This window comes from Podarcis cretensis (assembly GCF_951804945.1).
Source record: "Podarcis cretensis genome assembly, chromosome: 13".
NCBI lineage: Eukaryota > Metazoa > Chordata > Lepidosauria > Squamata > Lacertidae > Podarcis > Podarcis cretensis.
Window position 1 is genome coordinate 15,905,715 of NC_137182.1, and position 232,947 is coordinate 16,138,661.

Sequence of the window (232,947 nt, forward strand, 5' to 3'; positions counted from 1 at the left end):
CCCGGCCTGGCTGCTGACTCTGTGCTCGGCAAGGATGAATGTTCAGGCTCGGGGAAGGTCAGGCTGCTGCGAGGGCAATGTCAAAGCAGAGCTGCAGGGAAGCAATTGTGGTTGGGAGCAGCGGCTGGCAGGAGGCCAGCAGATGTATGCAGTGGGGTGGAGAGAACAAGGCACCCTCTGGGAAAGCAGTGGGGACAATGAGGCCAACATTTTGGTTTTGGCTACCCATAAAGGGGGTGCAGGATCATGCTGAACTCCCTCCCCCCAGGCTCTGGAGATAGCTCATCCTTCCGGCACTGCTGTAGCCATTTCGTTCTGGGGAGGAAGGTAAGCACTTTGTGGTTGCTAGGCAACCCTGCTTCCTCCTGCTCCAGCAAAACTCCAGCAAAACTGCAAGCTCGCGATGCAGCTTGGTGGCTCCAAACGCATCCCATAGAAGGACATTTGAGCTACACAGCACATAAGGCGGGAGGTCACTGCACACGATGCGCATTGCAGCCTGCAACAGCCTCTGGAGTCGCCAGATTATATCCAATGCTAGTCCTACTCCTAGTCCTGCTCCTGCCAACCTAGCAGTTCGAAAGCACATCAAAGTGCAAGTAGATAAATAGGTACCACTCCGGCGGGAAGGTAAACGGCGTTTCCGTGCACTGCTCCAGAAGCGGCTTAGTCATGCTGGCCACATGACCCGGAAGCTGTAGGCCGGCTCCCTCGGCCAATAAAGCAAGATGAGAGCTGCAACCCCAGAGTTGGCCACGACTGGACCTAATGGTCAGGGGTCCCTTTACCTTTAGTCCTATTCATAGTGAACATGGGTTAATTCATTTCCGCAGTGGTCTAAACCACTGAGCCTCTTGGGCTTGCCGATTGGAAGGTCGGCGGTTTGAATCCCCGTAACGGGGTGAGCTCCCATTGCTCGGTCCCTGCTCCTGCCAACCTAGCAGTTTGAAAGCTCATAAAAGTGCAAGTAGGTAAATAGGTACCGCTCCGGCGGGAAGGTAAATGGCGTTTCCGTGTGCTGCTCTGGTTTTGCCAGAAGCGGCTTAGTCATACTGGCCACATGACCTGGAAAAACTGTCTACGGACAAACGCCGGCTCACTCGGCCAGTAAAGCGAGATGAGCACTGCAACCCCAGAGTCGTCTGCAACTGGACCTAATGGTCAGGGGTCCCTTTACCTTTACAGTGGTACCTCGGGTTACAGATGCTTCAGGTTCAGACTCTGCTATTCCAGAAATAGCACCTCCGGTTAATAACTTTGCTTCAGGATGAGAACAGAAATCACACGGCGGTGGCGCAGCAGCAGCAGGAGGCCCCATTAGCTAAAGTGGTACCTCAGGTTAAGAACAGTTTCAGGTTAAGAATGGACCAGAGTTGTTCTGTCAGGGGTCCTTTACCTTTACCTTTTTACTCCGACTAGGACTTAGTTGGATACAAACCCACGGAAAGGTACTGACTAAGCTGTATGATGGTGACCTGGTAGGTATTTTAGAGGAGAGGTGGCGATAGCTGAACCAGAGCAGCTGTTCTGCATGCAGAAGAATCATAGAAATGTAGAGTTGGAAGGGGCCACGAGGGTCATCTAGTTCAACCCCCTGCAATGCAGTAATTTCTTTGCCCAGCGTGGGATTTGAACCCACGATCTGAGATTCTCATGCTCTACTGACTGTGCTATCCCAGGATCTGTTAGATCTCTGGGATCACTAGTTGAAAAGGGATTAGAAATAGCAAATGACAGGGAAGATCTTCCTCTGCCTGAGACCCTGGATATCTGCTTCTGGTCCGAAAATACAATACCGTTGGATGGACAACATAATCTAATCTAAGGCAGCTTCTGGTGTTTTTATTATAAACTGAGGTCCACAGGTGTGTGGAACCCCGGCACCTGATTCTGCTGAGTTGTTTCCAGGGTGAAGTGTGGCAATCAGCCCAGGTCCTGCTCTCCTCTGAGCTAGATTCAATCATAGGTCTAGGGTTCAATCCTGATTTCTACAGAGGTCGGGGAAGCCAGCCAGTTCCCCTCCCCCTGAGAACTGGCTTGCATGCCCAGATCAAGCAGGATTTAATTTCCTCAGCTGATATGCAGAGGGTTCAGTCCTGATTTTTGCAAATGCCTTAATAACCTGACATTGCATATAACGTCATGTGTGGACAGGTGGACTTGGCTTCGGGAAAACAGCCTCCTAGGCCAAATAGGAAGGTCTGTTGTGCTGAGTTTGGCTCATGGGCTAGACGTTCCCCATCCCTGGTCTAGATGCTGAGGTTTTGCTTCGGTTTGCAAAAGAGATCTTGCAAACGTACTCTTCTTTCATCGTGCAAGCGCCAGTCCGACATACAGTACTTTGAAACGTCAGCCGAGCCTTTACAATGCTTGCCGTCTGCTTTTAGTTAGCCATCTCAATATCTTAGGCACCATTCTTCAGCAAGTGCCTCTTGTAAAACTGACCAGAAAACCAACACATTCATAATGAAAATAATAATGAAGTGGAGACCAGCGATCAAACAGCAGTAACCGGTGCAGCTTCAACATCGGGGGAAATGTCCCATCTGTCTACTGGATGGGCCGGCCCTGTCTTCTTCCCATTCTTCAACTGTAACAGCACCCAGGGCCACCAATGGTTAAAAGCAGATCCGGTTAAGCTGATTTATACCCTGTTTGTATAAGGAAAGACCTACCACAAAGAGAAGGATTGTATTATGAAGTCCGGAGGGCGTTTTTGGATTATTGGAATAAGACATATGTTGATTCTATTGTACAAGTCCACGGGCTTGAATTCTTTGAAAAACAATGCTTTTTTCTCTCCCCTGCTTAGAAACAGGCTCTCAAAAACAAATCTCTCTCTTGGATCGTCCCTAATAGACCCTCTTCCAAAAAAGAACCCTACAGTCACAGTTTGTCATGTCCTCTGAGTCACACAGCAGCTCCTCCCCCCACAACCCAGACCCTGGATCTTGTCGCTGCCGATTTGTCCTCACATACTTGGGGAGCCCAGGAGGGGTGGGGAGGAAAAAAAAACTGGGACAAAATAGCTGAAGGGGGCAGGAAGGAAGGGGAGGGGGTGGGAAGCTGCGCCACCCTGCCCAGACAGCTATCGCTCCGCATCATGTCAGCAGCCGGTCGCTTGAAGTCGTTGGGCATTAGAATTTGGCGTGGCGCCAGCACAAGGCTATTACCCACTGGCGGATCCTTCCACGCGACACCAGGAATGTGCCAGCATTTATGGGAAGGCTGTCCGGATCCAACCTGCCCTGCCATCTCTGCATCAGACTCAGACAGCCTCAGCAGTAGTCATTAGATAGATAGATAGATAGATAGATAGATAGATAGATAGATAGATGATAGATGATAGAGAGATAGATAGACAGACAGACAGATAGACAGACAGACAGATAGACAGATGATAGATAGATAGATAGATAGATAGATAGATAGATAGATGATAGAGAGATAGAGAGATAGATAGACAGACAGATAGACAGACAGATAGACAGATGATAGATAGATAGATAGATAGATAGATAGATAGATAGATAGATAGACAGATAGACAGATAGATAGATAGATAGACAGATGATAGATAGATAGATGATAGATAGATGATAGATAGATAGATAGATAGATAGATAGATAGATAGATAGATAGATGATAGATAGATAGATAGATAGATAGATAGATGATAGATAGATGATAGATAGACAGACAGACAGACAGACAGACAGACAGACAGATAGATAGATAGATAGATAAATAGTAGGGACGCGAGTGGCACTGTGGGTTAAACCACAGAGCCTAGGACTTGCCGATCAGAAGGTCGGTGGTTTGAAACCCCGCGATGGGATGAGCTCCCGCTGCTCGGTCCCTGCTCCTGCCAACCTAGCAGTTCGAAAGCACGTCAAAGTGCAAATAGATAAATAGGTACTGCTCCGGCGGGAAGGTCAACGGTGTTTCTATGCGCTGCTCTGGTTCGCCAGAAGCGGCTTAGTCATGCTGACCACATGACCTGGAAGCTGTACACCGGCTCCCTTGGCCAATAAAGCGAGATGAGTGCCGCAACCCCAGAGTCAGCCACGACTGGACCTAATGGTCAGGGGTCCTTTACCTTTACTTTAGATAGATGATAGATAGACAAATAGATAGATAGATGAATGTGTGCATCCTTATCATATTAGAAACGAGAAAACCACAACCGCAAAACTGGTTTTTGTCCAAGATCCTTTAAGAATTCTCTACGCATTTTGAATTTTGTGTTTTTTATCTTGTATTTTTAGGCTGCGAACTCCATTGAGACCTACAGGTGAAGGGCGGTATTCGAAATAAATAAATGAGAATAACAATAGCAATAATAATCACTTTCTACAGCCTTCCCCACTTGCAAAAGGAGGGTATTCATTCACCAGGGTCTAAAATTCAACACCTTTCTTCGAAGCAAATCTAAGCCGCCCGCTCCTGTATTGAAGGGAAAGGAGCCACGTGGCAGCTGCTGCCGTTTCCCAACTAATGGGCCACATGTGACAAAACCAGAGCAAATGGCGGTCCAGAGAGGATGCCATTGGCTGAGCAAAAGGTGGGCGGGGCCAGGGCTGCAAAGGGGCGGGGCAAACCCCTTTTCTCCTGCTCTTGCTGCCACTCTACCCTCACTGTGCCCCCCTCACCATCTTTCCCTCCCTCCTTGTCCCCTGCCAGCTGCTTCTGGAGCTTGCAAGGGGTGATGACATCACGCAGGAGCGGGGTATCCCTGAAAATAATGACACCACACAATATGTCTTTCTTTAGAAGCCACACAGAAATACGGGTTAGCTACAGCCACACGTCCCCTACCACGTAATTAGGCCTACCATGTTATTAGGCCAAGACAAGTTTGGCTGGGCAAAATATTTTCTGCCAAGTAAGAGCCTGCAGAACTCTTTGCTCTGCGTCTCTTTATTTTGACGGGGCTTTTGCAGGAGAACTTCCCGAAAGAATGTGCTAAATTTTATTTTATTTTTTTAAAAAATACAATAATAAAAATTCTGCTGGTCAACCACGTCCCTTCCAGGGCTTAATAGAAGGGAAGCCTCCAACATTTATCCAATGAAAATAGGGATGTCCGATTAAATTATTATTATTATTATTAGTACAGTGGTCCCTCAGGTTAAGTACTTAATTTGTTCCAGAGGTCCATACTTAACCTGAAACTGTACTTAACCTGAAGCACCACTAATGGGGCCTCCTGCTGCTGCCACGCCGCCAGAAAACAATTTCTGTTCTCATCCTGAGGTAAAGTTCTTAACCTGAAGCACTATTTCAGGGTTAGCGGAGTCTGTAACCTGAAGCGTATGTAACCTGAAGCGTATGTAACCCGAGGTACCACTGTAGTAGTCGTAGTAGTAACTTGTTTCATCCACAAAACAGCAACAACATCTGCTGAGAATCGCAAGTGAGAAGAGCGCTGTTGCAGTGCTCAGGAACAGAACTGACTTTCTCATACCCTCCAACTTTTCTCCGGTGAAAACAGGGACATCCCACCATAACCCCCAACATTTCTCCAATGAAAATAGGGACATCCTAGGAAAAGCGGGACATTCCGGGATCAAATCAGAAGCTGGGACGGCTTCTGTATACCTGAAGGAGCCTCTCCACCCCCATAGTTCAGCCAGGACACTGAGGTCCAGTGCCGACGGCCTTCTGGCGGTTCCCTCATTGCAAGAAGTGAGGTTACAGGGAACCAGGCAGAGGGCCTTCTTGGTAGTGGCGCCGACGCTGTGGAACACCCTCCCATCAGATGTCAAGGAAATAAGCAGCTATCTTATTTTTAAAAGACATCTGAAGGCAGTCGTGTTTAGGGAAGTTTTTAATATTTAATGTTGTGTTGCTTTTAACACTCGATTGGGAGCCGCCCAGAGTGGCTGGGGAAACTCAGCCAGATGGGCGGGGTATAAATAATAAATTATGATTATGATTATTTGAATGCAGGACTGTCCCTGGAAAATGGGGACACTTGGAGGGTCTGCCAGCCTGGTTTTGATTCACTCCACCCTGAATTCAGCAAAGAACATTGGTATAAGTAAATTATTATTATTATTATTATTATTATTATTTATCGTTATTATTATTATGTGAATGCAGGACTGTCTCTGGAAAATGGGGACACCTGGAGGGTCTGCCAGCCTGGTTTTGATTCACTCCACCCTGAATTCAGCAAAGAACATTGGTATAAGTAAATTATTATTATTATTATTATTATTATTATTATTATTATTATCATCGTTATTATTATTATGTGAATGCAGGACTGTCTCTGGAAAATGGGGACACCTGGAGGGTCTGCCAGCCTGGTTTTGATTCACTCCGCCCTGAATTCAGCAAAGAACATTGGTGCCTCACCTTCTAAGAACGACTGAGCCTCTGAAGTTGCAGTCCTATGCATGTCTGCGCAGAAGAAATGGAACGACTGGCCAGGAGTATAGGCCTGCAGCCTCCGCTTTCTTAGCAGTGCCTTCTCCCCACCTCCGAGCCGTAGCAGGAAATAGCACAGGACCAACACACATACAATGCGTGCTGGGCGGAATTGAAATGTCTCCAATTGGTTAAAGCCGGCATGGATGGACTCATCTGGGATTTAAGGAAGGAGGCCGCCTGGCCTGGCCTGACCCGGGAGCCGGCAGCTGTCTGCAGCATCTGAGCCTGGGCCGTTCCCATTGTCTGCCATATCCATTGCCATCGATAAGGAATGACAAGTGCCCAGAGGGAGACGAGTCTGTAGAATGAATGAAGAAGCAGGCAGCCTCCGTCTCGGGCTCTCTGAGGAGGAGCGACATCGTTGGGACACTGGTGCATTTACGAAGTGGTATTTCACCTTGGCTCCTCCTCCCCCAATCCCCAGCCCGACCACCATCTGCAGTGGAATGTGGGCCCAGCAAACACAGAGGGAGAGTCCTAGTGTGTGTTCACACACACACACACACACACACACACAGAGAGAGAGAGAGAGAGAGAGAGAGAGAGAGAGAGAGAGAGGGACAACAAGAGAGGCTTGTGAGGTCCGCTGCTATTGTTCAGCCAAAACGGAATGTGTCAAGGTGGGAATCGGGAGCAGGTGAACGAATTGGGATCGGGACCTTCTGCATGCAAAGGAAATGCTCTGCCACTGAACTGTGACCTTTCCCTTGAGGGAAATAAGATGCAGAGGAATGGAATGGAGAAATCCGCAGCTACCCTTGGTGAGTTCTGAAACTCTCCACATCCCAGCCAAACTATTGATCAGGCTTTCCCTTAACTGACCCAACAACGCAGGGACAATGCAACTCCCATCATCCAGATGCAGGGGCAGCGATCAGGGATGATGGGAGTGGTAGTCCAACAACATCTTGCAACTCAAGGTTGAGAAAGGAATGGCCAGGGCACAGATGGGGATGTATCAGCCACTACAGATTGTCTATTAGGAGCTGTCCATGGTCCTGTAACTCCATCCTGACCTTAAAAGGTAAAGGGACCCCTGACCATTAGGTCCAGTCGTGACCGGCTCTGGGATTGCGGCGCTCATCTCGCTTTATTGGCTGAGGGAGCTGGCGTACAGCTTCCGGGTCATGTGGCCAGCATGACTAAGCTGCTTCTGGCAAACCAGAGTAGCGCATGGAAACACCGTTGACCTTCCAACTGGTGTGGTACCTATTTATCTACTTGCACTTTGACGTGTTTTCGAACTGCTAGTTTGGCAGGAGCTGGGACCGAGCAATGGGAGCTCATCCCATCACAGGAATTCGAACCGCCGACCTTCTCATCGGCAAGTCCTAGGCTCTGTGGTTTAGCCCACAGCGCTACCCGCGTCCTGACCTTACCTGCTACTTAGTTAACTATGTCTCTAATCCTGTGGAGACCCACTCATGGTCAGGTAGGACATCTTGACTGATTCCTTAGATGCTCCACCTTTGGCACACAACACCTTAAGATTCAATGTTTCTTTAAACGTGTTCTCAACATCAAGTTTTTAATAGAATTTCAAAATTTTGTCTTAATTCTAAAAAATTACACAAAAATCCATTCCAACCCTACCTACCATTATTTTGCCCATTCCTTGTTCTTTACATCCTGTGTGGTACACTAGGGTCATATCATTCTCAAGTGGATTCCCAAGATTTTTAAATACATGCATTTCAACATGGGAGGTGTCATATGTCCCCACTGGCACAATGGGTCAGTGTGTCTGGCTATAAACCAGAAGGTTGTTGGTTTGAGCCCACCCTGGGCAGGATTCCCACTGTGAACAGGATCCCTTCATTGCAGGGGTTGGACTAGATGACCCACAGGGTCCCCTCCAACTTGTGGCAAGTGCATTTTCACCATGGTAGGGCTGAATTCCCTAATAACCAAGCAAGGGAATCTGAGGCCTTCTGGGTTTCAATTAGAACATGTCTTCCTGGGACCTCGTTGTTATGTGTTTACTCGAAATGCCTCGCAGTGTGCTCAGCTGGACTCGACTCAAAAGCCCATTGCCTGGTGGGTCTGGAAAAGGTTTCACTAGGTCAGACAGCTCTGTGTCTTGGACAGCCGTAATGAAGGGCCGTCTCTGGCTGTGCTCCTCCAGACACAGATGTCCTTCATCAACAGACAAGAGTAATTTCAGCCTCTCCTGGCCACCAGCTCCAATACATCTCTGACTCTGTTCCAGACTGTGGAGGTCTGGGAGACAAAGGCTCCCATTTCCCAGCTCAGTTCCTTTAAAGCTAGTTGATCCCAGTGTCATTTCCACAAGCGCTGCCCTTTCTCCCTGCTCTCTACCCCCACCAACCCTCCACTGCCCCCTCGCTGATATGTCTTCCTCCAAATACCTCATTAGATGTGACAGATTCAGCATGACGTGGGAAATAAATGAGAAGGAATCGGTTCAACAAAAGAAAACAAAAAAAGAGGAGGAGAAACCAAGGAAGATTCAGCCACTGGTGGTTGTTGTTATTATTTAACTACCTGGTCTCAGAGGATGGGTCTTGATGGGAAGCTGTACCACCTCCCCAGAGTGGTGGGTGAATCTTGTAACACCATTCGAGTGTAGCAGACAATGGGGGTCTCCTTCCTCAGCTTTCCCCTACTTGGTCCAGCTGACCACCACCATCTCTGCAATCACACAGACTGATAAATGGTGTCAGAGTCTAGGATGACGTTACACTCACCCCAGGCAAGCATGGCCTCTCTTGAGAATGCCGGTGACTCTTCCACCAACAGTCAGAAAAAGACAGAGGTAACAAACCATGCCCACTGCTGGCTGGCTGTCTTCAGGAGGGCTCCCTTCCTAAGAATTGAAGTCTGTAAACAAGATCAGGATAAAGGCCCATCTAGCCGAGCACCCTCTTCCCCACAGTGGCCAATCAGATGCAAATGTGAAGCGTACAATTAGGATTCCCTCTCTTTTTGCCACAGGAAGCAGCATAAGAGGACTTCCTGTTCCAGCTTAGCCTTGCAAGTCTCTGGAGTGTTCCTCTATCCTTCTGGCTTCTGGCTTGCTCCTCAATCCTGCCTCCTAGTTTTGTCCTTCAGTTCTGTACCAACAGCTCCTGGTTCAGGGCTGTCTTTAGCAGATGCGGTGCCGGGGTACAAATATCCGCCCAGCGCCCCCAAGTTACTGTTGGCATGCAGAGGGCAGGGAGGCCAGCTGGCTAGCACTGGCTGGGTCATCTCCTTCCAGCCATCCCACTGCGAAGACCATCACCTCTGCTCCGACATAAATCAGCGACCCGGGCTTCTGAGCCAGGGCACACTATCAGCAGATCGGACTGCGCACACAGAATAGGTGTGAGGCTTGTGGAAGCATACTACAACTACAGATTTATAAATCATAAATAAATCAGGACAAAGAAACATGTCGTCTCTCTCTCATGTCATCTCAGAGAGAACAGCTAAAAGCAAAAGCTATACACAACGGAAGTTCCCAGCAAGCTGTGCTGGAATGTAAACAGACATGTGACACACAACAGTTCCACACGTCTGCTCCTTAAGGTGGAATGGAAATGTCAACAGTTACCACGGATGGGGGGGGGGGCGAAGCTGCATACTGCCAGCCATCGGGGGGGGGAACGCAACTCTCCCCCCCCATGCCGCTGCGGAAGAGCAATCCCTGCAGAGGCTTGGGAGGGAAGCTGCATGCCCGCCAGCCATATGGTTGGTGGGGCACAGCTGGCTTGCGTGCAGGGAAAGGGGAGGCCGCCGGCAAAGCCGCGCAGCTCCACCACTCGCTGGGGCGCCCCTGAGAGGCTGGCGCCCTGGCGCACTGCACCACTAAGCCCTATGGGAAAGATGGCTCTGTCCTGCTTCACTCTAGCCTGTTGCCCCTAGCCCAGCCGTACTCCAACACAAACATTTATCATGTGATGAGTTACTACATAGGGAGCTTCGGTCCCATGGCCCAATCTTGGCCAACCAATATGTTTTTGTTTTTTTTAATAATATTTATTAAATATTTTCAAATATAACAAAAAAAAGAAAAACATCCAAATTTAAGGCCTTATTTTCAATATCATCTTTCCAGGACTTCCCCCTCCCCACCCCCTCTTGTATTCCAATTCTTTCAAATAGATTCAACAAATTCTTACCCCAAATTTTAAAATTATTATCATTAACCCAATTTAAAAAATATTTTCCCATCCCCTAAAATCGACCTGTTCCCTTCCACGAGTTCCCCTCTTTAATATAAGATACAGATTAACATAAAAGAATTAAAAAAAGAATAAAATATAATTTAACACCCTTTGGATTCCAAATTTCCCTCCCCCCTTTCCCGGTTGCGTTCCCAATGTCCATCAAATCCACTGTCTCCTGGAGCTCCCACATCTGAACCATAATCTAAGCCATAATCCTTCACCAGTCCGCTTTGCCGTCTTTTTAGTAATCTTTACCGTCTTTTAATCATCTTTAATTTCAAATGTCCAATCTTAGAAAGGGTCTATCTTCCAACTTTGTCCAGTTCTTGTTTTTCTTGTTGTTTTTGATGTTCTCTCTTCTCCTCTTTTTTTTTTTTTTCCTTTCCCCCCCCCCTGCTCTCCTGCACAAATGTTCTAATTCCAAAAAGCTTGTAATTCCTCTACAGAGGCTTTGTTATTCAGGAACAAAACATTACGTCAAGTCCCTTCCATTCTTCAATAGATAAATCTATTGTCTCCTTTAGTGTATAGACCTCTGTAGACAAAATAGTGTTCCATTTCTGCAGTTTCCCAGGAGATAAAATGTCCGATTCAAATTCCATGCCAGCGATACTTGTAATAACCCACAGCTCCTCTAGAGGGATTATAGTAACTCAGTTTCATTCCCGATCTCACCCACCAGTCAAAGTAACTTATTATTCCTTGTTTTAAACAGTTTATATCCAATTTATAACAAATGTAACCAGCAAAGTCCTCGTAACAAAGTTCTCTTTTTGTTCTTCAGTTTTGGCAGCTCCTTTGACAGCTGTCAAAACCTCTATTTCTCCTCTCCAGGCGCTCTCACGGATCGCTCCCGGGGCTTCCGGGGGGGGGGTTGTATTTTAATTCACATTCCACTCTTCTCCTCCAGCCCAGCTTATAATTTTCCATCGCGAAATTAATATCTTTATCAAAAGAAAAGGTTGCGCTCGATCTTAGTTGTCAGGTCCTAGCTCCTCTACAACAGGGGGGAGGTTGACTTCCTTTTTATACCTCCCCCGCTCGCTCCAAATTTAAGAAAAAATTTATTCCCCTTTTTAATCCAAGTTCCAATTACTCACGGGTTGTTCTTTTAAGTCCAGATTTTCAATGGAAGAAGTCAGCGCTCTCCGCCAAATGGCATGCGGCTTCGCTCGGCAGGGGAAGCGGAGGACTCACAGCACCCCCCCCCCTGTCACCCGCTCCGCAGCCTTTAAAAAGGCTCCTTCGCGTGGTCGGGGGGGGGGCGCAAACGGTGCCAGACGAGTCACCAAGCCCATGGGTTTCAGCGCCCATGGTTTTTGAGGGTCCCCGCGTCGCTGGCGCGGTAGAACCCAGCCTCTGCCGAGCAGACTCCCTCCCTCCCTCGGCGATGGCGCCAACCCGGAAGTCCCCAATCTTGGCCAACCAATATGGCCCACGAGGCCATCTTCCCCAAGTCATGACCACCTGCCAATCAACTGACGTCATCTCAATGGGCAGGAGATGTTGGCTGACAGGCAGGAACGAGGTTCAGTTATGTGTTGGCTGTGCCCACTGCTTCCCCACAGGGAACTTCTGCATGAAGCCAAAGCAGCAGGATTTAACTCATCCTCCTGCTGTGTGCTGCTTCATCAGCATGTTCTCTGTGGGGAACACACCGGTGAGGCGGACGCCTGCAGAGAGCAGGATTAAAACTCTCTGCTCATCAGCTGCCAGATGATTGACAAGTATGTGGCCAACCCACTTGCCAAAGTTGACCCACAGGCTATGGGAGAGACCCATAAAGTTTCCCTGCCCCTGAACTATGTGAACTACAGTGGTACCTCAGGTTAAGTTCTTAATTCGTTCCGGAGGTCCGTTCTTAACCTGAAACTGTTCTTAACCTGAAGCACCACTTTAGCTAATGGGGCCTCCTGCTGCCGCCGTGCCACCGGAGCACGATTTCTGTTCTCATCCTGAAGCAAAGTTCTTAACCCGAGGTAATATTTCTGGGTTAGCGGAGTCTGTAACCTGAAGCGTCTGTAACCCGAGGTACCACTGTACTCCTCATGTTTCATCCTGAATCCTACCTGTCAGGCGTTGAGGAAACGGCTTCCTCCCCACCCCTTTGGCCGTGCATCAGCAGAACAAAGCAATTAGAGTCCCTTACCAGTTTGAGAGTGTTTAATGATCACAGCAAAAGAACAACACAGCCATTCTCAGAGTGAAGGCGCTCCCAATTAAGTTTTCCTCCTACTTCCCCCAGAGTCATTCCCATTACCTCCCCTTCTTGCAACCTGATCTCACAACCACTGAGCCTTCTGTGCAGCAACCTTATCAGCTCTCCTTGTCCTTGGGGAGAGAGGCTGGAGATTTTCCAGCGAAGGGGAGTCAGTTATCTCTCTCTCTCTTCCTGTTCTGCTTCTCCTAGCTGTTCCCCACTCAGCTCTGCCCAGCTGTTGTTTTCTGAACTATGCCCCTCTGCAAACCAAGATTCTCTCAATCTATACTGCTCCACTGTTCCTGGGCAGCTTCAGGACCCTGGTCAGGAGCCGGAAGAGGAGGAGGTTCTCACCATTCTGCATCAGAGCTGTATTCCTCAGCTGCATTATGGAAAGGAAGTATATCCATTCCTCTCTAAATCCACATAGGATTTGTTCAATGGATCTCTGTGTTTCACCAGCTGAGGTTTAACAGCTGTAAATGTAACTCACTCACATGTTTTGACCATTGTTTTTACAAGTTCTTTTTAAAATAATGTTTGTGAAATGATGGGTAGAAAGACAAACGTGTGGGTCTTCTCCTCCAGAAACTGCTTGTAACCCGCTCCTATCCATTTCACTGCTCCAGAGCTTTGTATGGGATCAAGAGTGGCGACTGTAATTCGACTAGGAATATTCAGAATTCCCAGCCTCCCCTCCTTGCATCCCCTCCTTCTCCTTTTTATTGTTAAGACTATCGAGCAGCCAATGCTGGATTGGAACTAATGATACAAAGCTCCAATAACCACCCTCCTCTGTTGGGGAAAAAAGATCTTCATTCTGCTCCAGCTGTTTTACAAAGGGGAAACAATGGTGTCAGAAGTGGAATGTCAGTTTCCCAAAAAAGACGAAGGGGGGAAGACATCACATTTATTCAAAATGCTTGCAGCTCCATATCGAATCTCCCTTTCTCCAGTATCTCCCGAAGGCCTCTGATCTGCCTCCTTCTTCCTCGTCAATGCAGCAGGTTAGAAGAACAAATCGGAGCGCAGAGACGCAACATCCCACCGGCATCTGTAGAGTCTTCTAATTAATTCATCTTTGTGAGAACCTCAGAGACTCATTTAGGTCCATTCTGGCAAGGAGAACATTTAATCATTTCTCAAAGCATCGATTTTCAAATCAATTTCTTTGTCTCTTTCGCAACGCAGTATAGCCTCCGTGACCTCCTTTTTTCCCTCCCATTGCTCGTGTAAAGTGCTTCAAATTTAATCCGCGTAAGAAATCAATTAGTCATTTATGACCTGCAGTTTTACTTACTGTAGCAATAGATAAAGACACCACCCCGGACCCAAAAAAATTATATATAAAAAAAATTGTTGCAGAACAGACAATTATTCTTATTTAATTTATCTTAACGAGAGGCCCTCCCCCTCCTTTTACAAAGAAGGGTTTCAAAAGACTCATTTGCTCCACTTCTTTAGCTGTTACAGAACATCATTTTAAGGAAGGAAATTTCATTTTTGGAAAAAGCCTTCCGGGTTGCTTTGGGACTTTGATAAGTGTTCTGCGGAGGCCTCCCAAGAGTGAAGGGGTGTGGTAGAGCTAATCAGAATTAATTGGGCTTTCGTGAGAACTGTCATGCTCTTTCTGAGCGCATAAGCACAGAGGGATTTAAGGCCACTCATTAAAAGATGAAATCCACCCAACAAAGTGGAAGTCCACTGAGGAATATCAAATTTAAATTCCAGATTTTTGCACTCTCAGGTTTCGGAAGCAATATATACATTTGAAAATCAACGTGACAGCCTCCCCCCACATGACCTCTCCCCCGAGTCGACGTCCGTCCCCTGTCTCCATCCCCGTAATTTGCTGCACGCTTTGAATAGCGTGTACATTCACGAGACAGGACTCAGATTTTCTGCCCAATGCAGATTGATCGACTGATTGATTAAGATGCTTAATGTTCTACACATTGTCTCAGCGAACCCCCGAGGCAGATTGCAAAGGATTAAAACAATAATAAAGCCGTAATAAAACAATGGTAGAAGACTGAAACAGGGTTGACAGAGACCAGCCATACCACAAAGGAAAGAAATAACATGCCAAAACATCAAACCAGGATCGATCCTGCAGACGTCCCTGTGTTGGCTCAGCTCAAAGAGACAAGTTCGCACTCTCATTAAAAGGCCAGCAGCAACTGAGGCTGGCAACACACCCCCTTGGGAGATTTGCAGTCGTGGTGCCACAGCAGAAAAGACCCTGTCTCTTTGCTTTCCAAGGAAACTGAAAAACAGAGTAGAGCCTTAGATGGTGACCAGACCGATTGGGGATTCAAACACCACTTACAGTTTATTGAAATATTAAGCAGTTTAGGCACGTTTTTAAACAATTAGACAAACATCAGAAACAAGTGGTTAGGAGATGCAGTTGGAATAATATCAGAGATACTGGTGGCACTTTGCTCTGATGTCTCCCTGCCAGGTCCTCTTGGATTTGCTGTACTCTGGCCTCTGTATTACAGTGGAACCTCGGTTTTCGAACGTAATCCATTCTGGAAGTCCGTTCGACTTCCGAAACGTTCCAAAACCGAGGATCAAAGGGTTGTCTGCAAGTTCAATGGGGGAAATTGAAACACGCACCTCGGAAGCCGTTTGACTTCTGAGGCGCGTTCCAAAACGGAAGCATTCACTTCCGGGTTTTCGGCGTTCAGCTTCCAAAACGTTCAGCAGCCGAGATGTTCGGAAACCAAGGTTCCACTGTACACGCCAAGGTCCCATGACCCAGTCACTCCCTATATGATGAAATAACCAGCTAAGACAGCAGAATATAGGTGTGGAGGTTCAAATAGGCCCAAACCTGGTGAACACAGAACTTAATAAAACTGTCTGAAATATCCTTATAGCACAAGGTTGCATTATCTTCACGCAGGGCACTTTCAGACAATCTGTTCATTGCACGTTCATACTGATTTCTCTGCGGGGAGATTAGACGACAGCGCCTACTTAATGAGCATTCATTCTGATTTGTTTGAGGGGAGGTTAGAAGATGTTGCATCTACCACCAGTCTCATACATGCTTCCCAGTGCGTTTTTCTGTCACTTTCCTCACCGCCCCCCTCCCTCAAGTCTGATCTTTTGCAGAACCAGCTTTGTTGTGCTAGACCCGCCAATCAACTCAAACTGCACAACCTGAATTTGCCGGGATGTGACTGAATCTCGTGCAAAAATAGCAGCAGTCTGGAAGCGCTCAAAATCATACATGTGGGGAAGGTTTTAGCGAGACGTTCCTTTTTAAATCAATGAAGCCAAATGATGTCCAAGTATCAAAACACAAGCTTATTTGTGGAAAGCTGAGGAGAGGCAGAGAAAAAGCGAAGATAACAATGCCACGCACACAAGCAATAAATGAGACTTTGCACTGATAAAGTGACTCTGCTATTGTCGAATCTGGAAGAGGCAGTGAGGGAAATAAAGCTGAAATTAGAAAGATATGGGGCAGTAAGGGCTTGCAAAGCAACCATAGTAAGTCAGAGGTACTTTGCTTTAGCGTAACCCCACCACTGCCCACCTCAAAAGTTCAGGAATGCATAGGTCACTCCCAATACAGTGGTACCTCTGGTTACAAACTTAATTCGTTCTGGAGGTCCGTTCTTAACCTGAAACTGTTCTTAACCTGAGGTACCACTTTAGCTAATGGGGCCTCCCGCTGCCACTGTGCCGCCACCGTGCGATTTCTGTTCTCATCCTGAAGCAAAGTTCTTAACCCGAGGTACTATTTCTGGGTTAGTGGAGTCTGTAACCTGAAGCGTCTGTAACCCGAGGTACCACTGTATAACCTTCTGCACAAAGTCGTTTAGATATTTGGACATAACAATACTGTACCTCAAAATCGGGCAATGCTGCAAAGCCTCAGATAATTCTCTTTTTTTTAAGGACTTAAGGTGGTGGACAAAAGTTATCCTTTTTTGGTTTGGTCACCTAGCAGCACTAAATACAGTGGTACCTAGGGTTACAAACACTTCGGGTTACAGACTCTGCTAGCCCGGAAGTAGTACCTCGGGTTAAGAACTTTACCTCAGGATGAGAACAGAAATCGCGCCATGGCATCAGCGGGAGGCCCCATTAGCTAAAGTGGTACCTCTGGTTAAGAACGGTTTCAGGTTAAGAATGGACCTCAGGAATGAATTAAGTTCATAACCAGAGGTACCACTATAAGCCACTATTATTAAAAGTTTTGTTTCTCTTCCAAGTACTGCCAGTCTCAGGGTAGAAATACTTATATGCTTGCTTCACCCATTAAGCGGGGAGTGGGGATATTTCTTTATCCAAGTTTGGCACTTTCTGTATACCTTGCTTTGACCACAAGCTTTCCAGTGGCTGTTCAAGATCGCATTGTGTTGCTTCCATGTGCATGCCCTCCACCACACGCGTGTGCCAGCCTCTTCCCTCGCACACACGTGTGTGCACAAAAGGCCCTGACCGTATTAGACTCAGATATGCCACTGCTACGTCTGACAGGCCCAGTGACACTGCTAAGAGCTGTCACTGGAATGAAAAATAATAGCTCGGCTTTGGCTTCCTTCCTCTCACCAGCATCTCGCTCTCTTTTTTCTTCTCCTTCTTCAGTCTCCTTTCTCTTTTAATGAGCTCCTAAAAATATTCCTCACTGAGACTGTGGGCTGAATGAGTCAGCCTCTCTCTCCCGTTTTGACCAATTGCTGGCAAATCCCGACGGGGCCAAAACCACGCGGGATTCTGACATTTGAACGAGACATTTGCCGAAAGCTGTGAGTGGTGGTGGGTGGCAGGGGGGAGGGCTGCGGCGAGGGAGCTGGTACCACAGTTTTGAGAACCATAGAAGCGCAGAGCTGGAAGGGACCCTGAGGATCATCTACTCCAGCCCCCTGCAATGCAGGAATACGCAGCTGCGCCATACGGGGATCGAACCTGCAATTTTGCCGTTATCAGCACCACCTTCTAGCCAACTGAGAAGGAACCCTCTTTTTAAAATAAAATAAAATAAAATAAAATAAAATAAAATAAAATAAAATAAAATAAAATAAAATAAAATAAAATAAAATAAAATACAGTGGTACCTTGGGTTAAGTACTTAATTCGTTCCGGAGGTCCGTTCTTAACCTGAAACTGTTCTTAACCTGAAGCACCACTTTAGCTAATGGGGCCTCCCACTGCCACCGTGCCGCCGGAGCCCAATTTCTGTTCTTATCCTGAAGCAAAGTTCTTAACCTGAAGCACAATTTCTAGGTTAGTGGAGTGTGTAACCTGAAGCGTATGTAACCTGAAGCGTATGTAACCCGAGGTACCACTGTAGTCTTGCACTCCCTTTGGACTGTGTTACTGAAGAGTTGGTGAAGCCTAGAACTTGTTCGTGAAAAGCTGTGTTCTCTTTGGGGAAAAACAACTCTGTCCACTGTGACCTGGAAAGATTTTGAAGTCTTATTTTATTACATTTGTTCCATATAATCATCTTTTCTTCTATGGAACTTAAGGCAGCTTAAATAGATCTCTGAGGCTGGTGTTCTCCCTATCCAGGCACAGACCAGGCTTGGACCTGTTTAGTTGCCCAGAGTGGCTGGGGAAACCTAATCAGAGGGGTGGGTATTATTATTATGATGATTATGATTATGATTATTATTGGACCATAATGTTTTTATATATGCTACATAAGCCTCCCAGAGTGACTGGGGAAACCCAACCAGATGGATGGGGTATAAATAATAAAGTTGTTGTTGTTGTTGTTGTTGTTGTTATACGTCTCATTGGAGAAATGTTGGAGGGCATTGTCAGGGAACTGACATCGGAGCCAGAGGTGGAGGCAAGGCTCTCAAGCGATGCTGGAGAGGGGCCCAGCAGAGAGAGAGGGAGCTCATCGGCTGGGGAAGGAAATCAGCGTAACACCAGGGATAAAGGGGGGCAGATGGGAGAATCGGCGAGGGGGCTCCAGGACTCTTCGCTGGAGACCAGCGGGGAGAGCACGGGTCCTCCGCTACCCACACCCACCCTGCACAGAAGACTTCCGCGCAGGGAAAGTAGGCGTAGACTTGGCGTCAAAGAACTTCTTTGCTGGAAGAAGTTCAAGAAACGCCCACTGACGGATTCTGCTAGCGACTGAACAGCCACGAAGTGAAGGGCTGTCCAGCCAGAACAGGTTTAACCAGGTACCTAGCCAGGAGTGGCGGCAACTTATGCACGAGCAACCCCTTATAACCATTACAGGCATGTAGTCCTACAAGCCATGCTGCAAACCCATTTCTAATTGGGCATCCTGGTATCAATGACACACATGCCAGCGACTGATTTCTACGAGTGGCCCATCCTGTTTCGGCTGCTTCACTCCCCGCCAAATGGATGGGCCGGCTCTCCTCGTCTCCCTCAGACCTCTCCAGACTGAAAAAGGGCAGTGAATCTTGAAGGTTTTCACTTTTATTTTCTTCAGCGTCAGCAGCGGGGAGACTGGCGGTGGTGGAAATAGCAAAGCCTCCAAGATGCACCGCAACAGCAGTTTCTCTCTCGAAAGGTTAAGCAAACAGCATCAGCTACAAAATCAATGAGCAGCCGTGTGGCAGTTATTTGCTTTGCATAATTACACAGGAAACTGGGCCGGGCCGGGTGGAAAGCGAGGGGTTATAGATGTGGTCAGATCGATGCCTTTTCATCCGAAGGGCAAGGGAAGATTCAACGGCACGAAAAGCCGGGCGGGAGGGAAAAGAAAGGCTCCTTATGCATCTGACTTTGCCTCCAAAGGAAGTCGTTATGACATGTTGTCATGTAGGGCGACCATGGCCTAAGCTTGGGATGAGAAACCTGTGGCCTTCTAAATGCTGTTGGACTACATCTCCCATCACCCCGGGTTCTTGACTGCTCTGGCAGGGGCTGATGGGAGTTGAAGTCTATCAGCATCTGGAAGGCCACAGTTTCCAACAGGCAAATCCACACTACAGTGGTACCTCGGGTTAAGTACTTAATTCGTTCCGGAGGTCCGTTCTTAACCTAAAACTGCTCTTAACCTGAATCAACCACTTTAGGTAATAGGGCCTCCTGCTGCTGCCGCGCCACTGGAGCACGATTTCTGTTCTCATCCTGAAGCAAAGTTCTTAACCTGAAGCACTATTTCTGGGTTAGTGGAGTCTGTAACCTGAAGTGTATGTAACCTGAAGTGTATGTAACCTGAAGCGTATGTAACCTGAGGTACCACTATATACATTTACTGAAAGCACAATGCACCTGACTTCCTCAAAAGTTTATTGGGAACTGTAGTCATCATCCCCACCCTCACGAGAGTTTCATGTGTTTTGTGGTATTTTACACATTGTGACTCGCCGTTCTTGTAACTGATCACAGTTTAGTAATTCTTTGTTGTAACTGATAAGTGTAAACTGTTCAATTATTATTTGCTGATATTTAATTTTACTGTTTATTATTATGCCCTAATGGATTGTTGAATATTGCTTTGTTTGAGATAAGTTGTTTATTTTAAAGTTATCATGACTTTTTTTTGTATTGGATCAGATTGTTATTTTGTGTGTTCTCTGTGCTGTCTGTTTTGTGGTTTCTTCAGCTTCTAAACCGCCTTGCATATGGTAATATAGAAAGGCAGTGTACAAGTTAAAAGTGAAATGAAATGAAAATTAAGGTGATACTCCAGGGGGTCTAGAAAGATTCCCTGATTCCCTCCTGCCACCATCTTCCATGTGTACTGAAGATGCATCTGAAACATCTGTACGTTGCTCTGAATGGGCCTGATATTTGTGGATTTTGCACTCACAATATCTGTGCTGGGTGACAAAACTATAGAGCCGCCTGGAAGAATCAGCACAGAAGGACCTGTTCTTCTGGCCAGGCGTTTGATGTCACCACCAGGAGAGGAGAAAAGCAACCCCAGCTGTTGTGTGTGTGTGTTTCGGATGACTTTGAAAAGAGGTGAAGTCTAAATCTCCACGGTGGTTTAATCCTAGTTAGGAAACTCTTGAGCATACTAAACAAACAAGTTGATTTGGCGAGGGGTGGGGAACAATGCAGCTATCAAGGAGAAAGGAAAATGAGGCAGAGGGCATTGAACTGCATTTCTGCGTTTAATTGTCAAATAAGAAGTGCAGGGGACTGGCATGCTGAAAAACTAGAGACCTCGACCTTCATTCTTCCCGTTTCTGCTTCCTAACCTTTGGTGCATAGCTGTCAACCGTCCCTTATTTGGTGGGAAACTCCCTTATCCCAGCGCCGTGTCCAGCTGTTGTCCCTTATTGATGATGTCCCTTAAATTTCCTGGGTTTCAAAGGAAGCAGCTCCTCTCCCTCCCTCCCTGCCTGCCAGGGAGGAGGGAGGCTCCTACTGTGTTGCTTAGCTGCCCGCCCCGCCCCCCTCCGGCCTCCTCTCACCAGCCTCGGCCCCCGGGAGCCCCTCCCTGCCAGGACTGGTGGGAGCCTCGGGCCCTTCCGCCACCATCCTCCTCGCGGCCGCCGAACTGAGCGTCTCTGCCTGGGGCCTCCCCTCTGCCCATCGCCGCTGCTCCCGCTAGGCCGTACTGCGGCTGCGCCGCCGAAGCACCGGGATGAGATGGGCAGCCTGGCACAGTCTATGAATTACTGAGGAGTCTTGAGAGGAGAGCGAAGGCAACCATAGAGAAAGCAGTTCAGGGAGAGGAGGAGGCGGCGGAGGCGCGGGCAGGTGTTCCAAGGGCTAACCATAGAGGGGGAAAGCGGAGGAAGGACCGCAAGCGCTTCTCCCATAGATTTGTAGTGGTAGACTAGCATAGATGGTCTGATCCGCGGGTTTACTTTGAGCGCTATTTCCCCCCCCCCCTTCCTCCCGCCTTGCCTGATGGAACTGAGAGCTGCAGATGGAGCACGAGAGAAAAGATACAGAAGTGCAGCAGCATCTTCATAGCTTGGACTTCATTTTGCACAAAAAGTGGTTGCTGCTTGTAGTTATTTAATTGCAGTGTTTCATCAGCTGGTGTCTTGAGCAGCAACCTCTGGAAACGAAGGGCTAAAAACCGGTGCTGCTCTCCCAAATTATCTGGTCTCTTTTAACTTTGCATTTCAGCTGGTTGACTAAAATCCCTTATTTTGGCTGCTGGTCCCTTATTTTCAAATCTGTAAGTTGACAGCTAAGCTTTGGTGGGGTGGTCTACCTATAGTTACTTAAATCATGTTCGCGCCCTAAATTGAAAGCACTCTCATATCACTCTAACCATCATGGCTTCTCCCAAAGAATCCTGGGAACTGCCATTTGTCAAAAGTGGTGAGAGTTGTTAGGAGACGTGCCCTCACTGTTATGTAGTGAAGTTTCACCCTGGGCCAGCAGGGGGATACTGTATATAGTTTTCACTCAGGTCTGTAGATAGTTTTCACTCAGGTCCACGTCAGTTATTTTAGGCGGGAAACGCTGGGCTGTTGTTGCTACAATGTTGACAGCCGGCTGCCTATAAAAGCAGGCCGGCTGAGCTGTTTGCAGTCAGTTCTATTCCAGCTTACAAAATAAAGAGCTACTTGGAGAAATCGCTGTGTCGTCTGCTATGTCAACCCACAACTTAACACTGGCTACGAGGATGGGATCGATGGACATCAGAGCACAGCCAGATGCGGCCTGCCTCTGAACTGAGCTGAATCACTGAGCTGAATTACAGAGCGAAATCACTGAGCGAAATCACTGGACAGAACCAATTCAGAGCTGACTGTTCTGGCTAAGAGCACTGTGTTCCATCCATCGCCCTTCACGCCGGCATCGGAATCATGGCTTCACTTGTGCCTCTACCGCCGTTTGCGCCAGCCTCTGAATCATGGGACTCCTACCTCGCTCGGTTCGACTGCTACCTCCAAGCCAACGAGCTGACAGCAGTATCAAAGGATCGGAAGCGGGGCCTATTCCTCAGCCTCTGTGGGCCTGAGGTGTTTGAGACGGCCCGAGCATTGGTTGCGCCTGAAGCAGTCCAGGCAACACCATGGGACACGATCCAAGAGAAGCTGCCGCTGCCCGTCTGGAACCACGATTGGCCAAACCAACTCGCCTACGCGACGCAAGCTGAACGTCACGGTGCTCATTGAAGGAGCTCCATGTGACATGGAGATCGACACCGGGTCTGCCCTGTCCATCGTGTCATGGAGCACCATCAAAAGACTGGTACCCAGAGTGTCCAAAAGGCAACTCGACTCTCACCGCGTACACCTGAGAGACTACCAGGGAAACGACATTCCCGTGGTAGGCGTTGACCGGTTCCAGATCGCCTTCAAGGATTTTTCGGGCCTGCTACGGTTGGTGGTGGTCGAAGGTCAGCGGCCAAGCCTCCTAGGGCTAGACTGGTTTGATGCCCTCGGCCTGGAAGTCACCGGCATCAACTGCATCTCTAACGCAGAGACTGAGGGTCTGGTCAAAGACTTTGCCGAGGTTTTTGACGGCACCTTGGGGCAATATATAGGTACGCCCATCTCCTTTAGCCTTGATCCACAAGTCGCCCCCATCAAGCTAAAGCCACGCCGGGTTCCCTTTGCTCTCAAGGCTAAGGTGGACGAACAACTGGACAAACTGATCGCCCAAGGAGTTTTGGAGCCGGTTGACCGCGCCAAGTGGGAAACCCCCATCGTCACGCCTGTCAAGCCAGATGGGTCAGTGAGAATCTGCGCTGACTACAAGTGCACGATCAACAAGGCACTTCAGCAGCACGCTTATCCGGTTCCTGTTGTCCAACACCTGCTGCATTCCCTGGGTGAGGGTAAGGTCTTCGCTAAGCTGGACCTTGCCCAAGCCTATCAACAACTGCCCGTCGATGATGCCACTGCTGAAGCCCAGACGATCGTCACCCACCGGGGGGCATTCCGTTGCCGCCGGTTGCAGTTCGGGGTGAGTGTGGCTCCTGGCATCTTCCAAAGCCTTATGGAGCGTCTCCTGCAAGGGCTTCCGGGCGTGGTACCATATTTTGATGACGTCTTGGTGTCTGCAGACTCACACCAGCAGCTGTTCGAGCGCCTCCGTGCCGTGCTGACCAGGTTCCAAGAGGCTGGGCTCAAGGTAAAGAGGGAAAAGTGCCAGATCGCCGTTCCACAGGTAGAGTTCCTGGGCTATCTTATCGATGCCTCCGGCCTTCACCCGACCACATCCAAGATCCGCGCTATCCAGCAGGCCCCCACCCCAAAGAACAAGACAGAGTTGCAGGCGTTCCTGGGGCTGCTGAACTTTTATAACATGTTCCTGCCCCACAAAGCCACAGTGGCTGAGCCTCTTCACCGACTCCTTAGCACAAAGACGCCTTGGGCCTGGGGTCATCGGGAGACGGCGGCCTTCAACGCGGTCAAGGCTCTCCTTTCATCAGACAGTGTGCTGGTACAGTACAGTGAATCCAGGCCGCTGGTCCTTGCCTGCGACGCCTCACCTTTTGGCATCGGTGCTGTCCTTAGTCACCGTTTTCCAGACGGAAGAGAAGCACCACTCGCCTACTTTTCCAGGACGCTATCTCCGACGGAACGGAATTACAGCCAGCTCGACAAGGAGGCGCTGGCACTTGTGGCTGGAGTGAAGAGGTTCCATGAATACCTCTATGGCAGGACTTTTGACCTCATCACTGACCACAAGCCACTCCTGGGCCTCCTCGCCGGTGATCGACCAACTCCACCGGTCCTCTCGCCACGCATGCTGCGATGGACTGTTTTCCTGGCTGCCTACCACTATCGGCTCATCCATCGCCCCGGGAAATCGAAGGGCCATGCCGACGCCCTCAGCCGCTGCCCTCTTCCAGCATTTGTGGAAGACCCGGCTCCAGCTTCATCGCTCCTTCTGATTGAGGATCTTCCGGCAGTGCCTGTATCGGCTGCCACTGTGGCCTCCGCGTCTGCCCAGGATCGCACCATCAGCCGGGTGCTCAACTGGGTGTGGAGGGGGTGGCCACAAGGGCCTTTTGCATCGGAGTTCCAGCCCTTCGCAACCAGACAACATGAACTCCCAGCTCATCGCGGCTGTCTGCTGTGGGGAGACCGCATCGTGATTCCCCAGGGACTCCGTCAGCGCGTCCTGGAGGCTCTGCACGTTGGCCACCCAGGAATTGTCAAAATGAAGGCGTTGGCTCAGTGTTACGTCTGGTGGCCTAATATGGACGATGCCATCACTGCCTGGGTGTCCGCCTGTCAAGCGTGCCAAGAGTCGAGGCCTGCACCACCGGCAGCTAAGGGACACACCTGGGAGACGCCAAAGACACCCTGGTCGAGGGTGCACATCGATCTGGCTGGCCCCTTTCACGGCCGGACCTTTATGGTAGTGGTGGACGCCTATTCCAAATGGCTGGAGGTCGCCCTGATGCCCTCCACCACTACCGAAGCCGTCATCCGGGTGCTGCGAGGCCTGTTTGCAACGCATGGGTGTCCTGATGTCCTTGTCTCTGACAACGGACCGCAGTTCACGTCAGGCACGTTTGAGCGGTATCTTTTGGGACTGGGCATCCGCCATGCCCTAACGGCACCCTTTCATCCATCCAGCAACGGGCAAGCGGAAAGAATGGTGCGCTCGGCAAAAGAGGCACTGGCGCGCCTGGACCGGGGAGACTGGCATGAGCGGGTCGCCGAATACTTGTTCGTGCAACACATCACCCCTCATGCGGCCACAGGGCGGAGTCCTGCTGAACTGCTTATGGGCCGCCGCCTCAGGTCACCGCTCGACCGGCTACACCCGGACTTTGCCGTGGCTGAACCCCCAGGCTGTGCCAACATGCCACGGTCATTTGTCCCAGGAAACCAGGTCTTTGCCCGGAACTATGTGGGGGACATTCCTTGGGTGCCAGCCACAGTAGTGGGAGTCACTGGACCTCGCTCGTACCAGGTGGCACTCGAAGACGGATGCTTGTGGCGACGGCACATAGACCAGCTTAGGCGCAGGGTTGGGTTGGGGACTTGGACACTACCGTGGTGCCCCCAACTGTGCTTGCGGCTCCAGAAGAGACACGTACCGATGGCGAGGCCCCACCTACACCTCCCTCGCAAACTGCCAGCGTGGAGCCGAACCAAGCCGCTTCAGAGGGTCTGCCAGACTTACCACAGACACAGACCACTCCTCTTGCGGAGGCTCCACCCACAGCAGCGGATCCAGGGGAGTTGGTTCCAACGCCACCTAGGGTCGCACCACAGCCTCAGCAAGAACTGTGTGGCCCTCTGGACTTGGCTACCAGTCCCCGGCGGTCTGGCAGAGTTTCCAAGCGCCCAACTTATTTAAAGGACTATGTTGTTGGACATGTATCACTGTTGGTCTAAGTATGGGAAATGTAACCGATATGCTTTTGTGCCTAATTGAACCATTACGCGTAGTGCTGTATATAAGGAAACCATTACGATTGTAACTAACGCCTTATCTCGGTGGGGAGGGGTGTTATGTAGTGAAGTTTCACCCTGGGCCAGCAGGGGGATACTGTATATAGTTTTCACTCAGGTCTGTAGATAGTTTTCACTCAGGTCCACGTCAGTTATTTTAGGCGGGAAACGCTGGGCTGTTGTTGCTACAATGTTGACAGCCGGCTGCCTATAAAAGCAGGCCGGCTGAGCTGTTTGCAGTCAGTTCTATTCCAGCTTACAAAATAAAGAGCTACTTGGAGAAATCGCTGTGTCGTCTGCTATGTCAACCCACAACTTAACACTCACAGAGCTACATTTCCCAGAACTCTTAGCAAATGGCAGTTCCCAGGATTCCTGGTGGGAAGCCATGATTGTTAAAGTGGTATAAGGCCTCTTTTGCACTATTATGCCACTTTAAACTGTCGTGGCTTTCCCCAAAGAATTCCATACCCTCCAACATTTCTCCAGTAAAAATAGGGACGTCTTCTTCCATAATCATAACAACAATAATTTTATTATTTATACCCCACCCATCTGACTGGGTCACCCCAGCCACTCTGGGTGGCTTCCAACATGTATAAAAACATAATAAAACATTTTAAAAACTTCCCTATACAGGGTTGCCTTCAAGTGTCTTCTGAAGGTTGTCTAGTTACTGATCTCCTTGGCTCAGGGGTCACATAACTCCATCCCCTCCAACATTTCTCTGATGAAAAAACGGACGTCCTACCATACCCTCCAAAATTTCTTCAAGGAAAAGTGGGACATTCTGGGATCAAACCAGAAACTGGGACAGCTTCTGTAAATCTGCAAATAGGGATACTTGGAGGGTCTGGAATTCTGGGAACTGTAGTTTATTAAGGATGCTGAGAGTTGTTAGGGCAGCCTTACTACCCGCACAAAGCCACAATTCCCTCAGTAGTTTAACAGCTGGTATTTATTCTCAGGAAAGTCTGAGAGTATAGCTCTGTGAGGGGAATGGAGTGCCCTAACATCTCACGATTTTACAAACTAAAGTTTCCAGTACAGTGATACCTCAGGTTAAGAACTTAATTCGTTGTGGAGGTCCGTTCTTAACCTGAAACTGTTCTTAACCTGAGGTACCACTTTAGCGAATGGGGCCTCCTGCTGCTGTCGCGCCCCTGCCACGTGATTTCTGTTCTTATCCTGAAGCAAAGTTCTTAACCCAAGGTAATATTTCTGGGTTAGCAGAGTCTGTGACCTGAAACATCTGCAACCTGAAGCATCTGTAACCCGAGGTACCACTCTATTCTTTGTGGGAAGCCAGTGGTATGGTGCTGCATTAAATACATAGTGCATATGGAGCCCTAAACATGAGCCCTGGCCATTCAAAGAAATGCCCCTGAGTCGTCGTCTTCTTCTTTGGTGATCACTCATGGCCAAGTAAGATTGTCTTCCATAAACACAATTTTAACAATGAGTCCATAAGTGACTGTGGAGGCCAATTCTGGATCCACACCTCCTTCCACAGTGGGGACACAGGTTTCCAGGCGGGAGTTGATCATGGGGAGGGTTTGCCAAACATGCCTTCTTTTTAGCACATTTCTTCCTTTCGTCCTGAGTTTGAGCATCTTCAAAGCCCGTGAAACCTTTGGTAAAGGCTGATCTCCAATTGGAGCGCTCGCAGGCCAGTGTTTCCCAGTTGTCGGTGTTTATACTACATTTTTTTAGATTTGCCTCAAGAGAGTCTTTAAACCTCTTTTGCTAACCACCGGCATTACACTTTCCATTTTTAAGTTCGGAATAGAGTAGTTGCTTTGGAAGACAATAATCAGGCATCTGCACGACATGACCAGTCCAACAAAGTTGATCATCGCTTCGACACTGGTGATCTTTGCTTCTCCTAGTACACTAGCATTAATTCGCCTGTGTTCCCAAGTGATGTGTAAAATATTCGAGGAGTTGGAGATGGTATTGATAAGTGGTCCACATTTCACAAGCATACAGTATGGTTGGTAGTACAATAGCTTTGCAAACAAGCATTTTGGTTTCCCTGCGAATGTCCCGGTCCTGAAACACTCTGCACTTCAATCGGGAGAAAGCTGCGCTTGCAGAGCTCAGGCGATGCTGGATTTCAGCATCAGTGTCGGCCCTTGTGGAAAGATAACTGCCCAGGTAGGAAAAGTGATTGACATTTTCCAGCGTTACACCATTGAATTGGATTTGTGGTGCTGCGGAAGGATGGTTTTGTGCTTGTCTACCCACACAGGTGGCGCTGTGGGTTAAAGCCTCAGCGCCTAGGACTTGCCGATCGAAAGGTCGGCGGTTCGAATCCCTGCGGCGGGGTGCGCTCCCGCTGCTCGGTCCCAGCGCCTGCCAACCTAGCGGTTCGAAAGCACCTCCGGGTGCAAGTAGATAAATAGGGACCGCTTACCAGCGGGAAGGTAAACGGCGTTTCCGTGTGCGGCTCTGGCTCGCCAGAGCAGCGATGTCACGCTGGCCACGTGACCCGGAAGTGTCTCCGGACAGCGCTGGCCCCTGGCCTCTTAAGTGAGATGGGCACACAACCCCAGAGTCTGTCAAGACTGGCCCGTACGGGCAGGGGTACCTTTACCTTTTTACCCACACCCATTTCCACATACAGCTCCCCACTCCTTTGTTTCCCTTTTACAGGGAGGCAGCACACATCTTTCTGCTTCCTGGTTTATTTATGTGTCTTTGTGCACAGCACGTCTAAGGTCAAGAAGAAGTGCAGAAAAGATGTGAAGTTTCAAACAACAACAAAAGTAAATAGTGGGATGGTGAACGAGTGAGGAAACAACCCAAGCTAAAGAAAACGTCAGCCATTCCGATATATCGTATTTTTGAACATTCAGTGCGTGTCTTGCATATTATTCTGTACCAGTCCTTACAACGATCCCTGAAAGGTAGGTCAGCGCAACACTCTGCATTTCTCAGATAATGGGGTGCGTGAGAGAGAACTGCTTGCTGAAGATCATCTCATGAACTTGGCAGATGGTGGAATTTGAACTCGGGTCTTCTCTCCCATCTCTCAGCCAAGGATGTGCAATTCCTTTCGGAGAGGGTTGCAAAAGGAAAGGTAAATTATTTATTCATACTTCTCAACAGCTGAGTCTTACTTTACTTAAAACTTTAGTCATAACAGTTTAGATAATAGACTGGGTAGTTATGCCCAAAAGTGTGCTGATGTTGGTTTCTTTATGACAAAATGTGTTGAGGCATCTCCTGCCAAGGAAAAGCACTGTTGTAAAAGAGAAGAGTTCTGCTGTGCAGACCTTGTTGAACCTGATGGCAAAAAGATCAACTGGGTAATTATTAAAATAAACCCCTTTATCCTAGAGGGGATATTTGCACTGTTTGTTGTCTCCCGTGGACCAGAAGTATGATTCATGTGTCAATGTGGAGCCATGCCTTCCATGTGGTGGGTCCAACTCAATGCAAATCCCTCCCATTAGAAATCCACTAGGCACCATCCCTTGTTGTTGTTGTTTAGTCGTTTAGTCGTGTCCGACTCTTCGCAGCATCGAAATCAGATTGATTATATTCTCTGCAGCCAAAGATGGAGAAGCTCTATACAGTCAGCAAAAACAAGACCTGGAGCTGACTGTGGCTCAGATCATCCGCTTCTTATAGCAAAATTCAAGCTTAAACTGAAGAAAGTAGGAAAAACCACTGGGCCGGTAAGATACAATCTAAGTCAAATCCCTTATGAATACACAGTGGAAGTGAGGAACAGGTTTAAGGATTTAGATTTGGTGGACAGAGTGCCTGAAGAACTATGGATGGAGGCTCGTAACATTATACAGGAGGCAGCAACGAAAACCATCCCAATGAAAAGGAAATGCAAGAAAGCAAAGTGGCTGTCCAATGAGGCCTTACAAATAGCGGGGGAGAGAAGGCAAGCAAAATGCAAGGGAGATCGTGAAACATACAGGAAATTGAATGCAGATTTCCAAAGAATAGCAAGGAGAGACAAGAAGACCTTCTTAAACAAGCAATGCAAAGAAATAGAGGAAGGCACCATCCCTGCTAAGTTCCAAATACCAGGCTAATTTTTTTTCTTGCAGAAGGAGTTTGCACCATGAACATCATTCTAATGTTTCATTCTCCAGTGTTTCAGTGTACGTCCAGCTCTGAGAGCCTTCTGGCGGTTCCCTCACTGCCAGAAGTGAGGTTACAGGGAACCAGGCAGATGGCCTTCTTGGTGATGGCACCTGCCCTGTGGAACGCCCTCCCACCAGATGTCAAGGTAATAAACCAATATCTGACTTTTAGAAGACATCAGAAGGCAGCCCTGTTTAGGGAAGTTTTTAATGTTTAATGCTGTATTGTGTTTTTAATATTCAGTGGGGAGCTGCCCAGAGTGTCTGGGGAAACCCAGCCAGATGGGCAGGGTATAAGTAATATATTATTATTAATATTATTATTATTATTTACATTTTGCATATAAAGCACCCCTGGGTGCAAGTAGATAAATAGGGACCGCTTACTAGCGGGAAGGTAAACGGCGTTTCCGTGTGCGGCTCTGGCTCTGGCTCTGGCTCTGGCCAGAGCAGCGATGTCACGCTGGCCACGTGACCCGGAAGTGTCTCCGGACAGCGCTGGCCCCTGGCCTCTTAAGTGAGATGGGCGCACAACCCCAGAGTCTGTCAAGACTGGCCCGTACGGGCAGGGGTACCTTTACCTTTACCTTACCTAAAGCCGATTTGATATCCAGGTGTGGTTAAAAGTGGGGTATATTTTCTTAATAATAATAATAATGAAATATGAACTTCTTGGTTTCATATTGTCTAGTCTGCACAATATATTACCCATTTGCATGCATCTTTGGGGGTAATTGAAAAAGAGCCACATTCTTGAAACACATCAGGAAATGGTCTAAAAATAAAACCAGATCCTTAGATTTCTTTATTTCCATTTTCTGCTTGGATGTGTTTGGTAGCTCTCACTTCAACATCCAGCCATGCCTCCTTCCTTTGCATTGCAGCGTGTGGTTCAACTGTTACTCACCGCAGAGCTTGACAAGGAAGGATATTTTGGTCTTTGTGGATCTTTTGAGATTGGTGTTTAGTTAAGCAGCTGTGACACTCTTTTTGTCTCCTTCTGAGTTTTCTGCAGTTGTTTTAATTAAAGCACAGCTGCTAAGGCAAAAAGCACTACATTTGCCTCTCTCTCTAATACTGCGTACAAGCTCATATACTCTCAGTTGCAGGCTATTACTCAATGCTTAGACCAGGGGCAGGAAATTCTGCTACTTTTTGGATGTTGCTGGACTATTGCTCCCATTATCTCTAATAATGGGGGTTGGGGAAATAAATTCAACTCAGTTCATATTTAAAAGTGCACTTATCTGAAACAATAAGCGAACTGACTCTCAGCCGTCTTTTGAAATTCACAGTTCTCCAGATTTACTCCCAAAGCATGAAAATGCATACTGTATACAGTGGTACTGTAGCACCCTGCTTGTGGTTAACGCTTAGCTGGAATGAAATATTCAACGCAGCAATAGAGAAATTAAAATAGTAATTTATTTGTCAGACAAATAAATATGAGGCACAGTGGTATATGGTTACCAAGCTCTGGCCTGGCCTCTTGCCATTCTGGCCAGCACTTATATTTCCTTAATCCAGCCCCCTTGCTCCTCCTGTGGCTGCCTCTGTCCAATCAGCCTGGTTGAAATTCCTATTGGCTGTTTGCTAGAACCAATCACAAAAGATACACCCATTTCCTCTTGCCCTTTTATGGAAATCAAAAAGCTATATATTCTTCTATCTATAAATGACAAATAAGTAGTAATATATCTTACATGTGTCTCAACAAGGAATCTTAATTACCAGCTCACCTCTTGCCCTCCTTGCCCTATTGCCTTCCAAAACAGATGATTAATCTTGAATTTTTATCTTAAGCATATGTCAAGGATTGAGTTCACATCAACATTGAGAGATCTCCTTCATTTGAAGGTTTCTAAACAAAAGGCCTGACAACCATATATCAGGAGTGCTCGATTGGAGTCTTCTGTCTGGCAAGGGGGGCTGGTGGCTGACTTAATTTCAGGATAGTTACAACTCTTACAACTATATGAAATAAGAATCTAGCATTTCTTAAATCCTTTGCATAATTATATTTAAACTAATATATTTAATACATAAACAACCTTTTAAAAGGAAAAGAAATCTTAAAAGGATCTTAGTTTAAGAAAGAAACAGCTTTAGAAAAGACTTCCCAGAAAATGTTCTCTTTCTGCCAGCTAGATGCTTTTTCACTGCTCTTGACCTTTTTAACCTTAGGAAGAAGATATGGCTCATTTTACTATTTATCAACCCTTCATTTGTAGGGTCAGTGTAACCTTGGCTGTCAGCCTGTAATTCCCTTTTTACGACTTTGAGAATTGTTTTCTGCTATAAATCAGGGGGGCCCCTTGTCTAGGAGAAAAACATTGCCAAGGTTCTTCTGTGATAAGATCTTAATTGGCTAATTACTTTATGGCCCCAATTAGCCTCAGTTTATTGCGGTCCGGCACACTTCCTAGCCAAGCTGCGCAGACCTTCTGCTCTCCGGTTTCGCCTTGCAGAGTAAAAACACAGCGGAACATAAACCGTTGCTGCTTGCTTAGATCCAAATACACCAAGCTCTGTGAGTCCAAATTCTTATCAGTTCTTTATTGCAGCAAAATATTTACAGCTCAGCATTTCTCAGATTCTCCTGGACTGCTAGCATTCATGGCGTCCGTCTCTTTCAGAGACAAAGAGAGAACAACAAATACAGCTCCTCCCTCCTTCCACACGTCAGAATGGGAGGCACTACTCAGAACAACTTAACCCTGTAAGTTCTGAATCCCAACATCTTCTAGGCAGCTGGCCTTCTGCCTGGCATAAAACAGAACATTTTTAAGCTCATTCTTAAAATACAAGCCCTGATTAAACATATAAGCTTTAATAAAAATGCAAGCTTATGATTAGATGCCTCATTCCCCCCTTTCAAGCTCAAGGACCTTCATCCCAAGTGTCCTTGATAGCTTGACCTTCATCATATTCCTGAGGTAAAGCTCTGTATAGGGCCATGATATGAGGTAGAGTTTCATTTGAAATCATCTTGCTAATTGTACTTCTAAAACATGAAATGATACATGGCACCATACATAAAACCATTATTACTACTGTCAAGAAAAACAAGCAAGACAATAGTATCCCTTTGAGTCCCGCAACATTAGGTAACCAATTGGTGAGCCATCCCATATCCCATCCTTCCCATGTTTGTACTGGGACATGTGCTATATTCTCCATCTTTGTGGCCAACACACGGATTGCCTCACCATTATCAGAAATGTTAAAGCAACAGGCATTCCCTGTCAAGTTCAAGACTCCACATAGGCCTCCCTGCCTGGCAAGTACATAATCCATTCCCATTTTCAGCTGCAAAATGGCGGCTCTACTTTCATCCAACTGTTGTGCAATAAGTCTCAAACTCTGGGCCGTTGCATTGGTTACAAGTTCCACTACTGCTTGCAATCGAATTATTCTGTTTAGATTATAAATAGGATCCCGTGCCCCTTGTATGAGCTCACCAGGATTCCAGGAGGCAGGATCATAATAGGCTATAATGCGCTCTGGTGGCCAATCATCAGTACCGCTCCAACTTTGGGTACTTCCTCCTGCTATATGAGAAATGTCAGCGTTTCTTCGTGTACGCTTGGCCGAACTAGTGGGCATAATCCACATTGGTGGTAATACCCATCCCAAGAAACAAGTCCCACTCCATTTGGAAGGGAGTTTCTTGTATGCCCATTCTCCACATATCCACCACAACCATCGGGTCTGAGGTTTTTGGTACGTGGAGTGCAGAAGGCGAAATATCAAAAGGGGTAGAGAGTTCACAGTGCAGTATGTTAGATTGCCTTCTTCTGTCACAGTTATGTTCCATACCATTTTCCATGCATGAATAAAAGGAGGTGCACAGGGCAAGGTATTCCGAGTTCGATACGTAGTACCGTTTGCCCAGGTTTGACTATTCTTAATATAATCCCAAGTATAGTGGCAATGGGAAGAGCCTATCATGGTAGGATCAGCTGCATCTGATGATTTATGCACACAGAATTCCCCTTGCACAGGTATAACTCGTATTGGTTTAGTTGAGTTCCATCCGGGGAAATTCTGTACTTCTGTTTGGTGTGGCATTTCGCTTACCATACCAATGGCATTTAATGGTATCAGTAATAAGGGCATACCTCCCTCTGAATCATCTGGCCCAAGAGAGCAAACAAGGCAATTAGTCCTATTTGCAACATTGGCTACCATCTCAGCTAAGCCTACCCACATATTGTGGTCATGGCGGAATCCATATTTAGCAAATTTGGTCAGATTCAAGGACCCTTCCCCTTCCCAAGGGATCAGGATTAATAATAAAATCATGTTGATGTCTAGTATATGCATTCCTTCCACAAAAGATTACCTTATTGTGATAGCAAATAAATATTAGCCCCAATATAATTCCCCCAGTGACAGAAATGGGGAACCACCAAGACCAAAACATATATCCCGAGGATCCCCAATGAGTAATATCCCTTATAATTGTTCCACAAGGGGGCAGTCAATCAATTGTATAAGAGAATCTTCCCGTTCACAGTCACTGGTTCAGACGCTCCTCAAGCTTCAGGCGTGCGCAGGTCAGCCAGCTTCCAGGTTGTGGCTGCAGCAGGCCGGTCGTCTAATGTTGCCCGTGACCTAGCCCGTTCCCGGTAGGGCTTGATACAGGGGTTTTTGGAGAGAGTCAGTTTTAAAGGATTAGAGGGGTCACCTTTGCACGTCCAACTGCCTTCGGACTTCTTCAAACGAGAGTGATGAATCCAGGGGGTCACCTCAGCTACCTTCACCGCTGTTGGAGTAGAGAGCAAGACGGTGTAAGGTCCACGCCACTTAGGTGCAAGTGGATCGCGTTTCCACTCTTTCACCCATACGCTATCGCCAGCCTGGAACTGATGAATCGGCTCGGCAATGCTGCACGGCGTGCGCTCGAGGGCCCACCTGTTAAGAGAAACAAAAACACGGGAGAGAGATTGCACTTGTCCCTGTGTCACATGGTCTCCTATTTGTTTAAGGTCAGCTGGAATATCCTGAACAAAGGAGGGTGGCCTCCCATACAGGAGCTCAAAAGGTGACAACTTAAGTCTTTTTGTGGGTGCACACCGAACACGAAACAGTGTTATGGGTAACACATCTACCCATCCCAATCCCGTTTCCTGGGTTAATTTTGCCAATTGGGTTTTCAGAGTCCGATTCATTCTTTCAGTTTTCCCTGAACTCTGAGGCCTATATGCTGCATGCAGTCTCCATTTCACTTGTAGGACTCGACATACTTCTTGTACTACTTGATCAATGAATGCTGGCCCATTATCACTTCCAATGCATCTAGGTAATCCAAACCTCGGGATCAATTCAGTGAGGAGTCTCTTAGTTACCTCTCGTGCCTTTTCAGTTCGGGTGGGAAAAGCTTCAACCCATCCGGTAAGAGTATCTACAAACACAAGGAGATACTTGAATCCCTTAGAAGGGACCAACTCTGTGAAGTCCACAATTAGGCTTTCCATGGGGACGTATCCCACATGCTGAATTCCAGGAGGTTGTACCGGTCCCTGCCTGGGATTGTTTTTAGCACAAAGAACACATTTCTGTGAAATGCAAGTTGCTAATTGTGATAGATTAATAATATACAACTTCCGACTGAGACTCTCTCTGGTTGCAGTACCGCCAAGGTGAGTAGATTCATGATAATTTCTTACAATTGTGCCTGCTAGATGATGAGGTACATAAATCCTATTGTCCGGCAGGATCATCCAACCGTCCTTCACAACCGCTCCTTCCTGTTCAGCCCACTTCCTCTCTTCTGGGGTATAGTGAGGTTTAACTTCTTCTGGAACTACCTCTGGTATGAGGGCTGCTATAAATCCTCCCACAGGCTTTTGGGCTGCCTCTCGGGCTGCTTTGTCAGCAGCATGATTTCCTCTGGTTATTGGATCCCTTCCTCGTCCATGACCTTTGCAGTGCATTACAGCAATCTGTTCTGGAGCCCATACTGCTTCCAACAGGATTTCTACTTCAGGTCCATATTTCAAGGCCTTCCCGTGGGCTCCGATTAGACCTCTTTCTTTCCATAGAGCTCCATGTGCATGCAGGGTTAAGAAGGCATATTTAGAATCAGTATAGATGTTTGCCTTACATCCAGCTGCCAATTGCAGAGCTCTAGTTAAACCTATAAGTTCAGCTTTTTGTGCTGAGGTGCCAGCAGGCAAAGCTTCAGCTTCCACAACTTCCTCATTGGTGACCACAGCATATCCTGCTCGTCTGGCACCTTCATGCAGGTAACTGCTACCATCAGTATAATATACAACATCTGGATTTTTCAATGGCTCATCTTTCAGATCGGGTCTACTGGAATAAACTTCATCCATTATTTGGAGACAATCATGTGATTCTTCATCATCTACCTCTGGTAGGGGCAGCAAAGTCGCTGGATTGAGCATATTCACTACTCGTAGATGAATTCTGGGATTTTCACACAATAGGCCTTGGTATCTAGCCATCCTTGGGTTCGTTAGCCAATAACTACCCTTATATTCCATGAGTGTCAGAACAGCATGAGGTACATTCACATACATCGTCTGGCCAAAGGTAAATTTATCAGCTTCTTTGACAAGGCTTGCAGTGGCCGCTACTGCCCTTAGGCATGGAGGCCATCCTTTTGCTACTGAGTCCAATTGTTTAGACAAATAAGCTACTGGACGGTTCCAACTTCCTAATCTCTGGGTCAGGACTGCCGCTGCAATCCCATTCTGTTCATGTACATACAGCTGAAAGGGTTTTTCCGAATTAGGCAATCCAAGGGCTGGGGCCTCCATAAGTCGTTGTTTGATAACTAAAAAGGCTTGTTTCTGCTCAGGTCCCCATACAAATGGGTCCTTTTCTGCACCTCGAGTGCTTTCATGTAAGGGCTTGGCCAGACTGCTGAAATCAGGTATCCATAGTCTACAAAACCCTGCTGTTCCCAGGAATCCTCTAAGTTGTTTTCTTGTGGTAGGTTCCTTGATAAGGCAAATAGCTTCTTTCCTCTCTGGTCTCAATGCTCGTTGTTGGTGTGAGATGTCAAAGCCCAAATATTTGACCTTTTCTAAACATAACTGTGCCTTTTTCTGGGAAACTCGGTAGCCAGCTTGCCAGAGCAAGTGGAGCAGTTCCTCTGTCCCTTCTTTACAGGTATCAAAATCCTTTGCCGCTAGTATAAGATCATCCACATATTGCAGAACCACCTTTTCTCCCGGTATTGAGGGGTAACTTGTTAGATCCTTCGCCAAGGCAGTGCCAAATAAAGTTGGGGAATTTTTGAATCCCTGGGGCAATCTTGTCCAGGTTAGCTGGCCTTTTGTTCCTGTCAAAGGGTCTTCCCACTGGAAGGCAAATATAGGTTGGCTCTGTGGTGCCAGCCGGCAACAGAAGAATGCATCTTTCAAGTCCAATACAGTAAAAAATGTTGCTTCTGGTGGGATCAAACTCAGCAAGGTATATGGGTTTGGTACATTTGGGTGCAAGGTCTCGATAGCCTGGTTTACGAGCCTCAAGTCCTGTACTGGCCTGTATTCATCTGTCCCAGGTTTTCGAACAGGCAAAAGGGGTGTGTTCCATTCTGATTGGCAGGGCTTAAGCAGACCATATTTTAATAAGCGGTCCAAATGTTTCTGGATGCCCTCTGCTGCTCGCCGGGGTAAGGGATATTGCTTTACAGATACAGGGGTAGCCATAGGTTTTAGGGTTACTACAATTGGAGCTATATTCTTAGCCATTCCTGGTGGGCTATTTTCGGCCCATACTCCTGGTGGCACCTGTAGAGTTCGGAGGAGCTTGTTTAATTCTGTATCTAATGTGGGTTGGACTTGCAAGGCTGACATTAGGCGCCATGATTGTTCCTTAGGTATTGAGAGGGTAATTATTCCTGCTGCTTTTGATGGCAGTCTCATTTCTGGACCTCGAGGAGTGAAGGTGATTTGGGCCTGCAATTTGGACAGCATATCTCTGCCTAAGAGAGGTATTGGACACTCAGGTATATACAAAAACTGATGGGTTAAACGATGTCCCCCAATCTGGCATTCCAAAGGTTGGAGGAAAGATCTCTTAGCTGACTGTCCAGTGGCACTTTTAATGACTACACTCTTGGATGCCTTTTTCTGCAATAGTTCTGGGAGTACTGAGTATTCAGCCCCAGTATCAATCATAAAGTCTATTAAATGGCTCCCTAATTGAATCGTGACCGTGGGCTCCTGGAAGCCTAACTTTATGGAGTCCGGTCGTTCCTAGTCTTGGGTAAAATCCTCTTCTGCCAGTCCAATGAAATTGTCTCTACTCCGTCCTTGTCCAGGTCTCTGATATCTTCCATCTCGGATCATTCCTCGTCCCCGTCCCTGGTTCCTTGGGCCGGAGCCTGGGCCTGGGCCTGGACCTGGGCGTACTTCTTCCAACCTCAAGGGTTCAGGACACTCCCGCTTCCAGTGACCCTCCTTCTTGCAATTTGCACATTGATTCCTTCCCAGTGGTGAATTCTTTCCCCGTCCTCTCCCTCCATTTAAGGGGCGGTAGTCTTGCTTCACTGCTGTGGCTAGCATTACCATCTTTTCCTTCTGCCACTTCTTCTTCTCTTGTTTCTCAGCCTCATCCCTATTCCGATAAACTCGGCGTGCAATGGCCATAATTTGGCTCATCAGCATCCCTTCCCATCCTTCTGATTTCTGAATTTTCTTACGAATGTCAGAAGCGCACTGGGCCACAAATGTAGCAGTAATCATTCTGCTGTTTTCAGGGGCTTCAGGGTCAAAAGGAGTCCATATACGATAGGCTTCCTGCAGCCTCTCTAAAAAGTCTCCCGGACTCTCATTTGGTTTCTGTTCTACTTCTGAGACTTTAGACATATTAGTGGGCTTCTGGCATGCCCTGCGGATACCTTGCACAAGTGTCTGGCGGTAGGTGGTAAGTCTGGCCAGGTGAATTGCATTGTTTGGATCCCAATTAGGATCTTCCAAGGGAAAGTTGTCCTGAAGATGACGATCAATATTAAAAATATTTCCCACTCTGGCCTGCTCACGCAAATATATCTGTGCCTTTTCAATTATGTCTCTCCTTTCCTCAGTGGTGAAAAGAGTATTTAGGAGCTGGCGACAATCTGTCCAAGTAGGACTATGAGTATTTACTATTGAAGTCACCAAGTCCATCATAGCCTGAGGTTTTTCTGCGAAAGATGAGGTGTGTGTTTTCCAATTCATCAGATCCGTAGTCGTGAATGGAATATATTGCAGGGTCGAAGTTCGAGGTGGCCGTGGTCCGGGTTGCCCGTTAACCAGCACAGGCTCCTCAAGTGCATCAAATACTCTTCTAAGAGGGGCTACTACGTGACCTTTCTCTTCACTTTGCTCTAGGGGCCTCAAATCATAGGGGATGGTATTTGTCCCAAGGCGTTCTTTTAACAGCTTTATACGCCTGGCTGTATTGCTTGCTGACCGATCAAGGTCTCCCTGTAACTTCTGTAATATTTCTCTAGGACTTGGATGTACAGGGGTTTGGGGTGGGCAATCAGTTGTTCCACTAAAGGAGACTGTAGATGGAGGTCTATTAGGAGTCACAGGTGGAATAACCACTTCTGCTTGGGCTTTATTATAGGACTCCAATGCCTCCTGAAGATATTTATCATAATCTATCAAGGAATCAAGCTCTGTGACTCCACCCCCATTATTCATTCCAGTTTCTTGCCTTGGGGTTACAACTGGTGGAGTGTTTGGATTAGGCTCCCCTCGGCGTGGCGCATAGGGTGGAGGTGAAAGCACCTCTTCCTCTGGTCCCTCAAAAATGGGTTTGAGTTTATTTGGCAAGATTCCTTTCCTAGCTTCGGCTTTTACAGCCAATAATTTGCATCGTTTGACTTTGCATTCCCTTATCCATGGAGGATTTTTATTTAATGTGCTCAGCCAAGAATCTATATATGAAAATTGTTCTGGGCACCCTCCAGTTTCTTTGGTGATATCAGACCAAAGTTTGCTTACTAAATTTATATCAAAGGTTCCCTGAGATGGCCATCCAGTATTGTGTTTTGGCCATTCTAATTCACATAACGTTCTCAAGCGCTCTGGCGTCATTTTGACTCCATATGCCCCTGAGAAGGCTTTCTTAAAATTATTTAACATACATTCAAGAGGTGTATTTCCCCCTTTGAACCCCCAACTCCCATTGTATGGCCCTGTGAAGTATCCACTCAGTCACACATACACGCGCTTTGTGAGATTCCTTGCCCAGATGGAGTCGCCTCACTGGGAACCGAAGTACTACTCACTCCACACTCAGGTCAGCTACAAATTGCTCTGTACTTTCTCACACATACAATGCACTGGATACTTCACCACACTCTACCTCCCAACCTTTCCCTACACCAGATCACCATCTGATGTACCCAGCCACCTAGCGTACTCAGTTCCCCCTTACTGAGACGCAGAAGTTTGATCAAGACTTCTCTTCCTCCCAATTAATTGGAGGGCCAAAACCCCTTTGTGCACTTACCCTTGGCTGGTTCCCCCCGGTCCGTCGCCGCCAGTGAGCAGGGTATCAGACAGACGAGACTTCTGCGTTCCCCTGGAAAAATTTTCCAGTGCGCGCTGGGTAAGCAGTTCGTGGTCCTCCCTCTTGTACCCTGCCCAGTAGGGCGAAGGGGCTGCGTTCCAGCAGACCACTTATCCGAGTCACAGAGGCACCATAAAATGTAGCACCCTGCTTGTGGTTAACGCTTAGCTGGAATGAAATATTCAACGCAGCAATAGAGAAATTAAAATAGTAATTTATTTGTCAGACAAATAAATATGAGGCACAGTGGTATATGGTTACCAAGCTCTGGCCCGGCCTCTTGCCATTCTGGCCAGCACTTATATTTCCTTAATCCAGCCCCCTTGCTCCTCCTGTGGCTGCCTCTGTCCAATCAGCCTGGTTGAAATTCCTATTGGCTGTTTGCTAGAACCAATCACAAAAGATACACCCATTTCCTCTTGCCCTTTTATGGAAATCAAAAAGCTATATATTCTTCTATCTATAAATGACAAATAAGTAGTAATATATCTTACATGTGTCTCAACAAGGAATCTTAATTACCAGCTCACCTCTTGCCCTCCTTGCCCTATTGCCTTCCAAAACAGATGATTAATCTTGAATTTTTATCTTAAGCATATGTCAAGGATTGAGTTCACATCAACATTGAGAGATCTCCTTCATTTGAAGGTTTCTAAACAAAAGGCCTGACAACCATATATCAGGAGTGCTCGATTGGCGTCTTCTGTCTGGCAAGGGGGGCTGGTGGCTGACTTAATTTCAGGATAGTTACAACTCTTACAACTATATGAAATAAGAATCTAGCATTTCTTAAATCCTTTGCATAATTATATTTAAACTAATATATTTAATACATAAACAACCTTTTAAAAGGAAAAGAAATCTTAAAAGGATCTTAGTTTAAGAAAGAAACAGCTTTAGAAAAGACTTCCCAGAAAATGTTCTCTTTCTGCCAGCTAGATGCTTTTTCACTGCTCTTGACCTTTTTAACCTTAGGAAGAAGATATGGCTCATTTTACTATTTATCAACCCTTCATTTGTAGGGTCAGTGTAACCTTGGCTGTCAGCCTGTAATTCCCTTTTTACGACTTTGAGAATTGTTTTCTGCTATAAATCAGGGGGGCCCCTTGTCTAGGAGAAAAACATTGCCAAGGTTCTTCTAGGCAGCTGGCCTTCTGCCTGGCATAAAACAGAACATTTTTAAGCTCATTCTTAAAATACAAGCCCTGATTAAACATATAAGCTTTAATAAAAATGCAAGCTTATGATTAGATGCCTCAGTACCTCGGGTTAAGTACTTAATAAGTTCTGGAGGTCCGTTCTTAACCTGAAACTGTTCTTAACCTGAAGCACCACTTTAACTAATGGGGCCTCCTGCTGCTGCCGTGCCGCCAGAGCACAATTTCTGTTCTCATCCTGAAGCAAAGTTCTTAACCTGAAGCACTATTTCTGGGTTAGCGGAGTCTGTAACCTGAAGCGTATGCAACCTGAAGCATATGTAACCCGAGGTACCACTGTACTGGGGAAAATGCAATAAATGCATATATATTAGTATATATATTCAGTATATCTGAAGGAGCGTCTCCGCTCCCATCGTTCAGCCTGGACAATGAGGTCCAGCTCCAAGGGCCTTCTGACGGTTCCCTCACTGCGAGAAGTGAGGTTATGGGGAACCAGGCAGAGGGCCTTCTCGGTAGTGGCGCCCGCCCTGTGGAATGCCCTCCCATCAGATGTCAAGGAAATAAACAACTATCTGACTTTTGGAAGGCATCTGAAGGCAGTCCCGTTTAGGGAAGTTTTAAATGTTTGATGTTTTATTGTGTTTTTAATATTCTGTTGGGAGCTGCCCAGAGTGGCTGGGGAAACCCAGCCGGATGGGCAGGGTATAAATAAGTAGTAGCAGTAGTAGTAGTTGTTGTTGTTGTTAAAATAACAAAGAAATATGGGTATATTAGGGGAAATTGCATACAAAATGTGTACAGTGGTACCTCAGGTTACATACGCTTCAAGTTACATACGTTTCAGGTTACAGACTCCGCTAACCCAGAAATATTACCTCAGTTTAAGAACTTTGCTTCAGGATGAGAACAGAAATTGTGTGGCGGCAGCAGGAGGCCCCATTAGCTAAAGCGGTGCTTCAGGTTAAGAACAGTTTCAGGTTAAGAATGGACCTCCGGAATGAATTAAGTACTTAACCCGAGGTACCACTATATATTCAAAGCAACTCACATAAAACCACCAATGAATTTCCATCAGGATTGCCCCACTCCTAAAAAAATAATACTAATGTTGAAATGTGAAGAACTGAATTTAGGACTGGAACAATGAGAGAAACGGAAACTGACATATTCATCCATCCCTGTCCCTAACCATTGGCAATGCTGGCTGGGGCTGCAATATCTGAAGGTTCACAGGTTCCTCATGCCTTGCTTAGAGGCTCTGGCAACATAAAGCAGATTCTGAACACAGGGCCGGCCCTCCCTTGAGGCAGATTGGAGCAGCCATCTCGGGCGGCAAAATCCCATGGGGCAGGACTTCTCTGGTTCCATGTTAACACCACAGTCGTGGCACCCCAACAAATGAAGCTTGCGCCCCCAATTCCTGATTTTGTAGGGCGATCTTTCTCTTGCCTCAGAGCACTCTTTCCTGTTTTAGGCCAGGAAGCTATTGTCACCCCTCCCGCCGTACGGGGAGAAACTGGCGCTGCTAATATTAGCCGGGGACAGCAGCACGCTGATGGATTATGAGAAATTAGCAATTCAGGCTCCGTAATTTGAATGTAAGGTCCACTGGCCACTGACAGCTAATAGTTCCCGGGAAATTAATGAGGCAAAGAAGAAGACTCGAGTTTTTAGTTGTTCGATAATTTAATCTTTCCCGCTTGCAGCAGCAGCTCTGACAAGCCTCTCTTGTTGCAACAGAACGTCAGAAGGGATGAAAAGTAACCCCCCACCTCCACTTACACACTTGTGCCGTGCTGACCACAGTGTACCTCAACCAGCAGATGGAAAGATGCTCTTAGGATTCTGCCCAGGCTTCACCTCCTCTTCTTCACCTGCAAATGCCCTCTCCCCACCCGTCTCCAGACCTATTCTGCCCACCTTGAGCAATTTTGCCTGTCTGGGTTGTGTCCTGGAACCCTGATAAATGGCTCAGGACCACAATACCTCGAGGACCGCCTCTTTCCATATGAACCTACCCGGACCCTGAGATCATCTTCTGAGGCCCTCCTTCGTTCACCTCCTCCTCGAGAGGTCTGGAATGTGGCAACACGAGAACGGGGCCTTCTCTGCAGTGGCTCCCTGTCTGTGGAATGCTCTCCCCAGGGAAGTTTGCCTGGCGCCTTCATTATACACCTTTAGGCGCCAGGCAAAAACAATCCTTTTTAACCAGGCCTATGGTTGATCCGATTTACATGCTATGCCCTTTTAAAATGTGGTTTTTTTTGGGGGGGTCTATTGGGTTGTTGTTTTGATTTTTATTACGTATTTTGTGGTTTTATATCTAGATTTTATTCTATGAACCACCATGAGACCTCCGGCTTTGGGTGGTATATAAATTCAATAAATAATAATAATAATAATAATAATAATGCAGAACTTCCAAGTGTCCCTATCTTCCAGGGACAATCCTAGATTTACAGAAGCCGTCCCGGTTTCTATTTCATTCTGCTTTTCCTTAAAGGTAAAAGGTAAAGGACCCCTGACACTTAAGCCCAGTTGCGCACAACTCTGGGGTTGCGGCGCTCATCTCGCTTTACTGGCCGAGGGAGCCGGCGTACATGTGGCCAGCATGAATAAGCCACTTCTGGCAAACCAGAGCAGTGCACAGAAATGCCGTTTACCTTCCTGCCGGAGTGGTACCTATTTATCTACTTGAATTTTGACGTGCTTTCGAACTGCTAGGTTGGCAGGAGCAGGGACCGAGCAACGGGAGCTCACCCCATCGCAGGGATTCGAACTTCCCACCTTCCGATCGGCAAGCCCTAGGCTCAGTGGTTTAGACCACAGCGCCACCCATGTGCTTTTCCTTAGGATGTCCCTGTTCTCATCAGAGAAATGTTGGAGGGTCTGTTGTTATGCATGTGAGTGTCGACAATATTGAGCTGGATGAACCCATAACCTGACATAGGACAAGGCACCTTCTTACTATGTACAGGCTGCAATTCCTGTTTCCAAGAAGGCAAACAGAAGCGGAGGGGTCAGGGCTTCAGCCTCCTCTTCCTTGTGGGATATCTTCAGGAGAAGAAAAGGCTCAGGAGGAAACCCTACAGGAATCCAGAGTGGTCTCTAAGACAGCTGGATGTTGTACGCCTCCTTCTCAGCGGCATAGCGTGGGTTGTCAGCACCCAGGGCAAGGCAAGTAATTTGCGCCCCCTAACCCGGGGCAAGGCAAGTAATTTGCGCCCCTAACCCCTAACCTGCCGCCGCTGCCAGCTTCTTCTTGCTGCTGCCTGGGCTGGTTGGGTGTGGTTCTCTCCCACGCTCAGCGCTGCGCTGGGCGGCCGCTGCACTGTCCCTCCCCCAGATAGTCCCTCCCTCGCTCTCTCTCCGCTCTGCACCGCAACGCACGCCTGGCACACTCCCCCTCCACAGTGGGCGGCGACCCGGCAGCTCGGATCGGATTCGGACAGCCAGCATTGCAGTGAGAGAGAGTGAGTGAGCCAGGTAGGGGCAGAGAGCTGCGAGTGCGAGTGCCCCCCCCAAATGTTGCGCCTGGTGCGGCTGGGCCCCCCTGCACCCCCCACGCTACGCCACTGCTCCTTCTGGCAATTCCTGCAGCCAAGCTGGTGCGAAACGTATTGCTCTGCTTTCCTTTGGACCACATTAGCCAGGCCTAGAAGGGGGTCTTGTCATCTGGGCAGGATGGATGCCGGTGAGAATGCACTCTAATACCAGGTGTGTGTTATGAAATGCACCTCCAGGTTACAAAAAGGTTGTGGTCGCTTGGTGGGGATGAAAGGAGGTTACTTGATGGTGGTAAAGTCCCAGCACCCAAAACTAGTTCCTAGGCTAAGCCTGACCATCCTAGTGCAAAACCACGTTCTTAATACCAATGGGTGCTAAAGCAGAGAGAATCAGGTCGCAAAGCCACTTCCGCCTAAGGAGAAGGTGGGGTTGCAGGCTTCATGGCCCCTCCCACATGTGCAGCGGGCGGAGCCAGCCCTGCGCGATTGGCGGGGATTCCCAGCCGCATCATCCCCTGGCCGGCCAATCGGCTGGCTCAGGGGGTGTGGCCTGCCCTATTTAAGGCAGGATGCGGCCAGGGATCTCCCTCTTTGCTGCCAACCAGCTGTTCCTGTTTTTCCCCACCCTCCTGCCCTATTAGGTTTTCGTTCCTTGACCTTGCTATGGACCTTGGTTGTTGCCATTGAGGGGTCTGGTAGGAATTTTTCCACTTGGCAAATTGGCACCAGCCACTTGGTTTTTGCCTACCTCGTAGCAACTCGTCACAACTTTCTGGGTATTGGCAGTTAGGCATTGGTATTGTTCTGTAGATGGAAGAGGGGAGGTAGCGCCATCACCTGCCCCACATATTGAAGGGTAGTCCGTTAATGGATTCCGGGGTGTGTGGCCCTGTCTGAAGCATAAGGAGGTTAGAGCCCAAGGCACGCCCCCCTAGCGGTGACCCTGGAGGAGTTCCTAGTTGATGTGCATCAGCAGGACTCCCCCTACTGGTGGTTAACCCTTCCCAGACTTCAAGCAGACGGGCTGGAGTTGGATATAGTCGTTTAGGACCAATGCCTAAGCCAATACCGCTTTTCACCTGTAACCAATAAAGTTGTGGCCTTTTTTATCCCATTAACCTTAAAAATTGTGTCATGTGTCATTATTTCCACCGGGGGGGGGGGTTAGGAACTCACCACGCAACCCTAAAGATTACACAATGGCAGAGGTGTGGTCAAAGCTGCCTCTCGTTGACATTGGCTGCCCTTTCTTCTTCTTCTTCTTCTTCTTCTTCTTCTTCTTCTTCTTCTTCTTCTTCTTCTTCCAGGTATCCACAGCCTCCTGTATTTGTGCATCACTGGAGCTTCCTTTAATCCCTGCCAGCCCAGATCACCCATCCCGAAACTCTCTGCGGCTTTTAACGTTGATCGGATGCAGCAGACGCCATGCTGCTGTGTCGCGGAGACAAGACGCTCTTGTGTCCCGAGATGATGCTGTCAGCTACGGTTGGGGGAATCTTCGCAGCCGCCGGGCGCCTAAACTGACAGCGCCCCAGGCTCCAGGTTGGCTCCCAACACCCAAATGTCCCGCACAAAGCATCCCCTGTCACCACCGATGTCTCGGGTGATACAAGGAGGTATCCAATCTCTTCCATAAGCTGGTGTGTTCGGCTTTCCTGAACTGAAAAAATATGCTTTCGTGTGCTGGAGGGGAGGGTTTAGTGCATGGGTAGGCAAACTAAGGCCCGGGAACTGGATCCCGCCCAATTGCCTTCTAAATCTGGCCCGCAATTGGTCCGGGAATCAGCATGTTTTTATATGAATAGAATGTGTCCTTTTATTTAAAATGCACCTCTGGGTTATTTGTGGGGCATAGGAATTCATTCATTATTATAATTTTCTTTCAAAATATAGTCCCAGCCGCCCACAAAGTCTGAGGGACAGTGGACCGACCCCCTGCTGAAGAAGTTTGCTGACCCCTGGTTTAGTGCCAACTCCGAGGGACCAACTTAGAGCTCTCTGCTTAATCCAGTGGTCTTCAACTGCTGGGTCAAGATCCAGTTTGACCAAACTGCGGGAGGCAGTGGAAGATAGGAGTGCCTGGCATGCTCTGGTCCATGGGGTCACGAAGAGTCGGACACGACTAAACAATAAAATCCAGGGTGCTTTAAGGCAGACTTTTCTCTCCTGGACTTTTCTCTCCCTAAAAACAATAATCACACAAACGATCTTGCAGAAGGTAAAAATAACATTTACTCACCCAGAATACTTGCTGATGAGTAACAGATACAGCAGCTTTGTTCAGACAGGCTTAAAATGGCAATTCGGTTACAAAGACGTACTTTAGTCTCTAGCTTAACATTGTGTCTGAGCATTGGAGCAGATATTTTCACATTTCTGGCTTGGTGGAAAGTGACATAAAAAGAGGATGTCCCTCTCTAGCAAACTCACAGGAAAACTCTGAGCTTCAGCTGCTATCGTGTGCCTATCTAGCAAAACATGTTTCATGAATCCCTCAGTCTGTTGCCCTCGGGATTGGGCCACCGTGAACCATTGCAGATTTGCAGACCCTCTAAGTGTCCATATTTTCCAGGGACAGCCCCAGTTTTACGGAAGCTGTCTTGGTTTCTGATTTGATCCCAGAATGTCCCATTTTTCCTTAGGACGTCCCTATTTTCATCAGAGAAATGTTGGAGGATATGGTAGGATGTCCCTATTTTCATAGGAGAGATGTTGGAGGGTATGGAGTTATCCATGGGTAGGCAAACTAAGGCCTGGGGGCCGGATCCGGCTCAATCGCTTTCTAAATCCAGCCCACGGACGGTCTGGGAATCAGGGTGTTTTACATGAGTAGAATGTGTCCTTTTATATAAAATGCATATCTGGGTTATTTGTGGGGCATAGGAATTTGTTCTTTTTTCCCTTTCAAAATATAGTCTGGCCCCTCCACAAGGTCTGAGGGACAGTTGACCGGCCCCCTGCTGAAAAAGTTTGCTGCCCCCTGGCAGTTATCTGGCACCCAAACCATCTGAAGGCAGCCCTGTATGGGGAAGGTTTTTTTAAAAAAAATAATGATGATGTTTTATATACAGTGGTACCTCGGGTTAAGTACTTAATTCGTTCTTAACCTGAAACTGTTCTTAACCTGAGGTACCACTTTAGCTAATGTGGCCTCCTGCCGCCGCCACACGGTTTCTGTTCTCATCCTGAAGCAAAGTTATTAACCCGAGGTACTATTTCTGGGTTAGCGGAGTCTGTAACCTGAAGTGTATGTAACCTGAAGCGTACTTAAGCCAAGGTACCACTGTATATTGGAAGCCACTCAGAGTGGCTGGGGCAACCCAGTCAGATGGGTGGGGTATAATTATTAAATAATGTTCTTGTTGTTTTTGTGGAATAGGGTGTCCCTGTTTTCATCAGAGAAATGTTGGAGGGGATCGATTTGTCATGGAAGGGGTGTGCAGCCCAAACTGGTTGGTTTTTGGGAGGGTGGACAGGACAGAAGCTTGAAGTGGGAAAAACAGGCACGGACTGGACATCTAATGCAAATAAACAGAACAAATTTGCTCTTTGAGATAAATTGATGCCAGTGGAGGAAGCACAGTGACTGGACAAAAGTGGCCCGTCAGGAATGACAGATCGGCTTGGGAGTTGGGCAGAGATTGATTTCGAGATGTAGATAATCAGGGTAAGATGATCTATTATCCAGCCACTGGCAAGATAAACATGATACAGAAACTTTTTCTCCGTGGGTCTCTTGGCACTCAAAAATTCGTTTGAGATCACATGCCCGGAAAAGCACAAAGCAGGAGTGGGGAAAACCTTGCACATTCCAGATGCCGCTGTACTACAACTCCCACCAGCCCTTGCAAGCACGGCCAATGGCCAGGGGCATTGGGAGCTGTGGTTCGGCAACATCTGGAGGGCCAAAGTTTCCGCCAACACCTGGTATAAAGCGACAGCCATGTCCAGGGAGGCCTGTTGCCTCCGTGAACAGAGAGCGCTTTTGTTAGAATCATAAAATCATTGAACGTAATCTAATCCAACTCCCCGCACCAGGTTCCTTCCAACTCTATAATTCTATAACTGTTCATAAAGGTAAAGGTAAAGGGACCCCTGACCATTAGGTCCAGTCGTGGCCGACTCTGGGGTTGCGGCGCTCATCTCGCTTTATTGGCCAAGGGAGCCGGCGTACAGCTTCCGGGTCATGTGGCCAGCATGACTAAGCCGCTTCTGGAAAACCAGAGCAGCGCACAGAAACGCTGTTTACCTTCCCGCCGGAGCGGTACCTATTTATCTAGTTGTACTTTGATGTGCTTTCAAACTGCTAGGTTGGCAGGAGCAGGGACCGAGCAATGGGAGCTCACCCCGTTGTGGGGATTCGAACCGCAGACCTTCTAATCGGCAAGTCCTAGGCTCTGTGGTTTAACTCACAGCGCCAACCGCATCCCCATTCACACACACATACAAATATACCCCACAGCTGTGCTATATGGGAATGTTGCAGGAGGAATGAACAGGGAGAAAACACTTTCCCCTTTCCTGCTCCCCAAAGCTACCCCATTTCCCTTGCTATACATAAAATGCTTATGTTTGGGATTGGAAGCCTGCAGGATAATGAGACAACCATCCTTTCCCTTTATTTAACCGCCCCCACCCCACTGTTCTCTTCCTTGGGCCAGAACAGCCCTACCAGACTCCAATTCCAGGCTGGTTGGCCAGATCTCTGAGCAAAAGCATTCTTGGGGGCGGGAAATACACTGCAAAACTTTGTCGCAGACCCTCCTGGTACAGGATTCCATTAAAGAGATGCTTGCTTTCTCAGAGTGCTTAGGAGGAGGCAAGGCAGGCTGACTCCCTGTGCTGTCCGCAGCGTGGGGGGTAGGGACGAGGCATACTGCATGCACGCGCACTGATACAAGCACACACACACACACACACACACACACACACAACTTGCACGCTCTTTTCCTTGATCAAACCCGTCTGCAAAGTCCAACCGATCGATACACATTTTTCCAGCCCATCAGCAGGCGTTTGTGTGTGAGCTGCATCGAGTTATGGAGACTTAGACAGCGGGAACCCCAAGCCGACCCTTTTCTTCCGCTGTCAGAGGTCTGGAACGCCGGCAGGAGGTGGGGGTAAGCCGGCCAAAGGCATGAGCCAGCCACCCTACAGGGGAAGCGGCTTTGGAACTAGAAAAAAAACCCAAAACAAAACTGGGAACTGGCCGTTACATCAGAAAGCAGCCTCATTGCTGGGTGCCAGCCTCCTAGCTTCTTGGAGCACAAGTTCCATGCAGACCCTTTGATTCGGTTTTGGCTGATGAAGGGCTTCAACCTTGGTCCTTCTTGTTTGATGCAGTAGGAGCTGGAGATCAGCCACCCACACACCCAAAAAAGAGTAAGGGGTGGGGGAGGGGGTGGCCGAGTCTGGCATCCTTATCTCTCAGATATGGTATTTGGTAGTGGGCGAACCTAGTTTTGACATTTAATAAAAACTCATTTAATAACACTGTGCCTTGAAAGAAGCGCTTCCTTGCCACCAGAGTGCAACCACATACATTATTTCAGCCACCCTCCCAATGGCGACGAGGTTAAGGCAATAATATTATCAGGGGAGATTGCCTGACTACGGTGGTACCTCAGGTTACATACGCCTCAGGTTACAGATGCTTCAGGTTACAGACTCCACTGACCTAGAAATAGTACCTCGGGTTAAGAACTTTGCTTCAGGATGAGAACAGAAATCGTGCTCCGGCGGCGCGGCAGCAACAGGAGGCCCCGTTAGCTAAAGTGGTGCTTCAGGTTAAGAACAGTTTCAGGTTAAGAACGGACCTCCAGAACGAATTAAGTACTTAACCCGAGGTACCACTGTATAGGGTTGGGAAGAAAAGAGTGGGGGAGACAGGAGAGAGGGGTGGTGGTGCTAAAGCTGATGTTCTCTTACTTAGTGTATGTGTGGGTTTTTTGTGCCAGCGTCACTTGGAGAGGCTCTCTTTCTATTTGCTTGTTATATTTCCTTGGTGGTGAGAGAGTCTGAGGTGGCCGAGGGCGTATGTTGATTGTCTTTGGTTGGCTGCGGCGGGATTTGTTTGTGTGTGAGAGAGAGATCAATTGATCTCAGGGCAACAGGTGAATGGCGAGGCGAAAGCAAACTTCCAACCTATGGGATTCATAACCACAGGATTCATGGCGGCTGGAATGAACGGTTTGTCAGAACAGTAGTGTAGCGTGGGTTGCCAGTGCCCAAGGCAGAGTACACATTCACATTCAAATGCCTAGCCCTAATGCCATCTGCGCCGTGCAGGAGATTGCAGCCGCAGAGATAAGAAAAGAGCGGTTCCGTCATCTGGAGAGGTCACTTCCTGGTCTGGAGAGGTCACTTCCTGGTTCGCATGGAGAAGCCGTTTTCAACGGAGCCAAGCAATGGAATTGCAGAGCTGTATTGAGGCAGCACCCCTAGCAATTGTGTGCCTGGGGCAACCACCCCATGCTACGCCACTGTGTCAGAAGGATCAGAGCCATGGAAGATAGACCTATTGTCAGCTTTGAACCATGCAGACCAAACCATAACGGTCCATCATCAGACTCTGCCTGCTGGATAGATATCGCCATAATGCCCTTCAGCACAGATGGCGAACCTATGGACTCCAACTCCCATTTAGAGTTGTATCCAACACGCCCAGCAATCAGCTAGGAGGGATGTGTATGCACAGCATACATTTAACACACACCTCCAACCCTGTCTTTTGAGATATTAACCCCTAGCGGGGCAGGTCTTGAACCAGTTTTCTTAAATGACAGGGCCATCTGCCAGCATTTGCCTTAAAATAAAAAAATAAAAAAAACCCACCCTAATTAACAGTTTCATCAGAGCTGAGGGAGGTGGGAAGAATTATTTCCAGGATCATCTTTAATCAAAGGATGGGAAGACCGATACTTAATTAGATGAGAGGCTTCTTGATTGATGGAAAATCACTCTTCACTTGCCAGTTAACGACCGGCTCCTACCACTGTTTGTGGGTAGGGAATCACGCTTTCCCCCCTGTGTAGCTCTGGCACTCGGTCGGCTTAAGATGGATTTGGTGGTGGGAGGGACAGAAGTCAATGCAGCCAGGACTTCTGGACCAGAATAGTGCTGAGACCTTGTTGCAGAATCACGGTGCCTCTTTCAGAAACCCTAAAGCCATCCCAGATGAGTAAGGGATGTGCTGTGCTTACTCAGGGTGTGGGCAAGTGTACCCTTGTGTAACCTTGTGTAACACAGGGATGCGTGCTGAGTCCCTACCTGTACTCATTGTATACATATGACTGTATTTCACCTGATCCATCCACTGCAATGATTAAGTTTGCAGATGATGCCACCATAATGGGTCTAATTCCAGGTGGAGATGGATCAGCGTATAGGGAGGAGGTCCAAAAAGTCTCCACATGGTGTCTAGAGAACAACTTGCACCTAAATATCAGCAAGACAAAGGAGATGGCGTTGGACTTTCGGAGGAAGAGAGGGGAACTAGCCCCGTTGTATATCGGGGAAGCTGTGTGGAGAGAGTCTCTTCCTTTAAATTCCTGGGAGTTTACCTTAGTGAAGATCTCACGTGGAAAATCAATACAACCCAGGTGATTGTAAGGCCCAACGGAGACTCCATTTCCTTAGGGTCTTGCGAAAGGACAACGTCAAACAAAAACTGATGATCTCCTTCTACCGGGCCACAATAGAAAGTGTCCTTTCATACTGTATTACAGTGTGGTACGCTGGTTTCATGTGGGACGCAGGTGGCGCTGTGGGTTAAAGCCTCAGCGCCTAGGGCTTGCCGATCGAAAGGTCGGCGGTTCGAATCCCTGCGGCGGGGTGCGCTCCCGCTGCTCGGTCCCAGCGCCTGCCAACCTAGCAGTTCGAAAGCACCTCCAGGTGCAAGTAGATAAATAGGGACCGCTTACCAGCGGGAAGGTAAACGGCGTTTCCGTGTGCGGCTCTGGCTCGCCAGAGCAGCGATGTCACGCTGGCCACGTGACCCGGAAGTGTCTCCGGACAGCGCTGGCCCCCGGCCTCTTAAGTGAGATGGGCGCACAACCCCAGAGTCTGTCAAGACTGGCCCGTACGGGCAGGGGTACCTTTACCTTTTTTACCTTTTTACGCTGGTTTGACAGCCACGGGCAGGAAGTCCCTACAGAGGGTGGTGAATACAGCACATGATATCATGGGCTGTCCCCTGAGCCCACTAGATGAGATTGCGGGAGACCGCTGCCTCAGGAGAGCGGGGAAAATTCTTAGGGATGACTCACACCCTGGCCAGCACCTCTTTAATCTCCTACTTTTGAGTAGGAGATACAGAAGTATGATCAGCTGCACCAACAGGTTACAGTGGTACCTCAGGTTACATATGTTTCAGGTTACAGACGCTTCAGGTTACAGACTCCTCTAACCCAGAAATGATACCTCGGGTTAAGAACTTTACCTCAGGATGAGAACAGAAATCGTGCGGCGGCAGCGGTGGGCCCCATTAGCTTAAGAGGTACCTCAGGTTAAAAACAGTTTCAGGTTAAGAATGGACCTCCAGAACGAATCAAGTTCTTAACCCAAGGTACCACTGTAAAGAACAGTTTTTATCCGTGGGCTGTTGGGCTGCTTAATGGAAAAAAATAGTGGAGCAATTGACTTCTGACAAGCACACAGAGAGTGAACAAGACTGAGTGTATGTGGGGGTAGGGGGATTTTTTAATTTCACTGCACATAGGTGGCAAAGTGACAATAAAGTTTCATAATTTATTATTATTATTATTATTAACCTCAGGTTCCCAAACTCTGGCACTGCAAACCATCAATGGAAACGTGTGGCGAAAGGCGCTTCTCCCATATGGAGGGGGTTCCAGGCTGTTACTATTTTCAGGTTACCCAATGAAGAGTCAGTTGGGAGATCTTGCACGGCAAACCCACTTCCCTGAAAGACTGGACTCTTTGCAACAAGGAAAAGGACGAGGAAATACGCCTGGGGGCTTTGACGTAGCATCAACGAACCTCAGCACAAAGAAATAAAGACAAATGCTCATTGAACAGCCATCATCATCTACGCCTTTGTGCAAATTCATTGAAACAAACAATGTGGTTTATTGAACAAAACTCGCATATACATGTACAAAACTCGCATATACGTACATTAGTATTGGCATGGAGTCCACTAGTTTCCAACAGTCATTGTTGATTTTCGGATCCCTGTACCACAATTGAATCAGTGCCTGAATGAGTTTTTCCATAGTCCTACAGTCTACAGCACAGAGGTGACTTTTGCATATACCCCACAAATTCTCAATGGGATTTACGTCCAGGGAATTCCCTGGTCAATCAAGTACCTGTATTTGCTGCTCTGTCATGAATTTCTTCACCACTTTCAATGTGTGACAGGGGGCTAGGTCCTGCTGCAATATCCCAGCACTGCAATATCCCACCCAGGATACCTCTTTTCCAGCTCTGGAATAACTCTCTTTCGTAGAACCTCAATATATTGTGGTGAGCGCATCATTCCTTCTATTGGCTGCAGGCTTCCGACACCATAAGGATCAACTGACTTTGTTTGTTTTGAGTACAGGATTACGAGTAAGATAGAAAACATGCTTTGTTTCAATTAATTTGCACAAGGGTGTAACTTCCCTGCAAACAAATCACGATGAATGCTCAATAAACAAATTGTCTGGAAGCACCGTTGAAATGGTGCAGTGTTTCACTTGTTGGACTAAGAGCGCGGAGGCCTGGGTTCGAATCTCCACTCAGCCATGAAGATCACTGGGTAACTTTGGGCAGCGGCGTAGCGTGGGTTGTCAGCACCCGGGGCAAGGCAAGTAATTTGCGCCCCCTAACCCGGGGCAAGGCAAGTAATTTGCGCCCCCTAACCCGGGGCAAGGCAAGTAATTTACGCCCCTAACCCCTAACCTGCCACCGCTGCCAGCTTCTTGCTGCTGCCTGGGCTGGGGTATTTACAGTAAGGTAGCCATGGCGGCGCTGGCAGGTCCGTGTCAGGTGATCTGAGGCGAGTTGCCGCTGGCGCTGCCGCCCAAACGACGCCGCTTGCCCGGAGGAGGAGGGCAGAGAGGCGAGGAAAATGCAACATGGTCCAGCAGCTGCAGCAGCAGCGGCGGCGGGGCTGTGAAGAGGGGCTGCCTGGCGCGCCCTCCGTGGCCCTGATGCGCGGGGACCGCGGCGAGCACTGAGAGCTGCTGCCTGCCGGACGCCTTCAGCCCGGACGCGCGCACAGCTCGTCGGTTCCGCGAGACATGGTACAGCCTGCGCCCGAGGCTCTTCGGCAACTCCGGAGGCGGCGAGCGCACCCCCCCCCCAGATGTTGTGCCCGGTGCGGCCGGCCCCCCTGCACCCCCCACGCTACGCCACTGACTTTGGGTCAGTCGTTTTCTCTTGGCTTAACATACCTCACAGGGTTGTTTTGAGGATAAAATGGGGGTCAGCAAAGATGCCAACCTGAGTTCCTGGTGGAGGAGGGGTGGAGATTGATTTCCAGTACCGAGTGCCATGACTTTTTGAAATTAGGCTGGAGCAGAGGCTGCCCAAACTCCTCGCGCCACCACCCCCACAAACCATTTGAAAATTGCTGAGGGTTTTGATGCACCTCTTCATGGTTTTTCTGCCTGTTGGAGCAACTTTAGTTTTCTTGAATCTTTTATTTCTTAGATCTAGTACAGTGGAACCTCGGTTGTCGAACTTAATCCATTCCGGAAGACCGCTCAACTTCCAAAATGTTCAACAACCGAAGCGCAAAGGGCGGTTGGCAAACTCAATGGGGAAAATGGGGGGGGGGGAGCACATTGGAAGCCATTTGACTTCCAAAAAGCGTTCAAAAATGGAAGGAAATACTTCCGGGTTTTGGCATTCGGGTCATAGCTGTCAACCATCCCTTATTTGGCGGGAAATTCCCTTATTCCAGCGCCATTTCCCACTGCTGTCCCTTATTGATGATGTTTCCCGGGTTTCAAAGGAAGCAGCTCCTCTCCCTCCATCCCTGCCGGCCAGGGAGGAGGGAGGCTCCAACTGTGTTGCTTGGCTGCATTGCTCACCCAATAAGAAGTCTAAGAACAACTGGGGGGTGGAGCTTGCATGCCTTGTGCCAATCAAATCGGCCGCGTTGCCTGGGGACTCGCCTTTGCTCAGCGCTTCCCAGCAGAGAGGTGACGGTGGTTTCCCTTGCTGTATCCCCTTTGCCGGGTTGCTGCGCTGTGGGAACCGCCGCTTGAGGCTTCGTTTGGCTGCTGGCTGGGCTTTCCGCCTTTGGCTTGGAGGGGCTCAGAAGTTGAACATACCTGTGCTTGGAAAATCCCTTATTTTAGCTGCTGATCCCTTATTTTCGAGGCTGCTGGTCCCTTATTTTCAAATCTGTAAGTTGACAGCTATGATTCGGGTTCCGAAATGTTCAGCTTCCAAGACGCTCAGAAACCTAGGTTCCACTATGCGTATATGGAATTCAAACTGCAATACAAGGAAGTGCAACGTAAGTAATAAAAGACGCAATTAAACGCAATTAAAAACCAATATGAATATTTGATGTGGTGGATGTACGGTCAAGCATTCAACCACAAATCCACAGACACACCACAGATTTGTGTTCAACCACAAATCCACAGACACAACACAGACCACCAGAATTAAGCTTGTGGGCCACTGGCAGTTCATGCACCACAGTCGGGGAACCCCTGGGCTAGAGGGGAGCACCAGCAAGACTTTCAAAGTAGTGGCTTCTTTCCTTTAGAACTAGAATACACTAGGCCTAGTCATCATCAAGGGCATAGCTTGGGGTTGTGCAGAAGGGCTGAGGCCCTGGGCACACAATTCTTGAGGAGGCACGAACCAGGCGCCCGTAGCACACCCCAGCCTGGTACTTCTCTGTCTGCTGGCTGGGCGAGCAGGCTGCTCAGCACAACCCCACTTTACTCTGATGGGGGTGGGGTTGCTCCAGTGGCGACAGCAGTGCATGAGTGCACCCCGGGCACCAGCAATCAATGCTACACTACTGCCAGTCATTGCTGGCTTTTAGATCCCACATATAGATGCTTTCGTTTCAAAAAAAGCCTTTGGGTAATTTTGAATATGATGTGAGGCTATTTTTCATTCACTGTACTGCTGATTTTCTCTGATAACTTTACTCTGGAAGCCTATACAGTGGTACCTTGGGTTAAGACCTTACCGTATTTTTTGCTCTATAAGACTCACTTTTTCCCTCCTAAAAAGTAAGGGGAAATTTGTGTGCATCTTATGGAGCGAATGCAGGCTGCGCAGCTATCCCAGAAGCCAGAACAGCAAGAGGGATTGCTGCTGTCAGAGCTGCCTCCAGGTCCCAGCTCACAGAGGACCAACGCTAGGCTGTAGTTATGTACAAAAGTCTTTATTGAGATTCAGTCTCCATTTCAAAGCCGCAGCGTGCAGCTCTACGTCCCGAGCTTAGACCGGCGAAGTCCTGTCTGAGTCTCCTCCCCCTCCACACCAGTTTAAGACTCTCGCTTTGCTCCACCTCTTCCTAAATTCCTTTCTCCTCTGGGCCCTCCTGCCCGCTAGGGTCTCATCCTTCCTCGACTCCTCTGACGCTGACCCTGACGATTCTTGCCCCTCCTTCCGGCGGGCTTTAGGACCTGGTTCCCTATCCGGGCTACCTTCTGTGCCGCTCGCCTGTACCTTTGAACTTGGCGCGCGCGCCCAGCCTGCAACTTTCCTCTTAACCGTTAACTCGCTCTCCGATGGAGGCGTGGTCCACCCTGACTCATCTTCTCTCGCTGGTGGTGCATATGTGGGCTCTGACACCTGGGACTCCTCCCCCCCACTACGCTCTGGTGGGGAAGCTGGTCCTGATTTGCAACTGGTGCTCTGGGAGTCCCCGCTGGCCCCTTGCTTCTGGGGTGTCCCCCTTGGGTCGCCCCTTGCCCTGCCCATCGGCGCCCCCTTCTGTGAATCTTCCGATTCGCTGGAGAGGCTCATGGAATCTATCGGGCTGCTGTCATATTCTCCTACGCTGCCCTCGGATTGCTCCCCCTCGCTTTCCATCTCCTCTCCTCCCTGCGCTCCCGCTGAGTCCCTGACATCCATCCCCCCCTCGAAGCCCCCCCTTCCCCCCTCCCCCTCTTCTGGCGTGGGTTCCGGGTGCTCCAATGCTGTAGGGGTGCATGCCGGATACCGGTCTTCCCCCCTGGCATGCTGCCAGTTCGTGACGGGTACATCGACGTCGCTCTCCTCCGCTTCCATCTCGTTGCCGGCGTGCTCGAAACCAGGATCCTCCCCCAACCCGTCCATGCCCCCTTGTTCCCCCATTTCCTCTGGGTAGTCTGCGTGCCAGGGCCCTCTGAGCAGTCTCCTGCGCCACTCCTCCTCGGGTTGAGTGTCCCACCAATAAGAGCGCTCCGCACCCAAGTCTGAGACCGACCCCTCCGGCGAGGTAGTCTCTGGAACCGTCTCCTCAACCGAGGAGAACCCCTGAAACGTACTGGCTGAGAGTGTGGGGGTGAAAAGATATTCGTCAAAATAATCCTCCGGCATGGGCCTGTGTGGGAAGAGTGCGTGGAACTCGTCTTTGAGGTAGTGCTCCTCCACCGCATAGTACGGCACCCAGCTGTTGGCGCTGGCCGGGGCACCTTCCCTTGCGATGAGATATTCGACTCCCTCTTCCCCCCATCTCGAGTCCAAAATCTCCGTCACCTCGTTGAGTGGCCCCGCCCTCGGCGACCCCCCTGTCATGGGTGCATCTCTAAGCGGACTGGGAGCTGTTCCTGGCTCCTGAAACCTGTGAGGTGCCTTGTAGGGCGTTAGCACCGATCTATGAAAGACCGGGTGCATTCTGGAACCCTCCGGTAGTGTCAAACGGAAAGCCACTGGGTTGATCTGTGCCTCGACTAGGTAAGGGCCCAACTGCTTGTGTCCTAGCTTCTTCTTAGCTAAGGACCTGGCCGGCACTGCCTGGGCCGCTAACCAGACCCAGTCCCCTACCCGTATGTCCTCCCCCACTCTTCTGTGTTTGTCTGCTTGCATCTTGTATACGTGTTTTGCTAGGTCTAACTGTCTACGGAGCTGTTCATGGACCTCCTGTAACTCCTCTGCCAATGCCTCTGCTCCCTGTGGCTCCCCCTCCTCCTCTTTCTCTAAGCCCGGGAAGGTCCTGGGATGTCGCCCGTGGTTGGCAAAAAACGGTGTCACCCCCGTGGACACGTGTTGTGTGTTGTTGTATGCAAACTCGGCCAGGGGCAGATAGTCCACCCAGGTCGAGGGCTGCTGGTTGGCGTAACATCTCAGGTACTGCTGCATGACGGCGTTGACCCTCTCCGCTTGTCCGTTGGTCTGCGGGTGTCTTGCCGACGCCAGGTTGACCTTGACGTTCAGGATCCCCATCAGCTTCCGCCAGAAACTCGAGATGAACTGGCGCCCCCTGTCAGACAGGATAGACCGTGGCAGGCCGTGTACCTTGAACACGTGGTCTATGAACAGCTTGGCTGTCTGTTCCGCTGTGGCCACCTTCGCGCAAGGAATGAAGTGCGCCATCTTGGTGAACATGTCGACTACCACAAGTACTGCTGTTTTGCCCCTCGAGCTGGGCAGGTCAGTGACAAAGTCCAAGGCTACCCTCTCCCACGGTTCGGACGGGGTCTGTAGCGGTTCTAACAGTCCCGCCGGCGGTCTGTGTACTGGCTTGGCCCTTTGGCAGGTGTCGCACCTCGTGACGTATTCCGCGACTTCTCCCCGCATCTTGGGCCACCAAAAGTCTCTGGCTACTAATTCCACCGTCTTTTCCCTGCCGAAATGTCCGGCGCTGGGTGCGTCGTGTAGCTGTTGCAGTACTGTCGCGCGGAGTTCATCTCCCGGTACGTAGATGGCCCCCTTGCGGAGGAGCAGTCCGTCGCGTATCTGGAACTCGTCGTCCTTTGCCGTGCCGCTGCGCACCTCCTCCATCTTGGAGCGCGCGAAGGAATCTGTTCGCAGCTCGCGCCGTATCGCTTCCAGGTCTATTGTGGCAGAAGCGCATGCCCACGCCTTGGGTGCGAAAATGTGTTTGGCCGCTACCGGTGCTGCTTCCTCCAGATACTGCGGCTTCCTGGATAGCGCATCAGCCATGACGTTGTTGTCTCCGGGGATATATTCTATCCTGAAGTCGAAATCCGCAAAGAACTCCGCCCAGCGGATGTGTCTCTGGTTCAGGAACCGCGCCGTGCGCCAGTACTCCAGGTTCTTATGGTCCGTGCGAACTTGCACCGTGTGTTTGGCTCCGATGAGGAAGTGCCGCCACGCCTTGAATGCTGCATGAATGGCCAGCAACTCTCTGTCCCAGATGGTGTAGTTCTGCTCCGACTTGCTGAGCTTCCTGGAGTAGAAAGCACACGGCCTCCAATCCCCTTGCGGGTCTCGCTGCAACAGGACTGCCCCCACGGCTCTGTCGGAGGCATCCGTCTCCACCCTCATGGGCTTGCTGGGGTTCACATGCAGCAGTTGTTCCTCGGAAGCGAAAAGACGCTTGAGTTTCTGAAAGGACTGCTCCGCCTGGTCCGTCCAGATGAACTTCTTCTTCTTGGAGCTGAGGGTGTCCGTGATGGCCGCCGTCTGCATAGCGAAACCCTTGATGAACTTGCGATAAAAGTTAGCAAAACCGACAAACCTCTGGACCTCCTTCCGATTGCGCGGGCTCTTCCAGTCCAGTACTGATCGTACCTTGGCGCTGTCCATGGCGATTCCCTTGTCGGACAGCTTGTAGCCCAGGAAATCCACCTCCGTCATGTCGAACTGGCATTTCTCCAGTTTGGCGTAAAGCCTGTGCTCCCGTAGTCTTTGCAGGACTTCCTTGACATCTCTCTCGTGAGCCTCCTGCGATTCCGAGAAGATCAGAATGTCGTCCAGGAAGCAGACGCACTTCTTGTATAGGAGCCCCGCTAACACGTGATGCATGAAGGCTTGGAAGCAGTGGGAGCCATTTTGTAAACCGAAAGGCATAACCCTATACTCATAGGTGCCCAAGGGCGTGAACATGGCCGTCTTCCACTCGTCGCCCTCCCGCATGCGTATAAGATTGTACGCCCCTCGTAGATCCAGCTTGGTGAAGATGCGTCCCTTTCTCACCGTCGCGAGCAAGTCGTCGATCTTGGGCATCGGGAAAGCCGTGGGCTTGGTTTTCGAATTTAAAATTCTGAAATCAACTACCAACCTCTTTTGGGGCGTGTCTTTTTTCTTCACGAAGAAAACAGGACTGCCCCCCACTGCTTTGGATTCTCGGATGAATCCCCGCTTCAAATTGTGATCTATGAACTCCCTGAGCTCTTGCAGTTCGTCTTCAGACATGGAGTACAGTTTTCCGGTCGGCAGCGTTGCCCCCGGCAGGAGGTCAATCTTGCAGTCGTAGGGTCTGTGGGGAGGCAGCTTGTCCGCTTCCTTCTCGCAGAAGACCTCCAAAAACGCCTTGTACTTGTCGGGTACAGCTTGCAGCATGCCCAGTTGTAGCTGTGGGTCATCCTCTTGCCCCTCGTCCTCCTGGTTAGTCATGATGCAATGTTCTGCGCAGTAGGAGGAGCAGAAGGTCAATTTACGCTGGTACCATGCCAATGCCGGGCTGTGCCTGTCCAACCAGCTCATGCCCAACACTATGGGCGTGTCTGACAGTTGGGTGACGTTGAAGCTGATGACTTCGCGGTGATTTCCAATGCGCATCACCATTGGCGGCGTTTGCTGTACCACCTGTCCCCCCAGCAATTCTCTTCCATCGACTGTCACTACTTTCAGGGGCATCGTGGCAGGCAGGAGCGCTATGCTATGTTGCTTGATGAAATCCACCCCCATAAAGTCTGCATTGCTACCAGAGTCAATGGTAATAGGCACTTCCATGGTGAGCCCATTGGGAAGCTGGAGTGTTGCGGTGAGCTGCACCACTGGTTTGGGCGGGAGGGGGTCTGTGGGCTGTAAGATTCCTGGGGACTGCTTCACTGATTCGTCTGGCTGGGCCCCAGCGGCTCTGCTTCCAGCCAGACTTCGTCGTTTCCCTGCTGCGGTTCCCTCTGCTGAGCTGCTTCTGTTACTTTTGCTGAGGCTGCATTGTGCTTGTGGAGCCTCTGGGGGCACTCTTTTGCCATATGCTGAGCACTTTCGCAGATGTAACACTTCCTGTTCCCTCTAGGAGGCTTCACCTTGGCTGCTCCTGGTGTGAGGGCTCTGGTCGCTGACTGAGCCTTGGCACCACCTATCTCCATCGGCTCCTCTCCCCCTCCCAGTGGAGGCGTGGATTGAGCGCGCGCTGAGTCTCTGGGGAAGAAAGGAGGTGCCCTTGCTGGCGTGCGTCCCCAACGCCCTTCATCTTTGCTCCAGGGACGTTCTTCCAGCCGCACACCAATCGTCAACGCCTTCTGCACCACTTCTTGAGTGCTCCGTGGCCTCTCCCCCCTTGCGATTTCGTCTTTCACAGCCCCGTTCAGCCCCTCCCAGAACAGGTCCCTGACGGCCGCTGAATCTTTTTCCCATCCCAGCGCGTTGACCAATGCAAAAAAGCGGGAATGATATTGCCTTACAGTGGCTCTGCCTTGTTTCAGACCGTGAATCTCTTTTCTAGCGACATCGACATCTATCTCCGATAAAAAACAATCGTCCATCGCCTTAATGAAGGCTTTTGCGTTTTGGAGGGCTGGATCATTATCTCTCCACAGATTGCGCAACCACGCTTTAGCTTCTCCATGGAGATGCGTTAGTATAAAGCCTACTTTCTCCTGCTCATCTCTAAAGTCCTTCTCCAGCAACTTTAGCGCAAAAACTACGTCTGCTCTGAAGTTAGGATATTGCTGCAGACTCCCATCGAAATGCGACACCAGGCTCCCCCCTCTCTTCCCGAGCCCGATCCCTTCTGATTTGGCTGCCGGTGGCCCCTGTTTAGTCAACATTTCCAACCTGTTTTGCAGATCCTTGCAGACAGCATCTGATTCCTCTTCTCTCCTCCTTGCCGCTCGTATTTCTGCGTTAAGTTGTACCACGGCTTCTTGCAAAGCTGCCAGTCGTTCTTCTGTAGTCATCTTGTGCTGCTTTTGTGAGCTCGCGAAGCACCAATCTTCGCCCCTCGCTGCGTCCTCTCACGTTGCGAGGTTCTTTGAAATCTGAGACAGGACTTACTGTCAGAGCTGCCTCCAGGTCCCAGCTCACAGAGGACCAACGCTAGGCTGTAGTTATGTACAAAAGTCTTTATTGAGATTCAGTCTCCATTTCAAAGCCGCAGCGTGCAGCTCTACGTCCCGAGCTTAGACCGGCGAAGTCCTGTCTGAGTCTCCTCCCCCTCCACACCAGTTTAAGACTCTCGCTTTGCTCCACCTCTTCCTAAATTCCTTTCTCCTCTGGGCCCTCCTGCCCGCTAGGGTCTCATCCTTCCTCGACTCCTCTGACGCTGACCCTGACGATTCTTGCCCCTCCTTCCGGCGGGCTTTAGGACCTGGTTCCCTATCCGGGCTACCTTCTGTGCCGCTCGCCTGTACCTTTGAACTTGGCGCGCGCGCCCAGCCTGCAACTTTCCTCTTAACCGTTAACTCGCTCTCCGATGGAGGCGTGGTCCACCCTGACTCATCTTCTCTCGCTGGTGGTGCATATGTGGGCTCTGACGCCTGGGACTCCTCCCCCCCACTACGCTCTGGTGGGGAAGCTGGTCCTGATTTGCAACTGGTGCTCTGGGAGTCCCCGCTGGCCCCTTGCTTCTGGGGTGTCCCCCTTGGGTCGCCCCTTGCCCTGCCCATCGGCGCCCCCTTCTGTGAATCTTCCGATTCGCTGGAGAGGCTCATGGAATCTATCGGGCTGCTGTCATATTCTCCTACGCTGCCCTTGGATTGCTCCCCCTCGCTTTCCATCTCCTCTCCTCCCTGCGCTCCCGCTGAGTCCCTGACAGCTGCCTTCACTGCGCAGTGATTCCTCTTGCTGTTCTGGCTTCTGAGATTCAGAATATTTTTTTTCTTGTTTTCCTCCTCCAAAAACTAGGTGCGTCTTGTGGTCTGGTGTGTCTTATAGAGCGAAAAATACGGTAATTTGTTCTGGAGGTCTGTTCTTAACCTGAAACTGTTCTTAACCTGGAGCACCACTTTAGCTAATGGGGCCTCCTGCCGCCGCCACACGATTTCTGTTCTCATCCTGAAGCGAAGTTCTTAACCCGAGGTAATATTTCTGGGTTAGCGGAGTCTGTAACCTGAAGCGTATATAACCTGAGGTACCACTGTACATGTCTGGTCGCAAGTAGAGATGGGAGAGAAATGTTATGTGCTGACTGGGGCTGATGGAAGTTGTAGTTAAAAAATGGAAGGCTGGCCTAGAATCTACTGAAAACTTTAAACAAAATGCCTCCCCTTTCTCTCTCCTTCCTTCTCTAAATCTGAACATCCAACTTTAGTTTGCACCAAAACATGTTTTTGGTCTGTTTCCTATGACAGAAATGTGAAAGGGTGTTGTATTCACAGCTTTTGACTCATTGTTAGATCAGAATCCTAAATCCCTTGAGGAGAAGCACAGAATGGTCCTTTACTGAAGTGAAGCATCCCCCATATTGTATCCAGCCTTTTTTATGCCACTCAAGAAAACGGGTGTCACTTGCGTCAGAAATGAGAGAGAGGTGAGCCGCGTGGCATAATTACTCACACCAAGCACTGGAGATCAATAGCAAGACAGAGGATGCCAAGAAGGGAGCTGCAAGTATTCGGCACTAGAATATTTAGGAACCACATCCTGACCTCCCACTGAGTTCAACATTTTATTATGGCAAGGCGCAACAGAAATGGTCTTCCGAAGGCCGAGAAGCGGTGCTCAGGAGCCTGACCCCTATTCATCACTGCTGCTTATTGAGATACTCCAAGTGTCCACCTCCCATCATTGGAAAGCAATGAAGTCAATTAATTGTGGCCCATAAATCAACCAGTTAGAACAAGAGCTGCCTGGTGCAGCCAAACGGAGAACAAAACCCTTTCTGATCTGAAGTTATTTAGCAAAGGATCATCCCTGGGACAGTTACCCCCCCCCCCACTCCACCAAAAGCAGGGTGACCCAGCCCTTTGCAATGGGATTGCCACCTTTTGGTCACTCAGCTTTTACAGCGCATCCAGACGGCCTTGTTATCAGGCCATTTGATTCCTGAGTTGTTGTTTTTCGAGTTCTGCTGTGGCTTAAAGAAATATAAAAACACAACATACTGTCGTGGCTCGAATAGAAGCCACACTTTTTTTTCAAAATTCCAACCGTGAAAAGTTTAAGTGCAGCTTATATTCGGGACCTTACGATATTGCTGCTGAAACAGCTGCCCTAGGTCCTTGCCTTCCAAGGTCGGAATGGAGAGTGCCCTACCCACCCCTGCCCAGGATGCAACTATGCGGTGGAAGGGAAATCCCTAAGCGGGAGACGATTCTCTCACCGTGTCTTCGCTGAATGAACCTGACACAAATGGTGTCGCGAAGGGGGACACCCACAGTGGGTTGTAGAGATCGTAATGAGAGGGAAGGGAGGAGGCAGCTGTGTTATGCTGGTCCTAAGCTCTGACAAAGAGCCAGCTTTGAGAGGGGGGAGTACCGTATATTGTGGTGCTAATGATGCAGAAAGCTTCTCTGTATGATTAATGGAGCTGTCAAGACTCTATGGAGAATGGTGGGTGGGTGAGTGGCAGGCGTCAGTACCCCGAGACAAAGCCCCCTTCCATCCTGCCTTTGCAAATGAGGAGGAGAAGCTGGCTGGAGATATTGATGGCTTTGTTGTCATACATTCACTTCTCTCCCATTTGCTTAAGCCAAGGACGGAGAACCTGCGGTCGTCTGTATGCCTGTTGTTGTTGTTGTTTAGTCGTCTATTCGTGACCCCATGGACCAGAACATGTCAGGCCCTCCTGTCTTCCACTGCCTCCCACAGTTTGGTCAAACTCATGCTGGTAGCTTTGAGAACACTGTCCAACCATCTCGTCTTCTGTCGTCCCCTTCTCCTTGTGCCCTCAACCTTTCCCAACATCAGGGTTTTTTTCCAGGGAGTCTTCTCTTCTCATGAGGTGGCCAAAGTATTGGAGCCTCAGCTTCAGGATCTGTCCTTCCAGTGAGCACTCAGGACTGATTTTCTTCAGAATGGAGAGGTTTGATCTTCTTGCAGTCCATGGGACTCTCAAGAGTCTCCTCCAGCACCGTAATTCAAAAGCATCCATTCTTCAGTGATCAGCCTTCTTTTTGGTCCAGCTCTCACTTCCATACATCACTACTGGGAAAACCATGGCTTTTACTATACGGACCTTTGTCGGCAAGGTGATGTCTCTGCTTTTTAAGATGCTGTCTAGGTTTGTCATTGCTTTTCTCCCAAGAAGCAGGCGTCTCTTAATTTCGTGACTGCTGTCACCATCTGCAGTGATCATGGAGACCAAGAAAGTAAAATCTATCACTGCCTCCATTTCTTCCCCTTCTATTTGCCAGGAGGTGATGGGCCCAGTGGACATGATCTTCGTTTTTTTTATGTTGAGCTTCAGACCATATTTTGCGCTCTCCTCTTTCACCCTCATTAAAAGGTTCTTTAATTCCTCCTCACTTACTGCTATCAAGGTTGTGTCATCTGCATATCTGAGGTTGTTGATATTTCTTCCAGCAATCTTAATTCTGGTTTGGGATTCATCCAGCCCAGCCTTTCACACGATGAATTCTGCATATAAGTTAAATAAGCAGGGAGACAATATACAGCCTTGTCATTCTCCTTTCCCAATTTTGAACCAATCAGTTGTTCCATATGCTATTGGACTCCAACTCCCATCAGCCCCAGCCAGCAAAGCCAAGGATGATGGGAGCTGTAGTAGTAGTGGTGGTAGTAACAACAACAACAACAACAACAACAACAATTCATTTATTTACAAGCTACCCATCTAACTGGGATGCCCTGGCCACTTTGGGAGGCTTCCAGCAAATTAAAACACAGCAAGACATCAAACATTAGAAACTTCCCTGGACAGGGCTGCTTTCAGATGTCTTCTAAAAGTCATGTAGCTGCCCATTCTGTTGGGGATAATTCAGACTGAAATTCCCAGGTGTCAAAAAAGGTTATTTATATATGCCACTACTGTGGCCCGTGTTTTGTTAGCCCCAAAATGGAGAACGAGCGAGGTCCCAACCAAAGAAGAGTGGCAACTTAAGTTGACAGAATATGTGCAGCTTGCAGACTTAACATACAGAATAAGAGAACAAGAAGAACGATGTTTGGAGAACATTGGAAAACGTTTTTTGAATATATGGGAAATAATTGTGTACAGCTGAAAACCCTGGCAGCATTAAGATAAATTCAACAGTGTAAATAAGTTTTGATGGATGCAATAACGGAATACTGAATGGTATGGTTTTTGCAAAATATGTAGGGATTTATGATATGTAAAATAAACAATGGAAAGAGAAGAAGGGAAGTCACTGATATCTTAAGGATGTAAAAATGAGTACTTAATATTGTAAAACAGAAAATGTAATAACAATTATATACAAAGAAATAAATAAAAAATCATGTAGCTGTTTATTTCCTTGACATATGGTGGGAGGGCGTTCCACAGGGCGGGTGCCACTACAGAGAAGGCCCTCTGCCTGGTTCCCTGTAACCTCACTTCTTGCAGTAAGGGAAATGCCAAAAAGCCCTCAGAGTTGTATCTCCAGACTGAATGATGGAGGTGGAGATGTTCCTTCAGGTATGTGGGGCCAAAGCCATGTAAGACAACAACATGTGGCTTAAAGTTTGACCTGTCCTTAAATCAGCTATGGGAAAAGTTATTTGAGTGAAGGGTCATTTATTCCAAAAGTCGAAATGTGCCCCTAGTAATGGGGAGATTAAATACAGCAAGTCTTTATGGTCAAATTTTGAGGAGAACATTTTGAATTTCCAAAAGTGTATGTTCTGCATTGTAGGTGTCTAGTTTAAAATTAGGGCTTTTTTCAGCCGGAACTTGCCAGAACTCTGTTCCGACACCTCTCAGGTGGGCTCTGTTGCCATTCTAAGAGAACAACATAGGCATTCATGGTGAGTTCTGGCACCTCTTTTCCCGGAAAAATAGCAGATGACAACTTCCCTCCCTCAAACTCGCTCTCATCTGTATTTGCTTATTATTTGTCTGTCTGTCTCCAGCTGATGGTCCTTCACTCAGCAGTGACTTCAGCTTCTAAGTCACACATTTAAAACTCTGCGCATCCACCTCTCTCCCATTTGAATGTGTAAAGTCACTGTGAACTTCCCAGTATCCAGATGTTCAGACAAGCAGCCACATTAACTCCGTTGCCGTAAAAATGAAAGCTGCAAGAATCTGGTAGCGCCTGACATTCTGGGAGAAGCTTTTGTAGGCTTGAGGCCGCTTCATCAAATAAGGAAGAAACCAATATAATGATGAAAATAATTGTGTAATGGGATTTATAGCTTGAGCTGCCTCCTTTACTGTGCTGGTACTGACTTTCTTAGAACACACTTAAATAGAACAGGCAGCTAGGCATCTTGGTTTTCGTTAGCTAATGGCAGGAGATCTGATCCTCATTGTGAAACAAGGGAGGAAGGATCCGTCAGTTTCAGTTTTCCACATTCAGTTCTCCACATTTATGCAGAAATTTGCAAAACAAACAAACAAAAAAACCTCATGAAAATTATTCACCATTTTAGCACGAATTTCTCCAAATAGGCGCATTTTATACGTAATTTTGACTAACATACACTTTTTTTGCAAGCAGTTTTCCCCAATCTGACTCATTTTTGCCTGTTATTCTTCAGCAATATATTCTTCTCTATACACATTATATGCTAATATGTGCATTTTTGTAAACATTGGCTGGCTGGACAACTGCAATGCAAGATTCAAATAGGCAGGAAGTCTGAAGGACGGCTGTGTTTTGGCTCTTACGTTGTTTCAGAAAGCACGAATTTAATAAATTTGGATTTAAATGCAAGATGAATTGAATCCCTCCTCCTCCTCAGTCCCTACAACGTCAGTTAGGAAAGCATTGCTTTAAATGTTAAAGTGGGATTCCAAATAGTATTCATTCTTTGCTTGCATTGCAGAGACCTCAGAGACCCAGGGCTGCTTCTGCACTGTACAGTTGTACCTTGGAAATCAAACGGAATCTGTTCCAGAAGTCCATTCGACTTCCAAAACATTCAGAAACCAAGGCACGGCTTCTGATCCAATCAGAAGCCCCATCGGACGTTTGGCTTCCAAAAATAGTTTGCAAACCGGAGCAGTCCCTTCCAGGTTTGCAGTGTTTGGGAGCCAAAACGTTCGAGAACTAAGCTGTTTGAAAACCAAGGTACGACTGTACATTTAAAGCACAAGTCTTCTCCGAAAGAACTACAGCGTATCTCTCACAAAGCTACAACTCCCAGTGCCCTTAGCAAACTACAACGGGGAGGTGCTTTAAATATAGGGTGTGTTTGCAACCCCAGACATCACGAAACACTGGCTTTTTCTACACACTGGATTCTTTCACAGTTGACGTGTGCTCTTGATCACAACCAGGGACGTCTTTACCATTGGGCGTAGTGGCGCGGCGAGCCAGGGCGCCAAGTAGTGGAGGGCGCCAGGCGGAGAGTCTGGGAAGGGGAGAGTGGGGAGGTAAGTGAGGTGGAACAGGGGCTTGGTTCCTGCGTGCTTCCAGCGCCCATCGGTTCCGGATGCTTTTCCGCCGTCCGGAGCTATATCCGCTGGCTCCATGACACACCACCTCCTCGGTTGCGTGGTGTATGCTTGCATCCCAAGCTCTGCACATAATAAACATGACTCTACCACCGCTCCCCCCATCCACTCTACCAGTGAGCCAGTGTGGTGTAGTGGTTAAGAGCAGTAGACTCGTAATCTGGTGAACCGGGTTTGCGTCTCTGCTCCTCCACATGCAGCTCCTGGGTGACTGCTATGTACTGAGTTGAATAGGATCCAAATTGCAGCAATCTGATTGGTCCTAGAACTATAAGATTCAGAATGCAGCAGTCTGATTGGTCCTAGAACAATAGGCTCCAGAATGCAGCAGTCTGATTGGTCCGCAGGAGCCACCCAATCCAACTCCAGGTGGAAGTGAATCCGCAACCTGATTGGCCTACAGGATAATCCCGGAATTAGCCAATCACGTGGGGCTCATTTGTGTAAATAATGTATATAAAGCAGACATTTCGGGGGAACTTCCATTCCTCACTACTATGAGCTGAATCAAGAGCATGAAATCCACACTCGACTCCGAGTATATTTCAGTGACCTTGGGCTAGTCACACTTCTCTGAAGTCTCTCAGCCTCACTCACCTCACAGAGTGTTTGTTGTGGGGGAGGAAGGGAAAGGAGAATGTTAGCAGCTTTGAGACTCTTTTGGGTAGTGATAAAGCGGGATATCAAATCCAAACTCTCACACTCAAATCCCCACACTCAAGGCAACATGCTGCAACTGCTGCCCCCAGGCCCCTCCCTCCTTCCCCTGCTTCTCCACTGCCTTGCACGGATCCTGCCTCCTTCCGCTGCCCCCCCACCTCTGCACTCCTTCACACAAACCACATTTCCTTCCCCTGCCCAATCCCCTCACAGTCACGCTCTCTCCCCCCCCCCGCAAGGACGGCAAGACTGTGACTGAGTGAGCGCGCTTCTCTGCTGTGGTGACGGGGACGTCCCAGCTTGCTTCGCCTGCCCCTGCCCGGACGAGACCCCCGTCTGCCTCACGTGCCGCCCCCATCGCGCCCAGCTTCCCAGCCCTACACCATGATCCCACTGCAGGAGCCAATGCCCGGCCGTGCGCAAGCAGCACGGGACGGCAGCGCAAGGGCGGGAGCAGCCTTTCTTTAAAATGTCAACAACTTTGGGGTCGCCCCTTTAAAAAGGTCGACAACTCTGGGAAACGGGGGGAGGGGTGCCAGAGGGATCTTTGCACCACAGCGCCAGATATGCTTAAGAAGGCCCTGATCACAAGCTTAAGCCAAGAAAGAGTAGTCTGTATAAGATTGAATATCAATACACGTATCAAGATTCTGATATTAGACCACTGAAGAAGCCCAGAAAACTAACTTGGGAGTGTGCTACCTGCAAGCCCCAGTTAAAGGGCCCCATTGGGGGCGAACAGTGGCCTTTTGATTATTTGGACTGCCAGGGCGAAACAGGTGCGAAATGCCGGCACCCTGTCGTCTACAACTTCATTGTCTACAACTTTATTAACATCTATCTACAACTCTACTAGGGATGCGGGTGGCGCTGTGGGTTAAACCACATAACCTAGGACTTGCTGATCAGAAGGTTGGTGGTTCGAATCCCCGCGACAGGGTGAGCTCCCGTTGCTTGATCCCTGCTCCTGCCAACCTAGCAGTTCGAAAACACTTCTAAGTGCAAGTAGATAAATAGGTACCACTCTGGCGGGAAGGTAAATGGCATTTCAATGCGCTGCTCTGGTTCGCCAGACGCGGCTTAGTCATGCTGGCCACATGACCCGGAAGCTGTACGCTGGCTCCCTCAGCCAATAAAGCGAGATGAGCACCACAACCCCAGAGTCGGCCATGACTGGACCTAATGGTCAGGGGTCCCTTTACCTTTACAACTCTACTAGCATCTCTCAGTATTGTGAATATCACCGAACTTACCTTTTGTTGGTCTCTTCATGAACTTATCTAAAAGCCTGAGTTAAGCATTTGAAAAATCTATTGAAACCAGACATTATAAGTTCATTTTAGGTTGGGTAGTTCGCAAGCCTTTGTGGCTTTGTTTAATGTTTTGTATTTTTCTCAGAAGGTTGATGAAGTGTGTATAATTATTGTTCTGTGTATATTAATCACCACCGTGTTGCATGAGTCGCACAACTTCTATCAGCAGCACAGCTTGCATTTTTTCTAGCTGATCACAACCTTGGCAAACTCTTTCTCTCCCCCCCCCCCCGCCCTTGCTTGCAGGTTTTATTATGTTTACCTATGTGCCAATCAAAGGTAGCAACCCAATAACCATCTTGAATCGACACCTATTTTGAGGATCAGCGTTAACAATAAACCTCGACACACAGAAGGTGCCATAAGCGCCAATATTAAAGTTACACAAGTTGATTTGAATCATTGGGGGTGGGCGGGGGGGGGGGTTTGCTGTTGTGAGAGAGCGGCAGAATCTCCAGCTTCTTTCCAAGTAATATTATTATGGCATTGTAGCCATATATCCTTCCTGGAGCAGCATCTCACCCACCCCAGTGCAAAACAAACATGATATTGAAATGTCAGCTCCGAGAGGCCTTTGTCTCTCAACGAAAGATTAAGCAGGCATATATTGAGAGAAGAAGGTGTCTGAAGTTGCTTCTATACAGGGATGTGGAAGGGAGAGAGATCTCAGCCCATCACCACAATTCTGCTCCAAGGCTCCATCTGCAGTACACATGTAAAGCAGAATCAGGCCCATTGGCACTGGTGGGTGGTGGGAGGGCAGTCCCACTGCCCAATAATTTAGGGAACAGTCTCTCTGTTGGGAGGTTGTAGACTCTTCTTCCTTGGAGGGTTTTAAGCAGAGGTTTTAAGCAGGCCATCTGTCGTAGATGATTTAGCGGAGATCCCTGCAATGCAGGGGGTGGACTGGATGACCCTCGAGGTCCCTTGCAAGTCTGTGATTCCATGATCAAATGTGAAAGGCCTAAAAAGGAGGGTCCTGCTACCAGTAACTAGTTTCCAATGGAAATGCCAGGATCTGTTCCATACCCTCCAATATTTCTCCAGTGAAAATAGGGACACCCTATTCCATGGATAGGCAAGCTAAGGCTCAGGGGCCTTCTAAATCGCCTTCTAAATCTGGCCTGCGGACGGTCCGGGAATCAGCATGTAGAATGTGTTCTTTTATTTAAAATGCATCTCTGGGTTATTTGTGGGGCATAGGAATTCGTTCATTTCCCCCCCTTCAAAATATGGTCCCCACAAGGTCTGAGGGACAGTGGACAAAGTTTGCTGACCCCTGCTATTCCATGCCCTCCAACATTTCCCTGATGGAAATAAGAGACGTCCCTTCCAACATTTATCTGACAAAAAGTAAAGGGACCCCTGACCATTAGGTCCAGTCGTGACCGACTCTGGGGTTGCGGCGCTCATCTTGCTCTATTGGCCGAGGGAGCCAGCGTACAGCTTCCAGGTCATGTGGCCAGCATGACTAAGCAACTTCTGGCGAACCAGAGCAGTGCATGGAAACGCCATTTACCTTCCTGCTGGAGCGGTACCTATTTATCTACTTGCACTTTGACGTGCTTTTGAACTGCTAGGTGGGCAGGAGCTGGGACCGAGCAACGGGAGCTCACCCCATTGGGGGGAGTCGAACCGCTGACCTGATCGGCAAGTCCTAGGCTCTTTGGTTTAACCCACAGCGCCACCTGTGTCCCTTATCTGACACAAATAGGGATGTCCTATTCCATATCCTCCAGCATTTCTACAATGAAAACAGGGACGTTCTAAGGAAAAGCGGAACACTCTGGGATCAAATAAGAAACTCAGACGGCTTCTGTAAACCTGGGACTGCCCCTAGGAAATAGGGACACCTGGAGGGCCTGCAGTTCACCCCTGAATCCCATATTCATTTATCTGGCCTCTTTTAGAAACAGGATTCTGAACTAGCTGGAAGCTTTTCCTGATCCGCCCAGGTTCTTCTCCAGTGCCAAGAGCCACGCATCTGAAAGTACACACTAGCGGGAGATTCAGGCTAAGGCAGAAAAATGCTGTGTGTCCTTCTTTTCCATCCCCCAAAGGAGGTCAAGAGAGGCTGCGTCCTCACCAAAGCATTTAGTATTAGTACGAATGGCTCAGGGGGCTCCTGGCTCTTGGCCTCAAAGGTTTAAAAGGGGTGAGCCATCTTGGAGCCATTATGAGACCACTTGTAGGCTCCTGTTGCCCAGCAACGATACAGAGGGACAAAGGCGAACAGAGGTCTTTTTCTTTTTCTCCTTCTCCTCCTCCTTTTCCTCTTAGCTGGTCACAGCAACAAAACACGGACATAAGGGCAGGAAAGATATTTTACGGACCAAAGTTGCTCCCGCGCAGGGCCCTTATACGTTGTCCTAGATTTCTCTCTTATCGATTCGCTTCAGAGATGCACTTTAATCTTCTGCATCGCACTTCAGTTCACAAAATAATTGCGCCTCCCGCCTAAAACTGCCTCCTCTTGTCGTCGGTCCCCCTCCACCTCTACTTATGTGGGTTGCGCGGAAAAAAATCGCTGCTCATTGGCGATGAGGCTTTCCTTATACAGTGGTACCTCGGGTTACATACGCTTCAGGTTACATACACTTCAGGTTACACACTCCGGAACGAATTAAGTACTTAACCTGAGGTACCACTGTATATCATTTGCTCTTCCCCTGGTGAGAATGCCAGTATTGTCTCCCACAACCTTCGGACTCAGAAAACACGAAAGCTCAGGAGAAACAGGGTAGAGAAAGGTGCACTCATAAGGAGTAGACTCTTGCTTTCTACAAACAAGTCTTGCTTTCTATTTGGCTACCAAATGGTAAAAGTAGTGCTTTTTTTCTTAAAAAAAATAGTTTAGGGGTACTCTCATTTTGACTCAAGAAAATCACAATTTTATAGTTCAAATCGGGGAAAATAAATACAGTAAATGGACAAAAGTACAAAGATTCACAAAATGGTTAGGGGTATACGAACCCCTGCATCCCCCCAGAAAAAAGCACTGGGTAAAAGTAGAAAACATCAATTCTGTGTTTGGGGGGGGGGGCGTGGATATTCTGAAAGAAGCACAGCTTCCTAGCCGGTTGTTATAGGCTATACCATCCATACCATCCAACAGTTCTCCAATGAAAATAGTGACGTCCTCTTCAATAATAATAATAATATTTATACACCTCCTATCTTACTGGGTCTCCCCAGCCACTCTGGGCGGCTTCCAACATATATAAAAACAATAAAACATTAAACATTTAAAAACTTCCCTACTCAGGGCTGCCTTCAGATGTCTTCAAAAGGTTGTCTAGTTACTTATCTCCTTGGCTCAGCGGTTGCATAACTCCATACCCTCCAACATTTCTCTGATGAAAATAGGGGTGTCGTAAGGAAAAGCGGGACATTCCAGGATGAAATCAGAAACCAGGATGGCTTCTGTAAATCCGGGACTGTCCCTGGAAAATAGGGACACTTGGAGGGTCTGGAGGACCCCCCTAACTTCTAGAAATTAATAAATGGTTTTGATTATTTGGGATAACGATGAAAGTACAAGCTGCAGAGCTGGGCCAGGCAAGGAATTCCTGGTCTGGCTTATGCAAACCAGCCTGGCTGGTCAATCTGTTCACATGACAAAAGGGGTTGATGGTTCTTCTGAGAGGAATCCTTTGAACTGACATGAAAAGAGAGTTTTTAGCAAGGTGTTCTGGGAAGAAGATGGAGGAAGGAAGACTGGGATCCATCTCTGGCAGGCTGGCTGCTTGCTGGCTGGGGAAGATGCCTTGGACTGCCTTGGACAAGCCCCTCTTGAAATGACCGTGCTGCAAGATTTGGACTCTCTCCAGTGTGGTGTAGTGGTTAAGAGCGGTAGTCTCGTAATCTGGGGAACTGGGTTCGCTTCCCCGCTCCTCCACATGCAGCTGCTGGGTGACCTTGGGCTAGTCACACTTCTCTGAAGTCTCTCAGCCCCACTCACCTCACAGAGTGTTTGTTGTGGGGGAGGAAGGGAAAGGAGAATGTTAGCCACTTTGAGACTCCTTAGGGTAGTGATAAAGCGGGATATCAAATCCAAACTCTTCTTCTTCTTCTTCTTCTTCTCCATGCAGACTGAAGGGGTAAATAGGTGAATAAACCCTATTTCTTAAAGCTACGACAGTCTCTGCTGTGTCTCAATACTCCAAAGGAACACAGACCCTGGGTGAGTGCCTGGAACCCCCCTGGGATCTTGCTGTCCCTCAGCAGACAGTGCAGGTGGCACCCAACTTTTGTGACACTTTAATAACTCACAAGGGGTCCTTCGGGTTGGGAGCTTCATCTCAAAGATGGGTCACAGAGAGCTGGGGTTTTTTCTGCATGCGCAATTGGCTCAGGGCCAACCACACACTTTGGATTTTAGTCTTAGATTAGTCTTAGGTTTAGTCTTTTTTTAGTCATAAGCATTCAGTTGTTTCCTCTCCTCGCCGGTGGTTGGTCCTGCATGGAAAGTTTCCTGCCTGCGTTTTCAATCGCTGTTCCCCTTGCAGAGAACTTTTAGGTTTCTTTTTTATTATAAAAAAAAGATCCATAGGTTTTCTGCAGGAGGAAACATTGCCAGAACCTGAGGATTCACTTCAGTTTGCAGTTAAAAGTTGTGTGTACCTAATTTGGAAACTCAGCTCTCCTTCCAAATTCACACTTCTCCCAATTTTACAATGCAGTTCTCCAGTCAAGGCATGGACGTACTGAGGTAAACTTTGTGTTATGTACTGAAGTTCTCACCCTGGGCCAGCAGGGGGATACTGTAGATAGTTTTCACTCAGGTCCACATATGCAAATAAGGAATTGAAAGTGACGTTCAGTGATTGGATAGTTACAGAAAGTTGTTACTGTTGCCTTGTAGTGGAGCTCTATATAAGCAGGCTGGCTGAACCCTTCAGTTCAGTTCTGTTCTGGCCTGTGAAAAAACAAGAGCTGTTTGAAGAATCGCTGTGTCGTCTGATATGTTCACCCACAACTTAACAGTTTGGATACAAAGGCACGTTAGTGAAAATAGAATGCATTGTATTGGGGGGAAATTGCTTTGCAGAAATGTGCGTATTAGGCAGCATTGCATACAGAATGTGTATATTAGAAAGAAATTCGTGTGAAAATGCTAATAAATTTTCTTGAGGACCTTAAAAAAAACAACGAATTGCAAACTGATGTGGAAATGTGGGTAACTGGAAAATGAGAAATTGGGAGAATTGACAGATCAGAATATTGTGTGGATAACACCAAGGTTGCAGGTACGATCCCCGTATGAGACAGCTGCATATTCCTGCATTGCAGGGGGTTCGACTAGATGATGCTCAGGATCCCTTCCAACTCTACAATTTTATGATCCACCCATGCTTACCAGATCCCAGTTATCAATGTTTCATAACGAGCAAAATGGAGGTTCCTGCTTCTGGTGGTGGTGACAACAATATCCATTTCCAGTTGGTATTGTATTGGTTTGTTTTTTATTTTAATGAACGCACAGATCTTGCACAAGACTGATATTTAGCCATGTCAAAATCCTGCTAAAGAGGTCGTGCACAAGACCTCTGTAATAATTCTGGGTTTTAAAAAGTGCAGAAGTACATGTGTACAGTGGTACCTTGGGTTACAGACACTTCAGGTTACAGACGCTTCAGGTTACAGACTCCGCTAACCCAGAAATAGTACCTGGGGTTAAGAACTTTGCTTCAGGATGAGACATATCTGTCAACTTTCAGATTTGAAAATAAGGGATCAGCAGCCTCACCTGTCCTGGGGCCAGTCTATAGGATATCTAACAATCCAGGATAGCAGTGGAAAGCAGCGGGAAACGGCGCTGGAATAAGGGAATTTCCCCCCAAAAAGGGAAGGTTGACAGCTATGGGATGAGAACAGAAATCATGCTCCACTGGCGCAGCAGCAGCAGGAGTCCCCATTAGCTAAAGTGGTGCTTCAGGTTAAGAACAGTTTCAGGTTAAGAACGGACCTCCGGAACGAATTAAGTACTTAACCCGAGGTACCACTGTAATGTGATTGTAACCTCCGAGGCAATCTCCCCTCCAGTGTCTTGAGATCTTGAGAGAACAGACCTTCTTAACTGCATTGTCATAATTCTGACATGGATAGAAATAGACATGCTTCTATTATTTTGGGTGGCTGGAAACAAAGAAGCTACGTTGTGCTCAGACAAGGAGTAAACAGAATATAGAGCTGTGGTGATAGGGGCCACCCCACCCCAAAATACCACCACGGGTGTGACAAACCGCCCACCCAAAAACTGTGCTAATGAGCTTTGCAGCAGCAGCAGCTGCAATTGTATAACAGATTATTTTTACTTGACAGATTTTCCATGGCAAGAGAAAATCCTGGATTAAATATAAAAACGTTTATGTGAAATTAAGAAATATATTTTTTGCCTTGACATGCATCACTTTGCCATTTCACCACCCATTCACTCAGTTTGAAGAGGGTCATTGGCCCCCTTCCTGCCCACAGACATCCCTGGTTGGGCTCGAACCACCATCTTTCTGGTTAGTAGCCAGACGCACTGACCCATTTTGCCACCTGATTTTGATTGTAACTTTCTTTGGGACTTCTCTGTGGAAGCAACGTACAAGCCCAATAAACCCCAACCATATCTGGATGACCACTGGTTTTTCATCCCAGCTTTAAACCAGGGTTGGGGAACCAGATGTTGCTGGACTTGAACTCCCATCATCCCTGGGCATTGGCTACGTTTGCTGGGGATGATGGGAGTTGGAGTCCAACAGCATATGCAGGGCTGCAGGTTCCTCTTTCCTGCTTTAAAAGGTAAAAGGACCCCTGACCATTAGGTCCAGTCACAGCCGACTCTGGGGTTGCGGCCCTCATCTCGCTTTATTGGCCAAGGGAGCCGGCGTACAGCTTCCGGGTCATGTGGCCAGCATGACTAAGCCGCTTCTGGCGAACCAGAGCAGCGCACGGAAATGCGGTTTACCTTCCCGCCGGAGCGGTACCTATTTATCTACTTGCACTGGCGTGCTTTCGAACTGCTAGGTTGGCAGGAGCAGGGACCGAGCAATGGGAGCTCACCCCGTTGCGAGGATTCGAACTGCTGACCTTCTGATCAGCAAGTCCTAGGCTCTGTGGTTTAACCCACAGCACCACCCACGTCCCTATTCCTGCTTTAAACCATGGCAAAATTTAACATCTTCATTGCCGGTCATTTAAACTGAAGGCCACGTCAATCTGAGCAAAGTCAACATTGGGAGGGAAGCCAGCTTTCAAAGCTGGGACAGGGAGAAGCAGAATGGCCGTGCAGAGGAAAGTTGTGACTGCCGCATATTTTGGGACCTGTTTGCAACAACAAGGACGAAGTACAGTAATTCTGAGATGATGATGAGAAGGGTGGGAAACCTCTTTGCTCTGCAAATGTCTCCCCGTTTCAGAAAGAATACGTTAACTCCAGGCCTGTTGCATTGCAGTCACGGACGAACCGAAGTGATAAATGCGCAAGGGCGCAGCCGATTTTTCTCCAACTTTCAAAGTCCAGAGAGAGAGGGGGGGAAAAGTTCCCGGCAGACACGGGCCTGCACGGGTAGAATTAGCAAAGAAGAACTTTTCTTCATTGAAAATCTCGCCTCAGCTCAGGTGATAGATTGCTGAGCCTGATGAAAAACGTGCTTGCAGAGGGAGCAGCAGATCTGGGCTAGCAAAGGGGAGGGACCCACATGCTCCAAGATGCTGATTCCTGAGCCCAAAGGGATGGCGTAGGGAGGGTGGAAAGTGACACTTGTCAAGTCAGCTAGTAATTGATCCGGAGTGCCAATTTGCAGCAACTAAATATTTGGCTTGGGCTCTCAGGATGTGCTCAAACAAACTTCAATTAAGGAGGAAAGGAGCAGCAAGGGGAGGCGAGGGACCACTGCGAACGCCGCCGCCACGTCTTCTTAGATCCAGACACAGCCGATCGATCCGGGAAGGTTTTAGCGAGAGATGCTGTGGCATTCTCCTCGCCTCCGCTTCAGCGAACGAACAACCAATGCTTAACAATCCGAAAGAGGTCACCCCTTGACCAAAAAATGCCGTAACTCTTCCCAGTTAATCCAGATACCCCGGCAGGGGCTCGCCGTGGCAAAACCAAGGGAGACCAGGGTGTGCATTTCTTCAAATGGCAACTCTGATATTTCAGCGATGATATTTCAGTAAACATGAAACAAAGTGGGTCCAGAAGGGATGCCTTGTCCCACCCGAGAGCCCACAGCTACATACATACCACACCTTTAAAGCACATCAAAGAATCCTGGGAGCTGTAGTTTGTGAAGGGTGCTGGGAACTGTAGCGCCGTGGGGGCAAACTACTGTTCCCAGGATTCTTTGAAGGGGTGGGAGTGTACCTTTTGTTATGTACTGAAGTTTTCACCCTGGGCCAGCAGGGGGATACTGTAGATAGTTTTCACTCAGGTCCACATATGCAAATAAGGGATCGAAAGTGACATTCAGTGATTGGATAGTTACTGAAAGTGGTTACTGTTGCGATGTAGTGGAGCTCTGTATAAGCAGGATGGCTGAACCCTTCAGTTCAGTTCTGTTCTGGCCTGTGAATAAACAAGAGCTGTTTGAAGAATCGCTGTGTTGTCTGATATGTTCACCCACAACTTAACACCTTTAATGCATGGCGTATCTGCGGCCCATGTCAGTTTCACTTGTCTGAAGGTATAAAGATTTTAGCCATTGCAAAATATGGTATAGAAGTAAGCTTTGGTGGATCTGTTTCTCGGGGCATTTCAAAGCACCCCAAAGGCACAATTTAAGCCAGGAGTGAGTAGCCTCCAGCCAGCAAGCTGTATGCAGGGCCTCCCCAACTCATCTCACCCCCAACGCAACAACAACACTTGATGAGATTTGCTAGTGGGGAAAGCGCTGTTGCAGACGCTCCAAGGAGCATCTCCACCCCCATCGTTCAGCCCGGACACTGAGGTCCAGCGCCGAGGGCCTTCTGGCGGTTCCCTCACTGCGAGAAGTGAGGTTACAGGGAACCAGGCAGAGGGCCTTCTCGGTAGTGGCGCCCGCCCTGTGGAACACCCTCCAGCAGATGTCAAGGCAATAAACAACTATTTTACTTTTAAAAGACAACTGAAGGTGGCCCTGTTTAGGGAAGTTTTTAATGTCTGACTCTGTATTGTTTTTAATAGTCGGTTGGAAGCCGCACAGAGTGGCTGGGGAAACCCAGCCAGATGGGCGGGGTATAAATAAATTATTATTATTATTATTATTATTATTATTGTTATTATTATTATTACCATCATTTCCAAGGGACAGCTCTGTATTTACCAAAGCTGTCTCGGTTTCTGATTTGATCACGGAATGTCCTGGTTTTCCTTAGGACGTCCCTATTTTCATCGGAGAAATGTTGGAGGGTGTGGAGTTATGCAACCGAGCCAAGGAGATAAGTAATTATACAACCTTTAGAAGACACCTGCCCTGTATAGGCAAGTTGTTTAATGTTTTGTTATGTTTTAATATATGTTGGAAGCGACCCAGAGTGGCTGGGGCAACCCAGTAAGTTGGGCAGGGTAGAAATAATAAAATTATTACCGTCGCACCTCAGAAGTTGAACGGAATCAGTTCTGGAAGTCCTTTTGCCTTCCAGAACGTTTGCCTTCCAAAGCATGGCTTCTGATTGGCTACAGGAAGCTCCTGCAGCCAATCAGAAGCCGTGGAAGCCCCATCGGACATTCGGCTTCCAAAAGAACGTTTGAAAACCGGAACACTCACTTCCAGTTTTCGATCGTTTGGGAGCCAAAACGTACAAGTTCCAGGGTGTTCAAGAAGTGAGGTATTATGGAATCGGACGTCCCTATTTTCATCAGAGAAATGTTGGAGAGTATGCTGCTGCAGTACTCAGGAACAGAACTGACTTTCCGCTCTAACTCAGGAACAAACTCAGGCATAGCAAGAAAGAACCAAAAGACAGGTCTAGATTCTTTTTCATCTCTCTTGCCCAGTGCCCCAGAGGCTGAGTTTACCTATTTCAAGAAGGAAGTTGGCTTTCCCTGATCTCCTAACAGCCATCTCAGCCTTGCTGGCAAATAAGGTAAGCTGTCACAAGTGTATTTGGTAAAACAGCACAGAACACCATGCCAGGAAAGCTCAGGTCCACAGACTGCTTAAGAGCAACTTTGCAGAACCTGGGATGCTTGACTAAACCCAAACGTCTCATGCAAAAGCCAGGTCCTTTGCTATCTAATTAAGCCAAAGCAGAGAGCCAGGACTGTTCAGCTGTAAGGCCTGCAGGTCGCCTTCTGGAAGTCCTTAACCGCTTTTCGGGACAAATCTTCCTAAATCCAAGCTTTGGGGAGCTAAGTTGTTGCAAGGGGAATGTGTTTCCGTGTGCCAACGAACCAAGCGGAAAATAACAGGGAGGGAATTGTGGGGTTGACAGCAAAACAATAGATTTCAAACAGGCTTCAGCCTTGTAGCAACATGATTAGATGTTTCTGAATGGTACGGTTAGCAGACATTTAAGGAAACGGTCTAAATGAATACGTTGCCTTATGCACTAAGTTACAGTTCTGTGTACGGTTTTCTGGACTATATGGGTAATGTTGTGGGGACAGAGGATAGATGAAATTCAAGGCTAAGGAAGTAGACTTCACATTCTCAGTTCAGCTGTTTGACCTTGGCATGTATATTAAAACAAAACCTCTATCATTCTCTCTCTCTTATGAACACACAGTTACCAGACAACCCTCCCTCCCTCTGCATTGCCTTTCATTGATCCTGGTATCAATACTATGAGAGGAGCACTGTTAACCTGGAAAGTAAGTCTTGTCCATGATTGATGGAGGCAGAGTCACTTGTCTAATTATAAATAATGCCAGTAATGATGAGAACTTTGAGCATTGATCAGTCCGTCATGTCACCTGGCTGCATAGAGGTTTGCTAATGGGGAAAGTGCGGGCGCCTCCACTCACTCTATTTAGTCAGAAACTGCTAAATCCAGATCTTATCCCCCCAAATCTCACAGGTTTTCGGCACACCCATGGAAATTCGCACACCTCAGCAAGAATCAGGTCTGCGATTCACGCAAGCTTCCACACCAATCCTTTGATGCCGGTCTCCTCGATTAGTGAATCTTGCATGCATATGCAAGAAATGTGAGTGTATAGCCACCGGTGCTTCTGTGTTAAACACTCCAAATACCATGTTGCAGTTGCAACACCGACATCCAAATTTTGTGTTCACCCAAAAAAAAAAGTGGGGTAGTTTATTGCAAGCCACCCAGAGAACTTAAGTTATAGGGTGGCTTATAAGTAAAAGGTAAAGGTAATTAGGTCATTCGGTCCAGTTGTGACTGACTCTGGGGTTGCAGCGCTCATCTAAGCTGCTTCTGGTGAACCAGAGCAGCACCGGAAACGCCGTTTACCTTCCCGCCGGAGCGGTACCTATTTATCTACTTGCACTCTGACGTCCTTTCGAACTGCTAGGTTGGCAGGAGCAGGGACCAAACAACGGGATCTCACCCCGTCGCAGGGATTCGAACCCCACTGACCTTCTGATCAGCAAGTCCTAGGCTCTGTGGTTTAACCCACAGTGCCACCCACGTCCCTGGCCTATAAGTACTTAAGATTAAATCAAGAAAAGAATCTGAATAATTTCACTGTGGATTTGACCATTCCTAAGTGGCAGCTTAGCAGACTTGTGGCCTTGTCTATACACCCCTTGACAAAAACCTCTCCTGTCCAGACTGCCTCCTTATTCCTTTGTTTATTGGAAGCATCATTTATTGCGCTTCTGAGAGACCTTATGCCACATCCAACAATCCAGCTATGGTATCTTCACCATTAAGTCTGCCTGATCTCTGTGCCAGGTTTATAATTGGTCGAGGTGGGGGTTTCCCTACTTGTTTTTGTTTCTTTAGATTTGCAATTAAGGCTCTTTGAAAAACAAAACCAGAAGTACCCCAGGTCCTAGGGGTTGTTCCAGTAATAACCTTTGCTCCATCCCTGTGAGGTAATCTGTGCTGAGCAAAAGCAAAGGATCCCCACAACCCTGTATTTCGATGTATTATGCTTTGCTATATTGATTCTCATTCTAATATTTTGTATTCAGTCTAGTCTGTTCTGAGCCTCTTTGGGCTTTCCTTGGGAAGGAAAACAGAGTTATTAACAGCTGGTGAAAGGGAAGTAGAATTTGCAAACAGCCCTGCATAACCTACCTGCTCACCAAAATAGCTGCATGAGAAAAGTGGCTTTGTGACTACATGTGTACTGAACCTCTTGGGCTTGCCAACTGGAAGGTCAGCGGTTCGAATCCCCGGGACGGGGTGAGCTCCCATCACTCTGTCCCTGCTCCTCCAACCTAGCAGTTTGAAAGCACACCAGTGCAAGTAGATAAATAGGTACCAATGTGGTGGGAAGCTAAATGGAGTTTCTGTGTGCTCTGGTTTCCGTCACGGTGTCCCATTGTGCCAGAAGCAGCTTAGTCATGCTGGCCCGGAAAGCTGTCTGTGGACAACGCTGGCTCCCTCAGCCTGAAAGCGAGATGAGTGCCACAACCCCATAGTCACCTTTGACTGGACTTAAGCATCCAGGGGTCCTTTACCTTTTTTATTTTTAACCTTGCTATCTTTATGCCCTCCTCTTGGTTTCCAACATCATTTAGCAGGAAAAATGATATGCTGGAAACAGACTGGTCCAGCTAGCAATTGCTATGTGTTTATGACAGCGGAATGTAGAAAATATTTGTACATTTTTGTGTGTGAAAGCATAATACATTGTGACTGGAAAATAGCTTTCAGGGCCATTGTGGATCTGAAGGAGTGCATGCAATGAATGGCCAGATGAGAGTGTCACAGGTTGACCCATAGCATCTATGCCCTGACCTCCCTGTGCCTTTTGTTCTTTTATGAACAGAGCCTTTGAGTGTACAGACGAACCAGGAAAATGCAGCTTTCTGTTTATTTAGAGAAAGCCTTTATGTGTACAAGTTGTACACACGCAGACTCAGTTCACAACAACAAAGAAGTGCAGGGGAAATGGGGCAGGATAGCCCTGTGGGTTTGATCTTCCCTTCTCTTCTACATTTTCAGTGATGCACATAGAGGAACAGGAAGCACACCTGTTTTGGAAGTGGCAAAACTAGGCTGTTACCTGCCTGTTGTTTCTTGCACACAAAAAGCTCTGTCGTTTAAAAAAAACCAATAAATAAATATTCTTCTGTGTACAAATTCAGCGATATCTTGTTGCTCAGGGCAAAGAACCAGCCTGGTTAGGAAGCTCTTATAGAGGTGGGTCAGTTATCACCATGTGATGTGCTCTGATTACAGATAGGTAGCCGTGTTGGTCTGCCATAGTCAAAACAAAAAAATTCCTTCCAGTAGCACCTTAAAGACCAACTAAGTTAGTTCTTGGTATGAGCTTTCGTGTGCATGCACACTTCTTCAGATATCTGAAGAAGTGTGCATGCACACGAAAGCTCATACCAAGAACTAACTTAGTTGGTCTTTAAGGTGCTACTGGATGTGCTCTGATGTATTGCTGGACACAAGGCCTGATCCTGTTGGTCGTTTCCAACTTGCCAGTAGCACATGGCAATGGCGTAAGGCCCAAGCCCTGCTTGACATTCCCCTGGGCTTGTGACGTTAACATATGAGAGTGCTGGAGGTGAAATAGTTAAACAAGTTACCCAATCAGAACCCAGGGGGGTGGAGTCAGAGGGACTATAAAACCAGCTCTGAGAGGGGCGAAGGGAGGAGTTTGTTGGGTGGTTGGTTGGTTGGAATGGGAGTGAATTGGGATAGAGTTTGTGGGTAGGTTGAGTTAGTGTAGCGAAATAAGCTGAGTCAGGAACAGTTAGGGGTTAGGAAGACAAGTAAATATCTGAGAGGTGGTTTAGTGAGTGATAGCAGGTAGTGGAATTTATAGGTCTGGATAGGCACCCCATGAATGTAATTGACCAATACCGTTTATGAAACCACACGCTTGTTAAACTGCAATAAATAAACAGAAGTTTATGTTCCAATTTAACCCTGACTGGACTTGGAATTGTACCAGGTAGGGCCTGGGTGGTGGCAGCGAGAAATAAAGTGGTGGCACAGGGATCAATAGATGGGGAAACGTCCGGGGACCCTGTGTGATCGCCACAAGGCTCAAGACCCAGCAGTTTTCCTGGCAACCAGGGTGGCTGGGTAGGTGTTCTAGTCAGTCAACCCAACACCCTTGTGGGGATCCTCATTTACCCTTGGTCAGGGGCGTAGCGTGGGTTGCCAGAGCCCGGGGCGCAGCAGTCAGTCCCTTCACCGGCCAGCGTCTAGGGAGTCTCTCCTTGAAAACAAGCCCCAACATGGAAGCAGAGCTAAGGCAGAGAAATGCAAAGCCAGGAGCGCCACTGTGTCTCCTCGTCCTCCTGCGCTTGCAGCGAGGCGCTCTGGGCAATGCACATGGTTCTGGCAGTGCTTTCCTGCCCTCCTTGTCTTCCCTCCTTGATGGGCAGCGGCGGCAGCACCCTCCCTCCTTTTTGGCCATCCCAGGGGTGTGGTAAGTGTGGGCATCCCTTTGCCAGCCACGGGAAGCAGGTGCCGCTGCTACCGAAGCCACATAGGCCTTGCTCTGGTGCGGCTTGCCTCCCTGTGGCTCCTGCCTCAATGGGGAAACCTGTTGTGGAGGTGCCTGGTTGTGGCCCCTCAGAAATTTGTGCCTGGGCCACGGACCCCCGTCCCTCCACACTACACCACTGCCTCTGGTGACCTCCTTCCTCTGCTATAGCTTCTCTCACGTCCACCTCCCTATCTCTCACTTTCCTCAATATTTCATGCCTCCTGGCTTCGCACGCTGCGAGACAGTGATTGATCCAGTTTGGCCTGGAATAAAAACAGCTGGGATCCCGAGAGCGGCAGCGGCGTCCGTCTTGCAGCCTCGCCATCCAGATGGGTCAGTGTGCTGATGGCAAAGGCAAGAGTTAAGCCAAGAGAGAGATGTAGCAAAGCGAATTAGTGTCAAACGACTTAACCTAATCCCTGCCCACCAAAATCCTCCGATGTGAGCAGAGCCCGCCAAACACTGTCTCCCTATTCCTCTCACATCTCCGGCAGACGGGACCAAACTTAAGTTGACGGATATAGGGGTTCTCTGCCCTTATTATGTTTAATCAAGAGAGAACAATTGACAAGGTGGACTTCTGGAAAAAATGGAGCGTCAGCTTCTGAGGGCTGGGCGTGCAGACATCCACAAACACCTCCGATGTCTCTCTCTTTAATTGCTTTACCCTGCCAGAGCGAAACTGGGCTGGCACTGCCCTCTGCTGGGGGAGCGAAATACCGCCTGCCCCCAGACTTTCAAATTGGTTAGTTTGGGGTTGTTGACTGATTGCATACATCCTGAAGCAATTGGCTGACTAGTTCCTATTGATATGTGGAATTCTGTGTCTACAGCTCTAAGGCCCTTTTTGCCTCTTTGGGGTTTTATGGGTTACAATGCTGTAATAATAATAATAATAATAATAATAATAATAATAATAATAATAAGCCGTCCTTCTGACTGGGTTGCCCCAGCCACTCTGGGCGGTGCCCAACAAAATATTAAAAACACAGTTAAACATCAGCTGTTAAAAACTTCCCTAAACAGGGCTGCCTTCAGATGTTTTCTAATAGTCAAATAGTGTTGTTGCTTTTTATCTCCTTGACATTTGATGGGAGGGGATTCCACAGGGTGGGCACCACTACTGAAAAGACCCTCTGCCTGGTTCTCTGTAGCTTCATGTCTTGCAGTGAGGAAACCTCCAGAAGGCTCTCAGATAGCCTTAACCTCTGTGAACCTCTAAAATTCTCTTTTAAAGCCATTCAAGATAGGAACCATCACTGCCTCCCATGAAAGTGAGTTCTATAGTTTTAACTATGCGCCATGCAATGAAGGGGAGGGGTGGTCCCTCTGGTGGGGGACATATCATGCTCCTTCTGGGGTGGTTTATCCACCTTTGGTCCCACCCTGCACTCAGCTCTCACCTGTGGCTCCTAGAAGCTGTCAGCATGCGACAGCAGCATCCTGGGAAGGTGGCTCCAACTGGCCAGGTAAACCAGGTGAGGGCAGCTGATGGGTCTCAAACCCTGGGAGAGTTAGGGATTCCCCCTGCATGTGAAGATGGGCTCTGGAGGACTGAGTGGCCAGACCAATAGTGGGTCCAATGATTAAGGAGGTTTCTGCACACGCCATAGAGCAGTACGTTTCCGAGCACAATTCAAAGTGTTGGTGCTGACTTTTAAAGCCCTAAACAGCCTCGGTCCAGTATACCTGAAGGAGCGTCTCCACCCTCATCATTCAGCCCAGACACTGAGATCCAGCTCCGAGGGCTGCAAGAAGTGAGGTTACAGGGAACCAGGCAGAGGGCCTTCTCTGTAGTGGCACCTGCCCTGTGGAACGCCCTTCCACCAGATGTCAAAGAGAACAACTACTACCAGACTTTTAGAAGACATCTGAAGGCAGCCCTGTTTAGGGAAGCTTTTAATGTTTAACACACCATTGTATTTTAACATTTTGTTGGAAGCCGTCCAGAGTGGCTGGGGAAACCCAGCCAGATGGGCGAGGTATAAATAATAAATTATTATTATTATTATTATTATTATTATTATTATTATTATTAATTATATAGGGAAACTAAGGCCCGGGGGCCGGATCCGGCCCAATTGCCTTCTAAATCCAGCCCGTGGACGGCCTGGGAATCAGCGTGTTTTTCCATGAATAGAATGTGTCCTTTTATTTAAAATGCATCTCTGGGTTATTTGTGGGGCATAGGAATTTGTTCATCCCCCCCCCCCAAAAAAATATAGTCCAGCCCACCACAAGGTCTGAGGGACAGTGGACTGCCCCCCCCCCCCCGCTGAAAAAGTTTGCTGACCCCTGCCATAGAGGAACACGAGGGGCAGATGGGGCTTGTCAACCTGGGAAGGTAGCCCAACCAGGAGAAGGAAAACTCTGATCCGAAACCTCGACTTTCTTGCAGGATATCTTCAGGAGAAGAAGAGGCTAAGGGGTAAACCCTACACAAATTCCGAGTGGAGTCCCTAAGGCGCCTTATATGCCTCCTTCCGGCAACTCCTGCAACCAAGCTGGTGCCAAACATATTGCTCTGCTTTCCTTTGGACCACGATACCGAGGCTGTCCAAGACCTCCATGTTGTTGTTTAGTCGTTTAGTCATGTCCGACTCTTCGTGACCCCATGGACCAGAGCACGCCAGGCCCTCCTGTCTTCCACTGCCTCCCGCAGTTTGGTCAGTCTCATGTTTGTAGCTTCGAGAACACTGTCCAACCATCTCGTCCTCTGTCGCCCCCTTCTCCTTGTGCCCTCCATCTTTCCCAACATCAAGGTCTTTTCCAGGGAGTCTTCTCTTCTCATGAGGTGGCCAAAGTACTGGAGCCTCAGCTTCACGATCTGTCCTTCCAGGGAGCACTCAGGGCTGATTTCCTTAAGAATGGATACGTTTGATCTTCTTGCAGTCCATGGGACCCTCAAGAGTCTCCTCCAGCACCATAATTCAAAAGCATATTCTTCGGCGATCAGCCTTCTTTACGGTCCAGCTCTCACTTCCATACATCACTACTGGGAAAACCATGGCTTTAACTATACGGACCTCCATACACACTGCCTATTAGCTTCCCATGGCTTCTTCACAGTTTCACACTTAGCCATGTTTATAGTCCCAGCCAAACCAACTACCTTCCCTTCCCTCACAGGATTACTGGGAGCCAATGTGGTGTAGTGGTTAAGAGGGGTAGTCTCGTAATCTGGTGAACCGGGTTCGCTTCCCCGCTCCTCCACATGCAGCTGCTGGGTGACCTTGGGCTAGTCACACTTCTCTGAAGTCTCTCAGCCCCACTCACCTCACAGAGTGTTTGTTGTGGGGGAGGAAGGGAAAGGAGATTGTTAGCTGCTTTGAGACTCCTTAAAAAAAGGTAAAGGGACCCCTAGCCATTAGGTCCAGTCGTGGCTGACTTTGGGGTTGCGGCGCTCATCTCAGTTTATTGGCCGAGGGAGCCGGCGTACAGCTTTCGGGTCATGTGGCCAGCATGACTAAGCCGCTTCTGGCGAACCAGAGCAGCGCACGGAAACACCATTTACCTTCTTGCTGGAGCGGTACCTATTTATCTACTTGCACTTTAACGTGCTTTCAAACTGCTAGGTGGGCAGGAGCAGGGAGCTCACCTCGTTGCGGGGATTCGAACCGCCAACCTTCTGATCGGCAAGCCCTAGGCTCTGTGGTTTAACCCACAGTGCCACCCGCGTCCCTTGAGACTTCTTAGGGTAGTGATAAAGCAGGGTATCAAATCCAAACTCTTCTTCTTCTTCCAAACTGGCTCTGAGAGCAAATCCAGCAGGCAATCCAGCTTCAGAGACTTCGCGGCCACCAGCAAAATATAATTATAGATACTGTAACTACACACTTGAAAAAACTAAATAGCTACAAGGAGAGACATACTTATTTGCAAACACATGTACGCTCATTAGGGAGCCAGGGTTAGCTGTCAATTCCTGTTGAAGTAGCAACCTCGGCTTGCCTCTGGAAATAATCGGCCTGCTGTCAACAATACCTAGCCTTTTTTCCTTAGTTCAGGGGTTTTTGATGTCCTTTTGCTGCTGCAGCATGCTTTGTGAGCTCTGGGTGGGGTGCTCCAGAAATGTCACAACCGTTTCTCAGCTTTAAAGGAGAATCCGTTTGTCTCGTACAATCTTGCGCACGTGGCAGTGAAGCTTTAACACACAGAGAAGGGAATCTTTGTAATAAACAACTGATCATCCATTTATTTACAGCAGCGAGAGTTGCAACAGCCCAGTTCTGGAGAGATCTTGCTGGTGCTAATGTTGCATTCTGGTATTCTAAAGGTTGGGAAATGGCACTTTTAGAAAAAACCGACTTATCAGCTAAGGGTCCCGAGGGGTCAAATGAAGAGAGACAGATTCCTTTCTGTTGGGTACCATTTTATTATGTTGGTCAACCATGGGGAATGGGCTCTCCCAGGGTTTTAGTTACAATAATAATTTTTCCTTTCTGTGTCTGTCTCCCATGAACATGTAAGAGGTGCTCATATACAGTGGTACCTCGGGTTACATACGCTTCAGGTTACAGACTCCGCTAACCCAGAAATAGTGCTTCAGGTTAAGAACTTTGCTTCAAGATGAGAACAGAAATTGTGCTCTGGCGGCGCGGCAGCAGCAGGAGGCCCCATTAGCTAGAGTGGTGCTTCAGGTTAAGAACAGTTTCAGGTTAAGTACGGACCTCCGGAACGAATTAAGTACTTAACCCGAGGTACCACTGTATAGTATTATTTACATGGCAAGAATAATATACTGTAAATAAATTTGGTCTTTATGCTTTTTCTCCCCTTTTCTGTAAGTAGTCATACCTCAGGTTACAGACACTTCATTTTTTTGGGTTACGGACCCACCGAAACCCGGAAGTACTGGAATGGGTGTCCAGGTTTCGGCGCGCATGCACAGAAGCGCCGAATGGCAACCCACGCGTGCATCCCACACGGATCATGTCCGCAACCCGAGAGTCCACTATATATCTCGTTTCTACATTGCTGGATCGATCAACTTTGCATTTGGATGTTTGTTTTATCACCTTTGTGGGGAGACTTTGTCTGATATTCTACCCGGCACTGTGCTTATTGGTGTAATCTTTTTGCATGTCTTGTTGAAAATCAATGGTTTTATTTTTTCTTCTTTAAAAACAACAACACCCACAGCACTTGCCTAAAGGAGGAGGAAAGGGGACTGGAGATTGCGTAGGGCAAAGGAAGTCCTGGTTCACTGGGCTGGAGGCAATATTCTTCTCGCCTTCCAAGAACATCTGAGCCAGGCATTCTGCCCGTGATACCTGCTTACATGAAAGCTCCACTTAAGCAGTGCCTCACCTGTGACGGGAGAGGGAAATCATGCAAATCAAATCTCCCAACCATTTGAAGCTGTCAGCTGACACATTTCTTGAGGGGCAGGTGCCCCTCCATCACACACACAACAAACTATGAGAGAGCCATCACCAAGGCATGAATCAGGATAAACTCAGGCAAAATTGTTGGACTTGGCGGAGATGGCTGAGCTAATATGTTTGATAAAGAGAAAAATCATTACTACCATTGCTGAAGGGCTAGAAATTTCGTATGCTTTTCGCGTGACAGAGAAAATGATCTTGTAATATCTGGATTTGAAGATTGAAAAAATACTAGTTCATAGAAGAGAGAGTGGTTGGATCTTAAAGAATGAATATAATATTCATTCTACAGAGAGCCGGGTGTCCTTTTATTTTGTTCTTATCTTTCTTTGGCTTTTTCATTCTACTGTATTCCTTTTCTCTTGCTTTCTCCTTCTTCAGATTTCTCCTTTTCTTGTATTTTCTTCCTCTTTAGATTAAGTGGCTGTATATATTATAAACAGATACTATGTAATGGGTGTGTGTTTCTGTATACCTTTGAATAAGGATCAATGGTTTATTTATTTTTAAAGGACACAGGCAAGAAGCAAGGAGGGACATTGAGAGGTGAATGAGAGAGGTGCATTTGAAGCTAGGTAGAGATTTTCTTCTTGTGTGTGTTGTGTGTGTTACCAAACAAAATATTGGCTGCAAGCCTCCGGCCATTTATGGATGACTTCTGCCTTCTGCTTTTTGCTTGCGGAAGTAGAGGCATCAATATCGAAAGGATGTGAAACCCAGCCAGCCTCGGAGCAATTCCGTTTCTGTCAACTTCCTCAAAGCGCTCCAACAAAGCTGGCATCTGTTTCACAGGAGAAAGTCCTGGTAGAACTGTGACCTGCAATCGGAGCTGGTTGAGGAAGACAAAATGGCTGACAACCTTCAGGAGCAATGGTCTCCTTTTATCCTGTCCTGACAAGTGAACAGCTTCCGATCTCAAGAGTAAAGAGGCACACATTCTACTCATGTAAACACACCAGGCAGGCCCCACAAATAACCCAGAGATGCATTTTAAATAAAAGGACACATTCTACTCATGTAAAAACAAGCTGGTTCCCGGACTGTCCGTGGGCCAGATTTAGAAGGCGATTGGGCCGGATCTGGCCCCCGGGCCTTAGTTTGCCTACCCATGGCTTAAGCCAGGCTTCCTCAACCCTGGCCCTCTAGATGTTTTGAGACTACAATTCCCATCATCCCTGACCACTGGTCCTGCTAGCTAGGGATCATGGGAGTTGTAGGCCAAAAACATCTGGAGGGCCAAGGTTGAGGAAGCCTGCTTAAGAGGGTGAGAAGGGCCCTGCTGGCTCTAGTCTACCACCCCATAGCTCAGTCCATAGAGCAGGAGATTCTTAATCTGAGGGTCATGGGTTCGAGCCCCATGTCAGATGAAATATTCCTGCATTGCAGGAATAAAGACTCTCATGGTCCCTTCTAGCTCTATAATTCTGTGATTCTTATATCTGCCCTGGCCAACCAGGGACAAAGCCCACAAGCAGCATACAAGTGCAAAAGCATTCTCCCTACTGCAGGGGTAGGCAACCTAAGGCCCATGGGCCACAAGCAGCCCACGGGGGTCGTTTCAGCAACCTTTTTCAGCCGTGGGCCGGTCCACCATCCCTCAGACCATGTGGGGGGCCGAACTGTAGTTTGAACAAAAATATGAACAAATTCCTGTACCCCACAAATCACCCAAAGATACATTTTCAATAAAAGCACACATTCTACTCATGTAAAAACACCAGGCAGGTCCCACAAATAACCCAGAGATGGATTTTAAATAGAAGGACACATTCTACCCATGTAAAAACACACTGATTCCCGGACTGTCCGCAGGCCAGATTGAGAAGGCGATTGGGCCGCATCTGGCCCCCGGGCTTTAGTTTGCCTACCTCTGGTTTAACCGGCCCACGAGCCACCCCCAAACCGAGCCGCCCACTCAGCGACTCCTTGCACACTGCGCTAAACTGGCACAGCACGGTGCGGGGACTCGCCTCCGCAGCGCTGAAAATTGTGCATGCGCAGACGCCGAAAATCGTGGGCCCGCATGCTTATGTGCACATGCAATCCGGTCCACGGAGGGAGGTAAACCTTGCCAACCCCTGCCCTATTGTGTTCCCCAATGCCTGGGATTCAAAGGCACACCTCTGTCACAGGAAATACCACCTAGTCACCGGAGCTCCTACAAGCCACCAATAGCCTTATCCTCCGTGAATTTTTCTGCAGCGCTTCTAAAGCCATCTAGGTTGGCGTGCGGGCCTGCATCTTGCGGCAGCAAGTTCCACAGTTTAACTATGCAAGGTGTAAAAGAAGCATTTTCTCCCGCCTCTCCTCCATTGGATAGCTCTGGGTTCCCGCATTACGAGAGGAAAAAACCTCTCCCTCTCCACCCTGCACAGTATTGTTACACCATTTTTCCTGAACGGAAAAGGCCCAAATCTTAGAAACTTTCTTCACGGAATGGTAATTTCGGCTGCCCTTTTCCGAACCTCCGCCTCAATGCTTTTTGAGAAGGGAAAACCAGAACTTTAAACAGTATTCCAAAGTGCAGAGTCGCCATAGATTTCTCCATCCTTGCTGATTTTCCCATGCAATGCATATCGGTGCTAATATGTTATGTGCAGGGACCGCAGGAAGGCTCCTTGGACTCAGTACACAGTATAAAGGCTCCCTAAATGCATAAGTTTGAAAACCACGTATTTGGAATGTGTTAGTCATCTCACCTGATCAATCACTGCATTTCCGCAGGAGAGGGCAGCCTATCAGGAGGGCCATTCCATATGATGCCATAAGCAGACCATTAGAGCTCCCTTCCATTTGTATGTATGTGTATGTATCTATCTAAATGTGTGTGTTTTTATATATGCAATTGTTTTAACTGCTTTGTATGTATATACATAGGGACGTGGGTGGCGCTGTGGGTTAAACCACAGAGCCTAGGACTTGCCGATCAGAAGGTCAGTGGTTCGAATCCCTGCAATGGGGTGAGCTCCCGTTGCTTGGTCCCTGCTCCTGCCAACCTAGCAGTTCGCTCTGGTGGGAAGGTAAACGGCGTTTCTGTGCGCTGCTCTGGTTCGCCAGAAGCGGCTTAGTCATGCTGGCCACATGACCCAGAAGCTGTACGCTGGCTCCCTCGGCCAATAAAGCAAGATGAGCGCCGCAACCCCAGAGTTGGCCACGACTGGACCTAATGGTCAGGGGTCCCTTTACCTATGTATATGTGTGTGTGTGTGTGTGTGTTTTATATAGGTTTTAATTGCATTGCAGATTGCTTCCGGATCCTTCAACATGACACGATTCATAAATAACGAGATTCATAAATAACAATCATCATCATGTTCTGTTTGAATATAAGCCAGGCGCTGAGGGGCAGAAAAAACCCTACAAGCTCCAGTTCATAATTACAAATACTATATTGTAAGACTGTAGTACATAACGCTTGAGCTGTATGAGTCATACAGATAAATTGATGTTAAATGAAATGCAGTAACCAAACAGCCTCCAGAGGGGAAGAAAAAAAAGAAAGGAACAGCCTCTCCAACTTCTCAGGGTATTTTCACATCTCTGAGAAGCGACTTTTCCTTGTCGGTTCCCCACAGAGAGCATTTTGGCTGAGTGCCCCACAAGCAATATTCAATATTGACCACATTCCTGGAGACCCATTGAAAAGGAAGCTCTCAAGGATGCAGTCAATAGCATATTGGAGGGAGCGAGAGGGGCAAGAGGTTTACAGTACCCTTTTTTTTAAAAAAGGAACTTTGTTGTGGGCTTACCCTCATGTCAAATTTAATAGGATGCGTTTTTACACTTGCTGATCGAAAGGTCGGCGGTTCGAATCCCTGCGGCGGGGTGTGCTCCCGCTGCTCGGTCCCAGCGCCTGCCAACCTAGCAGTTCGAAAGCACCTCCGGGTGCAAGTAGATAAATAGGGACCGCTTACCAGCGGGAAGGTAAACGGCGTTTCCGTGTGTGGCTCTGGCTCGCCAGAGCAGCGATGTCACGCTGGCCACGTGACCCGGAAGTGTCTCCGGACAGCGCTGGCCCCTGGCCTTTTAAGTGAGATGGGCGCACAACCCCAGAGTCTGTCAAGACTGGCCCATACGGGCAGGGGTACCTTTACCTTTACCTTTTTAGTAGCCAGCAAGTTTCATCCCCACCCACAGCCCCTCGGCCCAGCAGACCAAAATTCCTACCAGCTTTAGTTAACAACACCCACAACCCCTCAGGTGCGACTAAAATCTTTTGCAAGGGAGCCGTGTACAAAGATAGCCGAAAGCCGCTTTGGAATGAATGATGCCTCTTTTCACTTCCAGAGGCGTTCGGGAAGACAACAGGCTTGCTGCCTGGATTTGAGGTCTTTTGAGTCGTTCAGGCTGCAAAAAATACGGAAAGGTTCTGGGTTTATATTGCCCTTCCCAACGCAGAAGGGTTCGGTCCCCCTTACCTCTCCTGTCACCACCACCAAAAGCAAGTTAAGACATGAGCTGCCTCAGTAGGAAATACAGCAAGCCGCTAACCCCAGCAGCTGCTGTGAGGGCCAGGAGCCGCACCAAGAGGAAGTCCATGGAGTCCTCCAACGAGGAGTGCAGCTTCAAGACCTGCTTCCTCGTGGTCTCGACATCTCTCGAGTTGTCGATGACGTGGCCGGCCAGCTTGAGCTTTTGGTCCAGGGGCAGCTGGGCGGCAATGCGCGCTTCGGCCTCCGCCTGGGTCAACCTGTTCCGGCGCATCAGGCGGGACAACTGGCTCTGTGGGTCACTTGGCAAAGGAAGGGAAGAGGAAGTGAGAAGTCAGAAAGGGCTGTGAGTGTGTGTGTGTGTGTGTGTGTGTGTGTAAACCCCCCCTCCCATCTACCGTATTTTTCACTCTATAAGACGCACTTTTTCCCTTCTAAAAAGTAAGGAGAGTGAATGCAGGCTGCACAGCTATCCCAGAAGCCAGAACAGCAAGAGGGATTGCTGCACAGTGATCCCATTTATTGTTCTGGCTTCTGGGATTCAGAATATATATATTTTTTCTTGTTTTCCTCCTCCAAAAACTAGGTGCGTCTTATGGTCTGGTGCGTCTTATAGAGCGAAAAATACAGTATCTAGTCAAATCCTGCTGCTCTTACACACTCCAGCACGGCTAAGACATGGAAAAGCAGGGAGATACTATGGCCACATACACACCATATGTATGGGATGCGGGTGGTCTAAACCAGTGAGCCTCTTGGGATTGCTGATCAGAAGTTCGGCAGTTCGAATCCCCGCAACAGGGTGAGCTCCCGTCGCTCTGTCCCAGCTCCTGCCAACCTAGCAGTTCAAAAGCACACCAGTGCAAGTAGATAAATAGGTACCGCAGTGGCGGGAAGCTAAATGGCGTTTTCGTGCGCTCTGGTTTCCATCACGGTGTTCCATTGCACCAGAAGCGGTTGAGTCCTGCTGGCCACATGACCCGGAAAGCTGTCTGTGGACAAACGCCGGTTCCCTCAGCCTGAAAGCGAGATGAGCGCCGCAGCCCCATAGTCACCTTTGACTGGACTTAACCGTCCAGGGCTCCTTTACCTTTTTTTTTTCTTTTTACCTTTATGCCCTCCTCTTGGTTTCAAACGGTCATCTAGCAGGAAAAATGATATGCTGGAAACAGACTGGTCCAGCTAGCAATCACGGCTCCCCCCCCCCAAAAAAAAATCTGGGAGCTGTACTTTGCTGAGAGGTCCAGAGGGTGGCAACATGAGAACGGGCCTTTTCTGCGGTGGCTCCCCATTTGTGGAATGCTTCGCCTGGCGCCTTCATTATATAGCTTTAGGCGCCAGAAGAATATGTTCCTCTTCAACCAGGCCTTTGGCCGATTAATATTCTACAGACTTTTAAATGTGTCTGTTATTGTTTTGCTGCTTTGGTTTAATTATTTACTTGCGTTTTATCTTGTAGTTTATTCTGTGAACTGCCCTGAGATCTGTTGATGAGTGGCAGTATATAGTTTTAATATATATATATATATATATATATATATATATATATATATATGTAAACTGGATGCCTCACAGAGCTACAGTTCTCAAGAGTTCCCTGTGAAGAGGGGTTGACCGTTAAAACAGTCAGCAGTGTAGCTCTGTGAGAGGAACAAGGGCCACCCCTAATAACTCTCTGCACCCTTTAAGAAACTACAGCTCCCAGAATTCTTTGGGGGAAGCCACAACTGTTTCAAGTGGTGTCATAGTGCTTTAGGGTGTGAACATGGCCTATGAAGAGATCTGTGGGAAGGGTCATGGTCAAGCAGAGTGGGCTCAGTTGTCAAGGCTGAGTTCTGAGGGGTGAAGGACAAGGACCTCAACCAGCAAATCTGCTGAGGAAAAAGTAAACACACACACACACACACACAAAACCTGTCGAAGGATAGGTAAAGGTAAAGGGACCCCTGACCATTAGGTCCAGTCATGGCCGACTCTGGGGTTGCAGCGCTCATCTCATTTTATTGGCCAAGGGAGCCGGCGTACAGCTTCCAGGTCATGTGGCCAGCATGACTAAGCCACTTCTGGCGAACCAGAGCAGCGCATGGAAACGCCGTTTACCTTCCTGCTGGAGCGGTATCTATTTATCTACTTGCACTTTGACGTGCTTTCAAACTGCTAGGTTGGCAGGAGCAGGGACCGAGCAACGGGAGCTCACCCCGTCGCGGGGATTCGAACCGCCGACCTTCTGACCCTCTGTGGTTTAACAGGAACAGCTAATTAATTCCCTGAAGAGATACGTTTACCTTCTCCATCTAACTTGAGGATGGGACACCTCAGGCTTGGGGGCAAAAAGCAGCCCTCAGGGGCCTCTCCCTCTGGGATTTGGGTCTCTTCCTAGCCACACACCCCTCTTCCCAGGCCATCCCCATCACTGGTTCTGCTTTGCATGGTGCGTGATTGTTCCTGTGTGGCAGGACCAGATCCTTAAACTCTGATAATGCCCGTTGCTTGACGCGCGTGTGTGCACGCGCAGACACTAGCCTGTTACACAAAGGTAAGAGTTGCATTTGTTGCTCTGGTCACTTTTGGCTCTATCCTCACCCATCAGAGGCTTGTGGCCTCTGAAAGATTATCCAGACAGGAATGTGGCCCCTACAAAATAAACTTTTTATACAACTCTGTTCACAGGTTTGCAGGAGCTCCAACCCATTCCAAGGGTCAGTCCATTCGGAAGCGCAACAATATTCAGTGTGGCCGTTACAGTACTGCCCTTGAAAATGCTGCAGAAACAGAGTTTGGAATCTGTCAAGTGCATTTTGCACCTGGGTATCGGCCACCTGCGACCAGGTAAAGATGCCTGGGCACCAGGATGGTTCCTGATGTCGACCGCCATATGGAGGTGTATGCCTGGAGAACCTTGGATCTTGCCTGTTTTCACACACTTGTAGAATTCTATTTGTTATGTTTTACCTGCACAGATTTTGAGTCTGCCCCCAAAATGGCAAGTACGCATTTCATTCTGGCGACTGTAACCCTGGTTTTAAGGAGCAATTTGGCTCCTAGCTTATATATCTGAGTTTCTAACACTGTACAGTAGTCGTACCTTGGTTTTCAAACAGCTTAGTTCTCAAACGTTTTAGGTCCCGGATGCCGCAAACCTGGAAGTGACTGTTCCGGTTTGCGAACTGTTTTTGGAAGCCGAACGTCTGACGGGGCTTCCTGCAGCCAATCAGAAGCCGCACTTTGGTTTCCGAACATTTTGGAAGTCGAATGGACTTCCAGAATGGATTCTGTTCAACTTCCAAAGTACGACTGTACGAGCAACCAGTTATAATGGATTTGGTTCATCTGAAAGGTCACGTGGAAATCCCATGTAAGCAGAGCTTGGACAGCCATCTGTCATGTATGATCTAGTTGAGATTCCTGCATTGCAGGGACTAGATGACTCTAGTCTAAATTCTATGATTCCTGACTCAGTTCAGGAGCCAATGCATTCCAATGGGCATCCTCTGTCCTTTGTTGCATCAGACTGTCTGGCGCTTTTGTATTGTGACATAACGACATTGTTCCCTGTAATATCCTTACCAGTACACGAGAACGGTGTGTTTCATGAACTTGATCAGCGTGTTGGTTTCAAAAAGGAGTGGGATATCGAGGATCACATACCGATGGCCTGCGGAGGGGAGGGAGGTGAATTTTGTATCGCATATGTTGTAGAAACTGCAAGCATTCATTCCACACACAAACACACACACACAAAACTGCACAAGGAGTTTTGTGTAAAGCACTGCAAATTCAAGAATGTGTGTGATTTCATCCCCTTGTCAGATTCTGGAGTAAAATTTGGGTGGCTCCCTGCCTGAAATTGAAAGTGGAATTTTACAGTTGCAATCAGAACAAAGAGCGAGATTTCTTCAGAATAACTCTGAGTCAACGAAGCCAGAAGGCCTCATATGGACATAATATTGGATAAAGAATTAACGGAACAAGTGATGGAAATTAAAACCTCACACAGGAGAAGAAAGGAGAACTTCACCTGCGAATTTGCAAATTATTATATGTGTTAATGCGAACTGAAGTTAACTTTTGTAGCTGTGGTATAAGGGATTTTATCAAGAATGGATTGTATTTCATTTGAGCAAGAGTCTGGAGGCAGAATTAAAGGGAATCAGACCCTGAAGTACAGCAACTGGGAAGCCCCACAAGATTTATAATTGGCTATGTAATTGATTTGTATTTGAATTGGTATCGCTATTTGGTGTTAAGGTAAAAGGTACCTTTATTTGAGAGGGACAAGGGTGGCGCTGTGGGTTAAACCACAGAGCCTAGGACTTGCCGATCAGAAGGTCGGCAGTTCAAATCCCCATAACGGGGTGAGCTCCCGTTGCTCGGTCCCTGCTCCTGCCAACCTAGCAGTTCAAAAGCACGTCAAAGTGCAAGTAGATAAATAGGAACCGCTCCGGCGGGAAGGTAAACGGCGTTTCCATGCGCTGCTCTGGTTTGCCAGAAGCGGCTTAGTCATGCTGGCCACATGACCCGGAAGCTGTATGCCGGCTCCCTCGGCCAATAAAGCAAGATGAGCGCTGCAACCCCAGAGTCGGCCATGACTGGACCTCATGGTCAGGGGTCCCTTTACCTTTATTTCATGTTAATATAATATGGTGCATATTGGATTTTTGTAATTGAAAATTAATAAAAATTATTTAGCAACAACAAAATTGGACCAGGATCCATATAACGAACAAGGCACCGGGATATCATTTTTTTGACCAGGGAACGCTCCCCTCCTCTGGCTTCATGTGGCAAACTCCTTCGGAAGCACAGGGAAGTTCCCGCATTATAGTGCGCAGTTCAGAGGAGGAGCCGCTTTTATAATATTGCCACTAATTTGAATGACGGGAGTTGAATTACTCCAATTACCTTAATTTGCAGAAAAGTCTAGGTCTTCTGAAGAACAAAGCTTTGAAGATCACCAGTGAGGCTATTTTCCCAGTTCCCTAAACGCTTTCCCCTCTCATCTAAGGGGGTTATATTGGCCTTAGAAACTGGAAAACAGAGAGCTCTGGCTCTCCCTCCCACCCTGTCTGCTTTCAATGAGTTCCTCCTTGTGAGGAGACCCTTCTCTGCTACCCCGAGACCTCCAAAGCAGCTGGCGATATTATCAGGCCCTTGATTAGACAGATTTGTCAGCTGTATTTGTTACAGTTATCAGAGGAATGAAAGGGAATAGAGAGACGGTGCAGAAATCCCAGCTGTCAAACCATTCTTTTACCTTATCGAGTTCAAAAAGAGCTTTTATAAGAGCGCCCGGAAAAAGGGGGGGGGGGCTGGGGGTGCATGCAAGCATTTCTGAAGGTGTGACATTATGCACAATACTTCCCAAAGACTCTTTTGTGTGTGCTCTTTAAAGGCAACGTTAAGGGAGCAAAAATGCAAAGGGCAAGGATAAAGAAGGAAGGATTCTCAGGATGTAAGCAGTGAATGGATGAGCGCAAACACGGCACAAAGGAAGCAGCTCAGAGGCCTTTTTACAGTCCGTCCCCTCTTGGCCGGCAAAGAAAAATAAAATAAAATGCAGGGCAAAGGGAGACGATGCAGCTTTTGTCAGCGTGTATCGATGCCCAGAGGATTCCGCAAAGTAAAATAAAAATAAAAATCAACCTCACCAGTAGCTTACCCAGCATAAAGTATTTCAAAATCTGTTTTACCATCTCCTTCTGTATCTCAGGGTGAGTGATGGAATTCAGCAGCCGACGCTTTTCGGGCTGAGAGAAAACTATGCTTCCCAGAGCTTCGCGGTTGATCTCGCCGCTCTCCAGGAGAATTTCGGTGCCAAAGGAATGCACAATGCGCTGGTATGCCAGGAAGTGTGGCTGGACCACTGAGGAAAGATGGGTTAACATTAAGACTCCACCAGAGTTGCTTTCAATTTTTTGTCAGGGGTAGCACTGGGAAATTTGATCAGAGCCAAGGGGGACAGCAGAGACAAACCGCAAGTTGAGAAGTGTTGCTTGCGATAAGACAGTTTGTGTCAGTTCCTACATACGCTCATTCATGAATCCAATCTGTCCCAGTTCCCCGCTAATTTGCAAATTTTGGTTTTGGAAAACCCGCAGGAACATTTGTATTTTAAAAATGCTTTCTACCACAAAATGCATATTTAAATATGCACTGCGTCACGACGTATGCGTTTCTATCCTAATATGTGCATTTATCTGAAGCTGAGGCTCCAATACTTTGGCCACCTCATGAGAAGAGAAGACTCCCTGGAAAAGACCCTAATGTTGGGAAAGATGGAGGGCACAAGGAGAAGGGGACGACAGAGGACGAGATGGTTGGACAGTGTTCTCGAAGCTACAAACATGAGTCTGACCAAACTGCGGGAGGCAGTGGAAGACAGGAGTGCATGGCGTGCTCTGGTCCATGGGGTCACGAAGAGTCGGACACGACTAAACGACTAAACAACAACATGTGCATTTATAACGCATACTGAGCCTTTTCATTTCTTGGGCCGAGAAATTTGGAGATGTGTGAAATCTGACAGATAACCACATTCTGAGCTGCATATTAGTCCAGCAATTGCAGAACAGCTGGCATCAGAATCCACAGCAGCCCTAGCTTCAAGTGGCCCAAACTATTTGCAGACGTCCTCCAACTAGCAAAAAGACAGGTTCCAAGTGCTGTCGACGGAGGGATGAGACAAACACAGCTTCTCTTCCTCGCAAGCAGAAAGCCACATGAGCTTTCCCAAGCTTTCTGCAGTTATATCTCCTGCCTCCAGCAGCAATCCACAGGCTAACAAACAAGTGCACAAGATCTGCTCTATCGGAACAGACCAGTAGATCAGCATTCTGTCTTTCTAGCAGCAGTGAGTCAAATAAGTTTAGAAGCTCACAAGCATATTACATTACAGTTCCATGATTTAAAACTCCCGACGTAGTTTTATTTTACTCTTCGAAAGGCAATTGGTGGAGAGGATGGGGGGCTGAGTTTTCGTCGCACCTACAGGTACAGAATTTCTGCAGAGATAGTTTTTCTAGGTCAACAGCGCCTCTCAGGGGTGTGTGTGTGTGTGTGTGTGTGTGTTTTGAGATCAGGGCTGCAGCAGTTAAGCCAGACTTCCTCAACCTCGGCCCTCCAGACGTTTTTGGCCTACATCTCCCATGATCTCTAGCTAGCAGGACCAGTGGTCAGGAATGATGGGAATTGTAGTCTCAAAACATCTGGAGGGCCAAGGTTGCGGAAGCCTGGCTTAAGCCATGGGTAGGCAAACTAAGGCCCGGGGGCTGGATCAGGCCCAATCGCCTTCTAAATCCGGCCCACGGAGAGTCCGGGAATCAGCGTGTTTTTACATGAGTAGAATGTGTCCTTTTATTTAAAATGCATCTCTGGGTTATTTGTGGGGCATAGGAATTCGTTCATTTTTTTCCTTCAAAATATAGTCCGGCCCACAATATGGTCTGAAGGACAGTGGAACAGCCCCCTGCTGAAAAATTTTGCTGACCCCTGGCTTAAGCAAAGAATTAAGCCCAGTTCCCCAGTACTGCTGGGGACACAGGTGGCGCTGTGGGTTAAACCACAGAGTCTAGGGCTTGCCGATCAGAAGGTTGGCGGTTCGAATCCCCGCAATTGCTCGGTCCCTGCTCCTGCCAACCTAGCAGTTCGAAAGCACGTCAAAGTGCAGGTAGATAAATAGGTACCGCTCCAGCGGGAAGGTAAACGGTGTTTCCGTGCACTGCTCTGGTTCGCCAGAAGCGGCTTAGTCATGCTGGCCACATGACTCGGAAGCTGTACGCCGGCTCCCTCGGCCAATAAAGCGAGATGAGCGCCACAACCCCAGAGTCGGCCACGACCGGACCTAATGGTCAGGGGCCCCTTTACCTTTTCCCCAGTGCTGCAGGCCTAATCCAAATTAACCATCTATTCTTCCTCAGCAGTTTCTGTTTGAGGAAGAAAACCAGTATGTGGGTAGGCCCCAAGACAACTGGAAGATTGCATGGCAAGCAACATTGGCCTGGAATTTATTTATTTGTCTCATTTTTATCCCACAAATGGATCCAGGCCGAGAACCCAATAGTAGACCCAACAACAACTCCCTTGGGGATCCTGGAGGATCTATTGCCTCTGGCCAGCGGTCCACTGGCGAACAAAAGTGCATCTTCTGTTCACCCTCATACCAAGGAGAACAGGCTGGCTCACCTTGTCGGGCTATAACATCAGCATCAATGACAGCACAGCCCAGTTCCCGCAGCATAGCAACCACCGTACTTTTCCCTGAGGCAATGCCACCTGTTAGTCCTACCAGAAACATCCTGCCCTGGATGGAAAAGAAAAAAATACCATTAAGCGACAAAAGAAATGTGAAACTCAGCTTGTGCTCATTTGTAAACTTGGTTCTGAAGAGCTTCAACTTTTCCCTCAACCCACCTCACCACTTAACATCCTATCAGGGTGGATTTGACTTAAATCAAATTGATTCAAATCAGTAAGACTTGATTTAAATCATTTTTTACAGAAAGACTCGTTCTTGCTGGTATAATCTTAATATTTACAACCAGATGAAGGTTTCATTTTTGGAATAATAAATTTTCAGAGTAGTTTTTACAGTTATATCAAAAATTACTGATTTGGTTATACTATTAGAAATACATAGACAGATAATTATGAAATTATTGTGAGGTTTAATAAGTTAACTGTTTATATTTGGACAACTTTTCTGCTGTACTTTACTGGAAGGAGAAAAATAATCATTTCCTTAATAACAATTTAAACAATCTCTTTAACGAAAACAATAACATTATATAGCATATGTATCCATGTTTGTTAACTAATGTGGTTAAATGGTTTTTTAAAAACAAAACCTTTGAGTTTTATACACATGAAAAACTTAAAACAAATCCTTATTTCCTGATTAAAAGCCTTTGGTCTACAATGTAACTTAAACAGAAAACTATCTTTAGAAAGATTTTTCCTCCAAAAGCATTTTATTTTAAAAAATCCGATTTAAATAAAAAAACCTGATTTAATCTTTTTAAAAACCCGATTTTTAAATTTCATTTTAAAAAAAATCATTGATTTTTATCCATCTTATCTGGAATTTAGGTGTTTAAAAAATCACAAAGGGGAGAAAATAATCACTATATTTTTTAGCTGCTCCCTATCATTACAAGAAAAATAAAAACACAAAAAACCAACAATACATTTAAATGCAATTCAACCAGCATATCCGCAGTATTAAAACAGCAGCATGGATGACCAATAAAGCACACATTTTAAATATCATTTGAAAGAGGTAGAAGTTCAAAGCCTTTCAATACTGAGACAGCCAATGACAGATCCTTTGGGAGTGAGTTCCATAAGGAAAGGACCATCCCTTCTCCTCATGGCTGTCGAATTAAATGGATCTTAAAGGTGAGCCACTGAGTAGGGCCTCCAGTGCCGGTCTTAATCCAGGAGAAGCTTCATATGGACACAGGCAGTCCTTTATTTAATAACTTAACCAGGAACCATTTAGAGTTTCAAAGGTCAAAACCCAAGCTCTCTCAAGGCAAATATGAAAGATTAGGGGGATTGGTCAATGGGCATGGAGTTAAATGACCAGGTTCAAATTATCTGGTTTCTTCCACATAATGTAAAAAACAACACCTCCGTAACAAGCAGAAATATTACCTAAGGATTAGCATAGAATTGTAGAGTTGGAAGGGACTGTGAGTGTCATCTAGTTCAACGCCCTGCAATGCAAGAATCTTTTGCCATTTCTACAACGGTGGCAAAATACCAATACTCTTCCATTAGGGTAGTATTGTGAATTTTGTGGCCAATTTTGTGGTGGTGGTGTCGACAGGAAATCTTATTTTGGGAGTGTGATGGTGTATGTCTACAGTGAAATCTAGAGCGTCTTAAAATTTGAAATTGCCATGGGCTGAAGGAAGGTATACGATTTGAAGTTTCAAAATATAGTAATACCTTTATAATAATAATAATAATAATACTTTTATTGTCAATATACAACCTGAGTACAATGAAATTAACCGAGCCTCCCTCCCCCCCCAACACTCAATCTCATTGTACTCTGTGTGCTTGTCGCACAACACACCAACCCCAAAAGTCAGTTGCACTATATTATTTTCCGTTCAGCAGCCTAACAGCCCACAGATAGAAACTGTTTTTTAGCCTGTTGGTATGACTGATTCTATATCTCCTGCCGGAGAGTAGAAGATTAAAGAGGTGCTGGCTGGGGTGTGAATCGTCCCTGAGATTTTTTCTCGCTCTCCTATGGCATCGATCCCTTGCGATGTCATCTAGTGGGCTCAGGGACAGCCCATGATATGATGTGCTGCGTTCACCACCCTCTGTAAAGACTTTTTGTCCGTGGCTGTCAAGCCAACGTACCACACTATGATACAATATGAGAGGACACTTTCTATTGTGGACCAGTAGAAGGAGGTCATCAATTGTTGTTTAACATTGTTCTTTCGCAAGACCCCGAGGAAATGGAGTCTCTTCCTAACCACCTAAGTTACAATGTTTTTCCAAGTGAGATCTTCACTAAGGTAAACTCCCAAGAATTTAAAGGAAGAGACTATCTCCACACAATCCCCCCTCCTCCATATACAACAGGGCTAGTTTCCCTCTCTTCCTCCGAAACTCCAACACCATCTCCTTTGTCTTGCTAATATTTAGGTGCAAGTTATTCTCTAGGCGGGTGGCACTGTGGGTTAAACCACAGAGCCTAGGGCTTGCCGATCAGAAGGTTGGCGGTTCGAATCCCCGCGATTGCTCGGTCCCTGCTCCTGCCAACCTAGCAGTTCGATAGCACGTCAAAGTGCAAGTAGATAAATAGGCACCGCTCCTGCGGGAAGGTAAACGACGTTTCCATGCGCTGCTCTGGTTCGCCAGAAGCGGCTTAGTCATGCTGGCCACATGACCTGGAAGCTGTACGCCGGCTCCCTCGGCCAATAAAGCAAGATGAGCACCGCAACCCCAGAGTCGGCCACGACTGGACCTAATGGTCAGGGGTCCCTTTACCTTTACCTTTATTCTCTAGGCACCATGTACTGTAGATAGTTTTTGAACCTCCCCCTGTACGCTGATTCATCTCCACCTGTAATTAGACCCATTATGGTAGTATCATCTGCAAACTTAATAATTTGCAGTAGATGGATTTCAGGGCAAAGCCAGAGACCCTGTGTTTTTAAAGAAGGGTTCAGGGGAACCCTTAGGTCCTAACAAGAGCATGGCTCAGGCCCTCTGCAATACGTTACGGTGTCCCACCTCCAGTATCTCATATTATCCCAGCTTAACATTACTAATCAGTGAAGACTTTGCATTTGAAATCTGTGGCTCTTAAAAGAGAGAGAGAGAGGGCAAAAACTGGCAATAAGTCGTTTAACTTTGGAAAGGCAAGGTTGGAGTTTTGCAAAACGGAGATTCCTCCAGAGAAACCGGGAGAAAACAAATATAATTCACTGCTGTCTTCTGCCACAGATGTGGAGCCCCCTGCCACCTACACCTCCAAAATTTCTATTTAAAAGAGAGAGAGAGAGAGAGAGAGAGAGAGAGAGAGAGAGAGAGAGAAGAAGCGCTGAAGGATAGAACTGTCTGGCTACCCTGGAATCCCTTCCACTTAATCTCAGAGGCGAGGTGACTTGACTGCGGTGGCTCAACAGCGAACGCGGCGCGAGAACTCTGCACGTTCTCAGAAACCCTCGGTACGCCGCGCAGGAAATAAACCCGAACAAGCTTGTTCTCCCATGGGATATGCCTACCCTCCCAGCCCCCGGGTTCAGCGAAGGAAGGGTCCCGATCCTCGCGAAAACATCCCACACTCACCAGTTCGGTTCCGCCACCAAATGCTGACTGAGACCTTTCCCCCTCTCTCGTCGGCTTCACCCGTGTCCAAGTTTTCCGACTTCCTATTGGCAGAGGGAAGTCACGCCGGGAAGCCCAACCAATCGCTGCCACCGAGGCTGGGCTCTGCTTCCCCAAGCACGAAGCCATCGTCGCGATTTGAGGAAGAGAGAGGCGAGGAGCGCAAGGAATGGGCAAAGAATTCGAAAGGTTTCTAGGCGGTCAAAGCTAGTTTTAAAGCTGCTCCTCTTGGCCAGCGAGAAAGACTGAAGCTCCTTCACTGTATTCTTTTTCGACGCCTGCTAAAGGCATTCTTATTTAAACAAGCCTACCTTGAGGCTTAGAAAGCCTGTATGAATTTTAACTTGTTTGAGTCTGTTCATTCACGCTTTCATTCATACATTTTATTTATATGCCACTTTTCCACACACAAAAACAAATCATGCTTACAACCAAGAAACAGGAATGCATTTCAAACAAAGATTACAAAAAAACCCCCTATTCTATTGGGGTTCTAACTCTCTGTGTTTTAAATTATGGCGCAAATTTTTAAAGCGATAATTATTATTTTGTAAACCGCTCTGAGGCTTTCCCCTACAATCAAGCGGTATATAAATTTTATTAAATAAATAAACTAGTAGTATCGACTGGTTGCTTGAAAGTCTTTGAGACAAAATCTCAGCTGACAGAGGCAACTGGGTGACAGTTCTGTGGCAGAGTAGATTCTTTGAATGCACGCTATCCTCCCTCCCCTGGTAAAATTAGGATTGTTGCCAGTTCTTGAATTTAAAATCGTTGATGAGAGAATTTAAGGCAGAGCCGTGTGGTTTCTCATAGGTCCTGAAATGCAAAAATCTGTATTTTCACCTAGCGTCTAACTTCAAAACAAAACACTATAGACTTGTGAGGGACATTATCCCTTCTTGCTTTGGGACAACTTACTTGAAAACAAACACAAAAACACCTAGTTCCTTCTCTGCCCCAAGTAGATTAGTTAGTGTAGTGGTGTCTTGAATGTTGATGGACTTTGGCTGGGGAAATCGGGTTTAAATATCTACTCAACAGGATGACTTTCACTCAGCCAAACCTCACAGAAATTGTTGTGCTCTCCCTGGGGCATATATTCTGCTTGTTGCTCCCCTGAGTGAAGGAGGTATAAACATGTACCACAATAGAAATAAATAAAACCCAATATTCAATCCCTTGCAGCTTCTGTTAAAAGAGGATTTTAGGTGATTGGAGCCTCTGGAGAACTGCTGCCAGCCAAGGCAGAAATAGAATCACATATTCATAACTGATATTTTATTTGATACCAATTTGCTAAATCTGATAGCAAAAAAATGGCTTCAGTAGCATCCCCTCATATTTGGTGGTTATCCAAAAAAGTCTAGGAGACATTGAACCCAAAGAAGTTTAATTAACACTATATTTGGAACTTGTGCAGAGGAGGGTGACCCATGATAGCTCAGTTGGTACAGCACAAGACTCTTAATCTCAGGTTGTGGGTTCGAGCCCCATGTTGGGCAAAAACATTCCAGCATTGTAAAGGACTGGACTAGGTGATCCTCATGGTCCCTTCCATCTCTACAGTTCTTGGAATCTGTGAATCTATAAGGATTGGGAATCCAAGCCTTATGAGAAACGGTTGAGGGAGTTGAGTATGTTTAGCCTGGAGAAGACTTAAAGGAGTTATGCGAGCCATCTTCAAATATCTGAAGAGTTGTCACGCTTGTTTGCTGCTGCTCCAGAACCAACTTAAATGAGATTCCGGCATTGTAAGGGGTTTGAGAAAGGCACCATCCTAGTTACATTTGTATTCTCCCACTTAAGGGTTTATTATTATTAATGTGTCACATCTTAGTGTATTTTTCGTCTTTGTGGAAGCCGCCCAGAGTGGCTGGGGAAACCCAGCCAGATGGGCAGGGTACAAATTATAAATTATATTATCATCATCATCATTATTATTATTATTATTGTCACATTTGGGGTTTTCCTGCCTGAAGGGTCTATTATTATCATTATTACCAGTGCTTTTTTTTTTTTAACCCAAAAAAAATCACCATTTTATAGTTCAAATCAGGAAAAATCAATACAGTAAATGGACAAAAGTATAAAAATTCACAAAATGTTTAGGGGTATGCGTCCCCCCAGGAAAAAGCACTGATTATTATTAATTAAATTTCCATATCGCCGTTCATCAGACTTGAAACCTCCCAACTGCTAGTACAGCAAAGCACAGTCAACCAGGGTTTGCTCCCCCCGCCCCACAGTGGTTCACGTGCGCTGCGCTTCCGGTTCCCGCCGTGAGCCGCCAAGAGATGACTACAAGTCCCAAAGCTCCTTGCGGCCGGCCGCCCAATCGCGGCCCGTCTTCGGCTTCTTTTGCGCAGGCGCGATAGCCGGCGCGGCTGCCCTTCGCCAAGATGGCGGACGACAGTGATACAGCAGTGAGGCGGCCGTCAGGGGAGGAGGAGAACGACCAGCAGCACTGCAGCGACTGCGAGAATGAGGACGAGCACAACTGCAACCGAGGGTAAGCGGCACGGAGCCGGTCCGGGTCGGGCCTCTACTCTCTGGTGTGAGGGGAGCCGCCTTGATACACAACCGGCGGAGGGGGGGGGGGAGAGGCGGTCCGGTGGGAGGTGGAGAGAAGAGGCGGGAAATAAAGTCGGCCCTGCCTACTTTCCCTTTTTGCGTTGCTTGATTGGCTGAGGCGACTGGGCGGTTGCGTCCTGAGTGGTTGGTTGCTCTGCCAGTCCGAAAGGGGGAGCCGCTGGTTCCTCGCCCGTTGCAGACGGCGTGACCGCGAAGGCGAAGCGTTTGCCGGGCCTGTTTCGTGTGAGGGATAAGGAGACCCGCCATAGGGAGGGGTCCGGGACCTAGATATTTGGGGGTTATAGGGTGGGTGTGAAGGAAGTGGGCTGAAAAGCAGGAGCTTGAGGGAAAGTGTAGCCTGGGCGAAGGAGAGACTGGGACGGTTTTTATTGCATGCTTTTATTGTATAGCAATGCATGTTATTTTGTAGCTCTAAGCATAAGGTTGGTCCCCCCCCCCAAAAAAAAACCAAGCTGTTATTGCACACCACGAGTTCCTGTGCCTTTAAACTGCTGGGCGAGGGGCAGAAATACAAGAGTTGCTGGAGATGCAACTTCTGAATTTCTGCCTCTCACAAAGCTGTTAAAAGAACCTTTGTTGGGGGCAGCCGGATACACTTGCCCCAGGTCTTGGCGGGCTAAGCTGGGGGGCACCACCAGGGACCTGGATGGCGGTGGGTCAGGGAGTGAAAGCGAAAATGGCAGCTGCAACCCAAACGAGAAGCCTCTGCTGCATTCTTATTTTTTTAAAAAAGCATTTCTGCTTATGAATGTGCCTTTTTAAGTAGTGTAATCTAACCAATTCACGTGTAGCATTATTAGGGAATATATGAAGTACCAATGGGAAACTTAATTAGGACCAGCTGCTTATATCTTTTTTGTTGCTGTCATAAATCACCCTTATTCGAAATCACCCTGCTGCTTTTATGGCAGGGTGATACACTAAATGGTTTCTCAGTTGCTTTCAGGCCAACCTTACAGGATTTGCTCCTAGAATATATCAATCCAGTGCCTTTTTTGTTAAACAAGAATGAAAACAGGGACATGTTATGGACAAGCATTTCTTTGAATATGGTCATTTCTCCTCAAAGTCTTCACCCTTGCTGCTAAGCTTATTTTTGATCGTTGTACTTACATAGAGAACTATAAAACTTGGGCTCAAAGAGGCCAAGTAGTCATTAGCTGCACTAGCAGTCTCAGAACTAGAACATCTGCACACAAGAGGCTTGCCAGACCTTAGCATATTTGCATAGAAATATAACAGTGTAACAATGCACATAGTTAGACATAAAATTAATATTTTGTTGCTCAGTTACTTGTGGTATTCTAGCACCTTGGAAGAAATATTTTCTCAATAGTGGTCTATGCTTTACATTTAGCAGGAAGGTCCACTGATGACTGAAAAATGCAGTTTGCTTTGTCCCCCACCATTTTTGTGTTCTCAGGTGTCAAGGTAGCTCTTCTGTGGTCTCACACCGGCTTGATGTCACAGTAGTGGCAATCCCTGGTGAATCCACTTAGGGCTTTCATATTAACCATGTTGCCTGGCACTCACCACAGCTGGCACAGGTTTGGACACGTCATGAGAGAAATGTCTTTGCCTTGGCCATTCTATGGGATTTTATTATTATAGCCTCTGGTCTTGCAGTCATGGGAAGTTGCTCACTTGCACTTTAAGGACCAAAAAGCTAATTGCAGCCTGGATACACTTGCCCAATTCAAACTGAGTCCAATTTGAATTTTTCTTGCCCCATGGTTCTCAACTTTTCTGTTAAAACAAAACCATTCTTAAAAGGGCACTTGTCCAAATAAGTCAGTTTAACTCTATAAGGGATCACTCCTGCTAAACCAAAGCATATGCACCTTCATGTATCTTATCAGCTTCTCTTTGGTAAAGCGAGTTTTAGCACATTTAAAAATTGGTAGGGAAGTTGGCAGAGTGGCAGGTGAAACAACGAAATGTGGTTATAAATTTATCGAATTCTAAACATTGGACTACACAATAGCCTGACCCATTAGAACGCATAAAATGTATGAGAATCCTCCACTGGGGTGTAAGGAATAAGACATTAAACATAAAAACAATTACACACAAAAACAGCCCCCCCCTTTGTCGGCCCCGCTTCCCCTTTGAAAGAAATTGCTGTGGCCACTTTGAAAACTTGGGTGTCTGTTGTTGTTGCTGCAGGTAATAATCTCGTGGTGGCGAAGCTTTTCATTGGATCTGTAGTAACACATCTGTAGAAGTGATATCCTGTAAGGGGCAGGGTTTTGGGGACTTAAAAGACAGAGTTAGAAAAGGGAAGGGGCAAAAGACAAAAAGGATGTCCTTCAGTTTTCGTGGGAAGCTGCAAATAATAAAAATCTTAGCGGATTAAGCATTTCATTCATTCCAGTATTATTATCACATTTCCATATAATTACTGTTATTATCTGCCAAGTTTGTTTGCTTTCCTTCACTTAGTTTGGCTGTGGAAGAAACGAAGGGACAAACCCTTTGTTAATTTGAACACAATTGGCAAGTTATTAAACATTTTGCTTATGTGGGTCCGAGTTCACGTATCGTGTTTGAAAGGGAATTTTTTTATTTCCTGTGAAAATCTCTGTCAGGAATGCTGTTCCTATAATGCACACATAGCCTGTTATAAAAGTTAAATCCCATGGGGGGGAGAGAACTAGTCAAGAGTGGAACTCACAGTGGGAGCGCTTTGATATTTACCTGTGAAAAGAATTTGGCATGTTAAGATTTGAAACTTGGCAACCTCTTGACTTTTGATGGGCTAGTACTTAACCCTTTTGTCTTACGTAGCCCCTGGAGCAAAGGACACATTAAGGGTGATTTCCCTCAATGGTTCCAAGTTTACATAAGGAAATTTGGATAAGTTTCTCCCTGCAGCACATGCTTCCGAAACCTCTCCCCCTTACAGTTCCCCCTCCTTCCTCTCTCTTTTTTTTCTTTTTTCTTTTTTTAGTTGATCTAGCCTCTGTGCATGTGCAGAGTTCATGTCTCAGCAAACCTTTTATACTATTGAAAATGTTGCATCTTTTGGCTAAATTACCATTTGAATAAAGGAAATGAAGGGTAAGGAGTAGATTTAAAAAATAGTGTGTGTGAAGTTTGTACAAACTGAATGATTGGGGGGGGGGGTTTCCTGCTACAAATAGTATTTGGGAAATGTACACACACCCATTTCTGAATTCATATAAGATGCACACTTTCATACTTGTGACAATAAATGTTTGTTTTGGTGGTGTAAGAAAGAATAAGGATGGCCTGCATCAAGGAAGCCCATCCCCTGTGTTCTTGCAGGAAGAACTGTTCTGAGTGTAACTCCTGGTGAAAAAAGGAAAGGCAGGCGGCACTGAGCAGCCTCCCCTGTGTACAGGTGCTATGGGTTCACAGGAACATCTGCTTTTTTTGATGACCCACTAACACTTCTCTCCCAGTAAATTATTGTGCCACAGTACATGGTTTGAGAATTACTAGCATGAGTAGTAATGCTCTTGCCATTAAGTAAGCCCCATTGGACTCAGTGGGGCTTTCTTCTGAATAGACGTGGATAGGATTCTGCTGTGAGGTGCCTGTAGAGTAGACTCCGAAGTACAAACTTGACTTGTTGGCTTTTGGGAAAGGCAGAAAATTTCCTAGGTCACTGCTTGATCTAAAACTGGGATGGAAAGCATTTTAAATGCAGTTATCTGTTTCAGGAGACTGATGATGATTATGTCTTCAAAAGTTAGTAGCTTCCACATACACTTATACAATTTCTGGCAACAAAATGCAAAAGAGCTAAGGGGCTATTTTCATTTACCATAGGCCTGAGTTAGATCCGGATTGTCAAGAAAAATAATCAGTTAGAGTGTTATAAGAGTACAGTGGTACCTTGGGTTACATATGCTTCAGGTTACAGACTCCGCTAACCCAGAAATATTACCTCAGTTTAAGAACTTTGCTTCAGGATGAGAACAGGAATTGTGCAGCGCAGCAGCAGCAGGAGGCCCCATTAGCTATAATAATAATAATAATTTATTATTTATACCCCGCCCATCTGGCTGGGCCTCCCCAGCCACTCTGGGCGGCTTACATAAAAACCAAAAATACAGTAAAATATCACACGTTAAAAACTTCCCTGAACAGGGCTGCTAAAGTGGTGCTTCAGGTTAAGAACAGTTTCAGGTTAAGAACAGACCTCCAGAACGAAATAAGTATTTAACCTGAGGTACCACTGTACATACGGTCAAACCAGCCTGTGTCTTGCTGTGTACTTCCAGTTTTCTTTGATACACTTGAGGAAAAAGGTTTGTTATGTATAGGGAAAAGCTGTTTTTGCACACTATGACTTGAAACAGCTCTTCTGTATCTAAGTAACCCCTAAATATAATCTAAGGAGCTTGCATGTGCTCATTGTGAATGAGCCTCTTAACCACGGTTTGTTTTGAAGACTGAATTGACCCTGTATGTATGAAAGATGAGAGCCACTTAAAATTCAGGTGGTGGAAGTGTAGCTATTGAATTAGATTAATCTGTTGAGCATGTATTTTCCTGTTCAGATGAACACTTACAGTACTCTTTTATATCTAATTAAATGATTTGTTCTTTCTCCCCTGCTTGGACTGGTAACAAAGCAGCTTGTGCATATTTTCCACTCCTTTGTTGCAAAGTTTGCTTAGAACTTAGGGGGGCGATACAACATCTCTGTTACACAAGTAGGTGGTTGACAGAGGGAGGAATAAATACCTTTGAAGCAATAGCTGCAGCACTTGGCTCATCTTTCTAGAGGCTTCATGCCTGAAAAGTTGAGTTTTTTTGGGTTCTTTCATCTCTGCAATAGGTGTCACTGGTTTGTGGACAGACCTTCAGTCATTTAAAGTGTGTCTGTTTTTAGATGACCCAGCCAAAACTGTTTCCTCATTGTCACTATTATCAATCACATACAGTGGTACCTCTAGTTGCGTTCACCTCCAGTTACTTATCCTTCGGGATACGTACGCAGCAAACCTGGAAGTATTTTTCCGGGTTTCACCACATGCGCAGAAACACTTTACATGCTGAGTGCATGCGCAGAAATGCTAAACCATGCGCAGAAGCGGCTCCTCCAGTTGCAAATTCCTCGGGATGCGCCTGACCTCCAGAATGGATCCCGTTCGCAACCGGAGGTACCACTGTATAGCTTTATAGCTCCAGTCTTGTAACATTTGCTTCCAAATGTTACAAGACATGGTTGGAGAAATCCTACAAATCTTATTATAACTCAACCCTCCGCTCTGATACCAAACTGATTTTCTGGTTTAGCTGCTGCCACAGAGGCTGTCCTGGCTTAATCAGTCTGGTTTGGCTTGCTGCTTGGTTCATATTCCATGTTCTGCTTTGATGTGGTGTAGCACCCATAATCCAGATCTACAAAGTAATGGCTTCCTTCAGCGTACTGTTGGAATCTGTGGAAGCTGCTGAACTGTGGGTTTTGAGAGAGTTATTATTTATTGGAATTATACAACACCCTATACCCGGAGATCTCAGGGCGGTTCACAAACAAAATCATAATATATAAAATCAAATTAAAAACGATAGCCCAGTAAAACCCACCCAAAAGAGCCACATTCTAAAAGGGTATTGGATGTCAATAGGTAAAGGTACCCCTGCCCGTACGGGCCAGTCGTGTCCGACTCTAGGGTTGTGTGCCCATCTCACTTAAGAGGCCGGGGGCCAGCGCTGTCCGGAGACACTTCCGGGTCACGTGGCCAGCGTGACGAAGCTGCTCTGGCGAGCCGGCACCAGCGCAGCACACGGAAACGCCGTTTACCTTCCCGCTAGAAAACGGTACCTATTTATGTACTTGCACTTAAGAGTGCTTTTGAACTGCTAGGTGGGCAGGAGCTGGGACCGAACGACAGGAGCTCACCCCGTTGCGGGGATTCGAACCGCCGACCATGCGATCAGCAAGCCCTAGGCGCTGAGGTTTTACCCACAGCGCCACCCGCTTCCCACTTGGATGTCAATAAGATCAACCAAATACCTAGTTAAAAAGGAATGTTTTGGCCTGGTGGCTAAAGGTGTATAATGAAGGCGCCAGAAGAACTTCCCTGGGGAGAGCATTCCACAGACGGGGAGCCACTGCAGAGAAGGCCCCGTTCTCGTGTTGCCACCCTCTGGACCTCTCGAGGAGGAGGCACACGAAGGAGGGCCTCAGAAGATGATCTCAGGGTCCGGGGAAGGTTCATATGGGGAGAGGCAGTCCTTGAGGTATTGCTGTCCTGACCCGTTTAAGGCTTTATAGGTCAAAACCAGCACTTTGAATTGGGCCCAGAAAGCGATTTTTGTTCCTTACATGATAGGGTAAAAGTTAAGGAAGATTCTGGAAGTGTTTCGATAAAAACAATACTTAGCATGTGTATAGTTTTTTTCTAGTTTTAATTGTATTAAAAGCACTTTTGGCTTGAAAGTGCTTTTTAGATATTAAAGTCACTTTGTTTTTAAAATCCTTACAGCAGCCCCTGTAAGGTAGGTTTTATTATTCCAATTTTGTAGAGGGGAATAGAAAGAGAGGGGCGTGCCTAAGTCTTTGTGAATGCATCAGAAAGGGCACATTTGAACCAAGGACTTCAGTTGCTGATGTAGATTGTGATATCACAACATGGACATGCACTTGAGGCTCTTAAAGCATTGCTTCCATGGGTCCCACTATCTTGTGACCCTGGCGTGGGGGCTGTGTGGATCTTCTTTGCCCTTCTGTTTCGGGTGTGTGTTGCTTGTTTGGTTTTGCTTCTTTCAAGTAAACTGGAACCATCCACTCTTGATGGAGGCACCTGGTTTGCTTTGCCCTCAACTAGTGGTGCACAATGTCACCTAGATATTGTGGCTTAACTGTCTGGTGGAGGTGAGTTGGCTTGGGAAGGACCCTACTAAAGGTTTAGAGAAGAGCCTTCTAGCTTTATGGTTGTCTTTGTCTTGCCAGATCTGGGGCACAAGATACAGCACTGCAGCTGAAGAGTCTCTTTTTTTCTCTCTTTTCTCTTAATTCCACTCCGGGCAGGGAATTCCACTTCCCTGACCCCAGCAACTGAGCTGTGAAGGGAGGCTTCACGCTGCCTATCAGAGTTTGCCAGACACCATCTAAGGAGCCTGCATGTGCTCATTGTGGGTGAGCCTCATAATTCTTAACCATGGTTTATTTTGAAGACTGAATTAACCCTGTATGTATGAAAGATGAGAGCCACTTAAAATTCAGGTGGTGGAAATATATCTATTAAATTAGATTAATCTGCTGAGCATGTATTTTCCTGTTCAGATGAACACTTACAGTACTTTGTCATGGAGTACTTTCTTTTGCCACTGAGAAACATAGTATTTTCACTCTTGTCTCAGTAGGATCATTGCTCCTGTACTAATAACCAGTGAGCATCACATTTTTGGGTGTGTGAGCATTTGCAGTGCAGGAGATTTGTGAGATTCTCTGGCAACGGTGACATGAATGGCAATTGTGTTTAAAACTTATTGTGTGCAAAACTGTACAGAATGTGATTAGTCTGTGCTAAAATAGCTTTATGCTGCAGTCTGATTCTCTGTTTGGTTCCACTGCAATGCATGACCACACTATGCCGAGATTCCTTAATATCTAGTCCAGACTTATCCCTCTGGTTTCTGAAAAGATTACTTGTTGTAAGTATTAGCTGTAGATTTGCCAAGTAGGACTTAGAAGCACCTACATTTGACGTAGCATGGCTCAGCAGTCAGTGTGAAACACTGGAGCACAGAAGTCTCGGATGTGAAGCAATGAGTGTTACATTGCAAGGATGTAGATTTTAGCTTAACATTAGAACTTCATAATCTGGAGAGCCAGTCATCAGGCAACAAGCAACCCAGAGAAGTTGTAGCATAATGATTTTATAGCTGAAGCCATGCACGTATCTGTCTGGGGTGCTTCAATCATGTCATCGACTGTTTTCCTGTTTTAGAGGAAGTTAGATTCAAAGAATGACTTTCAGCCTTTGTTCTATAGAATCCTGGAATTCCTTAGCAACTTATGCATGATTAATAAAAGGAAATTTATGCTGCCTTAGGTTCCACGATGAAAGAAAGGCGGGATATAAATATACTCAATGAACAAAACAAAATAAACTTCCCTAAAAAAACAGGTTGTCTGTCAGTGTGTTGTGCAATGTACTACCACAAAGATGAATGGGGAGGGGGTAAAATTTCATACTGAGCAGTAGCAAAGCCCAAGAGTCATGGCTCCACATAAAATATTCCTCCATTCCCAGAATCTTTTTCCAACAGGCGGGTTCTGCAGCAGCTCCTTGGTGGCTTCCATTAGGATTTAAAGTTGTGAGAGAAGCTCTTAGCTTGGACCTAAAGCGAGCTTTTGCTACTTGTTTGGGTTTGCCAGCCATTAACAAACAGCTTGCACACTACTAATAGAGAATGCTGTCTGGTTTGTGCACTTGGCTTGTGCAGGGCTGCAGTGAGGCTCAGTCGATTTTGCTGACCCCCTGTGCTGACAGAGAGAACTCCCTTGGAAGATACCCCAGAATCATATGCAACACACAGAATTTCCATGGCAGGCATGCAGATTCATGTAGGGGGACAATTCGAACCAGTGTTCCATGGCGGCACATCATATGTTCCTCCATGGAAAGATATTTGTGGTGTGGGAGAGTGGGTGCATTGTGGCTACAGGGAACTTATTTAAATTTTGATACCTTCCTTTTCCCTGAAAACAAGGCCAATATATTATTTTAATCCACAATAACAAAACAATGATTAAGAAGAGCGACAGATCGCGTGCTAGAGGATTACTTTGCAGCTTAGGCAAAAAAAGGGGATTGCAAAGAATGCTCAAGGTATATTGTCTTTTGTCTTTGCAGCAGCCACCATTGTGCTAAATTAGGCAGAAGCTACAAGCTAAGATTGTGCACATTGTGCTATGTGGATAGTCCATAACTGTGTTATAACTAGTCAGCGCTGGTGCAATATTGTCAGGGCTTCTCACACAAGCGGTTCAATAAAGTCTTGTTAAGGTGGAAAAATTGTGCCGAGGCAAAGTTGCAGAAGACCTGGTCGCCTCAGATAACTTGAGCAAATGAGTCACGTCACATACTGCAGCCAACCCTTCTTTCCCAATTCCTTGCAAAACTGGAACACAGAGATACCCTCCTTCCCCCACACCACAAGAAGCTACAGATTGTGTGAAGCGCACACATTTATTCCATGCAAATTAGCATGTATAATTTGGGGTTCCAGCCTTGCAGAAGGAGTCGGAGCAGTGGTTTCTTTCTTCTTGTACATCCACTAAGGAGCTAGCTTGAAAGAGTGAGTTTCCCCAAGGTGTATTGGTCAAAAGAGACCACGCAGAAGCAAACTGTGACCTTGGCACCCGGCCCCAGCTCCCTTCAAGCCCTGCTCTTAGCAGTTGATCTGTAAAGTCCCATCAGTCGTGTTTCATTTCTTCCTCAGTGGCTTAAGCCCAGCTGATGACAGTGGGGGGAAAAAGAAGAAAAAGAAACAGAAGCGGAAGAAGGAAAAGTCGGATCAAGTTGATTCAGCCCAAGATCAGACAGTAAAGGTAAAAAGTAAAAATATTTTGCAACAGGTTGGTCATGTTGAACCATCCTCACGTTCTCTTCCACTCCCTGAGCCTCCCGTTCCCTATACTGTGTTCTTTTTTGGGTACCCATAAAGTTAAATTGGGAAAGGCTGGGGATCTATGCAGGGGAAGTTCTGTGGGGACTGGTTGACCTATATTGTTGCATTTACATTTGTTCTGTTTTCAGTGTGGGTAGATGTGGCATGGTGGGGGTGGAGGGTGGTGTAGGCTTTGAATGTTCAGTGGTTTTAAGGGGTAGCAGGAGAATGTCCTCTCCAAAATTTTAAACTTTCAGGGAGGGGGGAAAGTAGGACGTGGTGGTCAGTTGACTCATTGTGCCTTTGGTGTCTTTGCAGGTGACCTTGCCAGCAGAAAGAATGCAGGAGATTCAAAAGGCCATTGAGCTGTTCTCCGTAGGACAAGGACCTGCCAAGACAATGGAAGAAGCCACCAAACGCAGCTATCAGTTCTGGGACACACAGCCAGTCCCCAAATTAGGTACATAATCTTCTCCTTTCCTCTTTTTCTTTTATCTTGCTGGCTTTAAATAGTCTCAAAACATTGGAGAGATCTTTCCAGCCTGTTACTATGCCAATTAGGGCAATGGTTCAGCAGTCCCCTACATCTTGTGCATTCCCCAACCTCAAGAAACTGTGCAGATTGTGTGAGTGGTCAAGCTGTGTGATGTTTCAGTCCCAGAAATGGGATTGCAGGTAGGTTGGGGAATCGGGGAATGTGGGCCCTTGGAGCAATGCTGCAGACGGGATCTTACTAGTTCTCTTGGACAGAAGCATATGGGACCTGGAAGAATTGGGGGTCTGGAGGCTGGAGTTGCCCAGGAAACTGTGCTAACACATGTGGAGAGCTAGGAAGGTCCCTTCGGTAATTATTTGTCATGCATGGCAGCAATCCTCTCTCTTTCTCCACCCATTCTCAGGAGAAGTAGTGAACACTCACGGACCCGTTGAACCAGACAAGGACAACATCCGCCAGGAGCCCTACACTTTGCCTCAGGGTTTTATGTGGGATGCTCTGGACTTGGGGGATCGAGGTGTGGTGAGTAGGGATGCAGCAGAACTAACCATCCTAGAAGGTTCTCCTCTAAACCATCTCCACCAACCTACCCCATTGCTACCATAGCATCCAGTTGTTCCATCTCAGGATTCTGACCACTTGCATTTTAAGGCTTTCCACAGCTTCGCTAGATGATCCATATTTCTCTTTTCCCTGTCCATTCCGTGTTTGTCTTTATTTCTGGTGTCTTAATTTTGAGCATGCCGCTGTTCCTCTTTCTTTCTCTCCATTCGCCCAGAGATTCCTCCTGAAAACCAGCTAAGTTTTTGTGCGGGTAAAGTTTGTCATAGGATTAATCTCATAGCTTTAAGCTTGAGTCAGCTGGACCTCTTCCTGCATCTCTGCATTGTTCTGCCTTGTCCACTTCTCTTGTTTGTGCCATAGTTTTTCCGCGTGGCCCAAAACCTTTCCTGCTGATCATGTAGAGCCTACCAGCACTTTAAGGGTCAATTTTTATTGACTCCTTTACCTTTTAAAAATGTTATTATTGATATAAACATTTACAGATATCATTTAAAACATGCGCACAATTTCGTAACACTTTGTTTTTTTGTAACATTGACCTGATCTTTTTATCTCTTAAAAACTGGTCCTCTGTTATTGGTTTGAGACTCAAGACTACACTCGTACATCGACAATGGTTTGATGTTACTTGGATGAGTTGTAGCAAGCCTGAGCAAAGCATTGGGCTTTGCATTCTCCCTTCTCCTGCCACTATGCAGCCAGGGAAAGGACTTATACCCAGAGATGGGTTTTGCTTTCCAAGAAGGTTAGCAACTTCCTGTCATACGAGTCGGGAATCCTGGCTGGAAACAAACTGGCTAGTTAAACAAGCCGATTACATAACCCTTGTCTTGAAGTTGGATTGTTGTGAAACTTTGCAGGGGTTTGGTTTCGCTGTCAACAAGTTACAGCTTGTTGTGTCACACAGACCAAGAATCGTAGCTTAAAACAAAATCACCCCCTAGCTGCTAAATCACAGTTGAGCATTGTGTGTGGACGCAACCTTTTTGTCCCAGTCTCATTTTTTAAAAAAATGTTTGGTACATTGCAGCCAAGACACACCTGTCCCCTTAAACTACTTTGTCATTGTGTAGCAATTTTTGTTGTGTCAGTTGTGTCAGTACTTCGCAGGGTAGTTGTTAGGGAGGTCCTTAAGATTCTTCTGCTGGTAGGCGAATGAGAAGATATGGACTACAAGTTGAAGTTGAAGTCAGGTCTTTCCCAGTCTATGTCTAAAGCTATTTTAGTGTGCTTGTAGTTTCCCCTGCAGTGGCTCTCTAATAATTCTCGCCACAAGTGTCCTTTCAGATAACTCTGTTCTCTTAAGAGGCAGCTTTGCTTCCTTAAGCAGATTATGCTTTTCTCTCTTGGTTTCTTCAGCTCAAAGAGCTGTACACTCTCCTGAATGAGAACTACGTGGAAGATGACGACAACATGTTCCGGTTTGATTATTCACCAGAGTTCCTCCTGTGGTGAGTTAAGGGTCTGTCTGAATTTCTCTGCGGTGGTCTCCATCTATAAAAAATTAATACATAAAAATCAAAACTGTCTCCTTATGCTGAAAAAACTAAAATATTGACCCAAGGTCTTGACTTCCCTAACATGGGTCACTGCTACCCCATATGTAAACCCCCCTTTTCCAAGGGTCAGGGGGCACCTGCTAGCTCAATTGGCTAGAGCGTGGTTCTGATAATGCCAAGGTTGTGGGTTCGATCCCCATATGGGCCACCTGCATATTTCTGCATTGCAAGGAGTTGGACGATGAGCCTCATGGTCCCTTCCAACTCTCCGATTCTATGCCTGCTTCTGTTCTGATAGTTTCAGTTGGAAACAATAGAAACAGGGGACATATGTAATGTGGGTACATATGTGTGGGATAAGCTGGAACTCATGGAGTCAATCGTTGCCAGCCACCGAGTCAAAATAGTGATAGATGAAGAGTCTTTCTCTCCAAAGGGCACACTGCCATACCAAGACAATTCTGCAGCCTCTGCAATTTATACAAATTCAGCATGCTTGGGTCATTTCTTCTACTGTGCTGGCATGCAGTCCGCCATCTCCTGGCCACTAGGAGCCTTGTTTTCTTCTTCCCCAGCTACCCCAGTTCTGAAATTTTACTGGGGTAAAGCCATGAAACTTGTAGCTGGAAACTTTGACTTTTTTCATTGTGTGACAATCTGCCTTTACAGTCGTACCTCGGAAGTCGAATGGAATCCGTTCCGGAAGTCTGTTTGACTTCCAAAACATTCAAAAACCAAAGCGCGGCTTATGTTTGGCTGCAGGAAGCTCCTGCAGCCAATCAGAAGCCCTGTCAGATGTTCAGCTTCCAAAAATAGTTCGCAAACTGTAACAGTCATTTCTGGGTTTGCGGCGTTCAGGAGCCAAAACGTTTGGGAACTAAGCTGTTCAAAAACCAAGGTACGACTGTATACCACGGTAGAGGGGACCTGTGACCCTCGAGATATTGCTGGACTCTTAATACCCATCACAGAATTATAGAGTTGCAGAGTTGGAAAGGACCATGGGAGTCATCTAGTCCAATGCAGGAAACTTTTGCCCACCATAGGGCTTGAACCCACAAACTGAGCTAAATCTTCCCACCAAGCTATATCCGACCATTGGCCATGCTGGTGGGACTGATGGGAGTTGGAGTCCCACAGCATCTCAAGGACCACAGTTTCCCCATCACCTGCTTTATACTGCCATGCTAAGTGTATCTGCCATTTCAGTATTACCTGCCTGGACTGCAGGGCCTCTTGAAGAGGTTTCCCCCGGGCTTATTACTTGGCAAAGCGCCCTGCGCTTCAGTAGCGATCTCATGTGGGCTTTTGTATCAAGATGTCTTTGACGAGACCCTGTGTTTCTTTCAGGGCTTTGCGTCCTCCAGGCTGGCTGCCCCAGTGGCACTGTGGTGTGAGAGTCATTTCCAGCAAGAAGCTGGTTGGCTTCATCAGTGCTATCCCGGCTGCTATACACATATATGACACGTAAGTCAAGCCACACACTTCTATCTCTTGACTTTGGATGCCCTTTGTGGATTAAAGAAACTGTTTCAATTTGAGCTGGAGCCATTTTTCACTGTTTCCGCTCCGTAACCTTTCAGATGTGCAGGGGACCTTTGGGCGTGTGCAGAGTGCTTTTTTAATTTTGTGCTACAAAAAGGTCGCGTGGAACAAGTCAACCAGGCTTGAACCCCAACACCTCTCATGTTACAAGTTACGTAGCGGCTGGGATTTTCTGGGGCTCTGCAGGCCTTTATAATAACAGGATGTGGGTGAGGTAGAATATTGACTGAATAGTATTGCCTGAAAACAGCCCAGTAAATTGGTGTATGCACAGAGAAACTGTGTGTGGGTGATGATAGGGACTTCAGCGTGGATATGAAATTAATAAATCCAGCTAAAACGGAGGATTTGCAGAAGAGCTGAGGGAACTCCAAAAAATGTATTTGTGAAAAATTGTGTTATGTGTTTTTATATTTTTGTATTGTAAAATGAGTAAAAAATATTATTATTTTTTTAAAAAGAGACTTAATAAATCCAGGTCGGTCTTTCCTGCTCTCCTTCAGATCGCTTTTCAAAATGTGACAGAGAAACTGTTCTTCAGAGTTGTTGTCTTTCTCTTCCTCTGAAGGGAAAAGAAGATGGTAGAAATAAACTTCCTTTGTGTGCACAAGAAACTGCGTTCCAAGCGGGTGGCCCCTGTGCTGATCCGGGAGATCACCCGACGGGTCCACTTGGAGGGGATTTTCCAGGCTGTTTACACTGCCGGTGTGGTACTGCCAAAGCCTGTTGGTACCTGTAGGTGAGTATCATTTCATTTCATTATTGAATTTACATACCGCCCTATACCCAGAGGTCTCGGGGAGGTTCACAAAAAAGATCGCAGTATGGGATGTTGATTAGGTCAAGCAAAGGCCTGGTTAAAAAGGAACGTTTTTGTCTGGCGCCTAGAGGTCTAAATAATGAAGGCGCCAGGCCAACTTCCCTGGGGAGAGTATTCCACAGACAGGGAGCCACTGCAGAGAAGGCCCCGTTCTCATGTTACCACCCTCCGGACCTCTCAAGGGGGAGGCACACGAACGAGGGCCTCAAATGATGCTTGCAGGGTCCGGGTAGATTCATATGGGAAGAGACGGTCCTTGAGCTATTGCGGTCCTAAGCTGTTTAAGGCTTTATAGGTCAAAACCAGCACTTTGAATTGGGCCTGGAAACTAATTGGTAGCCAGTGCAGTCGAACCAGGATCGGTGTAATATGCTCAAATTGTAATGTTCTGGTGAGCAGCCTGGCTGCTGAATTCTGCACCAGCTGAAGTTTCGAAACAATCTTCAGAGGCAGCTCTACATATAACGCATTGCAGTAATCTAACCTTGAGGTTAGCAGAACATGGACAACAGCAGTTAGGCTATCCCTGTCCAAATGGGGCATAGCTGGGCCACCAGCCGAAGCTGATGGAAGGCACTCCGGGCCACTGAGGCCACCTGAACCTCAAGTGTCAAGGTGTCTTACCTCGGCTTTACTTTTTTCTCCTCAAAGGTGGCTTCTGAGTTCCACAGTTCTTTCCCTCATGTCAGCTCTCCAAGAGCATCCTGTCTTTTGCCAAACCTGTCAAACGCACTGTGGCGTTTGCCTCCTAGGATGGGTCATAAGGAAAGGGTTAAAATGGGTGTGATGTGATTGGCCAGTGAGAATGCAAGGGGGGAATAAAAGTTAGAGTGGGAGGTTTTGAAAGTCAGTTGAGTTGAGAGTTGAGGCTTGGGAGTTGAAGAAGGAAGAGGGAGGTTTAGGTGTGGGTTAGTAGAGTTGTATTGTGAGAGAGTGAGAGGAATTGTGAGGTGGAGTCAGATAGATAGTTGGAATAATCAGTCTGGAGTTGTTAGGAACTAAGAATAAGAAACTGCCAAGTAAAATTAACTGTAACCATAAGCTTGTTCCTGCATTTAAAAAATAAACTTGATTATTTGTTTGTTAACAACTGACTGGACTCCGTGTGTCCCCGTGAGATACGGGGTGGTGGCAGCGGAAAAAGCAATTGTAGTGGCGGCACAGGGTCAATAGACCGTCAAACATCCGGGGGCCCTGTGTGTGATCGCCGCACGCACCTTCAAGTCTCCTCTTTCCATGATACTCGTGCTGCAGCTGCAATAGGCAAGGGAGATCCTAGAAGTATCACCGCTGCCCAGAGAGCAGGGCTCCATCTCTAACCCCTGACTGACTGGATAACAGGGGGAAGAGGGATGCCGGGAAATAAATAATAGGGCTTTCTTGCAAGAAGAGTTTCAGCCATTGTTTTGGCAAGATGATTGATTGATTGATTGATTGATTGATTGATTGTGTGTGTACCTTTCTGGGCCTAGGAGTAAAATGCACCTCCACTTTTAGGTGATACTGAGTTAGGCCTCAAGTTACTAAGGCTTCCGTGGAGGAATGATGGGATCCGAGTGGGATGTCTAACCAGGAAGGCTCCTCTTTCCGGCAGGTACTGGCACCGGTCCCTGAATCCGCGCAAGCTGATTGAAGTAAAGTTTTCCCACCTGAGCAGGAACATGACTATGCAACGCACCATGAAGCTCTATCGGCTTCCGGAGGTCTGTGATGGGCAGGGCAGTAACCTCAGTGGGGCCTTTGTGTAAGAATCTTTCAAGCTGAGATTGTACATTTGCCACACTTTTCCTCACGCGAGTGAGGCAAGGAGTTTCAGAGCATGCGGGGACCCCGACCTTTCTGCACTATTTCCCCACGCCTCACAAGTTCCATGTACAGTTGTACCTTGGTTCTCGAACTTAATCCATTCCGGGAGTCCGTTCGACTCCCGAAACCGTTCGAAAATGAAGGCACGGTTTACGATCGGCTGCAGGAACTTTCTGCAGTCAAGTGGAAGCCGCGTCAGACGTTCGGCTTCCGAAAAATGTTCGCAAAACGGAACACTTCTGGGTTTGCGGCGTTCGCGAGCCAAAACGTACAAGTACCAAGGTGTTTGAGAACGAAGGTATGACTGTATAAAACCTCACTCTGGGCCCAAACCAGATTGCATTTAAATGAGAAGTACCTTGTGCGCTGAAGCCTGAGCTGTACCCCTTGAGGTCAGGAAAGATTTCCTTCTCACCCCAATCGCATCTCAGCATGAGTTTTTCTTAGGTTCTCCCCCACCCCGTTCTCCTTCCTCAGTACCACCAGAGATTATTCTGCATCTAGAGCAGCAATCCCAAACCTTGCCAAGGGCACACTGGAGTCCCGCGAGAGAATTGCACACGAGCTGTAAAGAAATAATTACAGGCTCCTCTGAGCCCAGCTCATCCATCTGCAGAGAAGATTGCCAGCTGCATCTCTGCGCAAGGTGTAGTCTTGGCCTTGCCTCCTCCTAATCATTCTCTTCCATGGCTGGATAATTCCGCAACATCTCTGCATCAGAATGTGATTGGAGCATTCAGTCCCTCTTGTAGCGCAGGGACCACAGAAGGTTTGCTTATTTGGTCTCCAGAGAAGGCAGTGCTCTGGGCTGGTTTCAAAATCTAAAGGCACACACTGCAGAAGCATCATTCACAGAGGAGGCAACCTCTCCTGTGTGGGGAGTTCTCTCTCATAAAGGTAAAGGGACGCCTGACCATTAGGTCCAGTCGTGGATGACTGGGGTTGTGACGCTCATCTCGCTTTATTGGCTGAGGGAGCCAGCATTCAGCTTCTGGGTCATGTGGCCAGCATGACTAAGCCGCTTTTGGCGAACCAGAGCAGTGCACAGAAACGCCGTTTACCTTCCCGCCACAGTGGTACCTATTTATCTACTTGCACTTTGACGTGCTTTTGAACTGCTAGGTTGGCAGGAGCAGGGACCGAGCAAGGGGAGCTCACCCCGTTGTGGGGATTTGAACCGCTGACCTGATCGGCAAGCCCTAGGCTCTGTGGTTTAACCCACAGCGCCACCCGCGTCCCTTCTCTCTTATACCCTAAAACTTGCACATGGAGGATGGCACCCTTAATTTCAGAATAGTTTGGGGGGTGGAATGTTGACCCATTTGACAAACCACAGAAGGGCAATAATCAATAGGCAAATGAATTTTTTTAAAAGAACATTGGTCATTTATAATATTCTGGAATGGCAAATTTCCCGACAACATTCATCCATATAATCCTTTTGCTGTTCTATACTGTAACATGTATGTATATTCCTTTAACAAGATAATAATTAATAAAAAGGTGCTGGGGGGGGGGACAAAGAAAAGGCTTCTTTGTAGAGTATAAGGGTGAACTGCTCTTTTTTTAATTCGGGGAAAAAACTAGCATCAGCCGCCAGAAATGTTGGAAATGCAGATCAAGAACCAAGATGGTGGGTGATACAGTGATTATGTGCCCCCTCCCCCACCAACATTTTTTAGGAATTTTTCCTAGCATCAGATTGGCTACTAACGCAGAGTGGGGGTGCTTCCCTTTCCCTTCACTTGGAGTATATGTCTAGCCTGGCAAGGAGCTAGAAGATGGGTGGCCCTACCCTTGGACGGGTATTTAGACAGCCTTTGACCCTTTCCTGATTCTCTGGCTGTAAATATTCTGATTCCACAGTCGATCAAATGTGGTTTGTTGTGTCAAAGTGTATTTGCTTGAAGTCGGGACGTAAAGAGGGTTCACTTTTTTTTAATTGGGAGAGCATCAGGTCTCCGTAAGTTGAGCTCAGCTCTGTGCTGGTGTTTGTGGCTGCTGTGTGGAGTTGCTGGGCAAGCAGCCATCTCCCAAGTTCACGGCTGTTCCCTGTGCTGATTGGGTGGTTTTTGCTACTGGTCCCTCCCCCCCCCTTTTTTTTAAAAAAAGATATGATAGAGGGAAATCCTTCAATTTGCAAGTGGCCCTGGCACACGGGTGTTTGAGCACTGCTTGGTAATAGTCGCTGTGCGGCAACCATCCCATGTGAACCACCTTAAATAGTTGAGGCACATCTTTTGAGATTACCCATCATACCACAATTGCAACAGTGATTTCCAGAAAAGTTCCAGTGTGACAACTCTGCACTAGCACCACATTTTGGGTTGCCGTAGTGCCCCTTACTTCTCCCTGCCAGTGGGCAGCAAACTAGCACAGAATCTGATCTGGTAAGTGTGTCTAGAGGAGTCCCCCCCCACAATGCCCTTAAATGCACTTGGTCCCCCAAGAAAGTCTTATGTGGCTGCTTCCTGGATCCCATGCATGCACCCTCCAAAATTGTCCTTATCTAGCCACTTCCCTTCTGTGCCTGGGCAATACGATTAGCTCAATATAATATTCCTTTCCGTCTGAGCCACCCCAGGGCCAACACAAAAGTGCTTTCACTGGCCAGGACTGCAATCTCCAGCCACAGGAATGTGCATGCAGAAGGGTCATCCACGTAGCTTTGAGGACCCTGCGCATAGGTTTGCTTGGCACAGAAGCTGCGCAGCACAGGCGCTGCATTGCACAGCTTCCACAGCAGGAGGAGCCAGAGAACAGGGCTGTGCAGTCTCTGATAAGATTTCTCTGCTGGGGTCACCTTGGAGGGAAGGCGCCCAGCATCGCTTCATCGCAGAAGGAGAGCGAAACAACAGCCCCAAACAATTTTTAGAACAAATTGCTTAGAAAATGTTGGAGAAGGACGTGGTAGTAAAGGGCACCTGTGGATCTAGTTTATTGGGGTTCAAACTTTCTCCCATCCCTAGAGATTGAACACCGGGCATCTTGGCGGGTATTCAGCTAAGCTTCCATCAGCGTAGACCCCTCAAAATTAATGAGCACGACTCAATTTAGGTCCATTCATTTCAGTGGTTGTCCTTGCAGTAAAACTTAGTTGAAAACCACCCTTGTCACTGAGCCACAGCCCATCATCCAGTGGTCCTGAGGGTACGGTCTGCAAACCGCCAGTCTAGCTGTGAAACCCTTCAACTTTCAGCCAGGATCTCTGGTCCCCAAATGCCTTTCTAAGCAAATTCTTTTCCTCTGACTCTTCCCCCAGACTCCAAAGACCCCAGGGCTGCGGCCGATGGAGCAGAGAGACATCCCTGCTGTGCACAAACTTCTGGCTGAGTATCTGAAGCTCTTCAACTTGACCCCTGTCATGAATGAGGAGGAGGTGGAGCACTGGTTTCTACCCCAGCCCAACATCATAGACACATTTGTAGTTGAGGTGAGGAGCGCTTTCTTCCCTGTCGCTTCACAGCCAGTGAGCAGAGGGCAGGGAGAAGGGGTTTGGGAGTTCTGCAGAGTCTGTCTCCCCTGTCCTGCGGAATATGAAGTAGGACAAATTGCATGCAGGTGGGCAGCTTTAGATAACTGGATGCACAATAATAATATAAAAAATCGGTGTCACATCTTATGACCTTACTCCACAGACAGAATCAAGATCCTTAAATACATTCGTACCTTGGAAGTCGAATGCCTTGCCAGTTGAACGGTTTGGCTCCCGAACATCGCAAACCCGGAAGTGATTGTTCCAGATTGCGAACGTTCTTTGGAACCCAAACGTCTGTCGTGGCTTCCGCGGCTTCCAATTGGCTGCAGGAGCTTTCTGCAGCCAATCAGAAGCCGCGCCTTGGTTTTGGAAGTTGAATGGACTTCCAGAACGGATTCTGTTCAACTTCCAAGGTACCATGTACATGTTTTTAAGTATAGAAAAAGCCGTACTCTTTTGGGATAAAGACAGCTGAACAACTGTGTGAAGTGAATATATGAAGGGCATTGCTGTACTTGCAGTCAAATTGAACAGATTTTTCACACATTCAAGCTGAATAAGATGTTAGAATGGATTTTGCTCTTGTAGACTGCTGGTGGGAGGGAACGCCAATTTTAATGCTCCCCCACATAGAAGAATATCATTGTAAATCACTGGCTCCCAAACTTGTTTTCCCATAGACAACTTGAAAATTGCTGAGGGGCAGTTAATGATTTTTCTTCCTGTTGCAGCAGTTGCAATGTGCTAGATGCTGCGTGATTTTTAATTGTATTTTTATTGCTTCGTTTATGTCTTACGTATTTTATTGTATAGGCAACCCCCCCATTTACGCGTGTTCAGTATGTGTGAGACCGCACACACATGTATTTGTCAAACCTGGAAGTGACCCAAAAATGTCACGAGAAGAGGCAGGGCAGGAGCAGAACATGGTGTCTGCAGGCTTTTCAATGGTGTTTCAAATACACGCAATTTCACTTAAATGTGCAATGCCTGTGTAAATGGGGTGTGCCTGTATTACAGTTTGAACTCCACAGAATTCAAATTGTAATACAGTAAATTGCAGTATAAGAAACAAAAGCAATAAAAATACAATTACAAACCAGCACCAATATTTCATGTGCTGTCTTCAGCCACAAATCCACAGGCATGCTGCAGGCCCCCTGAATGAAGCTTCTGGACCACCGGTTTGGGCCTGCTGCTGTAAATTCAAAAGCAACAAGTATTCCCACATCAGTGGAGAGGTTCTAGCTCAGCCCATTCCTTGCTGTGCTAGGTTTCTGCATGGCTTTCCCCCACCCCCAGTCCGAAGTTCTGTCCATTAAGAGTCATTGCCATCTTAATTCCCAATCCATTTTGTTTCTTTTCTAAACCAGAATAATAGTAAAAGGTAAAGGTACCCCTGCCCGTACGGGCCAGTCTTGACAGACTCTGGGGTTGTGCGCCCATCTCACTTAAGAGGCCAGGGGCCAGCGCTGTCCGGAGACACTTCCGGGTCACGTGGCCAGCGTGACATCGCTGCTCTGGCCAGAGCCAGAGCCAGAGCCGCACACGGAAACGCCGTTTACCTTCCCGCTGGTAAGCGGTCCCTATTTATCTACTTGCACCCGGAGGTGCTTTCGAACTGCTAGGTTGGCAGGCGCTGGGACCGAGCAGCGGGAGCGCACCCCGCCGCAGGGATTCGAACTGCCGACCTTTCGATCGGCAAGCCCTAGGCGCTGAGGCTTTAACCCACAGCGCCACCTGCGTCCCTCAACCAGAATAATATTGTACCCTATTTTTCGCTCCATAAGACACACTTTTTTCCTCCTAAAATGTATGGGGAAATGTCTGTGCATCTTATGGGGCGAATGCATTGGACAGCAGAGGGATCTCTCGGCTGCTGCTGCAGTTGCAAGCTAAGGGATGCCTCCGCAGCCGGAGCCATGGCTCCCGTCCGTCGCTCGCTGTAAAGCAAGAGCCGCGCAGAGCGTGTCAGCGGCTCTTGCTGGCTTTATAGCGAGGAGGGAGGAGGGATGGGCAAGCAAAGTGAGGCAGAAGCCTTGTAAGTGGCTCTCGCTTTGCTTGCTTTAAAACAAGAAAAGCCAGAGCAGCTTACACGCTCTGCGCAGAATATATTTTTCTTGTTTTCCTCCTCTAAAAACTAGGTGCGTCTTATGGAGCGAAAAATACGGTAATTGGAGAGAAGGGAGGAATCAGATCTTCTTGGAGATCTGAGTTGGGGAGGGCAGGCCCGATGGCAGATGAAGCCAACTTGCTTCCCCCACAGCTGAAGACTGAGAGAGTCTGGGAGATTTAATTCTAAAATGTATCTCACTGTTTACTTCAGAACACCGATGGGGAGGTGACCGACTTCCTGAGTTTCTACACCCTGCCCTCCACTATTATGAATCACCCAACCCACAAGAGCTTGAAGGCGGCCTATTCATTCTACAATGTCCACACCAAGACACCACTTCTCGACCTCATGAACGATGCCCTTATATTGGCCAAGATGGTAAGCTGCGCTCTTTAGGTTACGTTATTTGCTTAATGTAACATTCGGGGAAACGTGCTAAAAACAATCTTGTTCATCAGAGCCCAATATATATATATGTTAAGGAGACCCGAGGAGCAGTACAGAATTGATAGTTCCGAATATCTGAGTTATGGGGTTTTTTTTAAAGCAACGCTCCCATGGCACTTGAGTGGGGGAAACTGGCCTATTTTTTTCTGGGTGCTAAGGAATTACAAAGCACACAAATAAGCCCAATGTCTCTCCCTGCCATACCTCTTTGTGCAGAGGGGCTTCGATGTTTTCAATGCACTGGATCTCATGGAGAACAAGACCTTCCTGGAGAAGCTGAAATTCGGGATTGGAGATGGAAATCTGCAGTATTATCTCTACAATTGGAAATGCCCCAGCATGGGGCCAGAGAAGGTAGGTGACCATTGCTGTAGAGCAGGGATGTCCAACTCCTAAGAGACTGCGATTACTCTCAGAAAAAAAGCAGGCAGTGATCTACCCCTTTTGGGGGAGTTCAGGTCATATTTGTTGACCTTTTTTTTTAGGAAGGAGAGTCCTGTTTTTTAGGGGGTTCTGGTCTAAGTTGTTGACTTTGTTTAGGGAGGAGAGTCCTATTATTTTCTGTTTTTGGAGAGAAAAGGAACAAATTTTAGTAAAGGGGAATGGGGGGGGGGACACTCACCTAAAAATAGCAAAGGAAACAATCTGCCTCTCAACGAAAACTCCAGTGATCATGCGTGAATGGAGGATAGGGAAAGGGGACCGGCCCAAGTGCTCTTAGACCAAAGATAAGGAAAAGGAGCCAGTCCAGTGTTCAACCGCGATTGACCAGAAGCTCCCGGGGATCTGCTAGTCGATCCCGATCAACCTGTTGGACACCCCTGCTATAGAGTGTCTTGGGAAGGCCTGTCTCTGCATAGGCAAATGACCTGAAAGAAGGGCGACTCCACATCTTCCAGAGTTGAGTCGTGAAGCATTGAATGACCAGGTTTGCATGTAATGCTAAGGACTTAGCGTGAACAACCAGACCGAAGACCAAACAGCTGCAGTGCTCCTCTTTTCATCCTGGGCTACCCAGGGCAAAGCCGTGGTTGACCTTAGCAACGTGCCGAAACTTGGCCTTGTGGTTTTTCTCGCTCTAGTCAAAACACAAGTTGTTCTTGCTTTTCCGCTTGGGGTTTATGTGGAAAAGGCACGCCACATGTCCTAGTTTGGATAATAACAAATCATGACTTAGCCCTGGATAACGCAAGTAGCAGCGGTACCCAAGGGATAACTACTGCAACTACGATCTTTGGTTCAGGAACCCATCTGTCTGCTAAACCATGGTTTGGATTAGATTTATGGCTGATGGTTCGCTGGTGGAGAACGTGGCACTTGCTGTTTTCTGGCCAAAGACCAAACAGAGAATTCCTTGTACTTCAGGAGCTGAAAGAGCTTTCTGCTTAAATACTTCAGGAACAGGTTTGACCTGGGATGAGGTTTCAGGTAGTTGGTCGATTATTTGATTTTAATTAATTTCTATATAGTATAAATCTTGATAAGCGGTATACAGAAAACTGAAGCAACAACAGCCAACTTCAAATATTACAAAAATACCCAGTTACGTATAAAAATGTTACAGTGATGCATAATAACAGTAGTACTAGTAGTAGTGTAAATTGCCCTGTCATCCTCAGATGAAAGGCAGTACAGAAATTTAATTAATAATAATAATAATATTAAGACTGTGGCTTGCCCAAGGCCATGCTGCGAGGCTTGTGGACTAGGCTGCGTCCTCTATGTCCTAATCTGATACCATGAGTCTTAATAACCCCCACAAAGTCACTGGCTCAAATGCCCGGCCCCCGGCCTCTTGTTGTCTCCCCATATGCTTTGTCTTGCTCCTGTCCCAGGAGTCCCAACTCTAAGTTTCTGTCCCATCTTCCAATAAAACTTCAGATGCAAAGGTTCCAAAACACGCAGAATTAGCCGTTGGGAGTTTTATAAGTGCACAGAGAGATGCTGAATTTGCAGAAGTCTTTTATTTGATACATGGAAGAGTTGGCCCTGGTAATGTCCCCTTCAGCTTTGCGCTTCTATCAAATTCATCACCACTATTTCAAGGGCCTGAAATTTAGCTGCAATCCTCCACGATTCTAAAAGAGTCTTGAGTGTGCACAGACATTCAGCTTGTAGGGGCAATTCTAGCAAGAGTAAGGAAATTGTGCACATTTCCAATGTATCCTCATGCCACCCTGGTCGATAAAATTTAAATCATCCCATTTATAGATGGAATTGAACCGAGACTCTGTATCATCTTCTTCTTCCTCTTCTTCTTCTTCATTCATTCATTCATTCATTCAATTTATACAGTGGTGCCCCGCAAGACGAATGCCTCGCAAGACGGAAAACCCGCTAGACGAAAGGGTTTTCTGTTTTGGAGGCGCTTCGCAAAACAAATTTCCCTATGGGCTTGCTTGGCAAGACGAAAATGTATTGCGAGTTCCTGCGGGGTTTTTTCCCTCCCCCCCCTTTTTCTAAGCTGCTAAGCCGCTTATCAGCTGATCCGCTAAGCCGCTAATAGCGCTAATCCGCTAAGCCGTCAATGGGCTTGCTTCGCAAGACGAAAGAACTGCTAGACGAAGAGAATCGCGGAACGGATTCTTTTCATCTTGCGAGGCACCACTGTATACCGCCCTGTGCCCGGGGGTCTCAGGGTGGTTGACAGAATAAAATCAAGATATAAAACCACAAAATATCTAATAAAAATAAAAGCAACAACCCAATAGCTCCCCCCCCCCGAACAAAAAAACCCCCACATTTTTAAAGGGCATAGGATGTAAATTGGATCAACCAAAGGCCTGGTTAAAAAGGAACGTTTTTGCCTGGTGCCTAAAAGTGTATAATGAAGGCGCCAGGCAAACTTCCCTGGGGAGTGCATTCCACAGATGGGGAGCCACTGCAGAAAAGGCCCGTTCTTGTGTTGCCACCCTCTGGACCTCTCAAGGAGGAGGCACACGAAGGAGGGCCTCAGAAGATGATCTCAGGGACTCGGCAGGTTCATATGGGAAGAGGCGGTCCTTGAGGTATTGCAGTCCGGGGCCGTTTAAGGCTTTATAGGTCAAAACTAACACTTTAAATTTGATAGCCAGTGCAGTCGAACCAGGATCGGTGTAATACGCTCAAACCACCTTGTTCCGGTGAGCAACCTGGCCGCTGAATTCTGCACTAGCTGAAGTTTCTGAACCGTCTTCAGAGGCGCAGCCCTACGTATAACGCTTTGCAGTATACAGATGCATCTATGCGCTTCTTGGTCCCTGCCACTGTAACTGTTGGGGCACAAGGCCTCTTTTGTGCAACTGGACAGCTTGCACCCATCCACGAAGAAACAAAAGTTCTCAAGCTTTCCTAACCCTTCCCCTTTATGCCGGTTATTTCCATAGGTTGGCTTGGTGCTGCAGTAACCAGTAATCTCTGGAGAAGTGCTGGCAAAGCCGCTGAAGACGGGCTAGAGTGGAACTGCTGGCCGTTGCCGTTCAGATGTCTATGGAAGTGCAACCCTCCTGCGGAGGAGCTGGCGCCCCCCTACACTGGCCATGCGGACCGTCCACTGACACTTCTGATGATTGTACCATGCGCCTTGGAGTGCGCCGACATGTTAGCATCAGCACTTGGCCTCTTCTTCCCCCCCCCCCCCCGCGCCCCGTACAACCACGATCAAGGGAATGTAACTGCTGAAAAACTAGCTCACAATTGGCATATATTGGAGTTAACGGGTGAATAATAATAAAAAAATATATTATATATTCTATACTTTAACCATGTTTGCTGTTCAGTGGAACTGGGACTGGAACCGCGGGGTTGCTTAGCTTTCTGTTGTAGAAATAGTGTTGAAAATGGCCCAGATTGCCCCAACCATCACCAGCAAAATTAGTGTTGTGTGGTGCATCCCAACACCCAGCTATATCCAGTGTTTCTCTTGTGACATCCAAAGCACAATTGAGCTTCAGTGTGAGTTTTCTCTGGTGTGGTTGCCCAAGGCTGGTGCTAGTTAATGATGTTGGGGTTTGTTTTTTTTAAAAGCCAATTTTTTGCCTTGTGCATGCAGCAAAGGGCTAACGTGCTTAATACTCCTATTCAGCTTTTCTTTTGGAAAGAAATAAAGGGCTAATTTAGTGACTTACGGAGCTATCGCAGAACTGAACTCTTCTGGGATGATGTATGTAGCTGTCCCATCTCTCCTGTCTTGGACTTGCGCTAAGGTTTGTCGCTGCAACACTTGACTCTCCAGACTGTTAACAGCCTGTGCCTTTTGGCTTTTAAAATCCATGTTGGCCATGCCTTGCTTTATGGGAGCAGTTCTTCATTTCCCCCCTCCAAGAGATGGGAGTTATTTGGGGCTTGCGATGTCTTGGAACTACAGCTCCACCCCATGTGTGTTTTCCTACAACAGAATTGTACGCACTGCCCGTTTTTCGACCTTTCCTGAGCTGCAGCGTCTCCCTTCTGCTTAAGTCAACTAACAGTCCGCTTGTACTGCCCAGCCCTGAAAAGAACATTTTTGTGCTCTCTTCTGTGAGAATCTGCTGATATTACAAGAAACTTTCCTGGCAGTTGTGCCTGTTGCCTGTCCGCATAAACTTATGAGAATTTCATTCAAGCTACCATGGGAATGGCTATCTGTAACTTTGCCAATGAATACTTGCAATGGGAGACAGACCATATTATGTTGCTGGTGTATCTGTTACAGCAAGGTTATTTTACTTCCTGAGGTTGGGAAGATCAGGTCTTTATTCGAGGGCTTCTACTCAGTGACCTCTTTCAAGGAAGAGGCTTTCCAGTTTCCCAGTGAAAATGTGACCCAACACTAAGGAGATAATGTCTTTCTACACCCACCCTTGCTGCCCGTCTTCCAAAATCAGCGGATTTGCTATCTGTGCAGTGAACAAGATGGATGGGCCTTGTCTTACAGAGGGCTCTCCCAAGTTGCCATGGTGGGAAACACCATCAGGGAAATGGGCTTTTCGAAAGGTCTTCTCCATATCTGGAAGGCGTTGGAACTCATCTGCTGGAAAACAAGGATGGCTGAAAAGAAGCAGGGACCGTGAAGAAGAGCAGGAGGGAGGAATTGGCCTCCCATGAATTAAAGAGGTGCCACTTGGATCTGTGAAAACCCATCAGTGACGTTTGTGGTGGGAGACAGTCACTTAGCCAAGTCAGTGGCTTTTATGTTGTTGTTTTTAAAAATTACCATTTATTATAAGAAATTCACATTAAAAAATACAACACAATTCAATGAAATTTGCTAAGAACTGGCTAAAAAATGCAACTGTATCCCAAAGAAAAATCAGCAGTGTACACAAGGGGAAAGGGTCAAGAGTTTGGACAGGCTTAGAAAAACTTGAGTTTTTAAGAAGCATTTTAGAAGTTGTCATGGTCCCTGCCTCTCAGATTTCCAGAGGGAGGGAAATCCTCACAGATTGCAGAGGATGGCCTGCTTCCCCATTGTCTGCAAGGGTTTTCCTTGAAATATCTTGCAGGTCAGTTTGGTTTTCATTGAAGGAGATGCTCTGCTAGCTATCCTGGTCCTGCATTGTTTAGGGTTTTAAATGTTAACAACAAAGCCTGTAGTTTATGCTGGGAAAACATGTGTCTACATCCTTGGGATGAGGAATCTGTGGCCTTCCAGATGTTGACTGCAACTCCCACATCCCTAACCACTTACCACACTGCCAGGGGCTGATGCAAGTTGGGAGTCCAACATGACCTGGGGACCCCACAGGTTCGCCTCTCCTAATCTAGGCCATATCCCGTCAGACTGAATCTCCATACAGAAAACTAGCATACATAGGGGAGAAGGCTGGACTGCAACTGATCTTCCTCACCTCTAGCTGTTTTGTATGGTGGAGCATCCATTTTTGTGTGAGACTACCTGTTCTCTGAAATGGTACAATCCAGACACATTTACCACCTGAGTGAAAACTGGGTCCAAGTGCAGTTCCACTGCTGTGCAGAAAAGGACAGCATTATCTAGATAACTTGGCACCTCCTCAAAGTGCTATATGTGTTGCAAAAGATGTATATCTCATTCCTTACTTTGCCGATGGCTTTCTACCCAAGCATTGTATTTTGGAAACCGACCCTCCTTCGTGAAGACTGATTCATAAAGACGTAACGGTTTCGAAACACGTTTGGAGGAAGAGGAAATCCCCCTTAAGCTAGAAACCAGCGATTGTGCAATTCTTGTGTCGTAGGCTGGCAACGCCTGCAGCTTTTAACCTCCTGCTTGTGCAGTTGTCTCAGAGCTTGTTACGTCACCCGGGGAGGTTCAGTAGAACATTACGAAAAGGATCTCTCCTGTGATCTGTGCTTGCTTTGTCCAAGTTGCCTTTGCGTCTTTCCACGGTCAAGTGTATTGCTGCTTTATTCAGAAGAAATACCTTCATTCCCACCCAAGAGGGGTTTGAGAAAACACCCCTTGGGTTTCCCATGCTTCGAAAACTTATCGAGAACTATAAGCCTGAAGGCAGCAGCTCCTTCGAGAGGACATACCTCTGGCACTGAAAGAGCACTGGAGTTTCCCTGGCTAATTCTCGTTTGCTTCACAGACATGTTCCTAGCTCTAGATCCTGTATAGACTTTGATAGGCCCTCTTCTCGCATTTTGCCCTTGGTTTTGGGTCCATTTTAATTTTGGATACGCTTTTGAGGTACGCTGTGATGAGGACACGGACATCCAGCCTGGGCTTGTGCATTTCTCTCTCTATATATTGCAGTCTCTGTATAGCATTCTTCAAATGTGATAAATGTGTAATATTCCTTTTCACCCCTTGTGTGCTTATTGGTGGGGAGTATCTGCTAACTTTGGGCCAAAGATCTGACAGTGGTATCCTACAAAATGGCTTTTGAGTGTGTGAGTCATTAAGATGGGAACCACATAAATACAGTCGTGCCAGGTGGGGTGGGGGCTGTGAGTGCGACAGTGGCTTTTTTAAAAGTCCTGCTGAAAGTAAGGTTTTCCATTCCAAAGAGGCAGGAGAACACACTTCCCAACCTCACATCTCCTGTGTGCTAATGGGAGATGGCTCAGCAGCGCAGGACATATCTCCCTCGCATGTCCCTTACTGTGGATGCAGAGCCCATTAATCTGTTCTTAACGGAAATGCTTTTTAAGGGTCTGGCTATATGTTGAGTTCTACCAGCAAAAGAGCTCTGTCTTCAGGGAGCTTCCTGCTGGAGGGGATCAATAAAGAACAATCCCAAAGTCTATAGTAGGGCCAACCAATGTTTAGCCAATCAAAACATTGCAGAGAAGGAGATTAAAAAACACAAAACAGTTGGAGGAGCTGCTTTCGGCTGCCTTTCTCCATCCTTTGTTTAGATCCTTTTGCATTCTCCTTGGGTCCTACCTTGCTTTTTAAAAATTTGACGGATAGTTGGGAGTGGTTGCGATTGTCCTGAAGCATGACTTGTTTAACTTCTGGTCTCAACTTGCTGCCTACAGCCTAAGAGTCGATGGCACAGGGGCAGGAAGGAGAAGGAGGGGGAATGTGGCTTTGCCATGAGAGAAGGCAACACAGAGAAATGCCGTGTTTGGGATACAGAATATCCCTCTCCTGCGAAATGTTGATTCCACCCAATATTCCTAAATTGAACAAGCATTGTTGTTGAAGACCACTCTTGTGGTACACTGAAGCATAAAGCATCATCATTCCTTACATACTCTAAAAGTTAACATTTTCAGCTATTGGAGTGAAGTTTGCTTTCAATTTTCCACCCAAAAATAAAAGACGCAGCTATAGATCTTCCTTGCCACATCATTGTGACGTGGTTGTCATTGGCAGAAAGGGCTTTTTGAACAACACATGAATATTGGTAGAGGGGAGAGAACCACACCACTACCATCACTTTATAAATGGGAAAGGCCACAGAGTATTGCAATCCTGTACATCTCAGGAAGTTCCAGATTTTAAGAATAGGAACTCAAACTTAGACACTACTTGCAAACACTACTTTTAAGGTCTAAAATTGTGCATTGAAAACAGCATATGCCTGCTTCAGAATCCAACATCTACCCAAGAAACCAATTGCTCGTGCAGAACTTAAATACTAAATGTTGAAATGTGGATTTTGAAAACCAGACTCCACATTCTGAAATGCAGATTCCCATACGGATATTATTCCCTGCCCTGAGTCCCATCACAGTTACGTCTCTGTTAAGGGCAAAGATTGTAGTTCTATTTTGTCATTTAAACAAGCTGTATTTGTTCCATTTGAAATTTCTGTGACACTGGGATTTTGTTAAAATAAAATATTTTTATTATAGCTATTCAATACATTATAAACAACAGTCTCTTTTGATACACAGAAGCTTTCAAAATCAAATTCTAGAAAGTGACACTGGTTCTTGGGTGCTTCTTCCTTTATAATATCAAAGAAGAGAGATGGGCAAGAGGTGAAATCACACCAGTGCTGCTTCTTGCAGAGTTTGCAAAGTCTGGATTTGTAAACTCTGTTTAGTTCATAGTGAAATTATGATCCGGGGGGGGGGGGGGAGGAAGCTTGGAAGAATTTGTCTAATGCAGGGCATTGTCATACAGTCTACCATGTTCTAGAGATGGGCTCAGACCAGATCCCATAGATCAAAATATCTAAGCCCAACTCTACAAAAACTCACTTGACCACTTCTTTAAAACAATCTCTAGGAAGATATTTGTTTGTTTGTTTTTTAATAGCTCTGCCTTACTTAAATCTACTTTGCTTGGAACCCAATCCCCCAAACCCCTATTTTAGGGGTAGCCGAAATGGTGCTCTCTAGGTGTCAGGTGGAACTCCCATCATCTGCCTACTTTACTTGGGAGGTGTATTTAATAGCAAGGTTTGTTTCCCTTTTGAAAACTGCCCTTTTCCCGTCCCCCCTTAGTAAGAGATGTGTGGGGCTGCCACTGGAAAAAATGGCGCCATGTCAACAGTCATTTCCTCTTCCTTCTGAGAACGTCCCATAATCCAAAGTGTCTATTAAAGTCCATTGCTTTACAACTTTCCCTTCCTCTGCATCATTAGCTGCTACTGGGGGCTTAAAAGGCAAGGCCAGCGTATTGCATTTTTGCATTAGCAGGTATAACTGAGAACGGGGGCTGTGGTGTTAGCCAGCAATGCAGCTCTATTTTTCTCTGAAGCGGTCTAAGTCACTTGCCACGCTTCCCCTTAACAACGTGTATTGCCAGTCCCTCGGTCACTGTCCTTCAAGCGCTCTTGCCTTACCGTTACGAAAAAGGAAGGCTTTTCAAGCTAGTTGTTTTGAACGTGAGCCTTAACTGCACCCATCTAGGTGTAGGAAGTTGCACACAGCCGTGACTCCCCTTGTGTGTGCAAAGGAAATTAAGCAAACTCCCTCTTGATATCAAGTGACTAGAAGGGGCAAGGTTGAGCGGAGCTCCAATATGACCTATTGTCTGGCAAAGTGGCTAGTTAACTTGCTAATAATGCCTGCTTTTAAAGTACGTGATGCAGCAACCCAAAGCGCCGAAAGATTAGGTGTATTAATATGCCCTTTTCAAATTAACCAAGGGGAAAAGGCTATTGTGGAGGTAGCAAGCCTTTTTTATCTGGAAGGACAGGAGCTTATTGTAATCTCATCTTCAAAAGAACCAGTAGGAAAAAGTGCTTCTTAAAATATAGTGTGACATGTACGTGAACTCTTTGGGCACGCTAATATTAATTTGCTAACGCTTGAACCAATATATACAGTACTACTTTGAGAGCCTAGTATAATACGAGTTCTGACCTGCTCTTTTGGGACAATCGGAAGTCAGTGGCTTGTGATTTAGACTGACGATCTGATGGCTTAAGCGTTTCCAGCCGAAATTTGTTGCCAGGGTATCAAAAGTCTGGACTGGCTTTGCTAGCTGCCTGCCCGCTGAAGAGGACTGGCTGCCTATTTCCTAAAAAAGCAAAGATAAGAGTTTTCTACAGCATCAACCCAACTTCCTACCAAATGGGTAGGATACGGATAGGATCGGCCCTACTTTGCTGGGCCGATCCTCTCCAAACCCATACTGCCACGGGCAGGCTGGCCTAGGCTTGGTTCAATCTGTGGCTCACATTCCTCTGCAGCCTAGAGGCCTGTACCAGAAACCTTGAACAGGATCTGTCCACCGGCGGATTGCTTACAACCCTCAACCCTCTGTTCCTCCTTACCTCCGTTCTCAAAATCCCTGTTCTAACAAGAGCTACGCAAAATAGTTCAACGAATCCGTTCACTCGCTACTTCCCACGACAGCCGTGTGACTGTCAGAAACTTAAGGAAGATATTCCCATCTTGTGTTCCCTTCCCAAACCATAATGGGGAAGGGGATGAGCCGGGGCCCTCTCCTCGATCTAAAAACCCTGTCTGGAAGAGAGAGATTCTAGGAGTTGCTACACCGCTTGGGCTGTTTATCTTCAATAGCACAAAGGTTTTTTCAGTCTTCTAACCCTAATGCGAGTCGGGCTCTCTGAGCGAGGGTTGCCTGCACACCCGATTCAGCCCAGACCAGGGGGGCTGGGGCATGCTGCTTCCTCAGTGTGGTCCAGATGCACACATCTGGGTGAGCGGCGGCCGGTTATCAGAATCAGCAGAGCCACTCCTCCACCGCAGGCCAGATTTGACTTGGATTCTTGACAATCCAACGCCTTTCACATCTTCCTGCATCTGACGTGCACAAACAGTGTGGCTGGAGACAAAGAAGTCCCATCTTTGGAGAGCAGGTGGATATGCCGGTAGCCTGAGGAGGGAAATCCAGTCAGAAAGGAAGAGGGAGATATGTGGTGGACCTGAAAAAAAGCTAAAGGCTTTTGGGAAATGATACACAGTCGTACCTTGGATCCCGAATGCCTTGGTACACGGACATTTTGGCTCCCGAATGCTGCAAACCCGGAATTGAGTGTTCCAGTTTGCAAACGTTCTTTGGAACCCGAACGTCTGATGGGGCTTCTGATTGGCTGCAGGAGCTTCCGGGTTTGCGCCGTTTAGGAGCTGATTTGTTTGGCATCTAAGCTGTTCATGAACCAAGGTTCCACTGTATCCACATTTGGAGAGGGAGACCCTCCCGTTTTGCACCTGAGAACATACTAATTCTCCCAATCTCCCACCCTGGGAGACCCTTTCTATTCTGCCTTTCAAGGCAAGGACTGCCCCCCTCCCTGCCCCCTTCCTGTTTGTGTCCTCCTCAGTCCCAAGTAGAGGACCTCTTCTCTCTTCCCACCCCGCCAAGCCTTCGTATAAATTTTTGCAATACAAAAAAATGCAAATGCAAAGAGGAAACAAATGAAATAGAAAAGAGAACAAGCAGAACAAAGTTAAGAGGGGGGAAAGGAGGAGGAAAAACAAAGAAGGGGGAAACATGATATATGCTTTCACATTGCTACCTGCCAACTGTATGTATTACAAGTATTCAAAATATTTAGCATATAAAAAGGTAAAGGGACCCCTGACCATTAGGTCCAGTCGTGACCGACTCTGGGGTTGCGGTGCTCATTTCGCTTTATTGGCCAAGGGAGCCGGCGTACAGCGTCCGGGTCATGTGGCCAGCATGACTAAGCCGCTTCTGGCGAACCAGAGCAGCGCATGGAAACGCCATTTACCTTCCCGCAGGAGCGGTACCTATTTATCTACTTGCACTTGACGTGCTTTCGAACTGCTAGCTTTGCAGGAGCAGGGACCGAGCAACGGGAGCTCACCCCGTTGTGGGGATTCGAACCGCCAACCTTCTGATCGGCAAATCCTAGGCTCTGTGGTTTAACCCACAGCGCCACCCACGTCCCTATTTAGCATATACATGATTCCAGAATCATTTCTGCACCTGAGCTCTCCTGAGGCTGCCACTCACCTTCCTTCAGGCTGGGCAATGGCAGAGTGAATTGCCCCACGAAGTCGTTGGAGGAAGTTGTGTCGTAATCCTCCACTACGAATCGCACCAGCGCCAGCTCTGGCACCCGAACCTGGAAAGTCAGTGTCTCGTCCCAACACGGATTGAATCCTACAAAGAACGGGAAATCAGGCATTTAGGAGACAGAGACTTTCTTCCCTGCGGCACAATTCCAGAGGAATATTGTGCCCCGAAACCTTTGTAAACCCAGAGATTCTCGGGAAGCTGACTTGCACGCCCAAGACTTGGTCCTTTTTCCTGCACACATCTTTTCTCTGACCAGAGCTGTCAACTTTTCCCTTTTCTTGCGAGGAATCCTATTAGGACTAAGGGAATTTCCCTTAAAAATACTTGGGTCTCTGTCTGTTTTTGAACTACAACTCCCATCATCCCTGGCTAGCAAGAGCAGTTGTCAGGGATAATAATAATAAAAAATAATATTTTTTTATTTCTACCCCGCCCTTCCCGGTTCAAAAACCTGGGTCAGGGCGGTTAACAACAAATTTAAAACACTTAATTGACACAACAAAAAGCAGCATAAAATACAGTATAAAACATGAATAACAATAAATTCAGAATTCAAAAATCAATTTAGGGGGGGAAATGCAGCCAATAAACATTAGATGATCACCAAGGCTAGCTGGCTAAATTAGTCCTATTTAGGCCAGCGTGGAGACCAGGGGAGAATTAGCTGTGGGATCCCAGAGCGGGTAATCTTCATAAAAAGGGGAGGGGGAGGAAAGGGAGGGGAATAAAAGATCAGGCTAAGTTAAAGTTGAAAGCCAAGCGGAATAGCTCTGTCTTACAGCCCCTGCGGAAGGAAGTTAAATCCTGCAGGGCCCTGGTCTCATGGGACAGAGCATTCCACCAGGTCGGAGCCACCACTGAGAAGGCCCTGACCCTGGTAGAGGATAGTCTGACTTCCTTAGGGCCCGGGACCTCTAAACTATGATTATTCACAGACCTTAAGGTCCTCTGTGGGGCATACCAGGAGAGGCGGTCCCGTAAATACGAGGGCCCTAAGCCACAAAGGGAATTGTAGTCTGAAAACAGCTGGAGGCCCAAGTTTGGGAAACACTGCCCAGTATTGAAAGCAAATCTCTCTCTCTCTCTCTCTCTCTCTCCCCCCCCCCCCCCCGGATTCGTAGAGCTGGAAGAGACCACAAGGGTCAACTACTACAACCTCTTGCAATGCCCAACCCGGGGCTCAAACCCACGATCCTCAAATTAAAAGGCTCTCATGCTCTACCAGCTGAGATAGTCCAGCTGGCAAAGGATGCCTCGTTTTGCTTGGACAGGCCAGAAATCAATGCTGGGACTTTTTGCAGGCCACGTGTCTATGTCATTTGCACTCCATTTCCCCCTCACCGTTGTTTAATTTGTATTCAGTATGCTTCTTGGCGCAGTCCCCAGGGACTCCGTAGATCTCGACCCGCACAAAGGGGTCCACGATGGAGGAGCTCTTCTCTTTGTTCAGTTTGGGCAGCTGCTGAGCTGTGATCACCTGAAGAGGGTGGCAAAGAAAGAGTTTAGAACATGGCTAGGCAAACTAAGGCCCAGAGGCCGGATCCGGCCCAATCGCCTTCTAAATCTGGCCCACAGACGGTCCAGGAATCAGTGTGTTTTAATGTGTCCTTTTCTTTAAAATGCATCTCTGGGTTATTTGTGGGGCATAGGAATTCGTTCTTCTTCTTTTCTCCCCCCCCCCCCACAAAAAATATAGTCTGCTCCCCCCCAAGGTCTGAGGGACAGTGGACTGGCTCCCTGCTGAAAAAGTTTGCTGACCCCTGGTTTAGAACATCCTCCATAAGGTAAAGGGTAAAGGGACCCTGACCATTAGGTCCAGCCATGGCCGACTCTGGGGTTGCGGCGCTCACCTCGCTTTATTGGCCGAGGGAGCCAGCGTACAGCTTCCAGGTCATGTGGCCAGCATGACTAAGCCGCTTCTGGCCAACCAGAGCAGCGCACGGAAACGGCGTTTACCTTCCCACCGGAGTGGTACCTATTTATCTACTTGCACTTTGACGTGCTTTCGAACTGCTAGGTTGGCAGGAGCAGGGACCGAGCAACGGGAGCTCACCCCGTCGCGGGGATTCGAACTGCCGATCTTCTGATCCTAGGCTCTGTGGTAAAATGCTCCCCTTCCGCTTAAGAACCGTCAGCAAACCAAAGAAAATATTATTTTGGTACTGAGCGTTTTAAAAATGCAACCCCAAATTTAACTGAATCTGTGCCAGCTGAACTAAAGTCAGAGCAATGAGTAATCTGTGCTTGGCAAAATAAAAATGAAAACCCTGCCCTCAGGCACTCCCAGTTTCCACAGCAAGAAAAAAGATGAATTCTGCAACCAGCATAAAACAACGCTTATATTGTAGAATTTATTCAGCAATTTGTGCTGTCCTGCTTTATTCATTCTGGCTTTGTTAGTCACGGAAGGGGAAATGGGCATTGAAGCTGAAAACCTTATTTACACACCTTTCAAGCATTTTGCAGCCTCGAGGGCCGGAGAGTTACTCTTTAAAAACAAAACAAAAGCAAAGAGAGTCAGGAAACTGAATTATGCACCCACTAGAATGTCACACTAGGGTGTGTTGAATTTTTCAGCTTTCCAAATTCCAAAAATGAGGGGCACTAAAAAAGTTGTGACGTGACTTGGGAATTCAAAAGATATTTTGGTTGAATTAATATAAATTAGTTTTGTTTGGTAAGTAAAATGGGCATAAAATTGCACAGAAATCATTAAAAATAATTATCAAGTACTTGCAGTTATATTTATTATTATTATTATTGGTTATTGTTCGGCATTACCTGACATTTCAGAAGGTAAAATGAAAGTCCTTGGTTTTCCGAGAACAGTTTATGTGCTTCTACATCAATCATCAACTCACCAAGCCAAATGTTGTCCAATCCCAAAAACAGTAACAGGTTTGAATTACTCACCCTCCAAAACATATTTTTAAGAGCCATCACTGAAGAGAAAAACCCAGAAACTACGTTTCACACCCAAAAATTACACCCAGTATTTCCGGGTTCTGAAGAACTGCAGTATACACACAGCTGAAAATGCAGCCCAAACGAGGACACCCAGCAGCGCATTGCAGTTCATGCACACCCAAATACGTGCAGAAAAACAGGAAGCCAGCCATTCGCACAAAAACATTCTGCATGCTACTATACCTTGATAGTGAGGGCAACTGGGCGCTGGCCTGCCCTGCCCTTGGGAGCTTCAGGATCAAATGTGCTCTGGTGGTTGCGCAGGAAAGCAGGCTTTAGCACGTAGCCACAACGGCCGTTGACCAAAAAGCGCCCGTCGTTCAGATCCATCTCTGCACCGGGCGTCTGGAAGTTAAGCGCCACTAGAAGAGATCCACACTGAGTTAAGCGCCACACTGAGGTCCAGCACTGAGAACAGCCTTCTGGCAGTTCCCTCATTGCGAGAAGTGAGGTTACAGGGAACCAGGCAGAGGGCCTTCTCGGTAGTGGCACCCGCCCTGTGGAACGCCCTCCCACCAGGTATCAAGGAAATAAACTACCAGACTGCCCAATTGCTGCAGCCAATCGCCAGCAGGCCTTGCCGCAGCCACCAATCACTTGCCCAATCGCCGCTGCCAATCTCCTGCTTGCTGCTGCCGTTAATTGCATGTCCCCCCTCTGCATTCACTATTCATGTATAAGACGACACCCAATTTTTGCCTATTTTACAAAAACCGTCATCTTATACACAGAAAAATACGGTAACTAACCCCAACCCAACAAAAACAAAACAGTCTCAGGGTTGTCCTTGTAGAACTCAGCAAGGAGGAGTTAGCTGGTTCTGCCTGCCATTGGCTCTGGCTCCACCTACTGGTGGGCTCCTTACCTTCCACCCAACCACTGACTAGCCCCTTGCTCATTGGCCATACACATCAACTGCCTGTCCACCTGTGTTTGGCAGTCCTCCCTAAAGGGAGGCAATGCTTCCTCCCCTCTGAGTCGTAAGGCCCTCCTCTCTCTCTTGCAATGATAGAAGTCCCCCTCGCCTTGCCCCTTCCCGCTGGGAGTTTGTGTGGGAAACTGATGTCAAACACAACTATGCATGAGTGCTAGTTAGTGCATGAAGGGGTTAAGACAACCAAGTTGGATTCCTAGACTCAGCTAGGTCACACCCCCTTTTCTCCAATGAGGGAGGAAGTGAAGTCTTCTCTTCCTGTTCCTTCTTTCTTCTCGCCATGTTAACAACCAAGGCGGATGTGCCTAAGCAAGCTCCAAGCTTAGAGCATGTGCCTGAAGCTACCTTTCTGTATTTTCTACCCAAGATTATTCCAAGATTATTCTGCCTGTGTTCTCCCTGCTGCCGCTTGGATAAATGCATGAATCTGACCTGTGGAACACTGTGTAAGTAAAGCATTTTAAACTTACTTTAACAGTATGTGGTCTGTTCATTGCAAGAGTAGAAAGAGAGGTCTTATAACCTATATTCCTAATGATGTACCACTGCTTGATTTTTGTGTGTTTAAACTATGCTGCTGGAGAGTGTACAAAGCCCTGCATTTTGAATCCAGGCACTCAGTTGATTCTTTTGTTATTTACCCCACACCCGTGGGTCACAGGGATTCATATCTTTACTCCCCTGCACTCCATCTTGCTTCCAGTCTTGTTCACCAGCTTCGTCCTGTCCTAGCTGCCACCCGGCTTATTGGCGTTGACAAAGGCCACGCATAACCACCAACGAGCACACACACATATGAATGTACTCTCCACATGCTTCAGTGGACAAACACATTAAAAACAGGGCAAGAAACAATGAATCATGGAACAACTCATTGGAGACCCATTCTGACTATTGAAGGCTTTTTCAAACATGTCCCAATTAGTCCTAACTTCTCAGGAAACATTCTCAAAACAAACCTCTTTGGGGAATGAGGCCAAGTCATTCCTTTTGTCTGCCGCTGCCTGGTAAGAACGCTTTCAAGCTGATCAAATCTATTTTTGCCAAGAAGCTGATCTCATATATGCAGATTGGATCTCTATGACGAAAACTGGCTTTTCTCCTCCTCTTCCCAGGAAAAAGACAAGAAGAATAATCTCCCAAGGGAACATCCATCTCCCTAGGGCAGTGGTTTTCAGCCAGTGTGCCATGGCACCCTAGGGTGCCTTGAATGATGGTCAGGGGTGCCGTGGGCAGTGCTGGCCTCTATCCCGTACACTGGCTCCCAGTACGTTTCCGAGCACAATTCAATGTGTTGGTGCTGACCTTGAAAGCCCTAAACGGCCTCGGCCCAGTATACCTGAAAGAGCGTCTCCACCCCAATCATTCTACCCAGACACTGAGGTCCAGCGCCGAGGGCCTTCTGGCGGTTCCCTTGCTACGAGAAGCCAAGTTACAGGGAACCAGGCAGAGGGCCTTCTCAGTAGTGGCACCCGCCCTGTGGAACGCCCTCCCACCAGATGTCAAAGAGAAAAATAACTACCAGACTTTTAGAAGACATCTGAAGGCAGCCCTGTTCAGGGAAGCTTTTAATGTTTGATGTATTACAGTATTTTAATAGTACCTCGGGTTAAGTACTTAATTCGTTCCAGAGGTCCGTTCTTAACCTGAAACTGTTCTTAACCTAAAGCACCACTTTAGCTAATGGGGACTCCTGCTGCTGCCGCACCGCCGGAGCATGATTTCTGTTCTCATCCCATAGCTGTCAACCTTCCCTTTTTTTGCGGGAAATTCCCTTATTCCAGCGCCGTTTCCCGCTGCTTCCCACTGCTATCCTGGATTGTTAGATATCCTATAGACTGTCCCCCGGGGCCTCCTGCTGCTGCTGCGCCGCCAGAGCCCGATTTCTGTTCTCATCCTGAAGCAAAGTTCTTAACCTGAAGCACTTTTTCTGGGTTAGCGGAGTCTGTAACCTGAAGCGTATGTAACCTGAAGTGTATGTAACCCAAGGTACCACTGTACTGGGAGGAAGGGGGACACACTGTGCCAACGGGAGTCAGATCAGGACAGGAAATGAAATGAAAGATCTTGCACTTTGCAGAAATCAATTATCTCCAAATGTGGTGGCCTTCAATTTACAAGTTCGGCGTCAGTGCCATCCAGCAGAAGGCAGCGTTTTGGAGACTCTCTGCAGCTGCCACCTGGGCTCGCTCGTCAACAGTTCTGATAAACAAGATGTTTCTCTTCCTTAATTTATAACTAGTATCTTGTAAACTAACTTGAGTTTGGCACTGCCTAGCCAAGTGCTCAGACCAGTTCATGCAGCGTCACAGTTCAGCGGAGTCAGAACAATAAAACAATGAGATAAAACAATAAGTTAAAACAACAAAATGAAGCACGAAAAGGAGTTAAGAAATAAAATGGAAGAGAGGATAAAAACAAATGCTAAGGGTTGGTTCTAGAGCAGAAACTTGCCTCACAGTTGGCCTTAGAGCTCAAAACCCTGCTTAAGGATTTGGCAGCCATCTTCCTCCACTATGAGGAGCCTCCTCTGCACTGCCTGGGCTTCTCTGAGTCCCCAAGCACAGTAATATGAAGCGCCTCAATGTTTTGGTTTCTGGCATTCGTTTAGGGAAAGAGGGATGGTGGGTGCGCACAGCTCAGTGGCCAAGCACCTGCTACGGCCGCACAAGGTCTCAGGTTCAATCTCTGGCATCTCCAGCTCACCCAGCAGCCTCAAGCAACAGCCCTTAAAGGGACCTTTGCCTGGGAGATCGGACAGCCAATGTAGCTTCACCCCAGTGTTGGTGCTGACCTTGAAAGCCCTAAATGGCCTCGGCCCAGTAGACCTGAAGGAGCGTCTCCACCCCCATCGTTCAGCCTGGATGCTGAGGTCCAGCGCCGAGAGCCTTCTGGTGGTTCCCTCAGTGTGAGAAGCAAAGCTACAGGGAACCAGGCAGAGGGCCTTCTCAGTAGTGGCACCCGCCCTGTGGAATGCCCTTCCAGCAGATGTCAAAGAGAAAAACAACTACCTGACATTTAGAAGACATCTGAAGGCAGCCCTGTTTAGGGAAGTTTTTAATGTGTGACATTTTAATGTATTTTTAATCTTTGTTGGAAGCCACCCAGAGTGGCTGGGGAAACCCAGCCAGACAAGCGGGATATCAATAATAATAATAATAATAATAATAATAATAATATATATTATTACAGTGGTACCTTGGGTTACAGATGCTTCAGGTTACAGACTACGCTAACCCAGAAATAGTACCTCAGGTTAAGAACTTTGCTTCAGGATGAGAACAGAAATCATGCGGTGACAGTGGGAAGATCTATTAGCTAAAGTGGTACCTCAGGGTAAGAACAGTTTCAGGTTAAGAACAGACCTCCAGAACGAATTAAGTTCTCAACCTGAGGTACCACTGTATTGGATTAAAAACGCCTGCATAGGCTGTGTAAGGCAACGGGAAAGGATCTGTAAAGGCACCAGTGATCTCTCGCTGGGGGTTCCAATTGTCTCACTCCGTGCTCCTCCAACCGATTGCAGAGGACATGGTTGGTGGCCTGCTCTCCGCTACGCTGCAGCTCCACCACTGCAGGTGGCCGGGGTGTGTGTGTATTGCATCTACCAGCTCAGCAGGAAATCGAGAAACACGGGGAATAAAGAGGGTTGCCGAGAGTTGGCTGGCTCTGGCCTGCTCCTCAGTAAGGATGCTTGAGGACTTTGGGTTGGTTTGGAGGGAGCGGCAGGGAGAAGCCTGCATTCCTGCAATGAACTTGTCTGAACCGCAACTCCCAAATCAATGCGCGGATTGGAATGTGGTCTGGAATCCACAGCCTGACCAAACTCTGAGAGATAGCCCACATATACTAGAACATGAGAGAGGGTGTGTATATGTGTGTCTGTACACACACACACACACACACACAGAGAGAGAGAGAGAGAGAGAGAGAGAGAGAGAGTGATAGCAAATGTATCCAAAAATGCTCCTGAGAGTGACTGTACATGTTGATATGCTATCCCTGCCCAGGAAATTGGACAGGGGGCAGCCATCTTTTTTCCGGTACAATCTTCCTGGGAGGGGCGGCACATCGCCACACGTCCAACCTCAGGGTCATTTTCTAGGTGCACAGCAGCGACTGTTTGTTCTAGCTGCTCCGATATCTAGAATCCTGTGTGGGGTTTTTATTTTATTTTAAGAAAAACCATGGCCGCACACTGAGGCGAAAATGGAACAGAACAGACTTTCTATCAGTCGTGTGGTAAAACAGCCTAAAATGTTCTTTTGGGGGGGGGCTATTGGGTTTGCTGTTTTTGTTTTTATTTTATTTTTTGGTTTTATATCTTGATTTTATTCTGTTAACCGCCCTGAGGCCCCCAGGTATATAAATTCAATAAATAAATAATAATAAAGGAAGACATTCAGCCGTCTCCCTACTCCTCAGGGCCAGCACACCGTCACTCAGGCCACAGACTAAGCTTCCTTTCCTCTGTCCATCTTCCATTGCCTATTGAGACGGCGAAGAGACCACTAGGATTGACCATTTCACAGTGGGAGGGAAGGAGAAACCTGGGTTCCCTGCTTCTAGGCTTCCAAGGAGCGGTGGGCAGGGGTTCATGAGTTACCATATTTTTCGCTCCATAAGATGCACCAGACCATAGGGCGCACATAGTTTTTGGAGGAGGAAAACAAGAAAAAAAATATTCTGAATCCAAGAAGCCAGAACAGCGAGAGGGATCGCTGCTTGCTGTTCTGGCTTCTGGGATAGCTGTTCTGGCTTCTGGGATAGCAGGTTGAAGGCTCCCTATACCCGAAGAGGCTGTGCGTGGCTAAGCCAGATGCTAGAACAGCGGAAGGAGCGCTGCACAGTGATCCCTCTTGCTGTTCTGGCTTCTGGGATAGCTGCGCAGCCTGCATTCGCTCCATAAGACGCACACACATTTCCCCTTACTTTTTAGGAGGGGAAAGGTGCGTCTTATAGAGCAAAAAATACGGTATGTCCACCAGACCTATTTTTCACCTGTGATGCTTACGGGAGGCTGGGGGGCAGGGGTGGGAAAGAGTCCCAGGGTTGGGTGGTCTCTTACCAAGTTGGCAGCCAGCATTCCACATTTCCTGAGGGTTGTAGTTGGCAGAGTTCATCTTCAGACCCAGCGGGTAGATGCGGCTGAGGTGCCGGGCGTTGTATCGGACGAAAGGGATTCCTGCAAGGCAGAAGGGAGAGTTGCAGCCCTGAGCACAAAGCAAGGAAAGGGAAGCTGGCGCTGTGAATCGCAATACCCTTAACCAATCTCCACTTTAAGGCCATGAAGAGAACAAGCCGATATTTCACTGGCATGACCAAGATGCCCAGGTTCAGCTAAGCAGCGGTGGGTCTGATACAGGGCCGGCCCTACCATTAGGAAAGAGCAGCAAATTGTTATTTATTATTGTTGTACTTTTGCTGTCATGGGGGGGGGGGGGAGTGGAGCCTGTAAGATTTACTGCCTCAGGTGTCTGAATAACTTGACTGGCTTTGGGTGTTATGCATCTTGACTTCATGGGAGCAGGGCATTTGCTGTTTCCCCTCGGGCGGCAAAATGTCTTGGGCTAGCTGGCACGCTCAAAAGTCAGCAGGCTCCTTCCTGAATCTACAAGCTTTTGCCCAGGCCCCATTTCCCAGGCCCTGTCTCCCCCCAGACCAGTGCCATTATGCTCCACTTTTTGGCAACGAGGTAACCCAAATCCTGCAGCCTGTATTAATCAAACACGCATAAAAACCCTGAGGGAAAATCTATAACTGCTGCCTTGAGGAACATCTCCGGGGGGGGGGGGGAGAAAAGGCTAAGGAGTAAATCCTAAGGTAAAAGGTAAAGGACCCCTGGATGGTTAAGTCCAGTCAAAGGCGGCTATGGGGTAGAAGAAGAGTTTGGATTTGATATCCCTCCCTTCAGGAGTCTCAAAGCCGCTAACATTCTCCTTTCCCTTCCTCCCCCACAACAAACACTCTGTGAGGTGAGTGAGGCTGAGAGACTTCAGAGAAGTGTGACTGGCCCAAGGTCACCCAGCAGCTGCATGTGGAGGAGCGGAGACGCGAATCCGGTTCCCCAGATTACGAGACTACCGCTCTTAACCACTACACCACACAGTGCTCATCTCACTTTCAGGTCGAGGGAGCCGGTGTTTCTCCACAGACAGCTTTCTGAGTCATGACTAAACTGCTTCTGGCACAACAGAACACCATGACAGAAACCAGAGCGCATGGAAACGCTGTTTACTTTCCCGTCGCAGCAGTACCTGTTTATCTACTTGCACTGGTGTGCTTTTAAACTACTAGGTTGGCAGGAGGTGGGACAGAGCAACGGGAGCTCACCCCGTCGCGGGGATGCGATCTGCTGACCTTCTGATTCGCAAGCCAAAGAGGCTCACACATCCAGAGTAGAGTCCCTAAGACGGTTGAATGGCTCCTTGTACGCTTCCTTCCAGCAACTCCTGCAGCCAAGCTGGTGCCCAACATATTGCTCTGCTTTCTTTTGGACCCCATCAATGAGGCTGGGGGGGGGGGTGTCTTGTCATCTGGGCAACCCAGGACCTCCACACACACTGCCCAGGCTTGCACCCAGGGGAGATCACTTCAGTGCTGCTGACTCAGCAAAAACAACACGGGAGGCAGCAGTGATGAGATACTGGTCTCTGCTGCCACAGCAGGCGCTGTGATCCTCCAGCAGTTTGACTTGACTTGCACACGTGCACTCCATTGTCTCTTGAGACAGACAGATGCCAAGGACGACAACAACATGTGATCAGACTTCTAATCATTACAGGTAACTCGCTACTTACACGCATTAAAGTTGTGCGCATTAAAGTTTGCCCCCCCCCCCAATTTTTTTTAAGGGTAGAGTTCTGGGGAAAATGAGTTTGGCAATCCCAAACTCACACACTGAGCACAATTTTGGCTTTTACGTGTGGTTCCCAAAACGTAACTCCTGCATAAATTGAGAGTAACTACACTGTATTTCCCTCTCATTAGGCTAATCTCGATCTGGCTAATACAGTGGTACCTCGGGTTACAAACACTTTGAGTTACAAACACTTCAGGTTACAGACTCCACCAACCCGGAAGTAGTACCTCGGGTTAAGAACTTTACCTCAAAATGAGAACAGAAATTGCACGCCGGCGGCGTTGCAGCAGTGGGAGGCCCCATTAGCTAAAGCAGTACCTCAGGTTAAGAACGGTTTCAGGTTAAGAACAGACCTCCGGAACGAATTAAGTTCGTAACCAGAGGTACCACTGTATGCAGGTTTATTTTGTATCCTCGTATGGCTCAGGATTGGCCTGGCTCTTGCTTCCAAGTACTGACTTGCTCCCCTACCTCTTTCAAGGTACTTTCAAGGTTTTCCCTTTCATCTGGCTACTGCCCTATTGGCCAAGGACAAGAATTCCATTCTGCCATCCAGAAATAGGGCATGTTGCCTTTGCATCTCAATTTCTCCTCACTGGGCAGATTTTTTAAGAATGGGTGAACACAGAAAGAGTGCAAGGAAGCATCACCCTTGAGGTGAGAGCTTCCTTGTTCAGGCTGATCTTATAAGCTCACTCTATCCCCTTATTATTATTATTATAATATTGGCTGCATTCTCCATCTTCCTTGCAATTTTCTATGGTGCCCTGCCTTAAGCGTCGCTTTTAGTTCCTCCTGTTCAGGGAAATCACCTGCTCACGTAAGAGCCAAACCTGACCTGATTCTTTGATCAGCTTCCTGGCTTTCCGCTCGCTGAATGAGCACATCTCCGTAGGCTGCTGGTGGCGCAGAGCTTGAGACAGACTTTGGAACGGGACAGACCGGCAATAGATAACCACATCAGAGAGTTCCCGTGAAATCTGCCCAGCGTCCTTTGCCTGGAAGAAAGATGTACAAAGAACAAATGACTTCCAATTAAGATGACCCTCCCAGTCCTGCAGCTGAATTACTCCAAGCTTGCAAATAGCTACTTCCTGGTAGCCTACAGAGTAGAGGTGAGGGTCTACCAGCCCATGGGCCTTATCCAGCCCGCCAATCATCTCCATTTGACCCGCAAATCCATTTTGGGCAAGCCATGCCCACTTGCCCCATAGGTAAAGGTAAAGGGACCCCTGATCATTAGGTCCAGTCATGGCCGACTCTGGGGTTGCGGTGCTCATCTTGTTTTATTGGCCGAGGAAGCCGGCGTACAGCTTCTGGGTCATGTGGCCAGCATGAGTAAGCCGCTTCTGGCGAACCAGAGCAGTGCACGGAAATGTTGTTTACCTTCCCGCCGGAGCGATACCTATTTATCTACTTGTACTTTGACGTGCTTTTGAACTGCTAGGTTGGCAGGAGCTGGGACAGAGCAACGGGAGCTCACCCCGTCACGGGGATTCGAACCGCCGACCTTCTGATCGGCAAGCCCTAGGTTCTGTGGTTTAACCCACAGTGCCTAGCCAAAAGAGGCTTTGTAGCACTTCCTAAGCTGGTAGGCACTTTGGAAGTGCTGCACAAAATGCTTTCCAAACCCTGGGTTCGGCACTTCCCAAGGGAAATGCCATGCAAAAGGCTCTGCAAGCTTTTTTTTTTTCTTTTCAAAAGGCAGGTGCCTTGGAAGTGGACACCTATCGCCTGCTACCTGGTAACTCCAAGCCTCCTGTTCTTTGGAACGAAAGAAAAATGTCCCTTTAAAAACAAACAAACAGCTGGTTGCAAGTCCTGTGTGGTGCTTTGTGTTACAGATCTCTATCTCCTCGTGCTGATGACACAGGTGAGCAGCCTCACCCACCTGTCAAATCTGGCCTGGCAGGATCAGAGACATAAAAGGTCTGGCCCACCTGCTGAGAATGTTCGCCACCCCTGCTATATCGAGACTAACAATAGCTCCCTGGCAGTCGGGCAGGAAGGCCTTTGTAAACTGGAAGCCAGCTGATTCCTTATTTCAGCCCTGCCACAAATGAATGACGCACGTATCTGGGCACAAAGCGGAGAGACAGATTTCAGGGCTGGTATAAAGATGTTTGTGAGATACTGCAACCAGTGGTTCAGGCTCCCCTGGTCTGAGGATCACAGAGAATTTCATTCACTGGGGGTGGGGGGGAAACCCTGTGACTGAAAAACCACCTGTGCAAGGAGTGGATTTCCCTGCACTTTCCTGGCTTGCGTGGGTCAGGGGTATGTGCCCTGTCAAAATCTGCACCTCCTTTTTGGATATTTCCCAGGTACGTGCAGGCCCTGCTTGATGAACACAATGTGCTCCCTTGAAATCGTTCATTAGGCTTGCATTCGCAAAACAAATTGGCCATTTCTATCAATTACTATGGGTAAATTTATAATAATAATAATAATTTATTTATGCCCCACCCAACCGGCTGGGTTTCCCCAGCGACCCTGGGCAGCTCCCAACAGAATATTAAAAACACCAAACATTTAAAACTTCCCTAAACAGGGCTGCCTTCAGATGTCTTCTAAAAGTCAGATAGTTGTTTATTTCCTTGACATCTGGTGAGAGGGTGTTCCACAGGGCAGGCATCACTACTGAGAAGGCCCTCTGCCTGGTTCCCTGTAACCTCAATTTTCACAGTGAGGGAACCGCCAGAAGGCCCTCAGAGCTGGACCTCAGTGTCCGGGCTGAACAATGGGGGTGGAGACGCTCCTTCAGGTATACTGGGCAGAGGCCATTTAGGGCTTTAAAGGTCAGCACCAACACTTCAAATTGTGCTTGGAAATGTACTGGGAGCCAATCTTAAGGCAGCCCTGTTCAGGGAAGTTTTTAATATGTAACACTGTACTGTTTTTAACACTTGATTGGGAGCCACCCAGAGTGGCTGGGGAAACTCAGCCAGATGGGCGGGGTATAAATAATAAATTATTATTATTATTGTTATTATTATTAGGTCTTTCAGGACCAGTGTTATATGGTCTCGGCAGCCACTCCCAGTCACCAGTCTAGCTGCCGCATTCCCTACCACTTAAATTTGACCCCCTCAAAAGCAAAAAATATCAAACAGGAAAACATAGAAAAAAATGCTCTCTGATTTGTCCAATCACTCCCCGCTTCAGCCAACCAGCAAAAGGCAAGTAAGGAAGTAAAAAATGCTGTCTGTTCCAATAGGTAAAGCTGGAGTGTGTAGTGAGGTTTGGGTACAAATTCCTTGTGGTTGGAGATGTGAATTTTTGCATAGGAAATAGAAGTGATGGGAAGCTTTCCCTCCATTAAGTTGCAGATCTACCAACCACCTATCCAGGCAAAGAGAAACCACGACGCATTTGGTTTTACGTGACTGGGGGCGGATGAGATACAACTTCGCTCATTAGCCTCGACATCCCCTGCGACTGCCCTTTCCAGGAATCAAGACGTACTCACCTGCAATGGTTTAATCCCTTGAAGAGAATGTGTAGACTAGAAGGGGAGGGGGGAAAGAAAGAGAGAGAACCTCATTTGAGAGACAAAATACATCTATGGATATTTTCAAAGGGGCATATCTAAGAACAAATGGCCATTCTGGGTCAGACTAAAAAGTCCCTCTAGTCTAGCATCTCTCCCCCCACAGTGGACAATCAGGGGCCTCTGGGAAGCCCACAAGCAGCAGGACCTGAGGGCAATAAATACCGCATTTTTCGCTCTATAAGACGCACCCGTATTTTTCGCTCTATAAGACGCACCAGAACACAAGACGCACCTAGTTTTTGGAGGAGGAAAACAAGAAAAAAAAATATCTGAATCTCAGAAGCCAGAACAGCAAGAGGGATCACTGTGCAGTGAAAGCAGCAATCCCTCTTGCTGTTCTGGCTTCTGGGATAGCTGCGCAGCCTGCATTCGCTCCATAAGACGCACACACATTTCCCCTTACTTTTTAGGAGGGAAAAAGTGAGTCTTATTAGAGCAAAAAATACGGTAGATTCCTCTCCCACAGTTGGTTTCCCAACTGTCTCTTATCCTAGATGTAGCATCATGTGTGCAGAGAATGGTGACCCATATGTCCATGGGTCAGGAAATTAAACCTTATGAAGATTGGTCGAAGGAGCTGGGTATGTTTAGCCTGGAAAAGAGGAGACTGAGAGGGGAGATATGACAACTATATTCAAATATCTCAGGGGCCGTCACATGGAGCTAGCTTGTTTTCTTCTGTTCCGGAGGCTAGGACCTGACCCAACGGCTTCAAGTGACAAGAAAGGAGATTCCGACTAAACTTCAGGAAGAACTTTCTGACAGTAAGAGCTGTTTGACAGTGGAACGGTCTCCCTCGGGAAGTGATGGACTCCTGGATGTTTTTAAGCAGAGGTCGGGTGGCCATCCGTCATGGCTGATTTCGCTGACATTCCTCCATTGCAAGGGGTTGGACTAGATGACCCATGGGGTCCCTTTCCAACTCAACAGTTCTGTGATTCATGATCATTACTGGTGGCCATTTACAGATTTATCCTGTGTGAACCTGTCTAATTGTCAGGCTTTGGGGAATTGGTTTCCTCCCCCCATGGCAGTAGATAAAGGAACGCCTTACCAGTTAGAATCTTTAATAATCACAGCGAGAGAACAAAGAACACATCTCCCAGAAATGGCGGTGCTCCCAATTAAGGGATACTCACCCCTCCGTCCCTATTAATCTACGTCACTCCTACGTCTTGTGATCTGAGCTTGTACCCCCTGCACTTTCTATTCTGACACTTTCTGAGCTCTCTGTGACTGTGAATGCTGTCCAGAGACTATGAATCTCTTAACCCTCTCTCTCTTCCAGTGTTTCTTCTCCTAGCTATTCCCCATTCAGTATTTCTCAGCTTCTGCCTTCTGAACTATGCCCCTCTGCAAACCGCTTTTCCAAATCTATGCTGTCCTCCTGCTCCTGGGATGAGTCAGGGTCAGGATCAGGGGTGGGGGTGGCTCCCACCATTCTTCCTGAGTGCAGTGCTCCTCAGTTGCACTGGCTCCCGGTGGAGTACAGGGTCAGGTTTAAGGCGCTGGTTTTAACCTTTAAAGCCCTTCACAGCCTAGGACCCTCGTACCTACGGGTCTGCCTCTTCTGGTATGCCCCGCGGAGGACCTTACAGTCCGAAAATAATATCTTGGAGGTCCCAGGCCTCAAGGAGGTTAAATTGGCCTCAACCAGGGCCAAGGCCTTTTCAGCTTTGGCCCCAGCCTGGTGGAACACTCTGTCGCAGAAGACCAGGGCCCTATGAGACTTGACATCCTTCCGCAGGGCCTGCAAGACCGAGTTGTTCCACCTGGCCTTTGGTCTGGGCCCAGCTTGTCCCCACTCTATGGGACCCTGTAAGTTACCTCTTTGGCCCTTTTATCGGCTCATGTGGGACCAACATGTACAACTGGCCTAGATGAATACATGAGGTTCCCAATCCCTATGGTTGTAGGGATTAAATTAAATGATTCATGGGCAATCATTTAATTTTATTCTGATTCTAATTTTTAAGCTGTATTTTAACTAATTGTTTGATTGTGTTTTAATGTATTTGATATGTGACGCTAGCCGCCCTGAGCCCAGTCTTGGCCGGGGAGGGTGGGGTATAAATAAAAATTTACTTACTTACTTACTCAGCACGGTCCCTGACACTAGGTAAAGGTAAAGGGACCCCTGACTCTTAGGTCCAGTCGCAGACAGCTCTGGGGTTGCGGCGCTCATCTCGCTTTATTGGCCGAGGGAGCCGCCGTACAGCTTCCGGATCATGTGGCCGGCATGACTAAGCCGCTTCTGGCGAACCAGAGCAGCGTATGGAAATGCCATTTACCTTCCCGCTGGAGCAGTACCTATTTATCTACTTGCACTTTGACGTGCTTTCGAACTGCTAGGTTGGCAGGAGCTCACCCTGTCGCAGGGATTCGAACCGCCAACCTTCCGATCGGCAAGTCCTAGGCTCTGTGGTTTAACCCACAGCGCCACCCGCGTCCCTGACACTAATCCTCTTTAAAATCTAAACCTCTTTAAAAGCCATATAAGCTAGTGGACATCATCACATCTTGAAATTCCATGGTCAGTTGGAATATTCAAGCTAAGGGAGGTTTGCCCCTTTAGGGTTTTTTCCTGAACACTTTTTGAGCATGTATACACTTTCAGGGCTCCCCCAAGCTTGCTGATTCCTACATCTATCTTCTCAGTAGGTTTGGCTATGTCTGCCAGCACTCAGCCAATAGTTTGCTATTAATGAGACAGCTTATCCACGTAATTTTTCTCTCTCTTAGGGGAAGCGGTCTAATCCTCTGCTATGTCCTCACCTTATCTTCCTCTTCCTCCTGCATTTCTTCCTCAGGATTTGTGATGTAGCTCATTTTTTCGGGATCACCCTTGTCCTCTGGCAGCTTCTTTGCCTTCACCAATATCTTCCACTTTAACTGCTGTGGGGTTTGAAGGAGCGGAGTGTAAACAGCTTAAATCTCTAACGAAACCTTGCATGTGAAATTGTAATAACCCAATTAGCGGAGGCGTCAGGGCTCCAGAATTTGCCCAGGGCCCAAATAGAATTGGGCGAATCTTTTGGTTCGGGTTTCTCCCATTTTTCCATTTTTAAATTCAGTTCTCTACATCCGTTTGCATTTTTTAAAAACCAATGCTAATGAAAATTCATCAGTGAGTGTCTCTCCCAATTGGTATTCAGCATGTTGGTATTCAATTTTCCCTAATACATTCATTTTTTTCAGAATCATTTCCCCTAATATAATAAATTTGTGTATGCCATTTCCTCCAATATATGCATTTTAATGCACACTTTGCTCCAGTATATGCATTTTTGTATATCTTACTCAGCTGGACAATGCACTACTATAGAATTTGAAGAACTGTAGATTTTGAAGGATGGCTGTGTTTCAGTTGATGTGCTGTTTTGCAAAGCGCAAACTACGTAGCTTTGCCTTTAAATGCAATCTGAATTAAAAAGGCTTGCCAGCCCAACAGTGCCAGCATTCTCACTTTGCTCCTGCAAAATTCAATGAAGATTTTTGTGGGGTGCAAATGTGAAGAAGAGAGCTGTTCGACAGTGGAATTTGCTGCCAAGGAGTGTGGTGGAGTCTCCTTCTTTGGAGGTCTTTAAGCAGAGGCTTGACAACCATATGTCAGGAGTGCTCTGATGGTGTTTCCTGCTTGGCAGGGGGTTGGACTTGATGGCCCTTGTGGTCTCTTCCAACTCTATGATTCTATGATTCTATGATTCTATGAATCGGACGTCCGATAGTCCTGGCCATAAAGTGTCTTGTTCACACCTGTTAGGTGTTAAAACCCTATATTCCTTACAAGAACTACCGTATTTTTTGCTCTATAAGACTCACTTTTTCTCTCCTAAAAAGTAAGGGGAAATGTGTGCGCGTCTTATGGAGCGAATGCAGGCTGCACAGCTATCCCAGAAGCCAGAACAGCAAGAGGGATTGCTGCTTTTGCTGTGCAGTGATCCCTCTTGCTGTTCTGGCTTCTGGGATTCAGAATTTTTTTTCCCTCTTATTTTCCTCCTCCAAAAACTAGGTGCGTCTTATGGTCTGGTGCATCTTATAGAGCAAAAAATACGGTAATCACCTCACTAGGATTAAGAAGGAAGCTAGACGAAGGAAATCTTGCAATAACTCAGCTACTACATTACCCAAAGTCCATTAGGCTGCCATTTCCCTCCACATAATCTTTTTGGATATCAGTATTGCACAAGTGCAAACATCTGGCATTGGGCACCAAAATTCATCTTGGCTTTTGTTGTTGTTGAAAGCAAAGTTTCTTAAAGCTAGAACAGATAAACTATTTGTCAAGTCAACCTCCTCGTCGACTTTGGTTTTATCCTCAGCAAAATTCCCAGCCTGACTGTATCACAGGTGATATGAGGCACATAACCTAGTACGACGCTAGAAGTAAATCAGGAGGGAGGAACTTTTGGCTATCCAGACGTTTTGGAACTACAACTGCCACCAACATAGCCAAATGGCCAAGGCTAATGGGAGACATAGTCCAACCACGTTTGGAGGTCAAAGGTTCCCCACCCTTGCCCTAAATGGTGTTACCTCTGGTGATGGGAGCTGTTTGGGCGTGTCTCCATCCAGTGGTTGGGTCACAAGCATGTTCCCTAAAATAGCCTTCATGTGGTGCGCCATCTTGGACTGCTGTTCCGGCCCACAGTGGTTTTCCAGAGAGAGAATCACAGGATAGGAAGAATGCTGAGGAGACAAGATGGAGTCAGAAGGCATCTGCCACCTCCAAGATTCTTTCCCCAAATCCTTCAAATGATTACTTTTTTCCCTTTTTTAATAAACACACCCACCCACCCCACTAAGCATTTTACTCTGGCTTACATGAAATTTTGTGTCCATTTGCAACCTTAAAACATTTTAGGAACTGTTTCATCCTAGCTTTTCATGTGTTGATCATTCGCTGGTTAGAATGAATTTCTTTTTTTCTACTCGTGTTATGCTTTCCTAATTGCATTAGATGGTTAGCTTTAATTCTCGGTAGTGGCACCCACCCTGTAGAAGGCCCTCCCATCAGATGTCATAGAGATGAGTAACTATATAACTTTTAGGAGACATCTGAAGGCAGCCTTCTATAAGGAAGCCTTTTAATGTATATAGTTTTACAGTGGTACCTTAGCTGTTGAACTTAATCCATTCTGGGAGTCTGTTCGACTCCCAGAACCGTTCAAAAACCAAGGCATGGCTTCTGATTGGCTGCAGCTAGCTCCTGCAGCCAATTGGAAGCCACAGAAGTCGTGTTGGACGTTCAGCTTCCAAAAAACATTCAAAAACTGGAACACTTCTGGGTTTTTGGTGTTCGGGAGCTAAAACATACGAGTACCAAGGCGTTCGAGAACCAAGGTACAACTGTATTATGTTTTTATATATGTTGGAAGCTGCCCAGAGTGGCTGGGGCAACCCAGTCAGATGGGCAGGGTACAAATGATAAGAGGAGGCGGAGGAGGCAAAGAGGAAGAAGAAGGAGAAGGAGTAGAAGAAGAAGAAGAAGCCACAAGCAGGACCCAATGGCAATTAGCCCTCTCTGGCTATTATCCCCCAGCAACCAAAATTCAGGCTAGCATTTGTGCCACTCTAGAATTCACAGAAATGTGGTGGTGGGGTTTTTTAATGATACAGTGAACATGCTTTCTGGTTCCTGTAAACAGATAGGCACAATCACTTGCAAACGCCATCTATCAGCACAGGGACAGATTCTTCTCCTGTTTCTTGCAACTCCACCAATAAGTGGGAGAAGAGTACAAAAGGATGCCAATATTACTTCACACCTTTTTCTGGAGTAGCAGGAAGTTCCAGAGGCAGATGTTCAGGGTCATGCTGAATTGGATGGAAAGCAAGAATGCAGCTGGCAGGGCTACTCCCAAAACAACATCCGTTTGGCGCTCCGAGAATCTACGTAAATATCTGGCTTCTCCCAGCAAGGTTCCTGTTAGCCATGTTTTCAAGTCAGCCTCAAACCCAAACCTGTCGTGTCTCTTTCTCGCCAAATTAAAGATTGCAAAAGCAGTTCCTCAGAAAACCCCACCCAGCCAGGTAGTATTTGGCCCAGATTCCAAAAGCATGGAGTAACTATCAGCCTTCATTAATCTGGTCTTCCTCAGGCACTATTAAGGGAGCAGGGGAACATTTTGTATAATGGAAAAGAGTCTTTTCATAACACATTGGCATGCATAATGTGAGTTGCGACATCAGCCCAGCTCACACATGACACTAAAGGTGTATTGCAAACAAGCATGTGTATTCCCAGAGCAAAGGTCACAGCGACAACATTCTTCTCCCAATTCTATTTCCTCCATAATACCCAGGGCTAAGCCATGGTTTGGTTTACCATTACACTGAGCTGTAACCAAGGTTTGCTCTTAGTTTTGCTGCTCATGGTTGATTGGGGGAGACAAACCACAAGCCAGGGCTTAGGCGTAATCCTAAAAAAAATGATGGGTCAGCGCTGGACAGTGCAGCAGGACCACATGAGAAGCCCAGCAGGGGCAATCTTCATTCCAATCAATCAATTCAGTTTATTGTATATAGCCAAAGGCCTTCACAATGAACAGCAGAAGGCAAAAAGCAAGGCATTCCTCTAAAATTGCACAGCGTAAGTCTGCACACGTCTACAGCATTAAAATTTGCAGCACAAAATTTTAATGTTACAAAGCATCCACATAACTGGAGCGAAGCTTCTTAGCTGCCAGAGCAAATTTGTCTACCAGAATTGTAATTTGTAGATATTTAGCAGCTTAGCGTTCTACTATCACTTCCTGGCGGGGGGTGGGATTAATCTGAGAACCAATAAAGAATAGGGGATGAAAAAAATTTCGCTGTCCACCGTATATAAAGGGCAGGTCAACAAATTGTGTTTCATAGCCTCAGCCTGATTACATCTATAAATGCATTCCTATTCCATATGAGCTATTATCTCTAGGAGCCCATGCATTTGCTCAATCACACTAAACCATGGTTTGGCTTGGCATTACATGCAAACCAATGTTCCATGTAAGGTAAAGGGACCCCTGACCATTAGGTTCAGTCATGGCCAACTCTGGGGTTGCGGCGCTCATCTCGCTTTACCAAGGGAGCCGGCGTACAGCTTCCGGGTCATGTGGCCAGCATGACTAAGCCGCTTCTGGTGAACCAGAGAAGCGCACGGAAACGCCGTTTACCTTCCCACTGGAGCAGTACCTATTTATCTACTTGCACTTTGACGTGCTATCGAACTGCTAGGTTGGCAGAGCAGGGACCGAGCAATGGGAGCTCACCCCGTCGCGGGGATTCGAACCGCCGACCTTCTGATCGGCAAGTCCTAGGCTCTGTGGTTTAACCCACAGCGCCACCCGCGTCCCTGTGTTCCGTGTATGAGGCTATTAAATCAGTCTTTCTGTTTCACGTATTGTGAAGGTGAAGGCCACGTCGCCTAGATAAGAAGTAGTCACCTGGTGCCTTCTGCATGTTAATGGGACTCCAAACTGCTACCAGCCCCAGCCAGTTATGGCCAACAGTGTGAGATGATGCGATCTAACAGCATATCTGAACAGCACCTTGTTGGCGACCCCATTGTTGCATTAAAATGCCTTCTGCATTATCGATATTTGCACACATGCAACAGAAGGTACCCCCCACCTAAACAAGCAACAGTTTTTTGTTTGTTCGTTTAATGCTTAATCCAACGGGGGGTTTTAAAAGGCTTAACTACTTTGAGTACAAAAACATTTTTTTTAAAAATGCAAGCCAGACACCATCGTTTGGAATTGCCTAGAATTGTACCCGCTGCGACCTTTGCATGCACTGCCTTTGAAAAAGGAAGCTTGCACAACCGTTTCCAGCAATTAAATTTGCTCATGAATCATGATACAGCTAAGTGACTAAGTGGTTGGGCAGCGAAGAATGCTCCCGAGAGAAATGTTTGGGCCTCAGAACATCAAATGCAGCTCCTTCTCCCTTCCGAGGATCCTTAAGAACTGCAATCAATCAATCAATCAATCTTCTTGCTACCCGCATTTCTGAAAACTGTGGTTTCGTCTACCTTGAATGCATGGTCCCGGATGCTTTCAATCACATCCCGGAAGAGGATCTTGGAGGTCAGTGTGTGGCCGTGGTAGATGATGGGCTCCCCGTTGGAGCCCTCCCAGCAGTCAAGCTCCACACAGCGACACCCCTTCATCAAAGCCCTGCCGAAGACAGAAATGGGGTGAGGTGATGATGGACTCTGCATTTCAGCCCTCTGCCTGTCAAGGAGCTGTCAGGCGAGCACAGGTCATCCACAGGGCAGGAACGTGAGGCATGAGATGCAATTAGCATCTAGGATTTTATGAGTCTTAGAGAGGCAGGGAGGAGTGTGATGCCTTAGCCAACTTCAGAGATGGACTGTGGACCAATATAGGCCAAGGGGTCAAGTTCCGGTTCAGGCCAACAAGGGCCAAGGGTTGTTCAGCCCGGACGCCGAGGTCCTTCTGATGGTTCCCTCATTGCGAGAAGTGAGGTTACAGGGAACCAGACAGAGGGCCTTCTCGGTAGTGGCGCCCACCCTGTGGAACACCCTCCCTTCAGATGTGAAGGAAATAAGCAGCTATCCTATCTTGAAAAGACATCTGAAGGCAGCCCAGTTTAGGGAATTTTTAATACAGTGGTGCCTCGCAAGACGAAATTAATCCGTTCCGTGAGGCTCTTTGTATAGCGGTTTTTTCGTCTTGCGAAGCAAGCCCATTGACAGCTTAGCGGATTAGCGCTATTAGCGGTTTAGCGGCTTTTAGCGGATCAGCTGATAAGCGGCTTAGTGGCTTAGGAAAAGGGGGGGGAGGGGGAAAAACCCGCAGGAACTCGCAAGACATTTCGTCTTGCGAAGCAAGCCCATAGGGAAATTCGTTTTGCGAAGCGCCTCCAAAACGGAAAACCCTTTCGTCTAGCGGGTTTTCCGTCTTGCGAGGCGTTCGTCTTGCGGGGCACCACTGTATTTAATGCTGTACTGTTTTTAACACTTGATTGGGAGCCGCCCAGAGTGGCTGGGGAAACTCAGCCAGATGGGCGGGGTATAAATAATAAATTATTATTATTATTATTATTCAGGTAGGAGATGCAATCGCACATCGCGAAGCACAAGGAGGGAAAGGGAAGAGTCTGTGTTACTATTTAGCACAAGACGTTGCTCAGTTCTGCAAGGTGTACAGCTGCCCGGGTCTTGCTGCCTGAGTGCCGAGTTCAAGTCCTCCGACCCCTCATAGGGAGCCAGGCAAGTGTTGTGCTAACCGGCACTCTTCTAACAAACTTTACGCAGTATGATCCACTAACTTCAAGGTGTAAACAGCTTGTGCCTTCCCACCCAAGGGACAGCTCAATTTCCCACACATAGTTCCGCAGGGCTCCTTCGGGGATTATGGGCCACATAATTAAGGGAATCACCTGAGCCAAGGAAAGTGAAATGCGTTGTTCTCTCTCCAGGTACCTGCTTGTCCTTCAGTAATCCTGCCTTGGCATGTGGCCTCCTTCCCCCTGGCCTGTTCAAAGCAGCCCAACCAACCAACCAACCAGATTCCTCTCTCCACTCCAGCTCACCCACTGCCTCCCATGCCTCTCTGCATGCCCTGGCCAAAATGCTGCAGCCAATGCATAGCTGTCAACCGTCCCTTATTTGGCGGGAAAGTCCCTTATCCCCGTGCTGTCCCTTATTGATGATGTCCCTTAAATTTCCCGGGTTTCAAAGGAAGCAGCTCCTCTCCCTCCCTCCCTGCCGGCCAGGGAGGAGGGAGGCTCCAACTGTGTTGCTTGGCTGCCCGCCCCGCCCCCCTCCTGCCTCCTCTCACCAGCCTCGACCCCCAGGAGCCCCTCCCCGCCGGGACTGAGGAGACTTGAGAGGAGAGCAAGGGCAAACCATAGAGAAAGCAGTTCAGAGGGAGGAGGCGGAGGCGCGGGCAGGTGTTCCAGGGGCTAACCATAGAGGGGGAAAGCGGAGGAAGGACCGCAAGCGCTTCTCCTATAGATTTGTAGTGGTAGACTAGCATAGATGGTCTGATCTGCAGATTTACTTTGGCCGCTATTCTCCCCCCCCCCTTCCTCCCGCCTCGCCTGATGGAACTGAGAGCTGCAGATGGAGCACGAGAGAAAAGTGCTGCAGCAGCATCTTTGTAGCTTGGACTTCATTTTGCGCAAAAAGTGGTGGCTGCTTGTAGTTATTTTATTGCAGTGTTTCATCGGCTGGTGGCTTGAGCAGCAACCTCTGGAAATGAAGGACTAAAAACTGGCGCTGCTCTCCAAAATTATCTGGTCCCTTTTAACTTCGTATTTCAGCTGGTTGACTAAAATCCCTTAATTTGGCTGCTGATCCCTTATTTTCGAGGCTGCTGGTCCCTTGTTTTCAAATCTGTAAGTTGACAGCTATGAGCCAATGGCCGTGCACCCACCATTACTTGCTGGAATCCTTTACCTATCCCCGTTACCAGCGCTCCTGGCCACCTGAAAGCAGTTACTGGGACCCCTTCTGGCTTCAGCTGTTCTGTTGCTTCGGCCACAAAAGCTGCTTACCGGATGTAGGCCTCAGTGCTACTGGCGCCTCCAATCTGGTTCTGCGTCAGGTAGGTGTTGTGGGAGGAGGAGATGAAATAATGGCACAGTGGCTGCGTCATGTCCTGGTATATCTTTGCGTGGCCCTGGTTGAGGATGTCTCCGGCCGAGGACAGCAGGTACATCATGAAGCCATCCATCATCATGAGATTGTGCTGCCTGGCTGTGGGACAAAGACGTGGTTAGCGGAGAGAGTTTCAGACTCCACCCATCCGGCGTATTTTAGCGTACGCATTTCCTACGAAAGGCGCGTCTTGCCAAATACAAGGTGGTTCATAGAATAGAAACATAGAATCATAGAGTTGGAAGAGACCACAAGGGCCATCGAGTCCAACCCCCTGCCAAGCAGGAAACATTTTAGTGAGATTCAGAAGCAATACAGAACACAAGCGAGTGAGAAGATTAAAGACTTTATTCTAAATAGCAAGCATGAGTGCGCACCCCGGAAATGATCTCTTTCAGCTTCTGCCTTCTGGAAGAAAGTACAGGGTTATAAAGACTAGGACTAGCCGTCTGAGAAACAGTTTCTACCCCAATGCGATTTTGATTTTAAACACAGTATAATGAGTCTCTATGGGAGTATATTGTATTTAAAAATGGGGTATCAGAGTTTTTAGGGGGCTAGCCAGGTTGGGATAGCTGGGATAGTAGGCTTGTTGGTTTTTGAATGTCTTATGTAGATTTTTCAATTTCGTTGTTCTGCATGGGACAGTGACAATAAAGATTATCGTATCGTATCATATTATATACATTACCAAGCAAACGCTTTGATCTGCCACTGGGAACCCCTCAAGAAGTGGTGAGGCTATCCCCTAGCATAGCTGTCAACGTTTTCCATTTTTTAAGGGAAATTTCCTTATTCCAAATAGGATTCCTCGCAAGAAAAGGGAAAAGTTGACAGCTATGCCCAGCCGGCCTTCGTTGGCACAGCCCTACGGCCTATAGTCCGAACACGAGCTTCACAGAACTATGCCCCCAAACCATCCGATTTAAAGATAGCTGACTTTTTAGCCTACGTGCCTTGCCCAGCTAGCTAGTGCAGATTATTACCGTATTTTTCGCCCCATAGGGCGCACCGCCCCATAGGACGCACCTAGTTTTTTTTGGGGGGGGGGGAATAAAGGAAAAAAAATTATTTCCCCCCCAGGCACGGGGCTGGCGCGGGGGAAGGCCGAGCTTCCCCCGACCCCAGCCCCCAGAACAGCCTGCTATCCGCAAGCCTAGGGAGCCACGCCGGTCTCCCCAGGCTTGCGGAGAGCTGCGCGAAGCCCGGGTGCGCTCTTCAGCGTGCCCCAGGCTTCGGAAGGCAGGCAGCTCTGCGCAACCTTTGGGAGCCCGGCGCGAAGTCGCGCCGGTCTCCCAAGGGTTGCGCAGAGCTTCCTGAAGCCTGGAGAGCGAGAGGGGTCGGTGCGCACCGACCCCTCTCGCTCTCCAGGCTTCAGCGAAAGCCTGCATTCGCTCCATAGGACGCACACACATTTCCCCTTTATTTTTGGAGGGGGAAAAGTGTGTCCTATAGGGCGAAAAATTCGGTAATTGGCTAGTCCCCTCTTCCACTACTGCACGTTCCTCCAAACAATGTCTAACATCAAAGAAGGTCAGAAGGTGCCCTGCATTATCACTTCTTCCTTCCACCAGGTTATACATTAAAGGCTGCTCTTAGCCATCCAAGAGCAGAACAAGAGACAGAGACGGGAAGTAAACAGAGGCAGGAAAAGATGACAATGTCAGATCACCAAACTCCTCAAAATTACAAATATCTTCCGGAAAAGGTTGCCCATACACGGTGCATCCAAACATTCTAAAAGTAGGCCAAAAATACACAATATGGAGGTCGTGCGACAGCTATCGAAAGCAGATTCCCCCTGTCTCATTCTTCCACAAGGCCAAGTTTGCAATATAATTCCTTGTTTTATAAAGTAGGGATGCTCCTCTCATCTTGCTGTTCAGTGTCAAGCAAAAATCCTGACTTGCACTGATCCAGAGTCCCCTGCTATGTGCAAAGCGGGAAACGCTAGCTTTCTGTTGGTCTCTGGCTTATTTTCCCGGTCGTCCCTCTGTTGGGCTCTGGTTTATTTTTCTGGCTAGTTGATCGACATCAAGCCAGATTTGCCATTTGGACACAGCAGGGAACTCTGTCTTTTTACCAGTCGGGATCTCCATGTTGGAAGCTGATGTGCAATGGGCAGTTGTGGAGCACGAGGCTAGATGCTGCCTCTACGCTACCCCTCCCAGCTGCAGCCGTCCTGCTGCTTGCCAGGACTAAGTAGGGCACAGGAAGCACCAGGTTGGCAGTAGCAGTGGGCACAAGCGTGGGCGCATAGATGCTTGCCACTGCTGCCAACCCGGGGTTTCTTCTGCCCTTGACACCTGCAGCCAGCACAGCATTGTATGCCAAACTCTGCAACTGGTGGAAGAAAAAGGAAGAGGCAAGAGAGGAGGACTCATTCCCACCCCTTGTTCTTAAGAAAACTATGGTTCACAAACAATGGTTGGTGACCTAGAATGATTGTACAAACCATGGTTTAAGTCTAGAATGATCATACAATCCATGGTTTATGACCTAGAATGATCATACAAACTATGGTTTAAGTCTAGAATGATAATACAAACCATGGTTCAAGTCTAGAATGATAGTACAAACCAAGGTTCAAATCTAGAATGATAGTACAAACCATGGTTCAAGTCTAGAATGATAATACAAACCATGGTTCAAGTCTAGAATGATCGTACAAACCATGGTTCAAATCTAGAATGATCGTACAAACCATGGTTTAAGTCTAAAATGATCATACAAACCAATGTGCAATGCAACAAAACATACCATGGGATGCTATTGTACTTTCTTTTCCACCACCCCACTCGACTTTGCAGTCTGCTTTTTGTGGGGGGAAGGAACAGCAGAGAAACAAAAGCATCATGATCTGTTATGTATAATCATGATTTCTGTCCCTCCCTCCTCTTTACATTCCTCTGCCTTGTTATGTTTCTTTCGACTGATGTTATTGCTGTGCCGGCTGTTTTCGTTGCAAGGTATTATGCTGTAATTATAATATGGAAAAATCAATGAAGTGTTTGTTGTTGTCGTTTTTGTTTTTTTAAAAAGCATGATGAAATTGTGTCTTTTGTGTGTGTGTGTGTGTGTGTGTGTGTGTGGAAGAGAGGATGAAGGAGATGCTGCTACTTTCACTGAGCAGCACGTATACTCTCCATAATGTGTAGTTTTGAGCCGAGGACTTCAATTTTATGGGGCGGCACACAGATTATAGCTTTCCAAAGACTCAGGGGCAGTGTAGTGTCATTATTTATATAATGCCATTTAGACATGGCGTTTTGCAAAGGACAGGAGTGCCAGACTCCTTATCTGAAAGGGCTTGCAATCTGAAAATAGCAACAGGGGGGAGATGAAAGCTGGCGAAAGCAGAGAAAGAACGTGCCATCATTACAGTTAGTTGTACTTAGGCTTGGTCGTATTTATTTATTTAGTCGTTGCATTTTTATCCCAGATTTTCCCCCGCCCCAGGAGCTCAAGGTGGCATACAAGGGTCTCTCCCAAACTCTTTTAATCCCCAAAACCAATCTGTGCTGTAGGTTAGGCTGAGAGTCTGTGAGTGGCCCAAGGTCACCCAGCAAACCACATGGTTGAGCAGGGATTTGAACCCTGGTCTCCCAGGGCCAAACTTTTTGAGTAAAAACACAAACACACACGCCATTATAACAGACAGTCGGGACTAGGCATTCTCCGCTCCAACCAAGGCTTTAGGGAAAATGTGGGTTTTGAGGAGGACTTTTAAGAAGAGGGGCGATATCACAGAGGTGTCCTGGGAGGCAGCTCCTGGCAGAAGGGTGATCAAGGAAAGGTAAAAGAAAAAAAGTTTGGATGGTTAAGTCCAGTCAAATGCGACTATGGAGTTCTGGCGCTCATTTCGCTTTCGGGCCGAGGGAGCCGGCGTTTGTCCACAGACAGCTTTCCAGGTCATGTGGCCAGCAGGACTAAACCGCTTCTGGCGCAACGGGACACCGTGACGGAAACCAGAGCACACGGAAACGCTGTTTACCTTCCCGCCGCAGCAGTACCTATTTATCTACTTGCACTGGCATGCTTTCGAACTGCTAGGTTGGCAGGAGCTGGGACAGAGCAACAGTCTGAGGCTCAGTGGTTCAGGCCACAGCGCCACCTGTGTTCCCGATCAAGGAAAGATTACCATTGTTTAAGGAAGCAGGAGTCCTTGAGACAGCTATAGGAGATGAAGCTGGACAAGCTAGGATAGCTCAGTTGTTAAGTATGAGACTCTTAATCTCGGGGTCGTCTGTTCAAGCCCCACATTGGGCAAAATGATTCCTGCTGCAGGGGGTTGGACTAGATGACCCGCAGGTCCCTTCCAACTCTACAGTTCTATGAAGCGAAGGCCTCAGGTAGGGAAGTGAGAAATAAGGAGAAGACAAGGCCATAGAGGGTTTAAAGGTGAGGTGAGAAGCTGGTGCAGGATCTGGAAGCAGACACGAAGGCAGCGGCAAACTGGAAGCAGACTCAAAGGCAGCGACAAACAAACTCATCTCCTCATCAACACAAAGAAGCCTTCCCCCTTTCTGATCTTTCATATTTGTCAGAGCTGAAAATCCCTGTTCACAACCAGATGTCGTGGAGAGCTGTAGAAGAATAGCCGATGCTCTTGAAAAGAGGCATGGCTATTGTTCCTGGTTGTATACACTGAAATGTTTAAACGTTTCTTTGATTGTACTTGAATCTTCCCACTCTGCCACCCTCTCCTGCCACACCAGCGTGGTGAGACACACCCTTTGAAAACCACTGACCTAGGGTGTGGTTTTGCAAAGGGGGTAGAGAGGGAGGGCTGTGTTTTTGCAGAGAAGCAACGCGACTGAGAATGGGAGGGTGAGCGACTGAGAATGGGAGGGTCAGCAGCAAGAATATTATTGGCCCAAAAATGGAAGCAAGAAGAACTACCAACATTAGAAGAATGGAGCATGAAATTGATGGACTACGCAGAATTAGACATGCTAACAGGAAGGATTCGAGACCGGGGGGACCAGAGGTTTACCGAAGACTGGACTAAATTTACTGAGTATCTGAAAAGTATTTGTGATGATCAGATTACGTTTGTAGGACTACAAGAAGTTCTGTGAAGTGCAATTTAAGAAATATTGTAAAAATGGAAAGGGAGAAATGATTTGTTAGAAAAGGTAAAGGCAATATTAAGTTAAGAATTGCAGGAGAAATAATCAAGACGGAAGGCTATCAGAGATGCTGAAGGAAGTCCAAACAAGGACATATGTATAATAATTTGTGTGGAATGTATTTCAAAAATTTGTATGCTAAAAATTAATTAAAAATATTATATATATAAAAAAGAGAGAATGGGAGGGTGAGGGGCAGGGGAGAGAAAATAAAACCAGGTGCTCTTATTTCTCCACAAAAATAACAATGTTCATGCAACCCACGGAAGTCTTCTCTTAGGTGAGACATCAGTCCCAAGAGAGATTTTTTTGGATTTCAGCTCCTTAACCTGCTTGTTCTTTCTGGATGTGCTTGCAGTGCATCAACACAACAAGGGCACTGCATTCATGACAAATACGACCATGCTAGAAAGTGTTCCGTCATAACCTTGAGGTGTGTGTATCGGGTTCATACCTTTCTCGTTCAACTCAAAAGTCTGGATGATTTCATGAGCCCGCTGCAAGCTGGCTTCCTCGCCCTGGTCGCGGAGAAATTCCTGCAGTTCCTCAGACGACAGCACGCGGTCCTCGCCCGAGTAACGGCGAAAGATCTCCTCCAGCTCAGGACGCGCCATCAGCCGTGTGCAGAACTCCTCAATCTCATATTCCTCCAAGCGATCGTTGTTTGATCTGTCACATTCCTAAGTGAATGAGCGAAGGAGCAGTTAAGTAAATTGCCATGGGTGGGATGGATGAGAGGAAACAGCAATTGATAAGCTCGGGTGGAGACAGGGCTGTGTGTTGTTGTTGCTGTTTAAAAGGAGGGGTGGAAGAAATAAATGGAAATTCTGCAAAGAGTACAAAATGTGTGAATCTGGATTTAGTGTACATACAGTGGTACCTCGGGTTAAGTACTTAATTCGTTCCTGAGGTCCGTTCTTAACCTGAAACTGTTCTTAACCTGAAGCACCACTTTAGCTAATGGGGCCTCCCACTGCTGCAGCGCCGCCGGAGCATGATTTCTGTTCTCATCCTGAAGCAAAGTTCTTAACCCGAGGTACTATTTCTGGGCTAGCGGAGTCTGCAACCTGAAGTGTATGTAACCTGAAGCATATGTAACCTGAGGTACCACTGTAATTTATTTTGGTGTTCCTAGGCACTGAAAGGAACAGCTACGAAAAGTACTGAGGTGGAATACAGTCATACCTTGGTCTTTGAACACCTTAGTTCTCAAACGTTTTGGTGCCCAAACGCCACAAACCCAGAAGTGAGTGTTCCAGTTTGCTAACATTTTTTTGGAAGCTGAATGTCCAACACAGCTTCCGGTTGACTGCAGGAAGCTCCTGCAGCCAATCGAAAGCCGCACCTTGGTTTTCAAACGTTTTTGGAACCGACGTCCGGAACGGATTACGTTTGAGAACCAAGGTACGACTGTATAACAGGCATTAGGATCCGGCGTTAAGGTGCCTGTTACCAGAAACCAGATTATTATAGGCAACAATACGGGGGACATGACTATAAAAATGCAGAGGGAAGAGCAACCCCCACTCTAGGGGGTTCTGGGAGAAGATAAGGGTGCAAAACCATCGTCAAGGGTGCTTAGACCAAATGGTTGTACTGAAGTCCTGGATTAACAACCCAGTAAGTCAGATAAGGCAGGCCAGAGAGCGCATGCGCAAAAGGAGGGAGCCAGTATGTGATCTGACATCCTCCTTGCCCATCATGGCTCTACAAGTGACTGCTGCACTGCATTCTGTGTGGGACAAACGTCAACCAGAATGCCACTTCCAACTAAAGTGAGGCGGTAGGAACGCCTCACTTCCAGGTAGATTCCAGGCCCAAGTCCAGATGCTGGTTCTGCCCCCCGAGACCTGACAAGGCTTGGGAGCTGCATGGCTCAGGGAGCCCCTCTCCCTACTTGCTAAGGTTCAGGTCAGGAACAGCTGAGGGCTGGCTCCAAGTTGAGGACCAGAGTCTATTCTGGTGCCTCTGGCTCTGACTAGTTGAGCCTACTCTGCTCCCAGAAAGAGACAGTTGGCAGAAGGCCTGGGGAAGAAGTAAAGGTAAAGGTAAACGGACCCCTGACCCTTAGGTCCAGTCGTGGCCGACTCTGGGGTTGCGGTGCTCATCTCGCTTTACTGGCCAAGGGAGCTGGCGTACAGCTTCCGGGTCATGTGGCCAGCATGACTAAGCTACTTCTGGAGAGCCAGAGCAGTGCACGGAAACGCCGTTTACCTTCCCACTGGAGCAGTACCTATTTAGCTACAGTGGTACCTCGAGTTAAGAATTTAATTCGTTCCGGAGGTCCGTTCTTAACCTGAAACTGTTCTTAACCTGAAGCACCACTTTAGCTAATGGGGCCTCCCGCTGCCGCTGCGCTGCTGCTGCACATTTTCTCTTCTCATCCTGAAACAAAGTTCTTAACCTGAGGTACTATTTCTGGGTTAGCAGAGTCTGTAACCTGAAGCGTACCCAAGGTACCACTGTACTTGCACTTTGACGTGCTTTCGAACTGCTAGGCTGGCAGGAGCAGGGACCGAGCAACGGGAGCTCACCCCATCATGGGGATTCGAACTGCCGACCTCCTGATTGGCAAGCCGGCCTGAGAAGGGATGAGGGCAAGACTCACTCAGCAGATAATTCAACCCAAAGTGGCAGTTGCAATCTCCCCTGCTCGCTCGTTCTTTCTTTCTTTCTTTCTTTCTTTCTTTCTTTCTTCTTTCTCTCTCTCTCTCTCTCTCTCTCTCTCTTTCTTTCCAACTTCTACTCTTTTATTTTTCAATTATTTTATTTATTATTTTCAATTTTATACATTTCAATAATTTTACAATCATTTTAACATTTCAAAACTCGACTTCCTTCCCCCCCCTCTTTCTACTGTTCCTTAAAATTATTTTTAATATTTTCTGCGTGTCCAAATTTGTTCATCTGCTTTAAATATATACTCTTATAAAACTGCAGGTTATTACAGCAATCCTGCCAATGTTTTCATCTGGATAATCCCCTGCTTTCACTGTATAATAATTTTAAAGTCTCTCCCCCGTCCTTTCTGCCTCACACTGAGGAATGTGGTCCTTCCTCAGACTAAGCCATCCCTGCCTTTCCACAGCAGCTAGAAATTATTTTCCTCGTCGCAAAGAAGGCCAGAGGAAACCCGAGAGACTGTTCCGGGAGTAAAGGCAGAAGTTCAAATATTGGCTCAAAAGAATCTGCCAAAACTTTGGCTGCAGGGCTCTCGTCTACCATTATTCTAAAAGCGTTGACATCTCATAAAGGCAAAACTGGCAGCGGGGGAGTTGGGAAAGCACAGAGTGTGTTTGCAAGAGAGACAGAGCAAAAAAAAAAAAAAAAGATAAAGGACCACTGGATAGTTAAGTCCAGTCAAAGGCGACTATCGGGTTGCGGCACTCATCTCGCTTTCTGGCCTAGGGAGCCGGTGTTTGTCCACATACAGCTTTCCGGGTTATGTGGCCAGCAGGACTAAACCGCTTCTGGTGCAACGGGACACCGTGACGGAAACCAGAGCACATGGAAACACTGTTTACCTTCCCACCGGAGTGGTACCTATTTATCTACTTGCACTGGTGTGCTTTCGAACTGCTAGGTTGGCAGGAGCTGGGACAGAGCAACGGGAGCTCACCCCGTCTTGGGGATTCGAACCGCCAAGCTTCCGATCAGCAAGCGCAAGAGGCTCAGTGGTTTAGACCACAGCGCCACCCGTGTCTCTTTACCTTAGAGACAAAGCACCCTTTGTCTAACCAAGGAGGTGTGCAGCTAGAGCCAAGCAGGTCCTGAAGCTGGAGGCAAGATGGCGTCTAGCGTACAAGGCCAGGAAGTACCTTGAAGAGCCTGTAGGCGTAGATGTCGTTCATGTCGATGTTTATCATCCGCAGCATGTTTTTGATTTCTTTGAAGCTCATCTTATTGTCTTTGTTCTTGTCAGCCTGGTGCAAGATGTCATGGATCCAAGTGGAACCTGATGTAAGGAAAGAACAAAAGGGAAAGGGAGGCACCATCCCTGGGAACTAAGGTAACAGGTCTACACCCAGGAAGAATTATTATGAGGGGAATTATTGCAGAATCAGGAACCCTTCAGCCTTAGACAAAAACACATTTCCCTGGAGCCAAGCTGTTAGACAACTCAGAGCTAATGTCTTGCAAGGAGGTATTAGCTTTGGTGATGTTTTGAAAATGCTTCGATTAGAATGTCCAGACTCATATTCAGAACTCCAGTGGCACCTCAGAAGTCAAACAGAATCTGTTCCGGAAGTCTGTTTGACTTCCAAAATGTTTGGAAACCAAGGCGCAGCATCTGATTGGCTGCAGGAAGCTCCTGCAGCCAATCAGAAGCCACGGAAGTTCTGTTGGACGTTCGGGTTCCAAAGAATGTTCGCAAACCAGAACAATCACTTCGGGGTTTGTGGCATTTGGGATCCAAAACGTTTGACTCGCAAGGTGTTCAAGATCCAAGGTAAGACTGTACTGATCATTTGTAAAAGAGAACAATATCCTAGCACATGCATTTAGGGACCTAATTGGATCTGAGGTAAATACTAAAATTACTACCTCGGTCAGTGTTTTCCAACCATGAATGCTTTGGCTTCTGTTTGCATCTCACAGGGGTTCCGTGAAATTTCACAACCTCCCACATCAAGCACTTCACTTTCAATGATTTCATATATATATATATATATATATATATATATATATATCCCAAGTTATAATTAAGAATTAACGTAGGAGTTTAACTTTGCATTTTGCAATGGTTAAATAAATTTAGAGGCCCTCCCAGACGAGTGTTTTATTGTGGCTGTATTCTGCAAACATGTCCTGGGCACAATAAGAATGCATTAATGGGTGGATTTATTCTGCTTTAGTTTGCTCTGTGATGCTTCCCTAACGCTACCACAAGATTGCTGTCCAGAAGTGCTAAAGCGCAACTAAAAAGTGGGACAAAAATAAACCAGTTACGGGACCTCAGCAGGAAGTTACGGGATGTTCACCGACTGGGAATGAAACAGTGTGACTGCCTCAAAATCTGTGCAGCCTCAAACTGTATCAAAAGTGGGATGTGTGTGACTGCCCCAATAGCATCATGAGCACAAATCATCATGAATGTGCAACAAGAAGGGCATCTTGAGGGGGCTTTAGTAAGGGGATTTTTGAAAACTTTGCTTGAGGGGAGCAAGGAGAGGGGATTAGGGTTCTGCAGGCTAATGCAAAGTATGACGGATTCCTCAGACAAAAAAGAACTGAAAACAACTACTGTAAACTTTCATGTTCTTATTTTTACCAAGGAAGTTAAAAGTAGTGGAATTTCAAGTTCAGAGAGAGAGATCTGAATTTTTCTCCATTAGTATACAGTGGTACCTCGGTTCTCAAACGTCTCTGTTGTCGGAACCCGAACACCAAAAACCCAGAAGTAAATGCTTCCGTTTTTGAATGCACCTTGGAAGTCAAATGGCTTCATGTTTTTTGATTTTCGCAAATGCATTTGCAGCCAGCCCTTTGCGCCTCGGTTTTCGAACGTTTCGGAAGTTGAAAAGTCTTCTGGAACGGATTACTGTATTTTTCGCTCTATAGGATGCACTTTTTCCCCTCCAAAAATTAAAGGCGGGGGGGGGGGAAATATTTTTTTTTTTTTAATTGATTCCCCCCCCTAAAAACTAGGTGCACCCTATGGTCCGGAGCGCCTTATAGAGCGAAAAATACGGTATGTTCGAGAATCAAGCTACCACTGTACCTCCAATACACTACCAGCTCACAGATTTAAACAAGCTCTGATCTCACCTTCTAGGAACCTTCTCCAAATGCGGTTCCACAAACCATTTAAAGCCTTGTTGTCTGGGCTTTGTCGCTAAAGCTCTTTCCTGTACCAAAAGCTGCAGGCTGGCCCTTCTTTGTGGCAGACTGAGGCAACCGCCTCAGGCGGCCAAAATAAGGTGTCAATGAAACAGCAGCAAATCTTTAAGTTATTTGATTTATGTTTCCTGGCGCCTAAGGACTGACACAATCGCTGCGCTCAAGCGGCTTGAACAGAAAGGATATTGTTCGAGCTTCTCTCGCTGGCTCATGGCTTCGCCCCTGGCCATCAGTTTTGTGAGCCCTCGCACCCATCGCTGAGCATCGTCCACACTCCGGGCAGCTAGGTCCAGGTTTTTCCGCTTGCCCCTGAAGACAATGGTGAAGCATTGCTGCTCGGGGAAAGAGCCGCCGAATTTCCGAAGCCCCTCCGACTGATAACCTTCTCGCACGCTTTCGATGTGTAGGATGGAGACTGGAAGACAAGACAGGGATGCAGGACTGCGTACAGAAATCAGGGACAGAACAAGATCCCAGGCTGCATGCTTCAGGCTTGATCACTTTGGTGCACCAACTGCAAGGCTGTTGGTTTAAAGTTAACAATCCAGTTCCGATCTCCAAACTCAAGTCTTAGCAACTTCACTGGGGCTTTAAAAAGGCTGCAGCTCAAGGCCACATTGCCACTGTTTGGGGGCAGAATTTGATCACATACTGGCAAATTACAGGTGATTGGGAGGTAATGTGCAAGAAACCTGCTTCTTCAAAAGCAGGGTGGATAAAAATCCATGTTTTTTTAAAAAAAATCAACAAAATATTATTATTTTTTATTTAAATTGGATTTTTAAAATAAAATGCTTTTGGAGGAAAAATCTTTCTAAAGATAGTTTTCTATTTAAGTTACATTATAGTCCAAAGGTTATTCATTAGGAAATAAGGGTTTGTTTTAAGTTTTTCATGTGCACTAAAACTCAGTTTTAATTGATTTTAATTGATTAACCGCATCAGTTTTTTAATTGATTAACCGCATCAGTTAACAAACATGGATACATATGCTATAATGTTATTGTTTTAGTTAAATAAATTGTTTAGTTATTAAGGAAATGATTATTTTTCTCCTTCCAATAAAGTACAGCAGAAAAGCTGTCTAAGTATAAAGAGTTAACTTACTAAACCTCACAATAATTTCATAATTATCTGTCTATGTATTTCTAATAGTATAACCAAATCAGTAATTTTTGATATACTGTAACTGTAAAAACTACTCTGAAAATTTATTCCAAAAATGAAACCTTCATCTGGTTGTAAATATTAAGATTATACCAGCAAGAATGAGTCTTTCTGTAAAAAAATGATTCAAATCAAGTCTTACCGACTAGTGATTTAAATTAAATCAAATCCACCCTGTTCAAAAGATTCACCTTTTTGCAATAAGGAAAATGCACTGTAAAGTACAGGACAACACTTGCTTTGACACAATTTCATCTAGCCTCCTTGCACACAATTCAGGCAAATGCTCAATAAATTGGTAGTCTGAAACACTCTCAGTCAGAATTATATTATGATTATTAATTACCCATGCTTCATCCAAAGGGCCCAGGGCTTTATTAGGACTCAACCACGCTAAAACCTGCTCTTTAATGCTCTTGGCAATCCACAAAAAAAAAATTAAAAATCCAAATTGCCTTTTCATAGATCATAGAATTGTAGAGTTGGAAGGGACCCTAAGGGACATCTAGTCCAGCCCCCTGCAATGCAGGAATCTGCAGCTGTCGAACCTGCAACCTTGGCGTTATCAGCACCATGCTCTAGCCAGTTGAGCTATCTAGGCTTTTGTTCCGATTCAGCATGAAAGAGTGGGCTTTCCTAGGAAAACAGCAGGAGATATAACATGTACTGGGAAAGTATGGAACTACACAGGGCAAAAGTTAAGTGTGGATGAGCGAGCCCTTAAGTCTCTGTGAAACAATATAATAATAATAATAATAATAATAATAATAATAATAATAATATAATGATAATGATGATGATGATGATGACTGGGTCACCCCAGCGACTCTGGGGGGCTTCCAACAAAACACTAAAATACAATAACCTATTAAACATTAAAAACTTCCCTAAACAGGGCTGCCTTTAGATGTCTTCTAAAAGTTTGGTAGTTGTTTTCCTCTTTGACATCTGGTGAGATGGTGTTCCACAGGGCAGGTGCCACTACCGAGAAGGCCCTCTGCCTGGTTCCCTGTAACTTGGCTTCTCGCAGCGAGGGAACCACCAGAAGGCCCTCGGTGCTGGACCTCAGTCTCCGGGCAGAACAATGGGGGTGGAGACGCTCCTTCAGGTATACTGGACCGAGGCTGTTTAGGGCTTTAAAGGGCAGCACCAACACTTTGAATTGTGCTCGGAAACGTACTGGGAGCCAATGTAGGTCTTTCAAGACCGGTGTTATATGGTCTCAGCGGCCGCTCCCAGTCACAAGTCTAATATCTTCCTCAAACAACCAAAAGATCATTGCCTCAATCGCAAGACTCCTTCCCCACAGCGGTATATGTGACATTCTGTGCAATGCTTCCAGACCTTTGCTGGCTTTCAACTTTCATAGCTGTTTTTAGTTTATGGGCCTGATAAAACTACGTTTACAACTACCCTTTATTTTTTCATTGAAATATGTGCACCTCCCCTGTCCTAGACAGTCGCACCTTGGAAGCCGAACGGACGCCATACCGGAAGCCCATTCAGCTTCCAAAACGTTCGGAAACCAAAGCGTGGCTTCCGATTGGCTGCGGGAATCTGCCGCAGCCAATCAGAAGCCCCGTCGGATGTTCAGCTTCTGGAAATAGTTCACAAACCGGACCACTCACTCCCGGGTTTGCAACATTCGGGAACCAAAACGTTCAGGAACTATATGCTGTTGGACTTCCAAGGTACGACTATACTGGGAGACACCTCTCTCATTTTAAAAGCAGCGAATTTGCAAAAAGACTATATTACTGGACCAGTATTGCTCCTCCCTCTGCCCTCTAACAGAGTGACATGGCAAGAGTGGGGAGGGCTCCCATTGCAGGTGCCTGCGCACACTTACAAAATTGTACACAGAAACCCTCAAAGCAAGTTGCTAAACGACATTTTACAGTACTCGTTTGTCCACAAATTCTTCTTGCACCAACCCAGCCCAAAACAAGCTTTCAAATTCCATTCTGTTCCCTACTCTATTGTCTCTGGGGGTGGTGTGGGGTGGGCAACCAAGGAAAACAACCCAACCCACACCCTTCCTTGCACCACACCCTGACTTAGGTGTTAATGAGCCATAAGTAACTGAAAGTTGAAGTCGGGTTCAAGGAGCAAGTATTTCCTGCTTCGGGCAAGGCACTAGGTTCAAACCTTGCCTCTGCCATACTCAAGCTGAGCTTAGGGCTTGGTCACAGTTATTTTTAACGCTGTTCTTTCCAGACACACACACACACACACACACACACACACAGCCCTGGAGGGTTGGCCAAGGGCGAGCGCAGCTCTGGGGCCAAAAACGACGTTAAAGTACATTTTCAAAATTAGCAACAAAAAGACCCTCCAAACCCAGTACAGTGGTATCTCAGGTTACATACGCTTCAGGTTACAGACTCCGCTAACCCAGAAATAGTGCTTCAGGTAAAGAACTATGCTTCAGGATGAGAACAGAAATTGTGCTGCAGCGGCGCGGCGGCAGCAGGAGGCCCCATTAGCTAAAGTGGTGCTTCAGGTTAAGAACAGTTTCAGGTTAAGAACGGACCTCCAGAACAAATTAAGTACTTAACCTGAGGTAAAGGTAAAAGGTAAAGGTACCCCTGCCCGTACGGGCCAGTCTTGTGAGACTCTGGGGTTGTGCGCCCATCTCACTTAAGAGGCCAGGGGCCAGCGCTGTCCGGAGACACTTCCGGGTCACGTGGCCAGCGTGACATCGCTGCTCTGGCGAGCCAGAGCCGCACACGGAAACGCCGTTTACCTTCCCGCTGGTAAGCGGTCCCTATTTATCTACTTGCACCCGGAGGTGCTTTCGAACTGCTAGGTTGGCAGGCGCTGGGACTGAGCAGCGGGAGCGCACCCCGCCGCAGGGATTCGAACCGCCGACCTTTCGATCGGCAAGTCCTAGGCGCTGAGGCTTTAACCCACAGCGCCACCTGCGTCCCTTAACCTGAGGTACCACTGTACAAATTTGTGGGAGCAGGACTGCATCTCTTGTCATCGGTGATGTCACCGGCACTATCCAATAGGTGCCTGCATCAGTTGCATTTCAAACCACTCAGCAATCTGAGGACCAAACAAGAGACACCATCCGTGGAACAGGAAATCGGGCGAATGGCTCTTAAAAAGTAAACAGACCGTACTGTGTGGGATGGGGTGCTTGCTCCAGATCGAGACCTCGGCAAGGGGGAGCGCCTGTGATCCTTTCCTCTCCACTGTGACAGAGATTGGGACTCTTGCACCTGCTATTTGTATAGCAATCAGGCCTTTCTCCCAACATCAGATTCTTCTATACTTATTTGTTGAGCGCAACCAACTTCTATGTCATCCCTGAAACTGATACCCTTTCTTTGAAAATGCTGTTCAGCTGTTGCAAACATTGTGCTGTTTCCTGTTATTCTCTTCCATTCTTTCTCTGAGTTTTGTTATCTTTTTCTCTCTCTTCCCCTCCCTGACATCCAGTAACAGAACATTTCCTTGTGTTTTGTTTTTGCCTCACTCCACCCGGACACAGCATGACAAGGCAGTGTGCTCCTCGCAGCGCAGCCATGTTGCTCTATGCAATCTAAGTTAAACTTCCCAGGGGAAAAAAATCCAATTATTCATTTATTTATTTTTTTAAAAACCCACATCCTAAGGGCCGTGGTTGTTGTACATTACAAAATCATTTGAGAGTTGAGGAGGAAAAAAGAAATAACAGCCCTCCATGGATTTAGTTCTTGCCGGCCGGGATGCTACCACGCAGCTTTAGGAATTCAACTTTTGAACCTCTGCAACCTCCCCTTCGCTGATGCCAACAGCTAATCTTTGACAAAAGTGGCACAAAATGCTGCATATCTCAAGCTCCATCCTTTCAAAGTTCCATACAGGATTCATATCCGACTTATAAACTAAACAGAAATCCAAAGCCTTGGTGATGGACAGGCAGAGAGGGGCACAGCATAAAACGCTTGCACAAGATGATCTGATGCCAATTTCATTTTTAATCATTTTAATCCCGGGCGAGACAAAAAGTCTAGCAAGCTGTTCCCACTTGCAGAGAAAAGATAACAGGGGAATCAAAGCAGGCGCAAAGCTCAGCAACAGAGCATCTGCCTTGTGCGCGGAGAGTCCCAGGTTCAAACCGTATAAAAGGTAAAGGTAAAGGACCCCTGGATGGTTAAGTCCAGTCAAAGGCGACTATGGGGTTGTGGCGCTCATCTCGCTTTCAGGCCGAGGGAGCCGGTGTTTGTCCACAGACAGCTTTACGGGTCATGTGGCCAGCATGACTAAACCGCTTCTGGCACAACAGGACACCATGAGGAGTGCCAAAGCGCATGGAAACGCAGTTTACCGCCACATCGGTATCTATTTATCTACTTGCACTGGCGAGCTTTCGAACTGCTAGGTTGGCAGGAGCTAGGACAGAGCAACGGGAGCTCACCCTGTCGCAGGGATTTGAACTGCTAACCTTCCGATTGGCAAGCCCAAAAGGCTCAGTGGTTTAGACCATAGCGCCACCCGCATCCCTATAGACCTTCTTGAGTGTTCAGATCAGCAGAGAAGTGGGGTGGTGGCCTATAAGAAGGTAGTCTCTGTGGCAGCCCCTAAATTGTGGAATTCCCTCCTCACATCTGACATCTTCACTACGAGGCCTTCAGCAAATGCTGAAAACACGCCTTGTGTTGTGTGTTTTAAGGACCCACCCTATTGCTTTTCCCCCCGGCCAATGAATTTTTATTGAGTTCCAATTTCTCTTAACAAATATCAGATTTAATCCATAATTTAAAAGTTGACTTCCATGGTGTTGTTCTTCCCATTCTTCTTTGCTGCATTATAATTTTTTCTATTCCACAGTTCTTCCATTGCTATTACAGTGGTACCTCGGGTTAAGCACTTAATTCGTTCCGGAGGTCCATTCTTAACCTGAAACTGTTCTTAACCTAAAGCACCACTTTAGCTAATGGGGCCTACCGCCGCCGTGCCGCCGCCGGAGCACGGTTTCTGTTCCCATCCTGAAGCAAAGTTCTTAACCTGAGGTACTATTTCTGGGTTAGCAGAGTCTGTAACCTGAAGTGTATGTAACCTGAGGTACCACTATATATTTTGTTGTCCTTCTGTTGCTCAAAATCTAATCCTGCCCATGATTCCATTTAACGTGCAATAGTTCAAGATGCCCAAATAGGGAGTTTATTCTTTCAGGTCCATTTCATCCCTTGAACTCGACTTTGCTGTCAACTTTGCCATGTCCACATTAAGTTTTTCAAAATACTTTTTCTTTATGTTACTATTCCTCCTTCTTGCAACCTATGTGCACACAATGCTGGCCACTCGTTCTATGTACATCCATAGATTTGTTTGTTTGTTTCGTACATCCACCGATTAATTCACTTCTTTCAAACATCCATTCTTGTTGCTTTCCACACCGTTGAATGGGGGGATAGGTATAACTTCCTTAGGTAAAGGTAAAGGGACCCCTGACCATTAGGTCCAGTCGTGGCCGACTCTGGGGTTGCAGTGCTCATCTCGCTTTATTAGCCGACGGAGCCAGCGTACAGCTTCCGGGTCATGTGGCCAGCATGACTAAGCCACTTCTGGCGAACCAGAGCAGCGCACGGAAACGCCATTTACCTTCCCACCGGAGCGGTGCCTATTTATCTACTTGCACTTTGACGTGCTTTCAAACTGCTAGGTTGGCAGGAGCAGGGACCAAGCAACGGGAGCTCACCCCGTCGCAGGGATTCGAACCGCTGACTTTCTGATCTGCAAGTCCTAGGCTCTGTGGTTTAACCCATAGCACCACCCGCGTCCCTCATAACTTCCTTAGAGAATGCATTAATTAAAACTTACCCCCATTCTCTTCCTTGTCATCCTTATTTCTACAGTGTGCTGGGGACCCACCCTATTCCTGTGACTGCAAATTGTTCTTATCTCTGAATTTTAAATTGATATAACCCACCTGGTGAAAGAGTGGGTAATAAATTTAATCAATATTGTCCCTGGCGTCTCTGGGTGGGGCTGGATATATCCCCTTTTCCGAAAACATGGAGAGCTTTTACTAGTCAGGTGTACTCAGCTAAATGGATAACCGGCCTGATGCACTGTAAACACAGCTTTCTCTGTTGCTCGGTAGCACTGGCTGTTCAAACATGGTCGCAACCAGAGCTGAATGCACAGTTTTTCCATCTCACTGTGTGACAATGTGCTGTACACACGACATCATCCCTAAGTCATCCCTGTCCCCATTTTTAGTTGCCAATCTAAAGCGGATTCAAGGAAGTTATAGTCCGTTTGGGCTGAAACTGCACCTCTCCATTGCACGTTGTATGCATTTGTACACAGATTGTGCTTTTGCTTGAGATCAGATGTCAAGGAAATAAACAACTATCTGACTTTTGAAGGCAGCCCTGTTTAGGGAAGGTTTAAATGTTTGATGTTTTATCACTTTTATTGCTTTTGCTTGACATCAGATGTCAAGGAAATAAACAACTATCTGACTTTTAGATGACATCTGAAGGCAGCCCTGTTTAGCGAAGTTTTTAATGTTTGATGTTTTATCACTTTTATTGTTATTATTATAAATATTAATATTCTGTTGGGAGCCACCCAGAGTGGCTGGGGTATAAATAGTAAATTGTTGTAGTTGCAGCAGGTTGTTGTTGTTGTCATTAATTATTATTACAGTGGTACCTCTGGTTAGAAACTTAATTTGTTCTGGAGGCCTGTTCTTAACCTGAAACTGTTCTTAACCTGATGTACTACTTTAGCTAATGGGGCCTCCCACTGCCGCCATGGTGCAATTTCTGTTCTCATCCTGAGGTAAAGTTCTTAACCCGAGGTACTGCTTCCAGGCTAGTGGAGTCTGTAACCTAAAGTGTTTGTAACCTGAGGTACCGCTGTATTATTATTAGTATACCGCCCTACACCCGCAAGTCTCAGGGCGATTCACAACATAAAATCACAAAATATATACTGGTAATTAAAAAAACAAGAACAACCCAATAATACCCCCTTTCTCCAAAACATTTTAAAAGGGCATTGAATGTCAATCGGGGGGGGGGGGAGACGTTTTTGCACGGTGCCTAAAGCTGTATAATGAAGGCACCAGCCAAACCTTCCAGAAATAGAGAGCCACCACTGAAAAGGCCCATTTTCGTTTTGCCACCCTCCTGTGGAGGAAGTGCACGAAGAAGGGCCTCAGAAGATGATCTCAGGGTCCAGGTGGGTTCATATGGAAAGAGGCGGTCCTTGAGGTTTTGTGGTCCTGAGCTGTTTAAGGTTTCATAAGTCAAAATCTACTGGGTCGGACATTGCACGCCTGTGCCACTCAATCTCCCTGTCTGCGAGTGAAATTGGCAAAATGCAAAGCACAGTTGCTTAGCTGCCTGCTTACACCAATGCACACAACATATCCCTTGTATATCAATATAACACCACACCAGTTTCCAGCCTCTCTCTTCTGAAAAACAGAAAAAATATGTACAGTATATATCTTAAATATATACTAATTGAGGGGATGGGAACAGGAAAAACCACTGGGCACTAGTTTGAAGACGATAGTTCCATAATGGTGGCAATCTCAGAGGGGAAGGAAACCCCACAATGTTAGCTGAAGATAAATACGCCTTAAGCTTCCTGATCTGTCATAAGCACCAGAAGAAAAGTCTTTGGGAACTATAAACAAATGCAATTATCTCCTTCTTCCAGTGTAGTCCTCTCCCCTGCCAGGGTTCCCGAGTCACAATCATTTCTCCTCACCGCAAACCTTACTATGATTCTGTGCTTTTGGCTTTTAACGCCCCTGGATTGCCTGAGACAAGGAAGATTGGCTTATTGAGCATTCATCCTGATTTGTTTGCAGGGAGATAAGACAATGTTGACTTATTAAATGAGCATATTCATTATGCTTTGTTTGTGAGGAGATTAGTTATCCACTGCATTCTCCCGCAGTTTCCTTATTGCAAAAATGTCTGATCTGTTTGTTGCCGAAGACCTCTCACTCTGAATTTGCTGGCACGTGTTCCCACCTGAAAATAGGGACAGTCTGGAAGCGTCCCGAGTTCAAAGTACTTGAGAAAACAGCAATATTTTTAAGTATTTCAACTAAAAGGTTTACCACTTCTAGACCTCCTAAAATTATTCCGGATTTGCCCGGCTAGTCTGGATTTGAAGAGTACATACACAAACAGACACGCTCAGATACTTACAGACATGTTTGGAGTAAGCCTTCTTGAAACGGGTCTCAAACCAGATGGTCATTCCATCTTCCTGCAGCCGATATATTCTTTGCTTCTGTGCCGGCTTGGCCTTGACTTTCCAAAAGGGGGACCCTTTCAGCATTACCTTGATATCTTCATCGTCTGTCAGGCCTGCCCAGAGAAAAGAGAAAGGGAATGGTAGCAGCTATAAAACCCACAATGAACCTAACATACATTTCCGATCTGAAGAACACACTTCTATTCACCAGTGCTTGATCTGAGCCACAATTCAGCCCTGGAACTCTGTTCAGAATGCTACCCCTGAAACATAATGTAAAACGTTCACGTGAAAAAGAGTTCCTCTAAACACGTGCAAAGTGCCTTTTCCTTTCAACCTCAGTCAGTCAACACTCTCTGGATTAAGAGGATTAAAAACAAAATTTAAAAAGTGTTGCAAACTCCCAACCCTGCCACCATGCACTTAAAAAAAAATAGCCTGCATTTTGAAAAGCCATTAGAATTTCAAAATTCTCTTTGGAAACAGCATAAATCTAGTCAGTGATGAAATGTGTGGAATTCTAGTCCTTGGTGCACAATAACCAAGCCTAGACTTTCACAACTTCTGAATCACTTTCAGGCCTGCTGGGTCAGAGGAAATGACATGGTTTACAGTAGACCAGTAGCAGATTTAGATTTAGATTTAGATTTAGATAAATTTATTGTCATTGTCCGTATATACACAGTATACACAACAACGAAAATCAAACACCCAAGACCGGATTCACATACACATTTGCACGTATCTCCAACACTCTCATCCTATTCAGACATAATCTATTAAAACATACATAATCCAGAATATAACACAACCTATTAGAAGCATAGCATAACCTAAAACCTATCTCATTCCTTACTACTCACTGCTTGCTATTTCTTACAACTGGCCCTGAGATCATTGTTTAGTGCAATCAGAGCTCTTGGATAGAAACTATTTAGGAGGCATGTGGTTCGTGTTTTCATTCTGCAGCTGTCTTAAGCAACAATGGAGTGCACCTCTGAGGGTGAAATCAAACTGCTGCATTAGCAACACTGAAGTGACCTCCCCGGGGTGCAAGCCTGGACAGTGCTTATGGAGATTGTGTATGGAAATCTTGGGCTGCCCAGATTACAAGACACCGCTCCCTGCCTTACTGCGGTTCAGAGGAGGGCAGAACAACAGACTTGGCAGCAGCTGGGCTGCAGGAGTTGCTGGAGAGGCATACAAGGCAACATCCAACTGTCATAGGGACTCTACTCCGGATTATGTTGCATTTACTCCTTAATAATAATAATAATAATAATAATAATAATATAATAATAATAATAATAATTTATTATTCCCACCCTGCCCAGTATGTACAGTATATATATAGGCTGGGCTTCCCCAGCCACTCTAGGCGGCTTCCAACAAAGTACAGTGGTACCTCAGGTTAAGTACTTAATTCGTTCCAGAGGTCCGTACTTAACCTGAAACTGTTCTTAACCTGAAGCACTACTTTAGCTAATGGGGCTTCCTGCTGCTGCTGTTGTGCCGCCACCGTGCGATTTCTGTTCTCATCCTGAAGCAAAGTACTTAACCCAAGGTAATATTTCTGGGTTAGCGGAGTCTGTAACCTGAAGCGTATGTAACCCGAAGCGTATGTAACCTGAGGTACCAGTGTATTAAAATACAGTAATCTGTTAAACATTAAAAGCTTCCCTAAAGAGGGCTGCCTTCAGATGTCTTTTCTTCTGGGCAAACCACCGCAGAAGAAGCACAATGTGTTCCCCAACCAGCAGTACCACCTCTTCCCTAACACCCCAAAAGACCAGAGCAAGAGGCCATGCTTGAAATGGCCCGAGGCAAGGCAAAGCAAGGCAGATGGCCACCCTGCGAGATCAGTTGCTTGGGGGGAGGAACACAACTTGGACCCACAGCGGTTAGACAGAGCCAGCCAGGCCTAGCTGGGCTGCCATCTTTAACTATTATACTGGGGGCAGTGCATCCCAGGAGATATTAGGGCTACATACATATGGCTTCCCCCAAAGAATTCTGGGAACTGCACAATGGTACCTCGGGTTAAGAACTTAATTTGTTCTGGAGGTCCGTTCTTAACCTGAAACTGTTCTTAACCTGAAGCACCACTTTAGCCAATGGAGCCTCCTGCTGCTGCCGTGCCGCTGCTGCACGATTTCTGTTCTCATCCTGAAGCAAAGTTCTTAACCCGAGGTACTATTTCTGGGTTAGCAGAGTCTGTAACCTGAAGCGTCTGTAACCTGCTGCTATTTTCTTTCGGTTCTCCACCGCTGGCTCTTCCTACTGAGGTTTGATGCAAACTTTTCTGGCAGGGCGTAAAAAAAAGATGGAGAAGCCAAGAATCTTAAGAGGAGGAAGAAGCAGGAAATCTGGAAAAAGCATTGGTGCTTTCTGCTGGAACGGGACTGAGAGGCCCCATAATGCAAATATGCACAGATAGTTTGGGAGAGGCAGCAGAAGACAGTGAGTAAGATCCTCAGATGATCTCTTGGCTACAGAGCTATGAAAACCACAAAGGGGAGGAGAGCCAGGAGGACTGCATTCAGCACTTAAGCCTCGGTGGCAGGGATTAACAGACCGCATCAATGGCTGTTGTTTGCTGTTGGGTTTAGCGGCCCTCCCTGGGCAACAGTGCTAAGGTTTGTTTTATGTTTCTTCCAAAGTTGACATCTTTTCCCTTCCTGACCCCAGCTCAACTCACTCCCCACATATATTCAACGTTCTAGTGAGAGCTGGACCATAAAGAAGGCTGATCGCCGAAGAATGGATGATTTTGAATTATGGTGCTGGAGGAGACTCTTGAGAGTCCCATGGACTGCAAGAAGATCAAGCCTATCCATTCTGAAGGAAATCAGCCCTGAGTGCTCACTTGGAAGGACACATCCTGAAGCTGAGGCTCCAGTACTTTGGCCACCTCATGAGAAGAGAAGCCTCCCTGGAAAAGACCCTGATGTTGGGAAAGATGGAGGGCACAAGGAGGAGGGGACGACAGAGGACGAGATGGTTGGACAGTGTTCTCAAAGCTACCAGCATGAGTTTGACCAAACTGCGGGAGGCAGTGGAAGACAGGAGTGCCTGGCGTGCTCTGGTCCATGGGGTCACGAAGAGTCGGACACGACTAAACGACCAAACAACAACAACAAGGCGGAATTTAAAATTATATATATTCTATTATAGTGAGAGAGATCTTGAGCACAGAGTGCATATGGCTTTTCTTCCAATGTCTACATTGCAAGGGGTTGGACTAGATGGCCCCTGGGGTGTCCCTTCTGGCTCGACACTTATAGGATTCTATGAAACCTGGCCTGCACTCTGCCAGAAGAATTATGCTGGCTTCTTGAAATCAACATGCAGCAGCGTTTCTGGGAGTTTCTCACCCCCAAGGAAGCATGTTGTCAAAGGTACTCTGTACATGCTCAAAGGCATTCTGCCCCAGGTACCAACATTTTAAAAAACCACCCACATTGTGGGAAATGTAATGTACAACTGAAAGGGAAAAAACCAGAACAGAACCTGTTATTGAAATTTGGGGTTGTCTACCGTCAGTGTGAAAATGTTCAGAAAAACCTATTGTAGAAAATACGTGGTTTCGATGTGTGGGAAGCCTGTTGTAAGCGCTGGAGACTTTGCAGCTGATACAATGGTAATATGCTGCGGCAGACAGCAAACACGGAAGTAATTTATATGATATTTTACATGTTCTGTACCTTTATATGTATCTGCAGGTGGCTCAAGCAAGCAAGCCAAGCTGCACACTTCTGGGGGAGGGCAATGCATAAGCTGTGTTCAGACGCCTGCCTGAAGATACAATAGTGGATAGGGGAAAGGGAATATGAATGCAAGCCGCCTGGATCTTACCATGTTGAGTGGGAAAGGGCTTTTACTCAAGTTCACCTGAACGTACGTAGAACTCTCTGCACAACTGGGGACCCTGCTTTTTTCAGCTCCTTGATTGTGTGGAAGGTTCTACTCGCGGTCAAAATTACACAAGTCAAAGCCTCCAAAAGGGCAGATTCACATGGGGAAGGCTTGAATGCATGACCCCAGTCCATAGTTTGCATGATTGTGTGTGCCAAAAAGTGCTAAAATAAAATAAAATTTATTAGTTATACCCTGCCCATCTGGCTGGGTTTCCCCAGCCACTTTGGGCAGTTCCCAACAGAATATTAAAAGCACAATAAAACATCAAACATTAAAAAGTTCCCTAAACAGGGCTGCCTTCAGATGTCTTCTAAGAGTCAGATAGTTGTTTATTTCCATGACATCTGATGGGATGGTGTTCCATAGGGCGGGTGTCACCACCAACAAGGCCCTCTGCCTGGTTCCCTGTAACCTCACTTCTCGCAGGGAGGGAACAGCCAGAAGGCCCTCAGAGCTGGACCTCAGTGTCCAGGCTGAACAATGGGGGTGGAGACGCTCCTTCAGGTCTACTGGGCCAAGGCTGTTTAGGGCTTTAAAGGTCAGCACCAACACTTTGAATTGTGCTTAGAAACATACTAAAACACCTCTATAGGCAGGTGAGACTTACAGAAGTACAAGTGGGATCTGCAACTAAACATTGCAGTGTGGAATTCTCCTGCTTAGGTTTCCAGCCAACCAGCCATGCCCACTTCCAGGATATTCCATTCCTTGGGAGTTCTTCATTGTACCTCAATAGTTAGTGCTCTGTGCCCATTGAACATGCAAAATCCTTATTTGTTTTGGGGTTTCCCCAACTGTGTCCTGCTTGGAGTTTTTGTTACGGATCCGTCTATCTTGAGAGACAACGGAGTATGCATCCAGGGTGAAGTCAAATCACAGCAGCAGCTGAGGACAGGCTTAAATTAATGGGCCTCGGATACTCTGGTCTATGCATGTCAATGGGTCTAACTCTGAGTAAGTCTAATGCTACCTAAAGGTAAAGATAAAGGGACCCCTGACCATTAGGTCCAGTCGTGACTGACTCTGGGGTTGCAGTGCTCATCTCGCTTTATTGGCCGAGGGAGCCAGCGTACAGCTTCCGGGTCATGTGGCCAGCATGACTAAGCCGCTTCTGGCAAACCAGAGCAGCGCACGGAAATGCAGTTTACCTTCCCGCCGGAGCGGTACCTATTTATCTACTCGCACTTTAACATGCTTTCGAACTGCTAGGCTGGCAGGAGCAGGGACCGAGCAATGGGAGCTCACCCCGTCGAGGGGATTCAAACCGCCGACCTTCTGATCGGCTAGTCCTAGGCTCTGTGGTTTAACCCACAGCACCACCCGCTGCCTACTTTTTGTACTTCTGCAAACCTTTGGGCTCCTTCACACCTGCAAATACTCCGTGCCGTCCGCACAAAACCTGGCTGCTTGTGGGTGGGCGGTGCTGTTTTGACTACATATGGAATGTCACTCAATGTGTATTAGTACACATTGATGCTGATGCAGAAAACCTCCCTCCGCCGACAGAACCGACCCCTTCCAACGTTGTGTATGTTCCATCAGAAATCGTGGTTATATTTATCCTGCTGCTTCTCCCTATGGCTTCGGCCTTTTTTGGAAGCAGACTGCAACTTGATTTCCTGGACGGCGATTAAGTGTCAGTGTTGTGCAACGTTGCAGACCTCCTTTGGGGAGGTGGGAGGGAAAAAAACTCTGATGCTCAGACGTGCTGCTAGCCTGGGTGGTCAACAGAGACCCGAAGCAGAATATAACTCACTAGCAGCTACTCTCCAGCCATCCTCCTTTTTTCCCTTTCAGGGCTGTCCTTGCACATGTGCCAAGAGTGCCCGAGAGCACGGCCGGTCCCAAAGGAGAATCGAATGTGGTGCTCTTCAGGAGAAATCATGCCACGTGGCTTAGATTGAAAGAGCGGCTGTAGAAGTAAAAGGAGCTTTATTGGGTTCAGGGCAGGGAACCTGAGGTGCTGGATGTAAAAGGCAGTGTGCTCAGCGTGGCCAAAGGATGCAAGATACATGCTGGCTACTCCGACAGCTCCCTGGGGCTTTCAACCCAAGGAGCTACCGTATTTTTCGCTCTATAGGACGCACTTTTCCCCCCTCCAAAAATGAAGGGGAAATGTGTGTGCGTCCTATGGAGCAAATGCAGGCTCCTTGGCTTCAGCGATAGCAACGGGAAGCCTCCGAAGCGCAGAGGTAGCGCTCTCTCCACACTACGGAGGCTCCGGGACCAACCTGATTCACGCTTCCCAAAACAATCGCGTGGACTGGAACGGAGTTATCCTCCAGTTTTCACATCCCTCCAAATTCCATGATACAATCCCTAAATTGTCCTGCAGCTCCCCAGATATTGTTGGACTTCATCTCCGAGCAGCCCTAGCCGGGAGGCCAATAATCAGAGATGCTTATGGAGAGAAATTATAACTTATGGTCTGAGTGTGGGGTTTGGGAGCTGCACAGTCAGGGAAAAAACAATGCTGTCCAGGGTTGTAAAGACTGCGGAGAGAATAACTGGATGCACTCTCCCTACCTTGGATCAAATCTATGTTTCCAGGTGCCATAAGAAAGCTGCAGAGATAGCGCAGGATAGTGCGCATCCCGGAAATGATCTCTTTCAGCTTCTGCCTTCTGGAAGAAGGTACGGGGTTATAAAGACTAGGACTAGCCACCTGAGAAACAGTTTCTATCCAAATGCGATTTTGGTTTTAAACGCAGTGTAAGGTAGTCTCGGACGCAGGTGGCGCTGTGGGTTAAACTGGTCAGAAGGTCAGTGGTTCAAATCCCTGTGACGGGGTGAGTCCCGTTGCTCGGGATCCCAGCTCCTGCCAACCTAGCAGTTCAAAAGCACATAACCCAGTGCACATTGGCCACATGACCCAGAAGCTGTCTGCAGACAAACGCCGGCTCCCTCGGCCAATAAAGCGAGATGAGCACCGCAACCCCAGAGTCGGCCATGACTGGACCTAATGGTCAGGGGTCCCTTTACCTTTAAGGTAGTCTCTATGGGAGTATATTGTATTTAATTATGGGGCATCAGAGGTTTTAGGGGGCTAGCCAGGCTGGGATAGCAGGCTTGTTGGTTTCTGAATGTCTGATGAAGATTTTCTATTTCGTTGCTCTGTATGGGACAATGACACAAAAGATTATCTTATCGTATCTTATGGGAGTAGTCATTGTATGTTTCAAGAGACAATGGAGTGTGCCTCCAGGGAGCGAAGTCAAGACGCTGCTGTTACCAGACTCTGGGATGCAAGCCTGGGCTGGGTGTATGGAGGTCATGGGCTGCCCAGACGACAAGACGCCCTTCTAGGCCTGGCTGATGTGGTCCAAAGGAAAGCAGAGCAATACACTTTGGCACCAGCTTGGCTGCAGGAGTTACGAGGTGCCATCCAACCATCTTATGAGACTCCACTCTGGATTTGTGCAGGCTTTACTCAGCCTTCTCGTCTGCCAGGCACTGGAGGTTTAGGCTCAAGAGTTTTCCTTCTCCTAGATGGGCTACCTTCCTAGGTTGATGAGTCCCATCTGCACCTCACTTCCTGCTACACATGCATGGGATGTGGGTGGCGCTGTGGTCTAAACCACTGAGCCTCTTGAGCTTGCCAATCAAAAGGTTGGCGGTTCGAATCTCCGCAACGGGGTGAGCTCCTGTTGCTCTGTCCCAGCTCCTGCCAACCTAGCAGTTCAAAAGCACGTCAAAGTGCAAGTAGATAAATAGGTACCACTGCGGCGGGAAGGTAAACAGTGTTTCCGTGCACTCTGGTTTCCATCACCGTGTTCTGTTGCGCCAGAAGCGGTTTAGTCACGCTGGCCACATGACCCGGAAAGCTGTCTGTGGACAAACACCGGCTCCCTCGGCCTGAAAAGCGAGATGAGCGCTATACCCCATAGTTGCCTTTGACTGGACTTAACCGTCCAGGGGTCCTTTACCTTTTCACCTTTCTGCTACACAGCACATGCAGAAACCTGGACACACAATTGGTCTCATCTACTCAATCCGCTGGAACGCGGGTGGCGCTGTGGGTTAAACCACAGAGCCTAGGACTTGCTGATCAGAAGGTCGGCGGTTCGAATCCCAGTGAAGGGGTGAGCTCCCGTTGTTTGGTCCCTGCTCCTGCGAACCTGGCAGTTTGAAAGCACGTCAAAGTGCAAGTAGATAAATAGGCACTGCTCCGGCGGGAAGGTAAACAGCGTTTCCGTGCACTGCTCTGGTTTGCCAGAAGCGGCTTAGTCATGCTGGCACATGACCCGGAAGCTGTACGCCGGCTCCCTCAGCCAATAAAGCGAGATGAGCTCCGCAACCCCAGAGTCGACCACGACTGGACCTAATGGTCAGGGGTCCCTTTACTCAATCTGCTGGATCCCATCTTTGCATGCAGGAGAGGGCCCTAATTCACTGAGGGTTTGAAACCCATTGGCTACTCTCACCTGGTTTAGCCGGCTAGTTGAAGCCGTTGTAATCCTACAACATCGGGAGGACCGCAAGTCTCTCACCCCTCCCCCAAACCTCTATTTCTCTCCCACACCCCTTTAAAAAATAAATGAATAAATTCAGGGGAGGGAGTGCGGGTAAAACACACCAAAGAATAGACAGTAGCTGGCCAAGTGGCTCACTTTTTCCTTCAGCTCTGCAGACCAAGCCCTTTGTGTGGCTTTTTGTACAGCTGGGAGCTGTACCAGGAAGGGGAGGTGAGTCAGCTGGGAGGGCTTGAAAATGAAATTGTTTTCTGCACTTGAGGCAAAGCCATTTCTACTTGGGGGTGGCGGGGGGAGGGGTGTGTGAAAAGGGAGAGATGCCTCTTAGCAAAGGCCTCCTCTGGTGCCCAGAAGTTGTTGTTATACGTTCCTAGGAAATAAAAAAAGCATGCCAAGGCAGAGAAGGCAGGGCAAGGCAGGAGGGGTGGAGTGTTTCCAGAGGCTGTGCAAGGCAATGGGGTGCTGGAATGTGATGGGGAGGAAACAGAGGAATGGGGAGCGGTGTTTGTGCAAGGAGGTTTCCGATCAACCCGTGCCCTTCGGTTTTGTTGCCATCATCCCCCCTTCTGCATGATAAACACGGACAAGTCTCACCCGTGGTGATATCGGTTGTGTTGTTTTTTCCAGCTGCTCTGCAGAAGAAGAGCCAATACTTCTCTCTTTTTTGCTTTTTCTTCCCTTTTAACTGCTGGCTAGGGATTTTAGCTGTTATTTTAACCAGAAACAACCGCATCACCGCCATTCTTTCAAGGAAAATATTTGGCCTGGCTTTGACACAGAACTCACAATCCAGAGAAGTTTGCAATAGTTCTGACTTCACCCCGGTTCGTTTTTTCTATGTTTCCCCTCTTTCCGTTCCTCACCCCCCCTCCTGCCTCCCATCTCGCCATCTGTGCGCTGAGAATTTTTGTTTACAGTCAGCTGGGTTTTAAAAGGTCGGGAGGATGTGCAGGAGCAGCTAAGGGGTCAGTCGTGGATTTAACAGAAGTGTTTCATGCTGCCACAGGCATATGTTTCCAAACACCTCTTCACCCCTTCTGGCGTTTGACAGAAGAAAACAGGCACATGATTCATCTAATGCGCACAAGAGTTTTTTAATAAGGCACTGGGCAGAGAGGATGAGATGCTGCAACCATGGCGGCTGGCAAATTTTATCACCTAATTATCTTCTTAAAAATAAAATAAAAAGTCCCCATTTGTCATTATAGGACGAACTTCAGAGGCGACCCCTCCATGAAAAACAAAACACAGTGGTACATTGGGTTAAGTACTTAATTAGTTCCGGAGGTCTGTTCTTAACCTGAAACTGTTCTTAACCTGAAGCACCACTTTAGCTAATGGGGCCTCCCGCTGCTGCCGCACCGCCAGAGCACGATTTCTGTTCTCACCCTGAAGCAAAGGTCTTAACCCAAGGTATTATTTCTGGGTTAGCGGAGTCTGTAACCTGAAGCGTATGTAACCTGAAGCATATGTAACCCGAGGTACCACTGCATATCAAACTAGCATGTCAGGGCTAGAACTCTCCTAGACATCTAGCTTTCTATATCGAAGGGAGGAGCAATCACTTGTGTGAAGCAGTGCTTACTCAGGAGATATCCCATCTGCAGTCTCCTGTTGCTCAGACTCATAGCTGTCAACTTTCCCCTTTTCTTGCAAGGAATCCTATTCGGAATAAGGGAATTTCCCTTAAAAAAAGGGAAACGTTGACAGCTATGCTCAGGCCTCTGTGAGAAATAAGCCCGAAGGCTGTATACACATTACTGGCCTAAAGTCGTTCTTTTACTCAAAGTAATTTTGGGGTACAGGGAGAATGCATCAAAGCAAAGTATTTGGTAAGAAACTACAGGATAGATATGGATTGTGGCTAATGCCATGTATCCTTATCCAAGCAGTGGGGTGTGTGTTGTGTGTGTGCATTGGATGCAGAGCAGTTGGGATCGTGTCCACTGCCCCAGTCTCAACAGAAGATCTGAGAAGCAGAAGGGAGAGTAGACTTGGTTGCCATCAAACAGTGTTATGTATTCAGTGGTCTGTGTTTGCCTGAGCTTGAGCCTGGACTAAGGATTCTGAGCTCCTGTGTTCTGATTCAATCATAGTTGTCAAGCGTCCCTTATTTCGCAGGACAGTCCCTTATCCCAGCGCCATGTCCCGCTGCTGTCCCTTATTGATGATGTCCCTTAAATTTCCCAGGTTTCAAAGGAAGCAGCTCCTCTCCCTCCCTCCCTGCCGGCCAGGGAGGAGGGAGGCTCCAACTGTTTTGCTTGGCTGCGTTGCTCACCCAATAAGGAGTCTAAGAACGACTGGGGGGGTGGAGCTTGCATGCCTTGTGCCAATCAAATCGGCCATGTTGCCTAGGGACTCGCCTTTGCTCAGTGCTTCCCAGCGGAGAGGTGACAGTGGTTTTCCTTGCTGCATCCCCTTTGCCGGGTTGCTGCGCTGTGGGAACCACCGCTTGAGGCTTCGTTTGGCTGCTGGCTGGGCTTTCCGCCTTTCGCTCGGAGGGGCTCAGAAGCTAAACATACCTGTGCCCTGAAAATCCCTTATTTTGGCTGCTGATCTCTTATTTTCGAGGCTGCTGGTTCCTTATTTTCAAATCTGTAAGTTGACAGCTATGGATTCGATACATGATGTCCAATCACAGAACATTTCAGGATTTGGGCCTCCGCCACTGGCCCTTGAACTCTAAGTCATGATTCGCAGCTTGGAAGTTTAGACAGCCAATCACGTTGGGAGTGGGAGTGGCTCAGGCTTTCAGAAATGTATATAAGCAGTTGCTTTGCCCCAGTTTCCCAGTTATGTAGTTCAATAAAGGTTCTTGCTGTTATCACTGTGTCTTGCCTTGTGGGAACCCACCAACACTTCAAGGAGTTCTCCCAGATTTTGCACCCTTCCTCTTTGAAAGGGGCCTGAAAGGCGTAAGAAAAACAGAACAATCCCTTATGATGCACTGCTTGTTTCACTATACTGTCTTGAGTACATCTTGTTGCATCTTTTCCTTACATTCCTTGTCCTCCCTTCCCGAAATCCAAACCAGCTTCCTGGTCGTAAAGATCGGAAGGCTGTTTATCAGTCCCAAATCTGGATTCGTGAAGTCTGCAAGCGTCCACACCGCACATCTAATAAGAACTGATTCAGACCCACAACCAGGTGTGTGGTTTGTCCTATCTGGGTGTCTGCAGTCGATGCGCAACTGAACGGAGGCAAGGAATGCAATCTGTTTGCTGCCTGCAACATCCAACAAGCTGTGTACAGAGCTGGCGTCTGGCTGCATTTTCACAGGCACAAAAGCACAGATCAGCTTACAATTGTTCGCAAATTAGTACTGTCTCTTCACTCAGTTGCTCTGTGGCCATGTATTACCAAACAGCATCCAGAGTAGCATTAGAACAGAAAATTATCGGCATGTTGGCAACTTATCACTTCTACAGGTGTTTCCAAAGTGTTTCCAGCCTCAGATCCCTTTCCCTTTAGATATGGATAATAATAAAATAAAATAAAATAAAATAAAATAAAATAAAATAAAATAAAATAAAATAAAAATAATTTATTATTTATTATTTATTATTTATACCCCGCCCATCTGGCTGAGTTTCCCCAGCCACTCTGAGCGGCTCCCAATCAAGTGTTAAAAACAGTACAGTATATGGATGTATATATATCGGGGGACGGCTTAACCCAGCTCCACAGGCCTTCTGGCGGTTTCCTCGCAGCGATAAGTAAGGTTACAGGGAACCAGGAAGAGCCTTCTCAGCAGTGGCGCCTGCCCTGTGGAACGCCCTCCCATCAGATGTCCAGGAAATAAACAACGATCTGACTTTTGGAAGACATCTGAAGGCAGCCCTGTTTAGGGAAGCTTTTAATGTTTGATGTTTTATTGTGCTTTTAATGAGTGGCTGGGGAAACCCAGCCAGATGGATGGGGTATAAATTATTATTATTATTATTATTATTATTATTATTATTATTTATTATTATTATTATAGCACTTGTTGGGACACACAATCATGCAAAGTATGGACTGTTTAGGGAAGTTTTTAATGTTTGATGTTTTATTGTGCTTTTAATATCCTGTTGGGAGCCACCCAGAATGGCGGGGTATAAATATTATTATTATTATTATTATTATTATTATTATTATTCAGACAGTGTTCTCGAAGCTACGAACATGAGTTTGAACAAACTGCGGGAGGCAGTGGAAGACAGGAGTGCCTGGCATGCTCTGATCCATGGGGTCATGAAGAGTCGGACACGACTAAACGACTAAACAACAAAATTATTCAGACAGCCCTCAGCGTCTCCTGGCAGGGCTCTTGGGCCTTTACAACCATGTGACAGGCAGAAATTCAACCAGAAAGTCTCATGGGGGTGTAGCAGTGTTGGGTCAATGGCACAGGGCTGCTGCCCTTGTCGAACAACTCCCATGCCAGTGTTAAGAGACATGGGAGTCCTGCCAGAAACCAAGAAACCTCCAGCTAGCCAGCCTTTCTCAACCTGTGGGTCCCCAGATGTTGTTGGACTACAACTCCCATCACCCCTAGCTGGCAAGACCAGAGCTCGGGGATGATGGGAGTTGTAGTCCAACAACATCTGGGGACCCACAGGTTGAGAACCACTGATATAGACCCCTGTGCACCAAGCTGTTCTCCGCATGCGAGAGCTTTGCCACCCTCCCACTTCTTGACACTTGGCACGAGCAATGGCGCTTCCACAAAACATGACCAAGCGAGTTCATCAAGGCCACAGCAATTCTGGGTAATTTCAGGAGTAAAAACGGGCTCCGATGGGCATGAATGAACTCAGAGGAACCTCCGTTGATATTTTTCTTTTGCACAGCTCACAAACCTGTCATCGAAATTGCCAGTGCCTGTTGCATAAGAAACTCCCCGTGGTCTATATTTAACCCCGTTGTCCTTACGTAACTCCTCAAGCCCTCCAGCTCAAAAGCGGCGAGAGGTTCTGCAAGACGTTCCGCTCATATTTCGCCCAGTCTTCATTGATGCGGCTTGCGGCTTTGTTTAGGCCTTGCCGACCGCTTCTCCTTAACGTCCCTGAATGAAATGCCAACTGGCTTTTCTCGGCTGCTGTGATGAATTAAAATTTGGATGGGGGCAAGGAGGACACCAACCATGGCTAAATTGCCTGTCGTTTTTGTTGTCTTCCAAGAATCCACCTTAATCCTAACCAGTAGCTTTTATAGCCCTGTCCTTTCCCCATTAACCACCCCTTGGTGGCTGTGTATACACTACACGTACATTTAAAGCACATCCCACACACCCCCAAACAATCCTGGGAACTGTAGTTTGCTCCGACAACAAGCTACAATTTCCAGCACCCTTAAACTACAGTTCCCAGTTGTGTTTAAAACATATTTTGTATCTGCAGCCATTGCTTTTCTTTTTCCTTCCTCTCCCTCTTTTCCTCATTCACTTTATTTAAAGAATACCAAATGCTACTAGCATCTACCTCAGAATTTATTTATTGCTTTATTTTCTTATTTTGTTTATTAAATTCATAAACTGCCCTTCTCCCGAGGGTCGCAGGGTGGTTTAGGATATAAAAACACATGCGCACAAACACATAACGAAACAACCCCATTCCACACACACAATTTAAAAGGCCACAAATTGTTTAATTAGCCCCAAAATGAGGCACAATCCACTTTAGGGTTTTGAACACCAGTACTGGACCTAATCCAGAGAGACTTGGGTTCAAATCTCTGTTCAAGTGGAAAGCTCACAGGATAGTCTTGAGCAAACCTGTTTTTCCCAGCATCACCTCATAACACAGGGCTGTCATGAGGTAACAACCAAGGGTGCTGCACTAAACATAGGATAGAAACATGACATAAAAACAAACAAGGCTGCTTCTGAGCTCGTGCAGAGTGCCTGGGAGAAACAGGCCCATTTTCCTATGGGTAACTAACTATAGGCTCATATGAGACTTCGATGGCTTCATTTATTTCTCACTTCATTTATTTCTCGGCAGGGTGGATTTGGATCAAGTAAGACTTGATTTAAATATTTTTTTATAGAAAAACTCATTCTTGCTGGTATAATCTTAATAATAATAATAATAATAATAATAATAATAATAATAACATTTTATTTATATCCCGCCCTCCCCAGCCGAAGCCGGGTTCAGAGCGGATTTACAAACAGATGAAGGTTTCATTTTTGGAATAATAATTTTTCAGCGTAGATTTTACAGTTATATCAAAAATTACTGATTTGGTTATACTATTAGAAATACATAGACAGATTATTATGAAATTATTGCGAGGTTTAATAAGTTAACTGTTTATATTCGGACAACTTTTCTGCTGTTCTTTATTGGAAGGAGAAAAATAATCATTTCCTTAATAACTAAACAATTTATTTAACTAAAACAATAACATTTTGGCATATGCATCCATGTTTGTTAACTGATGTGGCTAAACAATTAAAAAACAAAATTCAGACAGTTTTAGCACACATGAAAAACTTAAAACAAATCCTTATTTCCTGATGAATAGCCTTTGGACTATAACGCACCTTAAATAGAAAACTATCTTTAGAAAGATTTTTCATCCGAAAGCAAAATCCAATTTAAATTTAAAAAATCCGATTTTTAAAAGCCTCAGAGAGAGCACTGTCAATCAATGCCCCCAAATAAGCTGGGAGGTGGGAAGAGCAAGCCAATTCTGTGTCCTCTTCAGACCTGTCCAAAAAGCCTGTGTACACAAAACCTGTGGGGCTCAGTCATCATACAGATGGCGTTTTCAGATCGGACCAAAGCTGGTTTGGGGGAGGGAATGCATCAAAATGCGGTATTTCTCAAGAAACGACAGGATTGTGACGTATGTGCAAAGCTTCACAAAACAGCGGTGGCATGTTTAATCAGGTAAAGGTCATTGTTAGGTAAAGGTAAAGGGACCCATGACCATTAGGTCCAGTTGTGACCGACTCCAGGGTTGCTGCGCTCATCTCACTTTACTGGTCGAGGGAGCCGGCGTACAGCTTCCAGGTCATGTGGCCAGCATGACTAAGCCGCTTCTGGCGAACCAGAGCAGCACACGGAAATGCCGTTTACCTTCCCGCTGGAGCGGTACCTACTTATCTACTTGCACTTTGACATGCTTTTGAACTGCTAGGTCGGCAGGAGCAGGGACCGAGCAATGGGAGCTCACCCCCTCACGGGGATTCGAACCGCCGACCTTCTGATCGGCAAGTTCTAGGTTCTGTGGTTTAACCCACAGCGCCACTCGCGTCCCGCCAAGGTCATTGTTAGCATTTACTAAAGACGGGAAACCTCTCAGACTTTTTGCAGGGAAAACAAAACAAAACAATGACCTGTGGATTTGGGGATGGAAGATAATGCTGGTTTGTAGAAAGCGGTTTTGTTGGGTATTATATTGAAGTGGATGAAGTGACCATTGTTTATATGTATCGGACAGATGAAGAATCGGAAGTTCTTTAATTTCTGCATTTTATATTTTCTATCCTTCTTTTAAGTTCTCTTGTATCTTTTTCTTTTTATTGTTTTCTCTCATTGTTTTCCTCTTTTCTCTCTTCTCTGCCGCCCCATTTCCTTCTCCTCTTTTCCTCTATGTTTTTATTTTATTTAGATTAATGTTGGATGAAAAATATATTTGGCATTAAGGTTTGTATCTCTCTTTATATACTCCAATAAAATTTATCCAAATAATAATAATTTGTGGGAGCGCTCTGGATACAGAATAAACAGGAATTTGTACACAGGCCAAGTGTAGGAACTGGAAGCTCCCGTATCCCAAAAACCACTCTGAATTATGAGAACCCCGAAAGGGACAGATACCTACTGAAACAGACTCCGTAACAATTCTGCACATTTATATAGCGCTTTTAGAGCTCTCAACACACGGTGTACCTTATCTTGTAAAGCTTGCAAAAGCCCTGTAAGAGAGCTCAAGATAATTATCCCCCTGTTGCAAAGCAAGTGTGGGGTTTAATCTGAGACAGAATCCTGGACTAGATTAACCTTTGGTCTGAACAGAATTCTTCTTATGATCCCATCAACTCTTTCATAAAAAGAATGAGTGCCATGTTATAAGAATTCTAAGGTCCCAAATATTAAATAAAAGTACAAGGCAAACACATACATGAGTATATAAACCACGTGTCTGAAATAGCACAGGAGAGCAATCCTGAAACCATTTTGACTCTCCCAAATTGACCTCAAATATTTCTCTGCGAGGAGGAAGGAAACAGGAAAGCCTTCCCATTCTCTTTTGCCTACCTGTCTTAAGGGCGTATTTGTGTGTGGACAGGGTGAGCCTGTGACCTGGATTCAGGAACTAAAGTATTAACCATCACAAAAGAATGGTCAGGCCGTCCAGGTAAAGCAATCAGTGACCATTATCAGGTATCCTGGCAGACAGGATTTCTGCTGTAGACCTGCCTCCGTCTGTGATGCATGTATGATGTTTTGGGGGGTGGTCTTGGGCTACAGGGTGGGCAACTTCAAAAGTCTATATAAGGGCTTGCGCACCATTGTTCTGGGTTCCTCCTCCTTCCTGCGTGTGGCGAGTGGGGACCCTGTTGCAACAGTTTAATAAAGAGCAGGCTTACTAGCCACTTAAGGACTATACAGATACCTCATAAGGGAAAAGGAGCAGATTTCCCCCCCTCCCCGTAACAGCCTCAAAAAGGCCTCAGAAATTGACCAACAGTGGATGTTCATCTTTCTAGGAAGATAATGCCTAAAAGGTGTGGCAGGCAAGCCCAACAAGTCAAGCAAGCTGGCAGCATGGTTAAGTCATTAAACCACCTTGCAACATGCTCTAAATCTCAGACGTTTCATCTTTTAGACCAGGCATCCCAAAGCTAATAAGGCTTATGATTGTCAGGTAAGCATCTAAGCAACAAACAGAAAGCAATGAAGTCCAATAATTATGTGATGTTCAGGTGAGTGATTTAGGGACGCGGGTGGCACTGTGGGTTAAACCACAGAACCTAGGACTTGCCGATCAGAAGGTCGGCGGTTCGAATCCCCGCGACGGGGTGAGCTCCCGTTGCTACCGGTCCCTGCTCCTGCCAACCTAGCAGTGCAAAAGCATGTCAAAGTGCAAGTAGATAAATAGGTACCACTCTGGCAGGAAGGTAAACGGCGTTTCCGTGCACTGCTCTGGTTCGCCAGAAGTGGCTTAGTCATGCAGATGACACCAAACTGGGAGGGGTGGCTAACACCCCAGAGGACAGGATCACACTTCAAAATGACCTTGACAGATTAGAGAACTGGGCCAAAACAAACAAGATGAATTTTAACAGGGAGAAATGTAAAGTATTGCACTTGGGCAAAAAAAATGAGAGGCACAAATACAAGATGGGTGACACCTGGCTTCAGAGCAGTACATGTGAAAAGGATCTAGGAGTCTTGGTTAACCACAAACTTGACATGAGCCAACAGTGTGACGCGGCAGCTAAAAAAGCCAATGCAATTCTGGGCTGCATCAATAGGAGTATAGCATCTAGATCAAGGGAAGTAATAGTGCCACTGTATTCTGCTCTGGTCAGACCTCACCTGGAGTACTGTGTCCAGTTCTGGGCACCACAGTTCAAGAAGGACACTGACAAACTGGAACGTGTCCAGAGGAGGGCAACCAAAATGGTCAAAGGCCTGGAAACGATGCCTTATGAGGAACGGCTAAGGGAGCTGGGCATGTTTAGCCTGGAGAAGAGGAGGTTAAGGGGTGATATGATAGCCATGTTCAAATATATAAAAGGATGTCACATAGAGGAGGGAGAAAGATTGTTTTCTGCTGCTCCAGAGAAGCGGACATGGAGCAATGGATCCAAACTACAAGAAAGAAGATTCCACCTAAACATTAGGAAGAACTTCCTGACAGTAAGAGCTGTTTGACAGTGGAATTTGCTGCCAAGGAGTGTGGTGGAGTCTCCTTCTTTGGAGGTCTTTAAGCAGAGGCTTGACAACCATATGTCAGGAGTGCTCTGATGGTGTTTCCTGCTTGGCAGGGGGTTGGACTCGATGGCCCTTGTGGTCTCTTCCAACTCTATGATTCTATGTTGGCCACATGACCCGGAATCTGTACGCTGGCTCCCTCGGCCAATAAAGCAAGATGAGCACCGCAACCCCAGAGTCGGTCACGACTGGACCTAATGGTCAGGGGTCCCTTTACCTTTACCAGGTGAGTGATTAACTTTTAAAGATGTTCCTGGGCCAGGGTGCAGCTGTAGGCCCAGGAACGGAAGAAGGATCTGTCCTACTTGGGATTCCAAAGCGCACTCGTCTGATTCGATCTGAGCAGATCATGACCAGGAGGGGATCAGTGGTCCACTTCAGAATCCACAATGCAGCGCATTCAGTGCCGGATTTACATAAAAGCTAAACAATCTTTAGCTTAGGGCCCCACTCTCTTGGGGAACCCCAAAAAATTTAGAGGAAATTTAAAGGGGGGGGGGGACATGGATTTACATTTTCCAAAATAGAAGATAAAAAACAAATAAAATAAAACCTACATACAGCAACAGTGTTTTTTGTTGTGTAGGCTCCTATGATGTAAGTAATGCTAGCCTGCTCCCTAAAATACTTCTTAATTGTATTTCAGTTCAACAATTACTTTGATAAAATGCATATTTTGTTATGTGCAAATAGATACCTATTACATCCATAAATTACCATGTAGCATCTATTCAACACAAAAAACAGCGACAATTTGTTGTTGACAAAGGACAACTGGACATATAAAGGGCCCCATTACCTTCAGTAGCTGAGGGCCTCATCAAACCTAAATCCGGCCCTGGGCACATTCCATTGTTATGAAGTATTCGAAGGGTTGAAAACCATGGTTTAAAGTACCTATGGGATGGTTTAAGGGCTGCACACTACCTCTGCCTCCCCGACCCTATTTTTCCTTTAAAACATTTCAGCTAGTGCTGTCCAGTCAACCCCAATCTCAGGGTCATGACAATGAACCCCCTCCAGTGCTTATGAAAATAGCAAGTCAGCACATAACACTCAGCAGACTAAGGTCTTTAAAAAATAAATGCTGTTTTCACACTGTTAAAAGTACAAAGGGGAGAGCAGCTGCAGACCTCCCAAGGGACAGAGTCTTCGAGAGCACGTCCAGCTGCAGAAACACCTGGAGTTAAGAACTGATCCAAAAAAACAGATGGAAGATCATGTGTTGGAAGAAAAACAGCCTCTGAGGTATGTGCATGTTCCATGATACGAATGGAGGCAATTATTGTCACTCTGTGGTGAAGTAAATGCATTCTGTCTGGGACGCGGGTGGCACTGTGGGTTAAAGCACAGAGACTAGGACTTGCTGATCAGAAGTTCGGCGGTTCGAATCCCTGTGACGGGGTGAGCTCCCATTGCTCAGTCCCTGCTCCTGCCAACCTAGCAGTTTGAAAGCATGTCGAAGTGTAAGTAGATAAATAGGTACCGCTCCTGCAGGAAGGTAAACGCGTTGCTGTGTGTTGCTCTGGTTCGCCAGAAGCAGCTTAGTCATGCTGGCCACATGACCCGGAAGCTGTATGCCGGCTCCCTCGGCTAATAAAGCGAGATGAGCACCACAACCCCAGAGTTGGACACGACTGGACCTAATGGTCAGGGGTCCCTTTACCTTTAAATGCACTCTGTACATGCTCAGAAATGCATGCCCTATTTTTTCTTCATTTACCCCTGGTACTGAAAACTCTCATCATTTTTCCATGATTCCCAAAACCCCTTGCCTAGTCTTGTTGCTATTTCACCACCCCCTGATCTAACCAAACTGAACACAAACATCCAAAAGCTACACACAAAAAAAGCAAAAACATATTTGGCAGCATATAGATTTTTAATGTTCATAATGACAGTGTTTGAAAAACTGATGGGGGGGTGGATTTTGTGACCCACTCCAGAATTACCGTGGCTATAGAAAGCAACCTCCCCCCCTTTTTTTTTTGCAAAATGCTCTGAGGTTTTATTACAATCAAGCGGTATATAAATCCTGTGAAATAAAATTAATTCAATAAATTACAGCAATGATTAAATTGTCAAGGAGCCAAACGAGCAACAACGGCGACAAAAACAACCCACCAAAAGTGTGTTAATAGAGAATATAAAATGATCCTGGAATTCATTCGCCTCTTAGGTCTTTTATATTGCTGCCTGTGTGGTAGAACTCAGAACAGGGGGGAAAAACAAAACAAAAGCACTCACAAAACTGTTTTCTAAACATAGATCCACCACCTCTAATATTTTATATGGAATTATCTTGTAAATCTATCATACAGATCCCAATCTCACAGTTACTGGAAGCCTCTTCTCCATTATTTTAAATTTCTAAAGATTATTTATTATCCTAAGGCTCAGATCATGGCACTCAGGAAGTAGAGGAGCTCAAGGGAACAGTTCCTGTCAATGCAAGAGCCAAGTCTTAGAGAACTTATACATTTTTTCTTTTAAAAGTGCATTCTTCTAACTGTTTTCCTGTACAGTGGTACCTCGGGTTAAGTACTTAATTCATTCCAGAGGTCTGTACTTAACCTGAAACTGTTCTTAACCTGAAGCACCACTTTAGCTAATGGGGCCTCCTGCTGCTGCCGCGCCACCGGGGAACGATTTCTGTTCTCATCCTGAAGCAAAGTTCTTAACCTGAAGCACTATTTCTGGGTTAGCGGAGTCTGTAACCTCAAGTGTATGTAACCTGAAGCGTATGTAACCCGAGGTACCACTGTACTGTGGTACGTTGGTTCCCGAACAGCTTAGTTGTCGAACAAAGTGGCTACTAAACGCCGCAAACCTGGAAGTAAGTGTTCCGGTTTGCAAATTTTTTCGGAAGCCAAATATCCGACGCGGCTTCCGATTGGCTGCAGGATGCTCCTGCAGCCAATAGGAAGCCGTGCCTTGGTTTTCAGATGATTTCGGGAGTCGGACTCCCAAAACAGATTAAGTTCGACAACCAAGGTACCACTGTACAGAATTCTTGTCCTTTTCTTATAAGTGTTTTCAGACTATATTTATTGCTGTCTATTTCTGTGTCGTGTTCTACCACGGAATGAGGTAGAAACTCATATTGGGACAGCATGCTGGGAAAGGAGGTAGACAGTTCAATAACTTCCCCTCCCCCTGGAAACCACCAGAAACCGGCCAAAACATCAGATCGCATCCAGCGATCCAGCAGCCCCTTTAGCCTATCCTTGGACACTTAGCATGTTGGTCAACCCATTGCAAAAGTCGCCTGCAGGCTTTTCCCTTTCAAACTTGCAAAGGTTACCTTAATGGCCAAGAATATAGTTTTTAGGCAACCTGAAAGGAGGAGGAAACAAAGAGGAGGGGAGGAAACTCAGGAGACAGATTAATTTTAATGAATAGGTCTGGAAGCAACATGTGCTCCCAAAGAGGGCAGCGGCAAGCTTCTTGAAGCCAAGAAAACACTGGAGGTGTGAGCCAGAAAAAGATGGTACTTTGTGTGTACGTTTGGAAGCACAGTTCCAGTTGTTGCTTTTTGAACCAGAACAGCTCTTCCATCAGGAGATAAAAGCTGGGTCCAGCTGAAAATCAATCAGCTTCCAGAGTGCTATCAGCGATCAAGGCTGGATAACTATTTTGGGGCTTGCCTAGCCCTGGCAGGATCCTGCTATTCAGTAATTCATTGATCCAAAGGTTTGATGCCCTTGAGGTGCATTATTTCCAGGACCAAGTCAGACTTCGTCACTTGCATACCTGTGCCCCATTACATCCAGGTTTTGCTGAGCATCCGTTCCAATTTGTTTAGGAGGCAGTTATACAAGCACAGGGATGCAGGCTGGCGCTGTGGTCTAAACCACTGAGCCTCTTGGGCTTGCCGATCAGAAGGTCGGCAGTTCGAATCCCCGCAACAGGGTGAGCTCCCGTTGCTTGGTCCCAGCTCCTGCCAACCTAGCAGTTTGAAAGCACGTCAAAGTGCAAGTAGATAAATAGGTATCTATCTGCGGCAGGAAGGTAAACGGCATTTCCATGCGCACTGGCTTCCGTCACAGTGTTCTGTTGACCAGAAGCGGTTTAGCCATGCTGGCCACATGACCTGGAAAGCTGTCTGCGGACAAACACCGATCCCCTCAGCCTGAAAGATGAGCGCCACAACGCCATAGTCGCCTTTGATAGGACTTAACCTTCCAGGGATCCTTACCTTTACCTATACAAACACTCATCCCGTATTTATCCAGGTATGTTTACAAGGCATTATACATTAGTCATACATCCATCTCCTATTTTCCAATACCTTTCCCTGTCACTTTCCAAACTGCAAAACGCCAGATTCTTTTTTTAAAAGGGGCTTTGCTATCGCTAGGGCAACGGCACGTTAATCCACTTTGAGTGTGCAAACCTAACATTCTGATATGCACTCGAATCACTCCCACAAAATGGTAACTGTTTGGAAAATACCCCAATACAGACTTTGCTAACCGTCAGTAGTCGCCACCACCAGTGGCAGACAACGGGAGCTCTTGCTGTCAGGAAGAGATCTGCCTGGGGTATCAAGCTACAACTCTAAAGGTAAGGGTAAAGGGAGCCCTGACCATTAGGTCCAGTTGTAGCCAACTCTGGGGTTGCGGCGCTCATCTCGCTTTATTGGCCGAGGGAGCCGGCGTACAGCTTCTGAGTCATGTGGCCAGCATGACTAAGCCGCTTCTGGAGAACCAGAGCAGCGCACGGAAACACCGTTTACCTTCCCAACACAGCGGTACCTATTTATCTACTTGCACTTTGACATGCTTTCAAACTCCTAGGTTGTCAGGAGCAGGGACCGAGCAACGGGAGCTCACCCCGTTGCGGAGATTCGAACCGCCGACCTTCTGATCGGCAAGTCCTAGGCTCTGTGGTTTAACCCACAGTGCCACCTGCATCCAACTCTACCAGCTTCCAAATCTCCTAACTACCTAGGTACACTATTTTAATTCATTGCCGGAGAAGCAGTAGTTTCCAATAGGGGAAGAGAGAGTTAGAGCATGGAATTTTGCAAGCTCCGTGTCTGGAGACAGAAATTTCAAGCCTCACGGTCCTAACAAACAGGGCTGTATGTTTGCAAGAAGACTTTGCCATCAGCTGGTCTGGGTACTCCTGGAGGTTAGAACAACAGACCAGACAAGTTTAGGCTTGTCTGTGCGTGCAAGACACATTGTGCGCACAGGGCAGGGAGGTGCCAAGAGCACACTTGGGGTTGTTTTGGTCTTCTCTGGAAATGTTCTCCGATGTATCAGTCTTCAACCTGTTTTAGACATGGAACCCACTTGGAACCTCAAACAGCAACACAGGGCATTATTATTTTTTAAATCATAGCTGCTTGCCTTTCTCCTCTCTTTCTTCGCTGAGTACAAAGGAAGGCAGGACCCGTAACAATTCTTCTATAGAAGAGAAAATTGTGGCAGGGGCACTTTCCCCCCACCCCTGTAAGATCGGCTGCTGCACCTGTTCAAATTCTGTCTTCCTCCCAGCTGTAAAAGGTACAGGAGGAGCAGGGTCGGCCCAAGACATTTTGCTGCCTGAAGCAGAAAAGCAAATGGTCAAGGTGCACGGCACTTGAGGCCGGTCAAGTTAGTTTGGCAACTGAGAAAATTGCAAGAGACCAGCACAGGCAGAAAAAATACAATACAGTGGTACCTTGGGTTACAAATGCTTCGGGTTACCAATTCCGCTAACCCGGAAGTAGTACCTCAGGATGAGAACAGAAATTGCATGCCAGCGGCGCGGCGGAAACAGGAGGCCCCATTAGCAAAAGCACGCCTCAGGTTAAGAACGGTTTGGGGTTAAGAACAAACCTCCGGAATGAATTAAGTTTGTAACCCGAGGTACCGCTGTATTAAATTACATTAACGATTTGGTGCCCTTTCGTGTCGTTCAAAATCAGCTGGTACCTTGGTTCCCGAACGGCTTAGTTGTTTAACAAATTGGCTCCCAAACACTGCAAACCCAAAAGTAAGAGGAAGTAACTTTGCCTAATAGTAGAGCCGGCCCTGTGAGGGGGCATCTTGGTTATTCTGGTTTCTCTTTTTCTACTCTCTCTCTCCCCCTCCCATGAAAGCAAAAAACAAACAAACACCCTAATCAAAATCTGGTGGCAGCACCACTCACACGACTTAACTCTTAACATTTATGTGTAACCTGCTTGCAGGTCTCAGCCCACCAGTTGAAAACAGATATTCACAGCCATGGTGGCCCTTCACAAATAGAGTCAAGCCGGTCCAAGCAGATATGATCTCATAGATGATTATATATATTTCACCCAAGCACCTTAATACAGCACATTCCGATCTCTATATGAGAGGTAGCTCACCTAGAGTTGCTTAAGTTTTTATTTATTTATCCACATAGTTGCAATTTATAAGCAGCTTTTCAATAAGGCATAAAAATGGGCTGTTTAAGGTATGGATGGCCTCAGGGTTGGAACACTCGCTCCCAAGATGGATTAGGCACCAGAAGGCAAATGTGTAGACACATAATACCTTGTAATTACCTTGGCATGCATTTAACTGTAATTGTTTTTAGAATGTTTTTAACTGCCTCGGAATGTTCTTGCTTAGTTTTTGCTTTCCATTTGTGCTATCTGTTTGTCATCCCGTGCAACTTGGGGAGAAAGAGTGGGATATAAATTTGATAGATGATGATGACGATGATAATAATAATAATTTTATTATTTATTTATACCCTGCCCATCTGGCTGGGTTTCCCCAGCCACTATGGGCGGCTCCCAACAGAGGACCAAAAACAGAATAAAACTTCAAACATTAAGAACTTTCCTAAACGGGGCTGCCTCCAGATGTCTTTTAAAAGTCAGATAGTTGTTTATTTCCTTGACATTTGACAGGAGGGCGTCACCACTGAGAAGGCCCTCAGCCTGGTTCCCTGTAACCTTGCTTCTCGCAGTGAGGGAACCACCAGAAGGCCCTCGGAGCTGGACCTCAGTGTCTGGCCTGAACAATGGGGGTGGAGACGCTCCTTCAGGTATACTGGGCCGAGGGCGTTTAGGGCTTTAAAGCTCAGCACTAACACTCTGAATTGTGCTCGGAAATGTAAATAGTAATATGGATACTAATTATTACCACAACCCAGTCATCCAAGTGTTTAGGAACAGATAACTTGATGAGGGACGCAGCAACCATTTTCCCAATGGTTCTCGTTTTCGTGCCTCATGGAGGAAGAACTGTTAGCTTTATTTGCAATATGGGTGAAACATACATTTTTCAGTGACAACCATAGGTGTGGTCCCAGAACAACTGCTGGGTGGTCAAATCTGATCCCACAATTTCCACCTGAAACGTCTTACCTACACAACCCCAGAGCTCATCCCACAAGCACAGAGCAGGCACACAGCAGAAGAGGTCCTGAAAACTATACAGTCATACCTCGGAAGCCGAACGGAAGCCATTTGGGAAGTCCCTTCAAATTCCAAAAAGTTTGGAAACCAAGGCGTGGCTTTCAATTGGCCGCAGGAAGCTCCTGCAACCAACTGGAAGCCACACCAAACATTCGGGTTCCAAAAGAACGTTCGCAAACCGGAACACTCACTTTTGGGTTTGCGGCGTTCAGGAGCCAAAACGCTTGAGTGCCAAGGCGTTCGGCTTCCAAGGTATGACTGTAGATGGTGAATCTCCACTCACTTCATCAAAAGATGCATTAGCACCGCTAGCCAATCTAAGCTGGCAAAGTTGTGGGGGAATATAAGGAGATCAGTCATACCTTTAAGCAGCAATAAAAACCTTTAGTTGCATTTCCTCAAACAAAAACGTACTGAGATGCAATTCATACCACCCAGGGCCTCTCTTGCGGCAAGACTGATAGTCCACTTGTGAAAAACCCTTTCCTTGACCCCACTGGGGCTACAGGCAGACAACAGTTTTTACAGGAATTGGACAGTCTAAGGCAGCATATCTCCCATACTCAGATTCCAATTCTTTCATCCTGTGCTCATGTGTACAGTGGTGCCTTGGTTCTCAAACTTAATCCATTCTGGAAGTCCGTTCCAAAACCAAGGTGTGCTTTGCAATAGAAAGTAATGCAAAATGGATTAATCCGTTCCAGATTTTTATAATCAACCCCTGACAGCAATTTAAAATGAATTTTACTATCTAATGAGACCATGGATTCATAAAATGAAAATAATAAACAATCTACTGCAGTCACACAATCAATCAATCAGTAGCTGAATTGGGTTCCACACAGTCACAAAACAAAACAAAAAGATCCGCAAAAACAAAAACGTAAAATAAATAGTGAAAACAGGCAGACCTCAGCGTAACACTCAAAACGGAAGTGTAACACTCAGAATGGAGTATGTTTGGCCTCCGAAAAAAAGTTCACAAACTGGAACACCTGCTTCCAGGTTTGCAGTGTTTGGGTTCCATGTTGTTTGAGTACAAAGGGGTTTGAGAACCAAGATACCACTGTATTTTGACACCACTAACAAGTAAGATTAGGGGCACAGGTGGCGCTGTGGGTTAAACCACTGAGCCTAGGACTTGCTGATCAGAAGGTCGGTGGTTCGAATCCCTGCGACGGGGTGAGCTCCCATTGCTTGGTCCCTGCTCCTGCCAACCTAGCAGTTTGAAAGCACGTCAAAGTGCAAGTAGATAAATAGGAACCGCTCCGGCGGGAAGGTAAACGGCGTTTCCGTGTGCTGCTCTGGTTCGCCAGAAGCGGCTTAGTCATGCTGGCCACATGACCCGGAAGCTGTCTGCGGACAAACGCCGGTTCCCTCGGCCCATAGAGCGAGATGAGCACCGCAACCCCAGAGTCGGTCATGACTGGACCTAATGGTCAGGGGTCCCTTTACCTAACAAGTAAGATTGGTAAGCCTACAGCCTATATTCCCCACTCAATGAAGCCTGTGAAATAGATAAGGCAGGGGCAACATGACTTGCCCAAAGCCCCCCGACAAACCTGATGGCCAAGCAGTAGCTTAAATTTGATTTTCCCATTCAAGTTGGGCAACCTCTCTCGCTATTCCACACCTGTGCTGATTTTGCACACCAAAAAGACCGGCACCCATGATTCATTGCAGATCCGGCACCATCAAGGAAAGGCCACCTGCTTTGACGGGAGGATATGCCGCTGCCCCCGTCAAAACAGGCAATACATTGAGGGACGTGCAAAAAGTAGAGGCAGAATTGCATTCCCCAATCTGTCCCCCAAGCTCTCCATAGCAACTTTCTTTTTTTAATTTTTAAATATTTTTAATTTCATTTTAAAACACCACATACAACAAGAAAATATGAAGATACACAGATACCCATCACCTCACAACTAAGAAAGAAGAAAAGAAAAATACAAAACGACATGTTTAATGTTATTTATTCTATCCTAGGTTTTCCATCAGATTTAAAACTCCGACTGAAGTTATTCAAATGCTGCTACAGACTTCAAACTGTCATTGCTGTTTTTCAAATAAATTTTAAAGACTTCCCATTTTGTGGTAAATACTTCCTTTGATTTATTTTTTATTTCTTTCTGATAACTGGTCTAATTCTGCATATTTGGTCATTTTTTGAATCCACTCTGATCTAGAAGGGACTTTATCGCTTCTACAATTTGTCGCAACTTTCTGTGGGAAACCTGCTTGCCAAATCGGATCGTTCGGTTCTGTCTGCGTTGCCATTCCCTTGAAATCATCCATTGCTCTGTTTCAGACAAAGGCCCTGGGAGTTTTTGTGCAGGTGTTTCTTGCTTACGCTTACTCTGCCCATAAACTCAGTCTGCAACTGTATACACACGCCAACCTGGGAGCAAACAGGACTGCACTGTTAGATGCTGCAGAGAAAGACATTCCGCCACATATCTTTCGCCGAGATTACAAGTGGCGCTTTGGCCCAGCCAAAGTAAGAAGAAATCAAGTGCAAGAATACAGAATATTCATTGTTCCACCGCTGGAAAAAACACAAGGACACATCCTGGAGAAATGAATCTGCCAGATATCAACTTCAGGTAAGAATGCCAGCTCTTTCAGAACACCAAATTTCAAAATGAATGCAAATTCCACACCGCTTTTAGTTATTGGAATCACTCTGTACTTTAGGCCTGCAAAACTTGTGACCCATCAAACCAAACAAAGCCTGCCAGCCAGGTGCAGGTCTCACTAGGGACTAGCAAACCTCTTTTTGCAGCTTGCCTGAGGCTGAAAAACAAGGGGGCTGTTCCTTCTGTCTTTATGCACCATCCCCTCTCCTGTTTTATTCTCTCCTCCCAATAAACCCATAGGTTCTTCTCGTTCTTCGGTAGCCACCATTGAAAAAAGGATGCTGCCCTAGAACGAGCCTTGGTTTTATCTAGTTAAGTTTGTATATGTTCTTTACAGTGGTACCTCGGGTTACATACGCTTCAGGTTACATATGTTTCAGGTTACAGACTCTGCTAACCCAAAAGTAGTACCTCGGGTTAAGAACTTTGCTTCAGGATGAGAACAGAAATCGGGCGGCAGCAGCTCGGCGGCAGCGGGAGACCCTATTAGCTAAAGTGGTGCCTCAGGTTAAGAACAGTTTCAGGTTAAGAACAGACCTCCAGAACGAATTAAGTTCTTAACCTGAGGTACCACTGTATTGCCAAACATCATGCAATACCCTCCAACATTTCTCTGATGAAAACAGGGGCATCCCATTCCATAATGGCAATTTTACTATTTATACGGGGGGTCAGCAAGGTTTACCTTGCCTGGGCCGGATCACTCACATTGAGATCCTCTGTGGGCGGGCCAGCGCAGCACAATGCCAGAAATCACGTCTGCGCATGTCCGCGGCACTGGAAATTGATTCTGCACATGCCCAGGCGCCGAAAATCGCACCTGCGCAGAAGTGATTTCCGGTGCCACAGACATGCACAGACGCAATTTTCGTCGTCTACGCATACACAGACGCGATTTTCGTCGTCTACGCATACACAGAAGTGATTTCTGGAGCCGCAGAAGAGAGTCCCCGTGCCGCACCGGTTTAGCACAGCGTGCCGGGACCCACCGAGTGGGCAGCTCGGTTCTGGGGCGGCTCGTAGGCCGGGTAATTGGGCTTCCAGCCAACCTCTGCTTTGCACCCTACACACCATACTAGATTGCTGCAGCCACTCTGGGCAGTTTCCAACATATATAAGGTAAAGGTAAAGGGACCCCTGACCATTAGGTCCAGTCATGGCCAACTCTGGGGTTGTGGCGCTCATCTCGCTTTATTGGCCAAGGGAGCCGGCGTACAGCTTCCGGGTCATGTGGCCGGCATGACTAAACCGCTTCTGGCGAACCAGAGCAGTGCACGGAAACGCCGTTTACCTTCCCGCCGGAGCGGTACCTATTTATCTACCTGCACTTTGACGTGCTTTCGAACTGCTAGGTTGGCAGGAGCAGGGACCGAGCAACAGGAGCTCACCCTGTCATGGGGATTCAAACCGCCGACCTTCTAATCGGCAAGTCCTAGGCTCTGTGGTTTAACCCACAGCGCCACCCGCGTCCCTTACTTCCAACATATATAAAAAACATAATAAAACATTAAACATGAAGAAAACTTCCCTATACAGGATTCCCTTCAGGCGGCTTGGGGGAGGCGGGGCAGGTTCGATGACTCCATACCCTCCAACATTTCTCCAATGAAAATAGGGACATCCTACGGAAAAGTGGGACATTCCGGGATCAAATCAGAAACTGGGACGGCTTCCCTAAATTACGGATGTCCCTGGACAATAGGGACACTTGGAGGGTCTGTATACATAGCTAGGGGGTTCTTGTGTCTGACCTGCCGAGCTGCAAGTTTGTGCGTACCTGTTCTGCTGGAATGTCCAGAAAAGCCAAATCTTGCGATCTAGGCTCTGGAACTGTTTCTCTAGTATTAAGAGGGGGGCCTTCGCTGTGAGCTTCCCAAAAGCCTATGCGGAAAAAGAGATTACAAGCAGAAGGCTGGGCAAATACTACATCAGCTCCTGTTCCAGGGAAAAGAACAAAAACTTATTGACAAACGACCACAGCAAGGATTGCGAAACCGCTGTCACATTCTCAAGGGGGAGAAAAATGCTTTGCAAAGTTACTTGGGAAAATATCACACTGGCATCAATTTGATAAAAATAAAATAAAGTCCAAGCACCAGCTAAGAGAACCAGAAACAGACATGGCAAGAGTTTCTATTGAGCTCAGACTATGCAAGATTTCATGCTGGAAAAGTTCCAAGAAAAAGTATTGAGAGTCACAGTTTAGATTTCATAACCCAAATTAGATTAAACAATGAACAAGATTAGAATACGTATCAAAACACAGCTCACAATTTATTTTACATGTATATAGCAGAAGCAGCTGACACTAGAGTTCATGCTTTTTATCTGCACGTAATTCGAGCGAAATGTTACGGCCCCCGTCCAACGAAAGTGGCAAGTGAAGAATACACACACATCCAAAGTAATTATGGATTTGTGAGTGTCCATTGCCGTCTCCCCAGAAGAAGGGGCCTATGCCTGGAAGACACTCCTACTATGCAGGGGGGGGGGGGAAATACTGTGGGGGCAGTTTAAAGCACTGGTCTTCAAGGGGTGGGGTGAGAATCCACCAGCAGATAGTGTCTGATCCAAGGTGGGTCACAACAGGAGCAGAACCACCACTATTATTATTATTTGAATTTATACATCACCCTATACCCGGGGGGGGGGTGTCCTTAGAGCAGTTCACAGAATAAAATCAAGATATAAAACCACAAAATAACTAATAAAAATAAAAACAACAACCCAATAGCCCGCCCCCCCAAAAAAACCCTCCACATTTTAAAAGGGCATAGGATGTAAATCAGGTCAACTACAGGCCTGGTTTAAAAGGAACATTTTTGCCTGGAGGCTTAAAGGTGTATAATGAAGGCACCAGGCGAACATCCCTGGGGAGAGCATTCCACAGATGGGGAGCCACTGCAGAGAAGGCCCCGTTCTTGTGTTGCCACCCTCCGGACCTCTCAAGGATGCAAATATGTGGCAAAAGATTGAGAAATGAACTGTCGAACGCATCTTTGGGTTGGAGCCTGAAAAGGTTTAAGAGTCCTTGTTCTGAAAGGAAAGGCACCCACCCCCCAGTGGAAATGCCAAAGGCTGTACAGTGGTACCCTGGTTTACGAACTTCATCCGTTCCGGAAGTCCGTTCTTAAAGCAAAGTGTTCTGAAACCAAGGCGTGCTTTCCCATAGCAGCGGGGGGCTCAATTTACAAATGGAACACAGTCAACATGTTCTGCTTCCGAGGTAAAGCTCACAAACCAAAACACCTACTTCCGGGTTTGCAGCGTTCTTAATCCAAGTTGTTCATAAACTAAGATGTTCTTAAACCAAGGTACCACTGCACATGCATGTTAACCTCTCGCGACCACAGAAATTTGGCAACCTAAGAACAGAGATCCAGAAGAAGTCCTTAGGTTGTCATTAGACTGGCTTCCACACAGGGACTGAGTTTGCTGAACGTGGAGGAAGAAAGCACATTTGATTCCAATCAACAACTCCCCTCTACCTTTGCAAAGGACTGCTAAAGCTGCAAATGGGGCAGATCCCCTAAAACTGGGGTCAGCAAACCTTTTCAGCAGGGGGCAGGCCCACTGTCCCTCAGACCTTGTGGGGGGGCCGCACTATATTTTGAAGAGAAAAAAACGAACGAATTCCTATGCCCCACAAATAACCCAGAGACGCATTTTAAATAAAAGGACACATTCTACTCATGTAAAAACACGCTGATTCCTGGACCGTCCACGGGCCAGATTTAGAAGGTGATCGGGCTGGATCCGGCCCCCGGGTCTTAGTCTGCCTAAAGGGGAAAGGGAACCCTGACCATTAGGTCCAGTCGTGGCCGACTCTGGGGTTGCAGCGCTCATCTCGCTTTATTGGCCGAGGGAGCCGGCATACAGCTTCCAGGTCATGTGGCCAGCATGACTAAGCCGCTTCCGGCGAACCAGAGCAGCACACGGAAACACCGTTTACCTTCCCGCTGGAGCGGTACCTATTTATCTACTTGCACTTTGACGTGCTTTCGAACTGCTAGGTTGGCAGGAGCAGGGACCGAGCAACGGGAGCTCACCCTGTCGTGGGGATTCGAACCGCCGACCTTCTGATCGGCAAGTCCTAGGCCCTGTGTGGTTTAACCCACAACGCCACCCACCTACCCATGCCCTAAAACCTCAACGGATCCTGGCGGAAGAGAAAACTGGAGTTCGGGGCGTATATGATTGGGTGTGCACCATTCAACATTTTAATAGCTCCACCCCCAATCAAAACCTCGGTGCTGTTGCATCTCAAAGAAAAAAAATCCCTACGGTTAGCCCCCACCCCACCCCAAGATTCCTCACAGGACCCCGACCCCCCAATTTGCTTTATTTATTCCTGTTCAGTGTTGGATTCTTGTGTGCTTTCTGGACTTGGCGGACACAATTCACGCTTTTTGTAATCTGTGGGCATGATGACTGCTGTTTCTCTACCCTTCAGAACTAGTCCATTCATTCCAATTGTCACCCCAAAGGGCTCCTTTTAAGGTGTGGCAGGCAACAACCAGGAAAAGAGCCTTTTCAGAAGTGATTCCTTACCTCCCTCCACAAGGAAACCTGCCTGGCGCAGACACAGTTATTTAGGCACAAGGAGATTTTTTTTAAAAATCTCAGCTTCTTCACAGTGAATCTGGCTTCTGGTCAAGGTGATAGGCATTTACTTGTAGCTAGTTTTAAGGAATTCTGCATACAAGTTAAATAAACAGGGAGACAATATACAGCCTTGTCGTACTCCTTTCCCAATTTTGAACCAACCAAACCATTGTTTCATATCCAGTTCTAACTGTAGCTTCTTGTCCCACATAGAGATTTCTCAGGAGAAAGACGCCTGCATCTTGGGAGAAAAGCAATGACAAACCTAGACAGCATCTTAAAAAGCAGAGACATCACCTTGCCAACAAAGGTCCGTATAGCTATGGTTTTCCCAGTAGTGATGTATGGAAGTGAGAGATGGACCATAAAGAAGGCTGATCGCCGAAGAATAGATGCATTTGAATTATGGTGCTGGAGGAGACTCTTGAGAGTCCCATGGACTGCAAGAAGATCAAACCGATCCATTCTGAAGGAAATCAGCCCTGAGTGCTCACTGGAAGGACAGATCGTGAAGCTGAGGCTCCAGTACTTTGGCCACCTCATGAGAAGAGAAGACTCCCTGGAAAAGACCCTGATGTTGGGAAAGATGGAGGGCACAAGGAGAAGGGGACGATGGAGGACGATATGGTTGGACAGTGTTCACAAAGCTACAAACATGAGTTTGACCAAACTGTGGGAGGCAGTGGAAGACAGGAGTGCCTGGCGTGCTCTGGTCCATGGGGTCACAAAGAGTCGGACACGACTAAACAACAACAAAGTTTTTAGGAAATGTTATTGAATGTTACTATTGCATGTTTACAGTTTATATGTAAGAACTGCTTAGATGTTTTTTTATTATGTTAAGCAGTATCATTTTTTAAAATACAAATAATAATCTCCAATTTAATTATTGTGAGACATTCCATACTCAAGGAATTCACTTTGTCTGGAGATTCCCCAGAACCTTTCTTCCACTGAGTTTAACAAAACCACATTCAGACCTTTCACTTCTGGAGAGAATTAAGCTGTGTGAAATAGGCAGAACCAGGTGGCTGTTTTCATTTACTGTGTCTTATATCCATTTCTGTTAGGAATGCAATCTTTAATTGACAGAAAAATCAAATTCCCAGCTGCTGATCACAGGAGCAAATGTTTAAGCAGGGGATTAGAAATAATAACACTCAGTATTTATACAGTTCTTTTGAGCATCCAGAGTGCTTACCATACTTTAAAACTGCAAGGAAGTCAGTATCTCCATATTGTAAATAAATGGAAAAGTTAAGCAAGTGAATCTTTAAGACCAGCTAATCAGTTCTCTTTAGTGACTCTGCTACAAGAAGTGTCCTCATTGCTTGTCACACTAGTTTATTTTAAAAATCCATTCGTACTATTGAAACAGAGATTTTTAAAAGAAATAATGAAAAGAATCCTTTATTGCTAAGTGGTAGCTCGCGGATATAAAATTCTTCTCCTATTTCTTCCAATGTCCTCCAAGGGACATCCATATTTAATTGACTAATATCAATTCTGGATATTAAACCAGAACGAACACCTGTAAGTGGGGAAGAGATTCATGAACTTAATAAAGGATTTTTGATGTAATCAGATAGCTGGTTAAAAGCTACCTCAACTTAAGGTAAAGGTAAAGGTACCCCTGCCCGTACGGGCCAGTCTTGACAGACTCTGGGGTTGTGCGCCCATCTCACTTAAGAGGCCAGGGGCCAGCGCTGTCCGGAGACACTTCCGGGTCACGTGGCCAGCGTGACATCGCTGCTCTGGCGAGCCAGAGCCGCACACGGAAACGCCGTTTACCTTCCCGCCAGTAAGCGGTCCCTATTTATCTACTTGCACCCAGAGGTGCTTTCGAACTGCTAGGTTGGCAAGCGCTGGGACCGAGCAGCGGGAGCGCACCCCGCCGCAGGGATTCGAACCGCCGACCTTTCGATCGGCAAGTCCTAGGCGCTGAGGCTTTAACCCACAGCGCCACCTGCGTCCTACCTCAACTTAGATATATCAACTAAAAGACAGTCCTAGTCTATTGCAACATGATTTTAAAAGTGTATATATTCACTAGGGCTGTCATCTTTAACTTTTTCTGGCCCAGGACCCAATTTTAACCCACACATGCATTCCTTAAAACTTTTACCATGTATTCGCAAGGTGGTAGTGCTCCTGTTGCAACCCACCTTGGATCAGGCCGAAACTCCCTAGTGAAGCCAGAGTATACGTAAGATGAGAAGGCTGAAGGATGAAATCAAATCTAGCAACGAGGTAATGCATGAGTTCCTATATGTTTATTTCATCCATCAATCTCCATTCCACATAGGGCTTCTGGTACCATGGTAGCGCTTTATTATAAAGAAGTCTCTTGCAAGTTAAGACTAGTCTTGGTCTTGTAAAGGTAAAGGGACCCCTGACATTAGGTCCAGTCGTGACCAACTCTGGGGTTGTGGTGCTCATCTCACTTTATTGACCGAGGGAGCCGGCGTACAGCTTCCAGGTTATGTGGCCAGAGCAGCGCACGGAAATGCCGTTTACCTCCCACAGGAGCAGTACCTATTTATCTACTTGCACTTTGACGTGTTTTCGAACTGCTAGGTTGGCAGGAGCAGGGACCGAGCAACGGGAGCTCACCCCGTCGCGGGGATTCGAACTGCTGACCTTCTCATCGGCAAGTCCTAGGCTCTGTGGTTTAACCCACAGCGCCACCCGCGTCCCTTAGTCTTGTAGCTTCATCCAAAACCAAATTTAGCACCAACCACTCCCAGCTTTGGCCATGCCTCTTCTTTAATGAAACTGCTCAATTTGACTCAAAAAGTAAAGCAATTACTTTTTCTTCTTTTTAACTTTAACCTAGAGCGAAAATGGTGCCGTGCCCTGATCAAATCTCAAGAGAAAATGTTATCTAAAGGTAAACACTGGGAAATTTTAAAGGTTTATTGCAGCGGTTCATTCCAGTGACATTGCTAAGCCGTTTCTGACCACAAACACACTGCTTTTCCCCCACTGCCTACAGTACCCTACTGCTGCCCACCGGTTGGCAGTGGCGTAGTGTGGGGGGTGCAGGGGGGGCCAGCCGCACCGGGCGCAACATCGGGGGGGCGCACGCTCGCACTCGCAGCTCTCTGCCCCTACCTGGCTCACTCAGGGTTAGGGGGCGCAAATTATTTGCCTTGCCCCGGGTGCTGACAACCCACGCTACGCCACTGCCGGTTGGTAATGCCTCTGTGGTTCCCAGCCTTTTCCCCCAATGACCACTTAAAAATTGCTGATGATCTTGACATATGACTTCTGCCTGTGACTTGTGCTAGATGCCATTTGGTTTTTAATGTATTTTTACAGACACACCACGGATAACCTGAATTAAGCTCACAGACTACTGTTGACCCGAACAAAAGTAAACATTTGATTCCGATTCCAAAAAAACAACAAATAAATCAAAGGATAGCAATTAAATCCCCTTCGCTCAAATCCGGTTTAGTACAAGAAGTCACGTTTTCCATTAAGCCACCCAGAAGCTGACCGAAGGAACTTTTGACAATCATTTGCTTAAATCTTACATTCTTCACTCCCCCCCCCCAAAAAAAATATTTCCTACTGCCTAAAGGGCAACTTGCGGTTAAGGCACCTGGCAAATCAGAATCACTCAAGAACCAATTATTCAAATATTGCATTATCTGTGCCGAAGTACAAATTACATTCAGATTAGTAAAAAAAAAAAGCACTTTGTTCTTTTTAATCAGGTCACATGCCTCAAGGCTGATACTGTATGGAAAATAGGTCCCGCACCGCGCAAGGAGACAAATTAAATCCTGCGTTCCTGGAGTTATGGCAACACCCAGGCTAAAAGCAGCCGGCGTTTAATGTCGAGACAGAAAGAAATGTTCGTCTGGAAACACATTCCTTTGCCCGCTGGAGAAGCCCACCCCCAATTTACACTCCCTATCCGCTGGGGCACCGGGAGCGATTTCAGCGGTGACAGAAATGCACTCTGCAGCTGCTCAGAGGCCCTCTCGTCTACTTTGACGCCACCTCGCTCCAGCGCTAAATAAATATATTGACTCATTTAACTTCTCCGCACTGTTTTTGCTGGACCTAATTAGCGCCAGGGCTCAGCCCCCGCACATATATATGCATATGCGGGGGCTGCGCCCTGGGCGCTAATCAGGTCCAACAAAAACATTGCGGAGTAGTTTTGGAAAGAATAACCGACAGGAGGAACCTGCAAAGTTAGGAAAGACTTGCCAGGAGCGGGGAACTCTCCTTTTTTTTAATTCCCACCGGGCACTTCACTTCTCTGACTTACCCAGTTTCTTGAAGGCGCGGTGCCCGGAGAGTTTGGGAACGATTGCGCACGGCTGGCTGGAGAGCTGTTGCTGCTGCTGTTGGCGCTGGCAGCGGCGCTGCTTTTCCCCGCACGCCTTTTTCTTCCTGCCGCAAATCATGGCTGGGAGAGCCTTCGCGTTCCCGTCTCGGCCCGGAGCCCCTTCTCGGCCGCTTGTTTTCGTTTTGCCCCCCTTCTCTCCGAGGCAGAGACGGAGCAGGCGGCCCGCAAGCAGCCCGCCCTCTCCGCGCGCCTGGGCGCCTCCTCCGGGGCTCCGGGGCGCAGCGCGCAGATTGGAGAGGCGGACCTTGGAGGCGCTCGCATTTCAACGCCGACGCGCTCCGCCCTCTCGCTTCCACTCGGTGGGAAGGAGGGATCCGGTCTCTTGCGCTCCCCCGTCTGAGCCGCGAGGAGGATCCGTGTCCCCTTTGCCCCACGCCAGGGCTGTGTCCTCGAAATAACGAAACAGCTATTAGAAGTCACCCCAGAACTGGCCCTAGTCAACATTTTCCAGTGGAATAATGCCCACTCGCATTCTAAAGAGCTTATGAACCATCTGCTCCGTCTCTGGCTCTCTCATTTTATTTCTGCTTTTCAGGTTTATACATTTCACCAGTGCTTTTTTCCTTAAAAAAATGTTTAGGGGTACTCTCATTTTCCCACTCATATTGAAATACTGCCCCTCAATGAGGCCAAACTTAGATTCACAAAATGTTTAGGGGTGTGCGTCCCCCCAGAAAAAAGCACTGCATTTCACTAATTTTACAATCATTTTAACATTTCAAAACTTGACTTCCTTCCCCCTCTTTCTGCAGTTCCTTAAACTTTTTTTAATATCTTCTGCATATCCAAATTCACTTAATTTGCTCATTTAGTTTATATACTCTTACAAAACTGCAGGTGATTACAATAATCCTGCCAATGTTTTTATCTGTTTACAATTTATATGTAAATATTCAGTAAACCATTTCCATTCTTCTATAAAAAGTTTGTTATCTTGATTTCTCATTCTTCTGGTAGGTTTCGCCATTTCTGCATACTCCAAACACACTGCATACTGCATACACACACTTCTGGGTTTGACGTGTTTGTAATCCAAAACGTATGCAAACCAAGGCGTATGGAAACCAAGGTACCACTGTAAAGGTAAAGGGACCCCTGACCGTTAGGTCCAGTCATGGACAACTCTGGGGTTGCAGCGCTCATCTCGCTTTACTGCCCAAGGGAGCCGGCGTACAGCTTCCGGGTCATGTGGCCAGCATGACTAAGCCACTTTTTGCAAACCAGAGCAGTGCACAGAAACACCGTTTACCTTTCCACCGGAGTGGTACCTATTTATCTACTTGCACTTCGTGCTTTTGAACTGCTAGGCTGGCAGGAGCTGGGACCGAGCAACGGGAGCTCACCCCGTCGCGGGGATTCGAACCACCGACCTGATCAGCAAGCCCTAGGCTCTGTGGTTTAACCCACAGCACCACAGGTACCACTGTACTTCTTCTTAATTGTATTTCACTATTAATATACTTCTTAATTGTATTTCAGTTCAACAATTACTTTGATAAAATGCATATTTTGTTATGTGCGAATGGCTTTAGATACCTATTAGGTCCATGAATACCATATAGCATATATTCAACCCAAAAAACAGTGACAATTTGTTGTTGACAAATATACATGAAATTCTTCCAACTTTTCTTCCTTTTTTCTCTTTTGTTCCTTTTTTCATATATATGTGCTTATTTGAAATATGTATGTATGTATGTATGTATGTATGTATTTGTAATAGTTTGCTTATATTTTGAAACAAGTATGTTAAATAAACAATAAAATATTTTTACAATTAAAAAGAAAGAAGACAAAGGGCAGCTTGACATATAAAGGGCCCCATACCTTCAGTAGACGCAGGTGGCGCTGTGGGTTAAAGCCTCAGCGCCTAGGACTTGCCGATCGAAAGGTCGGCGGTTCGAATCCCTGCGGCGGGGTGCGCTCCCGCTGCTCGGTCCCAGCGCCTGCCAACCTAGCAGTTCGAAAGCACCTCCGGGTGCAAGTAGATAAATAGGGACCGCTTACCAGCGGGAAGGTAAACGGCGTTTCCGTGTGCGGCTCTGGCTCGCCAGATGCAGCTTTGTCACGCTGGCCACGTGACCCGGAAGTGTCTCCGGACAGCGCTGGCCCCTGGCCTCTTAAGTGAGATGGGCGCACAACCCCAGAGTCTGTCAAGACTGGCCCGTACGGGCAGGGGTACCTTTACCTTTACCTTACCTTCAGTAGCTCAGGGCCTCATCAAACCTAAATTCAGCCCTGCAGCTGTCCCTTACAGGGATCAAACTTGCAACCTTGGCGTTATCAGCACCATGCTCTAACCAACAGAGCTATGGGAGGTCCTGTCTGGGATATGTTGTGCACCTGAGGATGTGCAAGGGGGTGGGGTGTCCCCATTTAGGGCAGTAAGAGACCTTACTTTGTCATCAAGTTGTTGTGTTGGTTCCCAGTAAGGAGGACATGCCGTCCAGCATTTCTCCAATGAAAATAGGGGCATTCTGTTCCATACTACTACTACTACTAATAATAATTGTGTTATTTATATCCCACCCATCTGACAGGATTGTGCCAGACACTCTGGGAGGCTTCCAAAATATATGAAAACATTAAACATTAGAAAGCTTCCCTATGCAGGGCTGCCTTCAGATGCCTTCTAAAGCTTGTCTAGTTACTTATCTCCTTGGCTTGGGGGGGGGGGTAACATAACTCCATACCCTCTAACATTTCTCTGATGAAAATAGGGACGCGGGTGGCGCTGTGGGTTAAACCACAAAGTCTAGGGCTTGCCGATCAGAAGGTCGGCAGTTCAAATCCCCACAATAGGGTGAGCTCCCGTTGCTCAGTCCCTGCTCCTGCCAACCTAGCAGTTCGAAAGCACGTCAAAGTGCAAGTAGATAAATAGGTACCGCTCCAGCGGGAAGGTAAATGGCGTTTCCGTGCACTGCTCTGGTTCGCCAGGAGCGGCTTAGTCATGCTGGCCACATGACCCGGGAGCTGTACGCCGGCTCCCTCGGACAATAAAGCAAGATGAGCGCCGCAACCCCAGTGTCGCCCACGACTGGACCTAACGGTCAGGGGTCCCTTTAGCTTTTTAAGGGAAATTGGGACATTCCAGATCAAATCAGAAAGCAGGACGGCTTCTGTAAATCCAGGACTGTCCCTGAAAAATAAGGTCACTTGGTCTGGGAGGAGAGGTCAGAAAACCCCTCATCTGAACTATGAGTCCACTGATAAAGGTTTACTTGGTAATTCTGTACACACAGAAGGAAACGTTTTTCTCTTAATTTTACAAACATTCCTGACATATTTTTGCCCAGGGGTACATAATTTACATGTACTTAACACAGAACCACATGTGCCATTTTGCCCCCGCCTCACATACAGAGGCTGCATCTGTGCTATACATTTATAGCAGTATCGTATCATACTATCAGAAATAATCATAGCCCCCCCAATGAATCCTGGGAACTGTAGTTTGTTTGGAGAGTCATATTCTCCTCACAAAACTACAGTTCTCTGAGTTCCATCAAAAGAGGAATTGCTAAACCATTGTGGTAATTGTAGTTCTGTAAGGGAGCTCTCCTAACAACTTTCCGCCAGTGCCTTTAACAAACTACAACTCCCAGAATTCATTGGGGGGGGTGAATTGGGGGGAAAACTACAACTCCCGGAATTCATTGGGGAATACCGCTTTAAATGTACAGTGCGGATGGGCCATTGCAACACAGAAACCATGCACCCCTTTCTGTCCTTTATTTTATAGGGTCTATATCTTTGGATAATTAATTTCTCTTCCTCCATTCCAACTTCTTTCTGTTTTGCTCACTATTATTTCTCTTTAAAACCAAGCACACCTCCTCTGTCTTCTAGTATTAGCAAATAAGCACCTATATTTTCCATATTTCCTTTACTGCTGTAATTGCAGTATTTGCAAAAGCCATATTTGGTTTTGGTTATGAGTTTTAACGATAATTCACACAACCCCATTTTTATTTTTGCCAAACTCCCCCACTTCTTTTATTTGGTGTGTTTGTGTGTTTGTGTGTGTGTGTGTGTGTGTGAGAGAGAGAGAGAGAGAGAGAGAGAGAGAGAGAGAGAAATCTGGTACTCAAGAGGTTCTGTGGAGGAACTCAATGATACTCCAGTCTTCCATACAGCTTACAGGTTTATTCCTTAATCTGAAGATAAGTAAGTATGAACCCACACATCAAGAGAAGGAAGGCTAGATTAAATCATTAAATTAATCAGCAATTAATTTAAAGCAATTAATTTAGATTAAATTATTAATCAGCAAATACTTTTCACCTGTGCTAGCAAGCCATTCACTGATCTTACAATGTTATTATTACACTGCAAGAATGTGTGTTCTTGATGGTTGAATACAGTAGAGAGAGAGAGAGAGAGAGAGAGAGAGAGAGAGATATGCAGGTTAACTCTGATGAATAAGAAAGAGCATTTGTTGGGATTTCTAAAAATAAATCAGATTCCCTTTCTCCTGTCCAAGCTGTAAATGTAGGGCACACAGTCCAATATACAAACTGCTAAGTAGAGACAAAAAGTACTATATAATAGCATAACTGGGTCTGTGGTTAGAAACTCCTGTGTTTGCGTTGTCAGCAGTTCAATTTCTTTGTATGATGCTCAAGGAAATGGTCACTTTGCTACCAGCTACATTTCTCTAATAACTCCCTGCACTGTTGTTCTGTGTCAAATCGGTACCTTCCTTTGTGACATCTTGTATATTTAGTTCTATACCCACATGCTTGCTAAAAGCTTAGATATATTTCCAGTGCTTTTCCACCTGACAACATCTTGTTGTTGTTTAGTCATTTAGTCGTGTCTGACTCTTCGTGACCCCATGAACCAGAGCACGCCAGGCACTTCTGTCTTCCACTGCCTCCCACAGTTTCGTCAAACTCATGCTGGTAGCTTCGAGAACACTATCCAACCATCTCGTCCTCTGTCGTCCCCTTCTCCTTGTGCCCTCCATCTTTCCTAACATCAGGGTCTTCTCTTCTCATGGTGGCCAAAGTATTGGAGCCTCAGCTTCAGGATCTGTCCTTCCAGTGAGCACTCAGGGCTGATTTCCTTCTGAATGGAGAGGTTTGATCTTCTTGCAGTCCATGGGACTCTCAAGAGTCTCCTCCAGCACCATAATTCAAAAGCATCAGCCCTCTTTATGGTCCAGCTCTCACTTCCGTACATCACTACTGGGAAAACCATAGCTTTAATTATACAGACCTTTGTTGGCAAGGTGATGTCTCAACATCTTAGTCTGTAGCTACTTGCAGACAGATGG

General features: G+C 47.0%; 3 protein-coding genes across 3 annotated transcripts; 1 reads left to right on the forward strand and 2 right to left on the reverse strand.

Moving 5' to 3' along the window:
- Window positions 1-96,070: 96,070 nt before the first annotated feature.
- On the reverse strand, window positions 96,071-108,309 carry DCAKD (dephospho-CoA kinase domain containing). The gene is made up of 5 exons (XM_079950022.1): window positions 108,204-108,309; window positions 104,571-104,688; window positions 102,049-102,252; window positions 99,957-100,044; window positions 96,071-96,691 (listed from the first exon to the last, which is right to left on the reverse strand). Exons 2-5 carry the CDS (start codon window positions 104,680-104,682, stop codon window positions 96,406-96,408), a joined length of 690 nt encoding a protein of 229 aa, XP_079806148.1. The 5' UTR covers window positions 104,683-104,688; window positions 108,204-108,309; the 3' UTR covers window positions 96,071-96,405.
- A 2,290-nt stretch (window positions 108,310-110,599) lies between these two features.
- NMT1 (N-myristoyltransferase 1) lies at window positions 110,600-139,952 on the forward strand. Its single transcript, XM_079949743.1, has 12 exons — window positions 110,600-110,754; window positions 120,267-120,375; window positions 120,753-120,894; window positions 121,334-121,452; window positions 122,854-122,945; window positions 124,344-124,460; window positions 125,107-125,277; window positions 126,953-127,061; window positions 130,427-130,597; window positions 132,969-133,136; window positions 133,422-133,559; window positions 136,571-139,952. The coding sequence occupies exons 1-12, from the start codon at window positions 110,645-110,647 to the stop codon at window positions 136,589-136,591; spliced, it is 1,467 nt and encodes a 488-aa protein (XP_079805869.1). The 5' UTR covers window positions 110,600-110,644; the 3' UTR covers window positions 136,592-139,952.
- A 1,470-nt stretch (window positions 139,953-141,422) lies between these two features.
- On the reverse strand, window positions 141,423-227,901 carry PLCD3 (phospholipase C delta 3). The gene is made up of 16 exons (XM_079949472.1): window positions 227,589-227,901; window positions 190,305-190,466; window positions 181,150-181,378; window positions 178,941-179,070; window positions 175,577-175,802; window positions 169,888-170,089; window positions 167,396-167,540; window positions 163,915-164,067; window positions 162,154-162,273; window positions 159,295-159,330; window positions 156,664-156,823; window positions 154,032-154,148; window positions 148,213-148,391; window positions 146,404-146,539; window positions 144,997-145,146; window positions 141,423-143,892 (listed from the first exon to the last, which is right to left on the reverse strand). Exons 1-16 carry the CDS (start codon window positions 227,725-227,727, stop codon window positions 143,804-143,806), a joined length of 2,373 nt encoding a protein of 790 aa, XP_079805598.1. The 5' UTR covers window positions 227,728-227,901; the 3' UTR covers window positions 141,423-143,803.
- Between the last annotated feature and the right edge of the window lie 5,046 nt (window positions 227,902-232,947).

Bases quoted from the DNA above. Each gene is read 5' to 3' on its own strand.
- PLCD3 (XM_079949472.1), bottom strand. From the start codon at position 227,727: ATGATTTGCGGCAGGAAGAAAAAGGCGTGCGGGGAAAAGCAGCGCCGC. The intron at 175,803-178,940 runs GTACTTCCTGGC...TCATTCACTTAG, and splicing joins ACGCCTACAGGCTCTTCAAG to GAATGTGACAGATCAAACAA. The intron at 162,274-163,914 runs GTAACACCATTT...CAAACCCCACAG, and splicing joins AACAGCTCCCATCACCAGAG to CAGTTAAAGTGGAAGATATT.
- DCAKD (XM_079950022.1), bottom strand. From the start codon at position 104,682: ATGTTTCTGGTAGGACTAACAGGTGGCATTGCCTCAGGGAAAAGTACG. The intron at 102,253-104,570 runs GTGAGCCAGCCT...ATCTTTCCTCAG, and splicing joins TGATGTTATAGCCCGACAAG to TGGTCCAGCCACACTTCCTG. The intron at 100,045-102,048 runs GTAAGCTACTGG...TCCCCTCCGCAG, and splicing joins TTTGAAATACTTTATGCTGG to GCCATCGGTATGTGATCCTC.
- NMT1 (XM_079949743.1), top strand. From the start codon at position 110,645: ATGGCGGACGACAGTGATACAGCAGTGAGGCGGCCGTCAGGGGAGGAG. The intron at 122,946-124,343 runs GTGAGTTAAGGG...TGTTTCTTTCAG, and splicing joins TCACCAGAGTTCCTCCTGTG to GGCTTTGCGTCCTCCAGGCT. The intron at 125,278-126,952 runs GTGAGTATCATT...TCTTTCCGGCAG, and splicing joins AAGCCTGTTGGTACCTGTAG to GTACTGGCACCGGTCCCTGA.